The sequence below is a fragment of the Microtus pennsylvanicus genome, chromosome 7 (assembly GCF_037038515.1).
Source record: "Microtus pennsylvanicus isolate mMicPen1 chromosome 7, mMicPen1.hap1, whole genome shotgun sequence".
In the NCBI taxonomy this organism is placed as follows: domain Eukaryota; kingdom Metazoa; phylum Chordata; class Mammalia; order Rodentia; family Cricetidae; genus Microtus; species Microtus pennsylvanicus.
Window position 1 is genome coordinate 40,898,382 of NC_134585.1, and position 288,358 is coordinate 41,186,739.

Here is a 288,358-nt window from a genome sequence, read left to right on the forward strand (position 1 = left end):
AGGAGGAAGGCAGAGTTAGAGGGAAGCCATGGAGCCACTGCCATTGACAGTAACTAGGAACTTAACTGGATAAGTTACTGCCATGTGGAGATACACAGATTAATGGAAATGGGTTAAACTAAAATGTAAGAGCTAGCCGATAAGAAGTTACAGCTAATAGGCCAAGCAGTGATTTAAATAATACAGTTTCTGTGTGCTTAGTTTAGGTGCTAAGCAGCCAGTAACAAACTAGTGGCTCCTTCCAATAGCCACTTTGTATAAAAAGAAGGACCCAAGTTAACTCACAATAAAACCTTTTTGTTTTTGTATCACATATGGTCTCACGATGTTTTAGGGAATCTGGATTTTGGACATAATACTAAACAACCACATAGTCCACAGGATCTTTTTTTTTTTAACCTATCCTATATTTGTGCTTTTACTCACTCTTACTTCTCACGAACTTCTCTAAATTTTCCTCATCTGTTCATTCAACAAACCTCTTTTACATGGTTCTATGGACTGAAGCATATAGTACATCCAAATATAAAAGCACGCACAAACACACACACACACACACACACACACACACACACATCATTTCCTGTCTTCTGGGAGAAGAGCTAATTACAAAAAGAGAAAAAATAAAATAAAAGCAAGAAAGATAGAGTAGATGTTACTGATTGGGGTTTTGCTGATCTCAGTGAACTTGTCTAACAAAATATCTGCCCCCACACTAAAGTGGGCATATAAGTTTAGAGAAACTAAACTGGCCATATACTTTTAGAGAAACTAAAACTGCCCATATACCTATTGTCCTTCCTGAACTCGAATCTCAAGGTGAATTCTCACTGGTGGAAACCCTTCACTACTGTTTTTTATTTGGATAAACAAGATCGTTTGATTTGCATGGGGCGAGTAACAGTGACATATTCTATAGAAGCATCAGAAACCATGTCTCGGAGTCCATGAAAACACCAAAAATATATGCAATCAATGAGAGGTTTTATTTTTTCCCATGCATGCAAAGTGTCAACCATTCAGCAAATGAGGAAATGTAAACCTAAGAGAAGCTGGCAGGCTTCTTTTAAGCACTGTTAGGGGAATTCCAAGAAGGGGAGGTTAGTCTGGACGCTGATTGGTAGGGATTAAAAACAAAGCAGTTTTTATTGTTGTTATACAATTAATTGGTGGTTTAATTGTTAGAGACTTTATAGCAGCAAGGTGAGAAAAGCTATCTTTGTTCTTTTAAGCTTATAGAAGGCTATGGGGTGCTCTCTGATTGGTTGCCCCTGGCTCACAGCTTTCCAAATGACTGCTTGTTGAGTTTCAGTGGACAGAAACTGGGGCCTGGATTTTGGCAGGGCTATTAGGAGCCTGTCATGGCATTGGTATTGATCCTTGGCTCTTTCACATGTCACTACTTCTCTCCCTATGCAAATCAGAAAATATTTTTACAAAGCAAATTACATTGCTGTATTTTTTCATATTATATGTACATATTGAAACTCAAAAACCAGGGAGTTGATGAAAAATTTAAAGATATACACAGAATAAGAGAAAGGAGAAACTGCTACTCATATGTTTGAATAAAACTTTTATTACTATCAAGCTCAGTCTATATGTATATGGGTTTATGCCTATGTATATGTGTATACAAGGGAGGGTCCTCTTTTGTGACTGGAAAAAATCAAAGATCTGTGTAGAGATACAGCATTGTGCTAACTGCTTAGTGTGAAGGAAACGTGAAGAACTGTGTGCAAAGAGAGCTGACAAAGAATCAGGAGGCTCCAATAAAGTTAAGAAGCTGTGCACGGTACTGGACTGCACTCCAGCATTGAATGTAGTAAGTTTAGTTGGAAAATTAGCAGAATGAGGTTAGTCACCCTTATTGATCAAAGGAGTGTAAATGTTTTTCCTTACAAGCAATGAAGCCATTGTAGAGTTTAAAAGGGAAATAAAAGGACCTCATTTGCATTTTTGAGAGCATACTGCTCTGTCCTAGACTGACTGGTTAAAAGAAGTGCGAAACAGAAAGAAGGAAGGATACTGAGTTAGTCTAATGCCAGCAGATTCTTAATGGCCTACTTGAAAGTGTTCAGTGTCTACCAAATGCCTTCATAGGAATTTCACCACCAGGATAAGTTCTATTTATTATCCCTATATTCAATATTAAGGCACTATTGATTATAGTTTAAATTATGAAAGAAGAAAAGATTTGAGGACAATGTCAATCTTCCTGAACACTTAGTTTCGATAACTTCATTTTTAAATCCTTTAAATAGGAATTACAGATGCCTTCAGAATATCTGTATTTCTACATTTCAGGTCAGTATTTTCTACTGTTAATTGACCCAATCTGTCAATAAGTGCAATGCATATCATGATTTCAGAGGTTTTCTATGTTTAAGTTAAGTTGGCTAAGGAGAAAAGTTACTGAAAATTAAAAGAACAACTACAATAAAACTAATTTGAATTTAAGTCTTCGCATTTTCTTTACTCCCACATTGTCACCCTTAAGCATCCACCAGAACAGCCGATACAGCATAAAATGGACTGACTGACAGAGTCTGGCAAAAGGGTGACTACAACAGGGTGGAAGAAAACATCTATGAGAAACTTGAGTATCAAACTGAGCTATACAAAGAGAAATAGATCCTATGAGTTATTTGGATCTTAACTCCATGGACTGTGTTAGAAATCAGCAGGGCTCAGTGAGATGAACAAATGGCCTGGTGGTACATTTGTAGGACAGAAACCCTACTACTTGGAAGGCTGAAGCACAAAGCTAAATATAGTTGAGATAAGCCAGTATTATTATCAGCATTACAGTTTGGGAGGACCTGGATGTTTTGGAGGCTTGCAGATAGACTTCATTTATGATTAGACAAATTTTCTTAGCAGTAGTTCAGAAGGGGAATATTTTCTATGACAAGTACTTGATGTCTGTGCATTGATCATGGTAGATAGTGCCTGCCAATTCATGTAAGTTAAAAGTTGGTAATGTTTTTTTTTTTTAATAATGAATTAAACAAGCCAGGTAGCAGTAGTTTAGGCATTTAATGTCAGCACTTGGGAGTCAAAGGTGGGATGATCTCTGTGAGTTCAGGACCAGCTTTGTCTACAGAGCAAGTTCTAGAATAACCAGCTCTAAAAAGAGAAACTATGCCTTTAAAAACAAAACAAAAAACCTAATAATAAAAAATTATAATAAAATAAATAAAAAAACAAATCAAACAAGAAATAGAGCCAAAGCAAGAAATCAAAAGAAAAATTACTTTGGGTATATTAGAAACCATCTAGGCTAAATGTGATAATCAAAGAGCATTGTAGCATAGGAGTAGAACTCTACTTTTCAGAAAGCTGAAGCCATTCACACAGAAAGAGAAAGAGACAGAGACAGAGAGAGACAGAGAGAGAGAGAAACAGAGAATGTAGCCAATGTTTTATTCTAAGCATTATTGTTTTGGAGGACCTGGCCTCTTTAGTGACAGGCAGATTGACTAAAGATATAGATGTAGAGACATATACATATGCTATAGGAAATCCTACAGCCAATAGTTTTTAAGTTACCTGCCCACTTGGTCGTAGCCTCTTATATTATAAATGCCAATGCAGAGCTCACATTCCCTCTCTCTTCCAGTTGCTGGATTCAGTTCCTGTCCTCTGTTTGTGCAGAGGACTGTGATCTTTGAGTCCACCCCTAATTAAAACCCCTTTATTTTTTTTTCCATATTAGATTTTATTTATTTTTTTATTGAGAAAAGGAAGAAAAAAAAAACAAGTTTCCACCTTCTCCCAGCCTCCCATTTCCCTCCCCCTCCTCCCACCCTTCTCCCCCTCCTCCCACCCTTCTCCCCCTCCTCCCACTCCTCTCCCCCTCCCTCTCCAGTCCAAAGAGCAGTCAGGGTTCCCTGCCCTGTGGTAAGTCCTAGGTCCTTCCCCCTCTGTCCATATCTAGGAAGGTGAACATCCAAACTGGCTAGGCTCCCACAAAGCCAGCACATTGCGTAGGATCAAAACCCCATGCCATTGTCCTTGGCTTCTCATCAGCCCTCATTGTTCGCCATGTTCAGAGAGTCCAGTTTTAACCCATGGTATTTTAGTCACAGTCTAGCTGGCCTTGGTGAGCTCCCAGTAGATCAGCTCTACTGTCTCAGTGGGTGGGTGCACCCCTCGTGGTCCCGACTTCTTTGCTCATGTTCTCCCTCCTTCTGCTCCTCATTGGGACCTTGGGAGCTCAGTCCAGTGCTCCAGTGTGGGTCTCTGTCTCTATCTCCATCCATCACCAGATGAAGGTTCTATGATGATATGTAAGATATTCACATCATAAAAACCCTTTATTATATTTAATTCTGAGCTAGTGTGGGATTTCTTTGTAGCATCCATATTTACACACATGCATACAGTAATCCCATAAAAATCCAAATTTAAAATCCAAATACTAAAAGGATCTGCAAGGTAGAAAATAAATGCCTCATTCTATATTATGAGGCAAAGACTTCAAAGATGACATTGAGTTCATTCTCTCTTAGTCATATAGTGTGGATGGAGCCTAAATTTAAGATTATTTCCCTGACAGTCTCATTCTCAAATTCTTGGAGGCAGGATTTCCATTTCAGATTGAGGTGGAGAGTTTAAGTTTTGATACCCTATCTCAAAAAACAAAACAAACAAAGGTTTGATTATGGGGACTTTTGGAGTTGGACTAAATGCATTTTGCATGATGATATGACTATAAGCCTAAGGGGGGAACTGAGCCAGTGACCTAGGCCAGAGCAGACCTGAGGTAGCAAACACACACATGTGCTGGGGTGCATCTGTTAATTTGAGTATTAACGCTCGGAGGGACTTGCAAATAGACTTCTAAAGACACGACATAAAGAAAAATGAATGGACCGTAAGGCCCTGAATTACTGTGAAGACACTGGCCATGGTTAACTCCTGAAGCCCCACAGAGAGTAATGGAACAGTGGGTGATAGATTTCCACTCTAGTCCAGAATAAAACAATATCAAGACTCCCTCTTCTGACAAGCTGTTGGCCTCTCCTCTAGTTACATTTTCTACTTTGGTAATATTTAAACTCCTCATACGTAGGGTTACACTTTATATATGTAATTTGATACTGATTTTGAAGAAAATGGAATTCTAAGAAAAACCACAAACCTTTTCTAGAAGTGTCCAGAAAGGGACAAGAGAGACAATAGGGAAAAGAAATCCAAGGTTCATACCTGCTAGTTTTGATACTTCTGTTTGTCTTGCACTGATATTTCATTGAGTATATCCTTACATCTTTCCTTGATCTAATTGCTCTTTTGATTGACTGCTTGCACCTTTCTTTCTTGAGTTCTTCTTTTGGGAACACAATAACACAGACCATAGCTCTTGTTGAAGCAAGTGCAAATTTTCTCCATAACACCTCTAAGAGATTATACTTGATTTAGTATTAAAACTGTAGTACTCACCATAAAGGGACACTGAGATTTTTAACTAGCAGGGATTATCCCTGAGTTATCTTGATTTAGAAGACTTAATTTAGGAGGTGTATATGTGATATTCTAAATCAAGGTCACAAAAGTGTTGCTAGCCAAACATGTACAACATAGTGGCAAAAAAAAAGACAGAGAGATGTTCATATGTTCTGTGGTGTGTGTGTGTGTGTGTGTGTGTGTGTGTGTGTGTTATACATTCAACCTTGTTTGATATAAGGTGTCTCTTGTACTGTTGTCATTGCACAATATCCTCAAGGATAGCTAGCCTGAAAGCTTCTAGGAAATTTTTTTTGTCTCTTCTTACTTTGCTCCACAACATCTGGGATTACAGCTGTATACACATGTATTTTATTGTAATGCATACAGATTACATCTGGCTTTTTACCATGGTACCATAGAACTCCAGTCATCAGACTTTCATTTTAAGTTGCAAGTGATTTTATTCCTCATGTCTGTTCCTTGGCTCATGGCATAGATCTTCTACAGAGGTTGTAAGAAAATGTGGAATTCAAAGTACCTAACCTAATCAAATTGGAAGGGCATTTTAACAATGAAAGAGTAAAGAGGATTAGAGAAGAGCAGAATTTAAGAAAGAAAAATAGTATAGAAACTCTAGGGAAAAAACAATGTCTAAGAGAGATGTTTTGTGGATTAGAATAAAGAGGTGAGAACAAATAGGAAGCTTAGAGATTTTCTAAGATTCCTTTCAGGCAATCTGTGTAGTGTATCCAAGGTTAAGAATAGGATGATGTTTACATGACAAGTTGGTGGAACATTTACTGAGATAAGAGAACATTGCCAATGCCAAGAGAATATACTTTGATTCTGTCATTTCACTATTCATTCACACTCTGTGCATCATCTCTGATTGCACTGTAAAACTTGAGAACATATATGACTCTTGTCACTGAAGGGATTCTTATAAAGAAACTACATTCTAAGAAAAAAAAAAACCCTTACTAAAATTTTCCAAAAGTAATATCTGATTGTGAATAGAATATTACAAAATTTCTTTGTCAAATAGGATATTGTTTTAGCTGGGGGACCTATCTTCTAGAATTTATTTTAATGGAATAGAATTCTAATTTTCATACTGTAAAACACTCTTCGCTTTTATTGAAGGATAATTGATGAGTAAAATTTACACACATTTAAGATACCAATATAATTTGATATACATATATTGAAAAATGATCACCACAACCAAGATAATTACATCATCTGTCAACTTAAAGATTTTCTTTGAAAAATTAGTTTTGGAGATAGAACACAGACAGAATCAAAGTACAGAACACAGCTTCAACCCACATATTTTGTTGAGAATTAGATACTCTAGGATATTTCCTTTATATAACTGGAAGCGAGATCCTTTTTGTAATCATTTCCTCTTTCATGAAATCATTCTAATCACTGCTTGTGCAACTTCTACCTTGAAAGATGTGATATGTCAGTGTTTTGTCTTGTGTCTGTATTATGCCAATTAACATAATGATCTACTAGAATTATCTATTGCAAATTATCACAAGTCTTTAAGTCCTGCTGTAAAATATGGACTCATGTTATTATTCATGATTTAAATTTACCAAAGTATTTTATTTACAGTTAGTATTCAAAAGAATAATTGATCAAAATAATTTTTACCACATTAAGCTTGCCAAATGGAATGATTTGCTTCAATAAAGTAGCTGTTTTTATTAAGAGAAGAGATTTAAAATGTTGACTGCAATAAAACTGAGAGCACACTAAGTTTATAAGTGTAAATAAGCTTTTAATTTAGCATGAACTGCATAGACTAATATGGGATGATGAAATATATTTGTGTTTTATTTACAAGCAAATATCTGTTAATTCATATTAGAGATACATCCTTTTTTTGTTTTATTTTTGGTTTTTCAAGACAGGGTTTCTCTGTGTAATAGTCAGAGCTGTCCTAGAAGGAGCTCTTGTAGACCAGGCTGACCTTGAACTCACAGAGATACACTTGCTTCTGCCTTCTCAGTGCTGGGATTAAAAGCGTGCATCACCACTGCCTGGATAACACAAGCAATAGATGATCCCTTTTAGATATATAAAGTATTGCATTTTAAAAATTATATGGAATATTAGTTGATATTTATCACAAAGAAATTATTTCAAAGTGAAACATGAATGCACACTTTAAAAGAACTGAGAATGACTAACACGTAGGAAAACCATGATGGGAGAAAACAATCCAAAATTGCTACTTATATTATTAATGTAATTTTTTCTTTTATTAAAAGTATTTTTTTCATTCATTATGTTCAGATTAATTTTCTTGCTCCACCAAATCATCTCATTTTCTTTCCCATTCTCTCATCTGGACTCACAACCTTTGTGTTTTTCCTTAGAAAGCAAACAGAAATCTAAAGGATAGTAATAAAACAAATGAAATAAAAATAAATAAATATCAAGAGTAAAAAAAGATAAGAAAAATTGCCAAATAACATGTGAGAGATAATTTAGACTCACAGATTTACATGTTTGTACACACAGAAATCCCATAAAAACACAAGTGAGAAGCTGTTATACCCAAAGAACTTGTGGGACTAAAGAAAAAATTCTGAAAATCACTATGAGACTAAGAACCTCTGAGGATGCCACTGAGTTTGTTTTGTTTTGGTCATCTATTGCTGAACATGGGTCCTACCTTTTAGAGTGGTTTGCTATTCTTTAGTGAGCTTTTCTTGAAAAAAAAACTATTTTTTTTATTTGCAGATGGAATCAATGGAATCAATTTTCTGGGTTAGAATGGGGCCAACTTTCCACATCTCCTCTCATCACTAGGTCCTCAAGCTGGCTTAAACCTGTTCCTGCATCATGCAGGTTGCCTTAGTGTCTGTGAGTTCATATGTGCACTGTTCCTACTACACTTAGAGTTCCTGGTTTACATGGTGTACCTTATCACTTCCGGCTTTTTACACTCTGTCTATTTCTTCTCCTGTAGCTTTCCCTGAAAGGAGGGAAATGATGGAAACATCCCACTTAGGACTGAGTGTTCCAAGGTCTCTCAGTCACTGCATATTGCCTGACTAGGAGTAACTATTTGTTACATGGGCCGTAGCAGGACACTTCTCTGATGATGATCCAGCAAGGAACTGACCCATGAGTACAGTACCACACTGTTAGGAACCACTGCTACAATCCTTTAGCAGAACAGTAGTATTTGGGTTTCTGCTGGGTACTTAGAGCATCTACTGTCAGCTTCTTGGCTACCCATTTTATTTCACAACACACTTCTTCATTGTGTAACTCTGAATAAGAAAAATACAGCTTAAGAGAACAGAAGTATAAATTGATTGTTATAAACTTTATTGTTTTGACTGGATTAGGTAAAATTTTGCATACTTGAGATGTATATAACATTCTTTTATTTGGGAAAATCAAATTTCAAAATAATTACAGGTGCCGGGCGGTGGTGGCGCACGCCTTTAATCCCAGGACTCGGGAGGCAGAGGCAGGCGGATCTCTGTGAGTTTGAGGCCAGCCTGGTCTACAAGAGCTAGTTCCAGGACAGGAACCAAAAAGCTACGGAGAATCCCTGTCTCGAAAATCTATAATAATAATAATAATAATTACAAGTAGAAACAGATAGAACACTTATGGGGACCAAATTAGGCTCACTGAATGTGGGGAACAGTTGTGAAGCTTGGACAGTCTGTGAGGCTTCTGGCTGTGAAACTAGGATTTATCCTTAGTACTTGAACTGGTATCTAGGAGCACATTCTTATTGGAGGGATACCTTACTCAGCCTAGATATAGCGGGGGAGGTCCTTGGTTTTGCCTCAAAGTGAAGTGTCAGACTTTATTGAATCCCCATGGAAAGCCTTACTCTGAGGAGTGGATGGGGAGGTTGGGTAGGGAGAAGGTGGAGGAAGCTGGGGCAATGGAGGGAGTCAAAACAGGGATAGCTATGTGAGATGAGAAAAGACTGCATTAAAAAGTTCTTTATAAAACAATTTAATTAAAAGAAAGAAAGATGAATTTGCAGTAATCATGGAACACTTGGTATTAACTACAAAGAATTGAATCCAGGGTTCTATATTAAGAGACTAGGTACCTTACTTTGAGTTTATCCATGGCAGTGATTCTTGAAAGCAATGGGAAAAAGCTATTATCATTACAATACTATAACCAGTAATTGTACAGAGGAACAAAGTGTATCTGATAACAACTTTAGTAGAAAAAAATTATCTGTTAGATTGCCAGTTTCAGAGGAAGAACCTAAGCACATTTGACTACCATATATTTGCGTTGAACTCATCCGTAATAACACAGTCCTTCCCCAAACTAAATGGACCAGTGCTATCCTTGCATGGAGAAAGAAAGCAACGTGAGCTGCCATAGTGTATGCTGACGTCTTGTCACCAAAACTCTGTCAGTATGCAATAGCCTGTTTTTACAAACTGCTCTGCACCATGGTAATAAATTTTCATAGCTCTTTTTTTTCAATTTTAAAGTCTGGCGACACACATGAAAACCTCAGATACAGAGATTAAAGCAGAACAAGCACTCCTGTTGGAGATGCAGGAAATCCAGTACCACACATTGCAATGCAAGAGGTTTAGTATATGATCTTGATATGGAAGTATTTCAAGTTCAAGGTGCAAACTGATATATTGCATGGAGGCATAAAGAGTGCATATAACATGGTCTTTTGTACCAACTATATCGAATCTTGTTTCCTTCAGAGATGTGAAGTGGATGCTGTATAACAAAACTGGTTTGAATGTTTAGATTAGTTTCAAAATTCATTCCCCACGAGGATATAAGTAGCTTTAAAACCCACATGTTTAAAGTTTTGTTGAAAACAAACTGGTTCTGACAAAATTGCAAATGGCCAGAAGAAAGAGAAGTAAAATGTATTTTGCCCATTTTCCATTTCTTTTAAATTTATTGAACTCTAAGCAACAGTGGAGATGATGCCAAACCGATGATTACCTTAATTGTTATCATAGAACCTTCAATTAGCGACTGGTGGAAGCAAATAAGAGATCTACAGCGAAGCACTGGGTTGAGCTTCCTGAGTTTGCTTCTTTCTTCAGGGAAGATATTTTTACTCAAAAGATACAAGAATGAAATATATTTTCAAAGCCACTTTTTGAAGTACATTTTCTTTAGTGTCAAGTTTACAACATTTGCCATTCTATTTTGATGTCATATGCTATTGTGTAAATGCAAGTCACTTACAAAACGCACTGTGGATTGAAATGACTTGCTTAGAGAGAGTTGTAAAATAATTATAAAAATACATTTGGAGTAAATAGAATAGAAAATAAAGACATAAGGTTTCTAAACATTGAGACATACGAAGTTTGTATGAGTTAATGTACTTCAGTGCTTACTACTGTTTAAGATTGAGCAAAGTTCAGTTATGACTTTGCTGAGAGAAATGTTTTGTTCAAAAGAAGACGCAGTTGTAACAGTACTTTACTTATGGTACAATGAACAGCCTTTTGTCTGCATAGTATAGCATCTTGTTAGACCTAAAACAGAATTTGTGAACAAATCCAACAAAGACTAATTCGAAAATAGAGAAGTTAATGAGGAAAAAGAGTGAACACCCTTTAAATATTACCCCACTTTATAGAGAATAAGACACTGGTTTCCTGGAATGATCAAATACACAAAGGGAAGCCACTTGGATGGTACAATACACTAGCAACTTGCACTATCTGCCTGAGACTGTTGGTTTCTGGAAATGAGACTATATTTCTGGATATAGGGGTCAGACTTGTCCTCTGACCCACCCGAGTCCAGACAGGACCAACGAGCCAAGGCCCTGTATTTCATGTTAACTTGGACGAGTTCCCTCGTAAAATATAAATTTGAATCACATAAAATTACCATTTTGTAGGTCAAGAACAATAAAAGAAATCAGCAATCTTTTAAATAAATCATTAATACTCCTCCTTGGGAAAGAAGAGAAGTCACTGACATCACTTAGGTATCATTTGGTGAAGTGATTTTGTTATACTTTTAACTTTTCCAATTAAGACCTGTGTAACTAGAATGAACTAGAAGTTTTTATATGTTATCACTTATAAACATATATATGCTGATCAATAATTGTATCTATGGATCAAAATTTTCCCATTTTATTAAGGATGTTAATGTCCATAAGGAATGTATGTTTGTGCGACATTTGCCCTTTTATCACATTTATTAAGTTTGAGTTACAGTTATGTATAAACAACCATTCAACATTCGGTATAATTCTCTCAGTGGTGTTACTGGGTACTTTTTGATTTGAATTTTGCATCCGAGGACTGCTGTGTGATTAGATTTAAATAAAATTCACTGCACAGCAATAAATATAAACTGGCATTTCATAATTGATATTTGGAAAATCCTACAGTTTGTGACAGGTCAAAAAATTATACTTTCTAAAATGCTGTCAAAAATTTTAAATTACAGAATAATCATGTAGTTTGAAACACGGAAGTAGGATGATACATATTTGAAGTAAGTTATATCTTATATTTTATAGCAATCATAAAAACATTGGAAGATACACCAAATAATTTATTACATTTCAAAAACTATTTCCTGATAAACTCTTGGCATACTTTTAATGGTAACTGTCACAAACATAACTTACAGATATTTTTCACATTGTAAGATGTGATATTGGTCTTCTGAAATCATCTTAAAATGGACCTAAATGACTTAATTAAATTGATCTTATTTCCCCTTTGCTGTTTAAAGCCACAACTATAAAATTAATAAAACCAGTTTCTCTCAAATTTACATTTCACTTATCTTTAAGAACATTTTGTAAATTAGTTGGCCTCAACAATTACTGATCTACATTTTTAAAAAATGTCTGTGTTTTATAGTCATAGATGTTCATGTGTGTGGAGGCAAGTGATCTGTGGTGAATCTCATCTTCAATCACGGTCTGTATTCCTTTTTGAGTCAGCATCCTTCATGGACCTGGAAGTTTATCATTTTAAGCTGAACTGGATGGTTAGCAATGTCCACCACTATCTGCTTCACAGTAGCAGCACTGGGATAACAAACAGAAGTCAAAGTGTCTGGATTTTTACAGTTTCCTGGGGTTCTACTCAGGACCCTACATTTGAGAATTCCCTTTGTGAATTGGGCTGTCCCCTCAGGCCTCTTTTGTTTTCTTGTTTTAAAAATTCATTTATAAAACACAAACAACCATCATTTCTTCTTTACAACAAAGTGGTTTTAAAGGCTGGCTTAAACATTTGTATTATATAATCTCGGAGTATGTGACGTTTCCATGTCTGCTACTCCCTGTGAGAATGATCAGCTGTAGGTAGATAAACTTGAGGCACAAGAACAGTGAGAATTAGGTAGAGACCCACATGGCGAGGGGGGGGGGAGAGGAGGAACAGGTCAAACCCAAGGAATGATGCTTCTGAGGAGCATGACTTCACAATAATCATGGAGGTAGCCATATCCAGATGTATATGTGAGGAAAACCAGGCCTAGACGGGGTAGCAGCTTAACTACAGGGGTGGTTAGCATATTAAAATGGCCTGATTGCAAAAGGCGAAGGAATCTACTCAGATAAAATCCTGACTTGTCAGTTCAGCGTTGGTTGGATAGAGTGTCCCTTTTTAGAGGTCTAGTTCCTAATCCTAAATTCATTTATATTTTATATGGGCCTTACAATTCTATTACCTTCACTCTAGAGAATACCCTTGAGTCATAAAAGCAGTCCAAGTATCAATTTTTCTTAATTATAACTTCTCATCGGAAACTTCTATCCTACTTCCACAGACTAATTTTCTTTAGCCACATTTGTTAATGAATTATAAACTTTATGATGACTGATTTTTTTTGACTAAAGAAATTTCTCTTTCCTGATTAAGCCAATTCTTGTGAATTTAATTTTGGCAAGGCAGCTCAGCAGGGATAAGCCCTTGCTACAGAAACCTCATGACCTGAGTTCCATACCCAGATTCCATGGCGAAAGCAGAGGAGCAATTCCTAAACAGTGTCATCTGGTCTTAACACATGCTGGAACCACAGGTGTGCCATATTCACGTGCGCTCGTGCACACACACACACACACACACACACACACACACACACACACACACACAAACAGATCAACACAATAACAATGAATATAACTTATTTCTAAACAACTAAAAATTAGAAATATAAAAATTTCATTTTCATTCAACAAAGGTATACAATTTGATTACCAAAACACCAAATCATCTAGAGGTACATATAATAAGGATATATTCTCTATAAACCCTAAGCTGCTACTAATATTATAAGCTACACAGAAAAAATTGTCAGCAAGAAATAAATAGAAAAATTGAATATTAAAACAGAGAATACTTTTGAAAATTTGTAATGAGTAATTGCTGAATATTTGCAAAATGAATATACTATATAACACTTCCTTAAAGATTTGTAATCATGTGATAAAAAAACCTCAAAACCCTAATTTTAATTAATTTAAATTTAATTAATTTATTTAATTAATATTTGTATTAATTTGCATGAGTACAAAAAAGTATAGTGATTTCAATAAGCCTGTAAGTATTCCATAAAAAAGCAGTACAGTGAATACAAAAGCAAAATTAACTGCAATATCTTATAAGTGGTGTTATGAATACATACAATATTGGTATATTAAATTATGATAATAAAGAAAGTAATATTTTTGATTATCTTGGTGTATGTACACCATGTTATATAGTATATTAGTAATGAGATATCACAGTCTCTGTAGCAGTCATTAGTGAATGCTTGATTAAATTTGCAACATTTTAGCAGATCTCTTTCTTCATAGAACTGCATCACATATATCACATAATATGGGAGGTCTTCATTTTCCATAATAATCAATGAAATTGTAGAGACTAGTCTCTATGTTCCAAAGTACTGTCTGGTTTTCTGTCTCATTAGGCATTGACATTAAACACAGTCTTTTGCTCTTTCCTGGCAAATTAGTGAAGGGATTTGTAAAGCATGTTGGTAAATAAGAATTATTTAGGGGACTTCCATCAGCCAGTCAACCTTCCTCTCTTAACAACATCCGTAAATCTATGGTTTTCCTATAGCTATTATATTTGTCTATACCTGCCCTGTGCATGTATGCAGATATATAGGAATATCTACCTTGAAAGAGCTTTTCAGGACTTTCATCTTTTCAAGTGAAACAAAGTTAAACATAAGTGCTGAGCTATAGAATTGTATTTATAATTTTTTACTAATTCCACTTTGCAAATTTGCATATTATATGCCTTTTTACATCTACGAGTATGCATGCTTATATATACTATGAAAGTGCTTGTTTAAATAAACCAATACTTAAAATACAGATATACTCTTCTGAAACAATACTGAAAAGACAGCATAAATCCCTTGGAGGTTTCTTGTTCTGTTTCTTACCTTGGCACCCAAGTACCAGATAATACATGAATTTAGAAGATGACCATTCTATAAAATCTAACTCTAAGGGTCAGAATTTCTTTGTTGGCTAGACATTATTTTCTTCACTTTGCCATATAAGAAACAAGAATTGTAATATATCTTATTTGCATCACACTAAGATGCTAATAAGGATTAGCAAATCATAAAGAAGTCAATGGAATTAAGAAACAATTCAGCTGTGAGAACCAGTGGCTGAAGTAGCTAGGAGCTTGGCGTGATGTAGAATGGGCCTCATTGAGAATTTCGTGTATCTCAGTCTTGCAAATGATCCCATTAGAGATTAGAGTTCTTCTTTTTCCAGTTCATCGACATTAAATAATCTTCCAAAAGGACAAAGGACATTTGCCAATGTCTATTTGCGTCTAACAATTATAGCTAAGTGGGCACGGCAGATACCCGACTGCTAACAGGGTATCTCATAAGTGTTAGTCACAATGACCGTGGCGGGAACTGGAAGTAATCCACTTCATTTGCTTCTACACCAGAGGGTTCTGAGGAGCTGAGAGCATATCTTACTCTCACCTTGACTGGATGACTTCCAAAATAAATTTTATCTGTGACACTATAGATATTATGGGTGTACTTGAATTTATAATGAACAAAAACACAACTGTGTTTCCAATTCATAATGGGAGAAATTGTATCTTAAAATTTTATGTAGTTTTATTTCTCAACTACAAAATGTAGCTAGTTTCTCAAGAACTTTATATGAACTGTTTCAGGGTTTTCAAAAAAAAGAATGTCAGGTTTTTTTTTTTTGCTTGCTTTTCATTTTGTGAATATATCTGCTAACTAGAAAAAGAAAATTTGCTTTTGTGAATACTTTTCTTAAAATGAATAAGCCCATTTTGCTAGTGGGGAAAATGAATGTTTCTACTAATGGGAGCATAATAACCACTAATTTTATATTTTAAAAAGTTGACCTGGCCTTCTCTGCTAATCTTGTGGGCCTTTTGTTTTTTTAACACTGCAAATGGAGATCTATTAGCATCCGCTTCAGAGGGCATCACTAACAAAATGGATACCTGGAGATAGCTGTCACCTTACTCTGACATTCCTTCAGAAATGCTAGCCTTATTCTTCCAATTGTGCTGTAGCAATAGAGCTCAATTTGCCTAAGACTGCCTGTGCCTCCAGAGTTATTCTGCCTTAGGTTTTCTCTTTCTGCCATTGGGTGTTAATTGTTCTTCTCTTTATGACAGAGGATGAAGAGATTCTGAGTACAATTAGCAAAGTTTCACAAGCCTCATCCTTCCTTCAATATGCAAGTCCTGTGGGGCAATCAGACACAGTGCTCTCCTCTATGATTGTCACCATAAAGTACAATCCTAATGTCTCCATATGAAGTCCTAACCTTTGAGCCTATGCTATCATTTGCATTTATTTTATAATTCATGCTGTTTTCCTCTAATCTAAGAAATATCAGTGTCAAATACTTTCCCAATATGTTTTCCTTCAAAAGTGTTATGGATTTATGTTTTACCATAACTAGCTGTGAGCCAATATGAGCGTGCCTTGTGGAGTTATTTGTTATAGCTTTCTTTAGCTAAGGAAAAGATATAGATATATTGGGTGCCAAAAAATCCTTCTTGCTTATGAGAATTCTATTGTTGATCATAGCTGCTTTGTTGATAATGAGACACTGTACACACACACACACACACACACACACACTACCAGACTCTCCAATGAGCACTATTAAACTGACTAGGAACTTACTATTTCTCTGGAACAGAATCTTGCTGAATGGAGTTACACAGTTTGCAGTGAAGCTAGGTTTGGTCTTAGCAGAATTAGGTAGACAATTTCTTCCAAAACAATCTATTTTATATATGCAAAACGGGATGATTTATTTAAAATCAAGCTGAAAAATTAATGTCTAATAATATTCAGTTTTGTGATACATATACTTATAGTACCAGATGCTTTTATTTGGGTTCACTAACTTGTAATATCAATGCTACACATTTTAAATATCACATATATGCATATATATGTGTGTACTACACATATGTGATTTTAATCACTTGCATACAATATATAGCAATATTGAAAATGGTCAAACAAGAAACTAATGGATACAATTAATCTAGATATAAAAATAACAACTGGATCCAATCTCTGTGTCATAGAGCAGTGAAGCATAAATTTGCTGAGTATGTTGTGATACTTATCCACTGCATGTCCTCCCTCTAGTCCTCCTCATTCCTTATTCTCCTAGTCTCTGGTAATTATTATTAATTTCTCTTATTGTCATATCAACACATTTGGTTTCAACATACCAAAAAGTGTGTACGACTTGCCTTTCTGTATCTCACTAATTTCACCAAATATGATACACTTGACTTTTTTTGCATGTTGTCCCAAATATTAAGATCAATTAACTTTATTGCTGAGTAATACAATTATTCACATCAACATTTAAAAAATGTGCTTTCCCTTTTATTCAACATAGATTCTTTTCTCATATAATATATTCTGGGTATAGTTTTCCCTTCCTCTACTTTTTCAAACCCTTCTCTACCTCTTTTTCCATCTAGATCCACTTCTTTTCCATTTTGCATTAAAAAAGAACAGGCTTCTAAGATATAAAAACTAAACAAAAAAAAAATAAAACATGATAAGGTAACAAAAAACTATACTAAAATTGGACAGGCCAAGCCAAAAGGAAAATAAAGGAGCCCCAAGAGAAGGCACAAGAATCAGAGAACTACTCTTATTCAGGAGTTCCATAAAAGAACTAAACTGAATCCCACAGTACATACATAGAGGACCAGGAGCAGATTTGTGTAAGCCCTGTTATTACTATTTCATTCTCTGTGAATTTCTACGAGTTTATGAGCTTTCCTCAGCTGTTTTAGAGGATCTTGTTCTCACTTAATCCCCTTTGTTTTCTTGACTCCTCTGCCTCCTCTTCTGCAAGATTCCGTGAGTTCTGAGAAGAGGGACATGATGGAGCTACCTTGTTTACAGCTGTGTTTCCAAGTTCACTAACTCTGTTGTCTGGCTGTGTGTCTTTGTATTTATTCCCATCTGTTGCAAAAGAAATCTCTTCTGATGATGGCTGAATAAGGCAATATATATATATATATATATATATATATATATATATATATATAAAACAGAATAACATTAGGAGTCATTTACTGTTATTTTTGTAGACCCTGGTTTCTGCCTCTATTCCTTGATAGACTGATCATTACCATTTTTGGTTGATCATAGGTGAGATCACTTTTCAATGTTGTTGTAATTACACTGCTATAAAATTATCTATTCAATATTTATTTCATTTTGAGGGAAATATACATCCACAAGTGAGAGAACTGTATCATAACTTAGAGTTTTTTTTTGTTTTATCAGGAACCTCTACTGGATTTCTGAAACTGGTTTTGTAACTTACATTCCTACAAAAAGTCAGTGAGAAGATACTTTCCCCTATCCCCACCAAAATTTAGTGTCTCTCCCCTTTTTACATTAATTTTAAAGCTTAAATTTATATTTTAAATTTTACAAATGCATGTAGCATGTTTAATACATACTCAGAGACATATATTGGGGTTCAAAATGAAGACTAGGAAAGCAAAGCAGCCAGGCTCTGACTCTTAGCTTGACTTCAGTCTGAAAATGGTGATCCTGCCTCTAGGAATCTTCAGACTGTGATAGATACTGACAGCTGTCTCCTCCCATTTTATAATCCTCTCTGGTTCTGGGTTAGAGATTATCTTGGTTTGGCAGTAGTACTATATTCTCTATGGAGGGTAACAGGCATGAATTTCCTCTTATTAAGATGGACTTACAAACATATATATTAGATAACTAATTCTGCCAGTTTATGAGTACTTTTTTAACTTACAGGGACATATTTCCATGTTGGCCATAGTTGTTCTTCATAGGCAATGTAACTAGGTAGGATGATTACTTTTCTTCCTTGACAGCTTCCATTACACCTCACTGTATTACTGTATTATGAAAGCTATCTTTTAATGAAGAATCCATCCAGGTCAAATCGAGCTACATTCCACTGAGTCCAGCATTACATGTGTGGTATCTTCAGTAGTAACTTCGAATTCTGAGAGACAACTAAGGGCAATACCAATAGCCTATATTTGGTAGGTAGTTACTTAGAGTCTCCTGTTCAACAACACAAAAGAAAGATTTGTTTGTTTAATCAAACAAACAAATTACCTTGTACAGTATATCCTGACTCTAGTTTCTCCTCCCTCATTGCTCCCATTCCCTCCCACCTCCCTTCTAGACCCCTCGACTCTGCATTCATTTACATTCAGAAAAAAGCAAGCCTCCCAAGGTTATCAACCAAAAAGAGCATAATAAGATACAATAAGACTAGACACAAACCCTCATATCAGAGCTGGGTGAAGCAACTCAATAAGAGTAAAAGGGTTCCAAGTGAAAGACCTTCAGAGAGGTCCTTCCCTCAGGAGGAGACCCCTAACCCAAGGAACAGTCGAGACCACAGGCTGTAATTAGCAAGAAGTTTATTGGGTGGGCATAGGTACCTGTGGGCGGCAAAGTCCTTTCAGAGGATTTGTGCGCCTGTAGGCTGGGAGAAGGTCTTTTTATAGGAAAAGGGTGGCAAAAGCAGGCATATAGAAGCAATACATGGTTACAGGGATGTCATTGGTCAGTTCGAATGAGGCTATGGGTTCATTTAGGGGACAAGTTTCCCGGAGACATGAAGGTCTGATAATAATAGCAGACTTGGTCCTATCTAGGGTACATGTAGTTTTTCCCAGAACTGTTCGTTCCCCTCCTAGGCCTGGTATCTGACCACAGATATCCTGTTTGACCACCTAGGAGTACTGACTTTACCTTGAATTTACATTTATTTGTGTGAAGGTTTTGCAAAATGGCATTTCAGCAGCTAAGCTGGGGTCTTTCACAAGATCTCATGAAGTAGTCAGAGACACCTCCACTCCCACTGTTGAGAGTCACAAACACACCAAGCTAACAATCATAGCATATATTCAGAGTATCTAGAGAAGACCTGTACAGGAACCATAATTGCAACTTCAGTATCTGTGAGCTGCTATAAGCCAAAATTCATTGAAATCAGTAACAAGGCAAGGCTGTCCACTCCCTCCATATCTCTTCAGTATAATAATTGAAGTAATATCTAAGACAATTGAAGGAGAACAAGATGACATAAATTGGAAAGGAAGAAGTCAAAATAATGCTATTGGGAGATCATAAAATAGTTTACACAGAGCTGGGTGGTGGTGTGCATACCTTTGATCCCAGAACTCCAGATTCAGAAGCAGGCATATCTCTGAGAGATCAAGGCCAGCCTGATCTACAAAGTGAGTCCAGGATAGTCATGGATATTATAAAGAAAGACCCTGCCTTGAAATTAATTATAACAAAAAGTTAAAGAATAGTATACACTAGCGACCCAAAAAATTTTATCAAAGAAGTCCTACAACTGGCAAATATCTTCAGCAAAGTGGCTGGATACAAGATTAACTCAAAAAAATATGTAGCTTTCCTATATACAAAAGACAAATGGACAAATGAGAAAGAAATAAAATAAATAACACCCTTCATAAGAGCCACAGATGACTAATCAAACAAGTGAAAGACTTTTATGAGAAGTGCTTCAAATCTTTGAAAAAAATAAGATTAAGAAGATTTAGAAAGATATCAATAAAGTAATATGATCAGAGAAATTAACTCTCCCTGCCCCTCTCTCTGTGTATTGCCCTTCTTTCTCTCCAGTTAAAGGCATCTCCATGTTCCCTTAGCTCCCTTCATGACAATTTTACATGGATTCATCCTTTTCTTTAGCCTCTTTGTGCCTTTTTACTGCCTTGGTTTTTGGGGTTACTCCATGCTAATCACTCACATTTGATTACTTAGACATAAGAACTACAGATTGGATATAATATAAGGCATTTGCCTTTCTGTGTCTGGACTGCATTACACAATATATCATTTTCCAATTCCATCCATTTATCTATAATCTTCATTATTTGATTTTTTTAAAAGCTGAATAATATTTCCTATTATATATGTGACACATTTTCTTTATCCATTTCTTGGTCTAAGGACCTTCAAGTTGCTTGCATTGCCTAGCTAATGTAATAGAGTTGTAATGAGCATGACTGAGAAATTATCTGTGGCATAGGATGTAAAGACCCTTGGGCATTTGCCAAGTAGTGATTTAAATGGATCATATGTTAGATTTACTTTTAGATCTTGAGAATTCTCCACAACACTATTCCAGAGTATTGTGGACTAGATAGAATCCCACAAATGGAGAATGAGTATTCTCTTTCCCCACACACTCTTCAGAATTTGTTTTCAAACTGTTTAATGAAAACATCTTTTATTTTTTAGTGTGTTATTGTGTGTGTGTGTGTGTGTGTGTGTGTGTGAGAGAGAGAGAGAGAGAGAGAGAGGGAGAGAGAGAGGAAGAGAGAGAGAGAGAGAGAGAGAGAGAGAGAGAGAGAGAGAGAGAGAGAGTTTGCAGCCTAAAGAAAATACTTCATCTACACATGTTTTGCGTATATTCATAATGTATACACAGAGACTGAAAGAAGGAATAGAATCCCCCTGAAGGTGGAGTTACAGCCTGTTGTGAATTACCAGAAGTGGGTTCTGGAAACCATACTGTTCCGCTACGAGATCAGTATGTGCTTTAAACTACTAAGCCATCTGATTTGTTCCAAGATAATATTTTCTAAACAATCTCAATGCATCGCAATTCCTTTCTAAATCTTTCAGCCCTATTATCTACCTAGAAACTACTATGCTAGTATTTAATGAATTCATTAAACAGACTTTTAATCAACTTTTTAGAGCCAAGCCATGTTTTATGTGTATGCTTTACTTAAGGGGAAAATAGTCTTGCCTGATATGTTCTACAACATATTTATGTTTTTATAAAAAATATCCATTACAATCAAGTATAAAACAGGCAGTGAAGAGCTATTTTTGTATGGTTCACTTGAGAATTTTATTCTACAATTTTTTTAATAGATGTTCAAAGCCCTCAGGATTTTCTATTCTATTTCATTTGTTGGGTTGAGATCTGTACAGGATAATCCCTTTGAAGACAGCCTAATAGGAGTTGAATCAGTTTGAACAAATTTAATTGACAGATCTGCCAGCATAACACCTTTATTTAAGAACCTTTATTATAAATTTTACACTGTGTCTACTTCCTACAATTCCTAAAAGAATAAAAAACTATTTGATTATAAGTAATATGAAATAGTAGATATCATTTTGAGAGACTCTTCCTGAGGAGAAATCCAAACACATGTACTAGTAATTTTACATTAGAGATATTAGAAAATTGGATAGAATTGGGCAATGTTAAGTTCTTGGGTCTCAGATGTGACTAGGTTTTGTATTTTTGCTTATCTCTGATTGTTGTTTTAAAATGCTATGCCTCTGTCCTATGGAGGTAAAAAACTTCAGGACATTTCTTTTCACTTTCCTCTTCTGCCTCTTTTTTCCCTCTCATTTCATCCAATGTTCCCTTGTTCTCCTGACTTTTCTAAGTTCTCTTTCTACGGCTCTTCTTCTAGAAATCTTTCAAGCATATTCTAATGATGATTTTTAGATTTGTTAAAGGTTCCAGGTGGAGGTGAGATGGAATGTGAATAACTACAATAAAAACAAGCTTCAGTAACCTGCCACAATAATTCTGATCTACATCTGCAGCATCCAATCAAATACCACCATGTAAATATTAAAATGACAGAAACAAACAAGGAACTGATGTAAATAATGATGATGAGAATAATCCACAAAATCTAAATTAGGAGATGAGGGTATACATTTATAACTACAAATGTATTAAATATAAACAAAAGGAAAAAGGAAGAGAGAGAGAATAGGCAGCTAATAGAGAAATGTTTTCAGAATGTATTCGCTTTAAAATTTAGCTTATTCACAACATGTGAACCTAAAATTTCTTGAAAGGAACTTCTACAACTCACAAACACCTTCAGTAATATAGCAGGATAGATTATTAATTAAAAAAATAAATCTTTAGTCCTCATTTACACAGATGGTAAATGCCCTGGGAAAGAAATCAGAGAAACATCACCCTTTACAATATATTTGTGAGTTAGAAGTTCCTTGCGAAAAGTTTTAGGTTCACTTATTTAAACTATCATATCACCAGCAAATAGAGAGTTTTACTTTTTCCCATTTGTATCCCCTTGATCTCTATTATCTTACTGCTCTAGCTAGAACTTCATCCACTATATTGAGTAGATATGGAGAGAGTGGACAGCCTTTTCTTGTTCCTGATTTCAGTGGAATAACTTTGAATTCATTGAGTTTGATGTTGAAATGAAATTGGTATGGTGAAATAAATAATGGAGTGTTCATAATTTCTAGGATACTGTATTGAATTATCAAACTTTTTCAAAGATGAGTCACAATAATGTGAATAATTTCTATATTTTTTTCCTACCAGTTTCTCTAAAAGACAACTACTACCATAAGCAGATAGCCTAACACTGAAGAATTGAGCGTGCATGCTATTTACTGTGGGATTTGTTTTATTTTATATTTATTGATTTCGGCTGTGGGTTTAACCACTGTAGAAAATATTGTGACATTTAAAGAATCTTTTGTTCCTGTGGAACCTCCCACCTCTGTTTTGTTGTGACTTATAAATTGAAATTTCAGAATGCCTCCATTTCTCCATGTCAAGTCTAGGGACAGAGAACATTGTTAAGTTCATTCAAAGAGAAAAGGCTTTATTGTGAAAACAACAAAACTTGAAGACTGTGAAAACCTCAATAAGTGGAAGAACTTTAAATAGAAAAACCTCTAAAATGACAGAATAGATTAGTTATGTGAAAGTAGAAAAAACTCAATTGGTTTAGACTTGAAATTAAAATATCCATGATAACAATAATAACACTAAATATATAGCTTTTGAAAAATGAAATCTTGAGGCAAATATTATTTACCTGAAAGAACATTTTGCCTTTAAGGTAAGATTGAATTCCTTGAAATATAACATATATAATGGAAATCACAAGGCATTCTAATAAATTTAGTAACATTTTCTTTTACACTAATTTATGTGGAAGAGATAAGATTTGCATATTTTACAGCTATATAAGAACATTTATATAATAATTTAAAATAGAAATGATAAGAATAAATTTAATTTTCTTAGATTACATTTGAAGTTATGAAAGAATAAACTTTACTTACTTCTAAATATCAAGAAACTCTTAAGCCAAAATTGAGATATACAATTTGTTTGTATACCTTAGTAATTTCTAAAGTTAGTTTTACATTTATAAAGAGTAAATAAAGCAGTTCAAGTAAGGAAATGAAAATACAGATAAACATGCTTTGATTTTTTTTAATATACCTGTGATTTTTCAGTTTTTCTGTTGAGAAAACACTTTTTGGTTTCAAGTTTCAAATATATGAATGAACTTGTGATAAGCATTCATTGAGAAAATTTCATGTGGACCTCATTTTTTATAGATTTTTTTCATATAATATGTAATTGCTGATTGTTCTGTGATAACTCTTCCTAGATTTTCCTTACTTCTTACTTACTTCCCCTCTTCTTAATTACAATGAAAATAGGTATCTAAAATAATAAGAAGAAAATAAGAAAAAATACAAGCCAGAATAGGACTAAATAAATAATCAACAAAGGGAAAATGTGAAAGCAAAAGCTCACGAAACACGTAGAGATGCTGAGAGACACATGCTCTCACACACACAAATTCCCTAAAATCACAAAACCAAAAACTATAATAAATACTCAAAAACCTATAAGGTAATAAGCAAAACCAACCAACCAAACAAACAACAACAAAAAACAGTACTGGCACAGCATTAAGACAATTTCATTTGAATTTGTTTAGTATTTCTTAATTGCTGCTGGGCATGGGGCATGCACTTAAGATTAGTTTGTATATCCACTGAGACATTTGAGAATTTTCAATTTGAGTACTATCATTTGTACATAGCTTCTGAGTTAAGCATGGAAACTTGGGTCAACTTCCTCTTTCAGTTCTGGGACCTCATCTGGAAGAAAAGATGTATGCAGGCCCAATGCATGCAGCTACAGTAGTTTTTAAATAGTAATATTCTGTTGTGTAAACATATCATGTATTTTTACCCAAATTCTGACAATTATAAACACAGTTAGGCTAGTATCTTAGCAGTAAGATGTAGAGTGTTTTGGGTATATGCCCAAGAGTAGTATCGCTGGAACTTGAGTTAGATATATTTCAGGCTTCTAGGAGAAACATCACACTGCTTTCCATAAACACTATACGACTTTGCACTCCAAGTAATTAATGAGTATTTTTTTTCTGTTTTTTTGCATCCTCAGCAGCATGAGTCATTATTTGTTTTATTGATCTGCCTACTGCAAGATGAAATATCAAAGTAGGTAATTTGCATTTCATAGATTACTACTGACGTTAAACATTTCATTAAGTACTTCTCAGCCTTTGTGTTTCTTCTTTTGAGAATTCTCTGTTTAGATCTTTGTCTAGACCCAAATTTAATTGGACTGTTTGTTTTCTTGATATCGTTTTAATATTACTTTTTTGTTCTATACATTTGAGTTTTGATTACTATATGTCATGAGGCATTTCTTTTTTGATCCTGTATATCTGGTGTTCTGGGTCTTGATAGGCACCTAATACTTAATGGTTGGGTAAATTATCTTCTATGATATTTGAAAATTATTTCTGCTCTATTAACTGTCTTTTGTATCCTTCTATTCTTCTTATTATTAAATTTGGTATTTCATAGTGTCCCAGGTTTCCTGGAGGTTTAGTGCCTGGACTGTTTTAGATTAAACATTTATTGAGGTATACATTTTTTTCTATCTTATGTCAAATGCCTGAGATTCTCACTTCTACTTTTTATCTTCCTTTGGTGAGTCTCTTGCTTCTAAGTAACCTCTCAAAATCTAAAATTTTCATTTATTTCCAATAGTTGGCCTTTTGTTAGTGGTTCCATTTCCACTTCTATGTTTTTAACAGTTTTCTTCATTTCATTCTAATGTTTGTGTGGGTTTTCATAGATTTCAATAACGGATTTATTCATATCCTATTTGATGCTATTGAATACAATATTTATTAGATCAATAATATATTATATTCATTGATTATAATTTATTCATTTATTTTGCAATCCATCCCCAGTTTGCACTTCTCCTTTCCCCCTATTACTTTGCCAGTCCAATCCTCCCCTGCTTCTGTTCTTAACAGCTCTTTCAAATTTTTGTCTTGTTCTAAAGTTCCGTTGCATTTTTGCAGACCTACTGTAGTAAGGTTGATTGACTTTAAATGAAACACATTGTCCTATGTTTAATTGCTTTTGATTTTATGCTGGGGTGTAGACATCTGGGTTTGAGGTGATTTTCATGTCAATTCCAGTAATATTTCTCCAAATAGTATAAACAGAATGTGTAATGACATCAATAATAGTCTTACTTTCGAGTTTTGTTGAACAACACACAGGATTGACAATTATAGCCTGTATTAAATGGGGATCTATTGGACGCTCCCATCCAAAAACCCAGTGGGAATTAGTTCATGGTGTTGTGTGATACCAATCTTTAAAAAATGGATCAAAAATCAGTTTGCTCCAGAGAGAGAACTTATAAAAGCATAAAAAAGGGTGTCATCAAAGTACAACTTTATGAATCAAAAAAATTTAGACCATTTTTCTTCATGGGTTCCAGAAAGCCACACCCTAACTTGGTTCCACCCCTTGAAGATAATTGGTTAACACAGCTTTCCCATCACTTCCTCGTGACTGTTTTAGTGTTTGCTAGTAAAATATACCTTTCCTAGGTTTGAAGTTTTTGTTCAATTATTAAGCTACATAAAGTTTTAAAGATTTGTTCTCTTTTTAAAAGAGAAAAGTTTGGTTTAAGTAAAAAAACAAACAAAACATTGTTTTGTTTTGTTTTGTTTTAAAGAAGGCAAGCTTATAAATAAAGGTTGACCACAGTTTATTGCTTGCCATTGTTTCTATCAGACAGAAGAAAAACATTTCTTACATGAAGAAGTAAGTAAACTACATTGGAACATCATGAAGGGGGTGTCAAGTATTTTACAATTTTATTTTGCCTTGTTTCATTTGCTTTTGTTAGTTAAATGACATTTTAGAATCTCTGTTTAATAAGAACAGACATCCAGTTTTATCTGTAATCTTGAATACAATAGTGAAATTATAGATCCAATGGTCATTTTTAAAACATTGCCAGAAACACAACAGAGAAATAAAGCAATTTTAGCAGCTGTTAAAATATGCTACTTTCCTGAAGTCTCTGATTTTATCCATTTTCTAGTTTGCACATACATAAAATAATGAGCAGAAAAGATATTTCAACCACATCAATATGAAGAATTGAGCATTGAAGGGGCAATATTTGCTGTTAAAATTGTCCAGTCTACAATACAATATTTTAAGACCAGTCATTTTAGTGAATAATCTCCATTTATGACCAGGATCCATAACACCCTTTCTTGATGAATGTCTTTTTACTAGCACAAGCTAAGGACTTATCAGGAGAACATATCTACCTTTACCTGTTTTATCCACAGCCCAGATTTGTTTTTTATAGTTAGTTATAAAAGTAATTTTAAGGGAGAAAATAATAAAATTTCAAGATCTAATTACTGTTGTACAAGGATATAGAGTGTGGGATACAATAAGTTTTTTTCTTAATTTATAGACAAGGCTGAATTTTTAATCCCAACATATGCATCTATTGTTTGTACATATATTCTTTTAATATTGACAGTAAAGTTGAAGTGCTTATATTTGAAAAGACTGACTTTAAAGTGTTTTATAAAACAAAAGCATGAATAACAAAGAAATCTTTTAATGTTTCAAGATTAGAAAGATCACAAAACATGTGAATTTCATATAATATCAAGAACTATAAATAAATCTTTAAGTGATCCAAATCTACGCCAGTTCTACTTGTCCTATTATCTCCTAAATAACAATTTTGTGATTATGTATAGTGAGACCTAACACTGTCTTTGAATTATCCAAACTGGTAAGGATATATTTGACTTAAAGCTTTTAGAGGCTTACCTTATGTCACACAGTTTTAACTATTCTTCTGGAAATAAAGTAGTCACATTTTAGAAATCAATCAACTCTCCCTTTAGGATGTTGGAGGAGGCTGCTTGTTCATCCCAGCTATCCAGAACCAAAATAATCACACAGAAAAATGTATTAATTTAATCACTGATTTGGCCCATTAACTCTAACTTCTTATTGGCTAACTCTTACATCTTAATTTAACCCATTTCAAGTAATCTGTGCATCACCATGAGACTGTGGCCTACCAGCAAAATTTCAGCATGTCTGTCTCTGGGGGCTCCATGGCTTCTCTCTCTGACTCCACCCTCCTTTCTCCCAGCATTCAGTTCCATCTTCCCCACCTACTTAAGTTCTACCCTGCTATAGGTCCAAAGCAGTTTCTTTATTAGCCAATGAAAACAACACATAGACATAAAGATGTCCTGCACCATTAAGAGACTAGCTGCCATGAACATTTCACAGATACCCCCAGAAAACTTTACTTAATTTTGAAGACCATTGTAAGGTTGGGTGTGGTTATCACTTCAACTTTTGCCTTAAGAGACCATGCTCATGCTAAATAAGGTCACTATATCATACATAGGATCTAATGTACTCTGTTCAATACAAAAACCCTCATGATCTGTAGAAAATTATGTTCTCAGTTGATATTATTGGTGATGATATCATAGAACTTGGCCCAGTTGGGGCATGAAGAGAACTGATAAACCTTCTTGATTACTCAGCTAAGAATCTGTAATTAAAAGTGCAGATGAACAATCCTGTTATACAATCACCCAGTCTCTTCGTACATCCTACATCCCTTTAAGAGACTGCTTTATGATAATATCTTTGTAGCACTTTCTTAATGGTCATTATTTATTGGTGTATTGTCTTGATTGGAGGAAGAACTGGTTGGAAAGATTACTCTAGAAAAAGCCCAACAACCTCTGTAGTTTTCAGGGCATCTAGAAGGGACATTAATAGGAAGCCCATAAGTCTCAATAAGTCCTCTATAAAGCAACTGAAGAATTCTATAGAATGTCAAGAGTAAGAGAGACAGTGGAGACTACTGTAATACTAAGAAAGTTGGAAGTGTGGCAAGATTTTAGAACTGCTGAAGCCAAGAGGTACTGAGCAGCCAAGACCATAAATCATGAGGAGCCATGCATAGTCGAGGAGAAGAACCTTGATCCTGCATTCTAGAGAACTCCCAAAGAGCCACTGAGGATTAAATTCTGGTGGTTCCAACTTAGGAATGCTCAAGCTGTATTGCTAGCGGCTCATTATGGGCTGATGATAAAAGGAACAACAATGTTATAAACTGAGTACATCGGGGTATAAGTCTCTGACTTTGAAGGCCTAGAGCTATAAATCCTTTGATTTCAATGTCCACAGCTTTACATATAGCACTGGCTTCCAAATCTTGGAAAAATAATTCTATGATGCCAATTATTTGGAGTCATAAATCTGTGGCTTTGAGTGGAAAAATCTATAACTCTCAAGGCCCATAGCTCCACATTTCTGAACTTGAAATACATGTGATAGAAGGACTCTACATTCAGAGATTTCAAGGAAATCATTTCCTTCACATTCGTGATTTGCATCTAATGAGAACAAATAAAACCACTCAGTCATTTGTAAAAGTTATTGTCCATTGTGAATTTCTCTTTACATATATTCTTTCCAAAATATTTCTCTAATTTCTCTCCTGGTATTTAGCCTATGGAATTTATTTCTACTAGGATGTCACTGTCTTATTTTGGGGTATTTAATGTATTAACATGGTTGAAGCCTATCACTACACCTTTTATTTAAATGTACCTTTGCTTGGTATATAGTCAGTTGTTCTTTTTCACCTGATTTCCAATTGAATATTATAGCTAGATATTCTGTAACCAGCAATAAATTATAGGATTTTGCAAGAAACTGGATTTGAGTGCATCACACTGGTGTAATTTTTGGTATGTTTTGTTTTGCTTGCTGTGTGTGGATTGATATTGATGAATTGAGAATCAATAAACATTAGTTCCCCATGGAGAACTATAAAACATTAGGAACCTTCATTGTTTTACCACTATCTGCAGAATAATGTCTTATGTTTCCAGAGAATTATGACTCCTTACAGTTTTTAATTTTCAGTGTCTATAATTATTTATATTAATTTTAATTTAAAGACATGCCTGTGAAGTAATCATTCCACATATCAATTTCATATCTGCATTTTCATTACGTCTTATTAAGTATCAAACTCTTAGATAACAATATATCTTGCATTCAGTTTTTATTATGAACACTTTCCACAAATAATAATATATATCAGCCAAAAACGGACTGCTTTAGTGTTACTCTTCTATGAAGAAACTCCATGACCATGACAACTCTTATAAAGGAAAGCATTTAATTGAGGTTTGCTTACAGTTTCAGAGGCTTAGTATATTGTCTTCATATCCAGAAACATGGTGGCATGCAGGAAGACAAGGTGCTGGAGAAATAGCTGAGAGTTACCCATCTGGATCTGCAGATAGTAGGAAAAGAAGCTCTGGACTTGGAATGGGCTGCTTTGAAACCTCAAGGACATCCCAAGTGACACTTCTTCCTTCACAGTCACACCTACTGATCCTTTCAAATAGTACCATTTTGGAGGAGGGCCTGCTTGTTCACCCCCATGGCCCAGCTAGCTTAACCCTGAAATAACCACACAGAAACTGTATTAATTAAATCACTGCTTAGCCCATTAGCTTTAGTTTCTTATTGGCTAACTCTTACATCTTAATTTAACCCATTTCTATCAATCACCATGAGGTCATGGCCTACCAGCAATGTTATGGAATGTCTGACTCTGGCAGTGGCTCCATAGCAGCTCTCTGACTCTGTCTTCTTCCTCCCAGCATTCAGTTCAATCTTCCCCACCTACGTAAGTTCTGTCCTATCAACAGGCCTGGGCAGTTTCTTTATTCATTAACCAATGAAAGTAACACATATATAGATGAAGCTCCTCCACCAGTACCATGCTGTGGTGACAAAGTATTCATATTTGGGGGGGGGGGGTATTCCTATTTAAACCACCATAGGAAATTTCCACCAAGATCATTTATTTGATCTCATAGTAGAAGCAAAGAACAGCTCTTCCAACTTATCTTCTAAGCTCCATATATATTTTTAGCATGAACATTCATACACACATGCATACACACACAACCACAAAAGAAAAACTATATAAAAATATAAACAATTCTCAAATGATGCGAATTATTGCATTCTTTCTATAAGTCATAGAACTGTTTTTCAAATATAATCATTTCTGAATTAAAGATTTATTCTCAAGACATAAGACACCGTGCTTCAGCTATATTCTATTTTTCCTTTCTTATAACTTATAAATATAATAAAAATTTTCCATATGTATTTATAAATAGTTTTTATATTGAAAGCATGTTTTTAATTATATTATAGAATCTGTGAAAACAGATGTGGTGCATGTTTTTTTCATCCTAGTTTCTACATATGTAGGAAATTATATTACATTGCCTAGAACAGGTTTAGAGAACTAAAGTAGCTTAATAGATAACCTTATGGCATTTGTGATTTAGCAACTAATTGTGCAGGCTTAATTTCATGATTACAGTATTGTATTCACATAAAAATAATATATGTAAATGACTAAAGTGGAAGATTCAGACCATAACCTACACAGGTACAGCCATTGAATCAGTTACAAAGAAAGATGCAAGAATCTATTGAAGACAGCATCTTCAACAAATGTTTTCTGAAGACTGGATGTCAACATAGACAAGAATGTAATTAGATACTTATTCATCACCTGGCATAAATCTACTCCAAACACATTAAGAAATCTCAGTGTAAAATTCAAATCATACAAATTTCTTAACATCATCTAGGAATAATTAAAGATTTTCTAAATAATCTCTTTTCTTTCACTATATAAGGCCTAAAATGGAAAATGGCAACCTTATAAAACTACAAAGTTTACAGACAACAAAGTAAAATGTCACTGGATTGAAGAATCAACATAAAGGACACATGAAAATATTTTCCAGTTACACATCCACCAAATGATTAATATGTACAATATTGATTTTGCACAATAATGGAAACAACAAAACACATACATTCAGAAAACCAAGTAATACCAATCAGAAATGTGCTAAAGAACAAAACAAAATTTTCAGAAGAAATGTGAATAGCTACTGATTTCTTTTAGAAGCCATTATCATTAGACACTAGAAAAATGAAAATTAAAACTATGTTTATGTTCCACATTATCTAGTTCAGATATTTAATCATAAGAAAAAAGATATCAAGGTAAGATCAATGACTGCCAAGAAGAAAAATTTCTGTATTAAAGAAAAAAGCATGAGAGAGGGCCAATGAGAGGATTAAATGACCTAAAGTCTGTATATTCATGTATGGAATAACGAGTAACAGCAAAAAGTATATTTAAAGTGAATTATTGAAAACTATAATATTTAATTATAATACATCAAATTAATTATTTTAAACATGTATTTTTAAAATCTAAGATTGACTAATTCACTTATAGAGATTAATGCAGAAAAGTAAGTTTTAGAATCCTCTAAAGTACTTTTGTCGGTGCTTGTCAAGGCACCTTTTTCACTTCCTCTCATGTGAATATATATTCAGGTAAGAGTAAAGAAAGAATATGTGAAATCACAAGGAAGCTGCTAAACATGACGTAGATATGTTTTGCTTTCTGACTGTTAAGAGCATATTTAGCCACAGCAACTTAACAGGAGCTGTTAATGCTGCATCCGTTCTCCTTAACCAGGACCCAGCTTCTTTTCTCCTCCAGATGTCATATCTGCATAAAATTTTCCTGAAGTCACTTATCCTAAGAAAATGTTTTTATCCCTAAAGTGAAGAGGAATCAAAACTCTTAAGCAATCAATGTCTTTTAGGGATTTGTCTAAAAATTTCAGCAATCTGACATCTCTGAGGGGTAAATTGAAGACAGTTCTTTTATCCACTTCCCAGATTTTGCAGCATCATTAACTCTGACGCACTGGATAACTATGGTAGTAACACAGCTTCACTTACACAGCAAGTCCTCCATTATACACCAAAGTAAATCCCCTACAAAATCACCCACATAGAAATCTTTTATTGTTTGGTCTGCTTCTGAGAAAATCTGAACACGTTTGTAGATGGAAAATGAAGAAAGGATAAAAATATCACTGAATAGATCTAGGAAAGTTTTAGCCCCAGGGGCATAGGTATGATTATCAAATTTCAGAGAGAAGCAGGTATTTATCATTCTTCCTAAGTACTTTAATGTCTTAAGGAATTAAGCTGGTTGTCTAAAGCACTCATTAACAGAAGAACAGTGGAATCTTCCCAGGTCAGGCATCAAATCCTTCATTTGACTAATAGCCACTAATACAAATCTGTATAAAAACTCTGTTGGACATATCAATTTAAAATGCATTTTATCTCCATGTGTTACTGGACAAAGGTTCTACGGTGATATTCAAGATAGTCATGAGTCTGACTATGGGACAAGGCCCGTTTAGGCACCCTCTCCTTCACTGCCCAGAGTCCTAACTGGGGACATCCCTGTGGACATCTGAGACGCCCCCTCTAGAGCCCAGCTTCTTGCCAACCCCACAATGCCTCCCTTAGTTAAGATAACATCTTCCCTGCTCCCATATCTGTCCTTCCTCCATCTCAACCATCCCACCCTGCCTTGGACTTCCCTTTTATTCTGTCTAAATAAAATGTCTCCTCTAGCACTTTGTCAATCTTCATATCCCATAAACATCCTTACATAAACAGTCCTACATAAACCATCATTCCAAAGTAAAAAAAAAAAAGAAAATCTGCCTTCTTCCAAGAACTTAGCTTTGACATCTGACAAGAGTGGTGCCTGGTGATTAAAACTGGTAGAAATTTAGTGTAGAAAAAGTCCAATTCACACAGACAGCTACAGATTTTTATAATTCACTAGCCCTTGTCTCCACCTGGTAGATGTAATAAAGTTTTGCTCTATGTAGTCCCAAGTAAAGCAATCTGATGTTATTCATCTTTGCTATATTTTAATGTAGCTACAATTTTTCCACAAATATAAGTCAGTTGGATAGGATAATTTTATGGTAGACTTATTTGAGAAATGTCACTATATGTTTCAAACAGTTGGTGGTATTTCTTTCTACTTCTTTCAATTTTCAGGCTTTAAAAAATATCAGGGCAGGGTAACATTGTGTGGTCTATTGAGGATGTTCAGTATTGTCTATGATTTTTTGTTTCCTCAACATCATTAAACAAAATTATACTACCCTGTGTGTGTGTTGTGTTGTGTGTATGTGTTATTCAATAACCAACATTTCAGCACTGATTTTCTTTTTTACAAGAAACATTCAATCATCAAATTTCATTGCTCTAACATTAATATTGTTTGATGTGTCATTTGTACAATATTTCTATTAAACTCTGAATTTCAATTTGAGCATTTTTATGTTACCTATAAGTTTGTTATAGAACATGAATTCCTTGGGCTTTTTGTTTATTTAATAAATTCATCAAATTTTTAAACCCAATATCTCACTATGATGCTCAGTCACACAGCAAGCCTGCCTCAAGTAATCCACCAGTTTCCTCCTTCCAAGAAGTCAGGATATAAGCATATGCTCTTATCCTTTCAAAAATTACTTTAAATTACTATTTTATGCATTTATATTTTCATTAAGTTATACTTCACATCCATAATCTAAAATATATAAAACATATAGTCTTTTTCTTTGTTTGTAAAACTCTCCAACTAACATTACTGTCTAACTACAAAATGATTTCTATATTCGGAAGTAAATTGCATATTTATTAATATTAACTAAGATGACTAGGCATATACCTTTATATCAAGACTGGAAATGCCAACCCATTAGGACGACAACGGTCCAAAGATCAAACAAAAGATTGTGAGATACACCTAATTTTACTGTTAGTCGTCCCACATAAACACCAATCTAACAACAATATCATATGCAGAGGGTCTAGTGCAGTTTTCATGATTGCAGCCTTGGTTTCTGTGGGGCCTTTAAAAGCCATAGTTAGTTGAAGTCCGTGGAAGATGTTCCCCTGGTATCTTTGAGCTCTCTGGCTTTTACATTTATTATTTTATCTTGTTATACCATGTTCAGTGGATATTCCTGGGTGGTCTTCTCATTTCTGATGGGAAAATGTGGAAGGATGGATCTAGGAGAGAGGAGAGATGGGGAATAGGAATGGGAGAAATGGAGGGAGGGGAAAAAGGTTGGAAAGTATTGACTACAAAACTAAACTAAAAGGATCCAGATCTTATCATATTGCTAAACAAGCAGTGTTATAAAAAATGCTTCCTCTATCATCCTAAAAAAGCACATTTGCCATCAAAATAATAAATATCTTTTACAACTGAACCTGTGTAGACCACACACCAGTCTGAAGAACAGGAGCATACAGCATTAATTAGAAAATCAGGCCACAAAAGTTAAAAATATAGAGACACCCTGCTGCACCAAAGGCCAAGAAAACCATCAGAAGGCCAGCTCCCAACTTGGACAGAGATTCCCTACTAGGTCAGAAGCCAAATTGGCCACTACAAATCCAGGCCACAAAGATAGAAGACAAAACATAAAAAACAAAAACAAAACAATCAAACACACACACACACACACACACACACAAAAAAAAAAAAAAAAAAAAAAAAAACAGAAACCAGGGAATAAAAAAATGAAAAAATCAAAAAACTGTCCAAAACGACAAACTCGGAAATCAGGACATAGAACTACAATCATCCCAAAACAAGATGCCTAAACACCAGTGTAAGAACATAACCTATTGCCAACCCTGAGATGGCTCCCTTAATTAGGATATATATTTCTCTGCTCCCGTATCCACCCTTCCTTTATCCCAACCATCCCATTCCCCCAAGCTCCCCCCATTTTCCCCTTCTCACGTTTCTCACCCCATTTCCCCTTAGCCCCATGCCACCTCATCCCCAAGTTCCCATTTTTGCCTGGCAATCTTGTCTACTTCCCATATCCAGGCAGATGACTATATGTTTTTCTTTGGGTTCACCTTCTTATTTAGCTTCTCTAGGATCACAAATTATATGCTCAATGTCCTTTACTTATGGCTAGAAACCAATTATGAGTGAGTACATCCCATGTTCATCTTTTGGGGTTTCTAGAGGGACTTGTAGGTGTCCAGGGAGATGTCCCCAGCTAGTACCTTGGGCAACTGAGGAGAGGGAACCTGAAATGACCCTATCCTATAGCCATACTGATGAAGATCTTGCATATCATCTTAGAACCTTCATCTGGCGATGGATGGAGATAGAGACAGAGACCCAAATTGGAGCACCGGACTGAGCTCTTAAAATCCAAATGAGGAGCAGAAGGAGGGAGAACATGAGCAAGGAAGTCAGGACCACGAGGGGTGCACCCACCCATTGTGACAGTGGAACTGATCTATTGGGAGCTCACAAAGGCCAGGGGAACTGGGACTGAATAAGCACAGGATGAAACCGGACTTTCTGAACATGGCGGACAATGAAAGCTGATGAGAAGCCAAGAACAATGGCACTAGGTTTCGATCCTAATACATGAACTGGCTTTGTGGGAGCCTAGCCTGTTTGGATGCTCACCTTCCTTGACCTGGATAGAAGTAAGAGGACCTTGGACTTCCTGCAGGGCAGGGAATCTGGACTGCTCTTCAATCTCGAGAGGGAGGGAAGATGGAGTGAGGGGAAAAGGGGGAGGGGGCGATGTGTGGGAGGAGCATGAGGGAAATGGGAAACGGGGAGGAGGTGGAAATTTTTTTCAACAACTAAAAAAAAATAAACAAACAAACAAACAAAAAAGAACATAACCTATAAGAACCCGAGCAAATGGCCTGACCCTAGATATCTGAAGACATTAAGACCTGGATATTCGTAGGTAGCTGAAGCACAGGAAAATTACTTAAGATAGCTTTATATTAATGATAGTGTTTCTTAAAGAGGTCCCTCAAAGAAACGGTAAAGATAATCAAAATTGGAAGAAATCAATATACTCTAAAAGAGTACCAAATAATTCGCCATCCTAGAGAAGCTAAATAAGAAGGTGAACCCAAAGAAAAACATATAGGCATCCTCCTGAATATTAACCTTCATCAGACGATGAAAGGAGACAGAGACAGATACCCACATTGGAGCACCGGACTGAAATCTCAAGATCCAAATCAGGAGCAAAAGGAGAGAGAGCACAAGCAAGGAACTCAGGACCTCGAGGGATGCACCCACACACTGAGACAATGGAGATATTCTATCCGGGAACTCACCAAGGCCAGCTGGCCTGGGTCTGAAAAAGCATGGAATAAAACTGGACTTGCTGAACATAGTGAACAATGAGGACTACTTTGAACTCAAGAGCAATGGCAATGGGTTTTTGATCCTACTGCACGTACTGGCTTTTTGGGAGCCTAGGCAGTTTGGATGCTCATCTTACTAGACCTGGATGGAGGTGGGTGGTCCTTGGACTTTCCACAGGGCAGGGAACCCTGATTGCTCTTTGGACTGATGAAGGAGGGGGACTTGATCGGGGGAGGGGGAAGGAAATGGGAGGCGGTGGCGGGGAGGAGGCAGAAATCTTTAATAAATAAATAAAATAAAATAAAAAACAATGACATGAAGGAAACTATTCAGAGACCTTAAAATCTAAATAAAGGCAGTAAAGAAAACATTAGCTGAGCGATTAGACAACTGTAAAATCTAGGTAAGTGAAAAGAAACTACAAACAAAAATATCATCAACATCATACAAACAATGGACGAGAGAAGCTCAGACTTTAAAGATATTATAGAAGAAACAGATTATGTCAAAAATGTTATATCTAATAAAATTGTTACAAAAATATCCTAAAACTTATGGATACTATGAAAAACCAAAAATAAGAATAGTACAAACAGAAGATTCCCAACTCAAAAACCCAGGAAGCATATTTATATAATTAAGATGAAAACATTCTTAAGAAAGGACATACCTATTACAGAACACAGAATAGATTAGACCAGAAAAGAAAGTCCAAGTCCACATAATAATCAAAATGCTAAATATACACAACAAAGAAAGAATATTAAAAGTTTCATGAGAAAAAAGACAAGTAACATACAAAGTCAGACCTAATAGAATCTTATATCTGACCATTCAACAGAGAACCGAAAATCCAGTAGGACCAGTACTGATATTTTGCAGACTCTAAAAGACCAAGGATGCTAGGCCTCACTATGTCATTCAGCAAAAATATCAAGCACTAAAACTGACAAAGACAAGATATTTCATGACAAATCAATTTTTAATAATATCTATCCATAAATATAGCCCTACAGTAGGTTTCTTAAAGAAAACTCTAACTCAAGGAAGTTAGCTACACCCATGCAAACAGAAAGTACATAACCACACATCAGAAGAATGGAATAAACAAAGAAAGAAAATACACACATGCACTAAACCACCATCACCAACAAAAATTAACAGGAGTTAACAATCACTGGTCATTAATATATCCCAATATCAATGGATTCAATTCACTGATAAAAAGATATAAGATAACAGATGTAGGAGAAAACATAATCCATGCATCTACTGAACAGAAGAAACACATCTTGACATCAAATATAAACATTACCTCAGAGTAAAGCATTGGAAAAAGATTTATCAATCTTATCACTCCAAGAAGCAAGTTTGTGTAGCTCCTAGTATCTATCAAATAGATTTCAAACAGAAATTAATCAAAAGATATGGAGAAGGATATTTCATGCTCATCAAAGGAAAAAGCCATGAAGATGATATCTCAATTCTGAATATCTATGCCACAAATACAAGGGCACCCACATTTTAAAGAAAACATTACTAAAGCTGAAATCACACATTGAAGCCCATACATTTAGAGTGCGAGTTTCACTCTCACCAAAATCATGAAAACAGAAACTAAACAGAGAAATACTGGAACTAACAGTCATCATGACTCAAATGGACCTATTAGATATCTACAAAACATTTCACACAAACACAAAAAAAATATATCTTCTCCACATTTCATAGATTCTTATCCAAATTACTCATATATTTCAGAAGCAAGTATCAACAAAGTTAACATTTATGACCCTTCTGCATTACTTCCTTCAAATTAGAAAATTGTATTTTCTATCATTGCTATGAATTTATCATCTTACTTTTCCATTCCCTTAAGGAATTTATTTAAATGATAGTTCATTGTACATGTAAATTAACATTTAATTATATAAAATTCAAATTTAGATATATAAAGACAGAAATGTAGATAAGTAGGTACCTGAACTTATAGAAAACAGATATTTAGACAGATTTAAAGATAGACACATACATACATACATACATACATACATACAGATAGAGAGATAGATGAAAGATACTGAGAAAGTTTCTCTTTCTGCTCATTTAGAAATTAATTGGTTTGTTTTTATATAGTGGAAAATGGTCCTAATATTTTAATTAGTTTTTCTAAAAAATTTCATATCTGAGTTATCTTGGAACTGACAATGATCAGTAATTATATAAATAATGTTTTGATTCAATTTTACTATTGTATAAATTAATATCCAATTATCAAAATAATGTGTTTAAAATATTTTTTAAAATATTGTTTCCTTATATAAATTGTTAAGTACACAAATATATTTACTTATTTATTTAATTTATTTATTTTTATATGTGTGTATATATACAGTCTTTCTTTTCTAATTTCTAAATTCAGTATACATTTTAGTATTTAAGATCAAGACTGTTTGCATAAAATTCTATTATTTTGTTTAGTTTAAACTTTTATTCCTTAAAATACAGAGATATTACACTTGTAATTTTCTAAATTTTTGAAGCAAATACAGTCATATTAAAAATAGAAATATCACACCATGTAAATATTCTGTTTTAGGCACATAGAGTGATTTATCAAGAATTTTGTGAAGCCCTCAATGATATTGCTAAATCAACACTGCAGTGCCACTGCATATGCTTCTTGTGCCAGTAAAGTCATGACCCTCTTGTATAAATAACCCATTGTTACTTGGCTTATTGAACCACCAAAAATTTCAAAAGAATTTTTACTTCATAGTTAAAAATTAAGATAATAAACACTTTTTGAAAAACTCACTTATATATTTTTTACATTCTTAATAGGATTTATATAAAATATTCCACTGCAGTCAACTGTTGGTAAGATGCATTTTCATTTTCTACTGAAGGTATTTGTTATTAATTGATACTTCGATGTTGCCTCTGTAACACTTCCTCTGAGGATGTTCTATAGAGCACATTTACACTGTTAAGAGCCATGACAGGTCAAGTATCTGTAAGGGACTGATGCATGACAGCTAATGGCTGTCTTTGAAAATATTTATTTCCAAATCAAATAATATGCTGATTATTAAAATGCCATCCTAAGTAGGTATAAAGCAGTCAGTAACTTCACAACCATCAGAAGCAAAGATCAAATACTGTCTTCTCTTCCTGTTGAAATTGTCTTTTCCCAGGTGGTCAATTGCACTTGTCAGCTGTTATTTTGGAAAATGTACAGAATTTAATACATGAGGTATATCAAACTAACTACATTAGGAATGTACCAGATGTCATCATGGCGTCTGCCCAACATCATCTTCTGGGAAAAGCAAGTTCCAAATGCAGACAGACTACGATTAGCCTGAAAGAATGATGATAAGTCTCACCATCTGTTGCATATTTTACAACTAATTGTGATTTGTTTTTTCTAAAATGCACATTTTCTTTGTTATATGAAAAATAAGGTATCACAATATATCCTTCACCTTGTTATGACACAATAGAGTTATCACATAGAGGCACATTCTTACGTATTGGTTTTCAAGGAAACAGAAAATGTATATATACATTATACATGAGTACAATATATACATATGCATATTATTATAGATAATAAAAGTATATTGTATATGTATATATTATAAGAATATGTATATTATTATATATAATAAAATATTGTATTAAAATAAAGTTAAATATTCTGTTCAAAAATTTATTTTTCTTTTAGTTTATTCTGATATAGTGTTCCTCTGTTTCTCTTTTATTACTAGTCAAAATATTGAGTACAAACATGATTAAACTGATTATCCAAACTCTTCTTGAAGTTATTTAAAAGGTGAAAACCTTTCATATATTTGTATGATGAAAGATTAACATCTCTATTCTATATTATAATTATAACATAGTTCTACTGTAATGCCTTATTTTATCTTGATTACTTAAACAGTTATCAAGAAATTCATGAGATTTTTCAACTCAACTTTGGCCAAAGGTGTATTTTAGTTTTAGCTTACATTCTCTTTTCTTACTTTTATTTATTCTTTGAGAAATTCATAAAATATATTTTTATTATATTTGTTCTCATCATGGACACCACTCAGAGCTTTAAATCTTATCACACAACTTTATATACTCTTTTTAGAAAAGAAGAAAAAGAAAGGAAACAAAAGGAAAGTAAAAGAAAGAGAAAACTCTTAATTGCATATGCCCATTTTAATCTGGAAAACATCATTTTTCTTAAAATTGCATATCAACTCTTGCTCTCACAATGTTCTTGTATTACATCAGGTCTTCTGTATATATATATATATATATATATATATATATATATATATATATACATATATACATATATATATAATATCATTAGCTTAATTTTTATGAGACTCCTGACACAGAACAAGTAGGTCCCTGTCACTGTGGCTGCCTCTTGGGCATTTTTCCTCATGTTGGGTTGCCATGTCTAAATTCAATATTTTTCTTTATCTTATTATATTTTATTATGTCATGTTAAAAATATTGTAGTTGTATCAAAGAGTTCCACAATAGCTCAAAATTGAGTGTAACAAAAGTTTATTTATTTGGAGATAAACTCACAGAAAGGGTAGCTATCTGCAGTCTTCTGCATGTGCTGAGACCTGGAAACTAAATCTAGCAAGAAAAGGGGCATGGTATGCTTTTGTTCTGGACTTATTGTACTTAAGATTATGCCTGAAGTGGGCTGGTATCTTAAAGGTTCTCTGCTGAAGGATTTCCCACAACATCATATTTTAAGAAAACCAGGAATAAAACCTAAACAAAGGAGATTAAGGAATCCTAAAAAGAAAGCTATAAAGTACTAAAGAAATAAATATAAAAGGATAGTAGAAGGGGAAAATATCTTCCTCACCTAGATTGGCAGAACCAATACTGAGAAATGGCTCTATTGCAGAGAGTTAACAAATCTGACACAATCCTAACAAAGTTGCAATGGTTTTCTTAGTAAAATTATTTAGACAAACTCTGTAACTCATACTAAATTTTTATAAAGGTCGTTAATATCCAAAGCAAGCATATATAGAAAGGGCAATGTGGAGGGAATCACAATACCTGATATCAAATTGTGATATAGGGAATAGTGATAAAGACAGCATGGTCACTGTGAAAAACAGGCATATAGAGGAATAAAAAACATAGTCACAAAAATGTGGCTACAAATTCCTTGACAAAAATCAAAATCATACATTCAAAAAAATATGATCTCTTCAATGAATTGCATTAGGAAAACAAACATCCAAACTTAATAATGACACTATATCCTTGTTATTTAACCTATAATCTCAGATTAAAAATATAAAATCTAAGATTGAAACTTCTAGGCAAAATTTAGAGAAATCATTGTGATGTACTGTCATAGGCAATAGCTAACTGGAAGTGGCCCCATTAGCTCAGGGAATAATGTCAATAATTGACAAATAGTGTTATTCAATCCAAAATATTCCATAGAGCAAAGAAAACAATTAGAGAGTGAAGCAATGGTTTAATGAATGGGACAAAATTGTGTCCAAGTGAACATTTTATAAGGAATTAATTTCTTGGATCAATGAAGAACTCCCAATATTAAACACACCCAAAATAATTTGACCAATGATTGAGCTCCTGAGCTGAATAGAGAGCCTACAAAAGAATAAACTAGAATGACCAATAAACATTAGAACAAATATTTAACATCAATCACCATCATAAAAATTGCAAATTAAAATTTCTTTGTAATTCTATTTCATATCAGTCAGAGTAAGTAAAAATGACTTGAAATTGGTAGAAATGAGAAGTATATGAAAAGTTTTGGAGAGCACAGAGGGAAGGGGTAAATTATATATTATCATATTAAAAAGTAAAAGATAAATTTATTTAATAAAGAAATAAAGGCGATGAAAGGAGACAGAGACAGAGACCCACATTGGATCACCAGACTGAAATCTCAAGATCCAAATCAGGAGCAGGAGAGAGAGCACGAGCAAGGAACTCAGGACCGCGAGGGGTGTACCCACACACTGAAACAATGGGGATGTTCTATTGGGAACTCACCAAGGCCAGCTGGCCTGGGTCTGGAAAAGGCTGGGATAAAACCGGACTCGCTGAACATAGCAGACAATGAGGACTACTGAGAACTCAAGAACAATGGCAATGGGTTTTTGATCCTACTGCACGTTCTGGCTTTGTGGGAGCCTAGGCAGTTTGGATGTTCACCTTACTAGACCTGGATGGAGGTGGGTGGTCCTTGGACTTTCCACAGGGCAGGGAACCCTGATTGCTCCTTGGACTGATGAGGGAGGGGGACTTGATTTGGGGAGGGGGAGAGAAATGGGAGGCGGTGGCGGGGAAGAGACAGAAATCTTTAATAAATAAATAAATTTAAAAAAATACAAAAAAACGCCTACCCCCCAAAAAAAGAAAACAAATGAGAATAGCTATTTTGAATATTTCTAAGAGTTATTGTAGTCACCTGAAATATTACTTTCGGTATGAATTATATTAAGTAAATGATGACTCGGAAAGCATCAGAAATGTTTAGAACGAAATTGAAAATATGATTTGTAGCAACTAATTGGTCAAAGTTAGAATTTTTTTACCTTAGACTTGATAATTTGGTATGCATTTGATAATTTGGTGATAACATTGATGTAGGAGTTCCCCTCAAAATAAATGTTAAAATTTGGTCAACCATGGTGTTATTAATCAGATGAAGGACCTCTATCTGGTGAGTTCTGCACATAGAAATGAATTATGGGGTTTACAAAAGAATGAACACTTGTCTCCTCAATGGGTTATTGTAGTGAGAGGTTGCTTGTTTGTTTCCTGGCTACACAGCAGTTCAGACCCGTATTTATTAGACAGAAACTGTATTATTTTAAAAACTGTTTGGCCCGTTAGCTCTAGGTTCTTATTGGTTAACTCTTCATTTGTGTATTACCATGTAGCTATGGCTCACCGGCTAAAGTTCTGGCATCTGTCTCTGATGAACCTACATGACTCCTCTGCCTCCTTTCCAGCATTCAGTTTAGTTTTTCCCTGCCTACCTAAATTCTACCTATCAACAGGTCAAGGCAGTTTCTTTATTAACAAATGTTATTCACAGCATACGAAGGGGAATCCTACATCAGGTTATGTCTTTTTCTATCTTTTGTTCCTTCCTTCTACTATTCTTGCTAAGCAGGAAGTTGCCTTGTATCAGTTGCTCCCATCTTGATATTTGCAGATGATATGATAGTATACATAAGCGACCCCCAAAACTCTACCAAAGAACTCCTACAGCTGATAAACACCTTTAGTAATGTGGCAGGATACAAGATCAACTCCAAAAAATCAGTTGCCGTCCTATAAACTAAGGATCAGGAAGCAGAGAAGGAAATCAGAGAAGCATCAACTATCACGATAGCCACAAATAGCATAAAATATCTTGGGGTAACTCTGACCAAGGAAGTGAAAGATCTATTTGACAAGAACTTTAAGTCTTGAAGAAAGAAATTGAAGAGGACACCAGAAAATGGAAGGATCTCCCTTGCTCTTGGATTGGGAGGATCAACATAGTAAAAATGGCAATACTATCAAGGGCAATTTATAGATTCAATGCAATCCCCATTAAAATCCCATCAAAATTCTTCACAGATCTTGAGAGGACAATAATCAACTTTATATGAAAAAAAAACCAAGATAGCCAAAACAATCATATACAATAAAGGAACTTCTGGAGGCATTACCATCCCTGACTTCAAACTCTATTACAGAGATTCAGTATTGAAAACAGCTTGGTATTGGTATAAAAACAGAGAAGTTGATCAATGGAATCGTATAGAAGACCCGGATTTTAACCCACAAACCTACGAACACCTCATTTTCGATAAAGGAGCTAAAAGTATACAATGAAAGAAAGAGAGCATCTTCAACAAACGGTGCTAGCAGAACTGTTTGTCAACCTGTAGAAGAATGAAAATAGATCCATATCTATCACCATGCACGAAACTCAAGTCCAAATGGATCAAAGACCTCGATATCAGTCTGAACACATTGAATCTGATAGAAGAGAAAGTGGGAAGTACTCTACAACATATGGGCACAGGAGATCACTTCTGACGTATGTACCCAGCAGCACAGACATTAAGGACAACATTGAATAAATGGGACCTCCTGAAACTAAGAAGCTTCTGTAAAGCAAAGGACACTGTCACTAAGACAAAAAGGCAACCCACTGACTGGGAGAAGATCTTCACCAACCCTGCAACAAAGGTCTAATCTCCAAAATATATAAAGAACTCAAGAAACTAGACTTTAAAATGCTAATTAACCCATTTAAAAAATGGGGCACTGAACTGAACAGAGAATTCTCAACAGAAGAAGTTCAAATGGTCAAAAGACACTTAAGGTTACTTTGTCTTTAAATCTGGAGTCCAACAGTGATGAAAGAACAAAAAGAATTTCAACTACAAATCATCTTTTTGTACTCAGGATTCACAGGTTCTTTCTTAGTTTTTATCTTAGTCACTTGACTTATTGTTCATTTTTGATTTCTTACTATGTTGTCTGCACAACCTAAAGAAAATAAAAGTTTAAAAGCTCATGAGAAATACCTAAGTTCTTCCCAGCATTACATGAAATCAATGTAATCACTGAGAATCATTTCAAAACCTCCTGACTAGTCCCACAATTTTAATCAAATTCTGGATGATACATTAGGAAGCCCTCAATTAAATTAATGGAGTAAGTTCAATCCTTTTACTCAATTATTCAATGCTACTACTAATAGTTACACATTTATAATCAAATTCTGATTGATGTGTTTGGGAAAATGCAATGTAAATTTGAAAATGTTGGACAAATCTTGGAGTTTTAGGCCAACCAGGCATAAAAAGGCCAGATTTCAGTTAGTATATAAGAATGATAAATTAACAGAACAACTCAAATTAGAAATAGAGATGCCTTTTCCAACACTACAGTTTAGCTATGACTAAGTCCAACCTCACCCTGCCTCTGCCTTGCTATCTTTCAGCATGCAAATTAAATCTTCTCTAGGAGATTTATTGTATCATAAAGATTATCAAAAAAACTTATAAAATATATGAATATCACCATCTCTTAAAGAATTTTTTCATTTTTTAACATTGTTTTTACATTTTGTCTTTCAAAAATTATGTACAATGACTTTGGATCATATTCACCTTACTTATATTAGTTAGGATTTCTATTTCTGTGAAGAGACACCATGAACAGGGTAACCCTTATATAGGAAAGATATCTAATTGGGGTGGCTTACATTTTAAGAGGTTTAGTTATTTATTGTCACGGTGTGACATGGTGGCATGCAAGCAGTTGTGGTACTGCAAAAGTAGCCAAGTGTCCTACATATTGACTTTCATACAAGAGGAAAATGTTTAAGATACTTGGTGGTATCTTGAGCATATATGAGACTTCAAAGCCTGCCTCTACAGTGATGCCCTTCCTCTAACAAAATCACACCTACTACAACATGGCCATTCTCTTTGGAGGCCAATTTTTTTTTCAAACCACCACAATCTCTCCCCCAGCTCTTTCTAGATCCACAGCCCTTTCCTTTTTGTCAAAATTTTTGTTCTTTTTGCTTTATATAGGACAATAATTGTTGCTAAAATATTCTTGGATACCTGACCTTCCATTGAAGCATGGTCAATTTATCAGGATTTACCCTCTTTTAAAAAAATAGACCCTTTCTCCCTCAGCCCCTAATAATAGTGAATAAAATCTCTGCTGAGGTGCAACATCCTTCAAAATTCTTTTCTCCGTGCTGTTATTTAGTCTTTCTTGGACTTGCACATAGCTTGTGCATGATGTTATCATCACTGTGGCTGCATATACTCAGTTGCTTGGGTGCATCCAGATAACATTGTTTCCTCATAATCTTCCACTGTGACTGGCTCTTAGAGTCTTTAAATCCTCTGTTTATTTAAAAATAAAATTATTAAGCATTTTTCTTTTTAAACATTTTTTATTTTACTCTAAATTTGTCATAGATTTTTGCAATGCATGTTAATTATATCTTCTACCCTACTTCCTCCATGCTCCACCCCATAACCCACCCTTCTCAATATAACTTTCCATATTTCAAATATTATTTTTTCTTAGATAACCTGTTGAGCTCTATCAGTGCTTCACATAAGTGCTTGGCTGTAAGATTATAACTCGGTGTTAACTGCTCAAAGAAAAGTGCCTTTCCCTACCCTAGCAATCACTTACATCTAATATCACCACAGACTTGCCACACCCATGCCAGCTTTGCTGACTTGATGTTATGGAAAACTTGGGCACATAACTACGGTTGCTATAACCCGTGCGCATAAGAACAACGTTATATTCAGAAGACATCATTTCACAACATTCCTCCTCATCTACATCCTATGGATCTTGCATTCTTTCCACTGCTATGTTTAATGGTTCCTTAATATTAAAAGTTGTTTGTCTCTGCATTGTCCCATCTACTCTTGAGTGCTCACAAATGCTTCATCTCTGTTTCATAAGAAATGGTGAAAACAAATTTTGATTAACTCTTTCATTTTTTTTAGTAATGTGATTTAATGGTAAAATTTTCAGTGTAAACAGTTTATATGAGAAAATGCAAGCCTATTTGAATATTTACACTTGAAAATATTTAATATTATATAGTAACTACATTATTTATATTTATGCAACTACATAAGTATTTCTTAGATCGTATATTATTATAAATTAAAGCATATTTATATAGCTCTTTATGTACAGACAAATATTTGTTATGATACTATAACTATAGATTAACTTAAAAGGCAAAGAGATTTTATAGGATATGAAGGATCAATCTAATATTTGATATTGTTTTTTCAATCTGTATATGTATATACTATTAATCTTTGTTGGTGGTTTGACCATTTATTCTCCTGCCTGATTACATCTGTGTAGTCTCTTACAGTTCTTATAGAAACTCATCTTCATTTTCTTACATTCAGTTTTCAAGGGACACTGATGAGGCCATTTCTAAGCACCAAAATGTAGACATATATTAAATTTAATTTTTTATTATACAATTTCAAATATGCAAATAATATGCTCTCATTACACTCAGGACCTCCTCATTTTAATGATTCCTCTCTCCATAAACTTTTCTTTTACAGATGTTTGGTCTTTGTTTTTTGTTTTTTTTTTTTTTGATTGACTGAGCTTAAAGAGTGTGCCCTGCTTAAACACGGAATTGGAACTATCGCCTGAACCCTGATAGATTCCTCAGTTGGTAGACACTGAGGACAATGACTGTCCATTCCCAGGACTGATCAATAGTTAATAGGCCTATAAGGAGGTATGGCCCTATGAACTCAACCATGATCCATAATTAACTCTTGGCAAAACTCATCTTGTTCATGCCCTGTGCTGACAATGCTAGCTGCTGGAAGATTATGAAAAAAGTTTGTGCTATATGCAGAGTACAGGTTCTATAATATCTAGAGTTAAAAAAAAATGTAATTATTCATGACCAGGTAGAACCTGCATATAAGAGAAAACGTGTAGTAATATTTTCTGATCCTGAGTTAGCTTACTCAACCTAATCTTTTGTTTTCATTTCTATTCATTCATATATGAATTTAATTTGTATTGCAGAAATATGCTCAGGGATTGAACATGTCAGCAGCAATACATTACTCAATGGCTTTCGGTTGGTAGTAGCTTTTTGGGTTATGCTGTGGGAAAATGGCCTCGTCTTCTGTAATGATTTGTTCCTTGTCCTTGTTTAATAAAATGCTGACTGGTCAGTAGCCAAACAAGAAGTATAGGCAAGATGAACAGAACAGGAGAATTCTGGGTAGAGGAAAGATTCATTCTGCAGTTGTCACCAAGAAACAGAAGTAAGATGAGAATGCCTCACTTATAAAAAGTATCAAGCCATGTGACTAAAACAGACAAGAACTAAGGGTTAATGTAAGATGTAAGAATTAGTTATTGAGAAAGATTGAGCTAATCAACTAACTAGTTTATAATTAATGTAGGCCTCCATGTGTTTGTGTTAAAACAGTCAAATTGACATAGAGCTAATCTCACAAAATTAACTGCTAATAGACCACATAGAAATTTCTATAGAAGATATACACTGAGCAGGAAGGTCACATGCTCCATGCTTGCTAACAATCTGGCTGTCCTCAAAGTTGATTATCACCAAAGAGAGTAGATGAGGAGAATGGGTGAATCCAGGATATAGGGATGTTTACTACCTGTATCTAATGGTTTGGAATGTCAGATACTTCCCCTTGAATGCTGCTTCTTTCCTGGGTGATGTCACCTATTCCAGAGTACTGCTTTGTCAGATTCTACCTACCCCTTTTTGTGATTTTGATATGCATATCATCATTGTCCTTGCCTAGGATTTTACAATTATGTCTATCAAAACTAGAAACCTCGTCAAGATCAGCCTTTACACTTACTCTTTTTCTTCTCCTCGCTATATCTATTTCTTCCCTTTACTCTCCTTCTTTTTTTTTTTTTGGTGAGCAATTTAAATAGACGTATAAACTGCAAGATAATAGAAACTGTCCTAAAAGCCTCCGAACCAAAAAAAAAAAAAAGGCCCAGTGCCAGGTGGTTTTAGTGCAGAATTCTACCATTACTTCAAAGTGCTAATTCCTATACTCCTCAAAGTGTTCCACATAATAAAAACAGAAGGAACATCGCAAAACTCTTTTTATGAGGCTACAGTTATACTGATACCAAAACCACAAAAAGACTCAACCAAGAAAGAGAATTACAGAACAATTTCACTCATTAACATGTACACAAAAATATTCAATAAAATACTGGCAAACTGAATCCAAGAACACATCAAAAAAAATTATCCATCATGATCATGTTAGGTTCATCCCAAAGATTCAGAGCTGGTTCAACATACTAAAATCTACCAGTGTAACCCATTATATATATAAAAAAACTGAAGGAAAAATATCATTTCATTAGATACTGAAAAAGCACTTGACAAAATCCAATACCCCTTCACTCTTTCTTTTTTCTTCTCCTTATTCTTTCTATTCTTATTCTTCCTCTCCTCCACACCTTTTTCACTTCATTTTCCCCATGCACAAAAAAAAAAAAGATTCAGAAATAATGTACTTGAGTTATTTTTTTACCCTCAGATCCTCACCTGCCTTAGACATGCAATTCCGAGCTGTGAGGGAGTACTGAGTCTGGTACTCAAGACCCCCCCTGTAAAAATGGAAAATGCATTTTCTACTAAGAAAGCACCTAAAAATAAATTTTGGACACAGGTGAAAATGTGAAATATTTCTTCCCACTGTAGATTATATGTGTCTTTCCCTAGAACCTTGATGGTGTAAATTATGTCTGGGCCTTAGTGCTATCTCTTGTTGAACCTAGTTAAATGGTTCCTTCTTTAAAACTGTGATGATTCCAAAAATTCTCCGTTATGTGAGTTCTGTGTAATAAACACATAACCTAGTCTCCCTATATAGAGCAGCAACAACAGATAAGAGAAAGAATTTCCCCAAGCCCAGCTTAATGAACCAAGGTCTTTAATTGGAATTACTTAAAGCAGAATGAGACATATATAAGTGGATATAAAGCTGACAATTAAAAAATAAATCTTTCCTAAAACACATTCATGGAGGGGGCATTCATGGAGGGGGCCACATTCTAAGAAACACCTCCTCTCTCTCAATTGTCACAAATTTGTTAGGTTGCGAGTGTTTTATGCTCCCTTCTCTGCTTCCATAATGGAATGTTAATGGGTCAGTTTTGTTCAGGTCTCCTGTGAGTTACCATGGTAGCTGAGGATACCCAAAAATATGGTCATGTGATTCCTAGAAGACTGTGTTTTAAAATGGGACCTTGTGGCAGGTATATCATTTATTTGTCTTTCCAAACTAAATACTTAACTTCTTATGTGTTTATTTCTTATTTAAAATTTTAAGTTTTCTATTCTTTTCCTTAATTTTCTACATATTTCTTGGAGTATCTGTAGGTGGCATTGGATTCCATTTTCTTTCTGACTCTTTGCATGCTATCCAAGCCTATGGAAACATATCCATTGTATTTCAACCCCTACTGTGTTTATAGTCTCTTGAGTCTTTCTATCATATCTACTCTTTAATTTTAAAGAACCAATGCCTTTGGAAAGAAACCACATATACTCATTAATGGATTGCTCTCCCACTATGTTCACTTAAATTCAAATCACCACATCACTGTAAAAGAGTAGGACAGTGTAGGAAACACCTGTCAGAGCATTTTTAAAGCCAGAATTAAGATACTTAGTCAAACATGAAAAAAAAAACTCTAATAGCAATTATTTCTGGTGCATGCTGATAGAACAGCAAGCAATAAAGCCAAGTCAGGATTCCAGGCCACCCATGGAACTGTTAATGGGGTACCCAGGAGAGAGAAATCAGTATCATTGATGTGAAATCTCTTCAGAATTATAGTGAAATAAAGAATTTCATTTTCTCTTGATTCAACTGTGTTTCAAAATGTTTATTTTATCTTAAATATAAAGGCATACTTTCCCTATTATTATACTTATAAGCATGTGTCATTTATTAGTGTTTTATAAAACTCAATTTTTGACTACTTAATAGGAAACATTTGTTGTGATGAGAGAATTGTTGCAAAGTAGTTGTTGTATTGCATGTTGGCATTTGGTATGCATCAATATATTGATGTGCAGTACTAGTGAGTATTCTGTGAAGCTTTTCTTCAAACTGAGGAAATTACCTAGGAAGACCATGAGTGTGTAATAACATGCTTCCTTTTTTTTTCATTTAGCATTTATCTCTGAAATCACCACCATGCTCTCGTATGTCTAACACCTGTCTATTCAGGACACAGTTCTTGAAGACTTGATGTTATATTCAACACATAAGCAATCTTGCAATTCAGATTAGATTTATTTTGTTGTTATTTTGTTTTTGATTTTTGTAATTTGTTGTTATATTTTGGCTGTTGTTTCACTATAAGCCCAATATTACACCCTTTTCATAATAGCACAGGTTATAGGCTAGTCCCTTGTATAAAATTTGTAAACTGATCAAAACTGAGATAAATGTTCTTAATAGCACCATTTAATAGTTTAAAGGACTTAGAAGAAATGCTGACCTATACAGCAACTTTACAAAGTGAGCCCTTTAAACCAAACAAGTTTCTCAGCAATTGTCAGAGGGGCATATCCTTATCCTTGAAATATAAGTACATGCCAGCACTATATATAACTTCCATTTCATGGTGTAGTCAAGGCTGATCTCAAAGCCAGAGTTACTCTTCTGCCTCAGTATCCCAAATGCTAGGATTTCAGGCATGAGCCACCAACTAAGCATTTCCTTCATTGAGTAAGACTGCTCTGAAACCACTTTTCCTAATTACAAGTGATTGAAATGATATTAACAAAAAAAGACTCAGTTTCAGCCTCCATTTGATGTTTAACTGGACTCGGTGTTTAGATGTGACCCCATGTCCCATAAACAGAATAACTGTGACAGATGTTTCTCAAAGTGTTTATCACCAAGAAGTCCCTGGTTACTGACTTTTTAATTAATATGACTTTCTTTTCTTGTCTATTTATTAACCTCCTATTCATTTATTTCTCATTCTCAAAAAAGAAACAAAGTCAAAAACACATTTACTTACTACATATTATGTGTGTGCACATGTATGTGTGTGTGTATATATGTGTGTATATATTTAGAATTATATTTGCTCAAGACAGAATGACTTTACTGTAAATGTTTCAATAGCGTAAGAAACGATGTTTCCCTACTTATTCTTTGTGAGTTCATCCATTCAGGGATAGAAATAATATTGCTTCTGCCATTTCTAAATAGGAACTATAAAGGTACAGATCTAAAACTTTCTAAACCATCAATATTCTCGTGTCAATCATTTGATCACAGATATTCTGTGGGCTGTTTCTTATGCTTCAATCATGGAAGGATAATCATATCTTATTCTGCTATTGAAAAAGTGGTACAATGTTAAAATGTTTATTTTAGAATTTTCAGAATGAAATCTCTATGGTGGCTGTTCTGCTTCCTGTCATAAGAGGTGCTGAAATGTAATTACTTTGGAGAATCTATAGCATTGGCAGAGGTAATGCTTATATTCTAAGTGAAGATTTATATATTATAATGTGTGGAAACCTTACTTAACTTGGTAAGAAAGAAAATACAATATTTCAAGAACTACTCTAGTATGGCAGTATCATTTCTTAGGTGAAAGTGCGTAAATTGGGAAGCTTCAAAACTTTTAAACTGTACAAATGAGAAAAGCTGAGGATATGGACATCCTCATTCTTCATTGAAGAAAAGGAAACTGAAGATAGTAAGTTTAATGAAATTTCCCAAATCACCACAATATTCCTATTACCCCAAATTTGTAAGAGGTATTGACATAAACACAATATATTCACCATCTAATTTTAACTCCTTTATTATTAGAGTCATTTTAACAGTTCACTTATTTGTTTTTACTTTCATTATTTTATTTATTAAAATTTCCACCTCCTCCCCTCCTCCCATTTCCCTTCCACTCCCCGCACTCCCTCTCTCCCTCCCTCTCCAGTCCTAACAGCAGTCAGGGTTCCCTGCCCTGTGTGAAGTCCAAGATCCTTCCCTCTCCATCCAGGTCTAGGAAGGTGAGCATCCAAACAGACTAGTCTCCCACAAGGCCAGTTCATGCAGTAGAATCAAAACCCAGTGCCATTGTTCTTGGCTTCTCAGTCAGCCCTCATTGTCAGCCACATTCAGAGAGTCCAGTTTTATCACATGCTCCATCAGTCCCAGTCCAGCTGGCCTTGGTAAGCTCCCATTAGATCAGTCCCATTGTCTCAGTGGGTGGACGCACCTCTCGTGGTCCTGACTTTCTTGTTCATGTTCTCTGTCCTTCTGCTCCTCATGTGGACCTTGGGAGTTCAGTCCAGTGTTCCAATGTGGGTCTCTGTCTCTATCTCCATCCATCACTGGATGAAGGTTCTATGGTGATATGCAAGACATTCATCAGTGTGGCTATAGGGTAAGGTTAGTACAGGCACCCTCTCCTCTGCTGTATAATTCCCTAGTATCATTAACCATGACAAAGATTTCTTCTATCAAAGATTTTTAGAGATTTAAATAATACTCTGCAAAGAATATTAACACTTGCTATATTAGTCCTACTTTCTTTTTACTTTCTCCGATATTTCCTACATTTTTAGCTCTCCGTTCTCTTTTAATTCTTCCAAAACACACACACACACACACACACACACACACACACACATATATACAGTTATATGTTGGTCTTATTGAGTCTTCAGCTATATTTAAATTTAAGTTCTTCCTAAATTATCATTAACTCCCTAAAATATTTTAATGGAACTATAATATTTTTGTGGTGGTGCACAAGAGCTAGTTCTGGAACAGACTCTAAAGGTACAGAAGACGAGGGAGGGGGACTTGATTGGGGGAGGGGGAGGGAAATGAGAGGCGGTGGTGGGGAGGAGGCAGAAATCTTTAATAAATAAATAAATATATTTTAAAAAATGAAAAAATTCAGTATAATGTTTTTATTAAATATTTGGGAGTTTTGCATAATGTACCTCAATCATATGCACTTTGCAGTCTTCCCAAGTGCAACCCCTAATACCTTGTGACATCTCCCAAAGAAAACAAGAAGAAAAGAAAACATTTTCTGTTGCCCACACACTCCCTCAAGCATGGTCCAATAGCATACATGTCCTTCACATGCCCTGCAGTATTTCCTCTCATGCTCACTAATATATTGAGGACCATGGGATAACTTGATTCTGAGATTTAACTTTTAGAATTTCACTAAACTAAATTTCTTCACAACTCATGGAACACTCAGTATCCATATTGATGACAGAATAGAATTCATAGGTATCGCTCCCTAAACTCTGAGTCTTGTATCTGACTTATTCCATCTTAAAAACTTTCCTTACCAAAACAAGTCCGCATGGTATCTAAATCAGATAATCAGAATGGATTGCATAAAAAATAGTATCTTCTCATCAGAGAAGTGTCATATACAATTTCTATTACATTTTATTGTTCAGAAGAGTTATGCATTTTTGGTTTCTCTCTTCCTAGAATGAAGACTATATGATGGAGGTGTTTTCTAGTTTTAGGTAAACTTGAAACAAGCTGGAGTTATCTGAAAGGAGGGATCCTCAATTGAGAAAATTTTTATAGATTCAAATGTAAGGAATTTGCTTATACAGAATTTCTTAATATTTTAGATGTATTTATTTTATGAATACATTAGTCAGGGAATATATATTCGCAGGAACAGGAGTTACAGATAGTTGTGAATAAACATATGTGTACTGGGAAACAATTCTCTTACAGAGAGTCCTCTGTAAGAACAGTAATTTCTCTTGGCTCCTGAGTGAATCTTTGACATCCTATTTATTCCAAGTTTTGAAACAGAGTACCACAATGTAACATGGCTTTTTTGAAACTCACTATGTAGATCAAATTAATTTTTTTTTTTTTTGGTTTTTCGAGACAGGGTTTCTCTGTAGCTTTGGAGCCTGTCCTGGAACTAGCTCTGTAGACCAGGCTGGTCTTGAACTCACAGAGATCCGCCTGCCTCAGCCTCCCGAGTGCTGGGATTGAAGGCGTGCGCTACCATTGCTTAGCTGATCGAGTTAATCTTGAACTTACAGTGATCTGCCCTTTGCTCCCTTTTTTAACTCTAGAATGCATTTGGGTTTTTTTTAATTTTTTTAAAAATATTTATTTATTTATTATGGACACACTATTCTGTTTGCGTATATGTCTGTAGGCCAGAAGAGGACACCAGCCCTCATTACAGATGGTTATGAGCCACCATGTGGTTGCTGGGAATCAAACTCAGGTCCTTTGGAAGAGCACACAATGCTCTTAACCACTGAGCCATCTCTCCAGCCCCCTCTAGAATGCATTTGTTAACACATCGTTGTATGAAGCATAATTTTGAACATCACGAAAATCTCAATAGACTCTACCCACAAACATCTCATTTTATTTTATGCTACAACTCATTAAAAATAAGCCACTTTTCACTCATACCAGACTTTATATATTTATATAGTGATTTAAATTATAAATGTATACTTTATAATAGAATGTCATTTGACCAGCAAAAAAAAATGCATTGAAAAGATTTTCTAGTTCCCTTCATGATGAAGAAATGCATTAAAAGTTACATGGAGGTGTTGATTTATCTAGGGTTGAGTAAAAACCAGGATAGCTAAAAAATTGGTCAATTATATTTTTCTTTATTATAAGCAGAAAACTCATGAAATAGCAATGAGAAGTAAAGCTCACCCGTGTAGCACGGGAACCACAGAGTGAGTGAGTCAACTTTTGGCCACCTGGTGTTTTATCTCTGGGTACCCAAAGGTCATGCCTTAACATGATCCCACCCATTAAAGATCATTGGCTGACAAATATTCCCCATCATCTCCCCCTTTTGTCTAAATAAGAGTGATCCAAACCCAATACAAAACTATGTACAATCAGAACAGATATTATTATTTGGTGTTTTGGCCAGAACGTTCTGAGAAGGTGCATCATTTCAGGGGCTAGTACCCAAAAACCCATCTTATAGTAATGCTATCTGCATTATGTTGTCATCTTAACAAGATGGAGTTGTTGCTGTGAGGCCCCATCTTCTTCCTTGAAACTTCAATGATTACTGTAGGAACAAGAAATATAAGAAACTCAACTGTTCATTGTGAAAAACTTAAACATTATTCATATAGACATATAACATGAGACTCTTAATCTCAGGGTCATAAGTTTGAGCCCCATGTTGGGTGGGAACTGTTGAATTATCTCAGGTCAAGAATAAAAACAGGCTAGCTAAAAGATAGAACAATTATATTTTTCTTTATTATAAGTGACAAACTCACAAAACAGGAATGAGAAAGTTCAAGCTCAATTGTGTAGTATGGAAACCACAGAGAGAGGAAGAGAGAGAGAGAGAGAGAGAGAGAGAGAGAGAGAGAGAGAGAGAGAGAGAGAGAGAGAGAGAGAGAGCGCAAAACTTGGGCCACCTGGTGTTTTTCTCTGAGCACCCAAAGGTCATGCCTTAACCTGGATCCATTGACTGACAAATATTCCCATCATGGAGAATAGGATAATATTAGGGTAATAAAAAATTACCAGTGAGAGAGTACATCCCGGGGAGCATCCAGATATATGTACCTAAAGGTTTGTCGAAGCAGCTGGCTCTCCCTCCCAATGGCTTCATGACTGCATACACATCTTGCACAAGAATAAATGCATGTTTTCTGATAACACGAAGATAAGCAGTGTATAGTTACTTTTGTCTTCAGTCTGACATGGTTTGCCTAAAAAAATGATACATAATATTTTGTTTGGATTGACAGTTTGTCTATCTACTATTTTATCACCAAGAAAATATGAAATTCCTTATTCCTTGAAGATCCTTGCAAGATTTTCATATAGTTTTTTTTTTTAATCTCTGATCCATCTCAACGGGTGTACGTAGGAACACATACCCCTGTATAGGTGTCAACAGTAATCTCTGGCATGTATTAGTTTCTTTGCAGGGGGAAATTATGTGGGATTCACTGCTGTATGCTATTAATATATTTTACTACCATTAGTTATTAAAGAAACTTTTTTTCAGCCAATGGCTTAATAAAGTGAAGCCAGGCAGACAATCCAAACTGAGGTATAGAGAGAAAGTAGGCAGAGTCAAAGTGGTGCCCACGTAGCTGCCAATGAAGAAATCACCAGCTGCCAGCCAAAACCTTACAGATGGGCCACAACCTCATGGTGATTCTCAGAACAATAGAAATGAGCTAATTTTGCCAGGTTGTGGTGGTGAATGCCTTTAATCCCAGCACTTGGGAGGCAGAGGCAGGTGAAGCCTTGTGAGTTCAAGACCAGCCTGGTCTACAAGAGCTAGTTCCAGGATATCTAGGACTGTTACACTGGAAAACCTTGTCTCGAAAAACCAAAAAGAAAAAGAAAGAAAAAAGAAGAGAAATGGGTTTATTTAAGACATAGCAGCAGCATAGCAGTTAGCTAAAAATATACATAAGCTATTTGTCAAACAATGTTGCAGTTAATATAGTGTCTATATCATTATTTCAGGTCTGGGTGACCTGTAAATGAATGAGCAGTTTCTATTTACAATATGGCAGCACATGCCCAACTATACCCATATAAAACCCGAGAGAGCTTGAAAAGTAATTCTAGACACAAAAGAACAGTTTAGCACAGCTTCTTTTTATTGCATTTTTATTTTTAGATGGACTCTGTACACTGGCAGCAAGCAGGGTCATCTCAGTTCCTTTAATAGAGGTCTTTCTCACTCAGTTTTTGCAGTGAAGGCTGTGTGGTTTCTTTAAGGTAGGGCTTTGTGATATATGGTAGTTGCACAAACAGTTCTGGCCATTAAAAAGTTCTTGGAATCTTTGGGACTCCTGTTTCTCTATAGACTCTATTCAACACTTATTATTGTCTTTATTAATATGGCTTTAAGGAGTTGCTTGAAAGTTTCGCAAAGTCGTGTTTCTGTCATATCAATGTTACATTTCCATTTCTCCAAGTAGTGCTCTTTGTTTACTTTACCATTGACTGCTAATTTTTTTAAATTATTGAACATAATTATACGTGAAGAACTGCATCAGAAAAACATTCATTAAGTACATATTTTGATGGAAGGAGGTACTAAATTTAATAAATCCTGAGTATTTTATTTGCTTAGAGTCATTGAATTATTTAAATCCTTGCACTTAAAAATAATTATAGACTTTGAAATTTCATATCTAAGTAATTTCTTTTTAGAATAGATGATGGAAGGTAAAAAAAAATACTGCCAAGAAAATGTAGAACATGTATTTTCCTCTTCAGTGAAGGAGCCATTATTATGGTTTCTTATCTGTATAAGACACTTGGCAACGAAAAAAAGGTGTGGCAGCATATAAATGTAGGAATGACTAATATCATATACATACATGTAGTGTCATCTGATCATAAATGTTTATCAAAATATTCTAGTGGCAAATGTATTTCCATTAACTAAATTTCCTCTTCAAATTTTGTTTGCTTGTTTGTTTTGGGGTAAATCTTATCAATGAAGTACCTAGAAACCAGAGATTATTTTCTAAATTGTGGTTGTCTTATTTTTGTGACTCTATGGGGGAATAATTTGTGCTTAATTATATGTGTTCTGTATATGCACATAATCATGGAAACAAAATCACATTAAAAATAAATTTACAACAGACTCAAAATATAAAGATTTTTGCTGCTTGCTCATTCTGTTCCTAGGCAACCCCTGTTTAATTTTCCTCTCTCTCATTGTAGACGGGTTTCTATAAATTATATATCATGTATTCTTTTTCATATAGATGCTCTTGACATAAAAATTGCAGGCAATGAAAATTTATCATAGTTGATGAATGCAAGGATTCTATTATACATATGCAGGCTAATTTACTCATTCATTCAGTTGCTAAGAAAATTTGGTCTGTTGCAGCTTTGATTATTATAAATAAAATCACAATGAATACTCAGGCACAGATTTTTGTGGCAAGTTAGAATTTTAGTTCACATAGATAAATGCCTAAGAGTGGAGAGAAATGACAAACAATATGTGACTATTTTTTTTTAACCATCCCTAAACTGTCTTTCAAAGTTATGTTCAATTACAAAATCATGTCAATAACCTACCATTGCCATTTGAATATTCTGGTGAATATGCTTTTAATATCTTGTAATCTTGTAATACTTGTAATATTTACTTTTTACTAATATAAAATTTCAAAATTCTGAAAAAAGAAAAATCCTTCATAATATGCATGAAGAAATATTTACTTGTATATTTCTCTGTGTATGCTGGGCATTTATATATTTAAGAATATTTTATCTAGAATTTTTATGATAATATTTTTAGAGACTTTCCCTTGTAGATTCTAGAATCAAATAAGACTTGAAAAATTATCAAGTTCTTATTTAATGACACAAATATTGGTGCATGGAAATGGGATAAAGTCATTAAAATGAGCAGAATTTTGTCTGTGTGTGTGTGTGTGTGTGTGTGTGTGTGTGTGTGTGTGTGTGCAAATGAGCAAATAAGATATAATGTGTTCCAGGGAGTGATTAAACATAAATACAAGGGCAGGTTATGAACAAACCTGTCTTGGGAAGGTCTCTAAGACTTATCTTTGAGGTGAAGCATAGCAGATTATAAGGAAGTAATCATTGAAGGACTGGGGAAAGTTCTTCATAACATAAAACATGGAAAATATGAGCAGAAAAAATGAGCAGAATAAAACAGTCATTATATGGGACCTCGAGTATGTCAATGAAAACAAAACATTAAGGGTTAATTTTGCAAATGGATTCCACATGAATAAATTGTGGGAAATTGGGGTTTGTGTCATGGTTTGTTTCAAAACACATAGACCATGCAACTTGATTTAGAATTGTAAATGGCATTTTAGTTGCTTAATAGATGAAGCAAATATGAATGTGGAATAAATATTAGGATGGCACTGCAGCTGTGTCAGTGAAAGTACAGGTAAGTTAAGAAAACATGCTAGGGACTCCTGCTGTGATAGTGGTGGCAGAAGTAGCAGCCTTACTCTTAATTCTGTAGCATTAGTGTCAGAATAAACCCAGTCAATCTTTATGATGTTCACTGAGATAACAGTGCTGTTGCTCTGATAGCCATACTATCATGCTATCTGAGTATGGGTACTTCCTCAAGGAAATTCTCTAAAATGCCATATTAAAGAATCAAAGTGTGATTTACTGAATATTGAACTTACATTAAGAAAGGGATTCAAAAGTTTTTGAAGCATCTCTGAGGCACAAACATTTCTTGCAAATATTAACACAGTCATTGATAAACTTAGTTAAAAATCATGTTTATTTTGGTATTAAGGAGAACAGTGATGTTCATTGACTTTGGACAGATACAAAAACTGTCAGAGGAAAAGAGATTCACTTAGAAAGAGAAAGGACTAAAGAACTCTGGGGCTGTACTGTAGAGGATATGCAAGTTTTTTTGGGAGCAAGTACACATTGCAATAAACAACAACACAAAGAGTCCTTTCATTTCCAAAATTTTTTTGGTTCCTTTTTATGTTTCAATGATTTGCTGAAGTTTTACTTCTATTTTTTTGAAGTTTATCTTCAGGTAGCTACTGGTTTCATTCACTTTTATAGTATCATGCCAGGTTACAAATAGATTTCCTTGATTTGTTTACCTACTTAATTGAATATTTTATATTGTCATTGATTCTTTTTAAAAGTGAGAGTGTGCATTACTTCAGAGATTTCAGTGATATTGACTTTCATTATAAGAGAGTTGGAGTCATGGGAATAGATGCTGACAGGAAGTTGTCTCACATTATTTAGTGAATTTGCTCTGTTTATTTTTCTCTTGGATGTATTCTACTAGTAACTTTCTTTTTGTTCTAACTCAATTTCATTGTTCCATTAATTTTCTCATGATTATGCAGCATGACTTCTTGGAAAGAAGTCTATTCTTCCATTTGTTTAGCATGTAGTAATTGTGTTGCTTGTTTTATTTCCATCAGTAGACCTTGGTTTTATTAGTTATAGGACATTCTTTTGAATTATATTTGTAAGTCAGTAATGTTTCAGCAAAAGTAGCATTATAACAATACTTGGAAAATATCTAATTCATTGATAATTTTTGAAAGTGAAGAGCATAAAGCGTCACATGTGGGAGCAGGTCTGAGCTAGTGACCTCTGCAGGACTAGACACAAACCAGGGTCCTCCACAGTAGCAAGACCAAACAAGTGACCTCCATGTGAGTAGGCCCAAAAGATCACTGGGATTGCAAATTTAACCCTGGGTCATGCTCATTCGCATTGGTATGAATCTTGGTTTATTGATAGAAACTTAAGGCCAATTTTTTTATATGTATATTTCTGTTCTTGATTACAAAGATATATTTCAGATGGGTAGGGATTCTTTAAATCTTTCAAAGACTACAGAATATGCCATTTAAAGTGTTTTGAGAATTTAGGGCTTTTCATGACAATGAGACACAGCTGCTCCTTGCAGCACCAATCTACTTCAAGAGGAAGATGGGCATTGAAGAGGATCCTCATGAAGGTGGTTAGCCCTTTGGGCAAAAACTTTACTTTTGCATGGGCTGCTTGGGTATGCTGTGTGAACTGAACAAGCAGGATCTAAGAAGAAATGACTGCTGAACTTGCCTAAAGGTAAAATTGACCTTCAGAGTTCCTGCTTTTTTGGGAGCAGTGAGACCCCAGATCCTGTATTTCTTGTAATACCCTGATCTGAGTGCCTACAGCTGCTCTGAGCATGAAACCTTCAGGAGTTCCTGATGGCAGGAGAGTGGTTTCTGGTGGGTTTGGCTGGGGCGTGGCTATCTCTATATAATCTAGCACCTAAACTCAATAAAGGGGGCATTCTTGGGAAATTCAAGGATGACCCGTGTCGCTGTCTCTCTGTCTGAGTGTGTCTGTGTATTTTAACATCCAGCCCCTTGCCTGAAGCTGACACGGGGGTGCGATACGCGGCATTTGAAGGTCTCCACCGAGATAATGACACTGCTTCTTGAAAGAGCCCGCCAAACATTCTGCAGGACACAAAAACTATCTTTGAAATTTCCTGCTTTGTGGAAAATTCTTATGGATACTATGGACCTTTAGGCTGAAGAAATACCCCAGTGGTACAGAAGAACTTTGGTTGACTGTCTAGGCAATGAGATGTCTCTTTCATTTCCAGGGGTTTCAAAGTTGCTTTCAATGTACTTTGCATAAACAGCAAAATACAGAAATACAAAAAAAAATGGAAATGAGAATCTCAAGCACTGAAGATAAAATACTCATTGGTTAAAGAAATTATTAAATCTAAGAAAAGCTTAACACACAATATCCAGGAAATTTCGGACACCATGAAAAGAACAAATCTAGGAAAAACAGGAATACAAGAAGGAGAAGTCCATCTCAAAAGAACAGAGAATATACTTAACAAAATCATAGAAGAAAACTTTCCTAACCTAAACAAAAGGCATGCATATGAAGATACAAGAAGCTTAAAGAACACCAAATAGACTGGACCCAAACAAAGTCCCCTTGCCACATAATATTCAAAACATTAAACATACAGAATAAAGAAAGAATTTTAAGAGCTACAAAGGAAAAAGTCCAAGTAACATATAAAGGCAGATCTATCAGAATTACACCTGACTTCTCAATAGAAACAATGAAATCAAAAAGATTATGGTCAAGCATTATGTAGATATTAAGAGAACGTGGACAGGCTAGACTACTATTCCTAGCAAAATTTTCAATCACCACGGTTGGACAAATATACTCTATGACATAACCGAATTTAACCAATATGTAATTACAAACCCAGCCCTACACAAAGTACTAGAAGAAAATCCAAACCAAGGAAGTTAGTTACATCCACAAAAACAGAGACAATAAAGGATATCACCTCAACATATCACAAAGAGTGAGAAAATACACAAAATAACATCATCAACAATGAAACCTAAAATAATAGTAACTAGCAATCACTGGTCATTAATATCCCATATTATAAATGAACTCAGCTCACTTATAAAATGACACAGGCTAATAGATTGGGTGCAGAAACAAAAGCCATCCTTCTGCTGTATATAAGAAACACATCTCAACTTCAAAGGCGTTCATCACCTCAGAGTAAAGGGTTGGGAAAAATTATCCAATTAAATGGACCTAAGAATCAAGCTGGTGTAGCTATCATAATTGCTAACAAAATAAACTTCAAACTAAAATCAATCAAAAGAGAAAAAGAAGGACAGTTCATATTAGTCATAGAAAAAATCCACTAAAAGAAAATTTCAATACTGAATGTCTATGAACCAAATAGAGGGCACCCTCATATGTAAAAGAAACTCTACTAAAACTTAAATCACACATTCAACAACACACACTAATAATGGAAGTCTTCTCACAACTGAACAGGTATGCCAGACAGAAAATTAATAGAGAAATAAGAAAAGTAGCAGATGTTATGACTCAAATGTCATAACAGACATCAAGTAAACATTCAACACAAACATAAGAGAATATACCTTCTTCTCCGCACCTCATGGAACCTTCTCAAAAATTGATAACATACTAGGTAACAAAAGCACCTTCAACAGATAAAATAAAAAGGTATATCCCATGTATCTTATCAGAGCACCATGATATAAAATTAGAATTCAACAGCAATAGTAATTCAAGAAAGGACACATGTAAATTAAACAATGCTCACCTGAATCATTAATGGGTAAAGGAAGAAATAAAGAGAGAATCTAAAGACTTCCTAAAATTCAACAAAAATGACCACACAACATATCCAAATTTATGGGACACAATAAAAACAGTGTTCAGAGGAAAGTCCAAAGCACTAAATGCCTACATAAAGAAGCTGGAAAAATTCCACACTAGTGAGTTAACAGAACATTTGAAAATTTTAGAACAAAAAGAAGCAAACTCATCTAAGAGACCTAGATGGCAAGAAATAATCAAATTGAGAGCTGAAATAAACAAAATAAAAAAAGGAAAATAAATCAATCAGATAAAGAGCTGGTTCTTCGAGAAAAGTAGACAAACTAACCAAATAGCAGAGAGAATAACCAAATTAATAAAATCAGAAATGAAACAGGGATATAACAGCAGACAAAAAGGAAATCTAGGTCATACTTCAAAAACCTGTACTCCACTTAATTGGAAAACTTGAAAGAAATGCACAATTTTCTGAATAAATATCATTTACCAAAATTAAGTCAAGATGAGATAAGCAAATTAAATACACCTATAACTGCTAAAGAAATAAAAACAATCATCAAAAGTCTCCCAACCAAAAAAAATGCCCAGAATCATATAGTTTCAGTGAAGAATTCTACAAGATTTTCAAGAAAGAACTACTAACAATATTCTTCAAGTTTTTCCACATAATAGAAACAGAAGAAACATTGACAATCTCTTTATGAGACTAGAGTTACCCTGATACCCAAACCACAAATAGATATTACTAAGTAAGAGAATTACAGATACTTATGAACATTATTGCAAAAATACTCCATAAAATACTGCCGAAATCTAAGAATACATTAGAAAAATTATTCACCATGATCAAATTGGCTTCAACCCACATAGTCCTGACAGATAGAAGATTTAAAAAAAGAGGTAGGAAAAAACAAACAAACAAATTTTATTTTGAAAAAATGCATGAAAAAATGCAATTTTTGTATAATGACAAAAATGAACCTAAAAGTTATTAGATTCAGTGAATCTATTTTGTTGAGGTATTTTGACCACTTTGGACTTTAATTTTTAACTGGGTGATAAATATGGATTTATTTACATTCTTCTACTTACAGCCATCTAGATTGACAAGAACTAGTTGTTTACAAGTCTGTCTTTTGTCCAGTGTACACTTTTGGCTTTTAATAAATTAAAAATCAGGCATATTCCTGTGGATGGATTAATGTCTGGGTCATTTAGTTCCATTGATCAACATAAAATATCTGGTGTTTTTGCTGATACAATGTTACTTTAATTACAATAGCACTGGAGTACAACATGAAATCAAGAGCTTCGAGAATTCCAGTTCTTTTATTTTTCAAGATTGTTTTAACTATTTAGCATTTTTAACTTTACATTATGAAGGTGAAAATTTTCCTGCCAAGATCTGTAAAGAATTGTGTTGGAATTTGACGGGGATTGCAGAATGTGATGAAGGAGAAACTTGAGAAACATATTAAATTCATTGCCAAAGGAGGCAATCTTCAGAACACAACATATTAATATCATACGTGCTAGAATCAACAACTAATAAATGGGATCTCATGAAACTGAAAAGTTTCTGTAAGGCAAAGTGGCAGCCTACACAGAATGGAAAAAGTTTTTTTTTTCCCAACTCCACATTTAATACCAAACTATTTTCCAAAATATATAAAGAATTAGAGAATCTAGACATCAAAAAACAAAACAAAATAAACAATCCAATCAAAAACCTTGGATACACATATAAATAATTTCTCTACAGGGTAAAGTCAAATGGATAGGAAATATTTAAAGGAATACTCAACACCTTTAGACATCATTGAAAGGCAAATGAAAACTTTCAGATTCCACCTCATGTAAGAATGGCTAAGTTAACGGAGTGACTGATCATGCTAGTAAAAATGGCAAACAAGATGGACCATCCTCCATTTAAAAGAGTGTCCATCCTAACACAACGATGCTTATTCAACTAGGTTCATTGATACTAGCCAGAAACCGGAAACAATATGGATGTTCCTCAAACAAAAGAATGTATAAAGAAAATGTGGCACACTAGAAAAAAAATAATCCTGAGTGAAGTAAGCCCACCCAAAAAGAGGAACTTGATATGTACTAACTTATAAGTGGGTATTATCTGTAAAGTAAAGGATAACCATTTTACAACCCATACATTAAGAGACATTAAGAAGCATGAAGGGCTTATGGATCGATGCATGTATTTTCCTGGAAGGGCAAACCAGAATAGATTTTATGGTCAGACTGTGGGCATGTGGTGACAGGGGCAAGGAGTGCAGATCTAGTGATGGAGAAAGGGGTAGAGAAACAAAATACTGGGAGAGAGCATTGAAAATTGGGGGTTTGTATACTTCCTGGATTGTATGAAAGTGATGAGGGAATATGGATTCTCAAGAAGCCACTTCTTGTTACCAGGTGAGTTTTCCAGTTGCAGAACTGAGTTGTATTCAATTGGGTCAGCCAAGAGGTCCCCATTGAAATTCCTAAACAACTCAGGCTTTTGTTAAGACAAAGGATTGCTCTCAGCAAACTGGCAGGAGGGCCCTGTTGCCAAGGAAAACACTCACACAATTAATTGAACATGAATAATTCCAGCTGATGCCTACATGGAGCCTTAACCCATATTTCTAGCCTCTTTGGTGCAGGAAATTAATCTGCTAACTAGTCACCATCCCTGACTATGAGCTCTCCTATGGTGCTATCATAATAAAAAGAAAAAAAAAACAACAACTTGAAACAGACATGTAGAACAATGGGATAGAATTAAAGACTCTGACATAAATCCACACTCCTATGAACACCTGATTTTTGACAGGGAACTCACAATTTTACAATGAAAAAAAATGAAAGCATCTTCAACAAATGGTGCTGGCATAACTGGATATCCACTTGTAAAAGAATGAAAATAAATGCTGATCTATTACCATGCACAGAACTCAAGTCCAAATGAATCAAATACCTCAACATAAATCCAGTTACTCTGAAACTGATAGGAGAGAAAGTAAGAAGTAGCCTTAAACGTACAGGAGAACACTTCCTAAATATATCACAAGAGGCACAGATATGAAGAACAACAATTTATAAAAGGGACCGCCTGACACTGAAAAGCTCCTGTAAGGCAAGGGACACAGTGAATAAGACTAAAATGGAGCCTACAGGATGGGCAAAGATTTTAACAAACCCCACATCTGACAGAGGGATGATCTCCAAAATATATAAATAACTCAAGAAACTAAACATCAAAATATCGAATAATCCAATTTAAAAAATGGGCACAGATCTAAACAGAAAATTCTCAACAAAGGAATCTCAAATGGCTGAAAAACACGTTAGCAATTATTCAATATCCTTAGCCATCAAAGGTATGAAAATCAAAATGACTCTGAGATACCATCTTACACCTCTCGGGATGGCTAAGATCAATAACACTAATGACAGCTTATTTCTTGGAGAAGATATAGAATAAGGAGAGCACTTCTCCATTCATGGTGGCTGTCTAAACTTATACAGCCACTTTGGAAATCAGCATGGCATTTTTTTCAGAGGACTGAAAATCAATCTACCTCAAGAACCAGCAATACAACTCTTCGGCATATACCCAAAGGATACACAGTCATGCCACCAGGACATTTGCTCAACATGCTCATAGCAGCATTATTTGTAACAGCCAGAACCTGGAAGCAACATAGATTCCTGTAGTGATAGTTCATTGGTACTTTAATAAATAAAGTTTGCCTGAAACCAGAGAGTGAAACAGATACACTGCTCAGCCTTATAGAAAAGGCAGTTGGAGACCATACCTTTAATTCCAGGAGTCATGCTAGTTTACCGTAGAAACTAAATAATAGTGGTACATGCCTTTAATCCCAGCACTAGAGAGGAATATAAGTCAGAAAGAGATAGCTCTCACAAACAGTCTTATTCTGCGATTTCTGGAAGCAAGATCGCCATTCCATACTGGGGTAGAGGTAAAAGCTGGTGGCTGACTGTTGAAAGTTTCTGACCTTCAGATTGAACCCCAATTTTTGTCTCTGGGTTTTTAATTAACCATGCTACAGATTCCCCTCAACTGAAGAATGGATAAAGAAAATGTGGTACATTTCCACAATGAAGTATTTATTACTCAGTGGTATAAAACAATTGGCATCTTGAAATTTGCAGGCAAATGGATGGAACTAGAAAAAACTAGCAACCTGAGTGAGGTAATGGGACCCAGAAAGACAAACAAGGTATGTTGTTGTGTAATGTTTTACTCTTTTCTTTTTTTGGGAGGACCACCACCCAGCTTCCCATAGATTACACAAGGAGTCTTATTCTTAGTTATAAATGCCCACCCTTAGCCTGTCTTGTTTCTTGACAGCTCTTATTAACTTAAAACCCTTCTATATTTGGCTTCAGGGATTTTAACTTTCTCTATTTCTGTATGCCTATTCTATGGCTTTGGTTATTATGTAATAAACCTCATAATGAATTTTGCTGTTTTTATACTCTGTCAAGAGCTTTTTGAAGGGTTTTATGTACATTTGTATGCTCAGTGTGCATTTTAGAATTTACCTTAAATTTTAGGTCTATGATAGTCATGTAGAGTCATGCTAGAAAAGCAGTTATTTTTAAAAGTTTGTTACTTTTATCAGGATGTTTATTTTCATAACACTAAGTTTTTGAAAACTTATGTTATAAGCAGCATTCAGATGGGGCTGCTGAGTTGGTTCCACCACTAAGAACACTTGTTCTTGGGAAGGATAACGGCTCTATTTCCCAGAACCCACATGGAACCTCATGACTTCCTCAGGTACACCATCGGGTGTACAAACATATGTGCAGGCAAAGCACCCATAGGAATAAAATAAATCTCAAAAAAAATGTTAAAGAATAACATTGCACTGTCATCAGCATACCATGAAACTTGCCATTTTGTTTTAATGCTATTAATTTAAGGCAAAGCTTTACTCTGACAATGAAAATGAAAATTCTATCATTCAGCTACAATTAAATTTAATTACAATTCGATTTATTTATTCTGATTTGTAAACTATATAAGATTGTTTGTACTCTAGTGGATAAAATTCTGCAAAAAAATAACCACTTTGGCCTTTATAATATTTTTCCTAGAGAAGTGACTTGGGTAATGAGTGCGACATGACATTTATTTCACTTTATATTTATCAACGTGACAAAAAATTCTTTCTTACTTCATATTTGAATGAAATGAATATAGTTTATGTTGTCAACACCTAGAAAATAAATTTAAAATCAGTTTATGAATAGAAGAGTTTATAAAATATGCATTTTCTGACACCCGACAGATGGTGCTTCAGAAGTTAAGGGGGCTTTCTACTTCAGCACAGGACCCTTGCTTATTCCCAGCACCCACTTGGAAGCTAACAACCAACTGTATCTCCAGTCCCAGAGGATCCTTTCACCTCTTGTTGCCTTTGTAGGCACAACATACATGTTGTGCACAGTCATACATGAAAAGGGAATCCTGATTGCTCTTCGAGCTGATGAGGGAGGGGGACTTGATCGGGGGAGGGGGAGGGAAATGGGAGGCGGTGGCAGGGAAATCTTTAATAAATAAATTAATTAATTAAAAAAAGATCTTGAGAAAAAAAAGAAAGCAAAGCACATACACGAAAAAAATAAAAATAAAGAAATCACAAACACATGTGTGTGTTCTAATTTCATTGTTTGGACTACATGACATATAATTGTAAGAAAATCATATTTTATGAAATTAACTTATATATCATACATATCATGGCTCCTATTCATTGACATTATACCTGTTAAAAAGAAAATCCCTATGAATAATGACTCCTTGGTTATTTAATGGCCTTTGTATTATTATACTTAAAAAATTAAACATATATTCTAATAGCTATATAACATGTTTTCTGTATATACACTGTTACAAATATACCTTCATAATAGTTCAGAATGTGACCTTAAAAGCCAAAAGAACGTAACTTCATTTCTTAACTGCTTGCATTAGAGTGAAAATATCTCTAACAGCTAGTGTATCAATCTAGTAAATGTTAATATAGACCATAGAAGAACCTTAAGTCCATTAAGGAATCATGGTTAAGGTTCCTGTTGTGGAAATTATAAAATGTTTATGTAGAATAGGCAATGCTATGCATATTTGTTTATAACATTTTTTGGAAATAGAATAAAATTTGAAGCATATCAGGCATTCTATAAAGTTTAGTTTTGTATTTATATTTTGTTAAGCATCAATATTTACCTGTACATGCCTAATAGTCAATCCAGCATGCTAAACTGATACTTATTATTAATTTATGTGCATCCCATTTGGATATTCCTGATTTACAAATCATTTCCACACAGATTCATCCCATTCTGATGCAGACAGAATATTCCACTTGTTTGGGCTTTCAGAGCACTTTGTTCACAACAATGTAGAGCAGCAATTACTGATTCACAGATCTGTCTCTTCTAATAGTCCAAATATTTCTAGAGCAGGGAGCATATGCTGTTTCTTTTGATTATCCCCAGGTCTCCGCCAGTGTTTATTGACTAATTGTTTGCAACCATAAGTAGAAGGGGTATGGCACTTTTCAAATGTAATTGTAACTGATTGTTACTATAATAGTAAGTAGATTTACCAAAATTCACAAAATTAATTGTACCATTTCCTAGACTATTTGTAGCCACATAAAACCTTCAAAAAGCTCCTGACAAAGTGTAAAAATAGCAAAATTCATCATGAGATTTATTGCATAATATTCAGAGTCATATTTCTAAATATGAATACAAGTGCCTGTCTCATGTCATCATTTCAAATGAACTAGCACTTTGCATTTCAAATCTGTGTTCATCACGTAATGCAGTAATGATGAGCACTTGGAACTTGAACATGAGTACTAATCAGTAGATCTCTATCAAAGAAGCAAGATCATTTTAATTAGCCACATTTCAACATGTTCTATATAAACAGTACAATGTCTAATAAGGAAACAAATTGCTATGCATCACATTCAATTGCGGCATTTCTGTCAGAAGTTGTATTCCAAAGCCATCCTAATCTAATAATGTTCTTAAAAAAGCATTCAAATTGACTAGTCATCATTTTCCTCCATTGTAAACATTTCAAAACGCTTATATTTAATATTGTTGTTTGAATCACAAGTGTATATTATAGACAGATGCATATTAGCATTCAGACTTTGCACATATGCATGTTACGCATGCACTTTGAAACTGGATATAATTATGTAGAATGTCTAGGAAACCCCTGCTCAAAGGAATTTCAGCAATTCTTTTTCACAGAAGTGTGATTGCTTTAGAGGAAAGACAATTAATATTGATGATGTGTGTTTGAAAACATTAGATTTCTGTTTATATCAACAGATAAAATCAGCCTAAGAAACTAACAAAATTAACACATAACAAAAAATGATATATCTTTGTTGTTAACCTTCAGCAACTCCACATTGTATATTCAAGTATTATCTTGTTTATTATCTCTAAGAGAACAAATAAATGAATTCACTAAATTAAAGGAGATGTAAGCAAAATTTAAGCTTTAGGAATTTTAGCTCTTTGAGAGTTCTATAAAACATGCTTTGATCACATTTACCTACCTCCTCCAGTTCTTCCCCGGAATAAGATGCTCTTTACAACCCACTCGACTTTACGTCCTTTTTTTGTTTTGTTCTTTAATCATTCAAGACCAATTTATGCTGCGAATATATTCTTGAACGTTTTGTCTTTGAGAATAGCTGACTGTCTCTCTTAGGAGCAACAAACAGTTGGCAATGCTCCATGACTAGGCTAAGGATTACTCGTGTCCAACGCTCCTGTCTAGACTAGGATTTGATGCAGCTTGGAATTGCAACAGTTTTATGCCTGTTGCAATTGTTGTAGCTCTGTATGTGCAGCAGCTCTTTTTGTGTTTATTTACTGCTTCTAACTCTTCAGTTCTTTTATTCTCTTCTACAAGAGTTCCAGAGCCCTGTCGGAGGGGTATTTTTTTTTTTTATTGAGAAAAGGAAAAAAAAAAAAACAAGGTCCCGCCTCCTCCCAGCCTCCCATTTCCCTCCCCCTCCTCCCACCCTTCTCCCCCTGTCCCCACTCCTCGCCCCCTCCCTCTCCAGTCCAAAGAGCAGTCAGGGTTCCCTGCCCTGTGGTAAGTCCTAGGTCCTCCCCCCTCCGTCCATATCTAAGAAGGTGAACATCTAAACTGGCTAGGCTCCCACAAAGCCAGGACATTAAGTAGGATCAAAACCCCGTGCCATTGTCCTTGGTTTCTCATCAGCCCTCATTGTTCGCCATGTTCAGAGATTCCAGTTTTATCCCATGCTTTTTCAGCCACAGTCCAGCTCCACTGTCTCAGTGGGTGGGTGCTCCCCTCGAGGTCCCGACTTCTTTGCTCATGTTCTCCCTCCTTCTGCTCCTCATTGGGACCTTGGGAGCTCAATTTCCACCTCCTCTCCTCCTCCTATTTACCTTCCCCTCCCCCCACACCCTCCCCCTCCCTCTCCAGCCTTAAGAGCAGTCAGGGTTCCCTGCCCTGTGGGAAATCCAAGGTCCTCCCCCCTCCATCCAAGTCTGGGAAGGTGAGCATCCAAACAGACTAGGCTCCCACAAAGCCAGTACATGCGGTAGGATCAAAATCCAGTGCCATTGTCCTTGGCTTCTCAGTCAGCCCCCATTGTCAGCCACATTCAGTGAGTCCGGGGAGGAGTATCTTGAATACATGTTTAAAACTTTCTTAGTCTCCTGATTCAGGTATTCTGACCTTTACACACATGAGTAAGTTTGTTACAAAACTGACTTATTTATAAAGATATTTATTGTCTTGTGCCATTGCACTTAGAGTTGCTACCCCTTGGCTTTGCTATTAACAATAGAGACATTAATTTAGTCAATTCTAATATGCTAAATCAGAGACTTATTTCACTTAGTTCATCTACTAATATATCAGCATTGTTGACTGATGCCTTTAATTTTAGAAATCCTTGGTTATATTTTCACCAGTTAATTTTTATTAGTTTGACTGTTTGTTCTCTGATTGCTCCTTAGACTGACATGTCACCAGAATTCTTTTAGTTACTGGACAGGAAATAAATCCGTTTTTACACAAAAGAGCTATAAAATTTAGCATATATATATATATATATAATATCAACAGATAAATGTGGCATAAATATAACAATAAGCTACAATTATCAAAACATAAATAAGATTTCATAATGACATAGCTTAATGTATTTTCAGGGGGAGGGGTATGAATATGGGGGAAAAGAGAAAAAGAGATGAAAATTTATATAAAATGGTAGGGATTATGAATTGACTAGGTGGCAATTTATTATCTAGTAAGCCAATTAAAAAGCATAAAAGAGAGATTGGAAACAGAAACCATAAAAGGCTAGACAAAGCTGGAGCAACAAGTTGTCACCAAATGCAGACCCTACTGCCAAGTATAATACATATCTATAAGAATTTTTGGTCAGGTTGAACCCAAAGACTCACAAATAATATGATGTTTGCCACCATTCTTGGCTACCCAACAGAACCAGTTTCTAAAACTCTCTTGTCAAACACAGCACACACCTTGCCTGCAATATATAGAGAAATAAAACAGGAACTCAGTTTGATTCTCACTTTATGCAGGCTAGCTCTCATAGCATGGGACTATATAGGTGGTTGTTGGAGTGAAAGTTCAACAGGCATCAACAATCTCCCCCAACTTTTAACTCTATGAACTATAATAACAATCTTCGAGAAATGCTTTTAATGGTATAATAATAGCCTGAATGTTACAGGGGTAAACAAACCACAGCCATTGGATCTAAGGCTTGATTTACAAGATGAACCCATACCTAGTACTGGAAATATAGTCCCAAACCAATAACTTAAGAGGTCTTAGTTTCTATCAGGGAGTTTAAGACTTTGGTTTCCTTAATTTGACATAGCACCAAACTACCTTCTAAACTGCTTGTGTTTTTATCTTGACAAAAGTTATTTCATTGTTAAAAGATATGTCTCTCATTGCAGTGAACAAGATGAAAGAAAAGAAATAGCCTAAATATATAATATGCTGAGAATAAAGAGCAGTTGAGGGCGGAGACTTAAACAAAGCACTTAAACCACTCCTTAAAATTCAATGTATCTTGTAGAAGATTGTGTGGGAAAAAAAAATGTAAGAGCAGGAAGTTAGAGAAAGGGGTAGTGAAATACCATTTTCTAAGCAAGACATGGTGATGGGAATTATGAACTCCAAATATTTGTACCTATCAGTGTTGGTCCTATAGAGTTTGAACCTCAAAAGTGCCAACTATGAAGAAAGAAGAGGCTCACAGTTCCCAACAACAGACTACTGATCCATTAGCAATTAGCAGATTCTGGGAGATAGGTGGTAATATTATCCTACTGAGTACTACCCACTTGTCAGCCCACTAGGCACTGGTGATTAGCAACAAACTCATGGCAAAGAAATGATCCTAGTTTAAGTCTAGAACATTAAACAAACACAAACTATTAAATTTGGACAGAGATTTTTAAAGAAAAAGGGGATGACAGAAGTAGGAGAGGAAAGAGGAGAGAGGAAAGTTAATCAGATGTAGATGGTAATAAATTTATTAACAATTTTAGAGTATTTGGATTTGAACTAAATGAATAAGTAAATAGATAGATAAATATGTACCATGATCTCATAAATAGTAAAATGTATGAAAGTTTTCTTAAGTAATAACCAGAAGGGAAGGTCATTAGATCTTGAAGGAGCAAATAAATTCAACAGATTTTTTTGCTGACAGTTAAATTTGCCAGTTTATGATATAGACAGCAGACCATGATGTTGATTTTCCTGAAATCTCCTCATGTTTGTGCATTGTTATAGTAAGCATTTTGGGGTGTGAGTTCAAGGTTAATTAAAAATAGACTAAATAGAGTAATGAATATTAAACATATATCATAAGCGCAGACCTGCACCGGCAAGGGTGATACACTTATTTACCCATTGGACCTGTCTACTTTAATATTGTAAGGCAATTTAACTTAATATGACTGAAAAAATTCAACAAACATTATTGAATTATTTTTTTCTTACATGAATTAGATCAAAATCATCCTGTGTCAAACTCCAAGATGAATACAGATCAGGTAAGCATGTTCATTAAGTCATTCTTCCCTAGATCTAGTCACACGCTGCTGCACTCAAACACAAGCCAGCTCTTGTCAATGTGCTGTACCCACTCTCAAACCTTTCAAATATTTGACAATTTTATTTCTTCTGTTGTCTACATAGTTCCATTTCTCTCCACATTCCTATTCTCCACTTCTTATTTTAATCCTTTCTGTAGTTTACTTTTTTTTAATCCAGTATGGTTTTTCACTAGAAATTCTTTCTTCTTCATTTTTGAATGTAATCTGTTTCAGGTTTTGGCTGACTCAATAGTCTATCATTGCATATTTAATGAAGCACCTACTCTTTATTTAAAACATGTCCACTTGTTTACTAAGCTTTGAAAATTGTCTATTTTCAATTGAGGGAATATATCATATATTTTTTTTGCCCTTTTATCTTCCCATTATTATAAAATATACCCGACAAAATCATCTTCATAAAGACAAAAAATCTATTTTACTGGAAGATTTTTAGACATTGAATATAGGACCAGATAGAAGGTCATAGCAGAAGATTTTGTTCAGGCGATACTTCTTATTTTGTGACTTCAAGTGATAATGGTAGAGATGAAGGCTGAAATAAAGCATCATTTGCTATTTTCTCAATCAAATTCTAGCTCCTGGAGACACGGGGTCTTCTTTAAAGTCTCCAACATCTGTAAAACGCCATCCCTGAAAATCAAACCTTTACCACTTAAACCTCTGGGGGACACATAAACTGTAGCTTAGTTCCACACAATTGAATCTCATATAAATGTTTTTAAAAACTGAAAACGCTATGAATAAATGTATTTCTCTGCGTTCTTAAAAAGTGTAGAATTTGAAAGAGCTATCAAAATACATTTTTAACGAGAAAAAAGAAAGCACTAGGAGAAACAACAAGATGTAACAAAATCAATGTTATAATATTAATAAAGCTCAGAAGATTAAAAAATAAGAAACATGAAAGAGGAAGAAAGAAATGCATAGGGGACTAAATTAGGTACAATGATATAAGTGTCTTGAGATGAAAAGCATATAATCCAGGCAGAACATTAAACAAACAAGCCAACAGATGAAACAAAACACAAAGAAACAGAAGAAGAGAGAGCACAAATCTCTATGAGGTCAGGGAAGGGCCTGAGTCAAGGTCAGATTTTTTATAATTATTAGTGAAGACGAAGGCCGCTCTTCAGTCCTTTTCTTTCTGAGACAATCATCACTGACTGAGCTCCAAAGTGAGAAATTGTAATCTGCTATGTCCCACGATATTTATATGTTGAAACGAGAATGAATTCCAGTGTGATGACATTTGAAGGTGGAGTTTATGGGAGGAAGCTGTTTTGATGCTGTCATGAGATTGGGGGTGTCGTAATGGAATTAGTGTTTCATAAGGAACATTTATCTTCTGTTACTACCATGTGTCTCCTTCCTTAATATGAGTGACAGTGAGAAGTTAAGTTGTATGTAAGAGCCAAATTTTCTGTAACCTGCATCTCATGCTTAGAATAATTTAAAAGCCCGATAAAGTTAATGTTTTTAAAACAAAATCTTAAACATTTATATTTAATAAAGCCCATTTAAAATATTACAGGTAAAGGGATAATGTTTAGTTATATAAATTACCAGAAAATTATAAAAGAAGATATAATCTTTCTGGACTAAACGAGAATAAAGTAGAAGCTCATTGTACATGGACTAACATTTCTATAAGTGATATGGAGCATGGATGTCAAACTCTTTATGTGATGTGTAAAGTAATTCTAATGTTTGTCTACATAAAATAACTTTGTACTAAAATAAATCCAAAGTAACTACACAATGGTATAAAGTTCTGAAAGAATAAATTCATAAATTTAATGTGTATAAGAACCATAAATAAATATATTGCATCATAAATAAATGTATTGCCTGAAGTTCCTTCCATATTACAGGGAGATATTAAAAGCATATCAGCCATAACAAGAGCACAGATATCCATATGCCCTTTGCTGGTAACACAGGCCACATTGGCTATGAACCCAGACATGACTTCCCCGCAACAGACCCCAAGTGGCAGCATGACTCCACAGACATCAACATTGCCTCAGGTAGCAATATAGGCCATGTACTTCAGCATGGTCTCCAGCAGCGACTCAGGCCTTGAACATGACATTTTCAGCTTCTCTCCTCAGTATATGCACTACATGTTTCTCCAGCATGTTTTAGGTTTGCATCTTTGGTGGCAATGAAGTGCTCCAAGATCTGGCTCTAGAGCTTGGACCCTCCTAACAGTCAAGCAGCTCGTGGATGGATTAGGTGTTGGGGGCTGACTCATTGAAAACTCTGGATCTGGGCCCTGAGGGCAGCCTAGTTGGTCAGGTCACACAGAAAGTTTTCACTCAAGATTGGATCAAATGAAGAAAAAAGGTAAATGCACAATTTACCTATTACACTGCTTTACATATTGGCAGATATGCAGACCAGGGTGATCTATTTAAATAAAGTTGCATTACTCATGAAAGCACTCATTGTTTTGATAACATGATTCATTCAAGTTTCTTATTCATATTTTCATTCAATGATAAGTAATTTAAGAGACAATCCCCATACTTTAGGAGATGAAATGATTACATATAAATAGGTAGGGTTAGAAGATGTGTGTAAAACTTTCAACTTCAACCTTTCTGGTTAAGGGAAGATTTGCAAAAATGAAAAGCCCTGATTTTCTTTCCTTCCATTGTGATAATATAAATGATGTAAGCAATATAATGAGGATTTATTACAAGGTACACTCCATCCTCATATGGGTGTCAAAGCAGCAGGAATCTAAACAGCTTTCACATTATTTCCATATCCAAGTATAAACTTCAGTCACTTAATGAATGCATGCCTGTGCTCAATTGCCTTTTCTGTGCATGTAATCCAAGATCTATTGGTCCCAAAATATTGTTACCAGCCATGGGCAGATCTTCCCTGCTTAATCACTATAATAAAGATAATATCCCACAGATATACCCACATCCCAACCAAATCTACCCAATCTTTTACCAAGACACTTCCCAGATAATTCTAGATTGGGTCAACTCAACAAATATAACTAACCATTGTCACTTTCTTTTCTAATTATTTGTTTCTTTTAATAGAAATTGCACCAAAATAGTAGCACTCAATTTTGATGCCCTTCATATAGAAAAGAGAATTTTTATGTTGCTGAATATTTACAGCATAAAGTGCACAAGTTAACATTTATATATCCCAAAATGTTTATGTGTTTCACAAATATAATCATATGGACATATGATTATAGAAAAATAAATGTATTTATTTCTCTATAAAGAAATACAGAGTCAAATAAAGAGTCAAGAAATATGAAAGAAATAATGTTGACAACAGGATTACATATTCTTTTGAGGCAAAATGCAAAAAAAGATGCAGAAAGAGCAAGAACTACTGGTGTAATCTTTTGTTTCTTTAACTTAAAGCAAAAGCCAAATGACTGACATCTCAGTAGGTATGCTCTAATACTTATTATAAACACAGGCTTTTCAATTACCTATGCCTTTTCTTGGGAATATTCTGAACTTCATCTTTCTACAGGATTAAGTTACTAAAATAACCATCTGAATGATGTATTCTAGCTATCATGATCTGTTTAACATGATTATATTTTATATTTTGGAGACAAAGTGAACATTGACTATTGCAAAAACCACATTGATGTTATGATATTAAATATGTCTCTGTGGCTTTAGCCTGACATAATGTTATTGTTTTCCTTTATCAATCATATTAGCTATATAACAACATTGTACAAATACAATTAAAGAAACATTATCTAGATGAAATAATACATAAAATTTATAATCAACTTTCCTTTTAGTTGATTTTCACCTAACTTTCTAATCTCTCTGGATAGAACCACATTTCTGAACCTTAAACACAGTGGTGAGTTATACTAACTTTCCTATGTTCTTTTTATTTCTATAACTGTAGAAAGTAACATATAATTACTGTTGATGACAGTATAAATTGGCACAGACATTATGGAAATCTGTATGGGAGTTTCTTAAAATTTTTTAACTATAAGGCTGGTGAGATGACTCGTGGAGTATCTGCTATGAACCCTCATTACCTGATTTCTTGTCCATAATTCCATATATAAAAGGAGAGAATGAACTCCTACATATTTTCTCTAACCTTCCTAAAAATGATATGATGTATCCAATACCTTTAAGACATTTACAAGTAGAAGTTCAATATGATTCTGAGAAAGCACCAGTACACTATAGAATATCTCAAACATACTCAAACATCCCTTTTTATTTATTGATATTCTATTGAAAATAGTAAGAAAATTAAATGCATTATAATTTATATATATGTGATTTAGTAGTCTATAAACATTTGGTTAGAGTAATGATTTCTCTTCTGTTTATTGTTATGCTTTTCGTGAAATTCTTTCAATTGAAAATAGATTCTTCTCTCATACAATATATCCCAAGCAGTTTCCTCTCCTTCAACTCCTACTACTTCCCCACCTCCCCTCCCCCTCAATTCACTCCCACTTTATTTCCACTTCAGAATTGATCAGATCAACAAGAGCCAACAGCCTCACAGAATAAAACAAGATACAGTAAGACAAGCAAAAAGACCTCATATCAATGATGGACAAGGCCATCCAACAGGAGGAAAGAATCCCACTATTAAGGAGTCTCACAATCACAGCAAGCTAACACTATAACATTCAATCAGAGAACTTGGTGGAGAACCATCCAAGCCCTGTACTTGCTGTTTCAGTCTCTATGAGACCTTTTGTGTGCTGCTTATTTGAGTCAGTAAGCCATGTATTCCTGAGGTCCTCTATTCTCTCTAACTATTACCGTTTTTGCTCCCCTCTTTTTGTTGAGTTCTCACATCTCTGTGGAGAGGGACCCAAGTGAGACCTCCAACTTTGGACTTTCTCTCTAGAAACAATGTCTGATTGTGGGTCTCTGCACTCACTTCCTTCTGATGCCAGAGGAATACCCTCTGTTCAATGACTGTTGAAAACTCAGGATTTCTATTGACGTAATAAAGATTCAATTAACTAAACTACACAGTACAATTATCTCTAATGGTTATTTTATTTTGGAAACAAATAAATCAGTGCACACCATTATATATAATTTTCATTCTCTATTCTACATTATATATATTTGGCTATTTCGCGACAAATATTGAAAACTGTAAAGGAAAACACAAGAGTTGTAAACAATTTCACTCATGAGCAAAGAGTATTTTCAGGAAAAGTCACAACAAGGAGAAAGAAAGCAGAGGAAATAAAGTATGGTTTTCATTTCTACTTTACACATTTTGTAGCTCTTAAGAGATACACTGGTTCGGATATGAAAGTATATGATCATCTTCTTTATACCCTTAATAAATTTTATCTCATCCATAAATTTCTCAAAATTTAAAAAGACAATGAGAAGCGTTTTACACATTCTTCACGTGCCTTTTTTGAACTTAGTATTCATAAGGAACATACATATTGCTTTGCAGTGTTAACTACTTTTAAATTTCTGCCACAGGGGTTTAATGACATGACATCTACATAATATCCTCCTTTTATCAGTAGTTCCTATAATTTTTCATTTTTAATATACTATTTTCTGTTGAATGTCATAGAGATTGTCTAGCACAAAGCTACCATGTGATATCATAAGTCTCAATTATTAATGTATACTATTTTAATTTTTGAAATTAAAATATAATTACATCATTTCCTTTCTCTTGCCTCCCTCTAACACTTTCCATGCACTACCTTTTGACCCTTGTTCTTTCTGAAACCCAAAATTTCTCTTTCTTTAACTGTTACACACACACACAGAGACACTTCTATTTATTTAAAAGCAACCATCTCCATCCATATAACACACACACACACACACACATTCCAGCGCTAACCACTTGGAAATCTATTTCAATCAAATTTCTATAATTTCCTTCTCAAGCACTTGTTTTTTTTTACTTAAACACAATATTGTCTTAGTCATAGATAGAATCTACCATGGCACTTAATGTAGCTAAATGTCTTATGTTTATGAACATGTAACTCTATTAACAATAGTTGAGAATGTAAACTATTTACAACCATGGTGTTATAAATAAGAACTAGGCACAGATGTTCTCACTCTAGGGGATATATATGTATACAAAAACAGATCAATATAATACACCAAAAATAAACAGAAATCTTGTGTGATGAAGGAAAACTGAAGTATGTGAGTTACTAAAAAAAAATTAGTCTGCATAGGATATACACACACTGTATAACCTCGAGAACTCAGGTCAGCTCTGTCTCAGTGAATGATAACCTTACTTGGAAGAGAGGGGGGCAAAGGAATAAACCTATAAATTTTTTAGAAAATTAGAGAGACATTGATCTAAGGATCTTGCTATTGGGGGAAAATGTAATGATCTTCTCTTCAACTTCAAATTATATTAAAAATACATGTATAAGAATACAAGAGGGATCTCAACCATGGACTCAGTCCCACTCAGTTACTTCTGAAGACTGTAAAGAGGTGTCAGTTTTCATTTTCATTTTTCCAATACATAATTTCTCTTGGGTAGTCCAACTTTTTGCCATTTCTGTACCGGAAGTCAGAGGGCTCCTGTCCTTTAAGCTGTTCTTGGTTCAATTAAGCAGTGGTTTGAATGAACATAGTTCCAGGACAGTTTGCTGACAGGTTTGCAGAAACAACTTGACATTGTTATAAATACATTTGTCACTTTTATTGAGTTTTGTTCTGTACCACTCAAAATATCGACTTGGCCAAATTCCGTCATCACATTAGTAGATCAACTGTTATCATGGTTACTTAGAAAAAAACATGTGAATAATTCCATTTCTTGCAATGATTTATATAAAGTTAGCAGTTCCTGGTGTCGTGCTATACATTGAGCTGTTGTCCCTTCATCCGGAAGCCAAATCCTACTGGTAGTGTTTGCACTGTTTGTTTTTGCCATGGTCCCGAGTTATTGCCCTCTCATCTTCTAGTTACTTCTCCTATATGTGGACAAGGCAATGTTGGTACTCATAACTTTTCAGCATGTCCTCAGAGCATATTAGTCTAATAAAAAAAGCATCTTAACCACCTTTGTCTACATCCCACCTAACACTACAATTTAGCATGCTGCAGAAAAATATAAGCAATTTAGTCAATGGTGGGCATGAAAATTTGTTGCTGGAGAGAGCAGTGGTAGACTAAACTAAGCATTCATCAAAAAAATCATGGTAAGTCACAACTTTGTAATCTAATTAAAGGGTACATTTCTTTAAGAAAGGGTTTTAAGCACAGGTACTCGATGTTTGGATGATGCTTCCAATAAAACACATTGGTTATTAAATGAAGATCTCAGTGTTGGGATAAATATTTTTGAGCTGTTTTTAAGAGAGACACTAGCGGTCCCCCAAAACCACAATCTATTGTCATTGCTCTTAGAAGATAAGACCATGTTAATTAAGATATAGTGAACCTTGGTTTCAGGACCAAGAAAAACAGGTTGGAACTGTCATAAAAACTTCCTCCCAGATGAAAAGGTTTGATGGTGCTTTAATGTTCTGGTCAGGCCACAGATAAAGAAAAATTATCATCAGTGTCTGTCAGTAATGGATTCTGCATTCTGCAATACCTATTGCCTAAGCAAGATGAGTGCTGTGCTGTAGTAGTCGTATGAGAATTTTAGGGGGCACCGACCACTTTCTGAGGAGATCACAAACTAGAAGCATATGAAGAAATTCAAGCCTGCTACTGTTAGCCAGGTTAAAAAAATCCATAAATCATGTCATAAGCTTTTAGATGGAACTCACTACTATATAATTATATATCTATGTATTTAATAAAGTTGCATCTTTATGCCTACAGATTTGATCTGGTTTCAACATTAGCCAAAGAATCTTCTTATATGATGGGTATCAGTTAATGTAGAGAATCAGTACTGGACAATGCAGTGCTGATATATGTAATTTGCAGTTTCTTCTAATGTTGAGACCTTTAAAATTAATGAGGATGAATAAGAGATTTGAAAAGACAGGTACAAGTCAGGGAAATCTGGAATCAGACAAGCTGTGGACTGGAATGGAGATGCCACCAGCAGCAAAGAAATTTAGCCACTTATTACATTCAGGGAAAAGAAAGGAGTAGCCAGCTAATCTTAATAGGTTATCTCAGCATGAGGATCAGTCTTTGCGAGCAAGGAAGCTGCAGTCAGAGCCTTCAGGGCATGACACTTCCCTGCAAGAGGTCAGTTATTACACACACCCTGCTTTAGCAAAAATCCCATTCTAAGACCAGGGAAAAATATGCATTCACTTGAGACCTCTTAGAAGTGGCTTTTCTCGAGGTACACAAGGGTATATGTGTTCCCTACAGTTAACTCTTGAATACTCATCTGCTAAAAGTATGTATCTATACTTACTTCCTAAGAGATCAGAAGAGTGTAAAGAAAAAGTAAGTCAGAAGATGGGAGAAGGGCTATGAAATTTTCCTGCTGGAAACAGCATGGATTTTGCACTAATGCAGTCGTGGTTACCTACACATAATCTTTAGAGTAAAAAGTCACAGGGACGATGTTGTGTTCAATCCTTCATCTCCAGGGAATCAAAAGGAGCCACAGTGCAGTCATCAGCGTGTTTTCACTCTACAAGACCCACACTTACTATTTAGAAGAAGAGGAAGATAGAACAAGGACAGGAAACTGTGAACAAAATATATTAAATGAACAAAAGTACTTTTGATACATATAAATAAAATATACAGAGGAAAAATAATTAAGAGAAAGAATTGTCCTTTGTATTTTGTATTAAACAAAGTTTAAATTAGCTAAGGGTTAAATAAACTAAATGGTACAGTTCTATTTTCCTTTTAAAAGTCACAGTTTTTAATATGGTAGCTTTTAGATGTGGTAGCACAAGTCTTTAATTCCAGACAAGAGGTTTAGGACTTAAGATCTTCACAGAGTGAGTTAAAATCAATATTAAGAAATCATCTCTATTATTTCTGTTGTATTAATGGGCAGTTATTAAATGGCAGCCTAAGACAACACTGAACCTTAAGAGTTAGAGTCTAAAATCCAAACTTTGTTTATATTTTGTCTAAAGATGTTATGAAACATGGACATAACCAGAAGCCCTGGAAAGATGCCAGATCCTCATCTGAGACAGTTTACATTCAGCCTGAATCCTGCCTGTTCATGAAGGACACAGGCACAGTGAGCAATGCATTTCTGGTTGTTGTTTCTGCATTGAAAGCTCCTCTACTTAGGAACTAAACCCATGGGTGGTGTTGTACGGAACAATTCTGGCTTCACTGCTGCCGCACATTTTGACTTAATTTTTTTCTGACTGATATTCCTTTAAATATTTTCTTCGTCCTTTCTCCTTTCTGTATTTTAAATTGGTACATCACTGGGCTAATGCTTTCTGGCAGGAGAGGATTCCAGTAGGCCACAGGTGTAAACTAAGTTATTTGAATTTAATATTAATATTATTGTAAAACTATAATTAATATTGTAGATTCTCTAAAATATAAGCCTAGGGTTGTTAATATTTTATATCACAAAGGACACTGTAAAAATTTACTTAATATAAAGTGAAAATGGATGCTAATTAATTTTATATTAATAGTATGCTAAACAGAACGTCACTATTATAAAACACCTGTTTTAGTTATAATCATGTTCTTAGTTTTTAAAACGACCATCTAAAGAAATAATTTAAAATTTTTACTCTATTTTTTCTTAATGATTTATTTCTGTTTTCTTATGTGCATTAATGTCTTGCCTTCACGTATGTCTGTGTGAGGGTGTCAGATTCCCTAGAACTGGAGTTAAAGACTGTTGTGAACTGCAATATGTGTGTAAGGAATTGAACCTGGGTCCTCTGTAAGAACAATCAGTGCTCTCAGCTGGTGAGCAATCTTTCTAGCCCCTACCCTATAACTTTTAATGTTAAAAGACAGGAAGAACATGCAAAGATGTTTTACTTTAATTTCTCTACTGGATTAAAATTTTCATAAATTTTATTTAAAATTATGTTATAATCTATTTGCCTCATCTGGAAGGCACATGACACTATTTCTCCTAACAAAACAAAAAGTTGTACTTTTAGACATATAACTATATTATTCTGCACTCTGTAGTAAAGTTATTGATACTGAAGCATTATAATAGGTTCAGTAATATGGCTCAGTTAGTCATGACTCTTGACCCTGAATCTGACTACCTGAGTTTGATTCCCATCCCAATCCTTGCATGTCATCTTCTTATAGGCATGTGCCATGGCACATTTAGGACCACATACATACATGTACACAGAGACAAACACAGATACACACACATATTTATATATACATATATTAATATACTTTAAAATTGGTAAAAATTTAACTTCTACTTATATTTATTTTAATTAAAAATAATTACAAAATTTCCCAATTCTCTTATCCTCACCTTAAATTTAATTTATAATTTGTGTTCTAGGAAAATATTTATGAAAAACAAATAAAAGAAGAAATGAATAAATATTAAACTATATTGCAAATTTGAGAGTGGTTTGAAAATTTCCTCATGCAGGCAATTTAATGTTTTCTAAAGTAATGAAGTAACACATGATATTGAACATTCAGCCCGTTTGAATAATGTGTTGATAATTTCAGATACTAAACACACAAGCATGCACTAAAATGTTGAGCTAGACCTAGCTATGATCAATAATTTTAGTACAGTAAGTCAAACAATAGTAGAAACTGCCATTAAAGCAATAACAATGTAACTACAAACATACCTAAACAAATAAAATATTTATAAAAAATCTAAATAAATAAAATATCTGTTTCCATTGGTAACATTAGTTAAACTAAATCTAGAATTACGTTAATTTATGAAGTTTACTTGATTTTTGATGTTTTAAAGATATAGTCTTAATATACTGTTAATATGATACAATTAATAAATATCCATTCTATTAGTTCAATAATCATTGTATTCAACATCTTTCGTTCTATTTCTCTTTGTTTACACACATATTTTGAATGGAAAATAGAATATGGTGCTAAATATTCCAAATCATGTATCTGTTTGCATGTTAAAGAAGAAGAAGATAAAACATGGTTCTTATTAATTCAGTCAGCATGTAGTACTTTCAAATCAAAATTTTAATGACAAGAATATTGATCGCCAAGCATATGGAAGACATAGTGAATGGCTAGACTTATTCACATTGTATCCTTCCCTGGAAACATCGAGCACCTTCTGGGGAAATTAGCAATTTATTATGAGTACATAAAGAATTTGTCTAAAATAATTTTTGACATTTAGGCAAAACAGCTGATGACTCTGAATCTAATTATGTTTTATGATTTTCCTGTTTCTTTTCTACGAGGTTAGTTTAAGCCTATCTTTCAGCTTCTCTTTATCTTTCCTCTTGTTTACACCTTATTGCTATTTGTTATGATTGAATGCAGTCTGGTATCAATGTGAAAATAATCAGGTTTTCATCAATTCCTTCATTCTAATTCTTGGACATTTCATGTTGGAGGGAGGCCACTAGTTATTTCCCAGCTGCTCAGTCCCATATTAACCACACAGAAACTATATTATTTAAATCACTGTTTGGCCCATTAGCTCTATCTTCTTATTGGCTAACTCTTACATATTAATTTAACCCATCTCCGTTAATCTGTGTATTTCCATGTGATAGTGGCTTACCAGGTACAGTTTCAGTCTCTGTCTCCCGCTGGTCTGCAAGGCTTTTCTCTGACTCTGCATGTTGTAAAACTAAACTGCCAGGGAAGATGTGACTATAGGAGCAATGGTAAAACTGTTTTCTGATTAGACTTGAGGTTTGCTCCACAAAAGAAAATTCGATAATGGTATTGTAATCAATAGCCAAAGTCAGTGATTACGAGGTCCTGTAGTGGAGGGTACAACCTGTTGTTGTTACTTGGCTCAATGGTCATGCTGCCAAGAATCTTGTCAAATGTTTATCCTTATTATACCTATGGACTGGGTTACTTATCCACTTGGTCAGAGAAGCATCTTCTTTAATGGAAAGCAGTCAATAAAGAGATGCGTAGCTTTTCGACATAATGAGAATAAGAGACTCTTTCTCGATACATTTCTTAACCAGTTTCTGATTGCAAGTTTTCAGTACTTGTTCCAATGTATATCAGGAAATAAAGTGTTTTAAAAATAAATCTCAAGCTGCTCTCAATTATTACCAAAAAAGGAATCTAGCATAAAAACTTATATGAGAAAAAGATAATAATAGGTCCAACAGTGGTTTAATTCTATACTGAGAGTTATGTGTTACAGATCGTTTCTCTGACAGATGATATGTTCAATCTGTTAGCATCATGAGTCTCAGTAACACAGATTGTGTCCTTATTGTGGGCAGACACATCCCTGAGTTCACTTAGTTCACAAATCTTCATGACACTTCTGTCCTAGGAAAATTTTTAGAAACAGATAAGAATATCCATACACCTTTTAAAAATAAGTAGGAAAATGTGAATGGAGGGATAAACTAGCCCAATTCTGTGAGTTTTAACCAGAACTTCTAGAGTTTTACGTAATTTATGCAAAGAAGAGATAATGGACCTGAAAGCTTCCAACATTACATCTACAGAGGCTCTTTTTAATAAAATTGTATTTTCTCCATTGTCTTCTGTATTTTTATTGTATAGTAACTATCTTCCAAATAGCATATTATCATCCATAACATCTTGTCTTCTTTCCCAAATAAAATATCCCCCTAACCTGAGACTATGGAAATTTTGATCTTGGTTTTCAGGTTGCAGACTTTTGAAGTCTTTTGTGTGCACGTGAAATGTAACAAGAGACAATTACATACAACATAGCCATAAAATTATTTTTCAACTACTTCAACTGAGACAACTTCCATAGAAACATAAGAATACCAATCTGCTCTTTATTTAAAGATATTTGGTAAATGCTTAGTCTTAACACTCATAGTGTTCAGTTTAAAAAATGCATCACTCCTCCCCAGACACATGTACATCACAGAGAGATTGAGTGGGAAATAGAAGGCAGGTAGAAAGAGGGATGGATGGAGCAACAAGGGAGATAGAAGTAGAGCACGGTTAGCCTAGCACATGCCATGTAAAACAAAAGTATTTGTAGGTGCAGAACACTTGAAGTAAGCTAGTAATAATCTCCTTTTGTCACCATAGCCACAACTAACTTCAACAAGATTGCTTATAGAAATTTACTGCAATCTCTAGAGTCAAGAGAAACTAGCCAGGGATTCAAGATTTTGATTCCATAGAGTTACTTACCCATTTTGAATCTTTTTTTTTCTCACTTTGTACTGAGAACATTGAGTTGTCTTGACGCTTAAGCAACATAATGTAAGTGAAATGCTAAGCAGATTGCCTGGCAGGCAATAAGGACTCAATAAATGATAGCGATGATTACTTTTATTGAAACTACAAAATAGCCTTGCTGCTGGCTTTTGCTGATCATTAACAGCTGTTGAACACTATTCACTGTTAACACTCAGGTGGATATGAGGCTCAACTGAGACAATTGTATGCAGAATACTTGGCTCTTGTGCTGTAGAGTTACTGGTCTTTTCTTTAACTCCCTCTGATACCTTGATGGCTAAAAAATAATATAAAATAATGTTTTAGCATAATCACATTTTGGATTAAAGTGCCTGTATTCATATTTCTGGTATTCATTTAACAGCTGGTGATAGTCCTGAGGTGAACACCATAGAAAAGGTTTCTATTCGAAATTATTGTTCTGCCTGTGTTCAATAATATCGTTAAATTATTTCCATGATAATTTTTATGTTTTTAAAATTTTTTTACTATGTGTATAAATTTGTGTCTATATACGGGTATGTACGTATGTGCCTCCTGTGACTCCATAGGATGCTGTGAAGATTTATGAACTGGAGGTTGTAAGCCTCCTGACATCGGTGCTGGGAACCTAACTAGGGTTCTTTGAAAGATTAATATGAAATTTTAACTACTGAGGAGGGTGTGAATTCCTAGATTCTGGGGTATAGGCAGTTGTAAGCACCATGAAATGGATGCTGGGAACCTAACTAGGGTTCTCTGTAAGAGTGCTATACACTCTCAGTCGGGCTATGATGATGCAGTGCCTTTAATCCCAGCGCACAGGAGGCAAAAGCTGGTGGATCTCTGTGAGTTTGAGGCCAGCCTGGTCTACAAGAGCTAGTTCCCAGACAGGCTACAAAGCTACAGAGAAACTGTCTCAAAAAACAAAAAACAAACAAACAAACAAAAAAAACGTATTATGCAGTCTCAACCATTAAGTTAACCACTCCAGTCTCACAATGGATGAATTTAATTTAAAAAAAAAAAAAAAAAAAAAAAAACCACAGTCACTTTCAACTAAAGTCTGATTGAGTTTCAGCTTATTTCTTTCCCATGTCAAATTTTATTCTATAGTACTCAAATATATTTACACTAGCACTTATACCTGAACCTCTTTGCATATATGTCTTTTACCTTGGCCAAGACAATTTTGTTCTTTGCGGATTTTTAAGCTGCTTTTTTTTCTATCCTTCAATGCCTCTTGATTTCAAAACCTGACAAATTCCTGGTAAAGCAACTATTCCCTGTGCTTACTGCAATATTGTGGTGTGGCTGCAAGACATTCCCTTCTGATTCCCTGGCCAGCCTCCCACTACTTGGCAATTTTATAAACATGAGCAGATGTCCACTAGTAAAAGTCAATGTTGTGTTTGGGGTCCTTCTAGCTTCCGATCTGTTTCATTAGCACTGAATGGGTACCCAAACACTGACAGTGAGTTTTCTCCAATAGAGGTGCCTTCTGGGGCCAAACTTCATCTTGCTCATGCTCAGAGAAAACCAGATGCTATGTGGGAGGAGACAGCTAGGATCCATGACCCAACTAGAAAGCACTGTCACCAATAAATAAAACTCTCTACTACCTGAAGAGATATGCTTCCCACATAAGCAAGATTTATAGTTCATAATTTCCCAGTTTGGGGAAGAATAATGTTATTCTAACCTAATACATTCTACTTTAAATCAGAAATCTTAGCTGGACTGTGGTGGTGCATGCCTTTAATCCCAGCACTTGGGAGGCAGAGGCAGGCAGATCTTTGTGAGTTCAAGGCCAGCCTGGTCTACATGAGCTAGTTGCAGGACAGGCTTTAATGCTACACAGAGAAACCCTGTTTCAAAAAACCAAATAAATAAATAAATTAAATAAAATAAAGAAAGAAATCTATCAACTAAAAAATATCCATATTTATTCTTATGGATTATGTCTAAAAATGAACTAATAATTTATTTTTTATCATTTTTATGAGAGAAAATATAGTTTGTTAATGTTTTGTCATTTTGAATTAATTTTTTTCTTTCAAAATCTTCAGGATTAAGCCGGGCGTTGGTGGCACACGCCTTTAATCCCAACACTTGGGAGGCAGAGGCAGGCAGATCTTTGTGAGTTCGAGACCAGCCTGGTCTACAAGAACTAGTTCCAGGACAGGCTCCAAAACCACAGAGAAACCCTGTCTCGAAAAAACAACAAAAAAAAAATCTTCAGGATTTATGACCTTAAAATTCTTTATAAGTTGTTGTGTTTGTCTGTTTCCATTAAAATAAGTTGGTTAGAAGACATCATTATTGTTACTTTCTAGATGGTCATTTTATCAAAATGCCTTCTAAATATGGAGGTTTATCCCTATAGACCCTAGCTGTAATCAATTTTCATCAGAGAAGCTTCTTTTCACATTGAACTACAATCACTGGAGAAATACAGACGTATTTAAAGTGCTAAAAGAAAACAAAAGTAGTACTCAGCTATAAGTAAACAGGACATCTTTACCTAAAGCCAAGGCTCGGGGAACAAAATAAGAGTCAGAAGGTGTGAAGCTGTGTCGTGAAAAGTCATCTTCTGAACATGACGTGGTCTTGCATTCATCAGTTCTGGTTAACTGTGGTTATTTGCATAAGACCCGTACAAGGTCAAACCAGCCAAATTCTGACTTAGATGGGAGAGATGATCCTGACCCAATCTTTCATTGTGGTAATTGATAACTGCCACAGAAGGGTAAACATTCTTTTTTGAGGGCATCATATATCACAAATCTCTCTAGTAAAGGCTTTATTCTAGTCTTCATTTGCTTGTGTTATCTTTAATTAATTTACAGATTATCTACATATATTTAGTTTCTGTAAAGATATTTATATGAAAAGTGATTAACAAATAGTTGTCTGATGAGGTGAAAAGATTAAAGTAGGGTTAAAAACATGTCACATGATCGTCAATGTCAGCACTCCTTATCTAGTGACGTATTTGCTATTGGTTTCATAAATTAACTTTCAGTTTAACTTGATGCAAGGTAACAGACCCTCGTTAGTATATGGCAGCAGGCACTGAGAAACTCTTCACTCAACACAGGATAAATAGAACTTTTAATTTACTCTCAAAGTTTAATTACAGTTTCTGACCCCAAAGCCAAAATAAAATTTGGGCCCAAATATTTTGCTAAATTGAAAAAGAAATTGTTGAAAGAATTTGTATTATTAATGTGTATACTGTACTTGTAAAGAGTTTCAGCAAACTTACAGAAATTCCCTGATAGATATTGGTTAGATAATAGAAGAGTACATGGTCTTAATAAACATTCCTTAATCATGGTCTGCAACAAAGAGATACTACTGTTTTGATTTTATAACAAAAGAGTATCCACACTAAAAGAAGGGGGGTCTGAGAGGAGACACAGCATCTGGTACCACCTTTATCATGATCAGAGTGTGCATGCATGAATATTCAAACAAGTACCTTCTGAGTTTGGTTTACAGAGGTTTAGGAAGAAAAGCATTTCATTTTGTTATCTACTATAAATCAGAAACTGAGAAGTAATATCAAGATACACCTGCTACTGACCTAAATATACATTCAAAAATGTTTATTGACTAAACTAGTGAATTAAAACATAGAAAGAAGCACCATTTTATAATATGAGTCATCTTAAAATTTACTAGGTGTAAGAATTCTGCATTCCCAAAGGGAACTAACCCTATAATGAGTCTTTGGCCCTCTTGAAATGTTTTTTTAAAGGCTGAAAGGGTGGCCCAGCAGTTACGAGTACAAACTACTCTTGTAGATAACCAGAATTTGTTACCCAGGACCTGTGTCTGATGGATCACAACTATCTCTAGGGGATCCTATACCTCTTATTTAAGGGTACCTCCTCTCTCTCTCTCTCTCTCTCTCTCTCTCTCTCTCTCTCTCTCTCTCTCTCTCTCTCTCTTCTCTCTCTCTCTCTCTCACACACACACACACACACAGAGAGAGAGAGAGAGAGAGAGAGAGAGAGACACACTTTAAGATAATAAAAATAACATTTAAACAACCAAAAAGCCCTTTCACTAATTAAATGCTGAAAAACAAATCTAAGTCATTCTTCACCAGAACATTAAGTGCAAACTTTAAATTCTTCCTGGGTCTTTTACATTTTGACTGTGGAAATGTGATGTGTTTTAAAAGAAGTATTCTAAGAATACAAAGAAGTCAAACAATGATTTATTATCAGTGATATGTCTTCATCGATACTATAGTCCCCCTTTACACACAGGTCAATGCAAGGGGATCCATTGCTGCTATAGGTAGAAGTGAGAGGATTGAAAATGAAGTGTTTCCATTGTCTTCATGTCTCACAAATTTAACTGCTATATATTATCACAATACATGCCATAAATTGTCGATGCACCAATACAATTAACGGTAAATGTTCCCTTTTAGAAGCTACAGTCTGCCCTGACTAATCAATGGATATTTTGAGGAATAACTCTTTTTCTAAAATTGTAAAATTTTGAAGAATTAGAAATCAACCTACTATGGAAATGTAAGTGATAAATGAACAAATGACTAATGTAAATGATAAATAAATGAGAGCATTTAGGTTTCTCAGAACTTCTTAAGCACATACACAGTAAAATAGTAATTAAAAATAAAGAGTTGCATAGAATGGTAAATTAAATTTACATCAGAATGCTAGAAAGAATTTTATTTGTAATAATGTGACTTTCTGTTCACTATCACATTACAAAGTTCTATCCTTTGCCTACAAATTTATGACAATAATTTCTTTAAATTACCAAAATATGAAGGTTAAAAAAAGCAAAACAAAATTTTTTCAAAAAATAAAATAAAACTTTATTGCTATATTTTTCCTTGACTGCATATTAAAATAATATGTCTAGATTTAAAAAAAAAGAACCTGTAATTTCTATAATTTTAGGGACAGAATGAAACCCTATCTAAAACATATGCATTTATTGAGATGTTGTGGGCAAAATGAATTTATCGCCCAAGAAATGTGCTGCACTTCCATGTTTTTCTGGATCTAGGTATGGAATGTGCTCTGAGTCAAAATATTTATATTTTCTGATTTTGCACCTCTTTGGTGTTTACCATTAACAGATGCTAACTTTTCTTTGTCCTTTCCTGGCTGTTTCTAGAAAACGGTTTTTAGAATCTCACCCTAAAGTATCAGGACTTCTTTAAATCAATACAACTGCTTATGAGAATTCCTTGGATACACAGAAGAATCAACCCTGTGTTTTGTTTCTTTCCTATTTTGAGGATGTTGTTCACTACTGGTGTGTGGGTGCAAGTGAGATTTTGTCATGAGTTCTCAAGAAACTAACATAGAAAAAAATACTAAATGGTTTTCTGAATAAGCCTAAGAAAGAATTCTTCTGTGAATGTTGTTAGAAGTCATTGTGTCAATAAGCCTTACTCCAGCCCTCTTCATTGTGACACTGTTCAAAAGAGGCTTAAGATACGAAATCAATGATTTCTTTCCTTATAATTCCAAACTGAAACATTAGCAATATCAAAAACCTCAAAATCCTTATTAAATCTGAAAGTATCTTAATATGCGTATTATATTTACATATATAAGCATATATTTGCACATATATGCATATGCAACATTAATACATATTATACTTGATTCTTTTAGTACCTTTTTGCTGGTGCTCAATTAATGCTTTGTCCAGTGTAGCATTTAGACATAGCATTTCTCTGAAATAAAGTAAAGTTTCAAAAATCCTAAATGTGACATTTTTAGTTTCTAATAGGAAAATATGCAAGTGTTCACATCTAGGTCTTTAAGAGTATTCTTAATTTACCATGGTAAAGAATGAAGCCTAATCAATGGATCTGAGTTAAATATGTAACACATATTGTACTGTGGCAGAAAAATGGCATTAACTAATGAGAAAATTTATTGAGCAGTTATATATTGTAGAATTAATTGAAGTCTTATTCTAAACATAAGTCACATGACATCATTTACAACCTAGTGGAATATATTTTTTGGCTTGTCACACCTAACTTAGTCTCTTTGTGCTAGTCACACGCCAAGTTCTGCTATTTTACAGTTAATCTTGAACATTCATTCTACAATACCATTATTTTTCAACTTTCCAAAAATTTTCAAAAAGAAGAAAAGTGGTACATTTTGTAGGTCATTTGTGACATCTAGAAAATACTCTTGGCTGCCAAGATTATATTTTACCTTTTAATATCAGTATTACTTCAAATTATGAATCCGTTTCTTTCTTTTTGTGGATAGTGCAGTTATTTTGTTTAATGCAGGCATTTCACTATATGGATCTGTATGTCTGTGAAACGGCTTTATCAATTTATCAATATATATTCTGAAGAAATTTTAACTGTTGTGTTCATTTTTCTAATCTGTTATAACAAATTTGCATACAATTTAGCATCTAAGATATCATCTTTGTAATTATTTCAAGGTTCTAGTGCCAGATTACTTAAGTATCAAACACTTGCAAATTTGCTACCCATGAGATTCCTAGAAAGTTTTTGTCTCTGCATTCATCACACACATTTCAATAGGAAATACTAAATCATAATCATTAGGGAACTTCACCAAAAATTAGTAATTCAATTAATTTAAATATCCATTTCCAAGATGGAAACAACCAGTTATTAATTATTTCAATAGTAATTATTTTTATAATAGCAGTTATAATGTTATCCTGGTAAAGTAGACCATATTTTCAAAATAACACTGCTAAATTTATTACTTTTGTTTGAGAAATGATGCATGAGAAGTTTTCTGACTCTCAAGGAAGTCATAGGGATAAATTTAAGTATAGTACTATGACCACTTAAAATCTATGTTAATGTAAGTCATATTTCCATAGGAGCTAGTATGAAATTAAATTGTGATATCTACATTTAATAATGACTATACCATGATACTTTTAGATGTATAATCCTAATCCCATTTCATTTATCAAAAATTTATCATTGTTTTGTAATAGAAAGTGTGTCTATCTTTAAAAGGATTAGCTTAATACCTTTTCTGTGAAATGGACTTTTAGGGGTTTCCTGTGTAGTGCACGAATTTCTAAATTCATTTTAAGTAAATACCATAGCCTTAAGTTTCCAACTCAACTCTTGCTTATTACTCTTCATTGACAAAATTTTACATTTAAAATAAAAATGGACTATCAGAAAAAAATCAAATGAAATAAAAGTTTTACATGGCTACTTTTGCACTAAAGGAAACTAATATCAAAATATAATAATTTTAAGAAGTATCAGGACATTTAACAATACAAACTTGTCATAGTAACTTTTTGTTAAAATCAAAGTTCATGTTTCCATATTTTGTGCATATATTTAAATCAAAAGAGAATAAAACACATGAAATCAAGTTTTTAATTAAAGTATATTTCCAAACACATATCTATCACTTTATTTTTGGACCAAAGACTCATTTGAATGACACACCTTTTTATTAAATTAGAGGCACGGGTACTCCCACTCAGCATGATGTTAATCATTGCTATTTTCTCTATCTGAAACCACCTATATTTATACCTGATTGTCACACAGATATTTTATGCTTTTCAAAAATAAATTAAAATTTTATTTCATCAAAAATAAATGTACTACTGGATAATTTTAAAATAGAGAAAAAAATAATGCCACATGAGATTACCTTAATGTTGGAATGGATTTTAAATAAGTTTAGCAAAGACAAATAGGATATCTACTGATATATGTGCAAACATTTATATATTATTGACTTTTCATGATACACAAAATATATAGACACAAATTATTTGATACCAGTACCACAACAATAGGGTCTCGTAAAAAACATTTGCTGTTTTAAGGCCATAACTTTTTCTATTAAGTAATAAAATCATAATTCATATGAGACACTAGTTAATACACTGATAAAATAATATGCAACAATAATATGATGGAAAATTACAATTTAAAAGAGAACAATTCAACAAAGGTGAGAAAAATAGGAGACAAAGACTACCTAGATATAAAAATAAAGCAATAGAGTATTGCTTGATAGCTATAATAATGATATATTAAATAAGTGATGCAAATTAAGTATTTATAAATTACAATCATCAAATTAAGTATCTAAAAATAAGTTATGTTATGTGGCCAACTAGACTACCCTCTGTAATTACTATTATCCTAATGACACTGTCAAAGGCAATATTATCTTTAGTACTTCCCTGAATGTTGGTTAAGATTTGTTCCTTATTCTTAAAAATTAGATGATTAAAAAGTTGATGTAAATCATTACTTTATAACATTGAATCACATTAAGCAAATCCTCCTTATCATAACCCACTCAAGGGCTTCTTGATGGCAGTCTGGCTAGGGTATGCAACCATGCTAAAAAAGCCAGTACAGGAGCTATGCTGAACCTAAAGGAACTTACAGTGGCCTCATGAATTGACTTTTGCCTCCTTATAAGGAAAAAGAATACTTTTATGTGTACAAGTCAACTGAGTCCTAAAATAGTAAGAATAATCTAATCATTGTCATCTTTACCAGACAAGATGGCTAGGCAAAAGTTGGGAGCATTGAGGTGGGGATGGAGTAGGGGAAGGGGAGAGGGGGAGGGAGAAGGGAGAAGGGGAGGGTTTCAGAGAGCTTGGGGGAGCGGGATGCTTGAGAGGAGTAAGGACGGATATGGGAGCAGGGAAGAAAATATTTTAATTAAGAGAGCCATTTTGGGGTTAGCAAGAGGCTCGGCTCTAGAGGGGTTCCCAGGTATCCACAGGGATGTCCCCAGATAGGACCCTGGGCAGTGGAGGAGAGGGTACCTGAACTGTCCTTGTCCCATAGTCAGACTGATGACTTTTTTGTATATCACCATATAACCTTCTTCCAGCAACAGATGGAGATAGAGACAGAGACCCACATGGGAGCACTCTACTGAGCTCCCAAAATCCAGTTGAAGAACAGAAGGAGGGAGAATATGAGCAAGGAAGTCAGGACCACGAGGGGTTGGTCCACCCACTAAGACAGTGTGCCTGATATAAGGGGAGCTCACCAAATCCAGCTGGACTGGGACTGTGCGAGAATGGGATCATACTGGACCATCTGACTGTGGCTCACAATTGAGGCCGACTGAGAAGCCAACTGGGATTTGTCTCTACTGCACGTACTGGCCTTTTGGGACCCTAGTCTATTTGGATGCATATCTTCCTAAGCCTGGATGGAGTGGGGAGGGCCTTGTACTTCCCACAGGGCAGGATACCCTGCCCTCTCTTAGCTTTGGAGGGGGAAAGACGGAGGGGGAGAAGGGGAGTGGGAGAGTGGGATGGAAGTGGGAGGAGGGGAAGAAATTTTGAATGGTGTTAATTATAAAGTAATAAAAAAGAACACTGACTAATACACAAAACATTCTGAACATTCATTTTTTCTCCTGATATAAATTAAATGTTTTTTCACTCTCAATTTTTTGACATCTATATTCTTCCCTAATATAGATGAGTTGTCAGGACTTTCTGTAGGGCTTGGTAAAAAAAAAAAAAGGAGGTATCATAGGAGTTGAAGTGAGAAAATATGTGCTGATCCAGAGACAGCTTCTCTGCACCAAACCATAGAGGGGTTACCTCCCCTAAGACTACTTTATAACATAAGTAACTCAATTCTGCGTCAAATATATGCCTCTTAAGCTTTCAAAACTTTGTTTCAACACACTGGGAGTTAATATGTAACTGCCAGTATTAACTACCATTATAAGATTAGAAATTGAGATTTAAGATGTTTAATAAGCATCCCTATAATAATACTTCATCCCTTAATTGATTCTATCTTGAACACTATAAATATATGTTGAACACAAATTATGTGATATTGTTTTAGGTACTGAGAAGTACTAAAATTTGAACCAAAGTTGATTAGGGAACATAATTGCAAGAGCAATATTTTCTATATGGTTGCTACTTATCATCTCAAAGCCTAGAGCATAAAGGTAAAAGCTATCAACTCCAATCTAAGGGCACACAGCTTGAGTTTTTTTTTTTTCTGAAAAGAAAAATAGCTCTTAAAAATCAATTGGGAAATGTTTATTTATAGGTATATAGGCTAGTAAGCAAAAAACTGGTCAGAATATTGTTGGATAATTTCAGGTAATGGGGACAGAATCAATACTTACAATAATAAAAGCCACTTGTGGAGAAAGAAGGCTTAAGGAAAAATGAATAGACAAAAGCGTTCTTACAGGACTGCTGAGGTGTGAGACAGAAAATAAAAAATAAACTCTTGTGGTTGTATTATTTATTAGTAAGAAGGATGAATTTTCAAAGACAGTATACAGAAAATGACTAAGAACTGCTGATGTTTCTAACATGGAAGCTGATTAGTTCACTTAAGGGTGAAACTGGCCCGTAAACACTAGATAGTCAAGACAAAGGTCAGAAAAGCACACTGGAATTAAAAGGAAAAACAATGTTTAGGGGAAGGAAGAAATAAAGGCATGAAACAAGGAAGCAAGGACCCCTGTCTGAAATGGTGATCCGGCCTCCAGGAATCTCAGAATGAGTCTGTGTCTGAGTGTTGTCTCCTCCCATTTAATAATCCTCTCTCTGGCTGAGATTAAAGGCGTGCACCACTGGGATTAAGGCACGCAGTGTCTGATCTCTATGGAAAGTTAGTGTGTCTGATGGGATTAAAGGTGTATGTTACCATTACCTGGTACGTAGGGCCGACCAATGGTGCTGTTTTACTCCCAGATCTTCAGGCAAGCTTCATTTATTAAAATAAAATTGAAATCCTACTACATGGATATTCTCTAAGAACCATACTCAGATTTGTTCTTTTTTTTTAATTAAGATTTTTTAATACAACCTTTTCTAACTTTACATCACTATCCCTGTTCCCACTCCCTTTTTTTCCTCTCACTTCCTCTACCTTCCCCCCACCCCAATCCACTCTTCAGAAAGGGTAAGATTTCCCATGAAAAATGAACAAAGTATGAAACTTCACTTTGAGGCAAGACAAAGGTCCTCATCCCTATATTTAGGTTGAGAAAGGTATCCCTCCAAAATAATGTGTTCCTAAATACCAGTTCAAGCACCGGGGTTACACCAACGACAGCTTATGCTGGAAGAGAACATGGAAGAAGTGGAAAACTTCTCCCTTGCTGGTGGGGATACAAACTTGCCCAGCTCTTTGGGAAATCAGTATGGTGACTTTTCAGAAAATTGGAAACCAATCTACCTCAGGATCCATCTGTGTGACTATTTCTGGGCTGAGCAGCCGGGAACCAACAAACTGCTTCCTTTGAACAAATTGGCACCATGTGGCCAACTCAATTCCACTTAAAACCTGAGAGGACTTGATAAAGAATTCTAGACACAAAAATACAGAGTTTAACACTGTTTCTTGAGGTTTGCTGTTGCTATACCTCAGCTCCTATAGGAGAGATTTTGCTGATTCAGCAGTAGCAAAAAAAAATAGAAAAAAGAAAAAGCCACTATATTTTAAATGCTGGCTTCTGGGCTTTGCTGCCAGTATGAACTCTGGCTCTTTCAGGAGGTACAACATTCAGATGGGTTTTGTGTGCAGAGTGCTAAAACTGCTTAACGGCAGAATTATCAGTGGTACAGCATTTTGTGAAAAGAGTAGTTTTGTAGGAAACAATACTGCTAAGGAATCTGGTAGTGAGAGTTAAGGAGAACTTTTGAGTTAAGAATACTTATTTGCATGAAAGGACCAGTAGATTATGTTAGACCAAATATACATGCAGATAGACTTACATTCCTATGGAGTTCACACAGGCTTTCAAAGTCACGAAGTAGAAATTTAACAGGAGATATTAACTAATACAATGAATTTTCAAAAATATGTTACAGCAATGAAGTCTATGTGTATTTTAAAAGTTCAGAAAACACAGAAAGACAATGAACACTTAGGTACGGATTTAAATATTTGTACAATTGTCGTCATTACAAAATCAGAACATTCATGTATTAGGACCTTGAAATTCTATACATATATTTTTCTGAGAAAGGTTACGGCAACTAATAATAAAATAACTGCATAAATGTTCACAAATACAACTTTCAGTATTTCTGATATTTGGAACAGGGTCAAGGAAGGAGATAAAGACATCTTAGGAAAGAAAGCATTATAATTTGTACAGAACACAAACATATGCAAAAAATAATCATTAAATCTATCACAACACTCTCTTATACTTCTAAATTTTAAATCACCAAATATAAATAAAATTTTATAATAAAAATTAGCTACATCTATAGTAGTTAAATCTTAATATCTTTGATGATGACATATATTGAAACTGTATTAAAATATAGAATAATCAAAGAATTTTATGTCCTCTCACTACCTACAAGATATTCAACAAAAGTGGAACAAGCAACTAAGTTATCAAAATGTTCTTAAAGTTAAAAGAAAATAAAACTAAATTTAATCTTGAAATTTGTAAGTAATGGCCTGCTATGTTAATATACGTGTTTAATCCTAGCTCTTAGTAGGATGGTGCAAGGGGATCTTGATTTTCCAGAAAACCTGGAATAAAGAGCCAGATATAGTCTTTTCAAAAAAATAAAAATGTTTATGTAACGTGAAAAATAATGTGAGATTTTGGAAGACATTGGAGTTTTTTAAATTTTCTTTTCAGATTGTCATTTTTGTTTTATGTGTATGGGTGTTTTTGCTTACATCTATGTACAGTTTGCATGAAATTTCTTCAAAGGCAAAAAGAAGGCATCAAATTCCTTAAAACTGGAATTACAATTGGTAGTGATCTGACATGTGGGTTTTGGTATTTGAATCCATGTTCTTTGGGAGAGCAGACAGTGCCCTTAACTGTTGAGCTATCTTGCTGTGGGATAACTCTTCTGTCAGCTGCGAATATATGTTGTTCTCATTGGTTGATATTAAAAGCTGAGTCTGCCTATAGTCAGATAGAATAAGGCTGGGCAGTAAAGCCAGAGAAAGAAACAGGGAGAAGGAATGGAGGAGTGAGCAAAAGACCTGAGCCAGCTGCTGGAGGCACAAGAAGTGCTAGAGCACAGGTAAAGCCACAAACCCCATGGCAAAATATAGATGAATAGAAATTGGTTAAATTAAAGGTAAGAACTAGATGTTAATAAGCTTGAGCTATAGACCAAGTAATTTACAATTAGTATTAAACCTCTGAATGATTACTGAAAAGTGGCTGAGGACACAAGACAGGGAGACCTCCATTTGCACCATCTCTCCAGCTCTTGATATGCATTTTCAAGAATTATCAACTATAATACAGCTGGCATCAGATTTCTAGAAAAATACATGTAAAATCTTAATAAATCCTTAATTCATGAATGAGTGAATGTTACCATGTTTTTATTTATGCAGTAAATATGGTCTTTAAATCATACTACATTAGCATGTCCTCAATTTAAAAAAGTAAGACATTACAATATACTTCTTAGATGATGATTTAAAAGTGTTTGGATATTATATTTTTTAGTGAACTCTTCTTTGTAGAGTACATAAAATGCTTCAAAGACTCATGCCAAAGCTTTATCCCAAGCCTGTCTCCAGGAAATGCCTTCAGTAACTGTGAACTATTTTATATTTTCAAAATGATATACCAGTCCATTCAAGAGAATATAAATATAGCCAACAAAATAACACATTTATCATCTTTTTGATAGATATGCCTCAATACCAACCTTATACCTTCTTCTATTTTATGTTCTACTTTTTTCTTAAAATGGCTAGACACTTGGTTAAACATGTCCTTTGAATATCTAAAGGTCACGATGCCAATAAGATAACCCACCTTCAGATAAATTCTGACTAAACTGACTTATCATACTATATTAATATACTGAGCTGAGAAAATCTGTATCTATTAAAATATTTATTATACTTTAAATTCTTCTGGAAATAGGAAATGACTATGACAACCAAACTTTTTCCACACTGTTTCTTTGTCACAGTGAAGCAATTTAGTTATTTCCCTCTTGCCTTTTTCCTGCAACAATCTCATTCTAAATTAAAAGACAAAGAAGAACCAGTTACATATGCCTTATGAAGATTTGCAATCAACATGGAAACAAATGAACAGGGAGAAAAAAAAGAAGTTGAAATTGCAAAAAAAAATACAGAAACCCACAAACACAATCTACATATGACTATATTATTATGCATATGTAGAGATGAGAGAGAGAGGAGTCTTGTTTAATTGTATAACTAGATAGAATATATGTACCTTCATATGCTAAAGTATAAAAAGACACTGAAAGAATGAATTTTATATTGTTTGAGTTTCTTGGTAGAATATAAAAGAATCTTGTTCAGAATAAAGATGATATGTTGAGAGTCAGCTAGTGTGTTAGAACATATGTTGGTAAATAGTTTAATTGAAACAGCATATGTACTGAAAGGTTAATAAATCATAATTCTACAGCTCAATAATGTTTTACAGTTAGAACACATCTGAGGTCTTCTACTTCCTGCAGATTGTTTCAAAGTGTAAGAAAATGTCATTCCTCATTTAGCAATGACAGAGAAAAGATAACCATAAAATAAAACTTTGTCAGCGTAGCAGAGAGCTGAGTGCCTAAGCCAAGCAGGTAACTTAAATTTCAATGAGTGATAAGGCTTTTTGAATACATTAGGGATTGTAGTCTGCGGTGTCTGTTTTTCCCAGTCCTTATTTAGCTAGATAGTCACATCTTACTTCTTTTGTGGCTGGGTCACAACTGCAGACTAAGACTTCCTTTTTATCAGAATTTCCTTTTCTCATTGACCCTCTTCTACTTTCTGTCTGGTTATCCCACCTATACTTCCTGCCTGGCTACTAGCCAATCAGCATTTATTTAAAATATAATTGACAGAATACAGACCATTTTCCCATGACAGGGAATGACATATGAGTTTTATTTAGAGTTTCTCTGAACTTAGGGGAAAGGGGCATATCATGATCAAAGCCAGTTAAAAGGTATTAGCTCATATAATTCTTGGTCTAGGAATAAAAGTTATTAGATTATGTCTTAGCTCAAGATATGGAGGAAGCCTGCTTGAACTTAAGAACAATTGAGGTTAGGTCAAGAAACCAAAAGTAGTTCTCCAACCCATGATTGGAAATTCATAAAGTGAAATCAGTTCAAACTTCTGGAATATTCTTTTGATACAAAGCCTTACATTTGCAGCAGCAACATTAGGCTTAAGTAAAGAAATATGACTGAAGAGCCATAAAGCAGACCTATTTTTACTTACTATGGAAAAGAGAACACTTCTGCAACCAAGGCTTTGCATTCATTCAAAACAGAGGTTTTCCTGCAGGTAAGAAGGGAATAGAAAACTGTTTCATATACAAACATCACAGAAAAAGGACTGCATCTGGCTGTTCCAGGTAGAAAAGGGTAGTATCTTACAGACACTCTACCCATATGCCAGACTGCAATAGAATCTTATATTAGACAGACTAGAAAAACAAATATATCCTTGAACCTTATAAGAATTCTGAGGGTGAAGAGTAGGCAGTAGCTATATGTGCATGAAGAGTCTACAATAAGACTACCATCTCTAAAATAAGAATAGCATTTCCAGCATAAACATGTACAGACTGCAAAGATATGCAGGCCAAAAAAACATGGAACAGATAACTTCAGTGACCTAGGTTCACTAGTTGATAGAGTATTAGCAGTCCTCACGTTGAAAAATAGAAAACACACAAATAAATTTTATTGGGGTGGGTCATTGTTATGCCAATAAGAAATCCCAAATTCAGCTTAACTACTACTAAACTGGCTCAGACATTCTTGATAATGTCTGTACAGGGTACATGCAAACACAATGTACATATGTACACATTAGTATGAGCATATATATATATATATATATACACACACACACATGAACTAAATAAATAAAATGCTATTTGTTACTCTAGATTTTTCAGCACAAAAAAATCTAAAATTACTTAAAGTTTCTGAAGTAATCAAAGAATAATAAATCTGTAAACAGAATACTATCCAAAATCATTTTCTTAGCTAGAACTTCTGATTAATATGCAAAATTCTTAATTAGAAATGCGCACTGTGGCAGTCAGTGCCACATAAGAGAAACTTACTCCAAGAGTCATTTAAAAGATACATCTCTAATAAAGGATATTAATTTGTATTTGTTGGATGACACATTAAGCATTATATGGAAAAGAAATTAATATCTTTATCTTAATCTTCTACTTATATAAAAAGGTTGGTTTTTCTGACCTCACTGACCAGGAACTGCAAGCAAAATCATAAACACATGTGATTGAGCTATGCCCACATGTTGCTTTCAACATTTTCTGTGCATCATTTATTGCTTGCATGGAGACTGCTTTCAGCACTACTGAAGTAGACAAGCAATCATCAATCTTGTCCATCTGTGAGCTTTGTAAGCTATAATAATATCTGGTTTGGCAAAACATGCTCACAGCTACAAAAGTGGCATAAGCATCATGAGAGTAGTCAGTCACTTTTTGATGGACTTTCCAAAGCATTGAATAAAATGCAAGCCATATTTGGAAATAGTATCAAACCAAAAGCCTATAGCTAGATGGGTACAGTCCGTAGAAGAGAACCTACTTCTATTCGTCTGATAAAGGGACATAGTATTTAACCTACTCCTAATAACTCATCAATATATTTAGAGTGTAGTGCAAATCTCATCCTTCCTCAGAGAAGCTTCTACTTGCTGTAGATGATAATTAACACAGAAAGCCACAAGTGTCCATGGTGCACAAAATAACAGACTTCATTAGTCCTAAATGGAACTTACACACCACTCACTGACACAGACATTATTTAACAGCTACATATCTACAATGATGCCATCTCATGCTTTTCCTCTTTCTCTCTGCAGACTTTGTAATGCCATGGCTTCTAGTGGTTCTTGGTTCTCTTTACTATTTAATTTTATTCGTGTGCATTTGGAATCATCCAGGGATAGCGTTTAAATTCTGCTTCACATAGCTAATACTTTATTAAAATTCTACCTCAATAATATTTCTTATGTTAATTTATATTCTCTGCTTGACTTTTAATTGTCATTCATTATTTTCCTGCAGGCCCTAATCATTCCTAATTTGGAGTACAGTGTTAGAATAATAAACAGGGCCACCACTTCCTGAATCTACATTTGCAAAATGCTCTTATAAAGACCTTCATCTTGTTTGGGGGAACCACTACTTTTATACAGAGTAAGATCCTGTGATAATGTTTAAAAATGAAATTTTATGAAATTAGCCATTAATGTGATATACTGAATAGCTTTGTTGCTATGGTCATTTATAAAGGTATTGTGTTTTGTTTATTATTATGAAAATACTATTCATAATTGTATCACACCAAAGAGTGGTTATAGGCAACGACCCTTCCAGAGGTGAACCAAACTCCAGTGCAGATATGAGATATAGAGGATCCACACCAGGTGATTGAAGAGACAAGCATAGGCTCAGAGGCATGAACTGCTGAGCAAGAGAAAGTTGTCTTTTGTGATACTTGTGAGTTTCAAGTACTCTATTGGATAGAATAAAGTTGATGTCTATGAAGAAATCTCTGGTCAAGCTCAGCAGTTTAGAAAACAAAGAAACAAACACCCAAAACACATAATAGTGGAAGTGAATCTTGTTGAGGGATGTATTTGGTAAGAAAGGGCAGGATAAGAGGGTAGAGTGGTGATTATGATATAATAATATGATAGGGGATCTTTCTGTGGGTGTCCTAACTTGCTCCTTTAACTAGTTTGGTATCATTATTCCTAACTGGGAAATTTTCTGTAATTATTCTTGAAAAATGTTTTCTATGCCTTTTAGAACTTTAGTCTTCTCTGTCCGAAAAAGTCTATGTATTGGATATTTTCAGAGTCTGGCTTGTATATTTGTATTCTCACGAGTATTTTCTTTTTATTTCCACTTTGTTATTGTTTGATTATTCCAGTACATTACATTTTCTTCAAGCTCAAATATTCCACACCTTAATCAGAATATCCCAAGAGTTTTCTATTTGACTTACTATTTTTCATTCCCAGCATTTCAAATTGTCTATTTTCTTTAGTATTTCTATAAATTTGTTGAATTATTCCTTTAAATTTTACATTATTTTCCTTGTGTCATTCAACTATGGTTTTAACCAGGTACTAATTCTCTTCTTTAATTTATTTGCACATATTCAAAATCAGCTGTGGAGAGTAGATGAAGTCCTCAGTGAATGTGTATCATTGACATAAGCATAACTGTATCAAGGACCCCAGTGACTCAGACTCATGTAGGCTAGCCTTTCCCAAATCAGAAAGATTTCTGTTGGTCCAAATGTGGTTGTTGACTAATATTTGACCTTTAGCTAAAAATCAGTGTGTGAAAAAGGTTTCAACTGCAGCTTCCAGGATGACTGGGAGCTGAGTTTGCTACCCACAAAGATTCCAAACAAAATTAGCTAACCCTCCTTCTTGTTTTTGCTTTATAAAGCAAACTGGCCAAGTCTTGAGGTTGCTGTTGGTGATTCTTCATCAAGATTCAGCCCCTTAACCAGATACTCTGCATATATGTCTGTTGTTTCTTCATCACTCATTGCACTAGTTAGTTCAGTCCCTAAATTTTGCAAGTCATGTCATGTGGTGCTGGATCCAGAACCCTGACAGTGGTTTGTTCAGTCAGAGAAATGAGAGAATACAGTTAAAGGTTGCTACAAGCATATTTCTGTGCATAGGTATAAAAATTTGGCCATGAGAAGTCTAGGGATAGGTATTGGTATGTATGTTGATAGGTAAAGGATACGTATGCATGAAGGATATTTTGAGAAGTACAGAAGTAAGAAGGTAAAACATTATTCTTCATCAGTTCTTAGTAGTCCAGTAGACATGCCCTTGGTTTCCAGAGAAGAGGATGGGAAATTTGGCTATTTGCAAAAAATAAAATAAAATAAAATTTTATGTATAGAAACATGGTTGAAGGACCCAAATATATTCCCAATTATAATTTATAGAGCCTTATGTGTGAGCCCAGTGATCTGATGCTGCTTCTTCACAAAGGCCAAACTCTGTCAACTTTGAACCCGGAGAAATGTAGCCTCATAGACTTTGCTCCATAAGAAGTGACCAGCAGACAATTGCATGATCTTTTACAAACTTACTATTAAATTGACAAAGTCTTAAAGATATGGAAGGAATTTTTCTGTGGATGGTAGAGAATCTTGCTGCTGACATTTGAAAGGACTCAGAAGAATTGTACCCAGACTTTGTGGCCAATTATTAAAAAAAAAAAAGTCCGGGCCAGGTGATGGTGGTTCACGTCTTTAATCCCAGCGCTTGGGAGGCAGAGGCAGGCAGATCTCTGAGTTCGAGGCCAGTCTGGTATACATAGGGAGTTCCAGGACAGACACCAAAGCTACAGAGAAACCTTGTCTTGAAACAAACAAACAAACGAAAACAAAGCAAAACAAAACAAAACAAAATACAATAGCTACTACTTTTTTAGAATAATGTTTGTATGGTCAATCTTGTCCTCTGTTTTCACTTTAATTTCTTTATGTTATATACAATTCCTTTCAACAACAGACTTCAAATCACAACAGTGGTCCCTTAAAAAGCTAATGGAGTTAAAAATTTCCTACTCTGTAGTGACATTGCTACCAGGCTTAAATCATAATGTAATGCATGACTCACCTGTCTGTAGTGAGCCTGATGTAAACACATCCTCCTGCACTGTAGTCACATGAAAATTCTAAATATAAGTATTCCAATATTTTAATTTTGACATCTGTAATAAAAAGCTGTGCTCATTACATGTGTACTACATTTTGTCATTACTTCAGTATGTATGTTTTATACTTTTGAAGACATTAACTATAAAACAGTATGGCCCGACGCATCTTCAGCAAATTTCAAACATCTGTGCATTATGTTTAGCAATTACCCCATTTTCCTTTGTACATGATTTAATCTCATATGCTGTGATCCTTTGTCCTTTTTAAGCAAACAAAGTTCACTGGTGAATTACTGCAAATAAGTCATACATCCTAGTTATGAAGGGGGCATACGGTGTAGATTTTTGTAATCAAATGTTATGATATTTGTCCAATAATAAAAGCCTAACGATTTATTTCTTATACTAGTATTCTGCTAAATGATGCATAATTGCGTTCAAGATTTGTAGTAATAGAAATTAGTTTCTTAGGTTTACTGCTTGTATCTCTAATGTTACATAGATACCATTCATATTTTATATTGTTGATATGTCAAACATTATTCTCCCAATTTATTGTTTTCTTCTTTTTCCTCTAAGATTCATTTATTAACACTTATGGATTACTTGAAAAGTTTACAATCCCACTTAAAGGTTTTCTTCATATTGATTTGAATGATGAATTGTGGGAGAAATTATACCTAATAACTCTAAGACTAAACAACAAAAACATTTAAATATTTAGTTTCTATAAACACCAACATTTTTGAGTGCTTACTCCTATAGAATTTATTGTAATATACAAATGAAGACCGAAGAAAATCCTGCTATCTAAAATATCTTTATCCATTATTAAAAATGAAAGAATACACAATGGAAGAATATGTGGAATTGAATATCATTAGCATAATGACTTAAAAGTTAGTCTGCTGGGTTTGTGGTGGTACATGATTTAATCCCAGCATTTAGGGGCCAGAGGCAGGAAGTTTTTTGTGAGTTTAAGACCAACTTGGTCTACAGAGAGTTTCAGGACACACTGCAAACACACAGAGAAACCCTGTCACAACAAAACAAAAATAATCAGAAAAATTAGTCAAAGTGTTATATATCAATTGAGTAGTAAAATGTAATATTTTAATGCCTAATACACATACATTTAAATTATAGAAATTAAAATACCACATATTTCCATCTATGTTTTAATGTAGATATAGGAAATTCATTATGTAAGAAGACAAATCAATAGTTCTCTAACGTTATTGGCATTATGGGAGAAAGTGTGGAGTTTACTAAAAATGAATCTTCAGAAGCAATTTGTAGCTTAAGATTGATTTTAAAAACAGTTTTAGCCAATACATGAACTATCACGCTCTGTTTGCCTCATGAAACAAAAAAGTTCTATACATCAAAGGAAGCTACCTATTGGTAAAGAAGAAGTGAAAATAATGAGAGTAATCATTCCTGATAGTTTGTCAACTGTAGTTTGATGTCTAGAGCATATATAAAAAAAGAACACAACCTAAATATTACCAAAGTAAATAAGCCAATCAAAATAGTCTATGGAAATGAACAGAAAATTCTCAAAAACAAAAATACAAATGCCTCAAAAATGTGAAAAAAAGTGATCAACATTCTTAGACACCAGTGAAATACAGATTAAAGTTACTTGACCATTCTTTCTCATTCAATTCAGAATGGCCTTCACCAGAAATACAAGAAATAACAAATGCTGTAGTGGGAATGCTAAACCGGGAATTTTTTCATGCTCTTGGTAGGACTGTAAATACAAGCAACCACTTTGGAAATCAATCTTGGGGTTTCTTAAAACATTAGAAGTGTAATTATCGTATGACCCAATTACATCATTTCTAGGTGCACATCCAAAACTCTTATAACTTATTACAGAGACACTTGTATATTCTTGCTCACTATTGCTTTTATTCACAACAGCTAGAAAATTGAATTAGTCTAGATATCTATTCACCCATTAATGAGAAAGGGAAATATGATGCCTACACATGAAGGGATATTACCGAGCTCTAAAGAAATATGAAATCATGAAAATTTCAGATAGATAGAAGGATGAACCTGAATAAAAGGAATATGAGAACATTCTGATCCATTTAAAAAGATGTATATGTTTTATTTCATATATAGTTAACCTAGTTTCAAATATTTTTCTTTGTGTATTAAATTCAGAACACAATCAGAAGCCAGGAAATAAGAAGTGAGCAACCTGGATAGACATTAAGAGTGAATGGATAGCAGATTTTAAGTAACATGAAAGTAGGAAGGAAGAGTACTAGAGATGGAAAGGCTTAAGTCTGAAGAGATTCAACAAGAAGGAGTAAATCATTGCGATAAAAAATGATCCTGAAGGAAGAGCATATCAGAAAGTCATGTGAAAACATATTATCTTGCATCACAATTAAGAAGTCAATTAAAGCGATAGTATTACAGATATTATGGAAGATGGGGGATCCTGAATATTAAAGAATTAAATAAAGATGATGGAGAGGAGGAGGTAGCAAGCGGATCAAACAAAGCTAAGGATGTATGAAAAAGTGTGATATGCAAACACATTAGTTCATTAACTAAAATTAAAATATAATTAACTAAGAAAATCAAGTTTGAATAGATGTAACCTGTATTGGTGAAAAGTCCTACTGCATCTAAAAAAGGGCTCAAAGACAAGTTTACTTATGACATGTAGATTTTCTTCCTATAAGTTTTTGTTTGGTTTATTTTGTTTACTTTTTATTGCTTTTGTTGTTGCTGTTGTTGTTTTTTGTTCTGTTTATGACTAATCCCACAATGATCTGAAAAAAATAAAACAAATTATCACTGTTTTCTTTGGTTACCAAAAGTAACTAAAGGCATGTTATTTTTCTATTGCTGAAGATAGCATAGAGTTTCCTGTAGGTCTTAGAGAAATCAATCTCAAACTGACCAGCAAACTTCCCTGCTGTCTAGCTTTCATAGAACCAAAAAGTGCTATGCAGCCTCCAAGAGGAGAAAAGAACTTGACAGTCTCACCCAGCATGGGCCCCTGCGTGCTATAATACAGACCTGTCAGGCAAGATGTGCTCCCTGATATAGTAGTAGAGCAATTGTTGAAGGGTAAACAATCTTTTTCTCTTTGGAGATGAGGATGACACCGCAGGAGACAATTAATGTCTAGTACACTAAACATGGTTACTAAATCAGGGCCAAAAGTCCATGGCCAGGAAGGTCATGGTAAAACATATTTTGGGTATTTTTCTTTACAGTCATGTCATGTTCCTTGTAAATGTCTATGTTAATACCCATAGACCTGTGCTGCTCATAATCTTAATCAGGAACACATCTTAAGGCCATAGTAAGTCATCCATATAATTAGTCGAAGTTCTTAAAATAAATATTTGTGAAGCATCTTCATCAAGCTCCTTACCAAAGTTAAGAGTACATCACAGAAGAGGAGGAGGGATGACTGAATGAATCACAGTATGGGGAGGTGTGCTGTGAAATGATGTCATCTTCTAGACATGACATGGCTAGCCCACTTATAACTTCACAACATCTTTAGACATCTGCCAAAGATCAAACTAACCAAAATACTAGTATAAGGTATAGCTTGAGATCTCCTGATCCTTACTCATGGAGGAGCTCCTGGAGAGGTCAACTCATACTTTTACTGGGGTGAGGCTATTTAGTAGGTTCTTCCAAACTAAAAACCTATAATGATGATAATGATAGCCTATGTTGCAAACAGCAGAGACACTTGTAGATAGATTCATAGATACTGTAGTACTTGAACACGTTCAGCAGTGGCTCCCACATATTGGCAATTGGACAAAGGAAACTTTATGAATTCAATGGAATGAAGATGGCTTACATAATGATTTTGTGTTATGCTTTCTTGTTATTACTGAGAAATAATGTGCTTCATTAGAATTGTATACAGGAGTATTAGATCAGCTATTTGTTCAAAGGGCATGTGTACCTTACCAGTGTTTAAACCATTGAAGAATTTGTCTCTTCCTTACCTACTAACTATTATTTGCATGGAGGTTCTCGAGGAAAAGGGGCATCTAATAAGGCACTTCTTACTCCGTGACTTTCAGGTTCTATGTCTCAGAGCAAAAAAAAAAAAACAAAAAAAAAAAACAAAAAAAAAAACAGAGACACACAGGAATTTATTTCTAAAAAGATACACCTCCAGAGGACAAAGTAGCAAGAACAGGAAGAAACTTTAACTTTTCTTCCAGACATCCAACATACAGGGGCTTGGATATTTGGGCACATTTATACAGTGAAGGCTTTACTGAACTTGCTTCATATGTTCCATGTAGTTCTGCTTAAAACTGCATGTGTTGCGTTTTTCAGCAGCATCTTAAATCTCCAACAAAGACTGAGTATTTTTATTAAAAGACGTTTCGGAGTACCACTGCCCCTGAGCCAGGTATGCCAGAGAGTTTCAGTTAGATTTGTCTGGGGTTAGAAGGAAGCTTCAGACATTTTAGTTGCCAACTTGTTTCTTTCATATGATAATTTCATAAGCCTTTGAACTGTGCAAGATATTTCTGACTTCACTTTGCCCTATTCTCCTGCATCTGTAGCCACTATTCCAACATGGCTACATTTCTTTAAACTGTAATGTGAAATATAGTTCATTTGTCTCACTAGTAGGAGAGCCTTTCCATCATTATGGAGAATTCTCTTGGGTACTCTACATCCTTAATCTATTTTATTCTTGTGCAAAATGCTTTTCATGTTATGATATTATGTTATGCATCTTTCCATTTATCTGCTTAGCTCTGTTTGTCACTGCAAATTTCATAAAGTAATACTAACCTTCTTTCATTCGGCTATAGGGATAGCTGTCATTCTGTTGGCTACTGCTCCTGCCTCTTCGATGTATCCAATTCTGTTCTGCTGTGTTCTCTTTATATTAACAACTGTCATTCAATTACTAGCCTAGATTCTGTTTCCCTGGAATGATGAAGACAGGTCTGCCTCTGTACTTTCATTCTCAAATCACTCATCTCTGATTTCTTAGCATTCAGAAACAATTTTTAAAGACTAAAACATAGCCGACTTCATTCTAACTCATGTCATTCCCAGGCAATTCATTCAGTGATATACATATATTGAAAACAGAAAGCAGAATGGACCTAAAGAGCCAAGTCTTTATACTATCGTAGTAGATAGCAGCATGCATCTGCATGAGAGAAATAAGTATTTTGACTCTTCCAACTTTGCTGCTGCTGAGACAATTGAGAAGATATTTAACCTTTGCAACCTCTTTTATCATTTTTAAATTGGCTATTAAGCCATTTCTAGGTTTCTCAGGTGATATTTTAAAGCACTTTACAAAGTGCCTTAATTTTTCTCAAGTTTATTAGCTAAACTATTTTTGTGTTATTTTCTCTTTTCAAGGAAAGTATAACAGTAATTTCTCTACTTCTATGAATGCACATTAAACCTATAGCTTTTATTGTTCATATATAGTTTTGTTATCTGGGTCACCAAACATATATCTTTAAGTTATTGATACAACTTTTGATCTTAACTAAATTATCAATAATTTTACAATATCATAATATACCTTTTATAGGGGTAAACTTGATAATTCTCATTGATCTTCCTTGTTAAAATGCAAAGGACAATTAATACAATAAAGATTGTAAATTGTTTGGTCATACCTGTTTTAGAAACAAATCAAAAATTTCTGTCTTCCATTCTACCTGTTCACCTGGTTACTGGATCTTTAGCAACACAGAGTCTTTTCTTAAATTCTTTTCCACTGTAGCCTTTATGTTTCTTCTGTACATACATCTCTCTTCCTCGGTGTCCTGGATATTTCAATTGAGATGCCCTATCGTTTATAATATATAAAATACTTGTATGGCTAAGTGCTTCAGCACCTTTGTTCTCACCAAGGGGCTGGTGAAACTCTGATCTCATAACTCCAGTGACTCTTCCAGTAGAGTAGATGACTTGTGAGAGCAGCAACGACATCTATTTTCCTGCTGATTTCATTTGCCAAAGGCAAATATCTAATGCTCAGTGGACCCTTGCTAAATGGAATTCTGTTAATTTTCTAACCATTGTAGACACTTTAAACACAGATTAACTTGTAACAAGACACAATTTTTCTGGTAAAGTCACTCTACCTTAGCAACTTGGTAGTATTTTATGCTTTCGGACTGTTCTAATTCCATTTAGGTCTGAAATTTGATTTAAAAACATATGCACCTGCTCTATAGGACAGGCTGGATTAGAATTCATGATCTTGCTACCACAGTCTTCTAAGTTTCAGGATTTCAGCTACATATTGTCATACTTAGCTTGAACTTAATTTTGACCAACTTCTTTTAGTTTCTTATGCTTAACTTTTATATCTTCTTAGAACACCTATAGTTCAAGACACAGTATCTTTGTCTTTTTTTTTTTTTTTGGTCCAGTGTTGTCCTGTAGCTCCTTATGGTGTCACCCAGCATTGGAAGCAGCAATGCAGCCTCTATAGTAATAAGACTATGAGTATGTGCCAACATACTTAAACAGTTTAGAAAGTTTTTGACAATATAAATACATTTAGAACAGTCCACATAAATTAGTCATGCAATAAATTCTGTTACACATTTATAAAGCAAACAGTTGGAAATTATCACTTATCATTTAATAATTTAGAGATAAAAAGTCAATTTTTGATGGATTTGGTAAAGTTATTTTCATTACAAATCATGAGAAAACTGTAATAGTCTAAAAACAATAACTTTCTCATTATTATAACTAGGTAGGTAATAGTCTTTCATTTACTTTTTAATCTACTTAAAAGTTTAAAAACAGATGTTAAGAATTTACTGTTAATTCTCAAGAGCAAAAGAACTTGAATATTCAGGAAAAACAGATGGCCTATCAATTACAATATCTCAATCTCAAAAATAGCTAGTATTGAGTATAATACCCATGTGAGAATTCACAAATTAAAAGCATGCTGCTTTGTAGTAATATTTGTTTAATGCTGATGGATATTTTTAAAGGTAATATATGTGCATAAATGATTTTTTTAGAAAAAGAAAACAGATGTGACAGTTTGTATAATGCATTCTGTAACTTTTTATACATTAAAAATATTTCAGTTAATAATATAATATAATAAATCTCCAAATTACAGTGGCATTGTCTATGTAATCACGTTTTATTTGGAATTTTTATTTAATCTGTTAAGATACCTTGGTGATATTTGAACAGCATTCAGATCACTGAAATGATTACAGACTAAAGGAAATAAATATGACTTATTGAGGCATAACTGTGTATACATCCAGAGTAAGTCAAGATTTGCAAGAAAAAAGATATGGAGTAAAACAAAGCGAAAAGAGTACTGTTGAATAATAGCAATCACAAAGAAAACCTTATAGTTTAATAACAAGCTTTCTTTCTTCAATCCGTTTGTTCATTCTTTCATTCTTTTATTCTTTCTTTCTTCTTTTCTTTTTCCTTCTTTTCTCTTTTTTTTTCTGAGACAGGGTTTCTCTGTGTAATATATCTGGTTGTCCTAAAACTAGTGTTGTAGACCAGCTGGCCTTGAACTCTGCCTAGCACCTGCTGGGATTAAAGGCATGCACCACCAATTCCAGACTTTTGTTGCTACTGTTTTTAAAATGTGTATTCTAGTCTGTCCTCAAACTAATGATCTGCCTGCCTTGGCTTCCCTCAGCAAATCTTACTGGCATGTGCTACCATGATTGACTCAAACTTTCATTCCCAGTTAAAGGAAGGAATCCGAATTGGCTTTTATTGTGCTTAAACACATATGATGATGAATTTACCTAACAATATTAATACAAAACATTATAACATAGCAAATAATATTTGGTGTGAATTAGATAAGCTATAGCACAAATAAAATTTGAAATAAGTAAATTATGTGACTATCAATTTTATATTGTCATAATAGAATAGGGCTGAAGCTACTTGATTGATGGTAGTATATCTTTTAAAAACAATAGTTTTTATTCATTGAATGTTTCATACATTTATAAATGGCATACTAATCATGTCCATTTATCTACCAGTACCTTTCCCCAATTCTCATGGTTCCCAACTTGTCTCCTTCCTCACCTCATGCTAGTTTTTCCATTTTTGCTTTTGTAGTTAATAAACACAAATCTAATTAGTTATGCCCATATGTACATGGGTGTGAGATCATCCACTAGCACATGGGCAGTTTACCAGCATCCACATGGAATAATGTCCTGACAAACCATCTCTTTTTGAAAACATTGTAAAGTTAAAATACATTGGCTAAGCCTACTCTCCTAAACACTGTATCTTAACACAGCTTTCCTTAAAAATGTCCAGTTAATAAATATACCTTAGATCTCAGTTGGACTGAATCATTTGATATAAATCCTACTTTATCTTAATGGAAAGATCCTGTGGTGTTTACTGGGTGTCTATATCTGAGATTCTGCAACTTGTAACATTATAGAGTGCTGTTCGCATGTGGCATCAGCTTCCTAGTAGAGAATCTCACAGAACACAAGGAGCCCCAGAAAATTCAAAATTCAAAGCCCAAAATGATATAGTATCCATTTACTAGTTATAAAATCACAGCCATGTAAAGTCTAAAAATTCTTTTTTGAAACATTCTAAATTGTTTCTGTATACGACTCTCGATTCTAATCATGCTCAATATGTATGCTTAAATTATTTTTCTGACATTTCAAACATTTCAATATTTTGATTACATATTTGAAGAGTTGTGAATTTTGGAGAGTTCATGTTAATTGGCCTCATTTTTCATGTTTATAAACTATATGGGATAAATATTTCTTCTGGTTTCATTTAGGGGTCTTCTGAATATTTCATCTGTGTTTATAGAATCAATGCAAACACCTATACCAATATCAACAAAAAGTGACAGAAACCTATAAAGTTTAAATGAATTATGTTAATATTAATAAATTAGTAATGGTAATGAAACTTCTAAAAAGAATATGTGTCTGCTTAGATGGATTACCTGCTTGGAATTTAAGTTCTGTAGAGAGACTGAAATGTTGAAAGTCCAATTTTAACCTTCAGGAACAGCCATTCCTTAGCTACCTTTGTGTAACATTGTTTGACTAATAGATTAAAAACCTTTTAGAATCTATTAATATAACAGCCCACTATTTTCCACCTATCCTAAAGCGAAGAATGTCATTAGACAGCATCTTGGGCTTATAAAACACATTCCCATCTCACTTTCCTTTCCTCTTTGATGTACTCACAAATATATTTTAAACTCACTTGACATGACTTTCTTTGTTATGTAGAATTATAAACTGCTAGAGCCTGCTTCCACATCAGAATATGGAATTTGGAGAAACCTAAATCTCTGTTCCTGGGTCGTGACTATACATAGTCATTCTATAATAAACAGTTCTTACTACCTTTAAGATTAGAGCTATGACTTTTGCATTACCAATGAAATAAAAAAGGGGTGAGAAAAGGAGAAAAGAGAAGAAGCAATGCTAAATAAAAAGGTGAAAAAATATTATGGGGAATAAGAATGAAAGCAAAAGACATCATATAATTTTGAATATAAAATTAGATAAAACAAGAGAAATAAATACAAATAGAATATGTTTAAAACTGAGATAATGTTAAGCAACAGAAAAAGAAAATATAAAAAATATAAAAAAATTGAAACAATGACATATAACTAAAGCTACCTTATTCTGACACTTCTGCTCTTTTGAAATCTGCCTATTGTGGTGAGTGAGTGAGTCATGTTACTGAACTTCTTCATGGTTTTGGTATTTCTAAACTGAGTGAATTCTCAGACCAGCACTCTCTGCAGACTGAAGGCCATGATAGTTAAGGGTCTGTTGTAAACCTTGGGAAAGCACTCACTAGATGTCTTTCTTTGTGTGGCAGGCATCCTAGCTTACCTCAGCAGCTCTGTGGTCACTGGAATAAACAGGTCTCCTACGACATATGAGTTTACCTTCCCCAAGTCTTAGCATTCAGAACCAAATACTGCCTCAGCTTAGAGTTGTCTCATGAGAACAATGGAAAATCTGATGGGACACAGAACTCACCTATCAGCAGTTGAAAATTAATAACTTTGAGCTCTTGGGTTTTCCACCCTTTCATTACATTTCATAGTAATTTCTGCCAACTTTATTATGTCTTTTGTGAAAAATCATATTATCTTTAATAAAATTTAACATCTTATTTTTCCTTCACAAATTATACATTTCTTATTTCCAAAAATTCATTAATAAGCACAAGATAACATTGCTATTTTTCATATATAAATTAGTTTATTCTGTAGTTATTTTCATGTATAATATTTATTTAGATCTATTTTCCCTTATGAAACAAACATTTGTAAAAGATGAAGTTTATCTAATCAAATAATTTTTTCATACAGATATTGAAGATTCTTGACTTTATTTGCTAATAAAGACTCTCCTCTGCCCATTAGACTGTCTTTGTTTTCAAAGATCTACAATTTACTGTCAGGATTGTTATTTTATTCTATTGATCAATATGAACATATGTTACCTAAATCAAAACCATTCTTATTATTTTATATTAGTATGACTAATACTTTTGTAATTAGATTGCAGATGTTGTATATTTTTGCATATATACTTTCATATTATTTTGACTGCGAATAGGCTTTGTTTGTGCTCATAAAATTAGTGGTAGTCTGCCAAAGTTCTATCCCTTCCCCTCCAAAATAAATAAATAAATAAATGAATAAATAAATAAATAAATAACTCACTGTAACTCAAGGTTGAATAATATAGAAATTTCCCATTAACTCATGTGGGATAAATCTCATTTACTCATACTTCCCAGAATATTTTTATCAGAAACTTTGGTTTTTTTCATAAGACTTTGTATACATTTTCATTCTGTATATATACATATATTTTGCTGATGTAAACCCTTTTGTGTTTTAAATTTCAAATTGTGTTAAGTTTCTTTTCGTCAAGAACAAACATACATTTAAATATCTGGTTATGTCTAGTGACTTCTAGTGTCTTTGGAATAATTCTTTTTTAATTCTAGAATTTTATGTATTTCTCAGATCACCTGGATGGTCTGCATAATCACTGTCATGTGTGAAAGAACCTTAATGTCTCTTACCTAGTGTGCAAACCTCCTTTCATTTAATAATACCTTGGTGACTTTTCTGTGTTCTCTTTATGGGAATATAGGGTAGGAACTGCCTGCCCCACTGATTTTTGCTCTAGTTTTTTAATTCCCTTCTGCCCTCTGGAAGTGTCTTTGGGATTTCCTAAATTAAAGGCTGACTTTAGATGTTCCTTACTCTCCCGCAAGTCTTCAGTAGTACATGCTCTCAGTCTTCCCTTTGCTTACGTCCCTCAGATGTTAAGAGAATGATGTATTACTTGCATCCATTTCAAAATACTTGTGTGATCTTTTTTAAATTTACATTTTTAAAATTGTACACATGACATGGCACACTTGAGGTCAAAAGACAACCCCGAGGAGTTGGTTCTCTCTTCCATTACATGTATCTGTAGATTAGATTCAGTTTGTGAGTCTTGAAGAGCTTTAACCTTACACACTAAGTCTTCTCTCTGGTCTCTGAAAAGTTTTAAATTATTGTTGATACTTTCTTTCCCCTTGTTAGTACATGGTCAACTTAGACGTTAAATATTTATTTGCTACTTGAAAATATGTTTTTCTTAATTTTCATTTCATCGAGATGCTAAACCTTATAGCATTTTTTAGACTTTTATGCTTTTAAACATCACTTTCATACTCAGAATGTGGAGAATCTTTAATAGCTGAATTGTAATTTTCTAACTTTATAGTAATGTCAAATGTTTTATTATACACATTTCCTTTTGTTATTTATTCCCATTTTGTACGTTAATTGGTTTCAAATGAATACTTCCCTCATTCTTCCTTCTCTTCTTACTTATTATTTAAATTATATATTTCTAATGGCTTTTATAGTGGCATTTAATTTATATTTTAATAAATAAAACTTGCCTGAAAATCAGAAAAGAAAAACAGCCACACTGGCCAGCCTTACAGACCAGGCAGCAATGAGACAAACCTTTAATCCCAGTAGCCACTCTAGACTGCCATAGAAACCAGGCAGTAGTGGTGCACACTATAACCCCAGAACTGGAGAGAATTATAAAATGGGAGGAGAAAGAACTCAGTCTCCATCTCATTCTGAGATTCCTGGAAGCAGGATTGCCATTTCAGACTGAGGTCGATATAAGAGCCAGTGGATGGCTATTTTGCTTTTCTGACCTTCAGTTTCAACCCCAGTTTCTGTCTCTGAGTTATTATTAATCTCGCTTCAGTATTTCTCATGATTTGTAGTAAACCATTAAGGCCAGTCCCAGTTTTCCTTCAATAGTATCACAAAGGCACAAATCTTTATAACACCAAAAAAAATTCAGTCACTTATTTTACTTTCTAAAAGCTTATAATAAACAGGTGCAAACCTCCTTTCTCAATACATGTGCATAATGTATTTTTTAAGAACATGTTCCCAATATGAGAACTAGAAAATTGGATACTTCATTTTAATTATGCAATTTTAATATGAAAAGGATAATGTTCTTTCATCATTGATTCATAATGTTTTCATTGCACCAAATGTTATAATGTAATTTCTCTTGTTTGTTTTGGTTATGTCTCAAAGAAATATCTTAAAATCAATGAAAATTTCCATTATGTAATTTTAAAGGCTTTGCCTTTACATAAACAACAAAAAGAAATAGATTTAAGTTCCATATCATTTCACCTTCACTGATTTAAATTGTTTTTTTTTTTACTACGATAGGTTATTGTATGCCTTCTTGATGGATATGCATGAGACAGGTCATCATATTTGTTCATGCCTGCTTTATAAATCTAGCCCAATTGATGAGATCATGGACATTAGATGTAAACATCCTACATCCACTTTCTTAGACCAGGATAATTTTGTAAGTGCATTTAAATAATTATTCTTATATTTACAGAAAAGTGTATTTACAGGAAAATATTGTCACTCCTCACCAAACTTCTTTCTGTAGCACACAGAGACTAACACAAAAATTTGTAACAAGCCAAAATGCAGAAAACAATAGACCGCAGATATCCAAAACAAACTGATACATTTCAATTCAACCCATACACCTAAAACTCAGGGAACATAGTAAAAAATGGGGTGGAAAGATTGTAGAAGTCACATAATCAGATGTCTGCTGAGAGGTAGTGGATTTTAACTGTGAAAGTTATATTTCCCTAAATAAAATCTGCCTAATGACAACACCACTTGCTATTACAGTACAGATAAGGGAAACATCTAAAGCCCCAGCCCTAAATGAAAAGTTAAAGGCAACTACCGCTGTTGAAAGAGAGAAAGTCACTATTCTATCGGGAAGCAGCTCCTGGTGTGTTTTCCAGTCCCACTTATCAGGACTAAACATTGAAAAGTTATATCATCAGGTAGTAATGAAACTGCTGATGTAAAAAGTCAGATCGGGCTTAATTATGAAGCCCAGGTTTAATCTGAACAGAGGAAAGCAATTCGTGGGTGACTCTTGGGAAGGTAGGGGAGAAATCACATGGCAAATATGGCTACCAGGTCTTACATAGACTATAAGCTTAGTCTTGGCTAACCCCAGGGAGGGGTTGACTTTGGGCAGGCTTTTTCAGGGGTGGGTTTTGGAATGGGAGGAGTGAGATAGGAGGGTAGAAAGAGGTTCCTACCTTGAGATCTCCAACAAACATAAATAAGTACAATAATATTAAATAGATTCAATATGGCGTATGTGTGCTTGTAACAAAGATAAGTAAAACGTTATAGATTTGAGAAGTTGAGAGTACATGGTGGGAGTTTGAGAAAGAAGAAAGGCAAAAGTGATACTCATGGAAAAAATTCTAAAAATAAAAATTTTAAATTAAAAAAATATTATAAATAAAGAATAATGAGTTGGTAAACTCTCATTGCATTACCTGAGATTGTGTAAAATTGCTTGTTTTTCATCTACTTAGACCATTTTCCAAGTGTTAATGGTGCTTATTTTTTATGTGTTAAATTTTAATGCTATAACTATTTTGTGGATATAAAATTGTTTTATACAATACAAAAGAAAAAAAATATTATTGACACTTTTATGCAATGTAACCAACTTCTTCTGTTGTCATGGTTCCCATAATATCAGGGAGTGCAACTTCAAACTCTGAATCAAAATATACTTCTTCTTTATATTACTTTGGCAGGTGTTTTCTCACAGCAATAGTATAATAACAAATAGAGATAGGGCTAGAGGTAAGAAAATTTATGTACATTTGCCATTATAGTAGAACCTTTATTCTTCCTAAACTTTTGAATAATAATTTTGCTCATTACAAAGTTCCATATTACTGTTGTAATTTTAATTGTTTAGTTTTTCTGTCAACATATTTAATATTCCCATGTTCTTGTTTACATAGCCTCTGAAGGAATGCTGACAGAGTTCCTTTTTCTTTACTTTTTTAGATTATTCTTATTTCTTTCATGGTATTATATTTTCTTATGTGCTTTTATATAATATAAATATGACACAAGAATGAAAGGACTATCTTCATAATTTTGCTATTAGTTTTGATGTTCTCTAAGATTTTCAGAAAGATGATAGTTCTGTAGCTAATATATATTGATGCTCTCCCATGAAGCATTTTGATGAAGAATTGAGATCAAAAAGGCATTCCTAGCAAATCTGCTGTTTTTCTGTTTTTGCAACACTTGAATTTCCATTTCTGTATCTCATCCTCAAAAAGCTTCTAAAATCTTTAACTACAGTTTCAGTGTTCTTAATGTTTCTCCTGTCATTTGGAAGTGATATGAAGTAGTATCTACTCACCTTGGATAGAAAAAGGCTGACATATGTAATTAACTATACTACCAAAATCATGCTTGTTGAAACAAGGAGTCTATTGGGGTAACTTGAATTACTATGGGAGAAGAAGGTACAGGAGACTGGATGGCTCAAAAACAGTCACATTGCTGATAATTCATGAAGTTCAGAGCTTTAGAGCTTCCTTGCATGGTTTGGGTGTAGCTGAACAGGTTGAAGAATCTACTATTCACACTTGACAACAGTGTTTACATAACCTTGGACTAATAGATTTCAGAGACTTCATGAGAGTTCTGTATAGTTTATATTCTGTGTATTCATATGCTTAATGAGTGTTCATCCAGCAGTAAGGCATTTTTGAACTTCAAAGAACTTGCTAATAAGCAGTCCTTCATATTAAGTTACATTTGAGCTTCTGCTCTAAGTACTCAGTGAGCCCTGATATTCTCTTGGCCTGCTCTTTTCCAGCGTGGCATTTTTGTTTCTGTAATTCTCAGATTTATCTAAGAATAGATACTTTGCTTTCTGCTAATCCATATTTTCCTACTTTGATGATATTGGAGATTATTTTCAAGCATTTTGCTTGTTTAACTAGAAACAAAAGAGTCCTTTTCCAACTTATATACGTAGGATAGAATTCCCTACTACCTGAAGAGCTTCCTGGAGGATTTCCTTTAGAATGTACACTGAAATGAGAACCCATGTTTCATTTAATCTATAATTGAAAGAAAACATTGCCAGATTTATGAGCCTCATTTGACAGACTTTTCTCCTAACCCTGGACTAGTTATTTACTCCCTTCTGTTAGCCACTGTTCATGCTAATATTTCTTCTATTCTTAGAGTTAATTTGTTAATGTATGCCTGTTTATATCTTGATGCTTTTAGTCGTTACATTCTGTGATGCCTTGCATCCCTTTTCCATGGTGTAAATGTGTGTCTTTTTCTGTGTTTACCATACTTGAATTCTGCTGGGCCTCTTAAAAATCTATAAACTAGTGATTGTATCAAAGTTGATAAGTGTAAATTCATTATTTCCTTCTATTATTTTTTACTATCCCTGTTTCTTTCTCTTTCCTCCAGTACAATTTGTGGATATATATATATATATATATATATATATATATATATATATATATATCACAGTACAGTACTACAGTACTCTGGAAAATACAGAATCAACTGAATACTATGTGTACGTGAATGTTTGTGTGTGCGTTTGTGTGTGTGTGTGTGTGCGCATGTTTCAATTGTATATTAGCGAACGTTCAGTTATAGTAAATCTTCAAGGGAGGATGAAAAACCCTAGGGAGAATTTCTGTTATTGCTGTTACAATTATGAAGACAGTTTAGAGGTCAACATCTAAACACAATAAAGAAGTTTACACTCAATTCTAACTGTCATATTTTTCAATATGCCTACAATACTTCTTTTTTCTTATATTTGCCTTCTCTTTTAATCTTTACTGATCTGTTTGCTAGATCACTGTTAATAACTCTGTCAATCCAAATGTATTGCTGAATACTTTCAGCAAATTTTTACCTTTTAGCCATTTGTCATCTAATTCATTAAAATTTTAACCGAATAATTTCTATGGTTTATTATTGCAGTTATTTTTACTTGCGACAACATTGTTATAGTAACTTCTACTTTGTTAATCATAGCTTATTTTAATTCTGTCAAAATATTTATAATAGGCTCCTTTGAAATCACTATCTTTGAATTGGACATGAACTTTCATTAATAACCTATTTGTCCTGTATTTGTGTGTGTACTTGTGTGGCAAGTGAGTAGGTGCTTTATCACAGCTGCTCTGAATAATAACTCCCCATCACTCCAGTACGTGTTAGTGTTGTTTGCTTGTATATAGACTGGCTGGGGTATTTTAATTAAGTTCATTTTCCTCTGCAGAGACTGAGCTAATGCAACTTCAATACTTCATTGGGAGTTATAGTTTCCATTGAGAAAGTTATAGTTAATTAGGCATATTCTGACACTCACTTTCTCTGGTCACACACAGTTTTCATGTTTCCCTAATTGAATTTGTTTTTTTTTTTTTACAGATTTTAAAACCTTATGAATATAAAAGTCTTACTTGTCAATATTTATCTGCTCTCTGTTGAATCTATTGGGTTAGGTTTCACACCAATATAGACATTAACTTTATTAATTTTCTTTTTTTCTTCCTTTTTGCCAGAGATCCACATTTTCTTTACTGTGATTTTTAATTTTAATTTCTCTCATGATTTCAAATAAAGTAATTTTCTTAGGTGGATATGACAAATATATGCTTTTATAATAAATCTCAAAGTCAGGGTAAATATATTAAAAATTCCAGTGGAACGTATATGTCAGTAACTGCTTCTTTCTGAGTGCCACCTTCTCAGGAAAAGAGTGAATGGAGAAATTAGCTTCTGTTCTCTCTCTCTCTCTCTCTCTCTCTCTCTCTCTCTCTCTCTCTCTCTCTCTTTGGTTTTTCGAGACAGGGTTTCTCTATGGCTTTGGAGCCTGTCCTGGAACTAGCTCTGTAGACCAGGCTGGTCTTGAACTCACAGAGATCCGCCTGCCTCTGCCTCCCCAGTGCTGGAATTAAAGGTGTGTGCCACCACCTCTCGGCAGCTTCTGTTCTCTTGCATAAGCCATATTACATACCAAACCCCTCTCTTATACATGAATGTCCATTATTCTTCTGTGCTGCTTCTGAAATAGATCTCCCTACTGCAACCTGTCTCAGAAGAAGTAAGCCTTAAAACGCCTGGAATTTGTACAGGACTACAAAATATAGCTGTAGAGAATAAAAAGGTCTTGTGATCTGTTTATGCTGACATGGAGTCATAGCCTTAGTGTCATAGAGAGGATTCTTTTGGTTTGTATTCCTGGAATTGGATTCTTACTCTTCTGGCTTGGAAATGAAAGAAATGGATGTTGGGTGTTTACTTCTTTTATACTGCATTCATTTCAACTTTTATATCAACCTATATTTTCACAACAATTTCAGAAGATATTCACTTCTTTTTTCAGTAATTTTTACTAGCATTCATTGTATCCATAGAAATGTAGCTCATGGAGGTTTTCATGATTATATCGATTCGCTAATTCTTATTTGTACACAAAATAAATTATTGTTCAAAAGCTGTACTGTGATTTCAAATATATGATATTCTGGAAATACTAAAAAAGCTAAGAAGGTAGTAAAGAGAGAGGAGAAGCAAAGATGAATGATGAAGGACAAAGAAATATTTAATATGTGTGTATGAAAGGCTACTTAATACTTATATGCATGAGTATCTTATTAGTATGTATGCATGTGTGCTGCACTCATGCTTGGTGCCTCCAGAAGTAAAAAAGAGCATTGCGCCCCCTGAATTTTGGAATTAGGTAGGGTCGTAAGCTTTTATGTGAATGGTAAGAGTGGAAATGGCTCTTCTGCAAGAATGACTGCTCCTGACTGCTGACCCATCTCTCCAGCCCTGATGGGAATAATCAGGATTGTGAAATTACCATGGTACAGTTGCAGGCCATTTTATACTTGCACAAATCCCAAATAAACAATGATTTTGTGTGATGATGATGACATAAGTGTAGTTGTAACATCTATCACAAATGTATCATTCTGTAGGGAGCTGTGGGAATGAGGTGGGATATCTCTGAATGTTCTTTCCGCTGAATTTTGCTATGAGCCTAAAACTTTTCAAAAATTAAATTCTTTTTTTTAAAAAATCAAATTTTATGTCAGTTAGCAAATGTCACAATTTAAATTCACTTCCAGTCTAAAGCATATTATAACTTTGAGCAGGTATTACCATTTCAACCACTATGCTCATCTGCATAAACACAAACTATTTTTGTTGGACTTTTTTTTTTGACACAAACTGTTTAAGGACATCCTGACATTTCTCTCTCTCTCTCTCTCTCTCTCTCTCTCTCTCTCTCTCTCTCTCTCTCTCTCTCTCTCTGTGTGTGTGTGTGTGTGTGTGTGTGTGTAAGAAGGAGAGAGAGAAAGAGAGAGAGGAAGCAAAATCTCATTCACATGGCATATGAAACACTTAAAGTGCAGTTTTCTGTCTAATTGTGACAGCTCCTCTTTCACTAGGTTGGTCATTTACTCTCTCGTGTGTTATGATCACATCCTCTTGTGACCTCCTCACGTGATGTATTATCTCCTTGGGAAGCATGTACATAATTCTTGAACATGTTATCCCCCCCCCCCCAAGTCTCACAGAGAAGACCTTTAGTTTCACGGTTTCAAGCATAGAATCTGAGAGGGTTGTGCACTGTTATTATATAATACAGAATTGATATGAACACTTAACCAAAGAGAGAATTAGCTTCAAGAGAGTTTACATAACTATCTTTGTGAATAACATCTAAATTAAAGCCGCCACACATTATACATTCCAAAGGGAGGTATCTGGATAGTGTGTATCAGGGAGCAGGTTCATATGTATGGCTTACTGATGCATATGTATCAGAACAAAGGTCAACCTCATTTTTCCTGCTCACATGAGATACACCCTGTTTTGTAATCAAGGTCTCTTACTGAAGTCTGGGGTTCACTGATGAACTAAACTGTCTGGGCAGCAAAAATCAAGGGTCTTCTCAGCTCTTCTTCACCAGGACTGGGATTACAAGGTTAAGCACTATACAAAACTTTTGATTGAGAAAAAGTGTGTGTCTTTATACTTGAATTGCAAGCACTTTACACATTGAATCTTTCTCCAGTCCCATAGCTATTTACTTCTAGGAGACAATATCTTCCAACTATATCCCTGAAGGTAAGTACTCTTAACGTTACATCCATAACTGCAATAATTAATTCATCTCCAGAACTTACCAGCTCAGTAACCTAGATATTTTCTCCTTTTCCTTTTTTTTCACTAAAATTAGACATATTTTTATTTTAATTTCTCTTTTAAGAAGTCTCCTTTTTGAAGATTAGTCATTAAAACTGAAGGAGAGCACTATCCATATACAAACAAACATTTGAGTACCACCAAATTTTCTCTATTTCATGTCTGATAACACAAGCAAGATGAAATTGTGCACTCCATTCGAATTATTTTTTAACCAATGCATCACTTGGGCTTTCTTTGAGATGAATCAGAGATCTTAATAATATTGCTCTTAAACAATTAATGTAATTTTACAAAGAAATAGATCAATGTGACACATTCTCTGTGGTTTTTAAAAATTCAGTGCATGACAGTGTGTATATTATTCTGGCTTCAGGTACCTAAACTTTGGAGAGTCTTTGTATCCATGAATCTAAAAGGACTCAGTCACAGAACCTCTTGAAATATTTTCCAATTTACACCTGCCTCTAAAACTGATTTAATATACAAAGAAATGTTTTATGCTTTTCAAATATTTTGTGTTTTACTAACATTTTGTGGAAGTGACATCTCGTAATTACATGATTATGTTATATGTATTGATGTCTCATACATACATAAGTATGTTCATACACACATACAAATACAAATACATATGCTGTTGATTTGGTTTATATCTCTTAGCAAAATTATCACTGGAAATATGAGATAAAATGATTTTTTTCTTAGATTTTTATCCAGATTTTTTTGAATACTGAATGCACCATTGTTTATTTCTCATAATTTTTAAATACTCAAAACCAAATGGGGTATAGAAAGCAAGAATCCTTTACCATAATACAAACAAGGAACCAAGTAATTACCATCTTCGTACCCACAACACCAAGTAACTACACCTAGTTCAGCAGTCACACCTTAAGTCAAATCTCCTGTCAGTAACTTTGAAAGAAAAAACTACATCTGACCTTTTGGAACTTTAGTCAAGGTGGAATGGATCCATTACCAGAAAATTTTTTATTCACTCCTTATTTAGTACATATATGTTATTGTATATACTATTATAGAAAGTAAAGAAATATTACTGGACATCATACTAATATGCAAGGAAAGAAATTACTAAAAAAGACTAGATTAAAATATAAGAAAAAATATTATAAAAGAGATTATATATTATCACCATAAATAAAAATTGAAATGAAGGAATAACAAAGGATTGAACAAAAGAAAAGGAGTTTTGTTCATGAAAATAGTTATAAAAAGCACCCAAGTTTATTCCCATAATTCCAAATAATGATGAAAAGAAAGAACTGACTCCACCAAGATTCCCTTTACATGCATGCCAGGACAGGTGTGTACACACAGCACTATAGGTGAGCACAAGTAGGTATATGTATACATACAAAATCATACATAACCAAAATGGGTTTAAAATAATAACTTTTCATCATGTCTACAACAATTACAGCTCTCTTGATGATGGCTCCACATGTTAAGTTTTGAATCCTTGGTTATTGAAAATCCACTGCCACTGATGTTATAAGTCTTTCAAGCCAAATTATTACATTCAGGTGTAATGGAGAGAGCAAAGCATCCAGGAGGGCAGGGGGAGTCACAGGCAAATATTGCTACCAGGCCTTCTATGGCCAGTAGGTATTGTTTTGAGCAGCCCCAAGGAGGTGGTGAATTTTGACAGGCTTTTTCAGGGGCAGAGTTTGAAGAGGGCAGTTCCAGGAGAGGGTCCATTTGACACTGAGGATGGGGTTTGGAGAAGGCAGTATCAGAGAAGATGCTGCTCAGCCTTTAGAGAACAGGATTCAGAATGGGCTGAGCTGGAGATTCCAAACACAACAATAAGAAAAAAAAATAGTTTGGATATCTACTCATAACTTTAAAGGTATATGTTTAACATTATTATTGTAATTATCTGGTATCTACAAACTACTTAGTTCAAATTCCAGACTAAGTATATAATTCTAAGGCTTGACTCACATTGATTTTAAATTCCTTCATTTGTTTCGGATATGTTTTGGAAATGGTCCTGGGAGCATTGATTTTTATGATATTAATAGTGCTCTTGAAGATAATAGCAGTAAGTTCAATGCTTCATAAAATATGATTGCCTTTAGTTAATAAACATTACTGTCCCGTTGTTGCCAAGAGTGGCAAAATTTGCACCAGAAAGTAGAGAGAAAACAACAGATGATTTAAGGACTAGCAAGATGACCCAGTTGCTAAATTGCCATGTGTACAAATAAGGAAACCTGAGTTTGGATCTTCACCACACATAAAAGCTGGCCATAGTGGTAGTCATCCTTAACCCCAGAAGTGGGAAAAAAAAGTTAGATAAATCCCTGTAATTTATTGGTCAGCCAGTCTACCTGTATCAGTTATCTCTGGCTTCAGTGAAAGACCCTTTCTTAAATCATAAATTAAAAACTGATGAACACTAAAGATTCATGGTAACATACACCCTCCACACACTGTATGTACACATGTACAATCCATACAGATGTGCACATACACATATAGTTATTGCAATTGTCACTTTTGCTATTGTTCTTGATATGATTCTAAATGAAATAATTGTCATGGAAAGTCATTTATTTTGTTGTCTGTAGAATTACTTTCTAAAGTCATTCATGGGGTTTCTTCTCATATTTTGTACACTTTTAATAATTTCATGAGGAAAAACCAAATAAAGTACTTGTTGAATAATTAATAATACAAACTCCTCTGAGATGACTGTATAACACTGCTCTTTGAGAACATTTCTTGACAACAAAACCTGAGATGTACTGAATTCTTTCAATGTTCTGGAGAGTAGAGACTGTACTCTAAAATTTATCATAGGTTCAGAGAGCTGTTTTTGCTGGGGTTGTTTGTTTCTACTTTTTGAGACAGCACTTCATGTAATTCAGGATGGCCTCAGACTCACAATATTGCAGAATATGAATTCTTGATAACCACTTGTTTTCATCTCTCAAATTGTGGGATTACAGATATGGAATACTATGCCCAACAATATTTGCCAACTGACCCTGCTACAGTACCTAGAAATTTTAAATGTCAAGTAACATGTAAATATACTAGCTGTGAAAATAAATCTTATGCAATCATATTGCTGGAGTATTCTGGTATTCTGGGTTTTCTGTTTCTTTGTGAATTTGTTTGTTTTAATAAGACTATAGTTTTCACTGTTTAAAATTTTGAACAATTATCTTTTTGTTAACTGGCAATTTTCATCTTGTTTGTCCTCAATAGTTTCAAACACATATATTATGAATTTTAGATATTTCACCACCATTTTCCTGTCTCATGTGAAAAGTTTCTGCACCCTGATAAACATCTCTGCTGACACAATAATCCAAATCAAACCAAATAAACCTGAATTATAAAAATACCAGGTTTAATGGATACCAATACTCCTGGGTGGCCATCCAGCCCCTCAGAGAGAAGACAGGAAAGGAAGACCACAATACCACATGTTTATTCTCTGGGAACAATTTAAGTACCATGTGGTAGTGGTCTTGAGCATCTCTGGAAAGGGGTCATTTTGTCAGGCTTTCTCACAGGTAGAGTCTGGACTGAGGCAGCTTCCAGGCGAAGGGAATTGGGATGGAACTTCCTCCCAAACATTCCAGACTCTTTGGATAGGGTCTTGCCATGGGAATGGTGATTAACTGCCAGAAAGAATGGGACAGAGGAATGCCCTGTTTGCCCGGGAGAGGCAAGGGTGAATGAGTGAGATGGGAGCAGATTATCCCTTTAAAAACAGATTTCACTTGCTGGGTAGGTGCCTATTTGAGCCTGGAGAGGTGGTAAGTCCCAGGAGCTGGTGAACTGGTGTAGCTGCTGGTGTTATTTGAAGAACCCTCTGTGGGATGGTCTTAGTCCAGACAGCAGAAGTGACCTGTAAAATATGCTCAAAAATGAGTGGGGTCAAAATAGGCTCTGGAGACTGTTAGTTTTTACCACACCAGTTTTTTTCTTCTTTTGAACATCAGAAGAGTTTTCCCCAGGAGCCTGTAGGTATCCTTAAGACAGTTGGAACAGATTTACATCTTGGTGTCATAGCAAAAGATCATGGCTTTAGTTTAAAAGGCATGAACGTTTTAGAAGAAAATTAAAGGAAATTGGAAACTCTGAACCTCTGAAGATACATCTGAAACCTGTTAATTTTGGGCTATGAAGCCTGTGAAAGAGACACACGTGCCAGTATTTTTAGGAGGAAACTTAATGAATGAAATAATGAGCTACCAGTACCACAAGACATCAAATGCCATCAGACAGATCTAAGAGGGATAAGTAAATGAGCAGAAGTGAGACAGCTTTTTTCAACTACGCAGGCAATTTCAAGTGTGTCCGCAGTCTTTTCGTGAGTACCAGTCTTAGAAGAGGCCTAGCAGATTTTTCTGTGGGAATAGGGTTCAGTTTACCTCTCTAGGCAGGATGAGATCGATAGTTAAATAAAAGTTAAAACAAACAATAAATAAAAGGTATATTAGGTAAGAATGCCAAGTTAAAAGAATATTTTAGTTAATAATTGGAAGTAAACACAGATATGCATTATATATTATTTTGTATAAAAACGATAACTCGGAGTTGAAGTCTGGACAGAGGCTACACCTAGGGGAGTGAGCTTGAGATGGAACTTCCACTTTAATATTCCAGATTCTAGAATTTTTGGTTATATGGATGCCAGAGGCTGAGGTGAAGCTTCTACCTAAACATCATGTCCCTCTGTTTACGACTGAAAGGTTTCTGGTTGCCAACAATTACCCTCTTTGCCAGTTAGTTTGGACACAAACTTAGGTCAACTGTGAAAAAGAAACAGAAATGCTGGTGTCAGGTATGACATATGTACTCTGATACAGTGTCCCAAACTCGCACAAGTAATCTGCCTGCCCCCTAGTGCGTAAGTAGGGAAGAATTAGCCAGATTCTGTTGTAGAAGGTCTTTATTGAGGAGCAGTCACAGGCTTTAAACATTCTGGTGGAGGAAGCCTTTGTCTTTGCCCACACTGGTCAGTCATTAATCACTGGACTAAAGGAAGGCTTTATCACTTCTGAACCTCACTCAGCTGTAAGGTCTTTGTCTTATCATTGCCTGTATGTACTTTTTTAGTATCATTTTTGCTTGAATTTTAAAGTGGTTTAATGTATGTTTGAATACTTCAGCAAGATGTTTCAGTAGGTAAAAAAAGATTACTGGCATGTCTGAATTCAATTCCTGGAATCCACATTATGGAGAAAGACATGTAGTACATGTACGTATAAAGAAACACACACACACACATACACACACAGAAAATGTTATGAGAGAAAAGCCAAAATAGTGCAATGAAAAAATCATATAGAAAAAGAGTTTCTTGCTGAACTGCAAGTCTTGAAACCTTCTTACAGGAGCCAATAATTGAACAAATAATTGCTAAGAGGAAATATTCAGTCATTGTTACATCAAAATGGGAGCCAGTAAAGACAGTGATTGTGTGCAAATTCGGAGTTATTTACAACAGAATTTGAAATTATAGTCTTTCTACTATTTGTCACCTGATGATTGTCTGACATTGATTATATTTTGTAAAATAATAAGATTTTTAACAAATAAAATAATATAAAATATTTAAAGATTGTTTTCTGTCAGACTTAATGCTCCTTAATCACCCCTAAAGCAGATATAATTTATTTCACTTTATTTTATGTACATGGTTGTTTTGCCTACATGAATGTTCATGTGTAATGTGCATGCATTTTCCACAAAGGCTGAAAGAGAACGTCAAATCACCTGGTACTGGAGTTATAGATGTTTATTTTTCATGCTGTGAGTGCTGTGCTGGGAACCCTGTTGTAAGGAAGAGGGAGCCACTTATTGTCCAGGCTGCCCAGCTAGCTTACACCCAAAATAACCCCACAGAAATCACATTAATTGAAACACTGCTTGGCCCATTAGCTCTAGTTTCTTATTGGCTAGCTCTTTTTTTTTAATCTTAACATCTTTACTTGCTAGATAAAGTCTCATGTTTGTACATTTATGTGATCTATTATCAAGAGATAGTTCAATCTTCAACCTCAGAAGGCTTGAACCCTCCCCCCACACACACACATACGTATGTTTTGTTTTTTGTTTTTCTTTTTCTTTTTTGTATTTTGGGGTTTAAACAATGTTTCTGGATTTTATTTTTATTTTATTTTTATTTTTTAAATTTGGCTAACTCTTACATATTAGTTTAACCCATCTCCATTAATCTGTGTATCACCATATAACTGTGGCTTACTGGAGAGTCTTACTGGCATCCATCTAAGGCAGAGGATCCATGGCTTCTCTGACTCTGCCCTTCTTTCTTCCGGCATTGAGTTTTGTTTTCTCCACCTACCTAAGTTCCGCCCTATCAACTATGTCAAGGCAGTTTCTTTATTTATTAACCAATTAAAGAAATATACAAACGGAAGGAACCAGAAACCTGGTCCCCTGGAGGATCAGCCAGTGCTCTTAAATGCTGAACCATTGTGTGAGCCTCCCCAATACATTTTGGGGTGTTATTTATAAACATATGATGACACAGTTTTTAAATTATGTCTTCTGGTTTCCATTATTTTAATAAACTATGTTCTCATTATAGAGTGTGACTACCACCTTGAGTTTAATTGATGGGATTATATTTTAATAAAAGTTACTATCAGTAAATAGTTATCTTTTTAAAATTTTGATGATATTTCAAAGGATTCATGGTCCATATTTAACATAAAAAGTTTCTTTTAAAGGAATTTTCTATTTAAGTACACAAACACACAAATGAAATATTAATAGACATATTTGAATTGGGTCTGGTCTACATGGTATGTTCCAGAAAAAGTAGAACAACAAAATAAGACTCTGACTCATAGATAGATAGATAGATAGATAGATAGGTAGATAGGTAGAGAGATAGACAGACAAATAAAAAAGAAAGAAATTGAGTATTTTATTAAAGAAAATTGCTTTATATAGTAATGATGGATTATATATGCTAGGTATCTTCATTTCGTCTTGGAGGAAGACTATAATTGAAAATATTATTACAAAGCTGTAAGTACCTTGTTTCTATTGAGGTAATTGTGCTCTAAAGAATGATGACACAGTGCAACAGATCAAGTGGCTGTATTTGGTACAAATGGACTGACCTTGCAATATAAAAAATAGCACTTGACAATGTTGTACATATTCTGATTTTATCTATATATGTTCCATATTTCATCAAGAATTGTTTCTGGGTCATCCTTTGTGGTTACTAAGAGACATTATGAGCATAACACTGTCTACATTTACCTAGTAGACAAGGCCACAGGCACAATAGTAAGGGATTCTTTAGATGGATAAATGCCTGTGAGGGATTTTCTTGACTAGGTTATTTGAGATGGGAAGATCAAACTTAGGTGTGAGAAGTACCCGTCCATGGGCTGGAAACCTTGACAGCACAGATAGAAATAATGAAGTGAATGCCAGCATTCAGATGGACTGAATCTTAGAACTCTGAGTAAAATTGAATCCTTGTTTCTTAAGTTGCTTTGTTAGGGTATTTTTTTCAAAGGAGCAGGAAAAGTCTGGGTTTACACTGTAATCTAATAAGGAATGCCATCTGTATTTTAGAGATTAGAACTGCATTTGCATATTTGCTAAATATAATTGCATATGCATTGAGTGGCTAACAATGACTTTTGTAGGGAGTGAGAAGTTTCAGAGGTATTAAGTTCTCTTCAAAGCATCCAAGTCATGTGGCTTACAAATATTAATCAAGCGCCAAGGGATCTGACATAACTTCTGGCCCTTTTGACACCTGCATACATGTATTCAGACATTCATATGCACATAAATATGACTTATGAAATTAATATTTTTAAAATATAATAAGGAATGGAGCAAAAATACATGACAGATAAAGAAGCAATTGATTTAGTAATCATTCATAATTTACTCAACTAGTATACAAACGAAATAAATAACATAAAATTTGATAATTGTGGCATGAACCCAGAGATTGATATTGGAATTTAAACTGAAGATCAGAAAAGCAAAACATCCAAGCCACTCAAAAGTTCTTACCTCTGTGAAATCTTTAAACTGAAAAGACTTACTCATTTATTATTATTTCCTTCTCAAGTCTCTGAGGGAGTTGAAGACTAAGTGGTTATAGGTTTCCTTGTTTACAAGACTCAGAAAAGAAATTCACTAAAGGTGTACAAACTGTATAAGACTGAGAGATATCAAAAGATATCACAAGATAGTTTTGAATGGTAATGCAAGTAATGATGGAAAGTAAATTAGTTACAAGCATTTAGACTCACCAAAATAGGATAGATGATGGACTATTTTCTCTAAATTTGTCAAATGCAAATGGACTAGACATTGTTGATATATTTGTTATCTGTATATATTGTATGTAGTTTTGTACTAATTGTAGTAATAATATTATACTAATTGTATATAGTTTTTCTTATATTAGTTATAACTTTCTTTCTAATTTTAGACAAAAAAGGAAAATGTAGTCATATTTTTTGTGTTTTAATAAATAAAGCTTGCTGGAAGATCAGAGTGCAAAGCTAGCCACATTAGTCAGTCATACAGGTCAAGCAGTGTTGGTGCACGCCTTTAATCTCAGCACTGGAGAAGAATATAAAGTAGGGTGATATAAACCGGGGGGTGGTGGCACACGCCTTTAATCCCAGCACTCGGGAGGCAGAGGCAGGCGGATCTCTGTGAGTTCGAGACCAGCCTGGTCTACAAGAGCTAGTTCCAGGACAGGCTCCAAAACCACAGAGAAACCCTGTCTCGAAAAACCAAGAAAAAAAAAGAAAGTAGGGTGAGATAGGAACTCGCTCTCTTTTCAGTCTGAAGATTTCATAGAGGTAACAGGTCTCTAGTGGCTTGACTGCTTTGCTTTTCTAATCTTCAGCTTGAATCCCAATATCCGTCTCTGGGTTTTTATTGTCCATGCTACTGAAGAACATTTGTAATATTTTTTTTTCGTTTGTCTGTTTTGTTTTTCGAGTCACAATTTCTCTGTCCTACCTATCCTGGAACTAGCTCTTGTAGACCGGGCTGATCTTGAAATCACAGAGATCTCCCTACTTCTGCCTCCCTCTTGAGTACTGGGATTAAAAGTGTATACCACCACCACCCAGCATGAAGTTTTATTTGTTTCATTTGTTTGAGTGATATAAATCTATAATGTTATTGAAACTATAAAAAGTAAACAATAATTTTGAATTACTGTGCTTGTAAAATTAATATCTTAATCAGATGGTGGTGGCACATGCCTTTAATCCCAGCACTTGGGATGCAGAGACAGGCTACAGAGAAACTGTTTCTTGAAAAATCAATAAAAGATTAATATCTTAATTTTTAAAATGTAACATTTTTTCTTTAAGTATTTTTTTATTTAAGATTTCTTCTACATTTTTTACTATGTATTATATTGGTAAATTTTTATGCTATCTTTTTGGGTTTTGTTTGTTTTCTTTTGAGACAGGGTTCACTATGTAGTCCTGACAGCCTGTAAGTCACTTTGTAGTTCTGGCTGACTTTAAAAACAAAGATCTTCCGGTCTCTGGTTCCTGAATGCTGAGATTTAAAGCATGTTCTACTATACCTAGCTTTATACTTTATTATTAATGCTACGTTCTATTGACTTATTATTCTCAACATCTTCTAAGACAATGTGATATCCTTGTAAGGTAGTAAATAAGAAGGGTAAGTTAGGAACTTAATAGTAATCTTAGCCTGATGTACATTCACACACACACACACACACACACACACACACACACACACACACACACACAGAGAGAGAGAGAGAGAGAGAGAGAGAGAGAGAGAGAGAGAGAGAGAGAGAGAGAGAGAGAGAGTTCCCAGCACATCACTTAGAGCCTGGGATTCCTCTCTTGTTTGGTGTTGATTACACTGCTATATCTATATAAAACTATGTTTACCCAAAGTCATAGCTACTTAACAGGTCTCTTGACTCCTGTTTTTGTGGTTGAGCACATCCTAGAATTCAAATGTATTAGTCTAGTCTTGGTTGGTTCTCATGCATGCTAAGTGAAGCAAATTGTGTCTTCTGATTAAACTTGGGAAAATTCTTCTATTTACCATCTTACACAAATTTATGAGTAAGCATGTATATAACTAAAATCAGATGCCTCATGGGAAAGGACATATGTAGGATGAACAAAGGCTAACATGCCTAGAGTCAATTACATCATCTCTAGCAACCAGTTCCTCCTTCTTCACCTGAAATTCCAAAAATAATCACTAAGAAGTAACTGAGGGATCATGAGTAAATACTACTCAAGCCTGCAGATCCATTAGAGCAAATCTTTTCTTAGCTTTTTTTTTTGTGAATAAAATCACTTATTACTTGGCTATCTGTGCTTGTCTCTTTAGTTCTTTTAACCTGGAGACATCTGGGACTAACCATGATTATTGTTCTTCTGGTAACACTTCCATTTAGAAACATGTATATTTCAAAAATTTTATTTTATTTAACATTTTTTCTAACTTATTTTACATACCAATCACAGTTTTCTCTCCCTCCTTTCCTCCTGTTTCCCACCAAGCTTAACCCCCAGATTCCATATACCCCTATCCCCATGCCCTCCTTCTCTGTCTCCATTCAGAAAGGGTCAGGCATCCCAGGGGCTTGAACAAAGCATGGCACATCTAGTTGAGCTTGGACCCAGCTCCTCCCGCTTACATCAAGGCTGCACTAGGTAATCCTGCTTGGGGAAAGGTTCCAAACAAAGTGGACTCAAAGAGGGATGCATAGATTTCCCTAAAATTTTTTTTTCAAAAAATAGATAATTGTATATTTATTATCTTACTTTATCGGGCTTTCTTGAATATTAACAAATTCTAGATCCTTAAAACATAGATATGAATTAATTTTATTAAAAACTAACATTGAACAGAAATTATATTTGTATAAATGGTGTGTTGGAACAGTATTTCTTGGATATTTTTCTACCATTTAACCAATTATGGCTAAATCAGCAAAGCACAGTTTCACACTACTCTTCCATTGTTTGTTATTTTTCAATTCTGCTTATTTATTTTAATTACCCTATTAATTGATTTCACTACTATGCTTTTTTTTAAATTATAGACTTGGGGATTTTTTTCTCAAAACTCAATTGTATTGCTTAGTAATGTATTGTTCCTTTTCAACTCACAAATCAATGTTACCAATTGCAAGAAATAGTTAGATAATTATAATTATATTTCAATATATTTCTTCATCCTTTTGACAGGACTGATACTTTGTAACATTTTCAAAAGTGAGACAGTAGCAAGCCTCCACATGCTCTGTATTATTTTCCCCAGTTACTTTTATTTTTGACAGTATTATAAATGGATTTTTTTAAAAATGTATAACTGTTTATCCTGGCATGTAATATAAGCTTGTGTTGTGTAATGTATTATTTTCTTGTTTCCCAGAATTGGCTCTTAGGACATAAAACTGGGGTCAAAGCTGCAGAAATGACTTAACATTCTAAAGATGCTGTAATCTCATGGGGGCAAACCTATTCAGGACTTAAATATATGAACCAGATCTATTTCCCTAAAGCATAAGTATCCTTCAAGACTTTAGTTAAATGAAGAACAAAATAATTAGCCTGTATCTCTATGCCTCATTCTGTAGCTTATGATATTATTGTTTTTACATTTGCTATTTACTTGTCTCAGGTAAATTTTCTTTTGTTGTTCTTCTTGTTAGTTTATTTCACTTCATTTTCTGCTAACTTAAAATTAGAATTAGGACTGGATGCTAAGGTTTCTTGTGAGTGTGTGTGTGTGTGTGTGTGTGTGTGTGTGTGTGTGTGCGTGTATGCATTACCTTGTAGAGGCCAAAAGGGGAAATCATATCCCTTAAGTCAGAATCACAGGAGATTGTGAGTACCTCCCATGTTGGGTTTGATACTGAATTGTCAGTCTTCTATGACTTCTATAATATACATAGAAATAATTCAGAAACATTCTTTGACAAAAATATGCAAAAGTACAGGTAGAGGACCATAATCTACCAACAAAGGAAACAGACCTCAGAAAAGAGTCTTGCTGATAAGAAGATCTCTGAAATCAAGTCCTCAGAATTCTAAAGAAACATACTGTTTTTATTTAATCCACTCATTATAGGCACTTTATTTTGACAATTATAGGAAACTAATATGATATAAAATCTATTTTTTGATTATGTTTCTTTGAAGGTACTGCTTTGTTGTAGAATAAACATCATTATGGGTATGTAAGAATGAGGCAACCATGGCACAAGCCTTTAATACCAGTACTTGGGAGGCAGAGGCAGACAGATCTTTGTAAGTTCAAGACCAGCCTGGTCTACAAGAACTAGTTCCAGGACAGGCTACAAAGCTACAGAGAAACCCTATCTTAAGTAATAATAATAGTGGTGCAGTATAATACACATTAACAAACTTAAAAACACCGTTCCCTCATCCTTTAAATTTTTCTCATTTGGATACTTAAGGTATTTAACAAAGCTAAGACACAGTATAATCATGCCCAGTTCCTCACTGAGGGGCTGACTCAACTTGCCAAAACACAGTACAGGAAATAAATGCTCTAAAGAGAACTGTTATCCCTTCACTATGCTTCCTAACAGAAAATAAGTAAAAGGGTATTTCTGCTGTTTGCTGCTTTTTCTTCCTTTTTCTTCACTGGAAATAGCACTAATCACATTTGTCTTCTCCCATATTGCCCATCTTCACTGAGATCATTTTACTCAATTATTCCCAAGTAAACATTTTCCCCAATGGCCTCTCATTATGGCTAGAGCACTGGTATTTTATTTTTTTATTTAGAAGAAGAGAATATATAAACAACAAATAAAAAAGGGAAACCTATGAAAATGCAAGTATGGCTATCTAGTTTTTCAAGTCTTCTTTTTAATAACTTTCCCAAGATATATTTTCCTTAAGACAACCATCACATTGGGTTATTGAACCTATTCTGATAATTGCTTTTCTTGGTGAAAAAAGAAGACAATAATACTAAGGAAAAATAGAGTTTATGACTTGAAAACTATATCTGCAACTCAGGAAACATCCCTCCTGCTGATTTCAAAGATACCTTGTTCTTCACTGAATGTAGGGCAAAGATCATCTCTTTCATATTTTCTGAATACATTGCAGTTGTTAGTATATTGTAATTCCTCAGTAAATATTTGCAGCCTTCAACTGAAAGTGCCATAATTTTAACTGTTATTTCTTGGCATATGCTAAACAATTTTATATTCAATAAACTGACCATTAGCTAAAATATAAATGTTAAACATGTTGATTTAACCCTCAACTAAATTTTTAGACATTGTTTCTTGTAACTTTAAAAAAAAAGGCATCTTGGTAATCTAAGCACATTGAGTCATAAATGCTACAGATTGATATCAAACTCATTCAATAAAGGTTGAAGACCAAACTATTACAAGTATGTCAGGCAAAATAAAATAATTATATTCTCAAAGTACTCTTAGACTGTGAATGGATCAGAAATCTCTTCATTTGAGTATTCTTAATTCAAGTTTCACTTTGTACAGTGCTTACAGAATAGATGATGGGCTTATTAATAAGAGATGATAGAAGAGATCCAATGGCAACCCAGCACATTGTGTGATTTGCATATTTAAATTTACATTCCTTTAACTGATTTACAGAATTTGACCTGAAGTCTGTAAGATTGAGTCAAAGGCACTCTAATAATTTAACACAGATGAAGTCTATGGTTAAATAGTGGCAAAAAAGCAAATAAAAAACATAAATAAAGAAGTGTTTGGATATTTTTTATTTCTGTAGTGCTTAGCAAATAAAGACGTTGTATGATTGAATTATCTGGTCTATAGAATTAAATCATGAAGCCTAATAAGTCTTAGTAATTCTTGCTTTTCTTAAATAATAATATTGAGTTTCTGGGATGGTTTCGTCTTTGGTGACCTCATCAGAATAATTTAAGTTATTTTATTTCTTGAATTGCACAGAGTATAAAATCTATGCTGCATCCCATTATTCAGATAGAGCATGTGCACATCTGTGTAAACAGAAATGTGCCTTGAAGGCTTCCAGTATCCAGAATATTCTTCTTTTGGAGTCTCTTGTCCTTTAATAGCTATTTGTCTTTCTTAATCTCTCCACCAGCTTTATCAATTTAAGATATTTTACTGATGCGACTATGTGCCTCAAGACCTGAAACTATATTGTGATATCTTATCTGTCCCCTCTCTCTCTATCCCCTTGTGGGTCACATCCCTCTACAGCACAGTATAAATGACCATTTGATAGAATCTAGTGGGCTTATATACCATAGGATATTAGAATATCTTTGGTCTATTTACCTCCAAGATGGGTATGATTTGGAGAGAGGTCATAAGGTGCATTCCTGAATCTTCCAGTGCCTTTCAGCAAATCACCAATAACCAATGATATCTGCTACAATTCAACTACATTGTGTTTCGTCAGTAACATTCATAACTTGCATTGCTGTTCTAGATAGAAGGGTGACAAGCAAGCAAAGGGTATAGTTTTAAATCTCTATTAACTGAATACAACTGTGATTAAAAATGAAAACTTCATATACACACACACACATGTGCTTATACACAGACAGACACACACACACACACACACACACATATAATTGTATGTCTAAATAGTTTAAGGAGACAAATTTTTAAAAAAATGTCATTTATGCACTTCCAATGAAGAAGCTCCAAAGTGTGTCTTCAATACAATTGAGCACTTTAATTCCATGGGACTGGGCTTCTACTTTTATATTTCATATGACAAGATCATGATGTACAGTTTAATTACTGCATACCAGATTTAATTATTCCTCAATGAAAAAATCTAAAGCATGGGTCTTACTTTGGTCAACACAGTCTTGTGACCCTCAATGTTGTGTATAGTTCTTTCTCTTTTGCTTAATTTATTGCAAATTTATTTTATTTACTAGATTAAAGAAACAGACTAACCTCATATTTTTAGGCTTTTTCTATTTAATCATATGGAATACAAACTTAAGAGACCAACCACAGCCTGGCAAGGAGGACAGAGGGTGTTGGTGTTGCCATTCTCTTCAGAAATACCTATGAAGACACCCTCAATAAATATATATGACACATTTTAAACACAGAATTTGCTCTTTTAGTATAAAATAAGCTCATTTTGGAAACCCAATAATTCGTATTTGAGGTATAACAACATTCATGGTCTTCAGCTCAAGAAAACCATTCTTAAAAAAATGTTCTACTGAATATAATAAACCAAGTTTGACTATTAAATCCACCTTTTAAAATTTATGTTTGTATCTCACAACTTTTAAAAAGGTCATGGTATGGAGAGATATTTTTGTTATCTCCAGTGCTGCCAATTAAATGATATCATTGTTTAGCTTTGAAAATTACTTTTTCCTTACAATAAATATTGGAATATAAAATGATGATGTCACTACATTTAAAAAAAGAAATAAAAGAAGATCTGGGAAGCATTCCACCTTAATTCAAGGTGACCTTTGTTCCAAGTTATGGCTTTATACCTGAGGCCATCAGTTTAGGTGGAAGGAAGGAAAACACATCAGTGCAGATAAGTCAGATTCTGTTATGAAGTGAGACTCTTAGGTGCCCAATTGAACATTCCCCTACAGTTTTTCCAATGAAAACAAAAGCTTCTGCTCTCTAGGTGGACAAGGACTCAGCTGGATATTTTGCAAAGTCACACAGAGCATGCCCTTTTACTTTTGTATGGAGGCACACCACACAAACAATGAAGAAACGGCACTGAAGGTTTTAAAATTCAAAAGCCCAGATTTTTATTTAGCACAGTAGGGATTGGTTGACAAAGGTTAAGATATAAAATTCTGAAAGGATATCAATTATCTTTATATTAAACAGATTCACATGAAACACTAATTGAGTGTAGTAGCTGATGATGTTGTCAAATGTGTTTATACATGAAGAAATGGCTTTAAGAGGAGCAGTCTCAATTTGGAAACTAGAAGGCTGACTTTAATGCTGCATCTCGGAACACAAGTGTGTGGAAGATGCAATTGTTCCCAAAATACAGTGAATCTCTTGGAATCTAGTGACAGTTCATCTTTCTATAACCATTCTTATTATCTTTTCTTAGATTGCTGCATTTCCTGGGTAATATTTTTAATATTTATAATTCAAACAGAATTATATGCCTTTCCTTATTCAAAACCATCTCAGATGTCCTCCCTTCATCACTCCCATATACCATATACTCACATTCTTAAGTTGATAGCCTCTTTTTCTTTATTATCATTACATGTGTACATATAGATACCTATGCATATGCATGCATAAATGTGTATAAAAATATATTGTTGACTCAATTTTGATGTTTGTGTGTATATAACAAATCAGGACTGACTACTCTCCATTGGACAACAGCAGACATTTTTTGTCTGTAGCCCTTTGAAAGGGCAGGACCTCATGAAATTTTCCCCCTTCTACTTTAACACACCAATTGATGTTGCATAATATATTTAATACAAATCCTTCCTTTAATTTTTAAAAAAAATCAGATATGAGTCTTTTCAATCCCTTTAGTCAATTTTCTGTGATAAGCACCCTCAGATCACTAAGAAACTGGATCTAGGTTTCTGTACTAATTTTCTAAGTTTCTTTGGACATTATCTTCCTACCAACATGATCATAAAGGCATTAGGTCTTGTTGCTTTCCAGTAAAATTTAAATGTTTTGTTATTTTTTTATCTCCAAGGAAACTTTTATTAGAGCATATAAATATAGCTCAATGATCCTTTTTTCCCACATAGAATTAGGAATGTCATCGAGTGTTGGCACCAAATGTTATACTTTTGTCCTGGTAGCAAAAAACCAATAAAAATCAACTCATGCCTCGAGGGTGTGTTAAAAGAGTTAGTCCTTATTAAAATGATGCTGAAATGTGTTTCCCAGTCTTGCAATGAATACAGGTAACTATGGATGCATGTGCTGCTGGCAAATATGCCTCAGGATGTTGTTGAACAAACTAGTGAATTGCATTTGCATCTGGCAGGACTCACCAGAGGGTTCAGTCTATGCCACATATTTGTACCTTCATTATTACAAGCAAAACATGCGATTTATTTAGACAGCTGCAACAACAGTCTTTTCAGTTTTGTTTTGTTTCCTGTTCAATACAACTGTCTGTTATGACTAGAGAGAAAGATCCTACATGGCATGTGGCTAAGTGGACCAGGATTTTGGCATGAGCCTTTAAAGAATAATACGTACAGAATCTGGAACTTCGTGTATTTTTAAAAGAATATTTTTCTGGGGCTAGACAGATGGTCCAGTGGATAAGAGTATAAGCATATTTCTGATCTAGAGAGCTGAGTCAGGAGTTAAGAGCACTTGTTGCTCTAGCAAAGGACACAGGTTCAGTTTCCAGCAATTTCATGGAATCTCACAGCCATTAGTAATTTCAGTTGCAGGATTTCCATATGTTTCCCTTCCCCTTTTCACCATTGACCATGTATACCTCTCTCTCTCTCTCTCTCTCTCTCTCTCTCTCTCTCTCTCTCTCACACACACACACACACACACACACAGACACACACAGAGAGAGAGAGAGAGAGAGAGAGAGGCAGAGGCAGAAATTAAAATAAAAAAGAACATTGATCTATGAATGACAAAGTATAATTTATTCATTGTCAGGCAGAGCTGTGTTGTTTCATTTTTTTACTTAAGTTCACCTTTTATTTACTTAGAGTGGCATCAAATCGAAATATGATCCTTTGATAGATTATTCTAATTATTTTAAATTTTAAAAAGAAAATGAGTTGAGCACATTGCAAATTGGTCAAAGGGAATGTCAGTAATAAAAGAACCAATAGGCCTCTAATTATGATATTTTATTCAGATTTTCTCAAAGAAAATCCAAGTGAAATGTGTGGCATTCTGACTCTGCGGCGACAGTAATTAGAAATGTTTTTCATAGAGTAACTATAACATAATCTTAATAATCACTGAACAGGCATAATGTATAATCATGCCATAAAATATAAATGCAAGAATGTACACATATGATCAAGTTATAGGTCATGAAAATATAGGAATTTGATTGAGCATTATGTGATAAACACATAAAGAAACATCCTTCCCAACTGAATCTCATGACATTAAGAAGTATTTATGGATACTGGGAACTGGACTCTCATGGTATTTGCAGTTAAAAATCAACAAATAAATTTTTTGACACGTTGCTTGTTTACGGGAGAAGGATATAAATGCATAAAAATATTTCCAATTCCAGCATTTTGCAATTGCTAGGATCATACTGATAAAAATATGCAAGCATAGGAAGATACTTTTGATATAAGAAGGAGTTTTTATAAGAGACTGACAAACGTATAGTGACTGTTCACGTACTGGAAAGGAGTCATGAACCAATGCTTAACAAGAAATTCTAAAACATAGTAATAATAATAAGTGACATTAAAACTTAGTAAGCAGTATTCATTAGGAATTACACATTATTAGGAAACCATGTCACAGAAAACACTATATTTTGTGAATAACTTAAAAGTATATGGATACAGAGCTGTTGTAGAAACTTCTAAATGTCTTCCATATAATTTACTAATTGTGGGCCATATGTCTGTTTGTCCCCTTATCAAGAGAATAGTGTCTACCATTAAATAAACATTAACTTTCGAATTCTGAAAATAATTATACTTACAATTTTTAAATGTCTTTATCTAATTCATTTTATAGAAGACAACTAAGGGTTAGGAAGATGACTCTATGTGTAAAGAACTTGTTGCACAAACATCACCACTAGAATTCACAGTCCCATAACCCATGCAAAACCAGCACAGTACCATTTATCTGTGACCTCAGTATTTCTCTGGTGAGAAGAGAAGCAGATATAGGAAACTAGTTTAGGGGCTAGTTCTTGGTGTATGTAACAGTGAACCATTTTTAAATAGTGTAGAAGGAAAGGATTAAACATCAGTGTTGTCTATAAACATCAAATGTGAACTATGGAAAGCATATGTCTGCCCATACACACACATACACACATGTAAACATATAAATATACACACATAGCAGAGACTATCACACACACAGAAAAGTACTCCTATCACCAGTATATATACCACACATATGCACAGACATACACATACACATTATCATATATGTGGGGATGCAAGTAAACACACAAGCAAGCATACCTCATATGTGCCATATATACACAATGATATAAATATATAATAAATAAAATGAGATTATAAGATGTGATTAGTTTATTAAGCATATGTACTTCTGAATCAATAATTCATATTTTATGTAAGCAGCCAGTACAGGTAAAGCCCCACTGATTTTAGGTAGGAAAAGTACATTTCAAGGCCAATATGGAATATTTGAAGTTAAGGTTGCAAGAAGTTAAATATACTAGGTTGCAAGTTGAAAGAAGAAAATAAATAATAGCAAGTAGTCTTCCCTGCATTTATAACATTTAATATATAATAACATCTAAAACAATAGTAAAGTATCATAATTAGAAAAATATTATTGATATATTTTACAAGAAAATTGACATAGATAAAGAGGTAGTGACCAGAAATTATGTTAGTATAAGGATGGAGAAAGGCTCAGAAGATAAGGAGCACTTGCTGCTCTTCCAGACTAGAGTGTGTTTCTCATCACACATATCAAGTAGATTACCAATACCAGTAACTGCAACCCTGGGAAAATAGAGTACCCTATGGTCTCTGTGGGCACTTCATTCCTGTGCCTATGCCTGTATACAGACACATAAATAAAAAGAATAATACATGAAAATAAACTATGTTTGTATGAAGCATGTGTGCTCAATAGACAAAGAAATATCAAACTTTTATGAGCAAACACTGATACTAGTAAAATTATGAATTATTACACATAATATTAAATAAATAAATAAATAAAACTTGGTTAAAATCAAGAGTTCAAATAAAATTACACATATCTAATATAGTTTATGTGTCTTAGTAATACAACAGAAGATAAGTTTAATTTATAGTCAAATAAATCAGAAAATTGGACACCTTATGTGCAGATTATAGAGTTTGGGAAATCCCTGAGACTAAGCTCTATTTATTCACTTTTTGGTTTTAAATATAAATTTTCATATGGAAAATGTTTGAGTCTCACATATAAGCCCTTCATACTCGTTATATTTTAAGATGTTTATTTTTAAAAAAAAATCAAAAAAATCATTATGAGGGTCAAATCTAGTTAGGCTATATGCTAGAGACTAACTTTTAATGCTTGCTATCATAATTAAATTCCTCACATGACAGTGGAAAGAAAGGCAGAATACCCTAGTCAATGTTGTACCCCAACACAGTTTCACATTCTATTAATCAAACTCTCTAATTTCTCTTTTAAACATTTATTTCTATTTTGTGTGTTGGTGTGTACTGAGAGTGTGAAGGTACCCTGAAAATACAAACAAGGGGACTGGATCCCTTGGAGATGGAGTTGCAGGTAAGCATTAGCTGACTCACGCGATTCTGGAGTACTTAAATACTATATAAAACTAACAATTGCTCTTACCTCCTAAGCCATCTCCCCAGCTGCTAAATTCTTTAGTTTTCAGAAGGTATCATGATTTGACTGTTTTTTTTAACATTTCTTTTATTTCTACTAAGAGAGAAGGCAAACAAAATAACGAAATGTTATTGTTTCTCTTTTGAACTCCTACTGTGTCCCTTAATTGTCTGAGTCACAATTATTAAGCATCTGAAATTCATTTTGTATAGAGAACTGAAAGTGATAATTTTAAATCAGATTATGTTATCACTATACATAAAATATCCCAGTAGCTTCCAGTCTCAATGATAAAAATTGCATAACTCTGCATGACTAGGTATACGCCAACTTTCTAATAATTTCCTACTTCTCTCTTTAACACATACATATCTCTATGTTTCCAAACTTCCAATTACTCATAAATCCTCCTGGACTCAGACTTTTGTTTTTGCTTCTCCTGTGCTCAAAACATTACTTTTCTCCTGTACTCCTTCACACAACCTGTTCTGTAGTTTATTTCTAGGTCAGATTTTTGCCTCCCCAATGAGTCTTAAATATTACTAATTATTATCTATTCCACAAGCCTATTTGTCCTATGTGAAGTCATTTTATTTATGCATTTATTTTATTATCATTGTTTTATTATTTAATTATTTTTATATCATAGAATGAGTAAGAATAAATCTCTTTTTGGTAATAGTGGCTGAGAGTCATGCCTTAGATGTAACCAAGGTTCACTTGACTTTCATAATTCAACAGGCCTAGAAGTCCATGACAAAAATTAGCCTCAGTAACTTGTCTGAGAACATTGGAGGTATTGCCTTGGTTGGGAATTTAGACCTTGGATTTTATCATCAAGATTTAAAAAGAAGGTTGCAAAACTTTTGTGAATCCCTGGCAAAATGAAAAAAGAAAGAAGGGTGTAAATTTGATAAAGACTCCATTTCCAGATATTCAGTTCCTAGAACATACACACAGGATTCCACTTACACAGTGACATACAGAGCATGGATACATTTGGGAGCCAAGAGCCTAGGTGATGTTTCATGAAACTGGGTATGTTTTAATTATTATAGTAATAAAGGTTACACAGCTTTACTTTGTTTCTTTCAAATGTCCATTCCTCAGCAATCCAAAAGTCAATTTCCATCTTTTACGTGTGAAGTACATACTTTTCAAAATCTTTAAAAGAGACACATACAAATTCACTATAAGTTAATTATTTATTTATATTCTTCAAGTTCAAGGATTCTTAATAATGAACTTATTTATATTAAACATACATGGTAACTAGTATATATAATGTAAAGATGCCAAGGGATACTATAAAGAAAACATCTAATTCCAAAAAGGGGAAATAATAACCTCCATGCAGCTTTTTCTGGGCAGCATTGTCCTCTTTCCCCTCAGTAGACCAGAACCCCTGGCTAGTTTCCTTAATAGCAAGTATCTGTTTTCTCTCTTTTTCCTTTTATTGAAAAAAGCCATTTCCCTTATATATTAAATCCTAAAAAGGGTTAATGCTCCTTCTACTACCCCAAGTTCCTCCCTTCATCCCCTCCCATCCAGATCAAGCCCCTTTCTGTCTCTCATTAGAAAATAAACAGGTTTCTAAGGGATAACAATAAAATAAAAAGGAAATTAATACATCAGAGTATGGAGAAAACACAATTAAAAGATTCCAAGGATCACAAATCAAACAGATTTAGAAACACACCCACAAGAATGTGGACTCTGAAATCTCACAAAAACACAAAACTGGAAGGCAGTATATCTACACCAAGGACATTCTTTCCAACTCCTCTTCCAGAGGGAGCCCTGAGTCCTGAGGGGAGGTATAAGATAGAGACATCCCATTCCAAGCTCTCTCAGTCTGCATAAAGTATGGTTGTGGATCTCTCTATCTGCAAGCTTTCTCTAGGACAGCAGTATTTGGTTTCATCTTAGCTTCCTTGGATATCTAGTTTCTGATTCTTGGTCATCCATGCAATGTTGGGTATGGGAAAGAGATTTAAGTTTAAGTTTAATCAAATATTTGTTAGTTACTCCCACAAGCTTTTTTTTTTCTTATTTTCCAGACAGGGTTTCTCTGTAGCTTTTTGGTTCCTGTCCTGGAACTAGCTCTTGTAGACCAGGCTGGCCTCGAACTCAGAGAGATCCGCCTGCCTCTGCCTCCTGAGTGCTGGGATTAAAGGCATGCACCACCACCGCCCGGCTCCCACAAGCTTTTTGCAACTATTGCACTATATATTGCATATGGTGCACCATTAGAGATATGCAAGGTTTATGGCTGGGTTGTCGTTCATGTTTCTGCTTTGGTAGAATGTAGAGTTCATTCCTGTACTAAATACACTAGCCATAGAGATGAAATTTCTATGCAGGTGCCAGCCTGACCTCTCCATGTTCAAAGAGTTGTATAGGTGATGTCTTTAGTAATGGAGCTTTGCCATCAGTTTGTAGTGAGAAAACTATAGTCTTGGCAACAGTTTGGTGGTTCATAGGGGACTCATTTGTACAATAAATCAATTATTTGTAACCCAGTCCCAACACTAAAAGCTTAGTTTGGATACATGAGACACCCAGTCAATGCTTTCTCCCCATTATTATTTGGTGATTTCCTTTAGACTACCTTCATATATGTAAATATTTTTGGAAGCTTCTACTTCATAATGATTTCATACTATCACTCAAATGGCTCTTAATTTTAATTGGTTCTCCCCAACTCCCCTGCCTCCTCATCCACATTTTCCCTTTCCCTCTCAAACTGATCCTTCTGATCCAGTCATTCCCACCCATCCATAATTATCTATTCTAGTTCTCTTTCCTAGAGAGATCTTCTCTACCTCCTAGTCCTTTGCTCTATATCTAACCCCTGTGGTTATTTGAACTTTAGCTTGGTTATCATTGACTTAACAGCTAACATTCACATATATGTTAATATATACCATGTTTGTCTTTTGGGGTCTGGGCTATATCACTCAGGACATTTCCATTTAACTGTGAATTTTATAACTTCATTTTATTAATCCCTGAGTAATATTCCATTTTGAAAGTTGACACATTTTTTTTTATCTATTCATCTGTTGAAAGACATCTAAGTTGTTTACAATTTCTTGCTATTGTCAACAGATTAGCAATGAACATGGTAAAGGTTGAAGCATCCCTTGGGTAAATCGTGAAATAGCTGAATCTTGAGGACGATCAATTCTCATCTTTTGAAGAGTGCCACACCGATGTCCCCAGTCCCTGTACAAGTTTTCACTCCGCAATACAATGGGCAAGTGTTCTCCTTACACAACATTTATGTCAGCTTGTGCTGTCACTTGCCTTATTGACCATAGCCATAGCAGTGTGAACAGCTACAGAAGAGAAAAATCACAAAGTAATTTTAATTTGCAATACCTGATGAAGACTATTGAACATGTCTTTAAATGGTTTTCATCCATTTATGATTAGTCTTTTGAAAATTCTCTACTTATATCTGTACTCCCTATTTTAATTGAGTAATTTTTCATGATAATCTAGTTGCTGTTGGTTTTTTTGAGTTCATATATATATATATATATATATATATATATATATATATGTGTGTGTGTGTGTGTGTGTGTGTGTGTGTGTGTGTGTGTGTGTGTGTATACATATATATGTGTGTGTATATATATAATTGGGATATTACCCCTCTATCAGATAAATAGTTCTTAAAAATCTTTTCTCATTCTTTAGGCTGCTACTCTTTTGAATAATGGTGTTCTTTGCCATATATATACATGTTAGTTTTGTGAGGTACCATTTATTAATTGTTGATTGTAGTGTCTATGTTACCACTGTTCTATTAAGAAAGTCTATTCCTGTGCCAATGACTTCAAGACCATTCTGCACTTTCTCTTCTATCAGATTAAGTATATCTGATCTTCTGTTGAGGGCTTTGATCCATTTGTTTTTGTGCAGAGGGGTAAATATGGATCTATTTGTATTATTCAACAGGTGGCCATCAAGTTTGACTAGAACTATTTGTCAAAGATGTTGTCTCCTTTACAGTATGTATTGCTAGATTATTTTCCTCAAAATTCTGGTGTGCATGTGTGTGTAGATTTATGACTTAATTTTCAGTCTAATTCCATAGATCTCTCTATATATTCTTTCTGCATATGTGTGCCAGAACCAGGCTGATTTTTATTACTATAGTATTCGAATACGTCTTAAAATCACAGAAGATGGTAATGCCAGCATTTCTTTTATTATTCAGGATAGTTTTAGCTATCTCGTTTGATGTTTTTATATTTAGGGTTTTAAAATGTCATTTCAAAATCCGTGAAGAATTGCGTTGGAATTTTGATAGGTATTTCATTAAATCTGTGTATTGCTTTTGATAGTAGAGTCATTTTTCATCTATCAACCCTATTGATCCATGAGTACAGGAGATATTTCCAACTTAGATTCCTTTTTCATTTTCTTTATTCAGGGTCATAATGTTTTATCCTAAAACTCTTTTACTTCATTGGTAAGAGATATGCCAAGACATTTATATTGTTTGAGAATATTATGAAAGATTTTGCTTTGTTGATTTCTTTTTCAGTTCATGTATCATTTGGATAAAGCAGGGTTACTTGTTTTTCTGAGTTAATTTCATACTGAGCTACTTTGTTGAAAATGTTTATTAGATTAAAGAATTTCCTAGTAGAATTTTTAGGATTATTCATATATATTCTTACCTATTCTGCAAAAAAAGAAAACCTTGCCTTATTCCTTTCCAATTTATATCTTCTGAATCTTCTTCAGTTATCTTATTTCCTTAATGTTTCAAGTACTATATAAATATGTATGGGGGGTATGGATAACCTTATCTTGTGCATCATTTTAGTGAAATTGTTTTGAGTTTTTCACCAGTTAAATTGCTGTTTGGCATGGGCCTCCTGAAAACTGCTTTTGTTATTGTGATCTATGTGATCTGTTGGGAGCAGTGAGACCCCAGATCCTGAATTTCTTGTAATCCGCTTATCTGAGTGCCTACAGCTGCTCTGAGCACAAGACCTTCAGTAGTTCCTGATGGCAGGAGAGTGGTTTCTGGTGGGTTTGGCTGGGGCATGGCTATCTCTATATAATCTGCCCCTGAACACAATAAAGGGGGCATTCTTGGGGAATTCAAGGATGACCCGTGTTGCTGTCCATGACCCGTGTCGCTGTCTCTCTGTCTGTGTGTGTTTGTGTATTTTATTATTATTATTATTAAAAATTTCCACCTCCTCTCCTCCTTCCATTTTCCTCCCCCTCTCTTTACTCCCCCTCCCCCCTCCCTTTCTCTATAGTCCAAAGAGCAGTCAGGTTTCCCTGTCCTGTGGGAAGTCCAAAGCCCCCCCCCCCCCCTCCCCCGCCATCCAGGTCTAGGAAGGTGAGCATCAAAACGGACTAGGCTCCCACAAAAACAGTACATGCAGTAGGATCAAAATCCAGTGCCATTGTCCTTGGCTTCCCATTCAGCCCTCATTGTCAGCCACGTTCAGAGAGTCCGGTCTGATCACATGCTCATTCAGTCCCAGTCCAGCTGGCCTTGGTGAGTTCCCAATAGATCAGCCCCACTGTCTCAGTGGGTGGGTGCACCCCTCTCGGTCCTGACTTCCTTGCTCATGTTCTCCCTCCTTCTGCTCCTCATTTGGGCCTTGGTAGCTCAGTCCAGTGCTCCAATGTGGGTCTCTGTATCTATCTCTATCCATCGCCAGATGAAGGTTATTTGTTAATATGCAAGATATTCATCAGTATGGCTATAGGGTAGGGCCATTTCAGGCTCCCCCTCCTCAGCTGCCCAAGGAACTAGCTGGGGACATCTCCATGGACACCTGGAAACACCGCTAGAGTCAAGTCTCTTGCCAACTTTAAAATGGTTCCCTTACTTAAGATATATACTTCCCTATTCCCATATATACCCTTCCTCCACCTCAACCGTCCCATTCCCCCAAGCTCTCCCCATCCTCCCCTTCTCACTTTTCTCTCTCCATTTCCCCTTACTCCCACTCCACCCCCACCCCTAAGCTCCCGAATTTTGCCTGGCAATCTTGTCTACTTCCAATATCCAGGAGGATAACTATATGTTTTCTTTGGGTTCACCTTCTCATTTAGCTTCTTTAGGATCATGGATTATAGGCTCAATGTCCTTTATTTATGGCTAGAATCCACTTATGAGTGTATGAGTGAGTACATACCATATTCATCTTTTTGCATCTGGGTTCCCTCACTCAGAATAGTGTTTTCTATTTCCATCCATTTGCATGCAAAATTCAAGATGGATAAAGAAAGGGTAGAATATATACACATTAGAGTACCTCTCAGCGGTGAAACTGTTTGTGTATTTTAACCTCCAGCTCCCTTGCCTGAAGCTCGCAGGGGCGGGGGGGGGGGGGGGGGGGGGGGAGTGAGCGGCAGTGATCTATTTTTCTAGCATCTCTAGAAATTTTACCATAGAGAAATATTGTATTTTGTCAAAGGCCTTTTCTAAATCTAATGAGAGAATTGTGTTATCGTTTAGTTCACTTTAATGAAGATTACATTTATCAATTTACCTCTGTTGGACCATCCCTGCATCTGTGTGATAAAGTCTACTTCATCATAGTAGACGATCTTTCTGATATGACCTTGAATTTGTTTTGCATGTATTTTGTTTAAACATTTCACATCTATTTTCATAAGGAAGATTTGTCTATAATTGCTTCTTCATTTGATCTTTATATGTTTTGGGAATCCGGGTAACGATGGCCTCATAGAACTAATTGGGAAATATTCTTACTGTTACTTTTTGTGGAATAATTTTAGGACTGTGAACCTTAACACTTCTTTTAAAAATCTGATAGAATTCTGTACCAAAATTATCTTGCACTGGGCTTTCGGTTTATTTATTTGTTAGGGAGACTTTTAATTATTGCATTTTTTTTACTAGTAGTTTTATGTCTGTTTAAATTGCTTATTTGATTGTTATTTAACTTTGGCAAGTGGCATGTATCAAGAAAATTATACTTTTTTATTTTTTTCAAATTTGTTGGAGTAGTGGTTTTTCAAGTATGTCTTTAATTTTCTCTAGTTTTCCACAATGCCTTTTGTCATGCCCTCATTTTCATCTCTGATTTTGTTAGTTTAGTTTAGATATTCTTGCTGTGGTATTTAGTTAATTTGACCAAGGGATTTTCTTTTTTTTTCTTTTTTTTTATTGAGAAAAAAAAATTTCCGCCTCCTCCCAGCCTCCCACTTCTCCCCCCCCCCAATCCTCTCCCCGTCCTCCCATTCCTCTCCCTCTCCCCCCACTCCTCTCCCCCTCCCTCTCAAGTCTGAAGATCAGTCAGGGTTCCCTGCCCTGTGGAAAGTCCAAAGTCCTCCCCCCTCCATCCTGGTCTAGGAGGGTGAACATCCAAACTGGCTAGGCTCCCAGGAAGCCAGAACATGAAGTAGGATCAAAACCCAGTGCCATTGTCCTTGGCTTCTCAGCAGCCCTCATTGTTTGCCATATTCAGAGAGTCCGGTTAGGTTTTCAATCATATCAATTTTCTCAAAGAAACAATGCTTTGTTTCATTGATTATTTGTATTATTTGGTGTTGTTGGTTCCTATTTTATTGATTTTATCGCTGAGTTTGGTTAGCTTATGATATCTATTCCATCTTTGAGTTTTTTCTTTCTTGTCTTCTGAGTTTTCAGGCAGGCTGTTAAGTTACTAGCTAACTAGTAAGTTAATAGATCTCTCCATTTTATTTTATATTTTTGAAAATGTACTCAGTGATATGAATTTGCCTTTAGAACTGCCTTCAGTGTTTGAGTATGTAATGTATTCATTTTCATTCTAATCTATAAAATCTTTAATTTTTTCTTGATCAATATTTCTTTCAGTAGTGAATTGTTCAGTTTCCCTAATTTTAAGCTATCTTTTGTTTCCTAGGTTATTTATATCCAGCTTTAATCTGTGGTGGTCAGATAGAACGCAGGGTGTTATTTTCATTTTGTTGTATCTGTTGAGACCTGCTTTGTGTCCAAGTATGTGATCAATTATAAAATAAAATTTCATTAGATTTTAAGTAGAAAGTATATTCTTTTTTGTTTAGGAAAAGTGTTCTATAAATATAGATGGATGGGACTCAGCTATTGAAGTCTCCAAATGCAGTGTATGAAGGTCAAACTGTGATTTGAGCTGGAGTAGTGGTTTTTTTTTTTATGAAGTTCAATGCCCTTCTGTTTAATGAATAGATGTTAACAATTTCAATGTCTTTTGATAAAGTTTTCCTTTAATGAGTATTTAGCCTACTTCTTCTGATACTAGTTTTGGTTTGAAGTCTTTTTCATTTTCAAATATAGAAATGGCTACACCAGCTTGCTTCTTAGGTCCATTCACTTGTTATATCTTTTTTTCTATTTTTAACCCTGAAGTAATGATAAACATTGATGTTAAGGAGTTTCTTTTTGAAGAAACTGAAGGATGGATCTTGTTCTGCATCTATTCTATCTTTTGGGATGGAACTGATGTTGAGAGATATCAGTTAACAACGGGTTTTTTTTTATTATTTTCTGTTAGTGTGTGTGTACATGTATGCATATGTTGTCCTTCAGATTTTTTTTTGTGGGTTAAGGAATTACTATTTATTTTGTTTTTCTCATGTGGTAAATTTCTTTATGTTGGTGTTTTCCTTTCCAACTTCTTCTGGAATCTATTTGTAGACAGTTTTTTTTCTAATATGATTTTAACATGGAATGTCTAATTTTCTCCATCTATGTTGCTTGAAAAAACTTTGCTGGGCTTAATAGTTTTTGCTGCCAGCTGTGGTCTATTAGAGCCTGCAATACATCTCTCTAGGTTCTCCTGGCTTTTAGAATCTCCACTAAGAAGTCAGGTACGATTATATAGGTCTGATTTATTTGTTGCTTGGTCTTTTTACTTTGATATTTTTAATATTATTTCTTTGTCTTATATGCTTAAATTTTTATTATTATTCTCTGAGTGGAATTTATTTTCTGGTATAGTCAATTTAGTGTTCTGTATACCACTCATACCTTCTTCTTTAGATTAGGGAAATTTCTTCAATGACTTTAAAAAATATTTTATTGTCTTTGCCCTAGGTTTCTTCTCCTTCCTCTATTCTTATCATTTTTAGATTTGGTCTTTTTATATTGCTTCAAATTTCTTGGATGCTTTGTAGCATGTTTGTTTGTAGATTTAACATTTTCTTTGACAGAGGAATTGTTTCTCTTATCACATGTCTCCTATGTCTTATGTTGTTGAGGCTTGACTCAGTGGTTCCTGTCTGATTTGCTAAAGTTTTCACTTCTATATTTTCCTCAGTGTGGGTTTTTGTTATTGATTCTATCTCCACATTCAGATCTTGAAGTGTTTTATTCATTTTCTTCACTGTGTGTAAATCTTTAAGGAATTTATTCACTTCCTCTTTAAGGATCTCTATTATATTCATAAAGACAATTTTTAAGCTCTTTTCCTCATGCTTCAGCTATGTTGCAATTTTCAGAGACTACTATTGTAGGATTGCTGGGCATTTGTGGAGACATATTGTCCTGGCTGTAATGATTGTGTTTTTACGCTGGAATCTAGGCTTCTAGGCTTGGCAAGATTATAATTCTACATACTGATATCTAGTCTGTCTTTGTTGAATGGTTGCTTTGCTCCTTAGTTTCTCTTGCCATTTCTGGTCTTAAGAGAGTGTGGTAGTTATGTGATGCTTGGGTGGAAATTCTTCTGAGGTCCTGACTGATATGTTCATCCACTTGGAGTTTCATGTAAAATATGTTTCTAGATACTGGGGGTTGATACTTAAGATTGGGATGGGATATTCAGGGTTGGGGGCAATGGAGGGTCCACACAGAGAAGGAAACTCTGTGTTCCTTAATGATCTGCTTTGTCTCCCAAGAATAAGGGCAGCGACTGAGGAGAGGAAACAACAAGCAGTCAGCCACAGAGTTGGGGATAAGTTGGGGATTGGATGTGAAGGAGAAGAGAATGAGTCAAGATCAGAAGTTTTTCTTCCTGTTCTCTTGGCCTAATTGTTTCTCTGCCTGGTTTGGCTGACATAATACTCGAGAAACTATTCTAGATTGGGAGCTGGAATAAAAGGAAAAGTGGAGAGGAATATTAGAGGAGAAGATCTGCATGATCCACAGGAAATAGAGGATGCTGCAGCAGGTAGGCTGCTACAGAGTTGAGAGTGAGACTTGGGGATAGGATTTGGGGAAGAGGAAGGAAAGATAAAGATCCATCATTAGGTTATCAGCTTCTCAGACTAATTGGCCTCCTGGGCCCCAGACAGTGCCTGGATCTTTTCAGTATCTAAATATTCCAGTGAATACTGATGCTATATTAGGGATGCTCTTGAGGTTGTTCCTGCCTTTGATCCTTTATGACCCCAAAGAAGCAAAGATAAGTTCACATACTGAGTTTCTGCAAGATATAAGTGATCTAACCTTGATAGATGATATTTTAGGAACTCTATTCTTTTCAGCATTGAAAATGAAGAAATTGAAGTGGTCAGAATTTGAGTTTCTTTGAAATTCTATTCCATCAAAAACTACCAATATTTTTTCACATAATTCCATAGCAGAAGATGCTGTCCAAACAACATTTGTAAGCATAAAACCAGAAAATTTTCAATTACATTAACAAAGGCTCTACCTGTGACCCTTTTGCTCAACTTAAACTAAGGTCATATTAAATGACAAAAATGTAAGAGCAGATTAGTAAATTCTCTTTTCTAGCAGATTTGTTACCTTTGTCAACAGGTGCATGTTCTCTGTGTAGTGTTCTTTAACTCCATTTTCTGTTTTGGATACACATAACAATCTTTCTCTGCATAAAAATGTGTTATTTAACTATCCATAATTTATAATCAGTACCAAATTTAGAGCCCAGAAATAAAATTTTAATTTATGAAACAGTGGGAACTTTAAGTGCAGATTCCAGTATTACTCAATTCATTCACTTACTCATTGAACTTGGCTAAGTGTAAACACAGCTAAATTCTTTCATTTCTACAGAATTGGTTAAACATTACCTTGACTTGCCAACATATAGAAGATAACAGTTATGTATTCTGCTGTTAAGTTTCTTAGCATATCAACTTTACAGAATTAAGTAGCCAATTCTACTGTAATATACCATTGATTCTGCTACATGGCTTTCTTTAGAAACATTAAAGATATGGAATGGGAATTTCAGAGCCTCATAGTGGAATCCATTCATGGCAACGATGCAAAGGAGGAGGTAGAACTCTGTTTATACTTCTGTAAATGTTTATCTGTTTTTATTTACTTTTAAGCTGCATTTCTCTTGGAAATTTATTTTTAATTTATAGAATTTTATGTTTATCATGAACATAATGATTGGAAGAATAAATATATTACTGATAAAAATGTACCTTTCAAAAGTATATAGACAAACCCCCTTCCCTAGACTCTACACTAGGGTCAACAGCCCCTGCAATTTTATCAGAGCCCAGAGCAGTTCTATGCACACAAAGTAAAACCTAGCAACCCATTCCACTAATATTTCTTAAAATCCACCCAACAACTCCAGACTGAGCCCTCTCCCTGAGCCTCCTTAATAGTGCCCAGAGCCCCCAAAAGCCTTACTGGAAGCCAGGCTGGTCTTAAAGACCCAAAATAAGATACTGCCCACTCTCTGCTTTCAAACCTTTCAGGCTGCCCAGGCTGCATCCCCATCTTTAGATTTCATATAGTGGTTTACAACTTCCGAAGATTACTTCAGTTTTAGCAGAGGTCATCTATATCTAGGGTCCCCAGGTAAAACACTGCACACTGCCACCTAACACTCCTTAATACCTGCCCAACAAGTCTAGACTGTAGCCCCTCCCTGGGCTCCACATTAAGTTTCATAGCCCCAGTAGCTTTATCAGATGCAAGTCTGAACCTATGGACCCCAGGCACGACACCTCCCACCACCTACTAAATCCCTTTATGCCTGCCCAACAACCACATACTATGCCCCACTCCCTCACACTCCCCCCACTCAGGCTCCATATATTAGCCTTCAACTTCAGAACAAGGCATACTTAGGGATGCCAAATCCCAAAAATCAGTAAGAGAAAGGGCAATATGGCATCACCAGAGCCCAGCTACCCTATAATAACGGAACCTAAATGATCCTGAGCAGTTGAAACACAAGAAAATAACCTTACAAATAATGACTTTATGAAGATGATAGAGGTTTATAAAGAGGAAATAACAAAATCCATTAAAGAAAATTTGACTAACATGACGGAATGTTTTAATCTTGGAAGAAACTGTCACCCGTCACACATACAGTCACTCCACACAACATGCATGCGCACACATAGGCATGCACACATAAACACACCACAGAATATGGTAAGATAAAATTATAAATGATTTTAAAATGTATAACACTGAAAAAAATAAATTATCATGTTTGGAAATGTCAGTGAAAGAAAATAAATGTGTAAGACCACCCATTTTATTGTTTCCTTAGTTGGAGTTATTTTGCTGATGGACTTCTTTCACGTCCTTAAAGTCTTTATGTATAACATTCTATTAACTCTAGGCTATTTGCTATAACCGTAATAGCTAATTTATGATAAAAGGGTATAAAGAAAACAGATTTAAGAAACAAACGAGGAGAAAATCTTTTTATGCATTTAGTTAATTTTTGGAGATGAACTTTGGATAACACACATGCTAGGAAAGCATTCTAATGTGTCTCCAGTCCATGATTTTCGCATCTGAAATTATTTTATGAAGTAAATGTTAACATGAAGTGCTGTTTGGGGGGGGTTCAACTTGCAATATTAAACCTATAAACAGCTGCTATTTTTTATGCATTCCAATGCAAAAAGTATATCAAATGTCTAGAATGAAAGTACCAGACCACACCATCTGCACATTTTTAAATTAGTTCAGTGCTTTTGGAATTATTATTACATAAATGTACATGCTGTTCAGATGTGAAGGAACTTAGAAAGAGGAATAGTTAGAAACATGAATGTATAAATATAAATATGAAGCTATATAAGAATATATATTCAAGTATATATATGGGGGATGTCTTTGTGTGTATAATAATCCCCAATAACAAAACTTTAAGTCTGCAATAACCCATTTGCAATTAATATGCACAGAGACTCTTTCAGTCTCTGGAAGCTTATCATGTCCTTGCATGACTGAAACTCTTGCTGTACACCAGAGTACATGCTAGAATTCAGGATACAGTCATGTAGCCCATCAGTACTACTCATCTACAACACAAAAGCATCTATTAGTTTCAAACCACTTTTTCCATTTTACATGACAAAACCATTGATTCTTCAAAAGAAAGAAAGAAAAAATGAAGGATGAAGATTATTGAGGACAGCTCGGGAAATTAAAACAGTACAGAATATCCTCTTACACTTTTTGTTCAGTGTGATATATTATCTTTGCTAAATACACCTCCTTGTAATCCATTTTCTTGTTCAACAATGTACAAGCTTAGAATACTGTTTTTACATTTACTCGTCATTTTTCCTTATATTAGTAAATGGAAGTTACTCTTTAGACATACAGTAAAATCTTCCTTAATGATTTTACTACTTTATAAGTATGTTAAACAAAGTATTTCTTTTGTGTCAATTGCACAGTATATTGAATTTTCTGTCAGAAAAAGACCTTATCATAAAACATCACCAAGAAAAAAAATTAGTCACATGCTAGAGTTATCACTCAATCCCTCAGTCCAATCCATGCATGCACTCAGTCTTTCCCAAATCAAGACTTTTAGTGTATTACTCTTGAATTTTCATTTTCTACTTATCTCTTTTCTAAGACAATCTTTAATTTCTTCTATATTTTACCATGTATTTGTGATGACTTTGAAAAATTAGAATCTTAAGTTACTCTATCTTCTCTTAATTTGCATGACTACATATTATGAAGTAGACCAAGCAACAATATCAAAATTAACTATGTTAGTCATTTGTTGTGACTTTACTAGGTGATCTAATGAAGTTATTAAGAAAAAATGGGCATTGATTAAAAAATGGTGACTAAGCTATGACTATTCCTGTATATATTTTGTGTAAGTATAGTTTATACCACTCATAATTAATTAAATGGTAAGCCACTTAGTGAAGCATGATTAATAAAACCTCAGAAAGAGAAACTGGAGCTCAACCCAATGCTCCAAAAGGCAAAGCAGCCAGGCACTGGCTCTTATCTGGACCTCAATTTGAAAATGGCGATCCTGTCTCCAGAAATCTCAGAATCTGAGACTGTGTATGAACGCTGTTTCCTCCCATATTATAATCTTCTCTAGTTCTGGGTTTAAAGACATGCCCCACCAGGATTAAAGGCTTACACTGCCTGGTCTCTATGGCAACTTGTGTAGCTTCTGGGATTAACGGTGTGTGTTACCATTGAATGGCTGTAAGGCTGACCACTGTGGCTGTTTTACTCTCCCGATCCCCAGGCAAGCTTTATGTATTAAAATACAAAATTGAAATGCCACTACAATTTAGAAAATAAGTGCAAGAGGAGGTGGAGAAGTTATTCAAAATAAGAAAAAGTGTTGACTAAATATACAAAAATAAATGGTTTGCTCAAATCCAGCACATCTTTATTTACCTTATTATCGATGCAGAGAGAGCAATGTGTATATCTGTGTGTGTGTGTGTGTGTGTGTGTGTGTGTGTGTGTGTGTGTGTTTATAGGTTAGCATGGGCAAATGTGTATATGGGTATGTGTGAGAGAATGTACTTATATGCATATGTGCAAATACACACATGTTCAGAGGCTAGAAAACAACCCAGTGTGTTCCACAAATACCTCAATGTCCTTTACCAAAAGAGAATCATTCACTGGCCTAAGGTTAGCTAATTGGGCTAGACTGACTATCTTCTATCTCCACCTCTACAGCATGAGCCATCTCCCTGGGCTTTGTAAAGATGCACTAGAGAATCAAATTAAGGTATTCATGCTTATGTAGCATAACTTCATCAGCTGAGCATCTTTCCAGTCCTTCACATGTTCTTTAGATGTTCTGTTGCATACTCAATATGGGTTTGTCATAATCCTTCATGATCATAAAATTGTTATTACAATTTTAATAACTTTAATTATAAAAATTATAAGAGTACAAATAGCATGTGTATATATATTTAGTAGGCTTGATGAATTTATAAATTTCTAAAACTAAATTAGCCATAATTTATATTTATAGATAACAAATTTTGGTGTGGAATTCCCCTCTGTATGCCATGAATATCAGTTGTTAATAAAGAAGCTGTTTGGAGCCTATAAAGCAGAAGAAGAGGTAGGCAGAGAAAACTAAACTGAATGCTGGGAAAACGAAGGCAGAATTAAAAGGCACCATTTAGCTGCCAGAGGGGAACGACACAAGCTGCCAGCTGGAACCTTGCCAGTAGACCACGAACCTCATGGTAAAATATAAATTAATAGAAATGAGGTATTTAATATGTAGGAGCTTGCTAGGAATATGCTAGAAGTCATTGGCCAAGCAGTGTTTTAAATAATATAGTTTTTTGTGTGATGATTTCTGGAGTATGGCATTCAGGAAATGAACAATCGGTTTCGCACAACAAAATTCTATATGATTTCTATATTTTCATCATTAAATATTATTTTTATACTGTCTTGTTTACTTTTCTATTTCTGTGAAGAGCAGCATGACAAAGGAAATATGTAAAATAAACAGTTTATTTGATCTCATGATTCCAGATAACTAAAGATCATGATCATCCTCAATGGGTGTATTGCACAAGGCAGGCTGGCTTGATGCTGAGGGAGTAGCCAAGAACTTACATCCTGATCCATAGGCAACAGACATGGATATAACTAACTAGAGATAGCATGAGGTTTTTAAATTACAAAGCTCACCTTCTGTGGCACACATCCTCCACTAAGGCCCTACTTCTTAATTATCACTAAACACTCCCACCAAGTGGGGACTGAATTTTCAATTACATGAGCCAATGTGGCCCATTTTTCATTCAAACCACCATATAAGCTACATATGTAACAATAATAATTTTTTTAAAAAGTAATTATGAATTTAGGAACAACACTGTGGTAGATGAAGGTATGAGGAGGAGATTGGCAATGATGTAAATACAATACTCATTTATGAAATTCTCAAAAGAAATTTAAAATAGAATAATAAAAATTATTTTAATAACAATAATGTATATTTTTGCATCCTTTTTGTAGGAAGAAGAAAGAGGTCCTTATTTTCTTTGTGTTATATTGTTCCAATATCCATCTGCCTACCTGAATCCATAAAGATTACTATTAAAAGTGTTTTCTTAGTTCCTAATTATTTTGTGTGTGTCTCCATGTAAACAGAAGCAGAATAGGCTTTTATTGTAAGACCCTGGTGGGTCATGCTCTTACGTAAATGTCAACTCTGATGCCTCAGTTCTCCCCTGGTGCTTTGAAATTAGAGCTTAATTTTCCAGCATCAGAAAGAGGAGGACTATTCTATGGCAACTTGATACACTTTTATTTTTATTTACACATGAGAAAGAGTTTCACAGGTTCTCCTGGGAATTTCGTATTAAGACTTTAAATGTTTTTAAACCTAAACCTTTCTATTTACTTGATTTTGAAATTTAAAAACCTTAATGATGTGTGCTGTTTCATGACTTACAAAGCACATTCAGCAACTTTATTAGAAATTAAACTATATGCCATTTCATTTTTTTAAAATTGACCCCTTAATCATCCTTACCATGTTTTAAATTCTGTGTAGCTGCATATACCATGGTGAACACCATAGGTTACACAGTTTTGACCTCATTATTTTAGACCTGTAACATGAGGGCCTGCTTAAGTTATAAACTTATTGGCCCATTAGCTCAGACTTCTTATTAACTCTTATAAGTTATATTAGCCCATTATTTTAATATATGTTAGCCACATGGCTTGATACCTTTTTCAGCAGGGTAGGTCACATCTTCCTTCTTCATTGTCCCTACAAGACTGGGGAGGAATGGGCTTCCTTTTTCCCAGAATTCTCCTGCCTTCCGGTCTGGTTGTCCTGCCTAGCAACTGACCAATCAGCATTTATTTAAAACGTAATTGACAGAATACAGAATTGCCCCACACCAGTAGACCATTCTGCAAAATCACTGACCGAGTTTGTGAAGAGTGGAGTCTCCTTTAAGCATCTCAATGATATTCAGACAGACTTACCTTGCAAGACCATCACTGATATTATAATTTTTTTTTTTGATTTTTTGAGACAGGGTTTCTCTGTAGCTTTTGGTTCCTGTCCTGGAACTAGCTCTTGTAGACCAGGCTGGCCTCGAACTCACAGAGATCCGCCTGCCTCTGCCTCCCGAGTGCTGGGATTAAAGGCATGTGCCACCACCGCCAGGCTTGATATTATAAATTTTAAAGAAGAATAAAAGTCACCATAGGTAAAAACAAAACAGATGGTAATGATAAAAAGAATGTTCAGCATTCAAGGAGAAGCTGAAATATCTTTCTCATTAATTACAATACTCAATGTGCATGCCCTTAGATGCACAGTTCAACATGCCATGCCTGTCAACCAACTTTGTGAGCTGAAGCCATTATGACTAGTCTTTGTATGTTATACATAGATGTTTCCAATGTTCCCTAATTTTTTGTTAGTTTTTGTTGGTTGGTTAGGCTTTCGTTTTTGGTTTTCCTAGACATGGTTTCTCAGAGTAGCACTGGATATCGTAAAACTCACTATATAGGCCAGACTGAACTTGAAGTTGGAGATCCCCCTGCCTCTTTCATCAAAGAGCTGGGATTAAAAGCATGTGCCACCACCGCTCAGCTGTTTCACAATCTTGTCTTCAGTTTTCATTAGATCAAAATGGTTCTGTGAACAGTTAAAAAAGAGGAGATAAGGCTGAACCATACATTGCTCTATCTACATGAAAATTCACCAAAGTCAACAGGTAAATTACTGTTCAAGACTTTGATGAACTAGGGCTTCCTTGGAAACTGGGTGTCTAATCTTTTCTAATTTACTCGGTGTGCTTCTCTCAACAGCTTCTCAACACTGTGTACCAACATCCTTTCCCTAGCTCCATCTACATGTTTTTTTTTCCAGTACAGTAACAACAGTAAAATGTAACCCTATAAAAAAAGGAATTGATTTCGGATCTATTATCTAAGAAGGGCTCAGGGTGAAAACTTAAGGGTATTTCATGTCAGATAACCTACTGTGCTTAAGTTCTTTGGCTGCATCTTTTTTTTTTACATGATCTATGTGGTAAGTATGTAAAGTAATAGATCACCTGTGCTTTATAGCGCATGATAAGCAAGCAAGTACCTTTAAAAAAATAGTTCTTGGGACTAGACAGCAGCCTTAGCAGTAAAGAGCATTATCAGAAAATATGGGTTCTGTGCTGAGAATCCATTCTACCTTATAACTACATTAACTTCAAGTTTCAAGAGACCTTGTGCCTTCTTATGACTTCTACAAGTAGACACACACAGGTGTGTAAAATCATAAACACACACAGCTTTTAAAATGTATTTTAAGTCAGAAATTGTGTTAAATTTTGGACTTTAAGAACAATTTACGATGACCTTTAAAAATGCCTGTTCTGACAATAAAATCATCACTGTTCGTTTATTAATTGTGACTTCACTTTCCCTACCAGGTTCTTATCTTGTCTACAAGAGAGGCTAATGCGATTGAAGCAGTTATAAAAATTAAGGCCCAGCGTCCAGGAGATCCATTTCCCAGACTCATACATTAGGGATGAAGCTAGAATTGCAAGGCAGGTTTTTTGAAGATTAGAACTTGTGTGTGCGTGTTTGTGTATGTGTCTGTGTATGTGTCCCAAACTGTTCTAGAACGAGACCTTAAGAGATTTGAAAACTTTTTATCACGAAGCTACATTTTCATGTCAGTGAATACTCCAGCTACATTAAGTTTATCCCATCATTTCCCAGTGATTCATTTGAGCAGTTTGGTTTGGAGTACATTTCCTTCCCTTCCTTCACTGAGGACACAGCATAATGGAGCCTTTCCTCCATGAGTCATCTCCTCATTAGGAATCTCTATTCTCTTTTTGTGCTAAAGCAGCAGTACATGCCTGCATATGCTTGGGAGTTGCTGAATCCCTCAGTGTCATGCTGTCATCTCTAAGCTTTTTCAATGCTGTCACAATGCCTTCAACTGCCACCTCTCACAACCTCAGCCCACATCTAGTTTGTTGATCCGAATTCAACTGCTACTTCTAACCTGAAGTAAACACCCACCGCCTTTTCTTTTGTCTGTCTTTCTTTCTTTCTTTCTTTCTTTCTTTCTTTCTTTCTTTCTTTCTTTCTTTCTTTCTTTCTTAAGATTTGCCAGCCAAATAGAGCTTAAAAGAGAGCTGGGCCTGAATTAAATTCAGTAGCTCTTTATTTTCTGTTTTATTGCCATTCAGATGTGTTATGTACTTAGTGTTCTCAGTGTTCCTATGATTCAGGAAGCCGGGGTGTGGGGGTGATGGTGAGGAGAGAGGAACTTGGCCTAGACTCATCTCATCTGGGGCTGATTTAAAATGTTCTTATACAACGTGTCTACAAGTACATGACACAAACATTTAAAAAATAATTTTCATCTTTTATGCTGATAGTTATTACATTGAGCATTGTAAGGAGAGAAATGATGTGCTTAGCCTGCCAGAAACTCAGATTAAAGAGGATAATTCCTTCAGTCTCATCTTCTAAAACCTAAAGTGAATGGATAATTTAAGTTTATGCTTCCTTTGTGTTTAACATATTCTCCAACTTTCTTGAATTTGATTAAATATTTTGTAGGATCCTTGGTAACCTCACAAAGAGTAGCTGATTTTACGTATTCATTTTTTTCCTGGTCATCATCTCACACAATTCAAGAGATTCTTGTAAAAATATGCAAATACTCTTTCCCAGTTTAGGATAAGATAGAGGACACAGATTTTTTCCCCAGGTTTTAGAATGTGGAAATGGACCTTGTTATATCAGGATCGACAGAGGCAATGTGGAAGTAAACAGAAGATGACTAACGTCTCCAGGATCAGGATTGTCATTTCATCAGAACAGTTGAAGGGCTGCAGTATTTGTAGAAGTAGTGACTGTGTGCAGGTGTGCAGGGGTCTGGGAACTTTTATAGGGCAGAAAAGGTTATTGAGGGGAGAACAGATTCCCGCTGTAGGCAAGGTCCTCTGTAGTCTCAAAATGGCAAAAACTAGTGGAGGTTGCTATGTTGATCTTCTTACCAGAACTCTATGTCTTGTTATCAGTCAAGTCAAATTTTCTGCCATAGGTTTTCTGCCTATTGAGATTTTTAGGTCAATAAGCCTTCAGTCCTGATTTTTACATATGCTTTCTAAAAATATGCAGAAATATCCCCCTAAGTAATGTTTTGTTTGTCATAATATGGGAAATTAGGCTCTCAAAGGTGGCAGAGAATTATATTGGAATAGAACAATCTTAATGTCACAAAAAGAAATAAACTGGCTAAGTAAAAATAATCCAGGAAAATATTACTTTTTGTACAAAGAAAATGGCTGAGGCCAAGCAAGGTTATGGAGCACATATGGCCAAGGAAACCTGTGTCTTTGACTGTAACTTATCCCATTGGTGGGAACTTGACTTGATAATCTTACTGGACCAGATTATCATGCAAGAAAAGGGTTACTAGAGCTCAAAGATGTCTAGGGGTTATGCAAATAGACATGTCAAAGGATGGGGGAGACTCAAGGAATAGAGGGCTTTGTCAACCTAGCCATCTTTGTTAGAAAAAGCAGCAAAACACTATCACAATATCCTCAGTGATGTGGGATTCCCCTATGTATGCTATGAATATGTTCTATTGTCATTGGTTAGTAAATAGGATGCTTTTGGCCAATGGCTTAAAAGAACACAGCCAGGTTGAAAGAGATATATATAGAGAGAGTAGGCAGAGTCAAAAGAGAAGCCATGTAGCTGACACAGGAGAAAGACACCAGATGGAAACCTTACCAGTAGGATACAACAATATGGCAATGCACATAGCAATAGAATGGATTCATCTAAGATATAAGAGCTAGATAACATTATGCTTAAGTGATTGACCAAGCAGGATTTTAGTTAATGCCATTTCTGTGTGGTTATTTTGGGTCTGGGTAGCTGAGAAACAAACCAGGAGCCTTCACCAATAACTCAGTCTTTATTGTGTACTTTTTCCTTCCAATTTAGCTAACATATGCTACCTTTTTGAAATCTCTAGTAACAGTAAATTATTGTTATATGTCATGGTTTACACAGAGTTTAAGATGAGTCTGTCTTTCTAGTGATGACAACTTCAGCGAACAAGTTACCCCAATGAATGGGAATGTTAAGTTTTATTTCTGGCCTGATATTCTATTCTTTTCAAAGAAGAAATCTTTTTAAAACATATCTTTACTATCATTTTACTATTTCCTCCTCTTTAGAGGTAACACTAGATTGTTTATATTACAGATCAGAGATTTAGGATTACAAACACTTTCAGGATCTCTGGCTTCTCACATACATAATCTTATAAAAAGCTTCAAATCATTTCTAGCTTTTAGCTAAGTGAGAAACTGATTAATTTTCTTTCTTTCTCTCTCTCTCTCTCTCTCTCTCTCTCTCTCTCTCTCTCTCTCTCTCTCTCTTTCTTTCATTCTTTCATTCTTTTTGTAATTATTTATGGCAAACTGACTACCCAATTTTGCTTCCTGTTTTCATTAACAACCCCTTGCTTGAAATAAGAATTATAGCTAATTGTCTTTATGGAAATTATACTATAATTTATCTAGCCTTTGCCAGCTGCATAGGGGAGTCAGGCAAGGCAATCAAGGGATCCATTCAGTGGGTTTTTAAAGACACCAAAAATGTATCAGTAGTTTGATTTGTCTAGCATGCAAGTATAAGAATGAGAAGAAATCCTTGAGTGATATGTTGAAAGAGATGTGCAGGAAAGGTAAAGGCAAGAGGTATTAGCATTACAAGTCCCGGAGAGGGTTTGGTAAACTAGCCTACCTCCATTTTAAGCTTGAAAGCAATCTTAAAGTAAAGACAAGTAGGTTCATCCCTGTTTATCATGAAATCTCTGTTTTCTAGGGATTGGGCTGTTCCCCATATGTAATCTTAACTAAAAATGGTTCTATACTGCCTGTTTTAGGAAATAACAACCATGATTTCATTTCAAAAGTTTATTATGACCACTTGATATTATGACCAACTGTTGTCATGACTACCTTTTTTTACCTCCTTCTTATGATTACCTTGTTATGACTACCTTGCAACCATATCTTTGTTTCATGGCATTGCTTAGACACATTGAAGAAATGTGTCTTCTGTGTTGACACTATTCTTTATAGACAACAGTGGTTAGTTCTTAAACATCACTGGTTGGTATCTCGATGACCAACCTGGACAAAGAGAATCCCCTAAAGAGGTAATATGAGAATAATGATAGGGTTGACATGATGACTAGACTGAATCAAAATCTGCCCTCAATATACACTGAACAATGACCATTGGTAGCAAAAATTCAGAGCTTTCAATTTTAATAGTTAAACTGATTTAAATAACAAAAACAGAATGGAGAATGGTCCAAACTGCTCACTCCATGTCACTCCCAGCTCATTTATCCTTCTCATTTCTACCATTCATTTCCTACTTGCAACCACATTCAAAGCCAGAATGTCTTTGAATTTTGATGATGTATTCAAGCCTACTTCCCTTATTGAAATAGGACTCTTTCTACTCATGGGATTCCTTTGCTTTTTGTCTACATTTTGCCTTTGTTTCTGTCCAATCAAGCCTGGATACTTCTACTTGTAATTTTATAAATTTATAGTTTCCTATTTAATGGCACCCAGGTTCCAAGTAGTGAAATTATTGCCAACTTGATGTCCTTAAAGAAATATCTTATAAAATACTCACTAATCTGTCCGGATTGACTGACCCAATCTTAGCACACAGAAATGGTTTTGGATGTATAGATCACAGGCTTCTATCTTACAGAGATACAGATCTCTTTTGGGTATGGATAATATTTTGAAATTGTTTTACTGAAAAGAAAGCTTTGGAAATGGGATTTGGTCTCCATTTCAGATCAAAGTATGACTATCTAAATATTTCCTCCTAAACCCTCTGTACTGACTCTGTAACAGGGAGAAGAAGTACTATAGAATAGACCAGAAAAAGAGACAATATGTACTTAAAAACAGCTAGGAGGTAAACTATTTCATGTAGAACTTACTATTGTTTGTTCCATAGTATTTAATTATTTCATCAGAATGATTCATATATAAGTATTAAAATAACTAAATGTTATTAGAGATGTCTAACTCTCTGAATACCTCTCTCTTTCTTGATTCTTGTTTACAAAAATGTTCTCTCAAATAGAGTCATGAATATCTTTGAGACTCTTATTGAAATATAAACATTTTTCATCTTAAGATCTGAAGACCATTGGAGATGTGGTTTCAAAGGCTATAAAATTCCTAATGCTTTTTTATGAAAATATTAAAACTACTGTTATATAATAATAACAATAATAGTAATAATAGTAACAAAAGCAGATGAGGACAAAGAGACAAAAACTTGAAGCCAAACTGTTTAAGTCTGAGTAGTCTATACAATGTTTATGGAAAAGATGACTTACAAATAACATATGTTTGATGACTAGGGTTTATAAGTTTGTAAGGTTATAGTGGCATGTTTATGCATAGCAAAACTGACTTAAAGATGTATGTATAGTTACTCTTGTTTCTCTATGTTGGTTAAACGTTCACTTTTGGAAGAAAATGAGTCTTAAAAACTATGGTCTTCTGTAAAAGCATACCATAAAAGGATCAGTAAGATGAATGTCTTGGTCTCTCTACATGGACTGTAGCTATGGTTTATACTAAAATATCATCAATTTAGAGATTATACTAATTTAAGGCTCAAACTTAAGAGATATGAAATCCCAATCTTTAAAAGTTACTATTTTTTGGAAACTGATAAGCATATTTAAGAGATAAAATTTATATGTTAGTTAATCTATAAAGGCTCAAATTATTTAACATGTTCATAATTGTACTTATAGTCATGCTAAGCACAAATATAATTAATTTACCTACAAGCTTGAAGCAAAAGACCAATTTATATCTCCAATTATATAGTCTTCCATACATCTGTCAAGTTAATAATAAATAACTAAAAAAAACCTTAACAGTAAATTAGTTTGTTCAATATAATATAATATGTAAAAGTAGGTATATTTAAAACCAATTATTTAAAAAAATAATGTTTGAGTATAATCACTAAATTTATAATACACTTGCAGGCAGGACATCCTCAGGATCTAATAGTACCCCTTCCCATTAGAGAATAATGATGCATAGGAAAATAAGACATGCTAGAAGGCAGATCCTCTTGTCTCTAGTAGTGTAGGTCTTGCCAGATCTGGTTGTGTTGATTGAACCAGAAAACCTCTTCCTTCTCTATAGGGAAGATGAATTACAGGCATATCCTACTTGAAATTGGGGTAGATTCTCTTGCTCAGTGGTGAAAATAAGAGTCTATACTCACACTCCTAGTATCTCAAGCAATAGAGAGGCAAACACCAATTACTCTGTACTCAATGTCTCCAAAACTGACATATAAGGATGCTGCAAACAGACAAACTTTGTACCTAAACCACCACATGGCTAGTGCAATTGGCTATGTGCTTTATCTTGGCTTCCAATTCTGTAAATCTAATTAGAGAATCCATATCCTAAAGACCCTTAACCTCTTATTAAAGAAGACTTACAGAGACTCTGTCATAATACTTATAGTTTTGAGTTCAGGATACCAAAGTAATGCTTTGATAAGTTTGCTAAACAATCCTACAAAAAAATTTTAATTGGCAATTAGATGTTTAATTTAACACACTTCTTTTACAGTGCTTCCAGGTATGTGCTATTTATGCAGGTGTCTGATGTAACTAATAGCTAATTACAGTTTCCTTATCTGTCTACAAAACTTTGGGACATAGTCCAGCCAGTTATATAATTGCATGTAAAGTTACTAAACAAAAGTTAATCTTCATGAAAAAATTTTTCTTACTAACTTTGTCTCTTAATATTCCCCACAAAGTTGTTATTACCTCCTGACTTAAGTTTTGAATCTTTTCCATGTGTTAAATTTTATTGTGGCCCTGCGGATAGAACCTACCGTGAGGCACTCTGCTACCCTTTCTACATTGCCCATGTTGTTCTCATGAAACAGTTAAAGAGAGATCTGCTCTCATAAAGTCCTGTAAGCTGTTTGTGTGACGTCTAAAAGGGGAACTAATTAGCAATGGACCAACCAACTCAGCCCTCTTTCTGTCACTCTAAATTTTGTTTTCCGGACTCAGAACTAAAGGAGTAGTATTAAAATCTTCTTCACACCAATTAAGTTCTCTGTCTCACTCTTTCTCACAATCAGAGAGAAAAGGTAGAAGGAGAAACCAACAACTTCAAAGAAATTTCAAATCAGTGTAACATCATTTAAGACCAGCTCTATTTGTTTGCTGCTGTAATAATTGAAGACTAGGTTGAAATACTCCTAAGAGTGGAATTTACCATCCTTCTTATGCACCAACAAGTCCTAACTGGTTGGAGATGGGTCCAAAGGCACATGGGCCAGATCAATCATTCAAACAGAAGCCTCCTTCTGTGTATGCACTCCTCTCTTAGATAAAATATTTTCTCCTTATTATACCTATATTTATGTTTATCATGTGTTTTAAAGGTTTTACTACTGAAGTTTTCACTATATCCAAGCAAAATGTTCCATGTAAAATCTTCCAAAACCTCTGAAGAGACCATCATCCTTTTCATCCCAAATACAATTCTTTTTGTTAGTCTTCTCTTTTCTCCTGTTTCCTTCCTTTGAAGTTGTTCTTGCTAGTTCGCTTTGGTGCAGTACTCTGGTAGTGAAATTAATCACTGTCACCCTGAATTAATTTTATACCACTTACTCTCATCAGCCCATGGTCTCTCCTGCCTCACTCTCCCCCCCTCCATCTTCTCTGGCAATCTCCCAGATTTACTCTGTTATTTAACAATCTGTTTATAATCCTCTAATTATTGTTTTTCAAAATTCCTCCATGAGTGTGTGAAAGCAATCTCATGATCCATCACAATCAATATATCAAGTGAAAACCATCTTAATTAATGTTAAATGACCAGAAAAACTCTCCCTTAGCAGAATTAGAACTACCAACTACTGACAATGACTCTTCTCAGCTAGGAACAGTGTCAAAGCCCTTGTTCCTCTACTTCTTTGATGCCTACGTTTCCCAGTTTTTTGATGTCTCTGCTCTCCATCTCTTTTTATGGCTTTTAGGGCTTGGGATGTTAAGAGTGCCTCAATGGTAACACGTGATTCCAACAGATAGTTTTACCCAACTATTTTCAGTCATCTTAGAAAGAAAGTTTGTCTTACCTTGGGTAAACAATTTCAGGAGGGAAAGCCCACCATAAAGACACTGGCAGACCCTACAGCTGCAGCAATTTTCCATTCCAAATCCTTCCTTCCATCTTTTTAAAGGGTCACAAGCAGATTTTTTGCCCTATCAGATCCCTCAATTTCAAATGAAAGTCTGTCTCTCACTCGTTATGCTACTGAATTCTGAGACTTAGAAATGGGGATGAGTTAAAAGGACAGCATTATAGAGAGATGAAGGTAGGGTTTTCCACAAGCATCACTTTACTAATCAATTAGAAACTTAGCTTAACAATGCTCTTTTTAATGGAACTTGTACACTGCTTTCCTTTGCGTTGTCTCTTCCTGAAAGAATCCCTGTTAGGGCTGTGCCCTAGCAGAAGTCATCAAAGACACGTACCTATGAAGTTACAGATCAATTTCCAATACTCAATTCATGTCAAGAGCATTCTTTATTTACTCTCTTCCAGCCTGAAGGATGACCAGACCACCAAGAAGTACCCTGCAATGTTGTGTATTTATGCAGATCTGTGCATAAGAGTTACCTTTTTGCCAGAATGCTTTCTTAGCTCTTCTTGCATTGTTGATAAACAGTCTATCCTGGAATAATTAACCAGCAAATTCTGTAGTTGACCCAAGGCCATGAGAGCCATTGGAGCAAAGTTTTGAATGTTACTCCCCTAAAGGAGGGTATCTGAACATGATGGATTTTAATTGTGAGGTGAATCTGCAAAATTATCACATGAAGAAAGACATGAACAAAGTGCAAATACACAAAACAAAGCAAATTTGTTTTGCAGAAAGGATTTGCCCACACCCAGACTGAACTAGCAAGAACTTGTGTCTAGGGTTTTCTCCATCATCATACATTAAAAGACATGGTAACTGTCCCATTCCATTAATGAGAGCTTGAAATTACAATCTGTCCTGGCTAACTAATGGGCATGAGGAAGGAGTGTATGACAGGTTTTATGAATGTCTAGTAGTTGGGAAAATAGGCATGTCACAGGATTAGAAAGCTTCAGGCTAAATGGGCACTTTTCAGGTTAACTACAATATACTAACTAGAAAATAAACAAAAACATTATTTATAATTTTACAAATTATGAAATTGTATCTATTTCCATATTTTTCACTTCACTAGAAATGGATTTTTTTTGTTTGGTTGGTTGGTTTTTCAAGACAGGGTTTCACTGTTGCTTTGGAGCTTGTTCTGAAACTAGCACTTGTAGAACAGGCTGGCCTCGAACTCACAGAGATCTGCCTGCCTCTGCCTCCTGAGTGCTGACATTAAAGGCATGTGCCACTACCACCTGACTGGAAGTGTTTTCTGTATCTTATATATTTAAATATTTTATAGGAAAATACTCCAGTGTCTTAAGTTAACATGCATTTAGTTGTTCAGTGATCAGAAGAAAAAAGAAAAATGCTTCAAAACTTTGCACTGATAAAATAAACTGATTTCTATATTATTTTACGTAATATAATTGCATTAATTAATACTCTATTTATAATTTTTTTCAATTAGATTTAAAATTTGTAAAATATATAAGATTATTTATTAAATTTCTTTATAACTATAAGCATGTAAAATGTTGCATGTAGATCATTGCTACTTCCCTGAATACGAAGACTTCAGTATTTCTGAGTCAATAAGGTCAGTGTCTTGGTCAAGAGTCTGTACCACTTTGAAGGCCTTCTCTGAGGTAAGCACCTCTCTGTGCTTGGATCCAGCCTCAGCTCAGGTTCAAGTTCTGAGACAGTTAAGAGGAGTCAGTACAAGGAAAAATTCTGAACACCAAGTGGATTGCACTCAAGTGGCCCTGAATAGCTCAAGGCATCTTTATTTATACTTTAGCAGAGTTTTGTCTACCAGCCTGACACGACAGCTGTATTATTGGCTCCTATTTTTGACTTTTAAGAAGCTCATCATATTTTAAGAAATGCATTGTGATCATTACAAAAGTTGCCATTCTTCTCCTTTATGCTTCCACAAATATGCTTTCCCACCCCCTATATAACCTTCTTCTAGACATAGAGTTCAGCATTTTAGCAGACTTAACTAAATGTTGACTAAGACACATCCTGTTCTGCAGTGCTTATATCAGCCGCAATTATTTGAAGTTGCAAAGTTAAAAAGTAATAGACATGGGCACAATGCTTTAAAGTCAACAATATTCAAACCCAAACAAATTTTTCCCTGTCTGTAAGATATGCTTTTATAAAGTTATCTTTTCTCCCAGTGGGTCCCATGTCTCAGTCTCTATATAAAAGGCAGATTTTGATAAGACACTCTTCTCACATCCCTACAAAATGGTATAGACTCTTCGCCAAAGCACTGGTCTTATTGACTCAGAAATACGGAAGTCTTGGTATATATACCATATACCATTCTGTGTATGGTAAAGATGGATCTCTCCATCCTATATTTGGCGCTGTATTTTCCCCATTGGATCATGTTAGATAGTATTATTGATTCTATACCACAGAATCAGGAGACTCAGGACTACCTGTAATTCCAGCTCCTGGCCATCTGGCACCTTTTTCTGATCAGTGATCTTAAAAATAATTTAAAATATTTATTTTTATTTCTATTATATGTGTGAATGTGTGTATCTTTGTGTGGGATTGTACATGTGAATGAAGGACACAGAGAAATCAGAAGCCAGGAGCTGGAGTTACAGGTGGTTCTGAGTTTCCTGATCTGTGTGCTGGGATGGGAACTTGGAACCTCTTCAAATGTAGCATATACTCCTGAGCATTTTCTATTAATTGTGTCTGAATCAAAAGCAGAAATGTCTCATAGTACATATTTTAAACATCTTTCTTGTGCATTTTGCTTTATTTTACACACTGTTAATTTGACTTTTCATATTGCTTGCTATTTTCTGTTTAGCATTATTTTTTCTATTTCATCCTCTCAATTTGTTGCTCTTGAGCATGTTAGGAATATTTCCTAATATGAACTCTCTGCCGATGCAAAATCCCAATGAAGCCAAATCAAAACAAGCCAATTTTATACTCTTATTTAGAAACATATGCTATTTTAAAAAATAAATTAAAAATATATCCAGGTTTAATGGGAGTTCTGCACTCTCGTGTGGCCCTGAGGGAGAACAGGAAGGCCACAAAAGAAACCACTAGGAGGAAGGAAAAGAGACCACGTTTTCGCCCGGCGGTGGTGGCACACGCCTTTAATCCCAGCACTCGGGAGGCAGAGGCAGGCGGATCTCTGTGAGTTCGAGGCCAGCCTGGTCTACAAGAGCTAGTTCCGGGACAGACACCAATGCTACAGAGAAATCCTGTCTCGAAAACAAACAAACAAAAAAAAACAAAACAAATAAACACTCCTCTTTTGGGAGTTCGTTTTTTTTTTGTTTGTTTGTTTGTTTTTTGTTTTGTTTTTTTTTTTTATTTTCGAGACAGGGTTTCCCTGTGACTTTGGGGCCTGTTGGAGGGAGTGGTTCTGACACCCCCTGCAGGGAGGGGTCAGGACCTGGCCTGCTGGGATTTGGATTCCAGACCAATATAACTCTAAGGCTTAGGGGCTGGGATAGATGCAAGGGCCTGGGGCCTATGATCTCAACTTAACAAAGTATTTTTGAACATTTAAATAACAATATTGAATTGGAGTCAAACAATAAACAATTAAATTTTAAAATATTTAAGATTATTTTGAGTAAATCCTTAATAATTTTCCTAAGTGCTATCTTATTTGTCATGACTGGTTGAGCACATAACATTAATATAGCATAAATATGAGGATAAATTTTATACTCTTATTTAGAAACATATGCTACTTTAAAAAATAACTTTACTATTTTTTAAGGAAGATGTTTTAAATGTTGCAAAACACTTTGATAGAAAAATAAGACAAAACAAAGGCATTGAAGTCTCTCAATCTGCTTAATTATTCCTTCTTAGCGTTCACTTCAGGGAAAAGCACTAGAATTTCCAATCAGTCAGTTAATAGTTTCTGACAGTTTATGCTGTGTGTGGAAGTTCCAGTCATTTGAAACTATAAAACGGGAGAAGAAACACACAGAGTGAATAGTTAGAAAAAAAAATGTTTTTGGAAATCTTAAAAAATTGCCATGAATCTAGTATTCTAAGAATTGTGAGAGGGTGAGGATACACGGGAAATAATGTTCTTTCTTTAATAAAAAGGTTTTACAACCCAACACAGGTTTTATCACAGTTTAAAAACTAAAAACCCAGGGCAGGAAAACTTGGTAGCTCAGAAGCTGCCCAGAGTAGGAAGGAGATTACAGGACAGAAGGCAGGAAAGCAAACAAGGGATGCTGTCATGGAGTTCAGATTCACAGCAGCCGAGCAGGCATATGGTACAGAGGCTTTAGAGGAACTGTAAAGAAGTCCCAGATATTGAAGAAACTCAGAGTGCTAGGGAAATGCCTTAGTGAAGATATAGAGAGAATTAAAGAAAAAGTCATGCTTTTCTGAATGAATAAAACAGAAACCAGAATTATGAAGCCCCATATTTGCATCCCAGGTCAGCTGCTACTCTATGGCAGGACATATTTTGGATGAAAAATACAATATATTGTAGAATGATTAATTACTCCACCTATCTTGTTAGCATATCTTAAGGTGAGCCTACCTTCCTATGGTGGCCTTTGGCCAAGTGGATGACCGTTGGGGCTAGGCTAACACTATGGACATAAGGCTCCCTTCCCTTCTGTGTGTCTGCTTGTCTGCCCTGCGGCTGAAGGATATGACTTTCCCTGTTATCCTCCACTCTTTTCCAGACATCTGCTGATATTAACAACCAGACTGCTCTGCAAATTTTTCTCTTAAATTCTAATACAATTCCCCTAATGATTCTGTATGAGTCCACTCTTAAATTCTTTTTATTCGTGAGACTAAGAACCACAAGACAGGACATCCATTACCTTGGTATCATTTAGTGTTCAACTTGAATCCCCTGAAAATCCAGTAAAAGTTACATAAAATTATCTTATTAGAAGAAATGAAGAAAGGATGATGTTTCCGTTGGCATGTGGATGCGTGGGGAACAAGCACTAAAGGAAGAATGACTTGGGCTTTGTGCTTTCATGAATAACAAAAGAATTTTTTCCTTTTCTTTCAGCATCAGCCAATGTTTGTGCCCATACATTAGTATATGGCAGAATCTAAAATGTGTATTTATGATGAGAGATATTTCCTTTCACTCTCTAAGAATTGCCAGATGCACTTAATGATTTAGCGAAAGCAAACATCCAGAATATTCGTTTCTCTCTTTTTGGAGTCTCAATGGAAAAATTCTAATCTTTTAGTGAGAAACTAAAGTTTTCACTTTTTCTCATATCCTGTCTTTTCTCAACCAGGCTGCACAAATTCTGATAGGAATAGACAAAAACAAAACATAATGAAACAATACTGTCAAATTCTTCCCTTTTCAAAAGCATGTTACTGGAAATTTCTATATTTAACTTCTAAAATATTAATATAAAACATAGTAACTGTAGAAAACAAGTTAAAATTTTGTTATCAAATTCTCTCTTTAACTTAATATTATATTTTAAATATTGCAATATAAAAACGCCATGAGTTGATGAAGTGAAAAATATTCTTTTTAAACTATTATTTTCTAAGAGAGGAAGAAGAGGAAAACAACTCGTAATAAAAATTAAATTAAATTTATTTTAAGTTTTATCCACAAATACAAAAACAATCTATCTATGAAGTACTATATGATGACATATATAGAAACTTACTAATGTTTAAATTGGGTTAAACAGAGATTATTCAGTAACACATGACGTAGGAATAAAGTCATGAAAGACTTTGGGGAGACAATTCACCTTCAAGCCATAGCTCTTTCCATGGTTTTTGCCTTCCTGCTCTGTGTAGTTGTCTTTGAAGGTTGAATAAAATTTTCCTCAATCTCCGTTTGGAACTTATTCTTGATACTTTTAGTTTTCTGAAACGAAGAACCACAAGAGACATCTCAACTTTTTCAGTATCATCTGGAGACCCTGCATGGCTCCCTTCAAAATCTAGCAACATTGATATAAAATTCCTTTTTCTATCAGCTGAAGAGACAGGAGGAGTATAGTGTAACATAAGTGATAGAGTGCTTAGGTCATACAAAGGGATGCCTACAAGTTTACAGATGACCTTTCTCCATATTTCTAAAAAGGACAGGCTTTCTCACAACAAAATCCTCATTTCTAAGCCTTTAACCCCATAACTATAAAGGATTCCCACCATCTTTCCCCAGTCAGACCTCCAAATTTCCCATGTGAGAGAAGCTTCACCTCGCAATATAATCCCATCTGTTGAAGGTCAGACTCTGGTTTCTTTTCTGCCCCCATCCCCTTAAACTGCCTTATAAATATAACAATAAGAATAATATAAGCATAATAGTCTTCTACATTTAGGCATATTGTGTTTGAGACATTTAGTTTAATTTTTTCTAAGGCTGATTTTTAAACGCTGATCCAAGCAAAAATGGAATATAGTTGCTTTTGTCCTAGAAACACTTTTAAATCATAATTAAGTTCATAACACAGAAGTCAAAAAGTGAGCATAAACTTAAGAACAATACAGACATCACTTCTAGAATTTTCTTTTCCTTACAGGCCATTTTCATCAGCCTTACATTCCTTCCACAAAGTGCTAGTACTGTGAACCAAACCTTAACCAAACAATGTTGCCTTCCAGAACGGACTTAGTCAAGTTCCTTCTCTTCATCAATTTGAAAATTAAAAGACAGAAAATATCTCAGACACAGGAAAATCAAGTTTTTTTAAAAGAAAAAACCGAAGCACCCACCTGCCACAGAGCATGCACATGTATGGAATCACACACAGACACATAATCAAAGCATGATGTTCCCCACAAGGTAAGGGAGAAGACCCACAAATAAAAATCTATTTTCCCTTGAATGAGGTGGAGTTTTCAGTGTTTTGGGTGTCATGGGATGTGGTACATTCCCCTAATTTGATCAGTTTAAATGAAGTGTTCCTTAAAGAGTATGAAAACTTCAGCTAAGCATGTTCAAGACCAGCGTTGAAGCATCTGAACAGTCTGGAAATGTTATACAGAAGCGGGACCCTGCATGTTTAAGTTAAAGCCCACCAGGCTTTTATCAAAAGTCGGAGTGCTGAGGAAGGAACTGGAATTGCCACATGTGTACCTATGGCCCCTTCTCCTACCTGTCCACCTGCTAGGCACCATCTACTGTCTTTTCCTCAAGTATCTTTTCTCTTCATTTTCTAGACATGCAAATGAATTTTTTAATAAAATAATTATCCTAGTGATTTTGTGATTTGACACATTATTTTTACTGTTTTCACTTCTTCAAGTCAAATGATGTTTGTTCAATAATGTGTTTCTGAGTATTTCTGTTTATATTGTAATTGTAATCGTTGAAAAATCTATAGTGCTGTACTGGTTATTTTCTACTAAATCAGGTACTGACAGGTCAGAATTATTATAATGTATTTATGTAACTATTTTTTTAAATTTTAGTTTATGTGTCTGGGAGTTTTGCTTGCTTGTATGTCTGTACCACATTCATTCTTGATGCCTGAGGATGACAGACAGTATCAGAACTGGAACAAGAGAAGAGACTTGGAATTGAACCCATGTCATCTGCAGGGCAGCTAGTGCTCTAAACTGCTGAGCCATCTCTCCTGCTCCCAAATGTATTTTTTAACACACACACACACAGTATACTCTTAGACATGCATTAGCTAATCTCAGTACTAACAATGGTGACTTGAAAAATGTTTAGTGGAACTATGTATGAAAATCACATGGGCTAGAAAATTGAGAGTAAGAAAATCTCTAAACCACTCACTGACAGTCATTATGATGCTGTGGATATTCAATCATTTTTCCATTTCTCTAAATAACTGTGACCAGTAGTAATGCATTTCCAATTCATCATCATCTGATGATAGATTTAAATGTGATTACTCCTGTTTAATTCACTTATTCCTTGAAAATCAAATATGTTTCTGATTCATAACATTAAGAAAAACATCTCAAGATATATAATAGTATGTGATTACTTTGTAATACTAAGTAAGAAAAAACAAGGTGCTCAAGACATACAAAAGTAAGATTTGTGGCCAATTCTAAAGAAAGCATTATGCTTCTTTTTCTGGCTAAGCATATACTGAATAAAATTGAGGGACAAAAAATAGTATAGTATCTTTAAAATATATGTGTAAATGGTGCAATGTCTCTATACACTTAGGAAAAGTTATGTCTCTGAATCTGCCCATTGTGGTACACAATAAACATGTCTGAGCACATGGAATTTGAACTAAGGTGCAATTTAAAACACCCTGCCCAATTTCAAAAACATTTAGTAAAGTATATCTAAAGGATGTAACTAGCAGCTTAACATTCCTTTTAGAAATAATAATAATTTATATGTATTTGTCTTGTTAAATTAAAAAAAAATCATAACACCTTATATGTTTGTTCATTTATTTTAAGTGTGTTTTTTGTTTGGCCAATGTCACACTACAAATTTTGCATTTGTGGGTTTCTTTTCTTTCTGTTGTAATATTACAATGAATGTTTTCACATTTTCAGCAGTATTGATAGCCAGAATATAAGAGAATATGCTGTAAAGTAGTCTTTCTTAGAAATGGCTATATAAATAAGACTGGAACAATGATGGTATTAATGGATATGCAAATTTATCAGGGTCCCATTTCTGGACAGTTTACGCCAGGCAATTACTGACTAATGGGATTTAGTCTCCAAAAAGTAAATCCACGCATCTGTTGTTCAGTGGAGAGTGGTGAGCCCTAAAGTCATATGCAAACAAACAGCCAAACAGACCCTGTATGTTGGTACTTTCCAATAATTCCTGCACTTGGGAGACAGAGGCAGGAAGATTTCAAACTTTAGACCAGCCTGGGTTACACAGAATGATACCATACAAAAGAACAAAAAATTAACAAAAACTGAATTTCACCCCCCGACAAAAATTATTCCCCTTCTCATTGGTCCTTGAAATCCAATTAGCAGATTTAGGTTTCAGTAGTCCTGCCCTTGAGAAATTATCTAACATATAAAGTATCAAACATTTAAAATATCTTTTAAATTATATGATCGCTTAAAGATATATCCAGTGGTTTATATAAATGATTTTTTTCCTTTGAAATTTACTGCATTTGGTCTGTTGTATGGTTGTACCAATTTGCTCATCCAATCACTAGTTAAGAACAAGGGTTTTCAACATTTTTTCCTTTCTCTTAACAATGAAATAATATCCATGCAACAAAAAGATTCTGTATGTTATATAAATAAGTATGTATAAATAATATAAACACATAAATGTGCACATACAAATATACACATACTATAATAATACTCAAAGGAAAAGAGACTATCGATGTGAAAGTTGGGCATCATGGGAGAAGTTATAGAGAGGGTAACTGGAATGTTAGGAGGGAGGAAAAATGATATAATTCTAATTCAACTAAAATTGATTTTAGGTTATCAGAGATATATTTTACTTCATTTCATTGTTTTTTATTGCTTTGTTTTTCAAGACTGTTTTTTTTTTTTTTTTGGTATAGTCCTGTCTGTCCTGAAACTTGCTTTATAGACTAGGCTGGTCTCAAACTCAAATAACTTTCTGCTTCTGCCTCCTGAGTGATGGAAATTAAAGGCCTGTGTTACCACTACCTGTCTAGACAAAAAGAAGATGGGGCAAGGGGAGGGATGGGGGGACAGAGGAAAGAAGGAAGGAAGGAAGGAAGGAAGGAAGGAAGGAAGGAAGGAAGGAAGGAAGGAAGGAAAGAAGGAAGGAAGGAAGGAAGGAAGGAAGGAAGGAAGGAAGGAAGGAAGGAAGGATGTATTATAAAGCAATAATTATATATTCCTTTACTGGAAAAGAGACAATGTTAATTTCTTATTTTGTGCTCCATCCTGCACATTACAATGAAGACCTGCCAGGCAAGTTGTGTCTATTGGAGCAATAGTATAGAGATAAAGCAGCTAGCAATTTTCTGATTGGGTTTGAGGCATGATCAAAAGAAGGGAATTGTAATTCTTGTCAAAAAGTCCAAGACTGCATAGGATATAGGCTCCAAAATAGAACTAGCTTTTGTTATTTTACTAAGTAGTCATGCTGGCTTTTTGAATATTTATGTATATACTTACAGATATGGGCTACTCTCAAACTTGGTTAAAGAAACTTCTTTTTGTAGTGGGCAACACCAATGGAGACATGTATTACTAGTTGAAAATGCTAAAAAAAGAATAAGAGATTGGGTGTTCAGCCTTGAAAAAAAGCTACAGTAACTCCATCACCAGAAAGACTTGGGGAATGCAATTGAAGAGTAGACAGAGAGACTATAAAAGTGGATACTCAGTTGGCTCATCCAGTATTAATAGGAGAAGACGTGCCTAGTCTTACTGCAACTTGTTATATTATGACTAGCTGGTATATATGGGAGGCCTGCCATTTTCTGGAAAGCAAGGAGAAGGAGTGGATTGAGGAGAGAGGTTATGTAAAGGGACTGGGAGGAGAAGAGGAAGGAAAGGGAAAATGTGATCAGGCTGAAAATAATTAATTAACTAATTAATTTAAAAAGCTGTAGGATGGGAAGGAATGCTGTGACACCTTGTCTTTTGAACATGACCGGACTGCTATATTCATAAAATTACATTTTTTCCTTGTAGAATACCTACATAGATCAAGCCCTCAAAATTCCAGTGTAGATGTGGAAGATGATCTCTAGTTCCCACTTCTTACAGAGAAACTATTAGCAATATATAGCTTTTGGGCAAGAGAAAATAATTTTTATTGAGGACATGACAATAACCTGGTAACTTTTCCATCATCAAGTAGATGGCTCCACATCTATGCAGGACAGCACTAACCAGATTTAATTGGTAGAAAGATGGGTTGGTACGTAGGTAGATAGATAGATAGATAGATAGATAGATAGATAGATAGATAGATAGATAGACAGATAGACAGATAGATAGATATGTGATAGTTTGAATGTAATTGAGCCTCATATTCCTTTAGGCAGTGAAGGATTAGGAGGATTGGCTTTGTTGTAGTGGGTATGGCCTTTTTGGAGGAAATGTGTAACTGTGTAACTGTGGGGGTGAATTTTGAGGTTCCCTATTCTCTGGATACCACCTAGTATCTCAGTCAGCTCCCCGTTACCTCAGACACTCAAGTATCAAATCTGCCTGTAGGACACCATGCTCCCTACCATGATGATAATAGACTGAAACTCAGAAACTGTCAGCAAGTCACCCCAATTAAATGTTTTCATTTATAAGAATTGCCATGGTCATGTTGTCTCTGCACAGCAATAAAAACTCTATGACAGACAGACAGTAAAGAAAAGTGTGTGGTGATGGGGGATATGGGGTAAGCTGAAGGGAAAAGAGGAGTAGATAAACCTATACACACATATAGATATATATGCAGACAATTTGGATGAGATTGCTCACTAAAAGTGTGTTCTTTATCTGACACCCTCCTTCATTTCCTTTTCCTTTATCTCCTAATTGACATAATGTGAACTGCCTGTTATTGTAGAGACAACCCATTTAAACTAGGAACAAATAAATATATAATCCTATCTTGTAAGACATTCTCTTGTGTCACAGCTAGATAAAATAACTAGTACAGCTGCATTGCCTTTGATTAATCATTTTAGTCAATTAAGTTGAGATTGTTGTGAAATAATACTCAAATATTTACAGTAAGACATATGTGACATGCAATTATTCTTAAAACACAATTCTCTGAATGTGTCACCTAAATACATTTTCATAAACATACTAAACTAAGCATCATATTTAAAAGAAACTTGTCTTAGAGTTATCCATCAAATATATGTCTCATAGCTTTCAATTAAAGTGTTAGAATGAAAATGCAACATCTTCTTTCTTTTGTTATTTTTCTCGTTTTACAAAGCAACCCCAGTCACCTGTTCCCTCCCCACCTTCCCTCATCCCAGCCCCATCAACTTCTCAGAGGGGGTAAGGTCTCCCTTGGGAAGTCAACACAATCTGACATACAAAGTTAAGGCAAGACACCCCCACACACACACATCAAAGCTAAACAAAGTGTCTCACCATAAAGACTGGGCTGCAAAAAGTCAGTTCATATACCCTGGATAAGTCCTGGTCCCATTTACAGAGGCCCATCAAATAGATCAAGCCTCATAACTGTCACCCAAATTCAGAGGGACTTAGTTCAGTCTCATGCACGTTCCCCAGCTGACAGTCCAGGGCCTGTGAATTCCCATGCTCAGGTCAGCTATCTTTGTGGTTTACTCCATCATGATCTTGACCCCTCTTGCTTATATAATCCCCCCTCCCTCTCTTCATCTAAACTCCAGGAGCTCAGACCAGTGCTTGGCTGTGAATCATTACATTTGCTTCCATCAGTTACTGGATGTAGGTTCTATGATGATAATTAGGGTAGTCACTAATCTCATAATAGGGGAAGGCCAATTCAGATACCTTCTTCACTATTGTTAGGAATCTTAGATTGCATCATCCTTGTGGGTTCCTGGAAATTTCCCTAATACCAGGTTTCTTCTTAACTTCATAATAGCTTCTTCCATCAAGGTATTTCTTTCATTACTCTCTCTTCATCACTGCACCCACTTGGGCATCTCAAACCCTCATGTTCCCATCCCCCCACCTCCTCCCTACTACCCCTCACATTTTAACCATGAGATCTTAAGCATTTCCCCTTTTTGAGACCCACCACGTGTTTTGCTTTCAGGATCCCCCTTCTAATCTAGCTTCTCTGGTGTGGATTGTAGCTTAGTTTTCCTTGCTTTGTATCTAATATTCATCTATGAGTGAATACATAATGTGTTTGTCTTTCTGGGTCTATGTTGCCTGAATCTGGATGATTTTTTTGTAGTTCTGTCCATTTGCCTACAAATTTCATGTTCTCACTTTTTTCCCCCAAAGAATACAATTCCATTTTGTAGATATACCACATATTTATTCATTCTTCTATTGAGGGGCTTCTAGGTTGTTTTCAGGTTCTGGCTATTATGAATAATGCTGCTATGAATATAATTGAAATGAACAAGTAAACTTGTGATAAGATTGAGCATCCTTTGGGTATATTCCCAAGAGTGGGAACTCTTGATCTTGAGGTAGGATGATTTTTAATTTTTTGATAAACTGCCATACTGATTTCCAGAATGTCAGAACAAGTTTGGATTTCCATCAGGAATTCTTTACTCCATATCTTTTACAATATAAATGATCATCAGTGGTTTTGATCTCAGCCATTCTGATAGGTGTTAGATAGTATCTCAGTGTCATTTTGATTTGCATTTCCCTGATGGCTAAGGATGTGAGCAATTCCTTAAATGCCCTTCAGCCATTTGAAATTCTTCTGTTGAGAATTCTCTGCTTAGATCTGTATCCAATCTCTTAATGGGATTATTTGGTATTTTGATGTACAGTTTCTTGAGTTATTTATATATTTTGGAGACCATTCCTTTGTCAAATGTGGGGTTGGTCAATTGTTTTGTGTTCTTGTACAGCCTGAATGGCTGGTGACCTTTGTCTCTAATATCTTCTAATATCTTCTCCAGAAACTAAAGTATTGAAGGCTGCAGGAATGTTAATCTTTATATTCCATTGCTGCTATATGTCATGACCTCGCAAAAATTCACTGCAGTATTAGCTACATATGGCCCCAGCCACCTCTCTGTCCTTCTGACCCTATGCATTTGCTGTGTTTCACTTGAGACATGGTTCCAATTCCTAGGAACTAAACATTTACTTCTTGAAGAGGCCAATTTGGATGCCAAGATTCTGGAGTAATGATACTTCTGCATGAATGTCTAGTAAGCCTTCAACAAAAATGTCATTATACACACTTTTAGCTTTGGTCTTTGATTATTTATAGAACTCTGCCAGAATTTACATTTTCTATGTCCTACTGGAGTATCTGATTCATCCTCCACTTCCATTCTATCATCCAGAACAGTATGTTTCTTTTTCTTTTTCTTTTTTAGAGTAGGCACTGGATTTTTTTAGTTCTCCACAGTAACTGGGAATGATTGGACCACGTTCATCAATGCGGGCTTATGAGCAGCCTCCCAAAGAGTTTCCCAATGACATTGGGTTCCCTTATCTATATTTTGTTGACCACATTCATTGGTCCAATGTCGACCTTTGCCACAACTCCTACATATACCTCAAGGCTGAGTCCTCCCATTCTTGCCATTTCCAGAGGAGACATTATTCCTAGGAATCCCTTATCTACAATCCCTTCTCAGATGTCCTATTTTACCACAATTAAAACATTTGGCATTTTGATGTTTCTTATACCATTGGAAATTGTTCTCCTACCCAAGTTTTAGTACTATAGTTAAGTGTCTCAACATTCATTGTATGCAAGATCCATTCATCTATTGGTGCTGATCTGACCTTTAAAGGCTCAAGGATCTTTTTGCATTCTAAGTTGGCATTCTCAAAAACAAAGACTCAATTAGCACATGTCTAGCTTCTGGGTCTATTTGTACAACCATAGTTAATCTTTGAAAAAGTCACTAAAGGGTTCTCTCTGACCCTGTTTAAACCTAATATTTAATTCATTTATCTTTCTTCATTCCTGAATCCTGTCCCAAGCCTTTAAAGTTGTTGTGCTACATAGGGGCATGGTTAATAGCCTGATCCTAAGGACATAGTAAAGTCCCTTGCACAGAATTTGATCTTGGGAAATCTCAAGTCCTTTTCCTTTTCCCTGTTGCTCTAAAATTTTTGCTTCTTCTCTCTTGTAACACATCCAAAGTTACTATGGTCCATTTTCTAGGTCCACTGAGATTAACTGAATCCGGTCTTGTGGTGGTACTTTGTTGCTTGAAGTCCATATTTTGACCATTTCCCTAATGAAGGATAAATGTATTCCATAAGATACAATTGCTTGTTTAATTTCCTTTAGATAAGTCATATGTATGGGCTTTTATGTATATTTTTTGACTACTATAGGATATTTAGTGCCAGATGTTCCTTGTGATGATATCACCAGAAAAGTGGGTATAACTTTGGGTAAGTTATCTCAGATTTTGCTACATACTGATGAGGTCTCATCCTTGGATATAACTTTTATAGCATGCATATTACCTTCCTGGAGAGACATTCCATCAGTCAATCTATCACAACCCTTTTACAGAGTCTGATTAATACATTCAACAGTATGAATTCTTTCAGACAATATCTCAGCACCCTCAGTCATTGACTGGGTTTGTTTGTCAAATTGGCTGTATCCTTCTTCTGAGTGCTGATTTTCCCTTTTAGTTGATCATTTTCAGTTTATAAAGACTGTATCATTTCTAAAAGTGCCTCATTTGCCCGGGTTTTGTTTGTAAAATTAGTTATTTCCTTCTCCAGAGTGCTGAATTTCCCTTTTAAGTTGATCATTATGAGTCTGTAAAGACTGTATCATTTCTAAAAGTGCATCATTCTTGGCCCTAGTATTAAACCATATTTTTAAGGAAAAAATATGAAGGACAAAGCTAATCCCCAGAATTAAATAGAGGGATGTAGGAGGGAAATTATATAAACCTTGCATAACATCATAAATGGTGTGAGTAAAAAGGCTATTGAACTTCTGAATGGCTAAATTGTTCCTAATCTTGCCTTTTTAAATTATAAATTTATGATTTACATTTTAAGTTATAAATATTACCTGTGGTTGAGTTTGAGCTGGAGTAGGTGCAATAACAGTAGGTGTTGTGGTGCACTTGTAGCTGTGTGGCCAGTTTGAATCTGAATTTTAGCGTTAAGTGTTAAAGGATACGCTCAGATTAAAAAAGAGTTTTTTACTATAAATCACAGGCTGTGTGCTCCTCGGAGGACCCTGATTGGTCTGCAGCCACACACGCACAAATGCCTACCAGAGACAATCAGGGAAGCCTGCATCATGCCTGAGCATACACAAGTGCCAGAAAACTGGACCCAGAAGTCAGCTGAGATGTTCAATGAGAAAATAGGAAGGATCGTGTCTAGTGACTACTCAGGGCTGCTGCACGGGAATTCTATATCCAAATAAACGGTGTGAAGCCTGACAGCTGTTGGCTAGAACCTCTAGAGTGCTGAGCCTCACATATCAGGCACCAACTGTAGAATTCAAGTCAATTTGGGAAATAACCAGTCTAGCTAAAAGATAAACAATTATATTCTTATTTATTATAAAGGGGAAACTCATAAAACTGGAACAAGAAGCTCAAGCTCAGCTGTGTGGCAAGGGAACAACGGTGAGAGCGTACCTAGCCTGTGCACCCATTTTTCTCCAGGTCCCTGAAAGCCATACCCTAAATTGGTCCTATCACTTAAAGATAATTGGTTAACAACGCTTCCCTATCAAACAGGTCTTTCACTTCTTTGGTTAGTGTTATCCCAAGATATTTTATGTTATTTGTGGCTATTGTGGTGTTTCTCTGATTTCTTTTCAATCCCTTTATCATTTGTATAAAGGAGGGCTACTGATTTTTTTAAAGTTACTCATGTATCCCACCACATTACTGAATGTATCTATCAGCTATAGGATTTTCCTGGTAGAACTTTTAGTATCACTTATGTATCCTATGATAGTATCAGCAAATAATGAAATTTAACTTCTTACTTTCCAATTTCTATCCCCTTGGTCTCTTCTTGCTGTCTTATTGCTCTAGATAGAAATTCAAGCACTATGTTGAATAAATAAGGAGAGACTGTACAGTCTTGTCTTGTTCCTGATTTCAGTGGAATTGTTTTGAGTTTCTGTCCAATTTTTTGACGTTCGCTGTTTGTTTTCTGTGTATGTCTTTATTATGTTTAGGTATGTACCTTGTATCCATGATCTTGCTAAGACCTTTATCATGAAAGGTGTTTTGGAATTTGTTAAAGGCTTTTTCAGACTCTAATAAGAGAATTATCTTATTTCTTGAAGAACTTAGTTTAAACTGACTAGAGTTAGACTACAGTAAGGAAGATAGCGCTACAAGTTCAAAGAACTGAGTTCAACTTCCAGAATCTACAATAATTATAAAGAGTGGTGGCACATGTACTGTGGATCAAGAGACAGGAATTTCCCTGCCATTCTTAAACAAGCAAGCCTAATTTGAAGAGGAAACATACTAGAATAGTAAGTCTGTGAGAAAAATCAAATAGAGGAATTGCACAAGAGGCTGACCTCTGTTTTCATGTGTACACACACACATAGACACAAATATTTTCAATAACATAATTTTTAAATGAAAAAATCTTAATAGAATATTTAAACCAGTATTTTTGTTTCAAAAATAATAAGAGTCAAAGAAATGTTAGCATTGTTTTCACAGCAAAGGAACACGAGCAGACTCTTTCAAACTTCGGGTGTCACAACCTAGTTAGATTCCTCTGTGAAGTTCCCATTGTCTAAACTATCTCAAATTCTTAGTTCACAATAGTATTTTCTCCTGTTGTTATTCAACTTCTCTAGTGTAAGAAACAAAGGTGAACAAAATGATTATTCCCCAAAATCCAAAAAAGAAAAATCAAAGGCTGAAAAGAAAACCTTCAGGAAAAGAGTAGAGCACATTTTTAGTCCTAGATGATTGGGGTTAGAGGAGGCAAAACAGATTAAGTGATGCTTCTGAACCCTCCCTGGAAAATAGTAAAAGCAAGGTAATGCTGCAACTTCAGGACATATGTCTAATTCTTCTGAGACTCTGCAAAGAAGTGCAGAAACACAAATACTTTAAAGAAACAAGGGGTATGTAATTCTTCAAAGCATCAAGGATTTTTAAGGAAAAAAATAACTAGACTGGGCTGGAGAAATGGCTCAGAGTTTAAGAGCACTGACTATTCTTCTAGAGTTCAATTCTCAGAAACCATGTGATGGCTCACAACCATCCATAATGATATCTGTTGCCCTTTTCTGGCATGCAAGCATGCATGCAGGCAGAATACTACATAAATAATAAATAAATAAAATCTTTAAAAAAATAAAACAACTAGGCATAAAGCTTCTAAGGTGAAAAATAAGTAAGAATACACTAATCAAATCATTTATTTTGTTGTTGACTTTTTTACATGTTCATTTTAGATCCAGAGAAGTTATAAAAAATAGCCTATGGTTTATTAAGTCTACACATTGCAAGTGAAATCTCTGTTGTAAGATAGTGTTGAGGCTGAGTAGACAATCCAGTCGATAAAAGCATGTGCTGTGTAAGCTTGCCATCCAGATTTAGATCCCTAGAACCCATGATAGAGGAGAAACCCAATTCCAAGTGTTGCTCTTTGACTCCAATATTGTAGTGTAGCTTATTTTCTCACACAATCTTTCTGTCTCTTTTTCTTTCCCTTTCTTTTACATACACAGAAACATATACAAATAAAATAATTTTCAAAAGACTATAACTTTATAAAAGTTAGAGCATCAAAATTAAAAAAATATTAGCATTATTAATATCAAAACTAGAATAACAGAAACGGAAATTTGCTTTTTTAAACCTTTTTGGGCTTCATGTGTGTTCAGTAAGATAGAATATTATATTAAGTGGAAGTAGCATTGTTTTGTAAATTACCAGACAATTAATATCTGGACCAGTAAGACTCAATCTCTGAACATGACAATCACTAGACAATTGAGATGAATTATACTACAGTTAGATCTAAAACTCTGGCTTTGGGCTTTGTTTGGCTCTAATTGAACTTGAACTTCACTACCTTCATGCTGATTACAGTAGATTAATTAGGCAGTTTTCTGGATATTAACTTTTTCTGTTGGAGTTTCAGGAAAAAGTTTCACAGATGTTAACTGATCATGGCTGGACACCCCCACCCTCATTATTTGTCATTTCAGAAAGTTTATTGGATTCCTATGAAAAAAGTCCTATCTGTGTGGTTACATATATGACAAAAATTTTCAAAATAATCTTAATATTAAATCTATAGTGAATGCAACAATTAACATATCAACTCTAATAAACAAACTATAATGACTGTTTAAAACAGATCCTGTTGACTAGACAGGTATTTCACAAATGAAAATAAAAAGTATATATAGTAAAGCAATTTAACAATTGAAATCCATGAAAGTGAACGCCATTGTATTCTGTTATGTTGAAAATTAGTGTTTGATTCCTTTGTGATACTATTAAAAGAGCATTCAACAGTGCTTCCCTTCTTTGCATCATATAGCATCTATGTAGCTCCCATGATTTCTATGTGATAGTAAATTGTCATAGACATTTTCCAATTTTGTTTAGTTTCCATTATTTAGTCATTTGAGTTTTTATTGTGAAAGCCCCGTGTGGCTTTGATGGAACATTGCTGCCAGCAACCACTCCTCTGAGGGACTTTTGGCCTTTTTATCACAATTTCTTTCTTCCTTTATATCATTAAGTTCACCTTCACTAACTCCTTCTGGATGCAGGCATAGTCTTTTCAAATATTGGTAGAAAATTTCATCCTTTAATTCTGTTTATTTTTAATTCTATTTTATTCCCATGTGTCAATGGACATAAGGCAAGGAGGTAACACAACTGCAAACGTTGCCAACTGTATGAACTGAACAACTACTAAGCACCCGTCGCTCACCAACACAGGTAGGAAGATGTATTGTCTGTAGTCATCAATCATAAAGTCCTTCCACTTAATAGTAGTGAATGGAATGAAGAGCGAACAGCGTGGGTGCAATCCCTCGGAGCTAATTACTCTTTATAAAAATGAGATAAAGTCATTTGAGTGCCACTATTATCTAACTGAGTTATGTAAATTGAAATCCATGAGTTGCAGGAACTCATGGTGTCATATCATAGCAGTAATGCCTTTAACACCTGGGTTCAATTGCCTCTGTTAAATAAATTGGATTAGGAAGAAAATGTATCTGAGAAGAAGAGCTGGGATTCCCTGGTAGGAATCTATATTTGAAAAGTTTGGGATAGAAAACAACTACCAAATGGCATTCCAGTTTGAAGCATTGTTGTTTAATTTGTACACTATATAGTTTTCTCTGCTCTCTCTTTTTATTTTCAAAGTTACTTAGAAACTATTTGCAGCAAATTATAAAAATATCAGAATCTCAAATTTCATCCATGTGACTTGTACTTATTATTAATTGAAACTACACATATCTCCCAAAATATAGATTTTGGCTAATGATGTCCGAGTTTTGTTTTTTAATTATGGCACTGATTTTGTTAGTATGAAGTTTAGACCTCATAGTTAGACTACATTAAAATACTTACAGGCATGAATTCAAATATTACATTAATATTATAAAAGCTGTTGGCCTTCAGGAGTGTGTGGCAGATAGTGCACAGAACTAAAAGGAGTGCACACAGACACTGCATTTCCAAGCATCTCTACTAATTACATAGATGAATGAATAAATTTAGGGCGTTTGTCCTATACTGCATTCATTATTTTAGTTTCAATAAAGCATTAATTTCTAATGATATTGCCATTAAAAAACTAAATTTAATTACTGCTCCTAGTACCTGCTTTGCATCGCATATTTTAGTGAATTAAGTTTTACTGGGACTGGCCAAATTCCCAACAAGATAAAAAATGTGCTCAATAAGTATCATTTGTCATGAATAACAATGGAATTTTAAGTAAAACAAATTCAGTTTTTGGCAACAATATTTCTAAAATACCACATGAAGAATCATAAAGAGAAGATCTAAGCAACATGCTTAAAGTGACACTAAGAGGCAGAGTCAAGAGTTTAACCCAGGAATTCAGGTTTTAAGGTCTGGACCACTGATGATGTCTGTAAAGGCATAGTATGAATCAGGATCTGTCTTCCTCTTGTTGGCATGGAAACCTCATCAATGTGGAGACTACACTTAGGTCCACAATGTCTTCAGTGTCAGGAGCTCAGTGGGCCCACAAGCATGGTTGATGCTGAGCATAAATCTATTACTGCTGAGAGAAAGAATAACAAGCACAGGTGAACACTCTGATATCATTTGGAGAAGAGTAGAAATCAATAAGATAAAAATGGACCATTGATTTTTTTTTCACATTACTGTTTGCTTGTAGGTATCTTCATTTGCTCTTTTATTTATTTTGTTGGTTCTTAATTCTTTGCAACTTTTATTAGTTCTTTGAGGATTTTTTACAATGCATTTTGATCATATTCACCCCCTTCCCTACTCATCTGAGATCCACCCACCTTACCTATTAATGCAACTTTTGACCCACTTTTATTTATTTAAAAAAAATCTAGTCCAGTTGCTCTTGGCTAAACACTACTGTATATGTGGAATTCCAGGGGACACACCATGGATTAAAACAAAACAAAAACAACAAAAAAAAACTGAGTTTTGTTTCCCAGAAGTTATCAATTATTAATAACTCTTGAGTAAGAGGAGAAAATTCATTTTCTATTGAACTCCCAAGATGCTGAAATGCTGATTTCTTTGATCTTATACAGGTTTTTCTTCATGCTATCACAAGCAACCACTGTGAGATAATATGTACTACTTCCCTGCTTTTCCTGATAACACTGCATCCTTATAGTGATCCACTACCTCTAGCTTTTACTATTTTTCTTCTTCATCATGTGCAATGATCCCAACACTGGGGAGGATGAGGTATGACACAGTTATCCTATCTATGGCTGTCTTCTACAGCCTCTTATGCTATGCCCTGTGACCTAGTTGTATGTCTCTATTAACTGATGACTAAAATAGACAAAACTCTTTGATCAAGATTGATTAAAGATTAATCAATATTAATGCATGGTTATAATGCTAGCTCATTATGAATTGTTACGTATGACTATGTATCAGAGAGGGCTATTGAAAATGCTCTTAGTTATCTTTTAGACCTTGAGGGTAAGACTCATTGAAGGAGACATCACATAGTTGAGGCATAGAACACAGGACATTTAATACACATCTATAATTGTCATCATGCTTGGTAGCTTTCATAATACTATAAGGTGCTATGGGTATTGCAAAAAGGAGAAGAGTAACCCAGTCGTACATTCTGAGAACTACAATCACTCCTAAACTGTCAAACCATGCCCAATGCTACAATAGTGTTAGAATGGAAAGTAGTAATGATCTACTTTCTGCTTAAATTTAAGGCTTGTTTCATGAGACATAACCCCATACTTTTGTTTTAAAACAGTGTTTTAAAGAGGAGAACTGTGGCTCTGCTTCTTCCTCCAGATATTTGACTCCATTGGTCCACAAGAGTGAAAAGAACAGAAGCAGTGAATAATGTTGAAGATTGCTGTGGGTGGGAATGGAGACAGCCCTCTGGGAGACAGACTTTGGTGAATCAGCTCCATTTATTTCAGAGTATAAGGAATATATAGGATAAGGGAGTCTGGGGACAATCTCTAATTTGCACTAAGTAACATGCTTCTGTCACCAGTCCTTGTGCGTGGTTCCTATAGCATAACTCCAGCACAAGTCTTATTAGAAGAAATCTGTGTTAATGGTGAAGCTAAAGATAAATCAGGCATAATGTTTAGAGAAAACTTTCAGATGAATTCAATTATCTAGACTCAGGGACATTCTTCAGAGAAGGGCAAATAGAGGCAGGAAGTGCTGCTGAAGGGAGGTGGCCCCATGTTTCAGAACTATTGAGATAAGCTGCCAGGCCATAGGAAGACTGCAACCTCTACCAGTCAGCAAAAGCCTTCCACCAGAGAATCTGTGGCTAGACATCATATTTCCCAGGGCAGACCCTACTACTATAGTCTGAGACACAGACAGTGATAGTACAAAGCAAACCAAGAACAGTTCCCAAAGGTATAGACAGCCACTGCAAGGACTGGAGCAAGAGGCAAAGACACTGCCTCACCAACTGGAGGAAGAGATGGGTAGGTGCCCATGTAAAAATTTATTTAAGAACCTAAAAAGTAACATGATAACATCAAAATCCAGTGGTCATACAACAAAAAGACTTGATCATCCTAACCCAGAAGGAGCACAAGGAAACAATTTTAAACATAAGTTTATGAGGATGATAAAGCCCTTTAAAGAGGAAATGAAAAATTCTCTTGAAGAAATGGAGCTTACATTGGAAATCAAATTGCACACACTAATAGTAGGAGACTTCAACACCCCACTCTTCCCAATAGACAGATCAGTCAGATAGAAACTTAACAGAGAAATAACAAATGTCATAGCTCAAACTGATGTAACAGACCTCTACGAAACACTCCACCCAAACACAAAATAATATACCTTCTCCTCGGCATTTCATGGAACCTTCTCTAAAATTGACCGTATAGTTGTTAACAACACAAACCTCAACAGATACAAAAAAAATTGGAATAACCCAAATTATCTTATCTGATCCCCATGGTTAAAAGGTAGAATTTGAGAAGAACACTAAATCAAAAAAGCCTACAAATGCATTGCAATTGAACAATGCACAATTGAATCATCCCTTGGTCAAGAACAAAATAAAGGAATTATAGGCCTTTTAGAATTCAACAAAAGTAAAGGCACAATGTACTCAAACCTATAGAAAATTATGAAAACATTGTTAAGAGGATAGTTCAAAGCACTAAGTGCCTACATAAAGAAAATGGAGAAAGCTCACATTAGTGACTTAACCCCACACCTAAAAGCTCTAGAACAAAAAGAAGCAGACTCATCTGAGAGAAGTTGATGGCAGAAAATAATCAAATTGATGGCTGAAATCAATAAAAAAGAAGCAAAGAAGACAATACAAAGAATCAATGAAACGAAGTTATTTTTAAGAAAATCAACAAGATAGACACTCCCTTATCCAAACTAATCAAAGGCAGAGAGAGAACATCCAAATTAAAAAGAAGATATGAAAAGGATGACATAACAGACACTGAGGAAATCCAGAGACTCATTAGTCCATACTATATAAACCTGTACTCCACAAAATTGGAAAATGCAGAAGAAATAGACAATTTTATGAATAGGTACCACATACCAAAATTAAATCAAGACCAGGTGAGCAACTGTCCTTGTGATAGGATGGATCATACTTTGGGTATAAATGCCCAAAAATAGTGTAGTTGAATCTTGATAGATCAATTCCTAGTTTTCTGAGGAACCACCATATTGATTTTCCTAGTGGCTGTACAAGATTGCACTACCACCAGAAAAGGAAGAGTGTTCTCCCAACACAGCTGAGAAGGGTAATCCGTGTTCCTGAAATAACCACACAGAAAATATATTAATTAAATCACTGCTTGACCATTAGCAGTAAATGTCTTGTTGGCTAGCTCTTATATATTAATTTAACCCATTTCCATTATTTTACCTTTTACTACAAGGCTCGTGGCCTACTGGTAAGGTTCCAGTGTGTCTGTCTCTAGTGGCAGCTCCATGGCTTCACCCTGACTCCACCTCCTTTTTGCCAGCATTAAGTTTAGTTTTCCCCACTTAGCTCTATACCCTATCACAAGCTCAAGATAGTTTCTTTATAACCAATAGTATTCACAGCATACAGAGGGGAATTCCACATCACATTTTATTAACTAACAAAAGTCTCTTGAAAAAAAATCATGGACTATTTTGATTTTTTTTCCTTAAAGATTTTATTTTCTAATATGAATCTAGATGCCCTTGGGAACCAGAGGGGAGTGCCAGATCCCCTGAAACTGGAGCAAAAAGTGGTCTTCTGCAAGAAAAATGCATACTTGCATTTTTAACTACTAAGCTAACTATCTACCTTCTCATGTGATATTTTATAATATGTGTGCATTTGTGTACATATATATACATATATACATGAACACACACTCACATACTTACATACACATATGTACAAACACACACACAAATGAGTTTGGGTTTATGTGATTTTTAGATAAGATCTTTGTCTTGCTATACACCACAAGCTGACCTCAAATTCAAAATTTTTAAAACTCAGTTTCCACAGTACTGGGATGACAGTTGTGAACTACACTTGTATAACAATCATTTTTAAAAGTAAAATTTACTTTCTTTTACAGAATGCCTTTATATAAGATATCAAAGATAAAGACAAATATCAAATGCATCCTAGCTCTAGGTATGGTATAAAGAAGAGAAATAGAGCAAAAGATGAAATGTGACCTATCCCTAAGCCTTGTCCTCTCTTACTGCTGAATTCGTATATGGTATTTGTGAGGGATGTACCTGGTAGAGGTAGTGGGGTAAGGAATGAACTTGATGAAATGACTTAGAAAAAGATCTATTATATAACGTATGCAATCATTGCCTTTAACAAAACAATGAAGAAAGAGTTCAGAAGTAAAAAATATTTTGAATAATGTAAAACTGTCATAGAGTCTAAAAATGGCTTTGTATGTAATGTTATCTACATACCAAGTGTCAGGAGACTCTGCATTTGATACTTAGCATGTGGCATAAAGACAAGAGGATAAAAAGAGCTGATAAATGACAAGTGTATCAAATCAACCCTAGGAAATTAAAAACCCAGGGAGATCAATTTAATATTGTAATATAATTGTTCTTTATCAATCACACATCACAGAGCTACTTTCTGTTTCATTGCTGTGATATGTTTTGTCTAGCTGAAATTCACTGTGTAGCTCAGGCTATCCTGGAGCTTATGGCAATTCTCTTGCTCATGATTATTTGGATTACAGGGATGAAACACCATTATCTACTTCAAGGTCTATAGAAACCCATTAAATAGTCTGGGCTTTAGAAATTAGGAAATGATGGTATGTCCTATCTGCTCATTAGAATTCCCTTTATTTTGAAAGCCTTGGCTATATGGTCTTTTGACTAAATTCAAGGCAATTCTGAAAGTACTGCTGCTTCTTAAATCCAATATCTAATCATGTCCCATAAGAATAATCTTATTGATATAGTTCATATTAAGAATGTATATTTCATTCAGTTGGATGGTGGTGGCACATGCCTTTAATCCCAGCACTGAGGAGGCAGAGATAGGTGGATCTCTCTGAGATTGAAACAGTTCTTGTCTAGCTAGTTCCAGGAAAGCCAAGGCTACACAAAGAAACCCTTTCTAAAAAACTAAATTTAACAAATAAACAAACATAAGTAATTAAATATTTAAAAATTCAAAGAATGAAAAGATCGTATGTTTTCTTTTCTAATATTTTTTTTTCAAAATTAGGTTCCAAGTTGCTGTGGGATAATGCTCTTCTACACTGTAAATATTTTCAGTAATATTGGTTTAATAAAACATTGATTAGCAGTAGCCAGGCAGGAAGTATAGGCAGGGTGACCAAACTAGGAGAATTCTGGGAAGAGGAAAGTCAGAGAGTCAGTCATCAGCCAGACACAAAGGAAGCAAGATGAGGCTGTCTTATTGAGAAAAGGTACCAAGCCACATGGCTAACATCGACAAGAATTATGGGTGACTTTAAGTTGTAGGAGCTCATTATTAATAATCCTGAGCAATATAGCAAATAGTTCATACTCAATATAAGTCTCAAGTGTGTTTATTTGGGACTGAATGACTGCAGGACTGAGTTGGGACAGAAGCTTATATCTACATCAAGTTCCATAAGTAAGACAGACAGTGGCTCAGACCTTGACTAGTCCCAGCACTTGGGAGTCTGGAAGTCCAAGTCAGACAAATCTCTGTTAGTTCAATGTCAGTCTGGTCTCCAGAGTCAGTTCCAGGACAGCCAGGACTAGCAGCATAGTGAGACCCTGCCTCTAAAAGAAAGGAAAAAAATTGCCAAAAATAAAAATAGTGAATAAACAGAAAATGCAGCATAAAATACTCATAAATATATATCCACCCGATTTTCTTTCTTTTGAGTGTGTTACATTTAGATACAGCTTAGTAATCAGAGATTCATTGCTTTTTTTGCTATTTTGTACTGAATTTATAGGTATGATTTCTTTCTCTTATGATTTTCTGAAAATCATTAACTTCTTTCAGGCTGTTATTCAGTCATATCAGAGAGCCAAATCACCCTCAGTTAAATTTCCAGTGGAGGTAATCCTCTCTCCTTTGTATGACTAGCAAATTGGAAAGGAAAAAATATCCTATAACCTAACAGCATGAAGATTAAGAGTAATGAAAATTTGTCAGACAATGCAGAAAATGACAAATGTTGGTTTTCAGAGGTTTGGTTCCTATTAACTTTAATATAAATTACTTGAGACAAATGGCAACATTTGGCATGCTTATCACCGTAAATTGGGGAGTTCTGTGTGTCCTTACTCTGATCTAGTTTGTGTACATTAGGAAGGGCAAAAAAAGACTTTATCTACTTAGTAAGTTCTCCATTTCTAAAAGCTGTGCTTCCAAGGCTGGAGAGATGGCCCAGCAGTTAATGGCAGGTAGATATTGCTCTTGCAGTGGGAGTAGTTCATAATCACCTTCAATACCAACTACATGGAATTCTTCTGATCACTGTATACACAGCAAGTACATACAGAGACATATTCATAATTCAAAATAAAAATGAATCTTTAAAAGATGAGGTTTAATTGTTCTTTTAATACACTATGGATGTTACATATGAAATATTTTGTCACTGCATCTGAAGGTTGAAAGGAAAATGTTAAAATCTCATCTTTTTCCAAATCTAGGATTTAACTTTAATTAATAGGATCAAATAAATCTTCAAAAATAATCTATTAGCCACTTGTCATATTATCTGCTATACAAGTCTGAAAAGCATTCTTATTATTCGCATTGCAAAAAATGTTTTCAGGTAACAGGAAAATATTCTTATTTTGATGAACCATTTGTCAAAAGGCATACAAGTAAAAATGACTATACATTGTAATCAATTTGTGCTCAAAACGACACATATCTTTAATAATGTAGGCAGATATTTAAGTAAATGTCTTTATTTATTGATTTATACTGAATAGATGCTTTTGTAATACAAATTTCCAGGACAAAGCATACTTCTGAACTTTAAAAGCTATGCGAACACATGACCTGACAGTGAAAGAAAAAAATATTCTATGAAGACAAAATAATAAATAAGCAAAGGTACCTATTCTTTTTTGTTTTTGTTTGTTTGTTTGTTCTTATCAAGAAAGTATTTCTCTGTGTAGTCTTGGCTGTCCTGGAACTTGCTCTGTAAACCAAGCTGCCTTCTAACTCAGAGATCTGCCTATTTCTGCCTCATGAATGCTGGAATTAAAGGCACACACCATGACTACCTGACTCTATTCTTGTTTTTTAAAAAAATAGATTTAGAAATTAAAACATTAAAAGAGTCAAAGGTACCACTATTTGATAATAGACATCAATTTAGAAAGTAATAAAGTAAGTACAAATGTATATTCATATAATGATATACTATCCAATTGTGCAAAAGTAGACTCTATCAAAACAAACAAGCCTATAGGTGTCATTCTTCCTGGCTTCAAACTTTACTACAGTGCTCTGACTCCAACAGTCAATCACCATGTTGATGGAATATAGACACTGATTTCATTATATTCATTGTTCATCTGTAACAAAATATCTCAGGCATCTATGGGAGACAGGTCACATGCTATGTCACAGTTCTAGACATTTCAGTCAATGGCCCCCTTGATTTGACACATAATCCTTCTATATCTGATTTGTACCAAGATTTTGTCATAAAGAAACATTGAGCACTATGAAGCATATTTTCTGCATCTACTGAGAAATAATATACATGCCTTATGTCCTTTCTTTTTTCATGAGTTATATTACATTTATTGATTTATAGATAGAGAATCATCCTTTCATCCTTGTGATAAATCTCTTTTGATCATGACAAATGACGTTTTTGATATGCTGTTGGGTTTCATTTGGCGGTGTTTTATTGAGAAGTTTGCATCTACATTCATTAGTCACAACGGCAAATCAATTTCTTTTCTTGTTGTGCATTGTCTGGCTGTGGAATCACATTAAAACTAGCTTGGGAAAATGAAACTGTAGTCGTCTTCCTATCATTTATTTTCATGTATTTTCTTAATTCTTTAAGAAATTTTAGTACTTCTTCTTTCTTCAAGTGTGTCCGTACTGAGGCCTTATATAAGACTGTGATAAATTTTCTGGGATACATGATGGAGAAACGCTTTTAGGAATCATAAGAGGCCTTGGAAAATCTAAGTAACTTAGCCTAACACATATAGCAAGTTCATCAAGGGCTAAAGCAATCAAGAGCAGAGAGAAGAAGAGGAAAATAAGGGGAACTCCAGTCTAGGTCCCTTGAAAGCAATTGTGACATAATTTGTATCAAACTAAAGTTCTCAGAAAAAAAACATTTGACAAAATGTCAAATTATGTATTAGTAAGGCAGAGTTTAAAGTCTAAAATGTAATTCACTGAATACATAAAAGAGTTAAAACAGTTCAAGTGAAGAGTAGGTTTGCCTCTGGTGGTAGATGGTAAGTAGCTAGTTAGAGATAAGCCAGATTCAATGCCACTGAGGATCATGACCTCATAATGAACATTGGGGTCTATGTCCTGTATCATAATTGACTGTTCTTAACACTTCAACACCATGTGAAAAGAAGGAAAAACCTCATAATTTTTCTTCTATAATATTTAAAATATCTTATGAAATGATAAAATACATAAAATACCATAGAAATATAAAGATGCAAAGAAAACAGGACTTTTTGAAGGCCGATAGATAAAAGGTTAATTCTTTATGATAAATATTGGCTGTTTCTATAGATTCATTTTTGTATAATTTTCTACACTTAATTCATTTAAATGTGTTGCTACATGATTTTTGGTTAAAAGAGTTGGGTCTGAATTGTATCTTTTTCCCCATTTGTAGGCATAGTTTTTCAAAGTTCCATAAATATCATACACTTACAATTAGAGATTGCTAACAAAGAATAAAGATATAACATTGTGCCTTTGCTCAGACATTATTCAAATGGGCTTGCCAATCTGCCAGGAAGGAAAACTCCCCCAGGTTATTCATCTGTTGAAGAAACTTCAAGACATAGTGTAACAGCTACTTGAAAATATGGCCCCTTGATTGTCTGCACTCATCAGAGTGTTTTCTTTGTATTGATGTCCTGAGTCAGTGTCCTGCCCATGAGTGTGTATTTCTCCACAGTAGTCCCATTGATTGTTTGCTTTTCTTACCTTAAAGAGTGCCTCATATTTCTATGTGTGTACTACAGTATTTTCTGCATCCTGCCTCTAAATTCATTAGACAGAGCACATGGACTCTGTCTAGGTCCAAGGGAAGTAAGGAAAAGACAGACCCCGAAAGCACAAGGGCAGATAGTTATTGCCTCAGAGCAAGCTGTTTACGCTTCTCCACTTCGAAGCAATACACTGGGGATATCGAGATCAAACTCTGCCTGGCTATAAATTACTCTATATTATGATTTACAGACATTGGCACCACCTATAAGGTTCCATTCTGAAATCATCATTTGACTCTTTTGGAGGATAGAGGATGTATCCAATGTACCTGGATGTACGCATGAATAAAACCATATTTCTAGTATCACTCAAGCAGCATAGGCTAATCGATGACTTATTCCTAAGAATAAATGTATCAGGATGAGTTGACATTGTTTGGTACATGGATATTCTAAAACCACATCAGGAAACCCAGGCCTAAGAACCTATGGCAGGAGGTTAAAGAGGTAAAAACCCACCTTGTTGATGACAGCAGCCCCATAAGCCAAAAACCTAACAAATATAACATGTGTCAAGGACCAACAGGCAGAAAGATACAAATCTCCTTGGAGCTCAAACTTACTTTCATTTCTATTGTTATGATGTCATTTGCCAATTGTCCATCTTTCTATATGTCCATCTGGATTTACCACTCTTATGCCTGCATTTTGTCTTGCCCTTTCTCTTCTACAGATGGGCTCAAATTTGTAGTTTCGCTCTCAACTTTGAGATGTACAAAGCTGACCCTACAGTAGCAGATCCTTGCCCTGAGTCGATTTGGGTTCATTTTCTTATCAGTATAGATTTTATTTACATACTTTCAGCACACTTCTGAAAAGTCTTAAACTTATCTTGGTTTGCTTCTCTAGGCTATGATAAGACTGTGCACAAGCAACTTGAGGAGGAAAGGGTTCATTGAATCTTACAGGATGCAGCCTGATATTGACAAAAGCCAAGGAAGGAACTCAGGACATGGACCTAGAGTCAGGAACTTCAGCAGAGGCCATAATGTAATGCTGTACACTGGTTTGCTTTCCATTGCTTACTTAGTGTGCATATGTATATACACATATTGAAGTAGGATGTCCCAATAGGCATGTTCATGGGCCAATCAGATGGAGGATCTCCCTTCCCAGGTGAATCTAGTTGTTTCAAGTTGACAAAAAAGCAACTGAAATACCTACTGTGTCTTCTTTAGAATTTTGTATCCATTCTGTAACTGAAATATTTATAATTACATTCAGATAGATAGATAGATAGATAGATAGATAGATAGATAGATAGATAGATAGATAGATAGATACAAATAGATGATAGTTCTCTTGTGTGAGGCATGACAGGAGAGTTAGTAATTAATATAATAAAACAAATTAGTTTACTTCTTCAATATTACCAAAGAAAGCCTTATAGAACTAGTGACCCATTCTGTTTTTGATGTAATATTCTCACCACAGTTTATGCAGCCCTTTGAAATAACCCAGGGCCTTCTCTACAGTGAGTTGGGGCAAAAAAGCAGCAGCTGTAAACACAGTTATTATACCACCAGGCCAGAGACTGTCACATCAACTCAAATGGTTGATATAGCAGGCACAAGCATGAACCTTTCCTGTATTATCTCCAGACCAAACAGAGCAATAGCAAGAACTTTCCTTGATGGACCATGTAGAGTGAGAGAAGCTGGAGAGTGGCTTCATAGCAATGTGCAAGGTGAGGAGACCAAATGGCTCAGGGAAGGTTGTGCCTTTCATGCACACCACTGAACTGAACTTGCTTACTTGAGTAAACAACTGATAGAGCAGAAAGTTTTCACACTGTGTTGGACCTTGACAACATCTTGGTTTTAGTATCCCTCTGTTGCTGAAGACCTGAGACCAGTTGGTGTTTGTTTGCATTTGGATGGCAGCAGACCTTCAGAAAACTGCCCATTCTTTATAGAAAGTATTTGTGATATACTTCTAACTTTTGTGTGCCTTATACTTTTTGTACCTATAAATAGAGAATCATTAAAAAAAAAACAATTGAAATGGTTGAATGAAGATATCCTCTGTGGGTGAGAAAAAGTACACTGAGAAGTCTTAAGATTGTTGAATAAAATTCCAGTGCGAGGGGTGAGTTGTTTTCTTGTTAATTGCTAAACATGGAGTGCCTTAGGACCTGAAATCCAATAATATTTCCACTATTGTAGTTTTTTTGTTTGCTCGCTTGTTTACCTTCTTTGTGCTTTGCTCTCCAAGAATAGACTGTAAAACCCTATTTCTGATGATACCTACATGCATTTGTTACAGAACTTTGAGAAGTCAGTTTACAACTCAGCTTCAAAGTTTCTGTCAAGATGGCTGGAAATCATAGTCCTGCTTGGAAGGCAGAATGAAGGCTTCTGGAGGATAATTCACATCAGAAACCCTGTTCAGCTTAGCATCTTATGTATTAAATTGTCAATATACCAAATAATATGTACCTACTAGCATAATTTTGACACAGTTTTATTGATGCAACCAATTACTGTTAGATTGGATATAAAGCTTGTTACACACTGAAGTGATTTAAAATTGTTACAGTAAACAAAGAAAAAGACCCACAGAGGTGTACCATAAATAGCAACATTATTGGTGGTTTCTTGTTGACTATTTTTATATGTAATGATTTCTAATGGCAAAACAACACATTTTATTTGAAAAGATAGTTCACTGTAGACTACAATTAACAAACAAGGTTCAAAAGATATAATGCTCAGGAGTATGTCATATTGTTTAGGGCCTTGTTACACAGTATCTATAAGAAGGGTACTTATGGTATTGTTTGGAACAAATCCAGGGAGATATGTATCCCAGGTTGTTAAGTTTATTGCTAACAAATGGGGATAGGCAGAGCCTCAACCAAGTAGGGCCCCATGATGTTAAGCTTTTCATATATACCTTCCTGTCTCACCAGTGGGGAAACAACAAAAATCATTTAGTTGAATATATGTGATGTGCCAATCAACTGTATTTTCAGTGTTTTTTATGCCAAGTAATTGAAGTAAAATCTTTTCCTGATATCTTAAAGTTATATCAAATTGTTATAACTGACTGAACTGGCATTTTGTTGTGGTATGGGTTCAATTGCTCAAAAAGGAATAGTACACACATCATCAACTCCGAGGAGCAGAGACCATCACAAAGAGCAAGTAACTGTAAGAAACAAAGAAAAAAGGTAGGATGCTTGTGAGCTAGGTTTTGTTATCAACTTGATCTAATCTAGAAAAACACTTGATGGCAGGCCTCCAAGTATACCTATGGGGAATTATTTTGATTATCCAATTGAAGTAGGAAAACTCATCTTAATTGTCAATGAGTCTATTCCAAGGCAGTGGACTTCAAAGTGTACAATGACAGAGAAAACAAGCTGAACATTGATATGCATTCATTTGTTTCTTCTTACTGTAGATATAAGAATATGACTGTCTGCAGCTCCTGCTTCTGTGATTTTCCTTTTGGTGATAGAATATAACTAGAGATTGTGAACTAAAAGAAGCCATTTCTTCCTTAAGGTGATTTTGTCAGAGTTGTTTATCACAGCAAGAAAGAGTTTAAACTAAGAAAAAGTTGTAGTATATAGTATAGTTTTATAACTGGGCATACCATAACCACTCCATCATCAGCATTGAGATGAGGTAACTTTGTCCATTCATTTTGGCAATGAAGTAATCTAACTGAAAACAGTACCATGATTCTCAAGTCTACAGATGATAGTAATCAAGATATTGCCAGCTTGGTTTTCAAACTAGCTTTCCTTACACAGGGCAGAGTCTCTGATAGCTCATGAGCTAGTCATGTTTTATCACATGGCCACATTCATGATTGTTTAAGTTATACATGGTAACCTCTCTGGCTAGGCCAAGGGAACATGATTAAGGTTTGGGGACTCCTTGCTGATTTTGCTAGTAATGCACTCAAAAGTAGCCAGTTTTAACAATGATGATATCAGTCTTGACAAAATTCCTATCCAAAGCTCCATAAAAGGGCATTAGGATCACCAAATTATAATGAGTTCTTTCTCTTTCCCTTAATCTACATTCAGAATGAAAGCCACCATAAGTGAGGTGCTTTTTGGCTCAGTCTCATCCTTATTTCATGTTCTACACCTAAATGTGTTGTATATCAGCAATTAAATGCACCACCTACTTGTAGTTTACAACCAAGAGTAGAATCAATAGCTTTTATCATTTATGCAGCTTCAGAGGCCTCCTTTGATGACCTGCGGTAAGATAGCTAATACCTGGTAAAGCAATTTCATTCAATATTCTGTCTTCTGGGTTTGCCTTTCCTATCCATGCATATACCTTTGTTGAAACTTATTAACTATTATTTATTGTTTTTGCAGCTGCTTCTCCTTGGCTATAAAACACACAACTATTTAGAATTATTCAATGAAACCATTGTACAGATGGTGGGCAGGATCTCTGAATGCCTATCATTATCTATTTAAATAAGTGCCAGTTGATTCAGGCACCTAAGGGGATGTAAAAGGTTTCATTTCCTCTATAAATTATTGCAAAGTCATGTTTTGTACAGTAGAAATTGATGGAAGAAAATAATCCTATTTACCTCTCAATCATTCAGATATATTCTTTCTAGGAACCATCTGGCTTCCTCATTCTGGGTTGTAGCTACTGCTGCACAATTGCTCCATAGCTTCTCATCACTGATGGCCTCAGTGCTGCTGGTTTGTGCTGCTTTGCCTGGCAAAGGCCTATTGGGGAGCAGAGCAATGTTCCATTATAGCCCGAATGGAATGAAAGCAAGTACTATGGCTCTTGATTTTCAATTGCCCATGCCCAGCTGCCAAAAGAGTCCCTGGTTGGGCACACAATTTTCACACCAATGTTTCTTAGAAGGGTAAAATAAACACACTATTCACTTGTGTGGAGTGGGATTGCTCAGCTCTAGAATTCAAGCTTTTTCTTCTGCATTGCTTGAACATTTATGCCTTACATGAATTGTTCTCTAGGCTTTAAAGTCACAAAATATTTAGCCTTTTGTTAATTTCATTCTTACCTGGTGTGGGAGAGTGGTCTGTATTCTGTCAATTATGTTTTAAATAAAAGCTGATTGGCCAGTAGCCAGGCAGGAAGTATAGGCAGGAAAACCAGATAGGAAGTAGAGGCAGAGCAATGAGAACAGGAATATTCTTGGATGAAGAAAGCTCTCTCCACAGTCCTTCCCTGACACAGAAGAAGGAAGATGTGACCTACCCTGCTGAAAAAGGTACCGAGGAGCTGGGCGGTGGTGGCACACACCTTTAATCCCAGCACTCGGGAGGCAGAGGCAGGCAGGCAAATTTCTGTGAGTTCGAGGCCAGCCTGGTCTAGAAGAGCTAGTTCCAGGACAGGAACCAAAAGCGACGGAGAAACCCTGTCTTGAAAATCCAAAAACACCAAGGATAGCCTTTTCTGGAGAGGTTGTGGAGAAAGGGGTACACTCATCCATTGCTGGTGGGAATGCAAACTTGTGCAACCACTTTGGAAAGCAGTGTGGCGGTTTCTCAGGAAATTCGGGATCAACCTACCCCTGGACCCAGCAATACCACTCTTGGGAATATACCCAAGAGAGGCCTTATCATACAACAAAAGTATATGCTCTACTATGTTCATAGCAGCATTTTTTGTAATAGCCAGAACCTGGAAACAACCTAGATGCCCTTCAATGGAAGAATGGATGAAGAAAGTATGGAATATATACATATTAGAGTACTGCTCAGCAGTAAAAAACAAAGGGAACATGGGATGTACTCACTTATATTTGGTTTCTAGCCATAAACCAAGGACATTGAGCCTATAATTAGTGATGCTAGAGAAGCTAAATAAGGAGAACCCAAAGAAAAACATATAGGCATCCTCCTGAATATTAACTTTCATCAGGCGATGAAAGGAGACAGAGACAGAGACCCCCATTGGAACATTGGACAGAAATCCCATGGTCCAAATCAGGAGCAGAAGGAGAGAGAGCACAAGCAAGGAACTCAGGACCGCGAGGGGTGCACCCACACACTGAGACAATGGGGATATTCTATCAAGAGCTCACCAGGGCCAGCTGGCCTGGGTCTGAAAAAGCCTGGGATAAAACCGGACTCGCTGAACATAGTGGACAATGAGGACTACTGAGAACTCAAGATCAATGGCAATGGGTTTTTGATCCTACTGCACGTACTGGCTTTGTGGAAGCCTAGGCAGTTTGGATGCTCACCTTACTAGACCTGGATAGAGGTGGGTGGTCCTTGGACTTCCCACAGGGCAGGGAACCCTGATTCCTCTTTGGGCTGATGAGGGAGGGGGACTTGATTGGGGGAGGGAATGGAAAATGGGAGGTGGTGGCGGGAAAGAGACAGGAATCTTAAATAAATAAATAAAAAGAAAATCCAAAAAAAAAAAAGGTATCGATCCATGTGGCTAACATATACTACAATAATCAGCTAATATAAGTTATAAGAGTTCATAAGAAGCCTGAGCTAATGGGCCGATCAGTTTATCATTAATATAGACCACTGTGCTTTTTTTTGGGACCTAATAATTGCAGGAACCGGGCTGTAAAAGGACCAAGTGGGACAGAAAACCAGGGTCAAAACTTACCTGCAAAAATCCTACTGAGCAACAATCTTGCCACATTTGACTTTCAATATCTTAAGCTCATTTCATGCAGCCTATGTCTCAAGGATAAACTGGTAAACATATTACTTAATCATCAATTTCATATTTAGCTATTTCACCACCTCGATGTCTCTCCTAACATTTTCATGAGCCGGACTTGGAGGGGTATTCCTTGATTGTTTATTTAAAAATCTTTATTAATTAAAAAAGTTCAGATTCTGAATATTTCATGATTATCATAGTTTCTGATAGCCATTGTTGAGGTCATTGTCAATATGCTGATATGCATTTTCACCCCTTCTTATTAATTATTGGTCCTGAAAACTAGTTTTCATTACCCAGATACTTGTCTCCCTCTTCATTGTCAGATTCTTCCCATGTTTTCCAAGTTTTTGTAGTTCAGGAAGTACATGTTAGCACAAATCTGACTTTTAGTTCCTTTTTTGCACTCTGCTAACTGTAAGAAAAGGCAACCCAAAACCTCATTTCACCCATTTTTTATTTTAATTTTCTACTTTTCCTACCAAATCAGAATCTATTGCATCAGGCAGCATCTGCATGTATTTTCTCAATTGTCATTTCTCTCTTAGTCAAGTTCTTTTTGGGCATATAAGTGAGCCCTGGAAGCATGTCTTGCTGCCCACAACAAAGCACAAACAAGTGGAACCACATCCTGCTTGTGTTCTTTTTTATATGTGCTATGATCAAATAGCCTAATATATTCTCCAGACATTCAGTGATATGAGGGAACATTCACATGCTTATGTGGTAGACCAAATTCATGAAAGAGGGATGCCAGCCCATGCCAAGTAGTAAAGATAACTAAACTCACATTACTTACATAGGTACCCTCAAGTGGCTTGTCCTTGTTTGAATGTCCTGTGACCCATCATAGAGAGCATGCAACCACAAGTATAGAAAGCATGCACACAAACCCCAAACTACATGGGGAAAGTTAGCTATATCAGGATTGTCTATGCTGATGGCTGCATTTTTTAGTATCCATTCAAGGGAATATGTTACCACACCTTTCCAACTCATTTTTATTCATGATCTTGTTTAGGTAAAAACACATGGCTAGTGAACTCACTATCATCAGGAATAGAGGTCACTGCTGTTTTCTTATATGGGGGTGAAGTGCCTATCAAATTGTTACCTAAATATCTGCATTTAAATCATCTATTATGACTGTTATTTACAGTCATAATATTTACTGCTATTTACAAAACCTTCAAAAGGAGACTAGGGAGTTTAAATTAGATCTTAGGCACATTGTAGCATGTCTGACAGAAGTATATTTGGTAGTATTGTTTACATACTATGTGAGAAACATAGTTGAACATATTTTTTAATAAAAATAGACTAAATTAAATAGCAGAAATAATAATAATACAAAGTACTGCGACTTCAATAGCAAAAATTTCCCAGATAGGCCAATTAGCTAATATCTCAAACAAGTCAAACACTGAATTTTTTATTTTAATCTTAAAATTATAATTAACTCTCAAACCACATACTATACTTCACATGGTAAACTTATCTATTTATCCATCTACCCATATGCATGCATGTATATAGGATAAAGAATGGCTAAATGACTTCAGAGGCTAGAATGTATTTCAAAATGATTCAGATGTCTAGGGAAATAGGAAAGCTGGGAGAAATGCAAATGGTGTCTATGATAATAAGATAACCAAATCCAGATGCATAAGTTAGAGGAAGCCTGGGCTGCTGATTGCTGGCCATAGAGTCAGCCTGCCAGGTCAAAATGAATTACAGACTTTAGGAGAACTTCCTACCAGCAAAAGTGTAGGACTAACTGAAGATAAATGAATGATTAGGCAAATAGATGGCAGGTCCAAAAGGGGAATAGGAAGATTGCAATGAATAATTTGAGTAGACTTCATCAATGGCAGGAACAAGCTGAATTAAATTGTCTGAGACAGAAGTTCTCTGTTTGTGTTCTTCATGCCTTCATGTATATATAGACAGTAGGGTGACAGAAACCATCACTATCAATATACAAGGTATTTACCATGTTGTAAGACCTGTCAAGAGTTAAATACTTCACCAGTTTATGTCCAGTAAAATTTTCTAAACCTAGTTTTTAAAAATACGATTTTAATACTCTCTGTGCTCCTGTAGTCGCAATTCATTGCAATACATTAATAGAGTGACACTCTTTTATTACCAGGGGTAATAAAAGATGGCCAGTTGAGACTCCTTATGTACCATTAGCAAGATTCCTCACTAGGATCACCTTCAGAGATTCCAGAAAGTTTCTCCTGCACTAGGTTTCTATATCATGATGCTCCCACAGCAACCATGTGATACATACATTCCATTCCATAATTGCTTGCAGTTGCCCACACAATCTATTCTGTTACTTCCTCTCAGAGAGTTCCATGTCTTCCCCCATTCTCTTGACTTAACTTCCCTGTGTCTATGGGTTGTAGCCTGATTTTCTTTTATTTAACAGCTAAGAACCACTCATTAGTAAGTACATATCATGCTGTTCTTTCTGGGTCTGGGTTGCCTCACACAGGATGACTTTCTTCTAGATCCATCCATTTGCCTGAAAAATTTATTGTATCTTATTTTTCAAAGCTGAGTAATACTCCATTGTGTAAATACACCAAATTTTCTTTATCTATTTTTCTGTTAATGCTCATCTAGTATGTTTTCAGTCTCTGGCTATTATGAATAAAGCTGCTATGAACATAGTTGAGCAAATGTCCTTGTGATAGAATGGAGCATCTTTTGAGCATATGCCAAAAAATGGAATAGTAAGATCATGGGGTACATAGATTCCCAACTTTCTGGGGAAGTGCCATATTAATTTTGATAGTGGCTATATAAATTTGCACATTCACCAGCAAGGAGGAGAGTTGCCCTTGCTCTCCATCCTTCCACCAGCGGTCAATTGTGTTATTGATCAATTGCTCTCCATTCCTGCCATCAGCTGTCAATTGCATTTTGATAGGTATAAGAAGGAATCTCAAAGAAATTCTGATTTGCATTTCCTTATGGCTAAAAGGATTTTGAACATTTATTTAAGTGCTTATCAGCCATTTCAGTTCCTTGAGGAAAACTCTTAATTTAGGTATGTAAAATATTTTAATTAGATTATTTCTTTTATTGTTATCTAGATTCTTGAGTTCTTATATATTTATGTAAATTTGTTACAATTATTTTCTCATCCTATAATCCTATCACTTAGTTAGAATGTGTCTATTGCTTTCCAGAAGCTTTTCAGTTTCATGAGGTCTCATTTACTAATTTTTTATCTTAGTGCCTGTGATATATATGCTCAGGGATATTAGCCATATTATTTATGATGTCAATTAGTTCCACTATCTCCCAGTTTAGATTTTGTCTGAGTGATCTGTCCATTGCTGATAGTGGGATATTAAAGTCTCCCACTATCAGTGCGTGGGAGCCAATCTATGATTTATGCTGCAGTAATATTCATGAAAGTTATAGTAATAAAAACTGTATGGCATTGACATAAAAATAGAAACATTGATTGATGGATTTTAAATGAAAACCCAAATATAAATTCATATACATGGGGATACCTGATATTTGATAAGAAAGCCAGAAACACACACAGAAAAAAAAACCCAGCATCTTTATCAAATGCTGCTGGTCAAACAGGATTTCTGCATATAGAGAAATATGAAAAAATTAATATTTAGAATGCAAGTGGAACAAATATCATAAAAGCAGATACACTGAACCTGGGAGAACAGAAACTAGGATAACCATAAACAATTTTATTCATTTCCTTCTACTGTTGCTTATTTTCCTGGCTTCCTTTAGTCTTTAAGGGGGTTATTCATTTCCTCAATGTGTGTGTGTGTGTGTGTGTGTGTGCGTGTGTGTGTGTGCACATGCATGACTGTTTGTATGTGTGTGTATGTTGTATTTCTTTGTTGAATTTATTTATTTCCTCTTTAAAGACTTCTATCATCTTCATATAGTTTGTTCTGAGGTGTTTTCCTTGATCTTCAACTAGTTCGGAATATTTAGAGTCTGCTCTAGCAGAATAACTGGAATCTACTGGAGACATTTTGTCCTTGCTGCTATCAACTGTGTTTTAAGATGATGTATAAGGCCTTTGGGCTTTGGATAACTATAGTTATAGGTGGTTAGGTGCCAGTTTCTGGAGTGGACTTTTTTGGGTAGATATTTAGTTCCTTGGTTTCTGTTTCTCCCTTGATATTTGGAGTTTGATGGTTGTGTATTGCCTGTTTTCCTTGCGTGTTTAGCTAGTGTGTTCACAGGGAATGCCTGCAGGTGTTGGAGATTGGGCTACTGGGATGATTTGGGGGAGGAAAGGTTAGAGGAGGTCTTTATGGTCCCTTGAGGATGGGATCAGAGAAGAATGGGATACCATAACAGATTTTGTGTAACAGAGTTTGGTATGAAACTGGCAGGACTGGATCTCAGGAGCAATAGGAGAGGTGTGGGTCTGACTTCATCCTACTTTTTGCCATAGGAGAAGCAACCCTCGGATTAGCAGATAATGTTTTCTAGGATTGGAGTCTGGGATAATGCAACAAGTGAGGGTAGGGAGGTTAGAAGGGGAAGAACTGTGGTATCCAAGGCAGATGAGAGCAAGGTGCAAGGGACTTGCAGGAATGGCTGTCATGATTTTTTCTTGCAAAACTGGGGACGAGAGTGGGGAATTGGATCGGAGCGAACAGAGAGAGAGGAGAGGGTTTAATATAACCTGTCTGTTTTTTTCTTATTTTAATTTTTTTGTTTTGTTTTTATTTTTGTTTTTCGAGACAGGATTTCTCTGTGGCTTTGGAGCCTGTCCTGGAACTAGCTCTGTAGACCAGGCTGGTCTCGAACTCACAGAGATCCGCCTGCCTTTGCCTCCCTAGTGCTGGGATTAAAGGTGTGTGCCACCATCGCCCGGCTTTATTTTAATATTTTTAAAAGATATCTTGTCTTTGTGTCAAAAACCCTACAAGAAATTGTGCTGAAGTGCTTAATATTCACCAGGCTATGACAAGACTCTCATGTGATGATCTTCCTTGACGTCCCATGTCTGTTTAATTTTCTCTTTCTATCCTGATTCAGTGTAATATTTCTTTGCAAATTGTACAAATACATCTTTGATTACATCATAAAAAGCCTGTGGAAAAATAAGGTGTTCAGCTAAACCTCTATTCATTAAAGAAAGTACTAAAAAGTAACTACCATATAAAAATAACACAGAGATTTTATTGGAGGCAGTAGTTTCATAAGAATCCCTGGTTTGAGTGCAGATTTGTTTACATTTACCTTAAACATATGCTTATATATTGTACTGAATAGTTTTATCTCTATTTGATATATACTAATGTCATCTGAGAGAATGGAACCTCAATTATGAAAATGCTTCCATAAAATTGGGCTATATGCAACCTTGTAGGGTACTTGCAAGTTGGACTATTTGTAGCCAAAAGTAATCTGAGTCCTTGCATAGAAATTAATGTATGTTCATCCACTGGTAGGCTATGAAAGTCATCACAAAACTATAAAAGTTGACATTGTTGCCCTGGAGACACAACTTTAGCAGCAAATGAAAGGGGTGAGTAACATTTATTTTTCAAATTTACAATGAAGTATGAATGAAAAGAGAAGGAAATGAAGTGTGAATGAAGTATTGCACCAACTCATTCTAGGCACATCAGAGAAATTCATTTTGTCTTCTTGGTAGTGTTATGCTACCATGCAATGTTTTATAGGAATTTATCAAGATGGTGAGAATGAGAGAATTATTCAACTCCCTCTGTCCTATTTCATTTTAACTGGAAATATATTACATTTTCTCAGTTTCTACAACAACAAAAATATATTCTGTGATTGTTAAAATTGTGTTCCAGGACAGAGAGCCTAGATGGTTGCATGACACGGCACTGTTACTGCGTATCAAAAGATATTTGTTTGTAGTCTTCAAGGTTGTGAGATGAAAGGCTTTGAGTTAAGGCCCCCATTAAGAAAGAACTGGATAACAATTTTAGCCGAGAGAAATGTTTAGGTACTGTGATCTGCAATAGGACAGCTGAGTTCATTTTGAGCTGGAGTAATCTGATCCCTGTAGAATGAGTCAGATGCAAGCTGGGCTGAGTTCTTCCAGCAGAGACAAGAGTTCTGGCTGAATGATGGGCTTAATGCACAAAGTGGCTGGTGTGCTGTTCACAAAAGGAGCTCCTTTGCCAGCTCATTCCTCAGTAGAGTAATCCAGTTTTGGAAGAAGCATCACTTCAGTTAGAATGGGACTGATGGTATTAGTCTTTGCTCTGTTTTCCTACCATGGAGACAATTATCTTTTACATTGCCTCACTCAGTATGGCTTCTTAGGGTTCACATAGGTCATAAGCAAAATTCAACAAACATAATTTTGAATGTGATCTATCATAAACTATACAAATTTTAGTGCTTAAGATCTATTGGTTTGTTCTAACAGCTTATAAAAATTTGTATAAAAACTAGTGAAAGAATAAATGAATAAATGAGTGAACAAGGAAAACTTCTTAAATGATTTTTCTTGTCTTTTCGAGACAAGGTTTCTCTTTGTATCCTGTCCTGGAACTCAATTTGTAGACCAGACTGGCCTTAAACTCACAGAGATCCACCTGCCTCTGCCTCTCTGAGTGCTGTAATTTAATACATGCAACAACAACACCCAACCTTATATATTTTGATATTGCTGTTCATCTGCCCTAAATCTTAATAATATGAGATATGTAATCTATTATAGCAATTAATGGCCTTCTTCCAAAGGTATATTCGTATATCAAGGGTTACATTAGTAAGCTATACCTCATACTTATATTAAGTACCTTTCTAATTTATGATTTTAAGCTATTACCTATATTTTCCCATTATTAATTGTATCTTTAGTTTAGAAAAAAAGTTTTAAATTACTTATCTTTGCTGCACCCAGAAGAACATTGTACAAATCCTTAACCTTCCCATTGGCATTTTCCTCAGTATGCTATTGACACATAAATTTTCTCTATTATAAATAAAGCACCAGAAGATCAGGAATTGTTTACCATTATATTCCTACGAAGGAACATCTTGATTCTCACAGAGAAATTGCCTGATAAAATTCTTCTGAAAGTAAAAAGAAATATCTAAGTGTCAATACATAATTGCTTAATTATGAACCAGAATTTCAGAATGGAATATTTTCTATCTCTTTGACAGGACCAATGGGCAGCACCACTTAATTAACCAGCATTAATTTATTACTAAACATGATTTGCAGAGAGTTAGCAATGGGTTGAGCCACAAGTGCAAGGCAATGACTTGGCAGATTTCCCCTTTAACAACATGAGTGAGTGTATCATCCTTACCCCAAATGGGAAGCTAATAAAATTATAACAATAGTGACAGTTACTTATGCTCATTTCTAAGCATGTCAGAAGTTGTTATATCATGGTTATATTGAAAGAGAACTCTATAGTTTTCAAATCTTATGAAACAGGAGTCAATACAAGGTCTTTGATTTTCTTAAAAACAAGCAAGCAAGCAAACAAACAAACCAATTAGAACTGCAGTTCACTGTAGAAGGAAATATGACTTGAGAGAGTCCAAAACAAGAAGTTGCATTAAAAGAGCTCCCTTCTTAACCATGACTACAAGTACTATATGAATAATTAACTTGGATTAGGAAAATAAAGTTTAAGTGTAAATGAAACAGAAAACAGAGTAAAATATTAGACACTATCAGGCCCTTTTCTCTAAAATGAAACTAGAAACAAAGGCATGTAAAGGTTTAAAGAAAATGTTAGAGGTGACAGCTTTGAAATATGGAAACTTGAGTCATGTTTTTTTTTTCAAAATTATACAATACTAAGAGAGAGTGAGAAACAGAGGTTCAAATATATAAGAACAAGAATAAATTTTTCAAAGAAATATCAATCAAAACTAAGAGTGACATAAAAGAATAAACTTGAGACAGAGACGCAGAGTGTTTCTCTTTCTCATGAGATGTTTCTCACTCCTACTCCGATGACCTGGAATTTCTGACACAACTCATTTCTGTAACATGAAAGCATCAACAAACCGCTAAAACAAGCAGAGCTGTTTCATTGAAGAAAGAAATGTGATTTGAGATAGCGCAAAGCAAAATCCAGCACTAAAATATTTCCCTCACAGTTTCTGACCTCAATTGTCACCTGAATTTTCAATTTAGATTAGGAAAATAAAGTTTAATGGCAACTGATATAGGAAACACCTAACAAACTGAGACATTATGAGTCCTTTCTATCCAGAATAAAATTACAAAGACATGGCCACTGTTAACATATCTTGTTAAGTGGAAGAGTTGTTTATTTCATATGTAAGCATATGTTGTTAGTAAATGAGAGAGCCGTGTGAAGAGTTCTGTGTACAAAGCATAGATTTTTATGAAGCTGATACCTCCAATAATGTCTACATGGTATTTTCTACAGCAACAGCTTCCTTTGGTTCTATTTTATTTAGTTATTTGTTTTATTTTATTTTAAGCTATTTTTTCCAGTAGTTTTTACTTTTATTTTTAATATTGTTTTTATTGAGCTATATGTTTTACTACTCCTTTTCTCCCCTCTCCTCTTCCACCCTCCCCCTGCCCCCATGCCTCCAATTTTATCAGGACATCTTGTCTTTTTCCCCTTTAAAGTGGTTCCATAATCATGTTCATTGCTGAATATAAGAATAGAAAAGCAAGAAAACAGAAAAGTAAGCTATAATGAGCACCCCATTTGGTCAATGGCTTTTATGATGTAATCCAAGATATATTTACAAAGAAATGTCACTTTGAGGCAGGATAGAAAGAAAAAATGATGGAGACATGGGTTATTAAAAGAGCCCATCACCCGAGACTGGTAAAAGCCTTTTGTCTGATGACCATTAAGCATTTCAGCACAATTTCTTTGAAGTTTTCTGGCACAGAGACAATATGCCTTAAAAAAAAACAATGTAGAACAATTAATAAAAACTGAGAGAGAGAAATTAGGGTTCAACCTGAAGGTCAGAAAAGCAAAACAGCCAGCCACTGTCTCTTAATCTGAAATGACAATCCTACCTCCAGGAATCTCAGAATAAATCTGTGTGAGAGCTGTCTCTTCCTGTCTTATATTTCTCTCTAGCACTGGGATTAAAGTGTGCACCACTACTGCCCAATTTCGATGGCAAACTAGTGTGACCACTGGGATTAAAGGTGTGTGTCATCACTGCCTGGTCTGTACGCTTGATCAGTACAGCTATTTTACTCTCTCAACTTCAAGGATGCATTATTTATTAAACTACAAACAAAATACCACTACAAAGCAGGCCTATTGCTTAAAGCTACATGCCCTCAGATAGAGCCTCACTTCTCTGAGAATCTCACAAGTAAGACCACTAACCTTCTTTTATAGTAAAGATACATTAATTTCCTACGTTTATGAAGTTTATAATTTTACCTTATGTTTAAGATCAGGATGCACTTCTCTAAGTTTCTCCATACTATGTAAAATATCAATTTTACAAACTGTGCATTATCCCTGTGATCCTATTTTACAAACAGCTTATGATGTCACTTTAAAAATGTAGGATGACTCAATACCTTATTGGATTAAACTTCAGACTCTTTCACTTTCTTTATGACAAGACAACTGAACAAAAGATTGTTAGCATAAGTTATTCAAATTAACTTGGAGTTGATCCACATTATGTGATATTAGTCTACACACCAATAAGAGAGCTGTTAAGTCTCCTTCAGAATGTCCACTGTGAAAACTAGGTGTGTAACACACAGCCTTTAGTAGACAGAGACCTCTTCTTAAAACCACAATGACTCTTTTATTTATTTATTTATTTATTTTGGATTTTCAAGACAGGGTTTCTCTGAAGTTTTTGGTGCCTGTCCTGGAACTAGCTCTTGTAGACCAGGCTGGCCTCGAATGACTCTTATTGGTATTAGGCGACACCATTTACATGCAAGAGCTTAGTTCCAGAAATGGTGCTAGTTCTGACATAGTGAAGAGAAAAAAATAAACAAATATAAGGATATACTGTTTCATATGACAGAATAATATACTTCAAAAAGACCCTTCTCTGTGAGATGACATGGGCAAAGAGCATAAGCTATAAATTGTGCCCTTCTGGGAGTATTGCTTTTGGATAGGCAATCATACATTCTCAATACTCCTGAGCCATCTATGTTACCAATCCTTGTTGCCGAACTTAGAGCATGTTGTCTATTTGGAAGGTGTTTCCTTACTTACAAGAATGGTAATTCCTTAGCATTAAAAAGATAACGTTTAAACAATGTAGACTTTGGGTATCTACATTTCATTCCTACCATATTGTGCTTTTTTTTTTTGGTCTGATTTGTCTGTTTCATACCATCAGCTTTAAGCAAATAAATATAATATGCTTTCTTTGAACTTTCAGAACTCTCAGAGCTTGGCATGTACTAGGTGTAAAATTAATATCTGTTTCTTCTAAATGTGATCTGAGTTCAGTGGCCAGGTTGTCGATGAATATTCAGCTTCAATTCAAGGGTTCAAACAAGCTTTAAAAATATTATATAAAACAACCATAATGAATTTTCTAGAACAGGAAATCCTTGTCACATAAAATAAGACAATTAAGTGATGTGTTATTCTACTACTTAGAAAAAAAGTTTCCTAGTAAGAAATATGAGTCTGAAACGTCAGGTGATGGTGGAACCAAAGTAGATTTAGGAAGTGCAACTTACAACTGCAATACAAATTTAGCAGCCTCATCTCTAAAAACAGAAAGAACAGAAAGATTAATTATGATACATTCCATAGACCTACTCAAAAAGTACAATTTTCCTTGGCTTCTCATCAGCCCTCATTGTCTGCCATGTTCAGAGAGTCCGGTTTTATCCCATGCTTTTTCAGTCACAGTCCAGCTGACCTTGGTGAGCTCCCAATAGATCAGCCCTGCTGTCTCAGTGGGTGGGTGCACCCCTCGTGGTCCTGACTTCCTTGCTCATGTTCTCCCTCCTTCTGCTCTTCATTTGGACCTTGGGAGCTCATTCCGGTGCTCCAATGTGGGTCTCTGTCTCTATCTCCGTCCATCGCCAAATGAAGGTTCTATGGTGATATGCAAGATATTCATCAGTATGGCTATGGGATAGGGCCATTTCAGGTTCTGTATCCACAGCTTCCCAAGGAACTAACTGGGGACATGGATCCTACTTCATGTTCTGGCTTCGTGGGAGCCTAGCCAGTTTGGATGCCCACATTCCCAGACCTGGATGGAGGGGGGAGGACCTTGGACTTTCCACAGGGCAGGGAACCCTGATTCTCTTCGGACAGGAGAGTGTAGGGGGATGGGGAGGGGAGTGGGAGGAGGGGGAGGGAAATGGGAGGCTGGGAGGAGGCAGATTTTTTTTTCAATAAAATAAGTACAAATTTCAACATGCTTCTCTTTGTATTTATGGATAGTTTTGGCTTTTGTCCTCAGATAGATGATTAAATAGCTATTTAGAGTTATTTTTATCTTAAACAGTTTTGATAACATTCATTTTCCAATATCATCAAATCATGTCTGCTAGGTTCTGAGAAATAGTAGATAACTGAAAAGAAGTGAAAAGAAGGTGGTCCAGAAAATAATGTTACTTCATTCCTAATTACTTGTCACTGACTAGCGTTGTGCCAGTTATGACATGTTGCTCCTTAAGTAATTACATGATTTCATCTTGAAAAGACTTCTGTTTTGTTTTCTTTCAAAACTGTGTAAGTTACTTGTCTCGTGGAGAGAAAAAAAAAAGCTTGACAGAAGCAACTTCAGAAAACAAGGGCTTATTTTCATTCACGATTTTAAGAAAGACGCTTAAAAGAAATCCCACACTAGCTCAGAATTGAGTATAATACAGGGTTATTTATTTAGGGGTAGACTCACTGATTATAGTCCTTAGCTCAAACGGAAAACAGCAACTGAATCTAGCAGACAGAAGAGAGGCTGCCTGTGTGCTTTACATCCGCATATATACTATAAGAGTCCACGCCCAAGTGGGCAAGTAACTTAAAGGCTACTGGCTGTAGGAATTCCTACAGCACAAGTTCTCAATACATCACAGTTGGGCAATTGTGGCTGTAGAAACTCAAGGTCATATCATGTCTACCACTGGGAGGATGAATGGGATGAAGGTTCTTCCTCATCTGTACTGCTCCTTAACTAACTTCAGGAGTTCAATCCATGAAATGCCAACTCCCAAATTTTTGTCTTCTCAGTTCAGTTAATATAGTAGATTTTACCCTCACAGACATCTCCCAAAGTTTTTCTCATATGTGCTCCTAGACAATGTCCAATTGGCAATGTTTAGCACAGAGATAGTGTTGTTTGCTTTTGTTTAACTAGTGCTCCATACATTATTAGACAAGTAAATCCTGAACATTATTTGAGTTGGTTCCTACAAGAAGAAAGAGGGGAAGAGGAAGAGGAAGATTAAGTTGTTTTGCCTTGTACTATAAAACACGGTAGAGCAATAGCCAATAAAAATTGATACCAATTTATTGGTTTTAGCAACATCTTTTCTCACTAATATAAAATAATAAATTGAACTACTAAGCAACTAAGTTTTTTTATAAATAACTAAGTTATTTATTCATCTCTATCTTCCTTTAGAACCTTGTGTTGGGTGAGCAGAATCCCTACAATGTGAAATTACTGACATCAATGCCTGATTTAAAAATCAGTGAAGAGAAAATATTCTAAACAGGAGACATTAAAGTAAGTATTATATCTTGATATGATTATGCTGTGGTCCTGGAAATTTTTAACAAGACACATTACCATTTATTTTTTTTTCTTTTTGACATGTCATACATACTTATTGTAGTTATCAATGATAAACAATATTAACATACATTCCTTCTGTGTATCACAACACTAAGCCTTCATTCTGATTGCTTTGTAATCCTTTTACTTCTTTGCTTACACAATCCTTCTTTCATTGATTCATTTTATTACGGTTTATCATTCCCAAACCATGAGTCTCATTTTCTCAGAACATTCTCTGACTTCTTATATCTTAACCTGATCTAGGCATTCCCATATTATTTCTTCTGGGTTCAATGTTTTCTATTGTGCTGTTTTTCTAAGTACTGTTAGTCTGCTCCTGTATTTGAGAACTGAGTCAAAGCTCTCTCATCACAGACATTCTAAAAAAATGACTTAAAATAATTCATCCCTTTCTAAACGTGCTAGCAACTCACAATACTTTGACTCATACATTTTCTGAAAAAAATAGGGTAATTTTAACTTGAGTCATGCCAGTTATTTTCTTTGAATAGCATCATAAGGATGAATTATGTCATCAAGAATACTTAATTGTGAGCTTTTTTTCTTTTCCAAGGTTAGTACTTTGAGGGTAATAAACAAAAGGATTTTTGATCTCACTCAAACTTAAAATGGAAAATGAGATTCTTTATCTTCATACACACTGAAGTCACAACACAACACAAATCCTACAAAAACACGTTTGATTTTTTTTTCAGAATTCTAAAAATTCTCAAATGCTGTAAGAGACTCATTGAAAGTCTCCAAATAGGACTACAAACAGTGAACTCAGTAGAATTTTTATCACCTATACTAGCCTCAAGCTAAAGTCCTTATAGAGAACTGTCATGGCTTCTTTGGAGAAGGTAAAATTAAGATCCAACCCAAGAGCCCATGTCCAAGTACTGACCCCAAACTATAACAAAGTCCTAAGCCTTCACATTTCTTAATCTCTCTAGGACTGGAATGTGTCCACCTACTATAGTAGGTTTCCTTTTCCTATCATCACCAATGAGTAAGGAGTAGTATCTCTTTATCATATGGATACCTATATTTTTAATCATTGTTGTTGGAGTTCAACTTCATCTGGGTTGTAACTTCCCTTTGGCTGTGTGTTGCTTGCTTCAACATTACCACAGTGAATGACATCTTTGAAATACTATTCTGTAGAAGGCTTTCAACAAATGACAGCTGTATGTATCACTCTCATTCTATTAATGCTACAACTTGAATAAGCTTATTCAGAACTTACATAAGCAATGCAAAGTCTGATAGCATACAGGTTAGCAATTTGATTTATCTGTCTTTGCTCTCATACAATGCAGTCCCTGGCTTGACAGAATTCTATAATGAAAACTGTAAAGCTGTAGGTCGGGTAGTCAGAACTTAATTGTATTGTATCTTCTCTATTTTAATACTTAAAATGCTATATCCCTTTTCCTAACTATAAATATCTTAACATTTATTTGATTGCAGTCCACACTTTTCACTTTATCATTTTATTTTCATTTTTAATGCTTCATTGCTAAATTTGATAATAATTAGGAAGGTCTAAAATTGTGTGAGGGGTGTGTGTGTGTGGGTGTGTGTGTGTGTGTGTGTGTGTGTGTGTGTGTAGACCAACCACTTTCTTTTTCTGTCTACAGACTGGCAAGGTCAACAGCCTTGATCAAAGTAGATTCTATGCTCAGTAAATAATGGTTATTGTAGAACTGCTAAAGGTCCTGAGAAGAAGAGGCAGTTGAGTGTTTAGCTTTAAACAGACCCTAAATGCTATCCACTGTAAGGCTCAGAGAACACTGCAGAAGGGGGCACATAACGGAATTAAGCACCCAACAGATGGGATTTGTCAAAAGAGCCATTCCTGTCTACCTAGGGCCCACAAGAGACTGAACCAGTAATCTTCATGAGGGTTACTGGTTGGTGTGGAATAGGAAGTAATATAGCTACTGAAGAATTATTCACAGTACAATGCATAGTTTCACAACCATACCCAGGTGAGAGGCCTTGGTAAAGCACATTGAATAACAAAATAAAAACAAAATGAAATATAAACATGAAGCCAGGATGTGTTAGAGGATTTCAATGTTTTAGGAGAAAATGGGTGGAGGTAGTGATTGAATATGGTTGTAATGTATTCTGTATATGTATTGCACTCTCCAATGAATAATTTAAACATTTTAAATGGCAATAGTCAGTAGTAGATGATAGATCATTAAAAGTACCTATATAAGATTAAGTATTGATTAATGTTATGGAGGGAGAAATAAAATCAACAAACTGTGAAGTGAACAATTGATATATTTAAATACAAATTATAAGATGTTTTCTTAAATATATATATATGAGTATATATGAATAGTCTATATGTGTTTTCTTATGTTTTCAAATGTTATAAATATTATAAAATACTTTATAAATATCATTAATTATTAATGAAGTGTTGTTTTTATTGTACTAAATTAGCTTTTAAATAAATAGTCATATAGACTCAACTGTTATGTTATCTGCAAAGTCTTTGAATAAATAGTCTAACAAGAGTTTTAATTTATTTAATTTTATTTTATGTGTATTGTTGCAAGGGTGCCACAGTCTATGGAACTGAAGTTATTGACATTTGTGAATTGCCATGTTTATGCTGGGAATTGAACCCAGGTACTTTGGAAGAGCATTCAGCTCTTAAATGCCTAGCCATCTCTCCAATTCCCTAACTGGAATTTTAAAACAAAACTTCCTGTTTCTATTGGATCTCAAAGTTAATCCTGGACACTAGGCTAAGGAAGTAGTATTGGTAAAGAACAGAAAAAAATAGAACTACGAAGAGAGAAGTAATTACAGTTGAACAGTCTTCCTGAATTTGCTTTCTGCTTGTTTATTGTCTCATTTCTTATTCCACAAGATGATCACATAAGGTCCTTTTGTCTGAGGAGCTCTACTGGCTTCAGATGGTGATTGCACTTGCTCCAGATGCAGGGTTTCCCTCATGAATAAGCAACCTCATGTTTGGGTCTTCTTGGTAGGCTCTGTTGCCCTCTGAATCCAAGAACTGAGATACGCCTTATCTTTTGTTTTCAGTTTTCACAAATAAAAATAGAGAGAAGCACACAAGAAGTACAAAAATACCGGAGTTCTACCTTGTTTTGGTTGACGTATAGACTTCTGTTAAAACTGAATAATTTTGAACAAAGGAAGTTCCAAAATCTGACAAATATTTAACTAAATGTTGCTGCTTAAAAACAAGTCCTAGACTGTTACCCCGTTTTGCCTGTTTCTCAAGTATCTTACTAGATTTTCATTAAATATATTTTACTTTTAAAGATTTTTCTAAATTTTGCAAAGAAACTGAGACAGGGAGGAGACAGTCAACTTTTTTGTTTTGTTTTGTTTTTGTTTTTGTTTTAGTGAGGTATAAAACAATAGATATGTGGAATTCTCCTGGCTAAGCAACTTAATGAAAAAGAGAAAAAAATATTTCAGGCAAAAGAAGTTGTAAAAATGATAGTTTTATCACATAAATAATTGATCCAAAGTTAAAATTAAATCAAAAAAACAGAAATCTTAAACATATTGCAAAAGTTACAAATAAGTCAGAAAGGTGTATGAGAAATAAAATCTAATGAAAACTTACAATTAACTTGATTATAATTAAAGGTTATTGAAATGTCTCCTAAAATGAGATTTTGTGGTGCTTATTCTTCTTAGAATAAATAAAATGGTAATTTATGCCCTGGAAATGCTTAAGCATTGGGCATTGAACTGAAGTATGGGCAGCCTGTATATGACGGTTCTGTTGAACTTGTCCATATTGGGTTTCAGGGTCTAAGTTATTGAGGACAACTGACCAGGTCTCTTCCTCAAGAGGGCACCCGGTCTCATTACAGATAGTTGTGAGTCACCATGTGGTTGCTGGAATTTGAAATCAGCACATTTGGAAGAACAGGAATGGTCTTTACCATTGAGCCATCTCTCCAGCTATTCTTAACTGCTTCAAAATTAAAAAGAAACTATGAGGAAACAATCAGAAACCAGACATGCTACCTTAACTTTCATATTCATATTAACTTTCACTTTATTTACTTTTATGTATGAGTACTCTGCATGTACACCTGCGTGCTGGAAGAGTGCATCAGATCCTTTTGTAGATGGTCATGAGCCACCATGTGGGTGCTAGGAATTGAACTCAGGACATCTGGAAGAGCAATCAGTGCTCTTAACGGCTGAGCCCTCTCTCCAGCCATGTTTGGGGCTCTTAACAATCAAAATAAAGAGACTAAAGTTTTGTGATTACGGTCACAAGAGTGAGGCCAATTGATAACTCGAACGTTAAGTATAATATGCTTTCTAGACAGATAACAAATGACCACCACAGAGAAACACCAGGCTAAAGAAAGAGAATTCCAAAAGATTAACTGAAGAAAGACCACTTGGATAAGGATTCTGAAACCTGAATCTACAGAGAGGAAAATCACTACTTAGGATAACGCATGCCCCTCAGAAGGGGGAATGAGCTTTGGATTCAGTGATGGTTGCCTCTTAAAACTGATGGTTCCCAAGTTGACTTGACAAACACCCTACTTGAGGCCACTGAAATGACTCTTGATGTGACAGTGAAAATTCTTCATTTTTTGTCCATTATTCTAGTTTATCCTTTGTCTTAATCAATAATTCAGGGCTTCTTATTGCGTAAATGAGCTTTGCGTATTGTGTTAAAAGAAATTCACAAATGCCCAATGACCTATTGCTAACATTGGGAAGTCACAGTATATGGCCCAATAATAAGGTATAATAGAGTCCCCAACCTAAAAGTCAAGAAACATTCTTAGATCCATAGCTTACTTCTGCTGCTAAAATTTATAATGTATATTTCTAGAACTATAATGTATATACTTAGAACTATAAAAGCTAAACTGAAACCAGCAGATCAGGCTGCTTAGGGAAATAAAATTTTCTGACATTTTCAGGTTGGGTAAATGCCTACCCAAGCCAGATTTGAAAAAAGTTATTCACTTTAATAATATTTTCTGATTCTCTACAATCTCAAGAACCACTTAAAGACAAAGTCAATTGAACACACATATTTCTAAATGTATAAAAATCCTAAAACATTTCTTAAACAAAAAATGTATGTCTTGACATTCTAGGTACAGGCATTAATTGTTGGTTTATATTTATCAGTAGTCATAAATTTTCTTCATTATTTTTATTTTAGCAATGTTATGACTCACCAATTGTAAACTAAGACTATTTTATTTCTAATCTTTACACATCACTGGGTTTCCTATAGAAATATTTTTCTCATATTCCGTCACATACTCAACTGTCATGATCACTTGTTCTTAAAAACCTAAGGACTAATACCTTAGGAGGAAACTGCACAAGAATTATCTCTTTTTCTATTGCCTTTCCTGAAGCCATTGGTTGCCATAATCATGCTAGTCTTGCTTATGCAATTTGGTCTTCCATAATGTGTATCTTCTGGCCTATGGTAATTTCACACTAAATTCATTATGATACTGAGATGTGAACCAACTATTACTACAGGGAATGCAAAAACTCTTCTCCAATAAGGGATAAAATAAAAATATACTTTTATAACTCTTACACAGGTGCCACTTCCCCCTGAACATGGCAGAAGTTATGCAAGATTGATGATCATTCTTCTACTTCCCAGAAAGTTTTCTGGCACTATAGGTCTCTGCATTGAATGTGGCAAGATAATAGATCAATGACACAAATGCATCAAGATTAACACACAAATGAATCCTGTTTTTAGAAAGATTAGAAAACCTTCTCCATGTGAACTACATGTAAGGGGCAGTGTAGCAGAAGAAAAACATGTGAGTCACAGTTGAAGAACCATGTAAGTTCTATGTGTATGAGTCTAGGGTCCCAAAGTCTTTGTTCTTGTTCTTTTCCCAGGGTCTTTCACCTGTTTCCACACTCAGAATTGGCCCTTAAATAAACAGCTTCTACCACTCACTGCCCATGTGTCTCTGGCATTTTGTTCCAAGATAAAAGAATATGGGTTAGTTAATTGGGCACTTTCTAGACACTATTCTACATCTGCAATCTCAGTGGGTGCCTTCAGGAATCAGATCCAAGCATACAACATGCATGCATGGATACACACACACACACACCATACACACATACCACACATTTATACATATTGCATGCTGGGAAGTATTTAGCAGAGTGTGCCATGAGATATGGTCTCAACTCTTAAAACTGGTTTAATCATGTCTGTTTCTGAATCACTTGTTTCTGAAATTAATAATAAATGGAAGCTAGTCATTAAAACTGAAGACTGTACTATATGTTATTATCTTAATTTTAAATGTTAAACTATAATAAAATTCGTGAAAAGTTCTTGAGATTTTTTTCCTTTGAAATATAAAAAATTTTAAATATTTGTGTCATGCAGATGAATTCACATAATTTTTACTGTAATTAAAGACGTTTAAACATAGTGATTTCTGATGTAAAAGAAACATAGAAGTCAACCTGTAAGTAAATCTCTTGGCAAGACAGTGCAGTGGTATAGGAATGACACATATAGATGCATGTGTTTAAATGTGTGGTCCATAGAGGAACTATGATAAGGAGTGGGTTGTTGGATTAAGTGTGGCCTTCCTGGAAGAAGTTTTTCACTGTAGGACAGGCTTAGAAGTATTATGTACTCAAACTATGTCCAGTTCGGCATACTGTTTCCTACTGCCTGTTTGTCAAGATAGAGGACTCTCAGCTCCTCCTGCTGCATCATGTTTGCCCAAGAACTGCCATGAATCCAATCATGATAATAATATACAAAGGCAGCCTCTATCAAATGTTTTCCTTCCTTTATAAGAGTTATCATGGTCTTTGCTCATATTCTCACTCCTCCCACTCCTCAACTGGACTTTGGGAGCTCAGTCCAGTGCTACTACAATGCAGGTCTCCTCCTCTGTTTCCATCAGTTGCTGAATGAAGGTTCTATAGTGATTTTTAACATATTCATCAGTCTGACTACAGGGCAAGGTGAGTTCCCGCATCCTCTCCTCTATTGTTTAGGGTCTTACCTGGGATCATCCTTGTATGAGAGCTCACCAACTCCATCCAGACAGTGAAGGAAATAGCACAAGTCCAAACTAGTCCCTCTGAAAGTAGGCGATAGCTGTATGGCTGGGGCAGAACGTACGGCCACTGTCAGTGGCACCAGGATTAATCCCTCCTGCTTGTACTGTCTTTTCTGGAACCTATTCTCCTTGGATGAATGCCTTGCTCAGCCTATATATGATAGGAAGCACCTTGGACCTTCCCCCAAACCAATGTGTTTTACCCTCACTGAGGAGTAGATGGGTGATATGGGAGTTAGGTGGAGGGAAGGGGAGAAAGGGAAGGATGATGAACTGGGATTAGCATGTAAAATTAAAAAAATGACTGTTTTCTTTTTAAAAAGTAAATAAACAAACAAAAAAGAGTTGTCATGGTCATGTGGTCATGGTATCTCCTCACAGTAATAAATCCCAAACTAAGACAGTCTAAAGTTCAGTGAATTTTATTCATTGCTTAAATAATATATTTAATATAAAATTTCATTGTTCTCTGAGTTGTTTTACTTATATTTTGTTTTATATTTGATTATAAGTGTTCTGCTACAAATATACTATATTATTGTATATATAAGTATATATGTTGATTATATATTTTATGGAACATAAATGTTAATCTTGAGCTCATGTTCAAAAAACCTAAGTAGCATTCCATCTATATTAACTAAAAATGTCACACATTTCAAAATAAAAATTGTTTATCATCTACAGTAATGTATTATTTTATTTTTTGACATTTTCCTTTGAATTACATTTCTATATATTCCTTTTTATCAAGAAAATAAAATTTTGTCTTTCAAAGGATATTTATAATGTGTTGCAAATACCTAGTGAAATACTGCATATTAGAATCAAACATTTTCTATTCCAGGATGTCACCCTGCACTGCTTCTTTGTGCTTAGAGTATGGCATTACTACTTTAATGCATCTGCACCATCATTATATTGTACAAATACAATGAACAAATTTAATCCACTCTAATACAGATAATCCTATTTGTAAAATTGAAAACAGATTCTTCTTTCATATGATATGTCCTGACCACAGTCCCCCCCCTTTCCATTCTTCCAACCTCCTCCCCGTCATTCCTCCCCTCAAAATCCTCTTCCCTGTTTTTATTCAGAAAGGAGCAGGGATCTAAGAGAAAAACAGCCAAATATGAATAGAAACACATGGATAAATAAAGCAAAAGCTTTCTTTTAAATGTGATAAAAAATACTCATGATATACTGGTGTAGTATTAAGATTTTTCCTATACATTTTGCAATTTTTTTAACCAAGGAGAAAATGCACATAGATTGGAGAATTGGACAAGAGTAAACTATTAACTAGAAGACAATATTCCTTAAAATATGATTTATTTGACAATGTAAACATTATTTGTGAATTTGTTAGAAATGTGACTTTGAAACACCATTGTGGAATTCTGCTCAAATCTGAGTATGGTGTTCACTCTTTCCTGTTTCATTGGGACTTCCAGATGATTTTTATGTTCAAAGAAAACAATTCAGATTTAGAGTATTTCTGTCATGCCTTTAAAAACGCTGTGCTTTAAGGACATTAGTATAGCATATCTTTACCTTATCTAAAGTATGTCTGTCTAGGTGTGGAAGTCAAATATACTTACAGTGAGACTCCATAAAATAAGGTATGTATGTGCATGCATAATCATAATTAATAAGGTTCACCATTGCTAGAAATAAAAGATAGAAAGTATTTATTTGGGGAAGAACTCAGAATAAGGGTAGAGAGTCGCAGTCTTTTGTGGGCACTGGAAGATGCAAAAAGAACCCAGACTACCATCCTAAGGAATGAGCACATTGTTTGTTTGTGCTTATCAGTCAACACGTAGTACTTCTGAGTATTCCACAATGAACCGGTACCAAAAGGCTATTGGCTGAATAAAGTCCCACAACACCTCCCCTTATTTAATTATCTAAATAAGAGAATTCTAAACTTAATAGAAAACTATATACAATAAGAACAATATCAAATATTTTCCAGGAAACTAAAAGGCAAAAACGTACACAAAAATAGAGCAACAACCATCATGAACAACATCAAGCAAGAAACACATGCTAAACAATTACCAGTCTAAGGTAACTAGAAAATAATAGATATTATTTTAAAAGTTGTCATATCCTGAGGAGTCTAAGATATATACTAAAAATGTCTTAGTTAATTTATAAGGGGAAAGTTACTATGAGCATCTAGTCTTTAACCCCATCAAAGACCGAGAAGGAAAAACAATATTACCTGAGTAAGCAGGGCATGCAAACATGTGACTTCCAAATGGTATAAAAAAGGACAGAGACAACTGGCTATGAAAAGTCCCCAAAGTCTCATTTTTACAATGGGGCAACCAAATTTGACTAAAGCCTAAAATATCTGACAGACTATTTGCTGAGGCTGGAAAACTCGAAAGATTGTCTGAGGCTTTCTTGGCAAGGTTCAGCAGTCATTTTTATTTGTATCCTGCTTGTCCTGTTTGGACAGCTTATATATTGTCAGTAGTCGAGGCCAGTTATTTGTCCAAAGACCAGTTTTTTTCCAAGAAGAAAACAGGCTTCAAGTGAAGTGCCTTTGGTGCCCAACATTCTCTCAGAAATAGATGGGTGATTACAGGGAGCAGGCTTGTCAAACATAAACAGAATCCTGAATTATTAAATGGCATCTTCCATAGTTATTTGGAGTGTTTGAATATTACCTATCTATGCAGAGCTGTGCATCTGAATAACCTGACTAGCCTAACTATAAATATGGCAACGTGGGTGAATATTGACCTGTAATTTTTAATACTTATAAAGCTTAAAGACTAAGGCTTCATATTATAAAAATTAACAATCTTTAAATAGATGTGCATCAAATGAGAAAGCAATAAAAACATTCTAATGTGACATATTTTGTTTTATTTCATTAGGTAGACAATGTGCACATAATAGCAAAGTTATATTTATGCATGGTATCACAACGGCAAGTACATGTGTAATGATGATCTATAGACCCAGCAAAAAAGATCATGATCAAGAACTTCTATACCAGCACTTCTGTGTTTAGACTGTGTGTTAGTTAAGGCTTATATTGTTGTGTAGAGACATCAAAAGAGATATTTAATTGGGTTGGCTTGATTACAGTTCAGAGACACAGACCATTTTTTATCATTGTGGAACATGGCATCATGCAGTAAACATGGTAGTGGAGAGTTAGCTGAGTGTTTTATATCTTGCACGCAATAGGAAAATGATGTGTACATTTCACTGAGCAAAGCTTGTGCAAAAGAGACCTCAAAACCCACCCCAACAGTGACTCACTTTTTCCAAAAAGACCATACTCACACCTACAAAGCCATATCTCCCAAGAGTGCCGCTCCATATGAGCTTGCTCAAAATTTATCAGTTCTCATCTTTGACTTAAAGTCTATTTAGAAAGGCATGCACCAGGAACAGAGTAGGCACTCATTACAGAGAGCAGTTGCTTCCACAATATTTCCAAATTGCCCGCAAATGGTTTGATTTAGCCTGGATTTACACATTTAAGATCTTGATCTTTGCTCTTAGTCACCTTCTGATCAACAAAGTAATAGACTGAGTAGATACATTTTAAAATCCTATCAGCATGCAAAGAGCAGGATGCTTTGTGGATGATCAACAGATAAGACAGGTTTGTGTTGCTTCTCAATAGTGCTATTGTAAATATGATCCCTATTTGACTTGTTTTGTTTTGCTTTTTATTTTTGTATTTGCTTTTTGAGATAAGGTTTCTCTGTGTAGCTTTTGTACTTGTCCTAGAACTAGCTCGTGTATACCAGGCTAACCTCAAACTCATAGAGATCTTCCTGCCTTTGCCTCTTAAATCCTAAAATTAAAGGAGTGGACCAACACCACCTGGTCCTTAGTTGAATTTCATTTTATTCTTTTTGAGTCACGTATAGATTTGATGGAATAATTTATGAGTATTTTAGTAATATATAAGTCTTGAGGACAAAACAAGTCACAGGCTTAATACTTAACACTTATCATAAACATTCACTGTTTAAATCTAGAAACTTGGGTCTAAAGCTTCCGTAGTATATACAACTTCTTGGATTAGAACCTCAGTACCACAAAATCTGGCAACTCCAAAGTAATAAACAAAATATACACTTAAAACAGAGCAAAGCAATCAGGAAATTGCTTATAATTTCTTGTAATTTTAAGGTTTATGAACATTTTGACAAATTTGTAAGTAAAGACATATTTTATTTCTGTAATAAGTTACATGCATGTTGTTCTACAACTCATTTAATTAGTTCTCCGCTGAGAAAGTAAGCAGCATGTTGATAGCTGTTAACTGCATTTCCATTTTCTTTTCTTTTTTGCATCATTTGGCAACTCAGTTCTGTGAGTCATACAAGACAGTTGTGTATTTGCTGATTGAAGTGCAAATTGGCACAAATATTTTGAATGACAATTTATAAATATGTATCCGAAGATCTTAAAAATAAACTTCCCATGTTTGATTCAATCATTATTTCAACAAAACTTTTCTGTAGAAATTAATAGAATATGTAAAATGCATTTAAAAATATCAAGAATCAATCAAGTGAAAAAAGTCTACAAAGTGAAAGAAAATACTTGGTGTTATACAATGGATACAGGACCAATCCTTAGAACAGATAAAGAACTTAAAACTTTCAATACCAAAAAAAAAATAAAATAAAATTAATGAGCTAATGAAATAAGCAAATTGGTCTCAAAATATGAAATATGCAGAAATAAGCATGTGAAAAATTGTTCTACATACTTAGCCATCATGGAAATGCCAATTAAATGATATTGAAATTCTATCTTAAGACAATTTTAATGACAATCATAAAAGAAATCATACATCAAGGGGCCATATTGGACAGGTGCTCTGGGAGCTTGGCCCAGTGCAAGCTCTAGATCTCTGCCTCTGCTTCCATAAGTTGCTGGATGAAGCGTCTATGAAGACAATTAAGATAATCATAAATCTGATTAAAGGAAAGGCCAGTTCAAGTATCCTCTCCACTATTGCTTAGTGTCTTAGATTCCTCAGAATTTTTTGAGTGCCATAATGGCCCCCTCAATAAATATACATCTTTCCTTGCTCTCCATCTCTGTCTTTCCCCCACCTCTGCCTCCTCATTTCCTCATGTTCACCTCTCCTCTCCTTTTTCCCTCCCCATCTACCCTCTGTTCCCCCCACCTATGGCCCCTATTTTCTCAGGAGTTCTTGTTCGTTTCCTCTTCCTAGAGGTTTCCATATATGCCACTCTTAGGGTTTTTCTTGTTACCTAGCTTATATGGGATCATGGATTATAGACTGGTTATCATTTGCTTTACATATAATATCACTTGTGAGTGAGGCCATACCATGTTTGTCTTCATGGATCTGGGTTACCTCCCTCAGGATTGATTTTTCTAGTTCCATCCATTTGCCTGCAAATTTCAAGTTGTCATCATTATTTTACCACTGAGTAGTACTTCACCGTGTATATGTACCAGATTTTCTTTATCTGTTCTTTGGTTGAACAGCATCTAGGTTGTTTCCAGGGTTTGGCTATTACACATAATGCTGCTATGAACATAATTGGACAAATGTCATTGTGGTATGGGTCCACCATGATGGAGATACCCAGTGAAACAACTTACCTGAGCTAACGGGAGCTCACCAAGTCCAGCCAGATTGGGAAAAAATGTGGGTGTCAGTTGTATGACTGTGTCAGACTGCAGAGCCACTTCTAGTGAATCCAGGATTTATTCATACTGCTTGTACTGGCAGTACAAGTTTTCAAACCCATTCTCTTTGGATGGATATTTTGCTCAGCCTAGATATAGTACAGAGGGCCTTGGTCCATCCTCAAAGCTTTACCCTCTCTGAGGAGTGGACGGAGAGAGGGATGTGGGAAGGAGTTAAGAATAGGAGGAGAGGAGGGAGTGTGATGTGGGAGTGATTTCTTATTAATAAAGAAACTGCCTAGACCCATTTGATAGGCCAACCCTATCAAATAGGCGGAGTAAACAGAACAGAATGCTGGTAGAAAGAAGCTGAGTTGAGGAGTCACCATGATTCTCCCACTCCAGGCATACTGAGGTTAAGATTATTCCTGGTAAGCTGGCTCGTGGGCTACACAGATTAATAGAAATGGGTTAGATTGATATGTAAGAGCTAGCCAATAAGAGGCCAGGCAGTGTTTAAAAGAATACAGTTTCCGTGTAATTATTTCAGGTAAAGCTAGCCGTGTGGGCAGCCGGGTGCCAGGGACGCAGCCCTCCACTCTTATTTCAACAGAGTGGCGCCCGACATGATGGACTAAATCCACTTAAAAACCTAAGAAGGCTTAAAAATAAGGGAGAGAGAGTTTAACACAGATTTTTGCTGTTTGTTGGTGACGTGCTATAGAGAGATTTCCTGATTCTGCAACAGCAGCAGAAAAAACGCTGTGTCATTTTAAAGCACAGCTTCTTGGGGCTGTGCTGCCAGCATGAACTCTGGATTTAAAGCATTTCAATGGCTTTTATGGGACTCAATGTTTGTGTTCCCACTTGGGATCGAAAGGAGAGTGCTCTGAGACTGTGCCAATGGCTCAGCGCTCCCTGCCTGCACCTGGGCAGACTGCAGAATCAGGCTAAAGCATGCGGCTCTGCATGTCAGATATGGCTGTAACTTGGATGAAAAGAATTTCTGTGCTGCACGCTCAGTCTCAGAATTAGAGTGCTGAGTGCCACTCCTACCTGGCGACCCCAGAGCTAGCACAAAATGGTACGTCCTCCATTTTGAAATTTTTCTGACTCAGCAGCAGGAAAAAAAATGGCTGTTTTAAAATGCCGGCTTTCTGGGCAGTGCCGCCATTGCTATCTCTGTCTGGCTCCTGCAGGAGACAGAGCTTTTGAATGGAGCATTTGGAGTAAAGTGCTACGATTTGTTTGATGGCAACTAGACTGCGGTGTGCCTAAAAGGGGGACATTGTGTGCCGCAGCTCAGAGGCACAAACAGCTCCGCCATGCTAGTGGTGCAATGTGCAAGGATCAGAGGCACAAGCAGCTCTGCCATGTTGGACTGGGCGGGGCCAGCAAGCAATACCTGTTTTTGACCTAGAAATGTCACAGCTTAAATTCTTAAGCGCCTAGTGATTTAAAGGCGCAAATCAAAAGTGCTCCTGCATAGTAAAAAATTGCAGATTACAATAGGACAGATTCAGACCACTAAATGAGTCACAATGTTCGATGAATGTACGTAGGCTTGAGAGAGAGAAGAAAAAAAATAGAGAGAATAAAGTTAATGTTTTTTTTTAAAAAAAAGGTAAAGTCTTTAAAGAGACAGAGTACAGATAGTTATAGATTAAAAGAAATAAAGAAAAATAAGCCACGTAAAAATGAAAAATTCACAGAGAGTCTGGATTATGTACATTGTGTTTTCTTTAAAATTTTTGACTGTGAAGAAGCTAAGTACAGAAAGACATTTCATTATATGGGCTGCCAAGTGGAACCAGAATGGATATAAGGGTATTACGATTTCAAAATTTGGGTCTGAGGATATGATGCTTTGGAGAGGGTCTTCTTTTGTTTTCACAGAGGACCAGACCCTGTGGATTTCTTATATCCCAATTTGGTATGATAGACCATGACCTCCCGAAAAGTTGCTGCGAACACCCTCAAAAAATTACTTCACTCAACTGCCAACTGAGATAAACCTGGCACACAGGTTACACCCTAAATGATCTGAATAACAGCTCCCCCATTCAGCAGGAAGCAGTTTGGAGAGAAAAAACTGTTCCCATGTTCCCAAAATATTGTTTATAAATGTTCTTTTATATTTAAAGGGGGATATGATACAGATATGAATAATTTGCATTGGCATGGATTTTACAGTCAATTTTGTTATATGTATATGTATTTCTGATCTTGATTAAGGTATTGTGGTTGTGTAGTTCATTAAAAAATGTAATGTATAATTAAGAAATATAGGTTGTTAATGGATAATCATCGATAATAGTAAAGCTTGTAGTCATGTTAGTTAGATTTTCTAGATATATAGAGATATATTTCAGATAGGCATTCTTCATATCTCTCAAAGGCTGCAGAATATGGCATTTAAAATATTTTAATAACTTAGGACTTTTCATGACAATGAGACACGCTGCTCCTGGCAGCACCAATCTACTTCAAGAAGAAGATGGGCATCGAAGAGGATCCTTATGGAGTTTGATAGCCATTTGGGCAAGAAACTGTTCTTGCCTGGACTGTTGCATAAAATGGACAAAGAGAACCCACAGAGAGAGTTCTGCTGAACTTGCCTAAAGGTGAGATGATCTTTCGGGGTTCCTGACTCATGAAAGTGTCTGTGAGACATTCTGCAGGACACAGCAGAAAGTGACTGAACTGTCTTTGGAATTTCCTGCTTGATGAAAATGTCTGCTGGATACTATGGGCCTGAAGGCTGAAGATGGATTCCCCAACGGTACAAAAGAACTTTGGGTGACTGTCCAGGCAGCAAGATGTCTTTGTCATTTCTAGAGTTTGAAGTTTCTTAGTTCTTGTTTACTTAGGTAATATTATATCCTTCTGGAGTCTTTGATGGAGCTGATGAATGGATAGATAGTTATAGTTTCCATTGTTATGACAAAAGATAAAGTAGATATAAATATTGTAACTGTAATTCTTACTTGATAACTTTTGTTATATGTAATTTTACTATGTTAAAGTTAAAGCCTTTGTTTTTTGTTTAAACAAAAAAAGGGGAAATGATGTGGGAGTGATTTCTTATTAATAAAGAAACTGCCTAGACCCATTTGATAGGCCAACCCTATCAAATAGGCGGAGTAAACAGAACAGAATGCTGGGAGAAAGAAGATGAGTCGAGGAGTTGCCATGATTCTCCCACTTCAGGCAGATGCAGGTTAAGATCATTCCTGGTAAGCCAGCTCATGAGCTACACAGATTAATAGAAATGGGTTAGATCAATATGTAAGAGCTAGCCAATAAGAGGCCAGGCAGTTTTTAAAAGAATACAGTTTCCATGTAATTATTTCAGGTAAAGCTAGCCATGCGGGCGGTTGGGTGCCGGGGACACAGCCTGCTGCTCTTATTTCAACAGGAGTGGGAATTGAAATTGGTATGTAAAATGAAAAAAGATAGTTTGTTTTCTTTTAAAAAAAAATAGAAAAGCCTTAAACTATACAAAATTTTCATGTCCAGTCTTATTTCTCATGACATTTCTTTAAGGCCTAAAAATTATACTGATCTTTTTTACTGATTTTATAGATTATTCCTGAAAGAAAGAAATGTTGAGTGTATTTGAATATATTAATTTTTATGAATACAAGTATCCAGTTGTTTGAATAAATGTGCACATATTAATTTAGATTGATACATACTTACATTTACATATAGGTATAAAATGTACTCATATGAATTTAAAAGATAAATTTTCATTTATATGTATTTCTATTGATAAAGAAATTGGAGTGCTCAGGCAGACACAAATTGAACAGCTTTGTCTTCCTGCTACCAAAGCACAAGGACCATTATAGAGAATGGGTATAAGGTATTGTATTAGTTAGAGATCTGGAAAGACTAGAGTGAGACTGTATTCTGGATATGATAGGACCGCTATCTTCATGACGTCACTGCAACAGCAGTTGGCTGTACAAGATCTGCATATGATCAAGCAGTCCAACATTCTGGCATAGAAGGAAAAGGAGTGCATCAGTCTAATACTATACCTGAGCCTTTATGGAGAGTTAATGCGGAATATTAAGTTGTCCCTCATAGGTCAACCATGCTCCAGTGGCTCTTCTAAACCTATGAACACACAAGCATCACAAACAGGAATTGAATACAGTAGATTATAGTTTATAAAAAAAGAAAAACGGAACAGAAGTTGGTGGGAGATGGGGAGATTAAAGGTGGATCTTGCAGTAGTTTCTGGGATGATTATGAGATGGTTATGATCAAAATATATTGAATGAAATTCTCAAAGAGCTTATAAAAATATTACAGTAAGAAAGAGTAAAAGCCATCCAGGCAATGGGAAGCATGGACTCCCACTTATGGTATGGGCCTCAAGTTGGACTAGTCATTGGTTGGCCACTCCCACAAATCTGTGCCACCATTATCCCAGCACAACTTGTGGCAAGACAGAGAGTAGGTCAAAGTGTTTGTTTCTGCATTGATGTTCCAGTCCTACTTCTAGGATTATTGTCTACTTATAGAAAATGGATATCTGTACTCTGTGTCCCCATTACTAGGAAAGAGTTACTAGGGTTACTCTTGTAGAATTGAGGGAGTTTCTACTCCACTACATCTATCTATCTATCTATCTATCTATCTATCTATCTATCTATCTATCTATCTATCATCTATCATCTATCTATCATCTATCTTATCTATCTATCTATCCACCTACCTACCTATCTATCTATCTGTCCAATCTACAAATGTATCTTTCCCAATAATCTCTACCATGTCTTTCCCAAACCCTGCTTGTTCCTGAGTCTGTGGATTATAACATGGTTATTCTATACAGCTAATTTGCACTTATGAGTACAAGCTATTTTTGTCTTCTGAGTCTGAGTTATCCCATTCAAGATGATCTTTTCTAGTTCTATACATTTTCCTGCATATTTCATGATGACATTATTTTTAATCAGCTTAGTAATGTTCCATGGTATAAATATATCACAATCTCTTCATATATTCTTCAGTTGAGGGATATCTATGTTTGTCTCAGCTTCAGACTATTATGAATAAAGCTGTAATGAACATGGTTGAACAAGTACCCTTGTGGTAAGATGTAATATCCTTTGGGTATATGTCCCAAAGTGTTATAGTTAGGTCTTGAGGTAGATAAATTCCTAGTTTTCTTAGAAACTGCCATGTTGATTTCCACAGTGGATATAAAAGTTTACACTTCCCTTGCTGTACATCTTTTCCGATTGTGTGGTATTTTTTATATTAGCCATTCTTTGAAAATAAGATGAAATTGTAACCATTTGAGATTCAATTTCTGATAATTAGATATGTGCCCTATTTATAAATTGCATTATTTGGTTTGTTGATGTATAGTTTCTTGAGTTATTTATATGTTGTGGATATTAGCCATCAGTTGGATGTGGAGTTGGTAAAAATGTAGTCCCATTCTGTAGGCTGCTGTTTTGTACTATTTATGGTATCCTTACAGATGTTTTTCATTTTCATGAAATTCCAGTTCTTGATTGTTATTCTCAGTGCCTGCACTATTAGCTTTCGCTCAAGAATATTGTTTCCTGTGCCAATGTGTTCAAGGCTATACTCCATTTTCTTTTCCAATAAGTAGATGGCCTGGAACCAGAGGCCGGGCAGTCCAAAGCTCTGAGCTAGAGCAAAACACAACTGGCAAAAATGTCAATAAAGTCAATGATAAGATTCCTAATGATTTTCTACTATTCTCATAGATGGGTGCCTAGTTCAGTTGTCATCAGAAAATATTAATCCAGAAACTCATGGGAGCAGATGCAAAGACCCACAGAAAAACAGCAGAAAGCATCAGGGGAGTCCTGAAGAGAAAGTGGAGGAAGGACTGTAGGAACCAGAGGGGTCTAAAGCACTGTGAGTACATGATCCAGAATCAAGTAAGCAAGGCTTAAAGGGCTTTAAAGAGTGTAATTGACTGAAACTTCCCACTAAGAATCTGCTGCTCTCTTAGCAGAATTTTTGGAATCTGAAGATATGTAAATCTAATTTGTTAGATTATTCTTGTACTTAATTTTAAAATAAATAATAATTTTAGCTGATATGGTACAGAGAAATTGATGACTTGCTCACAATCCTGTAGTTATTCAGTGATTGCATATAGATTTCTTGATTCCCAGACAATGGTTGTTCATACTTTTGAATAATTAGACTTCAAAACCATTTCTATGACAGAAGATATATGGGGATCATGGGTATAGACATGAGCCAATATGAGCTTGACTAGGCTAATAAGAATTTAGCTCCCAGCCTTTTTGAACAATTTGTTATAGAATGGTAGAATTTATTAAACCTGCCAAATAAATATTCTTTAACTTTGTCTGTCTTTCTTTTTGATTTTCCCATGACTTTGGTTTGAATTAATAAAATCTTTTCATCCATATTATTTCTGCAATGAGCATAAATCTACTCAATAGAATAGAATTCATTAATTTTAAAGTGGATTAGAGTCACTTTAGTTACTATGGACTGGAAATAATTCATAACTGTCAGAAAATTGGGATAAAACATGATCCACCATCAAGATATGTTCTATGCAGAGCAATGTTTAAAATTCATTCCACCCCCACCATACTGCTTAACATACTGGTATTAATTCATTAATATATAGAACACTAAATGAAAATGATTGTCCACATTTTTCAAAGCATTCATCAGTATATGTAGTTGTGGTTTAAAATATTTCTTCTTCTGAAGAAAAGAAAAGGATGCCATATTTCACGGGAAGTAGAATTTGTCAAATTAGAATGTGGTATTATTTCAGCAAGCCTGTTTCCATCCTGTTCTTAGCTCTGTAACTTTGGAAGATTTATTGTTTCAGTGATGATTAGGTAGAAATAGTAATATCCCCATAGAAAATGCAGGGAAGTGTATTAGCTTGTGTAATGTATGAGTTTGACAGCAAATTAGCTGCTTGAAGTAATATCACTTCAGACTCTTGATCACAGAGAAAAATATAGTTAGTAAAATTATGAGGAGATCAAACATGTATTTTATATATAACTGTACTATCTTCATGTGCTTTTAATTGCTTCATAGCACTCCTAATTTAAGAAATAAAAATATTTTGTTGTAGCAAATATTTCTGAACTGTGAGCAAACTAACATCATCTTTCACGTTTGAAATTATATTTGAATGTAGAATGTAAACATATTTTGTATACTGTGGTGTGTATTGATGGAATGTATTTCACCCCACTAAAATAAAAATATATTTCTTCTGGTAATAAATAAAGTAGAATAGGAATACCTCATCTATGGGTGACAGTGCAATAAAATAATGTGAAGAATGTCTAAAAATGTGCAAATGAATTTACAATGTCCTATAAAATGTGTTGTTCAGTATCTCTGAAAGAAAATTAAAGGACAGATTCATTTAGTTTTAAAATTAGCAAGTCCACAACATTGTTTCTTATGCTCTCATAAAATTTTAGAATGTCATTTTCTCATTAGATAGAATGAAACTCATATAGCACTCAAAAGGAAAATTTAAAAAAAGAACAAATGACTGAAAATTCAATAAGGATTGTGAGGTAAAGTGCAATAATACCATGAAGATGTATTTTGGACCTTAAAATGTATACATTTTAACATAGTAGAATAACATCCAATTTTGCCATTTAGCTTGGACTTAAACATCTATTAAGTGTTTGCATTTTCCTTGCTTTTATTAGAAACTAATATATGAAACAGAATAGTTTATGAAGTGTGTATAGGCAAACAAATATTTATAGAAACACGTGTTTAAAAATCACATTTATGTATATATATTATTTAACTAACATTCTAACTATAAAATTTCTATGCTCTAATCTTCATCCTTCAAACTAGGTTTAAAATGGAACTGAACTAAAAAACATGAGAGGAAAATAATTTTATATGTATTTATAAGACTTATATGGTGACTTGCTTAGGCCATCAATTGTCACAAGTGGTTTTCTCAAGGTTCTCTAAGAAATTTTTTGAGTGAGTGGCCTTCCTTAAAGACAGACTGCCTCACTCATTCAACTGGTTGCCGTCATTCCAAGTAGAAGGTGACTCTTTCATGAATAAGAGGGTTTCTTAGTCCTGATTAAGCTGAGACATTGATCTTTTCCTGTCTATGTAAAAGGTGAACATATCAGTTCTTCGTGGATCTTTAGACTGCTTATTTGGAACTAAAATTACCACTCTTTCTGCTTTTGAGGCTGTAGCTTGTCTACTGATGTTCTTGAGATACCGCATCCTTAATGAGAATACATGCCAGTGCCTTTCCATGTATCTTGTTATGTATGATACAAGCTTTGCATTCCAAAAGTCCTGAAACTACAGCATGCAAAATTGCAGGTCAATAATTCCAGCATAAATTTCATTCTCTACAAAGAAATGTTACAGACTGTTCATCTCTCTTACAGGTTTTAAAGGAAAAAAGGGAATGGGCAGAAGTTAGCCACCCTGCACTTCATGAGTTGTCTGTGGCAGATCTGTCCTAATTCTTTGCAAACTGGAATGGTATGAAAGTGTAAGAGGAGACCCATGAATAAAACTGTAAGTGTTGTATGTAAGGTAGGTGCACACATTCTTCGCTATGGTATCAGACTCATTTGTTCCCCTAAATGAATTTGAAAGCAGCTGCTGATAAGTCTGAGTGAAACGTGGGGGTGTTTCTGTAGAAATTTTAGGGAAGACTACTTGAAAAAAAGGTAAGAGATATGACTGTGAAAGCTGATTCTGTGGTCATAGGTTTTATGTTATACATTAAAAATAAGAATTTATCTTACATTTACTCTGCAGTGGGCACTCACCTAAGTTATACAAATAAACTAATAAGATTCTGTGATAAATCTCCTGTTTCTATGCACCTTGTGTTCATGGAAAACATTGTCAATAAAGATGCATCTTCTCCAAGAACACTCAAATAAAATATGGCTGATGTGGGAGTGTAATATCAATCTGTTGCTTTCATTGGTTAATTAATAAAGAAACTGCTTGGCCTGATAGGACAGAAAATTGGGTAGGCGGAGAAAACAGAACAGAATGCTGGGAGGAAGAAGTGAGCTCAGATGCCATAGCTCTCCTCTCTGAGGCAGATGCGATGAAGCTTCAACCCAAGATGGACATAAGCTAGAATCTCCCTGGTAAGTCACTACCTCATGGTGCTACACACATTAATAGAAATGGGCCAAGCAGTGTTTATATGAATACAGTTTGTGTGTTGTTATTTTGGGGCATAAGCTAGCCAGGCAGCCGGGAGCTGGGTGGCAGGAATGCAGCCCGCAGCTCCTCTCTAGAGAATGGCTGCCCAACGTGTGGACAACTGAATCCACAGAAAGCTTGGGAAAGAATAGACTAAAGCATGTGGGTCTCTGCCTCTATTTCTATTAGTTGTTGGATGAAGATTCTATGGTGGCATTTAAGATATTAATCAATCTGATTACAGGGCAAGGCTATTTCAGGCACCCACTTCTCTACTGCTTAGAGTCTTAGTTACAGTCATTCTTGTGGATTCCTGGCAATTTCTCTAGTGCCAGGTTTCTTGATACCCCATAATAACTCCCTCAATCAAAATATCTCTTTCCTTGCTTTCATCTGTGTCCTTCTTTCAATTTGACTATGCTGTTCCCTCAAGTTTTCCTCTTGCTCCCCCTTCTCCCTTCCTTTTACCCTTCCACCCTTCCTTCTCCCCCCACCATTGCTCCCAATGTTGCCAGGAGATCTTGTCTATTTCCCCTTTTCAGGTGGATCTATGTATGTTTTTCTTAGGGTTCACTGACAACTACAATTTCAAACTGCATATTTGAGTTGTTTACTACAAAGTCTTGCGTCTATATTGACAGGTATCTCATGGTTTCTGTTGCTATGATAAAACATGGCGATACTCAGGAAGGAAAGGGTTTATTTGGCTCACATATCACTGGCACAGTCCATCATTAAGGGAAGCCAAGACAGGTACTGTAGTAATAGGAGCGGCGGGGCTGCGTCCCCAGAATCCCGGCCTCCTGGCTAGCTTATGCCCCCAGAAAACTACATGGACACTGTATTCTTTCAAATACTGCTTGGCCCATTAGCTCTAGCCCTTACTGGCTAACTCTGATATCCCGATCAACCCATCTCTAATAAATTGTGTAGCACCGGTCTTACCGGGAAAGATCCAGCATGTCTGACCTGGCGGCTTGCTTCATTGTGTGCTTCTGCCTCAGAGAGCAGAGCTACCACGTCTGCCAGGGAGAGGGGAGCATGGCGTCTCTGCATCAGAGAGCAGAGCTGTCAAGTCTGAGCTCACTTCCTCTTCCTCCCAGCATTCTGTTCTGTTTACTCCACCCACCTATGTTCTAACCTATCAGGGCAAGCAGTTTCTTTATTTAATTAACCAATGACCTTCCTCCATCAAGGTACTCAAAGAGAGAAAGAAAATGGAGGCAATAATACAGGCATAAGACATGGAGTAACACTGCTTCTTTGCTTGTTCTTATTGGCTTGTTTAGTACCTTTCCTATACAACTCATAATTACTTGCCCAGGGGTGATATTTTACCTCATGGTCATGGACCATCCATGCCATTAATCAAGAAAATGTCTCATAGACATTCCTACAAGATAACCTAATGGAGAGAGTTTATTGTGATTCTGTCTTCCTAGTACGTCTAGGTTTGTTTCATGTATATAAAAGCCAAATAACACAGTAGAATTGCATGTTATTGAATACTACCTAGTTATTAAAAATTTTCTCATTGTTTTTACCTACACCTAAAATATTATTACGTTAAATTAGTGTATGGATAAATACATAAAATTATTAGGTCATCTTTCTTCTTTCAAAAATATTTAAATATAATATATTTGAAACCAAATATTAGCATTCCATCATTTTACTTACATTTAAGATGTTTATCTAAAGTAAAACCATGTATTGGAACAATAAGAGGAGGAAACTGGCTATATAATCCATGGGACTATGAAAAAAGACCTAACTTTAATCCTGAGCACTGAAACAAAGAAGGAAAGCTATTTCTAAATTATACTTTAATAGCCAGGAACTAGAATTATATGTACTAGTAGAATCTTTTTACTTTCACTTGTTTTCTGTATAACCTAGACACAAAGAAATACACTTGTGATTTCTTTGAAGAATTGTAACTGTTGATACTCATTTGCAGATGTGTTGAATAGACACATATGTTAAAGGTAAAAAATCAAATACATTATGAAGGTAATAACACATTGTATCCGTGGATCCACAATTAGCTAGTTTTGCCACCACATGCCCAGAGTGGTGAAAAGCAAGGAAAGATAGAGATGGAGACACAAACACTTACTAGGGTATTGTGAGCTTCCTTAGAAATACTTTAACAATCTAACTTTATCTGAATATCCCAATGAAATACTACTGGTTCAAAATATGAGTAAAATTCTAATAAATATCAAACAGAGATGCATTGAATTTGTAACTTAGGAAAGGTATCTTTACCTAGGAGTCCTATACTCTTGTCTCTGCTACCTAAGGTATCATCATGCATGCCAGAAGTGATAAAATGCTTTATTATTCCACAGGGTACACATGAGAGTAGTTAAAAGTAGAGCAGCCAATTCTGAACTGCTCTTGACATTGAACTAAGTAGGAAAGTGCTGAATAATATACCTAAGAGCTATTGTGCAACCAAGTCTCTTGTTTACTAGTTGTTTCCTTGCTTCAACTTCCCCTGGTACTGTATGTTTTGTAAGGCATTCCTCCCAGCTCTTTACATAACTGCTTTCATCAATGAGTCAAAAATAAAAGAAATTTAACAATTTCCTTTACACTTTTGGTAGTTGTGAATATATTATGAAGCAGATGTTTTTCATTAAAGTACATCATAAAAGTGTAATCTAAATCAACCTAAGGATTTAACTTCACTAAACAAGGGTAAACTATTTATAAACAAAACAAAGAATGGGCAACAGTCCAAATCGGGCAAAGGGTTTATAGATAAAAAGTAGCAATTCAATTCTCTTATTAAAACTAATCCAACTAATTCTGGATTTATTTATTCAGACAAGTAGTTTTCCCTACACTAACAAGGATTGACCTTGGAACGGTACAAGAAACTAATACACTGTTACTGTTTATATTATTGAGAAAAAGGCGTATTAGATTAGAATTCAGAAGTTACACATGGTGATCAAAGTGCTGTGGAGCCCTCAGTGATCTATAAAACCAAACGAAACATTGGATCAGACAGAGTCAAAGACACCCGGGAGGTCTCCAAACAAGGAGCAAGCCACTATAAACCCCACTGCAGCTCCCACTGATACAATACTAGGCCTAAGCCCAGCTTTGAAATTTCCAAATAATTTACTCAGAGGGAGATGGGTGATCAGCTGTGAAACAACTTCCATATAAAATTGTAGCAGAGGAAATTACATGTTATGTGGGAATACTGGAAAGAAGTTCTTTAAAGTAGAAAGTTCATCTTATCTACTACCTTATACGTGAATTGGGTAGCTGGCATTTCAAATACAACAAGAATGTAGAAAGTTAAAATATGCTTCCAAAGTTGAATACTTCACATAAAGTTTTCCATAGCAAGATCTTAATGTTCAACAAATAATCACATGTCTACTACTTCAGTTTTCCCCATCTCAAATAAATATATTTTACTTTTTAAATATATATCATTTAAAAGGTGCACATTTATGTACTTAAGCATTTTTCTCAATTTAACAAAACCAACTTCCTTCATCTTCTATTCACTTCTAATCTTCTATTCATCTCCCTTCAATAAAATGGTTTAAAATACATGAAGTTTTCTTTTTTGTTTATTTTAAAATGATCTGTTGCTTATTTTTTAATCCTTGATTGGTTTTGTTTGACAATAAAAAGGTTAGAAAATGTTTTATGATGGGTTAGTCCAATTCTCTAATAAAAGATGAGCCTATGGACCTAAGATGTGAAAACCAAAGCAAACTATTGAACAATGATGGCAAAGTCCAATTCCAGGAAAGTATTGTACACCTAAAGGAAACATGAAACCTGTAGCTATGGATGATATGAAGTTGTTTTGGAAAAAATATAAAGTGAGCAAAATCAATAGGGAATGAAAGTGGGAATTGAAAATATACTTAACATGACTATAATTTTGTCTCTTATAGATGACTATTAATCTGTATTTCTAAATTATACATTACATTTAAAATGAGATGCATAAACATAATGCCCTAATAAGAGTATATACACACATACAGTATAGTAAAATAAAATTTAAAATTGTATCAGTAAATCAAAATCCATACCATTATAAAATATGTTGAGATTAATAGCTCATGTTTGGATTAACGTACATTCAATAATCTATAATTTTTCTCTACATATATCTATATCTATATCATACCTTCATAATAGTCTTTGATTCTCCTGAAACTATGACCCACAAATAAACACTTTCTTATTTAACTTGCTTTTGATACAGTATTTTGTCATGATAATTAAAGTGATTGATACAGAACCTTATACTAGAGGCCGCTATATTGCTGTGAAAAACCTGATCCTGTATGTTTTTTTTATTTTGTTTCATTTGTGTATTTATTTGTGGAGAAATATGAGTGGTTTTGGAACTTTAGACTAGAACAGAGATTAGATGTGTAAGAGGAATTTAATGAGTCACTTCATTTAGAATCTGGAAGGCAGTAATACTAAGGCTACCATTGTTGCAGAGGTCTGGCTCATGAAATTTCAGAGAAAAAAATGTCTATTATTAGCAGGGCTTACCAGTATTGACAATTACTTGATATTTTGTTTAAAAAACTGACTGTTTTTTTTTCAATGTCTTTTGAGAATTTGTGTGACATTAAATTTAAAAGTAGTGGACTAATTTATTTGAAAAAGAATTTCCCAAAGCACATAATTTTGAGTCTGTGGAATGATTAGTAATAATAACTCTTATGCAGTTCTACAACAACAACAAAAGATCAAATGGTGAAGGCAGAAATAAAATGAAGTTTGGAGAAAAAAAGATTTCTAGAAAGCTTAATGTTACAATTAAGGAATATGTTTAAAGAGTAGCTGTGCTTGTTAAAATTAGTACCCTTAAGGAAGCTTTCTGTTCTCCATTTTAACAGTAGAAGGGTGTTGCCTTCACGGTAAGGCCCAACACACCCACCCTTCCAATTTACAAAAAAAAAAAAAAAAAAGGCCTAAGGGAATTCTGTTGAAATCCTTTACCAGAGCTAATGGGACCTCACCAGCTCCAGCTGAACAGGGGAAGAAAGACCATAGGTCCAAATCAGTCTTTCTAAATGTGGGTAGCAGTTGTATGGTTGGGGCAGACTGCAGAGTCATTGGCACTGGCACCAGAATATATACCAATTGCTTTTACTGACTCTTTGGAACCCATTCACGTTTGGATGGATACCTTGCTCAGTCTAGAAATAATAGTGAGGACCTTGGACCTTCCCCAAAGCAATGTGCCTTACCCTCTCTGAGGAGTGGATGAGTGGTTGGGTGGGGGTCCCAGGTGGAGATAAGGGGAGGAGGGGAGGGAGTGGGAACTGGAATTGGTATGTAAAATGAAAGCAGATTGTTTTATAAAATTTTAAATAAATAAATAATTTAATTTAAAAATATACTACTCCTGTGGCCCAAGCATGTGACAGTCCAACCCAAGCTGACAATCAATAAAAATATTAGAGTCTTTAGAATCAATAAAAATATTAGAGTGAGTGGGTGATGAATTCTTCCTGCTTGGTTTAAGAAGTCCACTGAAGCCAGAGAACACATGGCAGTGCTGGAATAATTTCAGGAAGGCCACAAAAAGGCAGAAAGCTCTGAGAAAGCATTATATTATTCTGCGAAAGAGAAAGAATCTTGGGTTGCAATGGAGACCCTCAAAAGGTTAGTGATATCAGAGCAATGAAGCAGCTATAAAGGAGAGTTGCTTAGAGAGAATCAACCACGTATTATATATACAATTTGGTGCTTACATTTCTGGGTTTCATGTTGTTTTGATTCATACTTTTTTCTCCAATAACTTCCAATACCTCTCTTATGAAATAGAAAGGTATGCACTGTATCATTGTGTTTTAGAAATACATAATTTGCTATTATTATTGTCTGGGGGTCACAGAATAAAGACTGTCTTGAGTCTCAGAAGAGTCTTTGGACTTTGGAATTCTGAATAGCATCAAAACTATTAAAAACTGTGGAGAATTTAAAGTTCTTATAAATTCAATTTACATCATACATTGGTCTGTGTGAGCCAGAAAGTGGACTGCTGTTTAAATAAAAATGTCCTCCACAGGTTCATTTATTTAAAGACTTGATCACTAGTTTGTGATGTGGCTTTAGGATATTATATAATCTGTAATAGGTTTAGCTTTGCTGGAGGAAGTATGTCACTGAGGTTAATCATGATTTTTAATTATAATAATATAAAGTAACTGGTGAAGAATATAATATGTGTTTTTGATATTTACTTTAAAATACCTATGATTTCAGCCTCTATTTATCTTCAGCTCCTTTAACTACAAAGTTTGATTTCAGTTCCTTCCATGTTCCAAGGAAATCCTGCATTTTATAATAAAATACTTGGTATACTATATTTCATAGTTTGTTGTTGACTAAAGAACTGTAAATATTATTTGAATATTTGGGTATCTGTATTTAATGTGCTATTATTTATATTATTTGTGTAATAGTAAAATAGTTGATTTTACATAAATGCATCTTAGAAATGTATGCACTCATTAGAATTATGGCGAAGCAATTGACAGCTGGCTCTATAATGTTAACGTGTATATGAGTATATAAAAATATGCATTCATATATAGACAAATTCTGTGTTTCTATGCATAAATTTCTTATTGATCTATACCTATGCTTTTTAATCAACTATATTGTTTTCTTTAAACTAATACTCAATTCACCGCCACTACTCTGTTTACGGATTTCCCATGCTTGGCAGATTTAATATGCCATATCACATACAAAGCTTATGAAACTGAAGTGGCACTGGCCCCACATAAAACTTTTTATAATTAATATTTATGCACAGCCCATGGTACAGAGTGTCTTTGACAACAAATTAGCACCTAACATTCCCACTGGCAAAGTTCACCCCAACAATTTGCCTCTGAAATCCATAATGTATAACATTGTCTGACTTCATGCAGTTCATATGAATGTGCTTGATAGAAAAGAAAAGGGATCCTAGTTACATAAACAAAGGGAAAAACAAAACCTGAAAGAAAACAAGGGGACTACACAGTACAGATGTACAGATATGCATCTGTAATAGATTTGAAATAACATCTTAGATCAAATGAATGTGTGTCCTGAAATAAGCTAATTAACAAAAGATAAGTGTTATTTTAAAGAATATGAAAGGTAGCCAACACACTTTGTCTGCTTATTTTAAAAGCTTTAGGGGTGTTTGTAAGATAGCCACATTTTAGTAACCCATATCTTTTGTGAGATTAAATCTGTCTGGTGGGAATATTCCTGCGCAGATGGAATAAAGAACAGTGCAAACATTGGGGAAGAACAGGCTATCTTTATTAAACTATTTATCATTTTTACAGCTGGAATTAGTATTAATATTTCAACAAACAATCCCAGTAAGCTTATCTTCTCTTTGTTGACTTTAGTTAAGCACTGTCAGCAGTGGGCTATTTAGAACAGCTTGGCCTGCTCAAGCAGAATAATTCATCTTAGAACTTAAAAAGATAAACCCACTTTTAATATTCAGAAGCAGCATGCCAAAGTAGAAATCCAAACTTAGTCTAGACAATGTAACTTCAAAATATTATTGATGACCTTCTTGTCCTGTTCTATGGAGACATTCAACAACACAACAGATATGGTGTAAATTCTTTTAACAATTTCAAAAACACAGATATACTGAGCTCATAGACATTTTGTAATCATAGGCTATTAAACAGAAGTATCTCAGGATTGATTTGGTAAAACCTTTCTGAATGGAAGAAGAAAGCATTAAGAGAGAAGAAATAGAGTAACCAGTGCTTTGAACTTAATAAATGATTTTAATTTTGTGATTTAAAGATCTAATTGTCATTTGAAGGTGTGAAGAAATTCAGAGACAATGCCCTTGTTCAGAAAAGCTGTAGTTAAAAAATCAGTATGAGCCGGGCAGTGGTGGCGCACACCTTTAATCCCAGCACTTGGGAGGCAGAGGCAGGCAGACCTCTGTGAGTTCGAGGCCAGCCTGTTCTACAAGAGATAGGTCCAGGACAGGCTCCAAAGCCACAGAGAACCCTGTTTCGAAAAACAACAACAAAACAAATCCCAGTATGTTTATGAGCTAAAATTGGTTTAAATTAACTACTCTCTTGAATATAATAGATTCTATATGGATTGCATATCTAAACTTACAATTTTTGGTATGTACTTAAGTAAATGATTGCAGTCATAAATCAATCATATTGGGTAAATCAAATTATATAAACAACATTTTAAAAGATAAACAGCTATGCATTACTTCACTGGGTCACTCATTTTATTAAATGAATTTTATTATAATTAGAGTGCATGGCTTTCTTTGGTATTTAACTGTTTTTTATGCAAACACAGTAATTTGAGACTAATTCTTGAGTCTCTAAGGTACCACTAATCCTGTGTGAATTTTAGAAGGACAGTTCCTATAGAGCATCTGGGACAGCAGACTTCACTGTTCACTTATACTGACTGTATGGAGTCACAAGTCACCAGTCACTGACATGCGCAAACATGTTTTACACATTATTTTGCTAAGTTATTGTCCCAAGTTCTTGACATCTCTATAAGAATTTTACTATTTCCTTAATAATTTCTTTTAAAAACCTAATAAGAATTTGTCAATTCACTTTAGCCATAGGACACTTTGGGTTCAATTAGTCACTTTGCAGACTATATTGCCCTAATATTTGTATGTTCACATGTGAAAATGCTAATTATTTGATACCATGGTATGAAGAGTTGATTCTTATTTAACTGAGGTTGAGACAAAATCATGAAGATGAATCTCTAATAAGAAAGTAATCTGAAAATTGAACAACAGAGTCCTCTCTCCTCTCAGCAAACCATGACTTCACAGGACAATAAATTTGTCAGCAGGTGATCTTTAATGTTCCAACTTTAACAATTGAGAAATAAATATAATTATATAAATATTTATAAATATTTATTGCTTGAATCAACATTCGGTGGAATTTTGTCTCAATCACCCTTGTTAACCAACAGTGTCTTCTAACACAAGCATGGTAACCTCACAATCTATGCATGAATTACATTCATAACTATTATATTTCTCTGCAATAATTGGCTGCCTTCAGTGATAATATTATATATATATATATATATATATCACTTGTTATATACTATCGTTAAGGATGTTGATGCCTTCATTTCACAGTTCAATTTGTTTTTAGAGTGTAAATAAATAGTTGTATGTGCATCGATCCCCTTTCCAAAATATTTACTGATTTATATAGAGCTGGGTTTCATATGATGAAAATTGAACATTAGACAACTACTTTATCTGGAAATAATCACACCATATTCTAAACCATGCACTTGTATTTTAATTTATGTATTATGCTTTCAGAAACCCAATGATCAGGAGAATACCCATTTTTTTTTGACATTGGCAAGGATGCATTCTGTCTTCCATCATTGAGTATGCAATGGCAGTAGACTGCAATAATGTCTATTTTGATGGCATGACTTCTTTTTCAGAACATATTAACTGGGGCTATTTTAAATAAAGAAGCTGCTTTCAGCCAATGGCTTAATAGAATATATCCAGGCTGGAGGAGATATATTAGAGAGACTAGACAGAGTCAGTGCGAAGCCATGTGGCCGCCTGCAGGAGACAGACACCTCTTCCCTAGTATGCCATCGCTATGTGGCAATACACAGATTAACAGAAATAGGTTCATTTAAGATATAAGAGTTATCCAGAAATTCACTTAAGCTATTGGCCAAACAGTATTACAATGAATACAGATGTCTGTGTGATTATTTCAGGATTCTGGGTGGCCGGAACAAGCAGTCTCCTTGAACAAATATCAGTTAAATCATTTTTGGTCTGAGAAGAAAGCAGAGTAGTTAAAACTTTGCCTCGTAACCTTTAAGTCCTGAGATGGAAGCCCAAAACACATGTAAAACCAGGCTCATAGTGTGACTATAATACTTGTCCTCCAGCAGCAAAATGCATACTTAACCGTACATTGTATGCACAAATACCAATCCCATCTATGTACACCCAAATACAACACAACACACAAACACACACACACACACACACATATTCCTTCTTTTCTTTTGAATAGTCCTTTAATGTGTTATTCTTTCCTTAGTATTTGGTTAATTTGTTATTAAAGGCATTCTATTTAGCTGCTGTCCTCTTGTTTTGCAGTCTTTCAATTACAGGTGCAGTTTCCTGAACAGATGTATCACAAAAAAAAAAATTTCTTTCTCATAGAATTTTTCTGATTCATCTAATTGTGTTAGATGTTGACATGAAGTTAACAAGTGTACTTTTAATTTTTTGATCATCTTCACAACCGTTTTTGATATACTATCCCCTTTTATGCATTTTATACTCTGCTTTATTTTTGATATTATAATTTAATACACTTTTACTTTCTCTTTCTTCAAACTCTACCATACACCTTTTCCCTACTATCTTACCTTGTCCTGTTCTGCACTTCAATAGGCCCAAAGCAAATTCTTTATTAATCAATGATAGTCAGAGCATACAAAGAGGAATCCTACATCAGAGAAAAGTTCTCTAATTTTTCCTTGAAGGTTTGGTAGAATTCTTTGTTAGATTTATCCAGCCTTTCACTATTTTTTTGTAGGGAAGCTTTTAATTGATGCTTCTATTTTAGTGGGGTTATCAGTTTAAATTATTTATTTCACCCGGACTTCACTTTTGTAGCTGAGATATGTATTAAATTCTTCTAGGTTTTCCACTTCGGTGTATCATAAATTTTTGAAGTATGTCTTTATGATTCTGAAAATTTTTTGGTATCCATTGCAATGTACTCCTTTTATCATCTACTATTATTACTTTGGATATGCTTTCTCTATATTTTAGTAAATTTAGCTGAAGGTATGCTTTTTAAATTATGTTTAAAATTAAAGCACTCTTATTTTACATACCAATCCCAGTTTTCACTCCCTTACCTCCCCCTACTCCCCTCACTTTCTCCCCACCTCACCTTATCACCTCAGAGATGATAAGGCTTCCCATGGTGATTTCAGAAAGATTTTCACATCACTCGAGGCAGGACCAAGGCCCTCCCTGCTGTATCTAGGCTGAGAAAGGTATCACTCCATAAGTTTTTGGGCTCTAAATAGTGAGTTCATGCACTACACTACTGCCAGTGGCCCCCAAAACTTCCTAAACCATACAACTGTCACCTACATTTAAAGAGCATAGTTCAGCCCTGCAGAGGTTCCCCCACTGTCAGTCAAGGGTTACTGAGCTTCCATTAGCTCATATCAACTGTTTCCGTGGGTATTTCTGTCATGGTCTTGACTATCTAGTTGTCAACTCCATGAAAGATTCCTGAAGAATAAAATGTTGCCTAATGACAGGGATATTAGACTGCCTGGACAGTCACTCAAAGTTTGTCTGTAACATTGAGCCATCCGTCTTTTCCTACCAGCCTACCATATCTGACAGGTTTTCCCGTGAAGCAGGGAATTTTTAAAAACTGTCCTATCTTGTCTTGGCAAAGTTTTGCAGTCACCTTTCTTGTATCATGCTGGCCTAGTTTGGACAGTAACAATCAGCAATTGATGAAAAGGTAATACTTTACCCATATGGCTAGTTTTTGCCATAAAGAAAATAAACTCCTTGTGGAGTTTCAATGATACTCATCACCTTCTTTGAAGTAAATTGGTGCTGTCAGGGATAGAAATGTCTCACTGTTATGTCGATTAAATATGCTATTAAAATGTTTTATATGCAATATTCTGTAGTTGTTTGAAGTGTTTAAAGACTACTTATCTAAAATATATTTTTGTATACACAGGAAACTTAAACGGAATGAATATTAACTATTATAGATAACTATTGGTCTAAATTTCCTAATTACACATTACCATTTTTATTGAGCTGTGTAAGCACAATACCTCAAATAAGAGTAGAAACATACATACATTACAAAAAATCTTTAAATTTGTCTCACTAAACCAAAATCCACACCAATGTAAAATATTTTGAGATTAACAGTTGTTTTTTGGATTAAAGTAGATTTAACAACCTACCATTTCTTCCCATCATTTCTATATCATATCCTCATCTTTTAGAAAGAAATTGACTATGACCAACAGCAACTTGTCATGAACCCCCCTAAATGAAAACAAACATTTGTAACCAGTATTTTGGAAATGTGTACATAGTTTTCTAGATTACTTCCTGTTGATTGTCGGATGCTGGTATTATTTGGAAGAGAGACAATCAGGATAATTGTACAGCCTTGGCTGGAGTATTTCATGAGGTTTTATCATGAAACTACTGTGAATGATGGATGATCTTTGCCATTTTTGTTGGTGTCTAGTTTCCTTGTTCAGAAAGTACATAAGCTTTTAAAGCTAATATGAATGTCTGCATTACTACAAACATAAGCTGCTAAATTTATCCTGCTTTGCTATAAAACAACCAGTTTTAATATTTACCAAAGAGAATAATATATATCCACAGCTTATAGAAGAATTATCTCACAGTAGCTTTGTATATTTGGTGTTTTTATTATTATGTGTTATGAGAATTCTATTTTCTGGGTGCATCTATTTCATGTTATGTTCACTTCTTGTACCTTGATAGGTACCAGATTATTTATATTTGAGAGATCTTATTTTACGGATTTATTAAAAATATTTTCTGTGCCTTTAATCTGGGTTTCTTTTCTTCATTATATCTTTATTTTTTGAAGGTTTAGTTATTTCATGGTCTCCCAGTTTTCCTGGACTCTTTTAAGAATTAGCATTTTCTTTGATTAACATATGTAGTTATAGTTTATTTGTATTTTAATAAATAAAAGTTGCCAGGAGATTAGAATGCAAACTGTCATTCTAGTCAGCCATAGAGGCCAGGTGGTGCTGGCACACACTTTTAATTCCACAGCCACACTAGATAGTCTTAGAAGTTGGGTGGTAGTTGTGCACACCTTTAATCCCCTTACTAGATAATATGAGGTGGAGTAGACAGGAACTCACTCTCTTTCAGTCTAAAGATTTCATAGAGGTAACAAATCTCTAGTGGCTTGGCTGCTTTGCTTTTCTTATCTTGAGGTTGAACCCCAATATCTGTCTCTAAGTTTTTATTAACCATGGAGCATTCAGTGCCCAATCTGTGTAGTATGAATTCACACACACACACACACACACACACACACACACACACACACACACACATAAAAAAAAGACCAGTTGCCTGTGGCTTTTTAGCCACCAGCACAGGCCTGAGGTGCACATGGGGCTCCCACTAGAGTGGCTTGTAGGGCTCCTGTCAGAGCTGCACATGGGACGCCCCCCCCCCCCCCCGTGATAGGCTTTCTTTTCTTTTTTCTGCCTTTGAGTGAGTTGGGGATTTTCCTGTTGTAGCCTCTCTGTAACAGTCTCCGGCTGCCACCCAAACTCCAGAAGCACCTGGGCTCCAAACACCACAGGACTCATCTGTGCTAGAATACTTGATTCTGCCTTCAGGTATTTCCACATTCCACGTGCTTTTCCTCATTTCTTGTACAATTTTCAGACAAACCTCTCTCTCTCTCTCTCTCTCTCTCTCTCTCTCTCTCTCTCTCTCTCTCTCTCTCTCTCCTCCCTCCCTCCCTCCCTCCCTCCCTCTCTCTCCCTCTCTTTCCACCATGAGTTGAATGCTCTCCCTGACCCCCCTTAATAGGCTGCTGCCAAACTAGGTAGCTGCCTTGAAATCTAGTCATGTTTGTCCTGTTCTCCACAGCAGCAATAAGCCTCACATCTTCAACAACATCATCAGTAGATTTGTTTTTTTGAACCGAACCATGAGCATATCTAACAACAGTCTTTGAAGTCTCCGTAACAAGGATGGGGCCTTACAATGACAATTTCTCCAGGACTATAATAACACCACTAAGCTGAAAAACATCACCTAATGATAGACTTTGAACTACAAACTACCCAGAAAAATTTCAAGGTGAATTGCTGACATGATCCAGCCTAACAGACTACTCTAGCCAGGACTTGATAGAAGCCCTGCATTTCTCATTATGCAGAGACTGGACAAGAAATGATACAACTACCTCTCTCATGATTTGACAATTAACCCTAATTATTCTTTTAAAGCTACTATAAAGATACCATCACCCCCCATCAGGAAATATGACAGCCACATTTCCAAGACATGGGGTGGATAGTTTTTGATTGTTCAATGCATTATGGATAATTTCCATTATTTAAGGGGGTTGATTACCAGTTGTTATTGGTTATAGCCAGGAGGAAAGTTGAAAAAAGGAGATTAGAGTCAGAGCTCTTGTTTTGAAAAGAAAAAATAAACAAGGATATAATAATAGTATGTTAAAATAGTAGATTATTGAATCTACTCTACAAAGAAAAAAACAAGGATATAGATATAGTAAGATAAAAAGGTAGATGATTGAATCTACTTTTGAAAGTAGCTACTGACTTAAAATGCTTTACATTGGATTGGGCTTAGATGTGGGCTTCCCCTATGTATGTTGTGAATACCATTGGTGAATAAAGAAACTGTTTTTGGCCTGCACAGGTAAATGAGATAAGCAAAGACAATTAAATGGAAGGCTGGGAGATAGGAGGCAGAGTCAGAGAGAAGCCATGGAGCCACCAGAGACAGATGCAGTAAGCCACAGCCATGTAGTGATACACAGATTAATAGAAATAGGTTGAATTATTATGTAAGAGTCAGCCAATAAGAAGCTAGAGCTAATGGGCCAAATAGCAACTTAATTAATACAGTTTCCTTGTGATTATTTTGGTTCTGGCTGACCAGGATGAACAAGCGGCCTGGTACTACAAGGCTTTTATGTATTGTATAAAAATTTTGTCTATTGTTATAAATTTGAGATTAATTTTGTTAGAATATACTGTACATACATTTCTACTTTTGTTTAAGGTATTGTACTTCCAGATTTTATTGCCAACTTTTATGATAATAAGGAAATGCAGGTTAGTAGTTAATCACATATTATAATAGAACTTGTAGTCATATTTCGTATCCTTTCAAGTTCAAAGATGTATTTTAAATAAACAGGTCATCTTTAAACACTTCAAAGGTTCATAAAATATGGCATCTAAGATGCTTTAATAACATAGGTTCTTCTTTTTTATGACAATGAGACTTGTCTGTTCCTGGCAGCACAAATGTACTTCAGAGAAGATAATGGGATCAAAAAAACTCTACATGGAGTTTATTTTATTTGTGGCAAAAGTAAGCTCCTGGGCAATAAAATACTCTTGCCTTGACTTCTGATAATATGCTGTCCTAATTCAAAAAGCAGAACACAGAAGTGACTGCCAAACTTTGTCAAGACAATGAGAGACAACCATTCGGAATATCCTACTTCACAGAAAAATCTGTTGGATATGCTAGGCCTGTAGTTAAAAGCAGGATGCCCTAACATTGCAGAGGAACTTTGGGTGACTGTCCAGGCAACCATTTTTTTCTGTCAGGTTTTTTTTTTTTTGGAAGTCACTTGCTTGTACTTCTTGCTTATTTAATTAATATTATTTCCTTCTTGGGTCTCTGAGAGAGTTGAAGAGTAGATACTTATAGCATTGCTTGTTTACATTATATAGAAAGCAAGTTATGATAGAAAGTAAATTAGGTACAAGTTTTTGAACTCACCAAGATAGGATATATGGAGTATTTTCTCTAAATTTGTCAGCTGCAAATGAGATTGATATTTTTGATGTATTTATTGCTTTTATATACTACATATAGTTATTGTACATAGTTTTTCTTATAATAACTAAAGCTTTCTTTTTTATTTTAGAAGTAAAAGGGAAATGTAGTGATATTTCATTTATATTTTAATAAATAAACCTTTTCTGAATATCAGAAAGAAAAACAGCCACAACAGTCAGCCATACAGGCCAGGCAATGGTCACACACACACCTTTAATCTCAGTAGCCACACCAATTAGTCATGTAGGCTGGGTACAACCTTTAATACCAGCACTATGGAAATTCTTGTTTAACACCTTATAATTGATCAATGATGCTTACCTATGAAGATTTTGCTTCACATCCTAAGATTTTAATGTCCAGTTTTATTTATTTCAGTTTGTGTTTTCTTATGTGATTATTTGCATATGTTCATATCTATAATTGTTTTTGATGTTCCATTCAACTGTTTGTCTTTTAATGGTCTTTATTATGCACTTATTGATACCCTATACAAGATTTTGAGCATAATTGCTATTTTTTTTATAATTGCTATTTTTTAAGTACTTGTCTTGTCCTTAAGCTAAATTGTACTTCTCATGACTTACTGCAATTGGGTTACTGGCTTACAGAAGAAGCAGATATTCTTGACTGTACCTAGGAGTTTTTGACCTGGAATTCAAGAATCTCAAGTTGCGATATATTAGGTGTTTCTTTATTTGTCCATATTCTCCTGCCTTTGTTTGTTAACTATTTCAATTTTTAGTTGCTGTGGCTGACTCAGGGTTATAGAAATGTATGGTTGTTGTAGGGTACCTGGTAGAGTACTTCTATGAATTGATAAATTACGCAATTGAATGAAAGACATGAGGAATTATAAAAATTATTTGCCCCTACAGTTGCTGTAGTAGAATTTGCCTTCTTTCATTTAATACCAGCAGTCAGATGATTTAATACTGAGCAGAATGATTCTAAATTCAACTCCAAGATTCCTAAAGAGAATCCCATCTCAAAAAAGAAGGCAAAGTACACAGAACCAGTTCCACACACTGATCAAATGGCCAAGAACATGAGACCAATAGTCCAGGTATATAAGACAAAGCAAAATACTTCTGTTCTGTTCTGTTATTCTAAAGGAATGTAGCACTAAAATTAATCTTAATGACATTCTGATACATTCATCTATTCGTGCTTTTCTCAGTTACCATCAGAGAATGCTCATCCTGGAGTAGTTTTGAACCAATACAGAGAAACATGGGTAAAAAAAAATGTGCAGAAAGAGAGAAACTTTGAAACACTAATACCTAAATGGGATGTCTCTGCAAGTCTCTCTTCTCAGGGCTAGGAAAATCTGTGGAAGGGGAAGCAGAAAGTTTGTAAGAACCAAAGGGGATGAAGAACACAAAGAGAATCACTCTCACTAAACACAACAGAGCCAGCACACATGTGAACATGCAGAGACTGTGGTAGAAAGCACAGGGCCTGCATATGGATGGACCAAATGGTGTCCTAGTGCTGAGAGGAGAGGCAAACACAATCCTCCATCCATAACACAGAAGCCATCTCCACTTGATAACCACTTATAAATGAAAAAAAAAATCTCACTGACTATATAAAGTACTCTTAAAGGAAGGATGCGTGGTCAGAAGTAGATGGCCAAAGAAAACAAATTAAATAGCATCTTTTGAAGTTCTTTGTCTCCATCAGCTGCTGGATAAAGGTTCTATGGTGATATTTAAGATATACATCAGTCTGACTACAGGGCAAGTCAATATGGGGCTGCCTCTTCTCTACTGCTTAGGGTCTTAGGTGGGGTCATCCTGTGGATTCCTGGGAATTTCTCTAGAGCCGGGTTTCCTTTATCCTATAATGGCTCCACAATCAAGATACCTTTTTTCTTGCTCTCATCTCTTTCCTTCCTCCATCGTGACTATCCCATTCCATCAAGATCTCCTCACCCCTCCCCTTCTCTCCTCCTCTTTACCTTCCACCCTTGTTCTCCTCTCACCCCAGAGAACCTTCATCCAGCAACTGATAGAAACATGCCGAGATCCAAAGTGGAGCAATGGACTGAGCTCCCAAAGTCTAGTTGAAGAGTGGGAAGAATGAGAATATGAGAAAAGAGGTCATGACCACAATGGGTTCACACACTAAAACAGTCTACCTGAGCAAATGGGAGCTCACCAACTCCAGCTGGACTGGAAAGGAACAAGTAAAGGATCAAACTAGTCCCACTGAATGTAGTTGGCAGTTGCTTGGCTGGGGCAGACTGAGGGGTCACTGGCAGTGGTGCAAGGATTTATCTATACTGCATATTCTGGCTTTTTGGGAATCTATTAGTTTTGGATGAATACCTTGCTTAGCATAGATACAATAGGGAGGGCTGTGGACCTTCTACAAAGCCATGTTCCTTACCTCTCTGAGGACTGGATGGGGGTGGTGTGGAAGGGTATGTGGAGGGAATGGGAGGAGGGGAGGGAGTGTAAATTTGGATTGGTATGTATACTGAAAAAAGATAGTTTGACTTCTTTTTAAAAAAAAATAAATAAAACGAAAGAAAGTTCTTTCTGTTTCATGCATTCTTTCCTTCTTTCTTCCTTCCTTTATTTTGTTGTTGTTATGTTTATTGGTTGGTTTAACCTTACACATTCTTTCCAAATAGACTATGGCTTCTGGCTTGTGTTTTAATAAGACACCTTTGCATGTTAACCTGTATATCACTACATCTAAATGAATTTCTTATACTGGTTTCGTCTTTTTCTTTGAGTCCTTTTCTTCAGTTTGTCTTGCCATATTCTGTTTTCTTTTTTTATTTTATCTTATTTTATTATCTGTAATGACTCCTTTTTTGTCCTGCCTGCCACATAACAGCATGAAAACTTATTAATTACAGAAACTTGGCCTATAGCTTATGCTTGTCCTGCTAGCTCTTAAAACTTAAACCAAACCATTTGTATTAATTTAAGTTCTACCACATGACTTTACCTCCATCTCATTCTGTATCTAACTCGTTTCTTGTCTGACTGGCTTTTCGGCCTTTCTTCTTTCTAGAGTCCTTTCTGTGCTTGGAAGTCCTACCTATACCTCCTGCTATTGGGCATTTAGCTCTTCATTAAACCAATAGGAATGTTCCTTGACAACGACAAATCTTTATACTGTACAAAAAGATTATTCCAAAACATTAATCTCCATTTTTGTCTAAATTAATAGGAAGGGGTTTAAATCTAACCAATAAACTATATACATTAAGAACATTTGTCAAGTAAGAAATATATTTGTGATGTCCATTCATTTGTATTTAGCAAGTTCAGAGAAAATTCTCCATGTATTTTCTAAATACTAATGCCTAAAATCTTGAAATGCACTGAAAATTTGAAATTATGTAGTTCCATATTTGTTGGGAGCAGTGAGACCCCAGATCCTGAATTTCTTGTAATCCCCTGATCTGAGTGCCTACAGCTGCTCTGAGCACGAGACCTTCAGGAGTTTCTGATGGCAGGAGAGTGGTTTCTGGTGGGTTTGGCTGGGGGCGTGGCTATCTCTATATAATCTGCCCCTGAACACAATAAAGGGGGCATTCTTGGGGAAGTCAAGGATGACCCGCGTCGCTGTCTCTCTGTCTGTGTGTGTCTGTGTATTTTAACCCCCAGTCCCCTTGCCCGAAGCTCGCGAACTGGGTGCCAGTGCACAGAGCGCAGATACAGGGGCGTGGTGCGGGGCACATATTCTTATTCAAGTATCTCATATGCCTATTTTAGCTCAGAACATCTCCAATATATGCATAAACTTTTATTTCATAATTATGTAAATAAATATATGTATGTTCAGGGTATTTATTAATAAGTGCATTGCTTGTGGATGCGGCAAGAGGTCATCAAATCATATGGATCTGGAGTTACAGTAAGATGTGAGTCACTCTGTGTAGATGCTGGGAATTGAACTAAGATCCTTCGCTATCTCAGTGTTCTCAAACTCTGAGCAACCTCTCCAGGCTCTCAGCCATTTTTAAATAACAATGATTGATTTGTCGATCACTCATTGCAAGAAGATAAAAAGAAATTTAAAGTCAATGTAAAGCTGAACCCATTCTTATGTAAAAATCAGAATCTTCATGTTTATCTCTGCAAAGGAGAAGAATTAGTGCATATTATACTGAAATTAATAAGACTGCAAAAACTAGCAGACAATGAGAATGGAAGGATATCTAGATAATCTGTGAAAATGCTGTTTAATGGATTAACGTGAGCTCTGCAGTGGTTATGCTTTTTACTGGCTGACATTCAGAAATAAGTGGCTGATACCGATTGTTTGGATGAAAAATAAATTTTACTGAGATAAATATTAGAGGATCAGTTCCATGCAGTGAAATGTACTCTGCTGATATTTGTAACCATAGTTACAAAGGAAAAAGTTTTGTCTTTGTGTTAGGTCATCCTTTATGATTCTTACTTCCACATTTTGTTTTTCAATGAAGAAAATCCTCAAGAGACCCGTCCTATGAGATGGAGCCAAAACATGTCACTGCCTCGAGGACCAGAGACCAGAGGTTGGATAGCCAAGAGATCTAGAATAGAGTCAAACATGACTGGCAAAAGAAATTAGTCAGTGAAACAATTCCTAATGATGCTCTGGTACACTTGTAGTCTCATAGACTGGAGCCTAGCATAATTGCCATCATAGAGGCTGCGTCCAGCAACTGAAGGGAGCAGATGCAGAGACCCACAGTCAAAAATTAAGCAGAGCTGAGTGAATGCTTTGGAAGAGGTTGTAGAAGAAATGTAAGAGCCAGAAGGGTCAAAGTAATCACAACTAAACAGCTAACAGAGTAAACTACTGAGGGCTCACAGGGGCTCACAGAGACTGAACAAACAACTAGGGAGCCTGTATGGGCCTGTCTTTGGTCCTCTGAATTTGTTATGGTTGTGTAGCTTGGTGTTCTTACGAGAGTGGGAATGGGTACTATCTCTAAGTCTTTTGCATGCTTTTGGAATGTTTTTTCTCCTACTGGGTTGCCTCATCCAGCCTTAATATGACAGATGTTCCTCACTTATTATAAATTGATATGGCATATTCCTTGGAGAACTGCCATTTGTTCTGAAGAGGAAGTAGGTGTGGGGAAGAGGGGAGGGGAGGTGTGGAGATTGATTAGGAGAAGAGGAGGAAGGGAGAACTGTGGTCTGGACGGAATATATGACAGGAGAATGAACTAAAAAAGAAAAGCCTCAATATATAGTAGAAAATAGTTAGGATTATAACTCAGCATGTTAAGTTCTTAGTGTGCATGCATGAGGAATGGAGTTTAGATTCATGGGCCTATGTCAAAAGTCAGGCATGGAGATATAAATTGAAATCACAATGCTGTGGTCAGGATGGCATAGAGAGGAAGATGTCTGGGGTTTACTACCCAGCCAGTTTAGATGCACTGATAGCTCCAGGTTCAGTTTAGGAAACTATTTAAAAAAAAAAAAAGTTGAAGCATGGTTGAATAAGAAACTCAATATCATCTTCTGGCCTTCACTCGCATATCATCTAATCATACATATAATACTCTTCTATACACACACACACACACACACACCTCTGAGAATTGCACAACTCTATTAAGCCTAATGTTTACACTCCACTATGGAAGTACAGCCAGAAGGATCAGAAGTTCAAGTCATCCTTGACATCATAGAGAATTTTAAACAGAGATAAGCAAAATTCTGCAAGAAAGCAAAAATGTCATCTTATTTCTCCTTCCATCTTTTAAACAAAAAGTAAGAAAGGGTAAATAATTTTCTAATTTTCAACCCTGCTGCTAATATTCCCTTAGTTTGGAGTTCCATAAATATCAATGCTTATGTTTTGGTATCTATTATAAATATTCCATTCTATCTTTATCTTTTAACAATGTTGAATGCTGTAATGTGACACTGAAGAAATTTTTCAGAATTCTTATTTGAGGAGAATAAATAATTGTGAAACAATTATTGTTTAAAGTGAAACAAGAAGAAATCCAGTCATAATGAACCATGACTGTCAGGAGACCTGACTAAATAATTATTAAACAGCACAAAGTGCACAATGTGCTGATCTACATCACGGCACTTAAGTATCAGTGGTTTTGCATCTCACAGCTGGGAATACAATATTTCAAGAACAGGAAACATTACCCAAACTCTTTACATCCTCTATTAAGCCCAAAGTCTTTGCAACTACATCCAGGGAAAGTCATCTTCTTTTTCTAAGAAAGCAGGAGGGTTTTTTTTTTAAAAAAAAAATTATAAATGGAGATAAAGTCTTGGTGTTCTTTCATAGAATATGCATGGTTTAAGCATAAGTTCAAATGGATCAATGACCTCAATATAAATCCAGCCACCCTGAATCTCATAAAAGAGAAAGAGGAAAGTAACCTTCAATACATGGGCCCAGAACATCACTTACTAAATATAACACAAGTGACATAGACACTGAGAGCAGTGAGTGAAACTTCTGAAACTGAGAAGATTCTGTAAAGCAAAGGACACAGTAAGACAAAAAAGGCAACCTACTAAAAGGGAAAAGATCTTCACCAATGCGACATCAAACATAGAACTGATCTCCAATATATATATATATAGAATCTAGATATTAAAATACCAAATAATCCAATTAAAATGGGGTACAGATCTAAACAGAGAATTCTCAACAGAAGACTGTCAAGTGGCTGAAAGACACTTAAGGAGGTGCCCAACATCCTTAGCCATCAGTAAAATTCATATCAAAAAGACTCTGAGATACCATCTTACAACAGTCAGAATAGCTAAGACCAAAAACACCAATGAAAGCTTATGCAGAATAGGATGTGGAGTAAAGTGAACACTCCTCTATTGCTGGTGGGAGTGCAAACTTGTACAGCCAGTTTGGAAATCAGTGTGGTAGTTTCTCAGAAAATTGGGAATCAGCCTACATCAAGACCCAGCAATATCACTCTTGGGTATTTACGTAAGGATGCTCAATCATTCGACAAGGACATTTACTCAACTATGTTCATAACAGCATTATTTATAACAATCTGAACCTGGGAACAACCTAGATGTTACACAACTGAAAAATGGATAAAGAAAATGTGGTACATTTACACAATAGTTTCTCCGCATTTAAAAAAAAAGACATCTTAAAATTAGAACCCAAATGAATGGAACTAGAAACCAAACATCTTGAGTGATGCAAAGCAGACTCAGAAAGTCAAGTACATTATGCACTCATTAGTCAATATCAGACATAAAGTAAAGGTTAACGAGCCTATTGACCATGACCCCAGAGAAGATAGGTATCAAGGAGAACCCTAAGAGAAATATACATGAATTCCCCTTGGAAGGGGATATAGACAAGTTCTCCTGAGAAAATTTGGAATGTTTGGTCAGGGGAGAAAGGAGAGTGGAAGGGGAGGAGGAAAGAAGATGGAGAATGTAGAGAAGAATTTGAGGGATTGGGAATGGTTGTGATTAGAGAATGACAGAGAGGGAGAGTAAGGAAAGAGTTGGTTGATGGAGCAATTATGGGACTAGCAAGAAACCAGGCAATAGAGAAATTCCCAGGAATCCACAAAGATGACTCCAGCCAAGATTCTAAGCTGGAGAGGATTCCTGAACAGGCCTTGCCTTGTATTCAGATTGATGACTATCTTAAATGTCACCTTTATTCAGCAACTGATGGAAGCAAATGAAGAGATCCAAAATGGAACACTGGGCTGAGCTCCCAAAGTCCAGTTGAGCAGTGGGAGGAGCAATAATATGGGCAAATGTGTCTACATTTTGATGGGGATACCCACTGAAACAGCTTTTCTGAGCTAATGGGAGCGCACCATTTCTTCCCTGACAGCAGGGAACCAGCATAGGAGCAAACTTGACCCTCTGAATATGGGTAACAGTTGTATAGCTGGGGCAAAATATGGGGCCACTGGCAGTGAGACCAGGATTTATGCGTAAAGCTTTAACTGGCTTTCTGGAATCTATTCTCTTTGAAGGTATACCTTACCCACCCTAGATAGAGTGGGGAGAACCTTGGTTCTATATATATTTTCTTACCTGTATACTATTTCTCTTTATGCATACATTTTTGGAAGATAAATATAACCAAGATGTCATTACTTTAAATATTTATACAACATGGTTTGTTGCTGTCAACTACATGCATGTAGCCATGGGAGTTATTTAGTTATTCAGAAATTCTGTGATAATTTTAATCTACATTTCTATACACATGAAGAAAGTGACATTGATAAGGAGGGGTGCAGGCACACTCTTTAAAAGTTCACTACACTCGATGAATCTGGGACCTGCGAGGGAGTAGACCCGAGACAGGACGGCTGTGGGTCTGGGACCTAAAAGGAGATAGGCCTGAGCCAGGACCTCTGCAGGTCTGGGCATGAGTCTGAGACTTCTGAGGGAGTAGGCTTGAGCCAGGTCCTCTGTGGGTCCAGGCACATCTGAGTCTGGGACCGCCAAGTGAAAAGATAGGAGGCAAAGACCTTTGCAGAACCAACCCCAAGCCAGGGACCTCCACAGATCCAGACCAGGTACATTTACAGAAATAGACCTGAGCCAACAACCTAGACCAGAGCAGACCTGAGACAGAAAACTCCATGGGAGCAGAGCAAACCTTGGAGCACTGAGCAGCCTCCAGGAACATGGAGTGACCAACAGGGTAACTAGAACAGTGGCACTGACTGTACCACAAGGAACAACTTCTGAACCTTGGATCCACTGGGACCTAGAAAATGAATCACCAGAGTCACAGACAGCAGCAACCACAACAATTAGAGGGAAAGATGGGTAGACAAGGTAAGAACACACACAACACCACAAAGAAAAACACAACACCAGTAAAATCTATAGAACCTAAAACAAAAATACTAAAACAACCAAATATAGATGAAGCAGAAGAAAATGACCTAAAAACTAACTTCAAGAGAATGTTTGAGACTCCTAATGAGGAAATAAGAAATTCTCTCACAGAAATGGAGGAAAATACAAACAAAAATTGGAAGACATCAGCAAATCCCTTAAAGAAAACCAATTTTTTAAATTTTATTATTATAAAAAAAGTTCACTACACTCAATTGTATTAGAGGTGATAAAATCTAATTATATTCTTAGTAAATTACTCAATGACATTTAAAAGTATGATTTTTGTCAACCTGACACAAACCTGAAGAATAGTCTCCATTATACTGACTTCGTGCAGATATGATGCTATTCTATATCCCTCAGTTTATAAAGAAAGCATTTGGGGGAAAGGAAGCAAAGCTTACACAGGAATAAAAAAAATATAAGGCAACAAAATGTAGGTGTGGGGTTTATTTTTTATGTTATAGACGAGATGCTATGTACTTCATACATGTCATTTCAATGAACTCTTGTTACGGACCAATAATATCGCCATACTTTATGATAATGATGCTTAAAATGACAGAAATAATTTGTTCAATATCATCTAAAAGTTCCTCAATAACATAGATTTAATATTTATCTATTATGTGGTCATGATAATGATTAGTTATTCAAAAATCTCTGTAATAATTTTGACCTACATTTCTATACACTTGAAGAAAGTGACAGTGATAAGAAGGATTTGCCAGTACTCTATTTAAAGTCCACAACGTTCAATTGAATTAGAGGTAATAAAATCTAATTATATTCTTAGTAAATTACTCAATGACATTTTAAAAGTGTGTTTTGCAAAGCTGGTCAACAAAACCCAGGCAGACCAGAGTTACCTCTGTGATTAACAATTCTTAAGCCCTTATTTGTATAGACAATGTTATAATTCTGTCATGTTAGATACCAAGTAGGTTTTCTGTATCTCAACTGGAAAATGAATACATCCAAGCTGGAACTTATTTATACTAGCCAAATGTGAAGGAAACATTCAGGTGATGTAATGGCAGATTGTTACCTGACATGATCAATGCCCTCTGTTCCATCACTGTATCATCACATATAACAAAATATAAACACATAAATACCATATTTTAAAGAAGCAAAACAGTAAAGTTACACGGATAATATTAAACTCTGATTTGTATTATGTGTCTGTATTATAGGCAGGAAGATAAAAATATAGTGTTGGGCCTGACCTAGCTTACACAGTCATTATTCTTTTAAGACATTTGGTTTCCAAAGGCCAAATTTCAAGCCTTACTTAAATCAGTTCATAACAAAAAAATAAATTTTGCTTTAAGAAAAATACAGATAGAAAAGCACACACAAACCCCTAGACAACGGCTATAGTAGGATTGTAGACTATGGTTTCACTACATGAGGTTCAGGATGTAAAACGATACAGGGTGTCCTATTCCAATACTCATTTTGCCACATTTGATTCTTTGTTCTATTATCTCTAATTTACTTCTGGTCATACCACTTCTGATCTGTGAGTCACAGGAAAAGACTGTGATACATAGTGGCTGGATTTCAGAGTTACTTATTTGCAAAGTTTAAAACACCAGGTACTACATCTAATCTAAGGGTTCTTTGACACATTTTTGTTTATTTGGAAACAAAGAAGCTATCACAGGGCACTGTGTTTAATTAAATCAAATGTTTAAGAAACAGTGATTCCTTTAGACCCTAAATATCAAGGTGTGTCTGTTCTTGACCTGTTCAATGTTCCTTTCTATTTTCCTCCAAGCAGAATGTGTGGAAAGACCAAATCACAAAATGACAACATTACTCAGGGCCCATCTATCTCTTTTCCCAGGAAAGTAAAGTTGGAAGGAGATGGTGTTTAGATGCTTTTTCCATTTATAATTCTTCAACTATAAAAACAAACACATTTACCTCATGGGAACAATATTTTTCACTATAATTTTCTAAATTCTTGATTTGTTAATCAAGAGTCATTTAATATTTAATTTGGTGGAAAATCCATACAAAACTTATCTTTTATATTGTAATTGAAAGTTTAGCACACTGCGATTCTCATTGGCAATGGAGGAGACAAAAAAATTAGTTAATGAATTTTAAACTTTTATTGAATAAATACAAACTATTGTTTTCTATTCCCCTAACTTTCTAAAAAATGTATTAAGAAAAAAAAACATATTCTCTTAAGAGTATATATTGGATACCTAAGAGATGGCTTAATGGATAATGGCATATATAGGCAAACTTCATGACTTGAGTTTCATCCCTGGAACCCACATAATAGAAAGAAATAAGCCAACATCCACAAGTTGTTGCTTCACTTACACTGGCATTCTCTGATGGGGGGGTTGTGTGTGTGTGTGTGTGTGTGTGTGTGTGTGTGTTTGTGAAAGCATACACACAGAGCAAATAAAATTTCAAACTAAATATATTTAATAGAATATTTGTTTCATATACAGACAGGTCTAGAAGTATTTCATTTTATCTGAAGAAGATATTTATATCTTATTAATCTTGCTGTTCAGGTTTTTGTGCTAAAAGAATACACCACATTAGTCTATATATTTAAAAAAGGATACAGGTGAACTTTTTTTGAAGATTATCTAGAGCAGATACCATCAGAATAATATTTCACAAAAGGTAAAACTGCTTGGTAGGACAGCAATAGGTTCTGATACTGTCCCTTTGGTTTCTTTCCCCAACTCTCAAAGAAAAGGCAGAGTTCTTAATGTTATTCTAAGGCACAATTTTAGAAATACTTCTAATATGATGAGCTTAGTATTTTCCCAGCTGGGGATCATACGATAGAAAGTTCCTATTAACCTAAAATCCCAAAATCTGTCACCTCAAGAGAAGTCATATTTTTCCCATCTTGGATATAAATCTAGCTCAAGAATAGGACAAGGCATTCAACATGTCCATGATATGTGTGACTTTAGTCAGTCATTGAAAGTAGACCAATTTCACTAAAAATAATGGTGGACAAACAAAGCACTATTACATCCCTAAAATTTTAGGATCTAAGAAGAAATTGGTTTTCATAATAGGAGCAATATTATTGCCCACAAAATTTGAGTGTAAGCATTTATACTGTATATTATAGTAGAGCTAACTTCAAAATATTTGAAAATATTTTCAGAACAGAAGTACCAATTTTAGGCAAGCACTAGAAACTCTGGAGAGGTATCATGTGAAAGAAAAAAATAACTTTTTGCATAAAAATATAACAATCAACATAGATTTTCTCTGTAATATGTTTATGAGTCAGTTTCATTATTTTCTTTACATATACACCTTCCATTGGAAAACTGAAAATGGCAATGTGTGGTAAAAAAGTTCCTCTTTCCTTTATTACATCTAATTCCTTTCTTGACATTATCTGAATAACATTTCACAAAAAGCAGGACTGCTTGGCAGTAGAACAATGGGTCCCACTACTATCCCTTGGGTATCTTCTCCCAACTCTCAAAGAAAAAAGCAGAGCAATTAATGTTATTCTATTGCACAATTTTAGAAATACTTCTAATATGATGAGGTTGATTCTAGTAGATTCTACGAAAACAAGTAAACGACTGATATCTCTCCATAATCTGACTGCATAATTATAGTAATTCTTCTGAAATGTCTTTCATCTCTATTCAGAGATTCTATATACATTAAAATAGATAGATAGATAGATAGATAGATAGATAGATAGATAGATAGATAGATAGATAGACAGACAGGTAGATGACAGATGGATGGACAGAGAGACAGATACATACATACAAAGACAAATGATACATGACTGGTGCTAACAGGGCAATGAATAACCAGCAATGTTGTACTAAGAACCCAAAGTTCAGATCTTCAATGCAGACTCTGAAGCTTAGACTGCATGTACTGTAAGATAAATATCTTTAATAAGGTTTTACCTAGTCTTACCTTCTTGGCCCAGGGATAAAAATATCTAATTTTTCTGAAATCAAATCCAAAACCTGACTTTTCTTTAATTTACTGGTATGAGTAATTATTCCCATATCATCAAGGAAATGGAGATAGAAAACCATGCATTAATACACTGATTATAAGTATTTTTATATTAATTTGTTTAAGATTTATTTTATATTTACTTATACGTTTTTTGACAGATGTTTTCATATGAATTCAGGTACCCAGGAAAATCAAAAGAGTTCATCAGATTCTCTGGAACTGAAGCTACCAGTAGTTGTGAATCACATGATATCAGTGTTGGAAACTGAATTTGGTTCTCTTTAAGAGGTGGAAGTGTTCTTACCAATTGAGCCATCTCTGTAACAAAATAGCATTTTTATACAGTATCTAATACTTATTTCTCTTGCTTCTACTTGTCTTAAGAAATCAGGTATTTCTCTGACTCTTTTGCCTGCTGTTGAGATTCTTTTCCTCCTACCAGGTTGTCTTGTGCAGCCTCAATAGGAGGCTGCTTTTTTATTATATCTTGTTTTGTACTGTTTGGCTGTCTTCTCTTGGAGACCTGAACGTTTCTGAAGAGCAGAGTAAGAGTGAACCTGGGAAAGAGAAGAGGTGGGAGAAAGCTAGGAGAACTGGAAGGAGGGGAAACTATGGTTGAACTGTTTTGTATGAGAGAAGAATCTATTTTTGATTTTTAAAAGTTCACAAAAAGAGATATTTTCTCAGTAAGCCTTCATAAGTAATGTATTTTTATAAAACTATATCAACCCTTAAATCACAGTAAATCCTTAAAAATTCAAGCATATCATTGAATTGTGGTTTTATTTTGTCTTAAGTAAGCTTTCTTGTTTCTTTCGTGTTTTTATAATTATACTCTACTAGCTATACCTGCAGTGTGAATTACCACCTGCTGATAGAACACTTTCTCAAATAAGAAAAAGTCTAACAGATGCAAAGAACTATGACTTTTACCAATTCTTTTTACTATAGGGAATAAAAGCCCCCTTTGGTCTTCTTTCCAGTGGATAGTACCAGGGTCATATACTATGATCAACTGGTATAGAGATAAAGAATATCCCTAATTGATTAATCATGATTTAGCTTCTGGGTTTATAAATTACATTCTGGGCAATGTTTCCATATCTGTTCCTAAAGAACAAACTTATGAAATTTGATTTTCAACAGGAAAAGGAAAAAGATATAGTTTGTGATATAGATTTTTGTATATTGATTTACAAAATTTAAAGTAAATTTGTTATATTGAATATGTTCCTATTTCTGCTTACAATATTTGTGCATCTGTGCAAACTTATTTTTGTCATACGACACACATGACTATTTCTACCTCTGCTTAATGTATTTTGTATATTGATGCAATTTTAGGGTATAGTTATCATATTGCACTATCCATTTGTAGATGTGATCTAGATAGTCATATGTTGTTTATATTTTGAGGTCATAGTCCTCATTTGCTGCACATTTGTTAGTTGTTTTGATTATATCTTTAGATAACATTTAATGAAAACAGGAGGGAAAAAAAGAGAAGAAATTTTTTCTCGGTCTTCTTTTATTTTATTTTTTGATAATGAATCCGTATTGGATTATTCATCTTAGTATCTTTGTTCAGATATCTTTTCTGAAGTTCAGATCTACAAACATATCCACTTGTCACAAAGGAACAACAAATTTAATTTAAGATATTCAGATAAAACATGTGGTGCTTTAGTAGACATTGACTCATACAAATTCATTGTGTGGGAAATGATGTAAGTTTTAATAAGAAAAAAGTCACATTGGTTCATATGTGGTATTTCCCAGCATGCTACATATTGAAGTAATCTGTAACAAGTTTCACACTTAAATGAAAGCCTTAATAACAAATGAAGATCTGCAAAAGCTGAAAATTCTAAGAAAGGACAAAGAAATGCTGAATTGGTAGATTTGGGCTTCTACCAAACTTTTCCAGGCATCAGCTTTCACAGAGAGGTAATTGCTAGGAATTCTTTCTTACATTATATGAATTTTGGAAAAACTTTCTTTTTATTTTTATTGTATATTAATAATAATAATAATAAATACATGCACACACATGTGTATTATCTTTTCTTTATGTAATGAACCTAGTTGTCCTGGAAAATTTTTTAGATCAGGCTGGTCAAGAACTCATAGAGCCTTCTCTGCTACAAAATGCTGGGATTAAAGGCATACACCACAACTGCCCGGCTGAAAGAACATTCTTAAAGTAATGCCATTCATCAAGAAAAATAATGTTATTTAGGCTGCAAAAATATATTGACAAGAATTACACTTAAATACCTGTAGATTTTTTTAGCTGCCAATTTAATAAGAAATTGCTGTGTTTTGTGTGGGTTTGTCATTTTCTTCTGTTGCTATATTCCATGTGTTGAGTATTCCTTGGTTTTACTTTTTCTGTAAATTCTACCATTTACTCCGAGGTTTTACAGATGGGAGACATTTCATAAATGCATTTGCAGCACAATAACAGAAGCACCATTATATCATATTCCAAATGACCTGAGCCACACCTCCTAAATTAGTTTTTCCTTAGAGAGCTCCTTATTTCAGTGACTTGTAATTAAACAGCTTCTGTACACCCTTACACAAATTAAGAATTAATCATACTCTCCCTCAATGCTTCAAGTCATAGGTGTGCACACAAAAGAGATTCAATGTTTCCTTCATGCATCTTTTTACTCACACTTGATCTATTTAAATATTATTTGCATAAGTGTCTTCATATGATGGTTTACTTGTGTATTGGTGATTATATCAGTGTATTTTTCTCTCATATCTATTTCAAAAGTATGTAATTTCCTTTAAGATAGGAAGAGGACTTGTTGGGATTGTTTATTGAAATGCAGATATACCGTTAGTGTGTGCTGAAAATATTATGAAAAACAGGCCATGAATAAGAGACAGTGAGATAAAGAGTCTGCACAATTTATTGTCTTTTATCTCAGAAAAGAATAAAACCACATAAATGACATTACGTTTCAAAATTAAAATTCTATATCATTTAATTGATAAAACTTGAATATTAAGTTATCAATAATTTTTTCTCTTCACTTTCCTGTTGGAGGAGTAATGTAGAAAATTAAGTAACTATGAAATGTTCATACATTATGGACGGCATTAAACATGTAAAAATAGGAATACAAAGATAGAACTTAATTTTTTAGACCGCAATATGATTGGGCAAATGATCACCTAGGAGGTTTGTGTTATAAAAGTAATTTTAATATGAGAAACCCTATCACCAACCACTGTCCATGCAGTAGCTCTGACTCATGATTTCATAGTATTAAAACTTATCTGGTTCACAGCTTCTGAAAAATGACAGGGAAATAAATCACACATTGCCAGTTCCCATTCAAAATACTTCAGAATGAATCAAGAATCCGTTTTGAACAAAACATGTCATAAAAGCTTCTTATTAAATCAGTAAATACAAAATTAATAGCTGAACTATTTCAAAGTAGAACAGTTTCACAAAGCTTCGGACTGTGCTTGGGAGAGTATTGGATTATTAAGGAAAGCACTATCTGGAAAAGAATAAGTCTGGAGGCAAAATCAACCATAAGGTTTGAATTTTAGGCTATGTAGTTAATAAAAAATAAACTATATAGATGAAAAAAAGAAGATGTTTGGAAGGTTTCTAAGAAAGAGTCACAGATGTTCGTAATTGATAGTGGGCAAAAATATAGAGAGATGTAAGCACATTGAAATTGCAGTTAATAGTGGTGTATTATCATATGAAGTCCTCAAAGATTTGCTTGAGTCTCAGCCCAAAACTACTTTGCCCAGTTTACTTAGGTGTAAAATACATAGCGCTTCTTTTAAAATTACAGTTTTGTATTTGTTTACTGATCGATTGATCGTGTGTGTGTGTGTGTGTGTGTGTGTGTGAGAGAGAGAGAGAGAGAGAGAGAGAGAGAGAGAGAGAGAGAGAGAGAGAGAGTTTGTGTGTACGTCAGAAGACAACAACTTACAGGAATGATTCTCTTCTGCTCTGTAGACCTCCACAATCCAACCCAGGTCATCAGCCTTGGTGGCATGCACCTTTACTTGATGAACAATCTCACTGGTTCATAAATTCATTTTGAAATAATAATTCCAAGAGGGAAATAGTTACTTTTCTATTCATTCCTTAGTTATTGTTCAGTGTGTTCATGAATGCATTATGATTTTTCTACTAGAGTTATCCTGAAGTCTTTGTTAAATAAATGACCAATATTTTAAAGATGAATTGCGAAAAGTTGAAAAGTCAATGTTCTGAAAGCCACATAATTTGATAAATGACTGTTAACACAGTTTGAAAATAAATTTGTCCTTTCATTGTCAGTAAAAAAAAAAAATACTCTAGGCTAAATGTGAATATTGTGTGAATCAAACATTAACAAGTGTTCATTTCATTCGGGACTCCATATTTTCTACTACCAACAAGTGAACACCCTGGAAGATGGATATGCACTTAGCTGGTAAATATCATGATTTGGTTCACAGATATTTTTTTTCTAACACATCAGGGTCATAATTATTTGTTTTTGCTTCATTGGTTTGTGAGTTTTTTCTTCAATTATCTCTTTTCCTAAAAGTCTAGATTAGCTAAGACAAACCTGTCCCCTTGGCTTTTTTTTTTTTTTTATTTTTCAAAACGGGGTTTCTCCATAGCTTTTTTTTGGTTCCTGTCCTGGAACTAGCTCTTGTAGACCAGGCTGGCCTCGAACTCACAGAGATCCGCCTGCCTCTGCCTCCCGAGTGCTGAGATTAAAGGCATGCACCACCACCGCCAGGCTCCCCTTGGCTTTTTAAACTTTGAGTACAGCATAGGATCATTGCAACATGAGCAGCCTGCTTTCTTACTATTTTTAGCAATTTACTCTTCTTGTTAAATTCATGTCCTGAGCATGTTTGCAAGAATTTTTTAGACCGACTGAACTCATAAAAGAAGATCAGTATTTCCTATCAGAGACAAGACAAGATAGCCCTTTTTAAATAAAATTTTATAAATGCAATAGACAATAAATTTGGATTTGGGTACTAATTTTAAAACCTCGTACTAAGGTAGGAAAACAATAGCAAATCTGACAATAAGTTTCCTCTCTTTCTCTGAGCATTTTTGTTACATTCCTTTTACTATGCTTGGGCACAAATTTCTCCTATACAAATAATAATTTATCTGTAGTCATGGGCTCATTGAGAAAAATTGTGATTAAGAGAACTATTACTAATAGTCAAACACTTCCCTAGGCTTTTGCTGGGAAGCTTCAGGCAAACGATTCTTTAAGTCCATCTTCAAGCACATCTTCTATGAAAACATTGTAATGTGTTACATGGGGTCACTCATGAGATGACTGCATATCAGTTAGACAGATCAATGCCGCACACTGGGCCCCGTGTCTGTGCTCTGTGCGCTGGCACCCAGTTGGCGAGCTTCGGGCAAGGGGACTGGAGGTTAAAATACACAAAGACTCACACAGACAGAGAGACAGCGAAAAGGGTCATCCTTGACTTCCCCAAGAATGCCCCTTTATTGTGTTCAGGGGCAGATTATATAGAGATAGCCACGCCCCAGCCAAACCCACCAGAAACCACTCTCCTGCCATCAGGAACTCCTGAAGGTCTCGTGCTCAGAGCAGCTGTAGGCACTCAGATCAGGGGAAAACAAGAAATTCAGGATCTGGGGTCTCGCTGCTCCCAACAGATGAATGAAGTTTGGAATTGTCAATGAACACATTTACTCTCAAATTTGCTTTGATCTGAGGTTTTAGTGTTCAAACAGTTCTACACAAAGCTATTGATTTTTTGTTTACATCATCAAATAAAAACTCATATTCTTTCATTGCAGTTTGATTTAAATTTTGTATTTACTTTATTGAAACCAGTGAATCAAACATCTGACACCTGATATATATTCTTTTTCATACACCTAATAAAATGTGGGAGGTAAAAGCAATGAGTGTATACATAAAATATATATGACCATTTCCCAATGTTCTAAGACATTTCTCTGTGATAAGAACTGGATCAGAAAAAAAATGTGTGGTACCAACATTTTAAAGATATTTATAAATTTATAACAGAATCTGCATATGTCAATGAGTCATATGTAACATTTGATATATTATGTGATTTTTAAATAATCTCAACAATGTATTTCTGACAAAAAACATACAAACTTCTCATTTCATGAGAGAAAAAAAGAAGTTTTACAGATTAAGTTACTGTAGGTACTTCTTTTGCTTTATTTATTTGCATGCATATTTTTTGTGCCTATCAAAATGTTCAAAGAATTTGGTTAAAAAAACCAGAGGGATATTTTAAAGGCCAAACATAAGACTTGTGAAAAATAGGAGAAAAATGAGACTAAGAAAGTGTGTGATTAACTAACTTCATTTTGAACGGGACAGATGGAAATCTGCCATTGACCTACTTACCACACTGCTATTTTTGCCTCAGTGGGATCTATCATCTTCCTGCATTCAAAGAAGAACACAGTGCCTTAATTAGCTTATTTTAGATACCATCTTCAAGATCTCAGCAGCATTTCCTGTCCCTCCTTCAACACATATTTTTAATGTTTCTCTTTGCTTTTCCACTTGTATAATTTTTCTATACATTACATTATATATAGACAGAATGGTAGCCTGTATTTTATTCTAGCTCTGAAATAATATTTGAGTACGCCCAAAATGAAGTTCTACATTAATATTTTAGAAGCTGCCTTCATTCCTGATATCCAGGGATACATATTTTTATGACCCAAATATATATAAGTTTTTTCTAACTGGTCCTTCTTTACCTCCTTGCCTAAGTGTTTGATTGCTTTTTTCCACACCACTGATTTATCAGCATGAGTCTTTAATCAGTTCACTAAGTTTTTCAGGCAAGCTCTCAGTTACCTAGTTGTCTTTGCTTAGGCTATACCTTCCATAAAGTATATATGCTTCATTTACAACATTCAGGACACAAAAGTGTAGTGATCAGTCAAGAGCTATGCAATCAACGTCAAAATAAAAGAAAGTTTAAAATATCTATGCAGACTTACCACAACCTCCCCATATTCCTGAATGTCCTGATGCCATTCAGGGTTGGAGCCGAAGACAATGAAGCAAAGTGGCAAGGGGAAATTCAAGCAGGAAGATTAAAGCAACCATCCCTGCTGTTGTCTATTGGTTAATAGTGTTGATTTGATAGCCTATAGTTAATTGTTCTTTAGAGTACTACAAATACTTTGTGGGAAAGGCTAAGGGAAAGTAAGGAGATTCTACAGCCATACCATCCTGAATGTACCCGAACTTGACTGATCTCAGAAGCTAGGCAGAGTTGGGCCTGGTTCGTACTTGGATGGGGAATGTAAAGAAAAGCTCAGCTTAACCCATTTTAAGTCATATTTTCATGATTGCCAGTATTTACACAAATCCTTCTTCCTAGTCTTCCAGGAAGTAACAGACAAACAAGACAGACAATAACTGCAGTTATGTTCAGGAAAGGAAAAACAAAACTCAAATTAGTGGACATGTGGTGTATAGAAAAAATAAAAGTTTTGCAGACAGTCTAGAACATCTAATTGAGTTGCCTGTTTTCTGCTTTAAAGAAAAATCTTCAAGTGTGATTTAAGCTTAGTGTTTGATTTTTGTATGAACTGATAAAACATAGTTTAGGAAGTAGAAACATGAACATACTTTAGACTTGATTTGGTTCATTCATACTATTTATTTAACTAACAGTTTTAATCTTGTGGGTATGATTGTATGTATGTATGTGCACATGAGTACTGGAGGCCCAAGATACCAAGCATATCAGATAGCGCTGGAGCTGTAGTGATAGGTGATGATTGTTAGCCACTCTCCATGGATTTTGCTAATCAAACTCAACTCATCTGCAAGAAAAATATATGTTCTTAACTGCTGTTTCATCTCTCCACCCCTGTTCACTAATAATCTTTTCTCTTTATCATTTCCTGTATTCATTTGGAAAGTGAGTATAATAATATTGCTCTGACATTTATTCTTACTTCAGAAGATATAATTTTCCATTCTCCTATAAATGTTAATATGTACATAAGAAGAATCTCAATCTTTTATGCATATTAATTTCATATTATGCATTTATTTCATGTTTTTATACTATACATGATACTTATAAGTAAACCTCTGTCTTAAAAATATGAAGCAATGCAAGATGCAAAAAGTTAACCCTGTGGTGTATTTATTAACACTTACATTGTATTTTATTTAAAATTAAAGATATATTATTCAGCATTTAAGTAAGTAATTTATTAGAAAAGCACATATTTTTGTGAGAAAAAATTGTACAATATAGGTTTAACAGAATAAAATTATAGTCAATTCTTCTAAGGTTTTCCTACCAACTCAGAATGAACAAAGATTTTACAGACATATCCAAATCAGAACAATGAACTAGAGTTATTACAAAAACTAAATTTAAAAAAAAATGGATCTGTTAGATTTATTTCAAAATCTTACTCCTACAATTTCATATCCTTATCTTAAAACCAAGAGTGTTTTTTTAAATAATAGTGCCAGTGGGTAACTCTATAATAACACTTATGTGGCGAATATAATCCTGTTGTTCAGTGCAGACAAGCTCACTGTATTGCAAATAAAAGTTTAGGAGGATACATCTATACAAATACTAGAATAATATAAAATCTGAAAATCTAAAACTTATATTTAAAAATTGAGATTTGTCTTATTCTGTATCTTCAGAAAATGCATTTTAAAAGAATAAATGCGATTTTTTATTAAATTCAATAGATTTTTAAAGTTTAGTATTTTCTTATTGTTGGGGAGGAAGATGTTTAATTCAGTTAATGATCCCTTTTAGAGTGCGTCATGGAGGGAAGTTATGGCAGGAACTCAAACCGGCAAGAACATGGAGTTAGGAGTTGACACAGAGGCCATGGAGGCATGCTGCTCACTGAAGCTCTCATCAGGGCTTTCTTATCCTTTCTCATCTGCGTGAACACATACATACAAATATCCACATATTTACATGTATGACATAATAAAAACAACATACATATATTCATTGTATGGATATTCCATTTTGATTGGGGGGGGGTTCAAGATAGGGTCTCTCTGTGTATCCTGGCTCCCCTGGAACTCATTCTGTAGACTAGGTTGGCCTCAGACTCACAGAGACCTGCCAGCCTCTTCCTCCCAAGTAATTGCTGGGATTAAAGGTGTGTGCCACCACTACCTGGTTCAATATACATATTTTAATGCACCCTAGGCATTGCAAATTTCAGTGTCTTTAAACAATCAGCTAATCTAATAAAGCTTTTGACTTTTATGTAAAAATTGAGGACCTCAAGAAAGCAAAAAGTTATAAAACTTGTCTGAAATTATACTTGCAAATCTCACAGTTTTGAATGTAAATTCGAATTACGGCAAATTAAAAATTATATATGCATTATGTATGTTTTGAAACATATATAAATCTATGAATTTAAATACTTTGTAGCGACAATCAACAATTTCCCTAGGTCTAACCTAATCTAGCATGAAAACACACAAGGCTAGGAAAGAGGACACATCTGACCTAATTTTTGCTCACAGCTATTTTTTTTTCAATTCCCCTGAGTTCACATAAGGGTTCTTTGAATTATTTCATTGCATCTTGGGATATTCTTGATTAATTGCAAAATGAAATTGAAAATGCTAATCTTTCAAGATCAGTAGGAAAAACTGTTGCATCCCAACCTCGTGTCACATAGAATAATTTCAAGAATCAGGTAATATCAATATTTTCCTTAGACATCTGTAACTAATGTATATTATCCTAACTACTGATAGTATTCAGAAAGAACGACTGGCATTCATATGTGCTTATATATTAACTTCATGTCTGTATATACAGATAAAGAATAATAATACAATTTTTTAGAGCAGAACATCTTTTTTAAATATTTATTTATTATGTATACAATATTCTGTCTGTGTGCATGCCTGGAGGCCAGAAGAGGGTATCAGACCTCATTACAGATGGCTGTGAGCCACCATGTGGTTGCTGGATATGGAACTCAGGACCTTTGGAAGAGCATGCAATGCTCTTAACCTCTGAGCCATCTCTCCAGTCCCAATAATACAATTTTATTGTATAAAATTAGCAAGTTATTTTGCACTTAGGAGTGTGTGTGTGTGTGTGTGTAAGCAATTAATGAAAAAGATGTAACAAAATGCATATAAAACAAGGAGGGGAAAATGGAAAAAATTAGCTAAAATAAAAGAGAAGGAAGAAAAGACATTATTAACTTTATCTTTTAATTCAAATTTGTAACCTACATAAAAATTGTAATAGATTCTTAAATATTGCTATTTCCAAGAAACTTCTGTCATTGCTGGTCCATCACTCACTACATAAGTAGCTTCTAATTTTCAATCAATCCTTCTACCTCAGCCTTACTAATGTAGGAATTGAAAGCTTATGCCACCATACCTGGCTAAATAAATTGTTTATTTTACTTTTTGATACTATACTTTAACGATATTATTTACGTCTTCATTTTGCTCCTCTCAAATTTACCCACATTTGTTGCTTGAGAATTGGCCACTTTTTAAAATCAATTGTTTAAACACACACATTATATATGTATTCCTAAATAGGTAAGTTAGGTACAACCTGATCAGTCTGTATATTTAATTTAAGATGTAAATAATATTTATTTACTCTTAGTCGGTCTTCATAAGAAAACAATAATGAATAAACTCCTTGAAGAAACAATTTACATGAACAAAATGTCCTCTAAAGATAAAATAAAATTTCTCTGCCATGGCATTTTTAAGGAATATGATTCCAAATATATACAAGAACTAAACTTGTTTAAGGTTAAAGAGCTCACAATACAGACACCAATGTTAAGGTCTGAAGACTATAAGTGTAATTTTAACCTAATGAAATAAACATGAGAGCCACACATACATTTTGGATGCCTGTACGAATACATATACACTCTTCATAGCTTCAGCATCCACTCCATATGACTTTGTGATATTCCTGAGGTGTTCTTTTAAAATGTGAAATGGATAATCAAAAGCTTGAAAATAATTTTCCCATGTCATCTTGTTCAGTAAGAAGTGTATAGATAGTAAAATTCACAAAAAAAAACTCATTATAAAAAGATTAAGAGTCATGCTAAGTCTAGCACTGAACATTTTCATTAGAGAACATCTAATTGAAGTTACATGATAAGATTAAAGACCACACAATTTGATGACATAGGGAAGACATTTTTGCCAATTTTTTTGTTTTTATGAAACTTCAGAATATCAAGTTTATTTTCTATGTAAGTAAAAACACAACTTCTAGCCATGTCAACAACTTACATATATTCTTTAAAATCAGATGTGGTAGTTATGATTTTTCTTTCTTGTGCTAACTATAAAAACAGTGTATGTCTTAATTTAGCAGATAGCTGTATTGTCAAGTAAATTAGGGACAGGGTGCACTAAAAGATTCATCTTTATGATTTCAGAACATCTAAAACTCATAGTCTTAATCTTAAATTCTCAGACCAAATGAATGGGTCAATTTTGAATTAAAGAAGTATGACCACAAAATAATTTAATGTAAATGTTGTATAATTCAGAAATTTGAAGTCATATATCTGAAATATTTTTTTCTGCGGTCTTTTATCTTAGACGAAGAACAGATGGGTAGACTTAATCTCTGTTGGACACTTTCTGGATTCTCCTGAGATGTGGGATTGAATTAGGTTGTAGTTTGCCTCTTGACAGATCCGGTCTGTGTGCTATCATTCTGATACCACTCTCTGTCAACTGCCAGTTTGGTAACGCGATTTGCCTCACTAATGCTTGTCTATCTGTTAATCTGTGATAAACGTGAGGTGATGGTGTCTGTCAGGTCAAATTCACTATGACAGTGTCTGGCAGAAATTTAAAACAGGAGTTTAGATGATTCATCAATGAATTCTTGTTCGAACATTAGTCATGACTATTATTTTTATTTGAACCTCCACATAGAGATATAAAACCTTGCTATAGAAACAATTCTCTTGTTTTGTAATTTTGATATCCCTATTTCTAATTTTTTTTATTTCAAATCTTTTCTAACATGTTAAGTTTCTATAAATACTTACACATGGAAAGAAAAAACAGAAAAATATGTATTTCATATTCCACATAAAACTACACAAAATTATCCATTAAAAATATGAAAACATGTTTATAGACAATAACAGATTTCACTTTTTGGTATTAGTCTGTAGTTTAGTTATTACTGTAAATAACATATTTTTTCCTAGGTTGTTAAACGTCTTTCTTTCCCAAAAGCACTTTTTGTTCATGAGTGCATCAGAAATCACTTACAAAGCAAAACTACTATTTATTAGGACTCCATGAATGAAATGATTAGATATTAAACAGATGGGATAATTCCTAAGGGGAGGGGTGTTTAGCAGTGTTCAGTCTTCAGTGTCCTTGGAACACTCCTGGGAATGTGTTCTGAGAAAAACAAACTTTGACAGTGAATGAATTGCTTTGGAAATACCAAGTTTGTGACTAGACTCTATGATGAAAACTTCTCCTAAACCCTAAGACATAACTTCTATGTAAAAAGAGTTTTAACCTAAGGCTTGCATAGAGAGCAGTAAAGACATATTAATACCACTAGCGTGATGGATATCTATCATAAAAATATACAAATGATGATAATCATTTAAATACAGAATATGAATTAAAGAAAAATTATAAAGCTTTGAATTTGTGTGTGTTGCACTAATATAGCCAATATTTAGAAATCGATTACATTTTGTGAGGT